The sequence below is a fragment of the Colius striatus genome, chromosome 11, assembly GCF_028858725.1.
Source record: "Colius striatus isolate bColStr4 chromosome 11, bColStr4.1.hap1, whole genome shotgun sequence".
Lineage (NCBI taxonomy): Eukaryota > Metazoa > Chordata > Aves > Coliiformes > Coliidae > Colius > Colius striatus.
The window spans coordinates 312,658-539,889 of NC_084769.1; the positions used below are offsets into that span (position 1 = coordinate 312,658).

The 227,232-nt window shown below is 39.7% G+C and overlaps 3 protein-coding genes across 31 annotated transcripts; 2 read left to right on the forward strand and 1 right to left on the reverse strand.

Moving 5' to 3' along the window:
* Positions 1-6,639: 6,639 nt before the first annotated feature.
* BAZ2B (bromodomain adjacent to zinc finger domain 2B) lies at positions 6,640-134,212 on the forward strand. 18 transcript variants are annotated; one of them, XM_062004476.1, is made up of 38 exons: positions 6,640-6,737; positions 42,216-42,258; positions 57,285-57,483; positions 69,352-69,507; positions 80,867-81,028; positions 82,629-82,822; positions 84,200-84,406; positions 85,074-85,472; positions 87,895-88,504; positions 89,771-90,067; positions 92,413-92,473; positions 92,964-93,072; positions 93,351-93,452; positions 98,694-98,904; positions 102,630-102,722; positions 102,847-102,908; positions 105,347-105,412; positions 106,471-106,536; positions 107,171-107,215; positions 107,450-107,476; positions 108,651-108,716; positions 109,663-109,803; positions 110,555-110,809; positions 111,556-111,770; positions 113,147-113,221; positions 118,277-118,520; positions 120,314-120,376; positions 121,697-121,841; positions 124,241-124,902; positions 125,425-125,701; positions 125,878-126,033; positions 126,469-126,629; positions 127,526-127,836; positions 128,227-128,362; positions 129,838-129,984; positions 130,382-130,644; positions 131,391-131,534; positions 132,739-134,212. In XM_062004476.1, the coding sequence occupies exons 4-38, from the start codon at positions 69,354-69,356 to the stop codon at positions 132,890-132,892; spliced, it is 6,480 nt and encodes a 2,159-aa protein (XP_061860460.1). In that variant the 5' UTR covers positions 6,640-6,737; positions 42,216-42,258; positions 57,285-57,483; positions 69,352-69,353; the 3' UTR covers positions 132,893-134,212. The 18 variants fall into 18 exon arrangements, with proteins under 18 accessions (XP_061860460.1, XP_061860457.1, XP_061860469.1 ...); XM_062004473.1 differs by lacking the exon at positions 57,285-57,483; XM_062004485.1 differs by lacking the exon at positions 57,285-57,483 and having other exon boundaries at positions 127,526-127,731.
* A 1,731-nt stretch (positions 134,213-135,943) lies between these two features.
* WDSUB1 (WD repeat, sterile alpha motif and U-box domain containing 1) lies at positions 135,944-170,655 on the forward strand. Of its 5 annotated transcripts, none has more exons than XR_009819466.1 (12): positions 135,944-136,271; positions 138,086-138,507; positions 139,281-139,465; positions 140,403-140,495; positions 141,297-141,390; positions 142,180-142,213; positions 143,759-143,799; positions 143,889-143,995; positions 145,612-145,791; positions 147,206-147,340; positions 149,312-149,861; positions 170,598-170,655. XR_009819466.1 is itself a non-coding variant. In XM_062005117.1 (11 exons), the coding sequence occupies exons 2-11, from the start codon at positions 138,110-138,112 to the stop codon at positions 149,488-149,490; spliced, it is 1,446 nt and encodes a 481-aa protein (XP_061861101.1). In that variant the 5' UTR covers positions 135,944-136,271; positions 138,086-138,109; the 3' UTR covers positions 149,491-150,358. The 5 variants fall into 5 exon arrangements, 3 of the variants coding, with proteins under 3 accessions (XP_061861101.1, XP_061861102.1, XP_061861103.1); XR_009819467.1 differs by lacking the exon at positions 170,598-170,655 and adding an exon at positions 170,255-170,311; XM_062005117.1 differs by lacking the exon at positions 170,598-170,655 and having other exon boundaries at positions 149,312-150,358.
* On the reverse strand, positions 148,718-216,516 carry TANC1 (tetratricopeptide repeat, ankyrin repeat and coiled-coil containing 1). Of its 8 annotated transcripts, none has more exons than XM_062005110.1 (26): positions 216,444-216,516; positions 199,355-199,429; positions 186,507-186,710; positions 177,631-177,729; positions 175,559-175,680; positions 174,439-174,628; positions 170,606-170,863; positions 170,312-170,437; positions 168,917-169,198; positions 167,952-168,100; positions 166,480-166,711; positions 165,669-165,835; positions 164,574-165,181; positions 163,122-163,230; positions 162,391-162,513; positions 161,356-161,592; positions 160,571-160,756; positions 158,985-159,063; positions 157,886-158,019; positions 157,250-157,373; positions 156,957-157,132; positions 155,281-155,413; positions 154,415-154,506; positions 153,879-154,025; positions 153,080-153,180; positions 148,718-152,226 (listed from the first exon to the last, which is right to left on the reverse strand). In XM_062005110.1, the coding sequence occupies exons 2-26, from the start codon at positions 199,413-199,415 to the stop codon at positions 150,933-150,935; spliced, it is 5,433 nt and encodes a 1,810-aa protein (XP_061861094.1). In that variant the 5' UTR covers positions 199,416-199,429; positions 216,444-216,516; the 3' UTR covers positions 148,718-150,932. The 8 variants fall into 8 exon arrangements, with proteins under 8 accessions (XP_061861094.1, XP_061861095.1, XP_061861096.1 ...); XM_062005111.1 differs by having other exon boundaries at positions 216,411-216,461; XM_062005112.1 differs by lacking the exon at positions 216,444-216,516 and adding an exon at positions 215,339-215,376 and having other exon boundaries at positions 186,507-186,707.
* Positions 216,517-227,232: the final 10,716 nt, after the last annotated feature.

Genomic DNA, 227,232 nt, shown 5'->3' on the forward strand with positions numbered 1-227,232 from the left:
GTAAAACAAACTCATGGAAAACAATCAGTTTCTCGAGTGTGTATTTCTTTACCAGTGTGTACAACAAAACTTAGTATAAAACTCTTCCTAAAAAGTTTTTACCTAGTGTTTGGAAGGTGGAACTTTGTAGGACTCAGAATCTCAAGCTTATGATTTGAGCTCTTAGGTCTGTCTATCTCAAGCCTTACCTACAAAAAGGACATAATCATTAGCAATTTTAAAGTTTAAGGGTTACTGTTTGTGAGGCAATGAAGACAGAACAAGTAAATATAACTCCTATGGGTCATTATGTAATTTACCTTTGAATCTAGCTCTCCTCTAGGATAGAATTTATGATATAGGAGAGAAATTAAATACACTAATTGTTTGATTCTGTTATGCTGAGGACATTCTTTGGACATTACAACCATGTCCTCTGTGTTTCTTTCACTTGGTGGCATTGTTGAAAAAGCCATTATCCAGGTGGCTGAAGAGATGAGTCAGAGTACTTTGACATACTTTGTGTACTTTGTCTTACTTCACTAGTTATCATATATGCCATATTTAAATCAAACCAATGAAGTTATCTGCAGTAATACAGCATCAGATTAATCTAGGAGGTAGTTAATAGAGGCTTTTGTAAGTGAAAGGTACCAGTCAAGGATTCATTTGATCAAACATTCACATGCATGATGGATGAATGGTATTTTGGATGGTTTTTAATTTATGAACATGGTTCTGTAGATTCATCCAAATTATGCTCCAGGTAAGCTTTCTTGCAGCTACCCTCACTCTGCTTTACATATTTTCTATTTTATGGATGCCTCGCTGAGTTCTTAAAAGATAAAATTGTGTTTATAACGTCATTAGCAACATTTTTTGTAATCACAATAAGAATGGACTAAGAGAAGATCTAGAAGAGCTCAGGCTCTGAACTGCATAAGCAAAGACAGTGCCCACATCAAAGCCAAAGGTTTTACGGGTACCAGAGATCTCAGATGAATCAAATGCATCTCTGAAAAAGCAGAAACTGCAAAACATCAGAACCCAACCAACCAAGCCAAAAACATCTCTGTTGTGCCACACTATTGGTGAGAGTGGAAAAGAAACTCTGCATTTTTCGGTTTTAATATGCTAAAAATCGACTAGAAAACATGCATAGAGTTGATGTAGCTTTAGAGGCAGCCTGAATATGTTGAAACTGGCAATGTCACAGCTTCTTTTGGTGCATCCTGTACTATACACGCAGCAGTAATTTGCTGTGCTTTCAAAGTTCGTGGACAACTAACAAACAATGTGATGAACTTCTTGCAAGAGCTCTTAATCCTTGTGACCTGGCCAGATTCCCAGTTGACTAATTACATAAGGTTATTTCCTGCTTAGCTATAGTTTAATAAGAGATGCCATCACTTCCTGTCCTCAACTATTGTGTTGTCTTGTCTGCTGTGTAACAGCTGTTGTATTCTGCCCCAAAAGAGCTGCTTTTCATTTGTGGGTAAAATTACTATGGAACCACACTGAATTTTGAGGTGGGTGTTTTTGAGTCCTTGTGGTTAAAGAAGCAACAGGAGGAAACAAACAAACAAAACAACCAACCACACTACCTGCTTTGATCAGAGAAAACTCAGCTTTAATTTTGTTCCAAAAAAAAATGAAAACTTCACAGACATAAAGAAAACTAACCAAGCTATTTTATAATTTTGTAGAGTTACATAGGGAAGAGGAAATATCAAATATGCCTAAATAGCAAAAAAATCTCGGCTATTTTTGCAAGAAGATAAAAATTAATTGGATTTACAAATTAGTATTTGCCTGTCATTTTTCAAAAAAGACTGGGGGAAAAAAAAGGTTTTTAAAAAAACCCTAGGTTTTTGTTTTTATGTATCCCTTTTTGTACATTTATTTTGCAAAGATTTTGACTGAACAATGTGTGATCTTACGGTAATAAAAGCTCTTCAGTACCTTAATTGCTAACGTTACTATGGGTAAGGCTGCAGGTTTTCCAGTCCAGTAGAAAAGAGTAACCTAAAACTTTTTGAGTGTAGAAGTATTTTATTATCTGACTGAAAAAGTTAAAATCAGTTTATTTTTCATTCAGTCCAAGGGTCAAAATTGCATGCTGGATATCTGGCCCAAACAGCTTGCAGTTGAAAGTGCTCTAGTACTTAGAATCAGACCTTAGTTCTGGGTATAAGATAGAGCCATATATTTTAACTTTAAAATGGAATTACAGTGACAGAGTGAGGAATATTTTTTTACCTGTCTACTTTGAAGGAGCTAATAGTTTAACTGCTTAGAATGAACTGACATTTCTCACTGTTAGTGATTAAATTGGTTAATAAAAAATAGTAATTTTGTTCACATTTGGGGCTCTCAGATGGGAGATGTGAAAGAGATGCTGGAGGAGCTATAGAAGGCAAGGCTGGAGTACGAGACACTCCTAAAATGGGGTTGGCAGAATAAATAATAGATTTCTCTGTCTTTTAAGAAGGGCAGAAGTACGCTTTAGTGATTGAGGACTGAAGAGAAATGAAACAACTCATAGCTAGTTCTGTCTCTTTCACAGCGAGACACACAGTAAGGGAAGTGCATTTCCTAGTAAGCGTATTTGTTAAGTTGTCCGGAGCACAGACTGAGGCAGAAGCTCCTTGGGAGACACTTTTAGTATACTTTGATAGTATATGTGAAGTTGCAGTCTAGATTCTTGCCCATCCTTTGGAAGTTTGTGCTTTGGCCCTACTTCAGATCATTTGACTTCAGATGTCTATTCTCTGTGAACGGTTACGGCTGTTCTTCTAGGGGCCCATTTGTCTCAGCACTTTTGCAAAGCTATAGGAGAAAAGCTGCCTACGTTACGATTTTCAGCATTTAAACAGCGTTTCTTAATGGAAGCAAGGTGAACACATCGATCTAGTTGCAAAGCTGTTACACTTGGTTTATATTGTAGATAAACTTATTTGTGCTTTTAAAGATTCCTTTGTAACCTCTTCCATCATAGAGAGGAGAAGCGGATCCTCATTTGGCCACTCTAAAATGTGTTTTGCAAAAGCTACTCCAGGACATCTGTAAACAGAAGTACATCATATGGTTTCTAGGCTCTAGTGAATGCTGCACAGCCTTCTAAAGCACTTTCAAAGACTTTTTGCTTGTTTAGGTGGATGAGAAGGTCTGCCTAGAACAGACAATGTTACAAGATCAGAATCTGGAGATGTTGTGTGTGTTTTAATTTTACTCACCGACCTTAGCGTGTAGGCCCACAAGCAGCTGAATTACTACAAAGCAAGGGTTGTAAACGTGTGCTGTGAACCCGAGAATAGGAGTGGAGAAGAGAGGAACCTCTTAAACTTGCTTTGCCTTTGGGGAGATCATTACCATGAACTCCACCTACATGGCCCCATAGGAATTTTGGGCTTGACCTTGGAGATATTTATGGTACGTAAATGGCCCTGGTGACATCAGTATAATTACTCAAATGTGTAAGGTTACATGCCTGTAACTGTGAAGCTTGCTTGACTTTATTTTTGTTTTCTCCCAGTTCAGCAATTGGGTTTTACAGATGCCTTGGTCGGTGCAACTAGCTAAAGAAATACTGACAGAGGGGTCAATAACTGTAGCAGAAAAGACAAAAGAAACGACAAAGCAATACTCTGATATGAAATATTGCTTGGTTTGGAGTTTTTTATGGCACTTACACTGGAAGCCTAAAAAGAACGCATAGGCAGGCTTACTGTGTTTGTAATTAATTCATCATACAAAGAAAGCAGGAGAAACAAGAACACTGGGTTTTTTTGTAGTGTATACGCTGCAGTTTGAATCTGCATTTTTTTAAATTGAGAATTAGAGCTTTGATGTTGCCTGGGGGAGAACAGGCAAATCTGAAAGTGAGGAACTCTTCTGATATCATGGTTATCACTTCAAATGCACCCACTCACATCCTCATGTTAAAACAAAGAAACTGTTAACGCATTTTAAAAGCCTGAGTAAGTTTTGCAGTAGTAAACCCAATTTGTTTGTGACCAACGGAAAAACAGTAACTTTTAAAACATATTTTGGTGTAGACTGTAAAATACTATATAGCTAAAACTATCTAGACTTGTGGAGTGAAGGCCAAAAGAGTATTCGGTGTGATAAGAAAGGATATTTTTCATATTTTGATGTCAAATACATGCCAGTGGTTTAAATTTGGATAGCTGACTGAACTTTGTGAAGAGAAGAGGCATGTGTTGGGGCCTGTGGTTTGGTATTCAAGTGGATTAAATTCTGTCCTGCTGAGCATGACAGAAAACAATGATTACATAACGTTGTCCAAATATATATGTCTTTATGTTTCACAAGATACTATGGTTTGGCTTATTAACAGCAAAACATTTATTGAGGATGGCTACATAGAGTAGTCATAATTATAGACACCAGAATACATTTAAAATGTTACAAGCAAAGATATTAAGTATGTACATAACAGCCAGTAAATTTGACAGTGAATTATCTAAATCCATTATTTGTTTCCCCTTATAAAATCCTGTTATCTCCTGAGTGACAATACTGTTGTCTGGGAAAAAGCATGAGTTCTTGATGCGTAACATACTAAGCACAACAGCTATTTACTGTACCCACACTCATTCTTACCCCACACTCTTTTTTTCCTAGACCATTATTAGTAAATTTTGAGGTTAGAGAGGTACTGACCCAATCAAACATGTACAGAGCTTGGCCTCTGAGTTAATTAAATATGGGTTAATAACATATTATAAGGAAATCATTGTCCTTATTACAGTTATTAGGTAGTTAGTCAAATTATAGCTTCAAAGGAATGCAGAGCATGGAGAACTCAGGACTAAATTATGCATTTGGACCTTAGGCCAGCTTTTACTGTTGAGACAGTTTGCTGCTATAAGAAATTGTGTGTCATTGAAATTAAATGCCTTTCTGGGGATGGAAGGTTCCAGTTTTTAATAAAATTACTGAGTGTGGTGTAGTGAAATGATTAAAATCTGTATTCCGGGAATGTGGCGGACAAAAAAAAAAATCAATAAATGCTAGCAGACCTCTGCTGCTGGATGTGAATCCTAGGAATGGAATAAACTAGTACAAAAATAACAATTAGAAACATATCAGTGCATTAATGTTTTTAGCATGAGTCTCACGAGACATCATCTTCACTAATTTTTAGCATACATTTTACCGTGTAATGAGCAGCTTTCTTCTCTCATATCCCTATTAGGCAGCGTTTTTGCCCTTCCCCCCGTGTTCCTGCATTGCAATCATTGTGCTTGCACTTATTATGTTACAAATGACCGAGGTAAGGCTGACATTCTCATTGCATGCAAAAAGAGCTGGTCGGCCAAGGGTGGATGTTGGGTTTTTTTTCCTAATGAAGCAGCTTTGTGAAATCTCCCCATGTGTTAATACTAATGAAGATCCTCCAGCACAATTAAAATCACAGCCAGTGGCTGAAGAGGAAACAGAAAACAATGGCATCTTTCTACACATGCATATTTCTTTATGCTGAGATCAGCTTTATTTAGAAATAACGTTTTTTAAAATGCTTGTAGGTATCATATAGCAAGGTTGACAAGCTATATGTATTCTTCGGTTCTGTATGACTTTTACTGGCTCTTAATGAAATCACTCATTTTTTTCATTGCCCTGTGATGTAACTTTAAATCTATGGTGTTGCAGTTTAGAGGGAGCAGTCCTTTGGCTCGCAAAGTGTACTTTAACCCTGCCCGAGTTTGAGACCATGCCAAAGAAAGAAGAAAGAGGAGGATACCATGGGTGCAGCTTGAAGGGTTGGTGCAGGGAAGCACAGCTTTTACTTTTTTAGAAATAACCTGTATAGGCTGTTCCAGGCACGGCGAGAACATCGGTATTTAACAGATGTACTGCTTTACAAAAAAAGATCCTTGTGTCCATAGCTGGATTATTTTAATACCTCTCCATAACTGTAACTTCATTACCTTACCCGTGCCGCCTGTTTTACCTGAATTTATCTGACTTCTGGAGCACGCAAGTTGAACGTTGCTTCTGCCGTGAATTCTAATTTGCCAGGTTTCTTTAAAATGTCTCTTTTGTAAATGGGTCGCCTTTTATTTTTTCCCCCTTGTCACCCTCAGTAGAAGGCTATTGTTTGTATGACGGATTCCTCGTTGCTACATACATTTATTTATTTACTTCTACCTGAAATTAATTTGCAGTGTAAGAATTAATTTCGGTACTTAAGGTGCGCGACCCTGTTTCTGCCCCGATCGATAAAACCAGAATTAAAAAATGACCGAAGGCAGACTTACATACTTCTGTCGCTGATCTGAAAAACATGGACTGTTGGTAACTTTCTCTGTACAGAAAATGCCTGTGCAGAGGGAGCGCGCCGGGAAAGCCGTTTGCCGCCCGCGCCCCGCTCGCCTTGGGAGCCGGTCGGTCATTCGTTACCGGCGCTGGAAGGAGATAAACAATCCCCTCTTTTCCCATCTTGTTAACAGCAACTCGCATTGTTGGGGAGAGTGGAGTCGGGCTGGTTGACGTCACTTTTGGTCGGTGAAGCTGAATAAGCCGTGAGGAGGGCTCGGCTGAAGCTGGCGCGGCGCGAGGGGCACGGAGCGGCCGGCACTGCGCCCGCCGCGCGCGCGCGCTCCCGCCCGCCCCCGCCCCCTCCCGGAGCCGCGTTCGACTCCGGCGAGCGCCGCGCAGGGCCGCGCGCCCGGCACACGCACCCCGGCCCGCGGCCGCCTGGGACGGTCAGCGCTCTGCCCCGCTCGGAGGTGAGTTAGAGACGCGCCTCCCGCCCCGCGCGTAGTTTCCCCTCCTGATCCGCACCTCGGGCGTTGCGGCGTTTTGCTGCGCTGAGCTCGTGCTTGGGATCGCTGTCGCGGGCTGCGGCTGCCTCCCTGGCCGTTCCCTGCCGGTGCGTATCGCCTCTTTGTTGTGGTGGGCCGGCCGCGGCTCTGGACGCCGGCGTTAGGTCCCGCCATGGGGCCCTACCCAGGCAGGGCTGCGGTCGGGAGGCGGAGGGTCTTCGGGGCGGCGAGTCCCGGGGAAGCGGCCGGGGTGTCTCGGGACGGGACGGCCCTGTGTCCCGAGTGATTTTAAACTTTACTCATGGCCGCAAAGCCCGTCCCTTGGCCGGACGGCGCCGGTCACGTCTCTGCCGGCGGTCGCCCGCAGCCTCCTGGGCGGCGCAGCGGCTGGCGGCGGCGGCCGCCGGGCGGCTCTTTTGTGTGGCTCGGCGCGCTGCGCCCCGCTCCGCGCCGGCCCTCCCGCTCGTCTCGTCCCTCGCCTGCACCCGGGATCTCGCCGGCCCTGAGCCGCCCCGCTGGCGGCTTGCCGTGCGGCGCCGGCCCGGGCTGTCGGGTGTGCCGGGCGGCAGCGCGCGGGGCGTGCGGCGGGGCCGCGCGGAGCGGCCATCGGGAAGGGGAGCGGGAGCCCGGCCGGTTCGCGGGCCGCCCGCCGGCCTCCGCCGGCCTCCGCGGCGTGCGGAGGTTGTACGTCCGTGCGCGGCGCTGTACGTCCCTGCGCGGCGTGCGGTGCGAGGCGTGGGGCGCGACGGAAGCGGGCGGCGGTGCGGGCGCCGGGCTCGGTGCGGGCCCCTCTGCCCTTATCTTTTGTGCGTCGTGCTTCCTTATAAAGCGAAAGAAGCAGCTGCAGCCCTGGGCCGAGTTGTTGAAATTTATCCCTTTGTGTATATTACAATATCCTCCATTTTTCTGCCCTCTAAACGACGAGCCTTTCGCCATCTTGGGCAAATTTTTATTCCCAAGTCTGTCCGTCTCTTTTGGGAGGGAATGCGTGGAAACCCTGAAAGTCCTTTCGGATAAGACTCAAAGTTTAGGAAATGTTACAGGGACACACAGTGACGTCATGTAAAGTTTAGGGGGAATTTTTCCAAGAGCGTGCGATTTCCCCCGGAATTCCTGATCTAACGTGCTGTATGCCGCACTTTAAAGAGAAACGCTTCTGGTTGAGACTGCACACTCAGGGAACATTAAGAATGAGCTGCTTTTGATCTGGTTTTGTAACAGGTAGAGAAACAGTTGTTCTTTTGGCTTATTTCCCCCTCCCCCCCACCCTGTTTGTGTTGTGGCTTTGTTTTTTTTCCTGGCCTTTGGTATTTAATTAGTAATGCTTGCTGAACTGTTTGGTTATTTAAACAAATAAAAACAAAAATATTTTGAAGTTCTTACATTAAATAATAATTTTGAGATTTGCATTATTTTTATTTACAGGAAGTAGCAATCTGGTGTGAAATTTACATGAAAAGCTTGGTACAGACTCTTCCCTGAGAAATATACAGTTTCTGCTTGGGATAAGCACTCTGGAAATACGCAGTTGTTCCATTTTTAAATTACAGATTTTGGGGGACATATTTGGAAGCAACAAACTTATGAAGATCTACTGTTAAAAGGTTCTGCTTGGAAAGTGACTATATATGCTACATATGGTTTGTGTCATGTTCCACGTGCTATATAATGTGGATGGCAAAAGGTAGTTGCTAGGTTAAACTTACTTAAAAAAACCCCAACTTTAAAAATAAACAGAAAATGATCTCTTTGGCTACTGACTGTTTCAGCTGTTCTGAAGAGACAAACAATGAGAGGTACTATTCTGTTAATTTACTTCTCAATTGTACTTTTTAAAAGTATCTCACAAAAGTTTTTTTGGTCACATGATATCACGTAGTGAAATACAGGGTACTTGGTAAAGAATAACTATTGTAGGTCAAGTTCTGTTGTTTCATTATTTTTCCTGTACTCATCTATTTTCCTGTATATTTATAGTCACACTAACAAGAACATGAAACTGCCTGCATTTAATTTGCATTCTCTTTGTCTTCAGGGTTGGGAAAAACATTAACAACAGTTAACATAGAAAGTAATTGAAATAGCTGCTGGGACATCAGGACTTCTGTTTCTATCCCAAGTCAGTATTGAATGATGCAGCTGAAGTGTCCTTAAGGTTATGTTGCAACAAATGTCAGATAAGTGCCTTGATGGATGTGTGTGTGGTTTGGCAGCTTTTTTGAGTTTTATTTTTTTAAATGCATCAGTGTGTTTGAATTTAGTTTTTGCCAGCTACATGAATATTAGGTAGATGAAAATGTTTAAATAGATGAAAGTATGTACAACAGATGTTTCTAAATTTTATATATTCAACAAAGGTCAGGCAGATTTGACATTATAAATGGTGAGCAATAGAGGATAAGTAGTTTCATAAAGTGATGGTATACTTGACGTCTCGTACCTATAATAAACTACATACACAGTTTTGTCACCATACTGCAAAATCAATAAAATACATAATATTAAGAAAATGGTAGCCAAGGTAATTTTTGTGAAGTGTGTATGGAGGAAGCATTAGGAGTCGTTAAGGGATCTCTTTGATGTTCAACAAATCTTATGTTCACTTCGAGCAGTGGACACGTGTTTAATCATGGATAGTACCGATTCCTTGCAAGCAGTCGAGTGTTACTATCAGATTGTGATGAAGTTCTTTATAAATGGAACTCTCTGGAGAGTAAAAAATATTTCTTCAGAGGATTGAGCAATGTTCCCTTTTTACTATGGACCCCAAGTCTGTTCTGAATGGCACCAAGTTAAGTTTTGTAACAAATGTATTTTGAAAATCAACTAGAATTGTAGTACTGGTGTTTGACATATTTTTGTTTTTTTAAACTAACTACCACTATGCTGGGTTCCTTACAAGTCAGCGTTTCCTCAGAAAGTAGCTGTTTTTAGGATTCATTCTTGTAGATTACTGTAGGTTGTCAATAACATGATAAAATTTTTTAAGTGGTGTTTAAATAGGGGAAAGATAACTAAATACATACTTTGAACATTTTGGTGAGAAGACAAAAATGCGAAGCGTCTTGCTACAAAAGATAAATTAGCGATATTTTTATATTATGGAGGGAATAATCGTTGGCTGACCACTGCAGTATATTTGTTTAATCTATATACTGACCTTAGGGTAAGAGCAAAGTGGTAGGAGACTTAATTTTTTTGTCTTTTTGGGAGGTGTAGAAAATGCAAATGAGAAAGTAATGGAAACCTATCTTTTTAGGTCCTGTTACCCTTTTTCTTCTTTTCTTTGTTTGCATGTTTATTACGGGACTGCAGTGCAAAGGAGCAGATGTTTTGCAAAACATCCTGATCTGTTGCTTTTTCTTATGGGAGTGGGTAACTGTTCCTTCTGATGCATCGACTTGACAGCTGGTTGATTTCGTGGCGCTGCTTCGAAGCCATTAGTGGTGTCATTGAATTGAAACAGAACAGTCACTCCCAGCTGGAACCACAATCGTTTATGTCTTTGTTGCTACTTTTCTGTTACTGCACAAGACGTGGAATATCATGGTTGCAAAGAAAAAAGAAGATTGTGCTCTCTGTCTCATCTGCCTGAGTTAGGGAAAGGGAGCATCAGTATTTGACTGGTTTTAGTTTTTCAGTATTCTTACAATAGCATATTTTGGATTAGCACAACCGAAAAAGCAATTTGCTACCCTTCACCTCTAAAGGCATTGCACAGTTCAAATAGCTTCACTGTGATTTCCCTCTCTCTTCTGACCCTAGTCCCTAATACAGGTGTCTAAATAAAAACAAACAATGGTTAGTTGTGTTTGGGTTCTTCTGATTGTTTTGTGGTGTTGAGGTTCCTTTGTTTATTTGTTTTTTTTTAAGTCGGCAAACTGTAATAGAAAATGACAGAAGAGTGGTAGTTTGTGGTTTCATCACTTGCGTAATCTGGCCCAATGAAGATGCCCAATGTCTACCTGTTTTCTCCCATGTGTGGTTCAACTTTTGAGTTAATTTTAATTTACTATAATAAATTGATCAAATTATGTCACATGTTACAAACTAGTTCATGATTGTAAACTGCCATCAGAAGAAGCACTGCTGCAGATGTCAAGGACAGTTGGTGATTGTTGGATAGTTTACAACGTCCTGGACATTGAGAAAATGCAGTTAGTTAGTTAGTCAACGGATTTTAAAGGAATTGGAAACTTAATGGTGAAGATAATGTTGTGCAGAATTCAGAGTTTAGGTACTGATGATATTCCCTACTGCATCACAGAGAGAAGTGAAATGTCCTCTTTGTGGCTGACGTTTATGCATTTAAAAAAAAAAAAAGGATTCTACTGCTACATTTTTACTTCAAAACTATTTTTACTGTATTAATTTTGCATAATGGTAAAATGAAAATACATCTTTATTTTAAGTGAGTGGTAGAGGTTTGAGCTTACTCTTTACTTGGGAACAAACCCAATGGTATCCTATTACTGAGATTAGAGGAAATAGGTAATTCCCCCATCCCACTCCTCGAAATTTTTGCCTGCTTTTTTAACCAAAAAAACCAAAAAAAAAAAAAGGTAAAAAAGCATCAAACAAATCAACAAGGAGTCACTAGAAGATTTGCATAAGAAAACCAGTAGGTTCACGTTAATTTTTTGATGTTTTTTAGTACTCTTAGGAAGGTGCCAACGTGTTAGTTTCACAGGTACAGGGAGAAGGACTGATATGGTAGAGGTAGAAAGAAGAGCTGTCTTCAGTGACTTTAATTTGTAATGTGCTAGGTAGATATTTCCTCGAAAACTGAAGTATGTAAAATGAGTTCACATGGTCCCAAGTTATTTTAAAGACTGTATTTATATTGTCCAGTTCCTGCAGAAAGACCAAGCAAGATACAGTATTTCTCTGTAACTTAATAATAGAATTCTAGGTTTCAAAAAAAGCAGAATATTTAATGCAATTAGCGCACAGATTCACACATTAGCCGTGTTAAATTCCTGCCCACTCCTTTATCTCTGTACAGCCCTAAATTTACAGTTCTGTAGTGCCATGTGTCTTCTCTTTTTATGTGAATGTTTTTCTTATCAGTGAAGAAAGACTATGAAAGAAGGTATACATTTTTAAACCTTACCTAGTGATCTCTCAGACATAATCTCTGAAAGTACAGACTTTGAAACAGAATCACTGGACTTGCCAGTGTCTGTTTAATTCTTTCAGAAGGATAATGCTTCTAGCCTTCCTAGTCACACCCATCAGGGCCTGAATGTCTTGTTTTCTGCGTGTAAAGGACACAAGACTCTCTTTTCACTTGATGTAGGTCAGGCATTGTGAAGAGCTGAATGAGTTAAGGCTTGGTAGTTTGCAAAAAGACATTGCAGAGATTTTTCTGGCCCCTGAGAGAGGAATTGGGGGAGGGACGGACGGACACCTTAAAATTGAAAAGACTGAAAACGTAAAGGTGTGGTTGAAAAAAGCGCTCTATGTAATGGACTGTTTATGTTAGTAATGATCCCATTTAAATCAATGGGACTGTTAGAGTATAGAGACTTTTCTCAGGTAGATTTAGAAATAATGCAGTGACTTCATCAGATAATATTATGGTTTTCGTGCCTCTTCCCTCCCCTAGCCTCACCGAGAACTTCTCTGGAATTGTTGGAAGGGACAGTGAGGAATTTTACTTTTTGGATAATGAAGAACCCTACCAGTCTTTCATTGTGACTGACAGGAATTGAACGCTAGGTTTTCTTTGAATATTTATGAAATACAGTAATTTAAAGGCACAAAATACTCTGTCTAACTGTTCTTGAGCTTGCATCTCAGTATGAGACTTCTGGACAAGAAGGTAGAATAGTTTTCCCTTCACTCTGAATACATTGCTAACTTTTTTTGGATCGTGACTCTTAATTGATTTGTATCAATGAGTTCATGTTTTTTCTAAGGCTGAAAGTTTCTTTAATAAACAATGCATTGCCTTTTATCAGATATCTATTGTAGATCAGTGGCGTGTGTTATCCAAGTATAATTGTAAAAATAAACCCCCAACCCCCCCTTCAACCCTCAGGCTCAGACAAATGAAAACCAGTTTGACAGAAATTATTGTAGTGGTCCATCGGGTGCGTAGGGACATAATTGTTTGGATTTCACCCCATTTGCTGTTCTTACACTTTTCCACAAGCATGTACTCATTAATCAAAGACAGCGTACTCCTGCTGAGGGCAGAGAGGTTCATTATATTGGCAGCCAGTTTGGTGTAAAGAACGGTGTACTGAGGCTCTTAACGTGCTAGGACATAAATAAATCTAAGGTCTTTGTATGCAAACCCTGGAGGTTAATACTGTATAATTCAATGTCCTGTCTTTGTTTTTATGATTGATGTTTTAAAGCGTTTGAAGCTTGATGCAAGCCTTCAAGCAGGTCAGGGCTGACCTCCCGATTGGCTGATGCAAAGAAAACCATTAGCTTGGCAGTGTGCCTTCAGTGTATACTTTGGAGACTTCTTTTTTTTAAGATTTTTTGGTTTTGGTTGAGAGATCATTGTTGTATTGCCTCAGCTGTTACAGGAGAGTTCTACAGATTGACAGCCCCTGCTGTGATAATGGACTTGGTGCACAAAACGCTGATAGTTTGGTCCTATTTGTTCTGAAGCTCACTGCTATTTGTATCCTTAACAGAACTAACTTGTAGAACAAGCGAAAACTACTGGGATTTCCTTATAGAAATAGTGCTGGGATTGGGCTTTAACATGAATTGGTTTCATATTCATAATTTGAGAACAACTGGTTACAGCAAGCACATAGTAATTTGCAAGCTATCATAAAACATTCCACTTGAGCTTTTTTTTTATTGATCTACCTGCATTTGAAATCTGGTCACTACAGCCACAGAGGCCTTTCATTTCACTTGTGCTTGCATCACAGAACAGCCTCAGTATTAAATATTTAATTTTAATTTTTTAAAATGTAATTTTAAATACTGAATAAAATGCTAAACTGTGAGCTTCTAAGAAACAAAAGTGTAAGGGTGAGCAGTAACATACATCTTAACTACCAAATCATGTTATGTAAAGCAGTTTAAAAAGAATAACATCATCCAATTCTTGTGGATCTTTGGCAGCTTTTATTGTTTTGAATAAGAATTTTTTTGTTACCTTTACCCAAGGTTACCTTGCTAAAGCTGTAGTTGCTGAAATTTGTCTTTTTCGTACATTGTATGCCCAATGCTTTTGGAGGCAAATCTAGAAGTATAAAATGTGATTATATATACACAAAGTGATGGTGTAGTAAAATAGTAGTAAGCAGAGTCTTACTGAATGTCACATGGAAAAAGTAGTGGATGTATTAGGAATGACTGTACCCCTACATGGGTAAAACTTATCTATTGTTATAACGTGAAAAATACCTGCTTTGAAATACTAGTTAGTGATATTTATAAACTGTCTTATTAAAATTGATATCCACCCCCACCTGTTTTACTTTTCAAAGTCAAACATAAAGTGAGGCATTTCCACTGGTTTATACTCTGAGTTTGATAGCTTTTCTCTATCTTTACTTGACCTAGTGACTGGAACTTCTAAAAGGAGAGGTATACTTTTGACTATAAATATCAGTTTTCCGAACATTCTTAGTTCCTGTTGGAATAAAAGGGAGCCCAAGAGTGTCCACTTTCATGCATCTTTTGATCCAGTATATTCTAAGTTATTACTGCATAACCTGGCATGTAGACAAAGTATTGCTGAGGAAAGTTGGAAGTAAATTCCTTCTTCATACTCCCAGGAAGGTGGGAAGCCGTTAAGGAAAGTTCCTTACTCTGTTAGTTAGTTAGTGAGTTAAAAATATCAGATGTACTTGCCTGAAAGAGAGTCTAGTATCAAGCTGTATCAGTTAATTTAATAAAAGGTATTATCGCTACCTAGAGCTGTGGTCTTTCCTAAATAGTGCAATTTTTAAAAGGCTAAACTGTAAGAAATGAAAACCAGTGTTTTTCCATTGCGACTGAGATAATTTTTCATCCTTGGAGTTGATGCCTTGAGCACCTCGCTGCTTTTCAATGTCGATGAAACAGCTAGATCAGAGATAATAGTTGAGACTACAGTTGTGTGGTTTAGGAGAAAAGTGAGGCCGAAGAGAAGAGTGCTCAAAGAATCACATCATTTGGGGACTCAACTTCTAGAGTAGCTGCAATGCTAGAAACAAATTCTTTGTAGCACACTTGTAAGAGCTTTCAGAGCAAGGAAAGTACCTCTGGTGGTTTTTGATTGTGGTTTGGTTTTTTCCTTTTTTTTTTTTTCCTTACCAAGTGTAGTATTAGAAACTATAGAGAGTACTGTTTCAGGGAAATTGCCTTAAGTGGGACTCTAAAAGTTCACTTTTGCAGTCATTGACAATCTGACAACAGCAGAGAGTGAGTGAATTGTTTTCACCATATTGTTATTGTAGACAATATTAAAAAGCTACTGTCCTAAAGAACATCTGAGAAATTGGAGAAAGGGTTTGAGATCCAAAGTCTTTATTAAAGACAAGGAAAGGGTGTAGATTATTGAGAAAGATCACAGTAATACATTTCAGCAATTCTTTATCTTTCGGGCAACCAAGTAGAGCGAGTACTCAGATTTAGCCATACTTTGAATGTATTGGAGAAACATTTTGAGGTTAGGGTTTAAGCAAAGTGTGTGGATCTTTGAACACAAAATAGGGATTTCCCAAACTACTGAGTCTTTGGATGGTATACTAGAGGCTTTCAGTTTCTCTGTGTGTGTGTGTGGTTTTGTTTGTTTGGGTTATTTTTTGTGGGTTGGTTTGTTTTGTTTTTTTCTGTTTTGTCAAGAGTTACCAAATAAAAAGAAATATTTAGAAGTCTGTGTAGTTTACTTGCTACTTATTATAATGCATATACTTAATGCATATAAGAGGATTTGGAAAAGTAAATTTTAGAAAAGAAAAAAAGTCTCAAGGAAATAATATATTCCTAACATGAGAACAAACTTACTGCAGGTTATTATTTGGCACGTAAAAGTGACATTAACATGGTGTTTTTATGCAGTTCTTGTATTTTTTTCTGTTCCAGAAGTGCTTTTCAAGCCTTATTTTCCATTCTCTAAAGCTTAAATATGTAGCAAGTATCTTCATTGAACCCAATGTGGTTTTGGGCAAATGTGAGAAGCGCTGATACTACAGTTCAGCCTTGTCTGGAGGGTTATTTTTGGATTTTTTCACAATGCGTGAAGAAGTGTATTCATCGTGCAAAGGAACAGTCAAAGGGCACGTGGGGAAGAAATAATCTCATTCTTGTGCATTTTGGGGCAAAACTAATGTGAAGTGCACTAGTAAGTGCAATCAGTTATAAAAGCTCTTTTTTCTGCTGACATGAGGAACTAAAAGGAACAGATTATTCTACATAACTTTGCTTTTATTTGTATGTGATAGAGGTACAGAGCAGCTTGGAATACTTTCCTGGGTGTTTTGAGAGACGTTTTCTGTGTGTCAAGCTGTTCCTGATAATCACTGAGGTAAACTTAAAATATTTTTGCCCTTGTCGATGTCATTAAATTTTCAATGTTAACAATTATGATGCTATGGATATACAGCATATTGCAAAACTTATTGTGTTGATCTAAGCGATTTATACAGAGTAGCATTTAAATGTAGCCTACAGTCTTTTTGCAGTCATAGAAATATGTATGTTGAGAGATCCATAGTGTAAAGACTTCATAATAAAGCAGGCACATAGGGTGACAATCACTTTTTACATTTCTTTGTCTCTAAATGCTTAATTTAATTTGTTGTTTTGGTGTCTTGTGAAGTGTGTAAAAATAAATACACAAGAATTAATCTTATATAATGATCTGTGTTACATGTTGCAGGAGACATTTGAAATGCAGATAAGTGGGATCTCTAACACACTTGGTAAAGCTGAGTTACTGCCTTGCATTCTATTAATTTTATAAAACTTTGACTAAGAGAAGGATTCATTCTTTGGTGTTTATTGTTCCTGTTGCTTTCAGCAGCATAGGCAATGATACAGATAATTGGAGTGCTAGGGTTGTTAGGTGATGTATATAAGTTTTCCTGTTCATTATCTTGTATTCTGTTTATACACAGAATCTTATTCTTCAATTTTTCAGTTCCTTACAAGTGTCTGTTTACATATATAATTGTAATGATTCCTAATTCCTCTATAAGTAGTTTGTAATTTTCTGCAAAATTTTGCTTAAATTGTAAAAGACCTATTTGAGTGTCAAATTTCAAGTCTAGGAAGAAGGGATGCCATCTGAAGGACCTTGACAAACTTGGGCCCATGCAAACCTCATGAAGTTTAACAAGGGCAAGGTGCTGCCTGTGGGTCAGGCAATGCCAAGCACAAGTCCAGACTGGACAATGAAGTCCAGTAGAAGATGTCTCTGGTTACGGCAGGGCATTGGAACAAGTTGAGATTTAAAATCCCTTCTAATCCATACTATTTGATGCTTCCATGATTCTTTATAATATATAATAACTTCAGGTTTTTTTTATTTGAAAAGAATCATATACTGACTTCTGGAGGTGACCTATGACAGAGAAGGTGATTCAGAAACAGTGAATCGGTGTTCTTGGCCAAAAATACCACTGCAATTCATCATATGTTGTTTAGCAAGAACTGCAGATGGTGGAAAGCAGTGACAAACAAACACACAGTATTTTGAGAGATGTTTCAGATGAATGAGGTATACAATATCTGATGTTTAGAAGCAAAAGTTTCATTTTACTACATTAAGATTTAGTCATCCTGGAGATGCACAGTGACGCCTTTTTAAGTATAGCATTACACAGTTTGGTAGATAGTTCTTTCCAGCCTAACATATAAAAAACAAGTTTAGAGAAGTTACCTGTGTTATTTACTTACGATCTCAAAATATCAAGGGTAGAAATGAAGATTCATGTATTGTTTTGGATGTATGGTCATCTAGTGCTGTGTTGAAAGGTTTGTCTGGTTAATAAGAGGGATAGTTGTTGGTATGACTGATTGTCACTTTTCTTTACATTCACTTTTTTTTTTATTTTAAAGCTTGTGATGGCTTACTTGGAGAAACAAGTCGGATGACAAGTAAAAAGACAGGTACTTGTGAGATGCTTTTTGTGTTAGGAGCCATGGAAGAACATTCACAGACTCAATTAATTGCTCATTTTTGAGGTAAAAACTAGTCAGACCTAAACTGGAACTTCTTGTGTTCCAGTGATGGAAAGAAGCTGGAACACAAAAAGTTCCATTTAAACATAAGGAGAAACTCTTTTACTTTGAGTGTGAGGGAGTCCTGGCCCAGGCTGCCCACGGAGGATGTGGAGACTCCTCTGGAGGTTTTCAAAACCCACTTGAACTTGTTCCTGAGTGACTTGATCCTAGGTGGACTTGCTTTAGCAGGGAGATTGGACTGGATAATCTCTGAAGGTCCCTTCCAACTCCTACCATTCTATGATTCTATGATACTTTGAATTCTTGAGACTAATATTGGTTTCTGCTACTGGGCAACTTGTCTTTACAGTGAGTAATGTCAGGTTTTTTTGATGACTTGGTGTCAATGCTAGAGATAGATAGATGGATATATATATATATATATATAAAACAGAGACACACACATGTGTATATGTATTCAATAGGATGTGATTTGGAAGAACCTTATAGGATACAGGGTGAGTTTATTAATTAAAAGAAAAAAAGTTTTACTATGGTAAAAACCCACCACACTTATGAAAAGATTAAACTGAACTAGAAGAGTCTCAGGAATTGAAGTGACTTCACTGATTGACTGATGAATTTGGAGTTACACACATGGAGCAGAGGGAAGTAAGGAGAATTACATCAAGTAAACATACATGATGATAGGTTCTGTATTAACTACCTGCCATCAGGTAGAGCTATTGGAGTCATAATGTGATGTTCTGTTAAAAACATCAATTCAGCAGCACTCAGAATGTTAGTTTAACACATTACTGGGAGGAAAAAAAGGACAAACCAGAAAACATCCAGGACATTGTATTCATTCAGGTCAATCTGTCAGGTACAATAAAAGCAAATCAAAGTGAAAGAAATCTTGGAACACTTTCCGTATGAGATGAGAGTATACAGAAGACTTCAGCTTGGGCTATGACCATGTTCTATAAAGCTATGCCTGGAATAGTAAAGGAAATAGAATGCAACTTTTTGACATTTCAGATAGGATTGAAATATAATAATGGAACTAAAGTAGTCCAGTGAAACAAAACCCAGTCGTTTGTTAACATTAAGTAGTGCTTTTCACTGTAGTGGAGTCTCGTTCTCTGGAGACATTCCAAACCCAGCTGGACGAGTTCTTGTGTGACCTACTCTAGGTGATCCTGCTCTGGCAGGGAGTTGCACTGGGTGAGCCTTCAAGGTCCCTTCCAACCCTTAAGATTCTGTGATTTTGCAAGCAGAGTGGAATCATCCTTGCATACTGTGGAGTGCAAAATTAGAACATACTTAAATACATCTTCCATTAATATATCTAACAATTTTATCAATTATCATGTTGAACAGGGTAATTGAAGTGCAGTTTTAAGTTTGTTAAATCTTCATACTTCTGATTTTTTTTAAGAGAGAGATGTTGTTGTTTAACCTGGCTATATGCCAGGTATGCCCACCAAGTTGTTCCATCACTTTCACTTCTGCAGTGGTCAGGGGAGCGAGAAATAAAACAGAGGGCTCGTGGGTCGAAGTAAGGACAGGGAGATCATTCAGCTACCATCATGAGCAAAACAGACTCAAATCGGGGAGAAATGGTTTGATTATTAACAATTATTTCTTAACATAATTATTATTAACGATTATTTTAAGACAGAGTAGGGCAATAAAAAACAAATCTTAAAACACCCCCCCCCCCCCAACTCTCCCCTCTTCCTGAGCTTCTGCCTCCTCCCCCGCAGTGGCACAGGGAGATGGGGAGTGAGGGTTCATCACAGATGGTTTCTGACGCTGCTTCCTCTTGGGGAGGACTCCTCACAGTTCCCACTGCTACAGTGTGGGGTCCCTCCCATGGGAGACAGTCTTCCATGAACGTGGGTCCTTCCCACAGGCTACAGTTCTTCACAACATGACTCGGAATTGGTCACCGGCACGCCCATCTCAGAGCTGACGCACACAGGCCTGTCAGATACAAGGGAAGCTTCTTGCAGCTTTTTAAACAAGCCACGCCTGTAGCCCTTGACTACCAAAACCTGGCCACACAAACCCACTACGGGTATATACCTTTATTCTTTCTCAAAATATTTACTACTTGTGTAGATAGACTTTTGTTGTGAATTAGTTGCTGTTAATTACGTTTTTGTTAGTATTTGATATTTTGTGTCTTGATGATTTGTGAAGATGGAATAATAAGGATGCCCCAAACCCCAAAATTCTGCTAACATTTAAATTAGTGCAGATTTGTTCATGTTTTCACGTGAAGGAATCACATAATCGTCTTTGGTTCGTGATTATTCACCACCATTTTTTCAGTCATGTCCTTCATTCTTGGTTTGTTACTATGTTCTTTTTGTGTTGAATTTTTTAATGTGCTTTATCCCATTAACATAATAATGTAGAATCACTTTAACTACTGTGATTTCAACCTTACAGTTTTTCCCTATATCCCTTTCCTTTCCCGTCTTTGTTGTGTGTATTTAGTCTTCAGATATATCAGGCGTGATATTTGTAAATTCAATTTTTACGTCACCTCTGCCATTTAAATATTTCTTTACCTTCTCTCCAGCTCTAGGAAATTAATTCTAGGGCAAAGGATATTTTTGTTCTGCTTCTTGAGTAAGTTCTCCTAACACCATAGCTGATGAGTCTTATACATTCCTAAAATAGTCTAAATCTCAAATATTGTCAAAATTGGAAGAGGAGGGTTGAGGATAGCACATTCCATACGTAGTCCTAATGTGTATATTTTCCATGTGTAAGAAACAGTCTTGAACTAACCGCATCTGGCAGTGTCTTGTATATTAAGTAGTTGTTGGTGTATGTTATCCTATCTCGAGGTAGCTGGAAAGAAGAGGGGAAGAAAATAATATGCTCTTAGGTTGTAGGCCATAACCTATTATGAGTTTCATCAGAGAGGAAAAATGAGCCATAAGTTCCAGGGTCAAAGGAGAAAAGCATTGAGAAGGAAAAACTGCCCAGGAGATGGCAGAGCTGAAGACAAATGCATAGACAGAAGGAATCCCGTGTATTTTACTGGCAGAGATGTGATTAAGGTTTTGTCCAGTCGGCAACCTTGTTCTGCTTTCTTTTTAAACAGAGGCCAACTCTGACTGGGTAGTACTTATTCGAATACTTTGGATTTAATCTCTGCTGCTTGTGGTGATTCAGGTCAGAACTGATCAGAAAGGAAAAAAACCCTAAACCCAACAAACCAAACTCCAAAACCAAAACAGAGAGAAAAGTGTAGCTATTTTTGTTTGAAAATAAACCTGGGGCAAGCTTACTTGTTATGATGCCAGGTATGCATGAGCCAAATAAAGGACAGTTATGTGTATGGCAGTATATATCTGTGTTCTTATATAGGATAGGGGAAGAAGGATTTTGCTGAGTATTGAATAGTTTTCATACTGTGCAGATTCTTTTATTAATTAAAAGATTGATGCTTCAAATCATACATTTGGGGTTATTTTTGCAGACTGGTTTTTGACTTACAGCACGAGGCATCTAATGTTGTGTTTTGTTTAGTAGCATTTTGGAGTACAAGGGTTGGTTGTATGGCTTGGTTTTTGGTTTGGGTTTTTTTTTTTTGGTGCGTGTGTGAAATAGTACTTCTACCCACAGCTGTTGTTTATCCTTTTATTTAATTTGTTTTTCCTGATGCCTCGTGAGTTGCCATGGGAACAAAACCACAACTGGAGAAGGAGCATCCAGTGACTGAACTATCTGACTTAGTTTCTCCTTGTCTTTCCATGGGAACGGATGTTTTAGAGAGGAGGATAAAGTAAATGCTTAAGTTACTCTGTCAACTTTTTTGTGACTCATCTGATTTGGGAAAAAAGCACTTATTAATGGGTTTTTTTTGTGGACTTGAGGAAAAGGCTACGAGTAGTCAGATTAATGTATGAGTAGAAATTAAAGCTGAAGAGATACTTAATTTTGGGATTTGACAAGTGATTTCAGGATTTGACAAATACAATGTGTCTTAAGTTGTGTGTATTTCCATTAAATCCTAAAAATGAACAATTTGGACAATAGTGCATGTCTCTATATGCCTGTCAGTCACTGAATTAGTAAACATTTGTTAGATGGAAAATTCTATTCAGAACAAACTCCACAGATGTATTACCAGCAAAATAACATAGAATCATAGAATGGTGGGGGTCAGAAGGGACCTTTAGAGATCATAATAAAGCATGCCAAAACCCAGTGCCATTAAAAAAATTTCTTTGTCTTGTATGAACAAATATTTTGTCCATGGACTGAATTCTTTAAGATGCCAACTCTTAAGCCTAGACTAATTTTACTAGTTCCTAGTTCTGTTCTAATTTCAACTTCTTTTTTTTTTTTAGTTTAGGAGAACTTTTGAAACTGTAGACGAACTCTTTTGATGCATTTGAATAGTTGTTGTATTTGAATATTTCTCTTTGACTGGAACCGATCGTTAGTTTTAGAACATTTATTTAAGCTTTGAATAGTATATAGGTGTCAGTATATTAGCATTTATAAACATTTAAATATTTTTGACCACAGAATTATGAAATGAAACATTTTCAATGTGCATAATGCATGTTTTTAGCAAAGATGTAGTACTTAGAATGTTATGGGTCAATATTAAAGCTCGTACTAGAAGAATAACAAGAAAATCCAGTTCTTCTCTACATTTGGCATTCTGAATTTGCCTTACAAGTGATGAAGTCTCAAGCCATGTGAAACATGTTAGAGATGCTGGCATGAAATTCTTTCAAGAAAGAGAATTTTGAGCAAGACCTTGCAGTGTTTTGTTAGAATTTCATTTAAAAATGGAGTTTTTTACTTTTTATGAACCACAAACTATTTATAAAACAAAGCTTTATGTCTTGCATCCATTTAAAAAAAATAGGAATGGGTATAATGTGAAACTACAATAAAAAACATGTAAGGGTCATACATAGGTTGGTTACGTGGCCAATACAAGTTCATTCTTTTCGTTAGGAAAAAACTGTGATAGTGATGTCAAAAACAATGTGTTACGTGACATGTACCAGTTGCTCGTGAATTACGATCTTAAAAAAACTCAAACGACAAACCACAGTAGGTGTCAACTCAAAGAATAAATTGTTGGCATTTTATTAAATTAAAGTGAAAAATGTCCTATCCTAAAGAGTTTGCACAACATTGTAAGTATGTTGCAGCCAAATTTGAGCTAATGTGTTTGCCTGGAGTAGTAAATTAAAATGCTGAAACTATTTGTTACCTGTGGAGCTTACAGTAGCTGAGGCATAGAATTTGTGTCTGGTTTAACCTGTACATAAAAAAGGCTAAAGGAGGCCACCTACTACCATTGGTTCTCTGCATGTTTTCCTTCTGTATCAGCTGTGAAAGGAGAATATTAAGAACACATCAGACACTAGTGTAAACATGTTACTCAGGTTCATTTTGTCCTTTTGAGTGCAGCAGGTAACCTATCAGTGCTGTTGATGTGAACAAAGTACTGACAATCAGAGCATTTTGGGGCTGATTGCTCTGAAATGCAGCTTTCAAAATAAGAATATCTCAGAATTATACTTGCTATGATATTGCTATTAATAGCAAACATTTTAAGCACAGAAGCCCGAGTGTATTGTCACACAGACTTAACTATTAGGTGGGCCATTCTGTACATGGATATTGTAGAGTCATAGAATGGTGGGGGTTGGAAGGGACCTTTAGAGCTCATCCAGTCCAACCCCCCTGCAGAAGCAGGTTCACCTAGATCAGGTTGCATAGGAACGTGTCCAGGCGGGTCTTGAGACTCCACAACCTGTTCCACTGCTCTATCACCTTAACAGGGAAATAGTTTTTTCTTATGTTTAAGTAGAACTTTTTGTGTTCCACCTTCATCCCATTACCCTTTGTCCTGTTGCTAGCTACTATAGAAAAAAGGGATGTCCCAACCTCCTGACACTCACCCTTTAGATATTTGTAAATGTTAATAAGATCTCCCCTCAGTCTCCTCTTTTCTAGACTAAATGGCCCCAGTTCCTGCAGCCTTTCCTCGTATGAAAGATGTTCCAATCCCCTGATCATCTTGGTGGCCCTGCACTGGACACTCTCCAGAAGTTCTCTGTCCCTCTTGAGCTGAGGAGCCCAGATATACTGTGTTGAATTTCATTAGAAAAGTACTAGGAATCTGAAAGATTGTATGTGATAGAGGAATAACTAATTCTAAAGAGTTAAAATACAATTTACTTTAGTGCAGCAAAGCTTTTTATTTGGTTGGGGGTTTTTTATTATTGAGAGGTTTGTGGCTTTAGTATCCCAATGATATTTTTAAAGATTTTTTTTGGATCTTATTTGTGTGCTTTGTTTAAGTGTCTTATTTTGGTTAGGCTAAATGAAACAACTTAAGTCTGTTCCTGAGCTGAAGTTTGACTCTTAATCCGTATATATTGTGAAAATTAAGGAGCAGATCATCCTGAGTGCCATCGCACAGCACATACAAGTGAATCAGGCCTAGTCAGGATGGGTTTATGAAAGGCAGGTCCTGCTTGAATAACCTGATCTCCTATGACAAGGTGACCTGCTTGGTGCATGAATGAAGGGTGGTGGATGTTGTTTACCTGGACTTTAGTAAAACCTTTGACACTATTTCCCACATCATTCTTCTTGAGAAATCGGCTGCACATGGCTTGGACACGCCTACTGTGTTTGCTGGGTGTAAAACTGGTTGGATGGCCAAGCCTTAAAAGTGATGGTGCAAGGAGTTAAATCCACTTGGTGGCTGATCACAAGTGGTGTTCCCTGGGCCTGTGTTGGAGCTTGTTCTGTTTAACGTATTATCAAGGGTGTAGATGGGGGGATTGAGAACATTTTTGATTAGTTTGCAGATGACACCAAGTTTGGCAGGAGTATTGATCTCCTTGAGGGCAGGAAGGCTTTAAAGAGGGTTCTGGCCAGGCTAAAGCAATGGGCTGAGGCCAGTTGTATGAGATTTAACAGAGCTAAGTCTGGTCTCCTGACTTGCGTCGCTCCTAGTTTGTCCAGCAGAACCAAGGAAGTGATCGTCTAGTAGTTGGTGCTGGTGAGGCCACGTCTTTGAGTACTGGCTTCAGTGTTGGCTCCTCACTCCAAGAGGGATGTAGAGACACTGGAGTGTGTCCATAGACCAGAGCTGAGGAAGGGTCTAGAGCACAAGCCTGATGGGGAGTGGCTGAGGGAATTTGCGTCTAGCCTAATGAAAAGGAGGCTGAGGGGGGACACTTGATTACTCTCTGCAACAAGGAGGTTGTGTTGAGATGGAGGTTGGTCTATTCTCCCGAGTAACAAATGACAGGACTAGAGGAAACAGACTCAAGTTGTGCCAGGATTTAGATTGGAGGTGAGGAAAAATTTATTCACTTAGAGGATTATCAAGGACTGGAACAGGCTACCCAGGGAAATGATCGAGTCGCCATCCCTGGAGATACTGCAAAGCTGTGTAGCTGAGGTGCTGAGGGACATGGTTTAGTTGTGGATGTGGCAGTGCTAGGTTAGTGGTTGAGCTCTATGATCTTAAGAATCTTTCCCAACCTAAATTATTTTGTAATTCTGTAAATGTGCTTGTTTAGTTGTCATTTGTATTCCTTGAATTGAGGCCTGCATCTGCTAGAAGATGACTTAAGCAGTATATATAGCTCTTAAATAACCTCACGACACAAGTTTACTGTTAGGTGCAGGGTACGTATCATAACTCAGATGCAGTCAGATTAAGTCAAAACATCTTAATCCTGCATTGATTTAAATGTGTGCCTATGTTGATAAACAGGCATTGACCTGCTGATGCTGTAAAGAGCTAAGCATGTAAAATTGTTTTGTAGAATCTTAGCCTTGTATTAATAACTAGGCTCTATTAATGATTCAGTGCTAACATTAATGTTAGTTTTATATCTTTGGAAATTTGAGGTTTTTTGATCTTCTTAATAATGTATTCTTTTTCTCATAAAAATTATTTACCGGATTTCAATAGTCTTCTCAATTCATTAACTGTTATTTTGAAAAACGTTTTACCTCATGCTGAATAGCAGTAATCAGAAGAATATGGACTGTAAAAAAAATTAGGCTGTTTTTTTTTTTTCTTGACAGATTCTAATGTCTGGAGTCTTCTTGCTTTTTTAAACATAACTACCTTTTCTAGACACAACTGTCAAGAGAAGGAAGACGAGTATTATATGTGGCCACTGATCCATTTAATATGATAACTGTTTTGAATATTGTAGTGTTTTGTACTTAAAAGTTGGGCTTTGGTGCATGTACACTATTCACATTGTGGCTCTTAATGATGTGAGGTACCATTCCATTTTAAAAGCTGCCTGTGATGCATAGAATGATATTAGTTATAACAACAAACACAGTTTTGAATATTGATTCTACATAATATAGGTTTTTGAGAATCCTTATTTGTTCTCATGGATCCAGAATCTTGTTAGTCTTGGAGGTGCAGATTAACTTGTATTTACACACTTTATTATAAACACAGCTTATTAAATGGAACAAGTAATTTCTGATAAAATAACTCCTTCTACAATGCTTCTTGTTACTTCTAATTACACACGAGGTTCCTTTGTAGCTCTTCCCCTTCTAAGTACCTGTTGAGAACACGTGTAAAACTGTATGACCACACCTGTTAACCTGTTTGTCTATGTGTCTGACCATTCAGTGCAGTAAGTCTGCTGTTCAGTTTCAGCCATAGGTGAAAGTAGGCTAGACATTTAAAGGTGAAGCTCTATGGTTTTGTGAAAAATCAATCACTCTATTGTAAAAGATACACAGATTAGACTGTCCAGCTGAGGAAATAGTAGCCAGTTTTAGAGTTAATTCACTTCAGTTCCAAGCAGTTCTCTGATACTTCAGTGTGTGCGCACAGTCCAGCAGGTGTATCTCCACTGTCATCGCCAACCTTGCCAAAGGGATTGTTGTAGTGGACTTGTTTTTTCTGTGGTGGATCTGGTTTGTGGCAGTTGGAAAATGCAGAAAACCATCACAGGAACATTGCTCACAAGAGTTTTTTCTGCCACCTCAAAAGTAGCATGTGTGTAATGAAACTCGGAATAAAAAGTTTTTGCACGATACCTTCCAAAATGTATTCTAAGTGTAGTAGAATGTGGATACTGGATACTGAAGTTTACTTTTTGAATCAAAATTATGTTTTCAGAAGATCTGGTATGATTTCAATTAGAAGATGTTAGTCACTTTTAAGTGATGTGAATAAAATGTTTACATATATAACTACAAGCAGTAAGCAATCCAATTATTTCTGTTGGTGAAAATACCTGAGAATTATTCGTACGTGCACATGTGGGTATTTCTTATTGAGAGTGCAGGTATGCTAATGCAAGTCATGCTAATTTATTGTTATCTTTTCCTTCCAGGATTACATGAGAGAACAAGCATTTGCATTGACGTGTAAAAGGAAAACTTGCCCTTATGAAATGCAGGCACATAATACCTAGTTTTCCAGAGCTTTCATTTTGGTTGGTCATTTTTCAGAACGATAGTCTATGTGCTCAGTGTTGTCCTGTGAGATGGACTGGGCACATGGTTAGTTTCTGGACAGCTGGTTACAGGCTCATCAATAAGAGCAGGACTTGCCGTTTTATTTGGTCAAATGTAGATTAATACCACAGACGTTTTTCAAGTATAGTCATAGCTATTTTTTTAATGGAAGTGAAGGGTTGTTGTCTGGTGTGGTGGATTTTTTTGTTGTTGTGAATACTGTGGACTGGATTTCCGTGTAGTCGATCATGCCTGATTTACTTGCGTACTGTAAACCAGGCAAGTAAAGAGTCAGATGTGCTCATCAGATATTAAAAAGCCTGTACAAATGGCTGCTTCATTGCAATATAAATCACAGTGGTTCATGCATGTGGTAATAATTAACTTCTGTTGACGTTAGGAAAGAAGTCATCACATCTTTGCTGAAAAACAGGTTTCAGTACGTTTTGACTCAGCTAACAGACTTTAGGTGCCATTAGACCAGTAAAAATTTAACTAATGTTGAACAGCAAAAGTGTAAGACTGCCATTTTTACAAGACTTGAAGAAAAACTGTTTTTTAAAGAAGAGATTTAAGACCCTTTTTTAATGAATTATTTTACATAGAGCAACTAATAGAATTATCAGAAATGGCATCTTTTAAAGACTGTAGTCTCAGAATGATTGGTTTTCTACTTCCGTATTTATTACTTTCCTGATTGCTTCTTGATGATCCATAAAAAATAGTCAGGGGTTGGATTACTAGGGGTCTGTAGGTCACAAAACTGAAAGTAAGCCTGTTAAGTTTTAGAGTAAATGTATATCTTGGCTGTCTTTCCTTCTAAATAATAAATAGTTTGTTATTAAAACTATTCCAGAGTGGATTATTAGTAATTTGGTCTTGTGTTTTGTTTGGTGTTTTTTTGTCTGAGGCATTCAGATATTGATTGATATTTATGACAATATTTTTAAAATTCTTAGAATTTCTGTTGATACTGTTGTTAGAAGTTCTTTGGACTCTACTAGTAGTAGGGTTAAATTAATGCTAAGCAGTGGTGGAAGATTCATTCTTTAGTTCAAGCTCCAGACTTTTAGAAATGAAGAGACAAGGTGTTTTAAAAAGAAACAGAATAATTTCATCTGGAATAGACCTTTAAGACCTTTAAGACCATTGAGTGCAGCCTTTGTTCCAACCCTATTAACCACTGGACCATTTCCCTAAGTGCAACATCCACCCAAACACCTCCAGGGACGGTTGCCTTGTTAGGCCCTACAGTGATCTCTTCCACTCAGCTTTTGCTGCCCCTCCTCTACAGTATTTTGTCTTTCAGTCACTGGGCACACAACTTTATTCTACAGGTTTTTGAGTTACCTTGTCATCCTCCATCTTAGCAGAAATTGGAGTCAAAACTGTATTTTTATCCTGAACCTGAAAACTCATCCACCAGAAAAAGTACTTGTAAGCTTAATTTTGCCCAGAAAGAGTAGTGAAGCAGAAGGAAAATAATCTGAAACACAGAGCTGTAGTTATTTTCAATAGATAGCTATGAATAAAGTAATAAAGAATTATGCCATTTGACTGAAGTGCAGTTAAATAGGTGCTGACGGACAGCTGCGAAATTGATCAGAAATAGAGTTGTGTGTCCGGCTCTGAGCTCTTCTATATGGGAGAGATAGAGGTACTGAAGAGAGTCCAATAAGTGGCCTTTTAAGATGTTGAAGGAACTGGAGCATCTACCCAGTGAGAAAAGTCTGAGAGAGCTGGAGCTATTCAGCTTGCAGAAGACAGTGCTCAAGAAGAGTCTTGCCAATGTATATAAATACCAGGGGGAGGGTGGGTGAGAGGACAGATCCAGGCTCTTTTCTGAGCTGCCCAGTGACAGGACCATGGCCTCTCATGGGCACAAACTGAGACACACACAGTTCCCCCTGAACATCCTGAAACTCTTTGTCGCCATGAGGGTGACACAGATTACCCAAAGAAGTTGTGAATTCTTCAACCTTGCAGATAGTCTAAAGTTGTCTGGATGCAGTCCTGGGTGACTGCCTGTTGGTGACTCTGCTTGAGCAAGGGGATTTGATGAGATGACCTCTTTTTCGATCTCAAACAGTCTATGATTCTGTATGTCACTTGGTTTATATTTTAGGATCTTCTGGTCAATTGTTGAAACTACTTTTGTGTCAGAATTATGAGTGCCTGCAGAGTCCTAGAAGAGTTGAAGTTGAAAAAATGGAACTGCAGACAAGAAAGTTATTTCTGCAGGGGAGTTGGACTAGATGATTTCTAAAGGTCCCTTCCAACCCCTACCATTCTATGATTCTATGATATTTTGTTTAGGCATGGACAAAGTTGAATGAAAAGAATTGTCTTTTGGGGGGAAAATGAAGGAGGTAATGTTAATAAAAGAATAATCAACCCTTCTCCCTCTGCCCTCAGATTTTGGTGAAGGAAGAACTTTACAATGTAAATATATGCAGTACTCTAGCAAAGACACAACTGGAGAACTTGCTACTAAGCTTATAATAAAACAATTATTGAGTCCAACTAAATGTGTGTCACTTTTACCTGCTTTTTTTGCTTAACCAGACGTTACACAACTATGGCATAAATGGCACTATTGGCATCAGTTAGCACAGTACTTGTCTTCCCTTTGAGAGAAGGAAAATATTTTCCTCTTAGTGGAGATACAGTTGTAGTGTATCTGCAGTACTCCTGTAGTCTGAAGACTCATTCATCAGACTCCTCTCTTATGTCTGGCGACTGGTCTTCTCGGTGTCTGTATGTTCCATGCTAGCAGGGAGCAACATAACTTCTCTATTGCAGAATTTGGTGTGGTAGTCTCATCTGGAGCATCTGCTATGCCTTTTAGCTTCAGGGAAATGAACTTTTTGTAGCAGGGTTCTGTATTTAGGAAGCTGTGAAACAGATGTCACCTACCAGTGTGAGTTTTTTCTTTTTTCAGGTAACTTTTCTTTCTCCTGTACTTAACATGATACAATAAATCAGCTAAATATGCCTGTCATATGGCTCACGTCATGTATCTTGACAGTTCACAGAATCTTAAGGGCTAGAAGGAACCTTGAAAGATTATCTATTTCAACAGAGGGATAAACAACTGAAGATGTCCATTAATACTATTGTATTTTTCTGTGATGCAGCTTTTGTATTGCCTTTGATAAGATTATTTCACATGGACCAATATGAAAACTTCTGTTATTCCCAAAGTGTGATATGTTACTTCAAAGTCACTGTTTTCATTTGCTAAATTATGTTCAATAGTTTCATTTTTTAAGTGGTTGTAATTCCATCTTTTAATAATCACTCTTAAATTCTGCCCATATGAAGACAGAAAGGATAACTACGTAAACATGCAACGATGTTGAAAATTGGAAAAAAAAAAACCCAACAGTGTTTCCTTTTGTTCTTTGCCATCCTAAAATTAGCTTACCAACTTCATTGCCTTTTTTCCCCTAAGGCAGTGAACCTCAGAAGCTAAACAAGTACTTTTTTTTAAAAAAAAAAGAAGTTGGCAATAACAAACTTTGTTTTTCCGTCTTTTGTTGGTGATTTCAAAAGTAATGCTGCCTTCACTGCACATGTAACTGGGAAACATACTGTATCATCTATTATCTTGTAATTTTCACTGGGAAAATTAGTGTTCAAGTTTAAATGTAGTCAAGTGATGTAAGCCAACAAAGTTTACTTCAAGATTTTTAATTTAATCAAATATTTTACTATACATCATTAAATGGGAATGAAGTTGCAATATTTGAATCACAAATGGAGTATTTCGTAATCACAGCTTCATCACAGCTTCATATACCTTTCTTAAGTATTACTATTTATCTTCTATTACTAGGTATTGATTAATTACATTTCCCAATACAAGGTTATGTAACTTGGATTTGAATACATACTTCTTCTGTGGTAGCGTAAAAGCATCAGACTGTGGTTTTCAAGGACAGAATTGAAGAGAATGCACTATGAAACTCAGAGAATGTGATATTGCTAAGGACTATGTAATTGGTACAGTAAGTGTTACTCTGATCTGTTTTTTTAATGACAGCTGTCAGTGCAGGAGCCTATAATTGTTATTGGAAGAAGAAGCAAGAGCTATAAGCTCTAGGTGTTTGACCTACTGAAGGATCTGTACGTGTATTTGAACATTATATTGTGCTGACTTGATTTGTGGATAAATGGAAACCGTTGGTCCCTGTGAGCAGTATGTTCCAGGGCCTGAAACTGTTACATGTTAGTGCTTAAAGAAGATCATGTTATCTTGGGCAGGAGTGAACTGAAATTACAACAGATTGTTGTTTTTCCTTAATACATATTTGTGGGTAATAACTGTCTCTGCTTCTATCATATTCATATTAAATCTATTCTTGTTATTTCTGATATGCTTATAAAGTATATTACTGATACACAACTTAGTATGATGATAAATAGTGGTTTTGTTCTTGGATTGCAGTAGTCCTCTGCCAAATAAGCTTTCAAATAAATTACACAGAATTCCTTCATCTCCAAATTTCCATTTGTGACCTCTGCTTTATGAAAACACATTATGTTCTACCTGCTTCAGATCATCTTAATTTCTTGTATATTTAACTTGAATAAGAATTCTTTCTTTTTTAATAGGTACCACACATCAAGAGAACAATTACAAGCAGCTGTAAAAAGTATCTGTTTTTTTTGCTTCAAAAATACTACTTCTGCATTAGGTCTAAATTAACTATTCTTCCCATCACTGGCTTTTTCATCTTTGTTTTCTCTCTTTCTCCAGCTATGTATGTGTCTGTTATTTCTGGCTTCTTAATACTGAGCACGTTTCCCTGAATCATGCAAAATGCAGTGAAGTTTCATTTGTGACTGGGGTTTCTGGCTAATGAGGCAATATAGAAAGCAATTACTGTGTCTTTTTGACAGACAGGAACGGCTATGTGAAGGCTCAAGTCGCGTCCACCTGCTACCTCCTTGTTTGCTACAGCTTGCGACATTGCAGAGCACATACACAGTCTCAAGGTGTAGCAGTCTTTAAACAGAGGATGAAGATAAAATCCCTGTTAATGCAGTAGTACTCAGACTTTCTCTTGTTCATCTCAAAATGAATGTTAAAGGATGAAATGGTGCTTCCTTTCCTAGAAGAAAAACTTAATTACTTTCACGTTTTTCTTTCATCTTCTGATGCTGATGGTGGGAAGAGGAACGGTATCACATTTTTACTGAGAACTTTCCTTTCTTCAGTTTGTACTGGGATGGCACAGTTGTCAATCAACACATCCCCACTTGTTACAGAATGACCTTGACATCCATTCTTACCAAATGTATGGAAATGACACACTGGGAAGGATATATAGGGCAGCCAACACTACTTAACTGTAAGTGTGCTTGCTGGCCCCTGTGAGTGCCGAGTCAGAAAAATTCTAACGTGTCTGTAGAGAGTAAGTGATGCAAAAACCTTTCAGCACTTTCAGAAGAGTTTGCCAAAATATTGTTGTTTCTCAGAAGTCTTGAATCTTGATGAAAATACCTAACCATGATGTTAGAGATTCTTGTCATTACTGACATCATTGTTTTCATCCATTGTAACAGGGAAAGGTCCTGATGTGGAAAGGTTAATGGCCTAAGAGTGTCTGATGTGCTGACAGAGCTTTGGTCCACACAGCTTTTGTTTCTTCCAAAGGGATTTTTTTTTCTTAGTAGCTCAGTCTAGGAATCTCACCTTGTCAAACTGTGTGAAATGGTCAGCTATGTGAATAAAAACCCCACACCTCAGCATCATTTTTTTTTTTGCTTTCTAGCTTGAGTTCTGTCTCAGTGAGAGGATGTGACATGTCTTGCAGACACGTTTTACCTGAAAAATGCAAAAAATATTTAGAAGTCAAATTCTTTTTAATAAAGCCCCAGATCTGTAGTTAAGCTTTTGTGGCCTGTTGCACTCACTGAAAGAGAAATAAGTGGGAAGGATCCTCTTTGTCCTTAACACAGTGTACTATAGAGTTTTTCAGCATTTGGAAATGAGATTGTGTGATTTTTCCAGTATGATATTAGTAATAATAATTTAAAAAATACTTGAAAACGGTCAGACAAGCAATTTGAACCAATGAAGATGTAGGGGGAAGGATAACAATTCAGAGAATAATAAGGTATTTACTTGTTCATGATTGACAATCTCGTGTCAGAAAAGGTTTAGATTGGAAATAGGGAAAAAATTATTCTCTGAAAAGATTATCAAGCGTTAGAACAGGCTGCCCAGGGAAGTGATGGAGTTACCATCCCTGGAGGTATCTAAAAGACATGTAGATGTGGTGCTTAAGGACATGGTCTAGCGGTGGGTTTGGCAGTGTTAGGTTTACACTTAGACTCGATCTTAAAGGTCTTTCCACCTAAATGATTCTGTGTAATTGGATCCTTAAACCCAGAGAACTGAACGTGAGAGAAGTCTTTGCGTGCGTAGATCAAAATTACTTGAGTAAAACTATTTGGAGGAATTGTGATCTAGAAGCCTCCATCTTGCCTTTTAGTGCCAATTAATTGTTCCTTTGTGCAGTGTTGTAGCACCTAACTCCTCCTGTGTTTCCTCGACAACAGACTATAGTCTGCCCACTAAAGAAAGCAGGTACGACAGTTCATGAAAGGGTTTCTGTGACTTTGGCTGTCGTAAAGCAGTGCTACCATACTTTCAATAAAGGTATGGCTTCGTGTGTTTAGGACAGTTGTCATAAAAATGGACAGCTCCGTTTTTCTGCTGTTCAAAAGGTGATTTTTTTTTTTTTTAGTATAATGAAACAGAACATTCTTACCATCATTCTGTTTTTACAAAGTTAAGATGTAGGTAAAGACCTTAATTCCAGAAGTGACAGGAAACTTTGTCTAATTTTAGGTGAAGACTGGCTATTTCTTTAAGCAATGATAAAGTAATTGCGTAATTGTTTGTTTTACTTGTATTAAATATTTCTTGGAATGAGGAATGTACAGTTGCAAATGAGTTAAAGAAACCAGCAGATCTGAAGGAAATATTTGATCTTAAGCTAAAATTTCAAGATGTGGTTGAACTTGTTAATACTGAAGTTTAGGTTTTTTTTCACTCCTCCCCCCTGCAATTTTATTGTTCCTGTTTAGAAGGTACAGCAAGAGCTCTAAAGAGCTTAATCAAGAAACAGTTCTGCATGACTGTATCTCTATTGACCAGAACTTGAATACCGATTCAGTGGGATGAATGTGGCATGTCTGGATGGGGGACTTTCTGTGCAGTGACTTTAGTGGTTGTCATACATTATTGTTGCATCGGGAATGTCCTGATAAAGATTCATCTGGAATACAGCGTTTTTCCATTTGTCGAGAAGGATTACTCATGTTCAAGCAACTTGAAACTGCAATAGGTGAGAAGAACATACACTACGATTCTGAAAGTAATTTGAAGACTTACAGAAGGATTTGAGAGAACTTGAGACCAGTTTAATGTAACAAAATAAAAAATGGAAAGCCTGCATACTCCTGCCCTATGGGCCACAAACTGCAAGAGAAACAGTGCAAAAACCATAAAAATTGTAGAATTTGAACAATTAGGGTTAAGCTGATAAAAACCAATTTTAGTCTGAAAACCTGAGACATGTAAACATAGGAGAAGGAAAACAAATTTTAAGATGGCATTTGGTCCATTATGAGAAGCATTGGGTGATGGGGGATAGGAGGGAAGTAAATGTGGTCCAGGATTTTTTTCCAGTTGTGTGCTGCTTTAATATTAGTACACTGATTGATAAAAGAGAATGATGTGGGAAAAGAATTGCAAGCAGGCAAACCCAAGTACATAAGTCTTTATAAAATTTTTCAAAATTTTAAAGCTTCAGTCTTGGTATATACATATCATACAGCAAACAGTACGATTATTCAACCCTCACAGTCACTTGTTTTAGTCATTTTTCCTAGTTTTGCCTATTAATGAAAGTTAGTTATTTTTTATTTATATTGGGGTTTGGTTTGTTTCCTTTTAGAATTAATTTTAAAAACCCTTGGCAAATATAATAATTTTGATTCTTCCTTAGCTTACTTCCAAAACAAGTTTTTAAATGTTAATTTCATAGCCATAGTGCAAACCTTTACACAGTCAGCTAAAACAAGTTAAATTTTGAGTAAAGGAAACATGGGGATGGGAGTCTAGATGAAGCAACAATCAGAATCACATTTATTGTGATAGATATGTCTTTTGGTTGTTAGTTGATACGTGTTGGTGATTGAGTTGGACCTGTCAGTATGTTGTGAAGTGAATGGTTGAAGTGTGTGTTTGGCAGCTGCATCCTGCCCCTGTTTTGCATTGGATTGTACACTTGCTCAGCTGAGTGAAGAGTGAGATATCTGTTGGAAGACACCTGTGTGTGTAAATAAGCTATAGATTGCTTTACTACAGTATCTCTCAAGCTGTTGCAACTAGCTATTCGAGAACACTGTCACTGTGTTCCTGAGCACATGACCAGTGCTGATTTTGATGATTCAAACTGATCTTGATAATGTGAGAACAGAAGGTTTGTTTAAAAGGAGTTGCAACCAGAAGCAGTGGAGTGAGAAGGAGAAAAGGAGTATTTTGAAGTTTTAGCTGGCAGTAATTCAGTTTTAAACTGAATTAGGACGATAATTTTGGAACATGTAGAAACTGGTTCCTGGAAACTGGTGCAAAATTTGGGAGAGCTCGGGTGTTTGTGGTGGAAGCAGCTCACACAGAATTTTGAACCACCTTTGGACTGGTAATCTTGCATGTTGTCAACTGGGTAGAGGCAGTAGGGTGCAGCTGCTCATGGGCTGAATGGAAAAGCAGTAAATACTTGTAAAGTAACTGCAGCGTGTTGTGTACTTTAAGAAAATGTTGCACTGCATAGCCTAGCTTAAACTTGTTGGAAAACTAGTTACACAGTCACAGTGGAGATTATAGTTGGAAAATTCCTATTTACAGGAGAGTCTTTTGCCTCTGAGAATCTAAGGAAGTGGTGTGGTAGATCTCTTTTGTTTTTACCTTTGATTTTATGAGCAATACATCTTGATGCAGTTATATTTTATACGTGACCTAGGTTTATGATAGTGCAGTCTGAGCTTGTCCTTTTCTTGTACTAAATAAGACAACGTTCTTTGTGATATTGAGGTCCTCTACCACTTCTGCATCCCCGCCTCATGTGTTTACTTATAATGTTAAAATGTCCAGCTAGGTCTTGGACTATTAACAACCAAAAAATCTTGCTACTGAGTAGTACTTCCTCTTGTTTAAGTAAGTAATGCACAACTGCATTTGCTTGGAGAGTAGAGAGTTATTTCTTTCAAGCAGAGCAGGTTTATTATTTGCAGTTTTCCAAGTTAAAGTGTGAAATAATTGAATTGCACTGCTTGTAATCATCTTTTTTTCTCTCTTGGGAGCACCAAATACAAGGTACCGGATAGAGGGGAAAATACGAATTCCGTGTTGTGTAATTTTCAAATCATTTTTAAAGTCCAACTAATTCAGTGTTTGCTATGTGTATATCTGTACACAGGTGAAACGTATATGTGACATCAAACGTAAAATTCCCCTGCCTTTAAAATAAAGTAATTATTAGATTTACAGAAGTATCTTTTCTGCAGCTGCTGTGAAGGAGAGGAGCAGCATTGTTTCTGTTAACATGTTACAGGAAGGTGAAATTCCATTTTGGAATGGACAGTGTGTAGCTGAGATTTGTTAAGGTGGTGACATGAGGTTAACTTCAGAAGCCCTGCAGAAACTGATCGGGAACTAAAAGCATAAATGACACTTGATGACACAGTGCCAACTTTAAGCCATTCATTATGCTTACACGATGGTGTATTTAAGGCAATACTGTAACCCCTGTTGAATTAAATGTGTCTTTAAAACTAAAAAGAAGAGTTTTGAAGTAGTGGAGTAATTAATGATTTTGATACAATATTTCTTTAATCTTGTCATGGAAATGCAAGGCACATACAGGCTAAACTACATTGTTAAATGCTGGGACTTGGGTTTCGTTTGTTTTGGTTTTTTGGTTTTTTGATTGGTGCCCCTGTCTTTTTTTGTTTGTTTGTTTTTCATGGGATGTTGTTACATTTCTTTCACAGAGTTTCATAGAGTTATTCTAAGAATAAAATGAATACTTGGGAGGGTTAGCAATGTGGATATAAAATGCCATTATGTTTAAGAAAAAATCAGGAGACAAATTCCAATTTGTTCCAACACATGAGCTTGTCTTTGACACCGGGGAAGGCAGGGTGTGGTAAGAGGGATGTGTTGAACATGTAACATGCTTCTCCCTTTCAAAGGGAAGATAATTGCTAAGCCTATTTTAAAGGTCTGAAACACCGCTTTACTGACTGTAGCAAGTGCTGCTAATGTATTGAGGTAGTTTTCTACAGAAAATAGAAATCTGAACAATGAAACCTTTGGAAAGAGAATAAGCAACCTCAGTAATACAAGACCATGCATTAAATATGCTTTTCCTTGTTTGAAGAGGAGTGGACAGTGGTCTTTCATTAACTTTTTTTTCTTGTAAATATGGGCAGCATATGGGAGAAGGAACCAAGAGAGTGTGTGCTACATTTTGTACATGTTGCATTGTATTTGCATTTGTTTGTTTACTTGAATAAGAAATTGAATTTATTTGCTCAGTTTGCAGCAATTGCATCAAGACACTTTTTTTTCCTGTGGAGATTTTCATGAACAGGACATTTGTCAGTCAGTTGTGTGATCCAAAATTATCCAAATGAAGCTAGTTTTGGCTTATCAAAAGATCAGAGGTAAATTTGTGTGTATACATCTAGCCAGATTTACTTTCCCAGTCTGTAGAATTCCTGGATTTGGAACTTCCTTAACATCTCATCTATGTACAGTAGACACTGGGAGAAAGAATGTTTGACCACTGCATTAGATTAATTCAACACTAGTACTAGTTTTATAACCCGTAATTTTGAATGTGCGGCTGAAACTGCCTTGCTGAAAACAGATCATATAGCCTACTGGAAGTATATACATATATGCTGTGTGTTTTGCTTAATGGTGTATCTTATCTTTATGGAGGGCTATGATCCTATATTTCTGTTAAATATTTCAAGAAAGGGATTAAGAAATGACTCACTTTTTTGTTGCCCAGCATCTTCTGGTGGTATTGCACAGTTGGGTGTTTTCTGGTGCCTTGCTCTTCCGATTTTTCACCCTCACATCTCCTAGATGTTTCCTGACAGTTCTGCTAATCCATCTCAAACTCTGATTTTGTGTTCTATCACTCCTTTCCAAGTTCAGATTTGACAGCCCTCCTACACCACCCCTTCCCTCATGTGCAATCATATTGATGCCTTGACTTCATATGAAGAGGTATTTGCCTTTTAGCTCACACAGGCACACAGGTATTCAAGGTAAGATTGGACATAGAACATGACCTCTAATAACACAAGTATCAGAGTATAGAAGGCTGAAGGCTTACGTAGGCAGCAGATCATGTTCTTCTGTGAGTTTTGGAGGTGGAATGAAGTGATCATTGCAGCATTTGAGATTAAAGACTGACTTAAGTAGGTCTTTAGTGAAAGAAAGCTAAGAAAATAGGCATGTACTTCATTGAAGTATATTTTACTTTACTATCTGAAATAATTTGTGCAGTAGAAAGCTGTGAGATAGCTCCAGGCTGTATGAAGTGATTTTGCTTATGTACATGGCTAATGTGGAAATTTTTTGCTTTGGGAATAGTTCTTAATGTATGCAGGCCTTGAGGTATTTGAAACGTAGTAAAGCTTTTTTTTAAGACTGTTATCTATTTCTGCTTGCGGTAGTGTAGTATTTTATATTCCAATTCCAATTTCTTAGGTACCTATTCCAATTTCTTGCCCAAACTTCTTTGTTTACATTTTTTACAGTTCTAGTTAAGTTTCATTTCCCAAGTAGTGACTCTTTTCCTGTACAAAGGATAGAGCAGAAACAAAAAAAGCCCCACTCTCACCCTTACTCCTTGGTTTTCCTGCTAGCATCCGATCAGAGCAGACCAGGTAAAGAGGAGGGGTCCGCAGATGGTAGAGACGACGTTGTCAAAAGGCATCAGGCTGAATCTACTACTCAGGGTTTCCACCCAGCCTTTTCTCTTCTAGCATTGGTGTTATCCTGGGGAAACAAGCAGGGTATTTTCTAATGTGGTTGGATTCTAAGGGATCTTGGTAACTTTTCTGAAGATAAACTTTTTCTTCTCATTGGACAGTATTCAGGGTTGAGGAAGCTGTGACTGTGCAGTATGTTCTGTGTGCTGGTAGTTGGTTATCATTTCTTGCAAATCGCAAGATGGAACTTTAAAAGCTGTTTTCACTGTCTTCAGCTCTGTTGAACCTCTAATGTTGTCCCAGGTCTTCAGGTTTTGGAGGGCTATCAGGACTGATACCAAAACTTAGCAATGCCACAGGTGTAGATGTAGTCTGAAGTAGAACGTATGTGTAAAATTAGAACAAACAGCAAATACTTGAGCTTCAGCTAATGCTGGAAATAACATGTTTCCAACTTCAATGTGACTTTGTTTTCTACTTTCTGAAAGGCAGTTGAGGGTTCTAATCAGCCAGCAGGATGACTGAGAGAATAAGAAAACACATACTTTCTTAACTTTTCCTCTCAAATGCTTCGCTCACACTTCTTAAATGGTGTAGTTGCTTTGTCATCTCCTTCATCACTTTGAGTGTGTTGGTTGATGAAGAACTGAATGTGACCCTGCAATGTATGCTCATAGCCCAGAAGGCCAACCATATCCCGGGCTGCATCACAAGAAAGGCAGCCAGCAGGTCGAGGGATGGAATTCTCCTGCTCTACTCTGGTGAGACCTTACATGCAGCACTACATCCAGCTTTGGGGTTCCAATGTCAGGACAGGGATCTGTTGGAGCGAGTCCAGAGGAGGCCACAAAGATTATCCAGGGGCTGGAGCCCCTCTGCTGCGGAGACAGGCTGAGAGAGTTGGGTGTTCAGCCTGGAGAAGGCTCCAGAGAGACCTGAGAACAGCCTCCAGTCCCTAAAAGGGCTGACAAGAAAGTCAGAGAGGAGATTTTTACCAGGACTTGTAGTGGTAGAACAAGGGATAATGTCTTCAAACTGAAAGAGAGGAGATTTAGATGATATATTAGAAAGAGGTTTTTCCCTGTGAGACTGGTGAGACCCTGGGACAGGCTGCCTGGAAAGGCTGTGGCTGCCTCATCCCTGGAGGGGTTCAAGGGCAGATTGGATGGGGCTTGGAGCAACCTGATGTAATGCAAAGTGTCGCTGCCCATGACAGGGCATTGAAACGAGGTGATTTTTAGGTCCCTTCTAGTCCAAGCCATTCTATGGTTCTGATTACTCCTCTCTTGTTTCTAGTGTTCTTGTGAAAGCATGACAGTAGTGTAAAGAAGGGAAACACTAATGTTTTGGTTTCTTCTTGGGAGAACAATATGATTCCTTTCCTGTGTAGGTTGATGATGTTGCCATGATTTGTTCCTGGCTGTCCTATAACAAGGGACAAAAATACCGATTGTTTTCCTGGTGGGCCTGGGAGTGTGCTTTGGCAGTAGTAGCCATAATAAACCAACCTCCAGTTGTTGGTGTTTACAGTTGTAATTGAAAATGAAATTTTTAAAAAGTGGATATTGTTGATGTAATTACCTATCAAGAGGAAAATTGTTGTTTAGCATACCGAACTTGGTGAAAGTTCTTGCTCATGTAGATGTCTGACATTTTGTTTCTGTAAATTTAGAAGTATGTTTCCTTGACTTTGCCATCTCCTTTTCAGGAAGTTTTCAAAACCCACCTGGACATGTTCCTGTGCCCCCTATCTAGGTGGACCTGCTTCTGCAGGGAGATGGGACAGGGTGATCTCTAAAGATCCCTTCCAACCTCAGTAATTTTTGATTATAATCCCATCAGTGTGATGCTATAGAAAAAAAATGTAGTAAACCCGTCAATTTTTATACACATTTTCTTTTTAAATGAAGTCTTCAGTGTAAAATTGAAGTCCCAAATAAATCAACAAAAAAACCCTCCTGAAACGCTATTTTACCATAGCGTTTTTGGATATGTAGATAATTACCCATGTTTGCTCAGTTAACATTGTCTGTCATTGTAGCTGAAGAGAATATCTACAAGTTTTGTATAGCAAATAGGTGTTTAATGTACAGAAGCTATTTTTAAAAGACCTAACTCCAATATTTCAATGACTCTTCAGAACTCTGCAGTGTAAAAAAGTGGAAAACTGCAGCAATATTAGATTTCTACTACTATAGCAAGTAACATTTTACTGCAATGATTATGTTCCAAATGTGGTGTCTGTTAGGCTGTTCTCTATTTCCTGTACAGTGTATATGAACTGTGTGTTTAAAAAAACTAGATCTACCCAGGCAAAAAAAGAATATGTGACAAAAACAACCCAAAGAAGTATTGAAAAATTGATTTTAAAGTTTTTAGTGAAATATGTGTGGATTTTATACTGACGGTTCTCATAGCACAAGGAGGACTCGCAATCAATGCCAGAGAATTAGTTATGTACCAGAATAATGAATTATTGTGCACATTAAAGGGTAACCCATTATGCGGAATCATTCACACTTTAGTTAGAGTATGTGTATTCCAGCAGCTGATTGCAAACAAGAAGAGAGTGATTAGATGACACTTTGCTTAAGCTATTCTTGTTTCGATGGCATTGTATCAGGCTGTGGGAAACTGTTTTCAGTACATTGGAAATACTTCACAGGCTTTTTTATGAGAAACGTTACTGTTCTGTTTGATGTATCTGTCCTTGTAAAAGTTACTTGATGAAAGGATGACTCTGTGGTCATTAATTGTTTTTGTTTGCAGGTTGCAGAACAGCGATGTCACAAAATTGACTACATTCATCACAGTAAGTAAGCCATAGACATATCCATTCTGATGATTTTTCTGAGAAGCATGAATCATATAGGCAAAACAAAAATGTTATATACTGTATAGCTGAGTGCTAAATTCAGCATCCAGGTCCTGATTTCAGCAAGACATGAAACATAGGCTTAACTAACACTTAGATTCTTAGCCCACATGTGCAAATACTTTTGTGACTTCAGAGATTAAACTCTTGAGCAGTCTCTGATTAAACTCCGTGGCAATCAGTATCCATAATAACATAACACTATTATCATTCTTTCTGGGTTTCTTTATATGTAGACATGAACAAAAAATATGATAGAATGTCATTTCAGTATTGCGCATCTACAGTATACCTGTAGTAGTTTTGAAATCTGATATTACACAGTTTAGGGAATGTTTAAAATGACTAGAGAGAGTGTGCTGAGAGTTTCTATTCCAAAATCAATTTAAGCATTTAAAAAAAAAATTTTGAATATCCAGAGAAGGTAAGGTGGGATATTTTGGCACATACCAAGTATTAATTACTTTGTTTTATTAATAATAGTTTACTAGACTAATAAGAATTAAAGAATTTTGCATTCATATCAATTTGCTTGGGGCTTTTTTTTCAGGATATTAAAGAAAAGAAAGTGTTTGTGTCTTTAGCACTTGCTTTAGACAAAATTAACACTGGAAACTAAAATTGGTAGAGATTTAAACAGCCTGACTCACTTTGCTTAGCTCATAGATGCAAATTTCAGACGTGATTTTTAACTTTTATTTTACTTACAGTCTGTTAGACACATACAGTAAGTGAGGAAAATCTGAAGTAGGTTTTAATTGATTTTCCAAGTTTATTGTTTTGATGCTCCTAATATTAAATCAATCAATTCTTCATACACTTGTAATTAATATACCCAGAAAAAAGCAAATAACATACTTAAATTTGTAAAGACATATTCTAAGTTTATGTCCAGTAATGAGATACGTTGGTTAACAAGATCCTTGTTTAGATCCCAGACGTGATACTGTGTGGTACGGTGGAGTCTTATGTTTCAGCAGCGACCTTCATGCCCTCATCCCAGAGCTAACTTTACAGTCAGTACAGATAAAAGTAGCACTGACAATAGGAAAGAAAAAAAGGGCCAAATCAATTATTTTTGCTATCTTGAGCAAAGAAGAGGAAGACGTTAAAGAATTTGTAAATCATGCTTTCTAAAGAAAGTAAAAGTAAGACTTTGACAGGTTTTGAAAACTTCTCAATTTCTTTTCACAGTAACGAAGTATGCATTGGCCAGCTTTATTGTTCACTTTCACACTCCTGAGCACCAACTCAGTGTCTGAAGTTGGTTTTTTGCTTTCAGACCCAGAAATATTTTGTATCTTTGAAGTACTGTTTCTCAAATATAGAAGCAAATTGACAAGCAAAGCATTTTCCTTTATGTGAAACTTAAGTGTGTGTAAGTAGCAGCCTGTTTGCAAAGGAAATAAAAACACATGAGACTTGCAGAAACATGCAAGTTAGGTAAACATCTTGCTTTCTTTAAAAAAAAATCCCTGCCATGTGCTGTATCACTTGACAGCTGCTATGCCTCAGAACAAAGAAATTGCATGAGAAGTGTGATTGTTGAACTGCAAGTGAAATTTGATGAGAGGTCTGGGAGCTGGCAACTTATGAGCAACTATTGATAAAAAATTGGAATAAACTGTATGGAATAGTAAGGGGGAAGGAAAGGGGGGAAGGAGGGAAAGATTTGGTGAGCTCAGGTTAACAAAAATAGTTCTGTGCTTTCATGGCATTTTTAATGTATTGTTAGCCCTCTCTCCCCAGGTTCTCCTTTTGCTCATCAGAAGTTACCTTAAACATCTAGATCCATGACTACTTTTGCCTTTTTGCATCATGCATCAAAAGTATGCAGGGATTTCATTTGAAGGTCTGTTTGGTCATGGAAAAGGAATCTTTGTTTTAATATGCCCTCTAAACAATGTTGTGGTCCTCGGTAGAAGCAAGATGTGGACCTGTTGAGGTGAGTCCAGAGGAGGGCCACAACAGTGATCAGACGGCTGCAGGCCTTCTCCTGTGAAGACAGAGAACTGGGTTTGTTCAGACCTGACTGCAGCCTTTCAAGTATGTAAAGGGGGATCATAAGATATAGAGACATTTTACCAAGGCATGTAGTGACAGGACAAGGGGAAATGGTTTTAAACTGATAGAGTAGGTTTAGATTTGATGTGGGGAAGAAATTTTTTTCTGTGAGGATGGTGAGCCCCTGGAAGAGGTTTGCCTAGAGAAGTTGTGGCTACCCCATCCCTGGAAGTGCCCAAGGGCAGGTTGGATGGGGTCTGGAGCAACCTGGGATAGTGAAAAGTGTCCCTGCTCATGGCAGGGGGTTGGAATGGATGAGCTTTGAAAACCCCTTCCAAAATGAACCATTCTGCGATTCTATGAAAACATGCTGTTCATTGCTTGCAGCAGTAGTATTTGAAAAGTAGCAGTTCAGCTTTTAGACAATGTAGGTGGATGTACACTTGGTGAGCTCAGAATAATTGTAAACACTTCCAAAGCAGTCCGTCCCCCGAAGAACACAAGAATTTACTTCCTTCATACATGTGTAATACCTCCTGGTTTAATTATATCTTCACTTCAGTATAATAACAACAATTAACATTGACTAAGAAACTAAAAATAATATTAAGTTTTATTTCCTTACGGTAATTATACAGTGTAAATAAAAAGCAGAAGGTAATTTTGCATTTTGCAACTTTTGCAAAGTTGCTTTTGTAAAATTATCTCATAGAATTTGAAATTATTCTATTGCTGTATGTTGATTTGTCAGCAAATATGGTCATTGTGTGTGTTATGTGTATTTGCTTGCTTGTATGTATATAAATTTATTGTTGAAGGAAAATGAACATGGTAGATAAAACAGTTACGGAAGTAAAATTACAAAATTGCTGAAAGTTTCAAGGAAAGAATTTAACAACTCTCTATTTCTCTTAGGAATATCTAGTTATACTACAGTTTTCCTTCGAAGTAGTAGATTTCATTTGATGTGTTTGTGGTTTATAATAGGAAGGCACTTTCAAACAAAAAATTAACCCACTGCTGACAGAACTTACATGAAAGTTACATCTACCTGTTCTAAGGCTGCTGCTGCTAAACAGATTTAATAATGATTGATTGCTGAAAGGGTTAAAAAGCAGGTTTCTTCTAGAAAGAAGTGTCCTTAGCATTTAAATAGAAGTCTTTGCTGATGGGAAATACATTTTTCTAATTAAATTTTTGCATATTAATATAGAACAACTTTGTAATTTAAATGTTTAGGTTAAGAAGACATTTCTAGTCAACTATTGAAAAGATAATTTTCCATATGTAAGTTGATGCAGTTTTATCTTTTGAATCTAATTCTTTAGAAACTTTTCTACTGTTAGCTAATCTGAGTATTGTGTTTCTAGTTCTAGTTGAAAGCTGCTTTTAGTAGGAGTTTACCAATTCACCACAGGAAAGCTCCAGAAGGTGTGGTCTGGATAAGAGTTACAAGTTCAAGGGGAGAGTGTATTGTGTGTGTTTGTTTTTTTTATTTTCTGTTACTAGAATTCATGATATTCCTGTCACTCATGCGATACTGTTTTCTTAAAGTTTAAAAAATATTTAGGTAAAACTAAGTTTGCTTTGTTTATTTTAACGATTTTAAGATAAATAGCAAATCCTGTGGTAATAAAGACAACTTGAAATAGTGGAATCATAGTAAATATACAATGAGAGTTCTTCTGTTTTTAACTTGACAACAGGAAGCTGAACATGAGTCAGCCAGACACTCTTGCAGCAAAACAGGCCAACTGCATCATGGTGTGTATTGGTAAAACCATAGACAGTGGGCTGAGGGAAGTGGTTCCAGATGCCCCGTTTGGCTCATGTGAGACCACATCTAGAGTGCTGTATTCCATTTTTGGGGTCTCCAGTACGTACTTCAGTGAGTCCAGTGGTTGGCTACCAGGATGAATAGAGACAAAAGGCTCCATGACTCACTACAGATGTGTTTAGCTTTAAGGAGGCTCAGAGAAGTTAATGGTTATTTTGATCTACTTAAAACGTGTTAGTAAAAAGTCAGGTTATTCTTGAAGGTGTACAATGAAAACAGAAGAGGCAAAAGATAGAAATTATATGAAGAGAAAAATTGATCAGATAAAAGGGAAGAATTCCTGAGAATGAAAGTTTTCAAACCTCACGAGCTGTCAATGTGTACTTGTGGTCATGTCCTAGCTGTCTTGGGGATTGTACTAAATGATCTTTGACCAACCTATGCCAGTCTATGGTTCTGTGAAACACTGAAATGGTTTACCAGAGCACTTGGTAAATCTGTATCTTATTTACTGGACAGTGCTCTAGGTAACTTGATGTAACTTCAGAGTTAACAGTGCTTTGAGCAGGAGCTGGTACCAGATGTCTCACGTAAGATCATTCCAATCTGAACAACTTCATGATTCCATCTTAACTACAGACTAAGTAACTATAGACTTAACTATTAAAAATTATTTTCCTTCCCCCCCCATCTCTTTCCTCTGTGGAATTTTAAAGGAGGAAGGTAGAATTAGGAAGAGGCAAGAAGCATTCAAGGAATTGTTGAGCCATGTCAGTGCAGGGAATATGTGCTCTTCCACATCCTCAGTGAGGTCTTTTGTAGAGTAGTGCTGTCTCCCAGATCTGACCATGCCAAAATACTTTATCTCGGCCACCTTCTTAGCTCTGCTGCATTGTAGTACGTCCTCTCCAATATGTGTTCCTTTGTTGTTTTTTTGGTTTTTTTTTTCTTAATTTGGCCTGGTTTTCCCCAGTTTGGGAACAATTGTCTTCGATTTCGATGCAGCATGGTGCCCTTCTTCAGGTTTACTCTCAGGTGTAAAAAATAGCAAACAGTGAAATGCTGGTGGACCTGCTTCTGCAGGGGAATTGGACTGGGTGATCTCTAAAGGTCCCTTTCAACACCTGCCATTCTATGATTGTATTTGGCTTCAGACGAGTATGTTTTGTGCAGGTACTCCTTGTATTCTGTAGTTCACTAACCCACTTGATCACCACTAAAAATCCTAAAATAATTACCTCATAGTAATGAGGAGAAGAGTAGGGGTAGTTGAATTGCGGGCAAAATAAGAAAAGACCGAAATGTATATTGGTAGCAGGTGGAAAATTTAACAAGTTTGTTGGGTTTTTTTTTGTTTGGTTTCCAATGTTTTTGGATGAGAGATGTGATATGAGAGTGTCAGGTGACTACCTGTAAGTCATAAAATAAACATGTTGGATATGTACCTGTGTCTATCTGATCCTACTCTTTCTAAGGCAAACACAAAGATAATGCCTGAACTAGTTCAATGTTTTACTGCAGTCTATGCAAGCCCTAGTGTGATTTATCTGGAGAAATTCTAGGGAACAATGTATTTTGGGGAATGAAGAGACATTTTTTTCCCATATGGATTTAGGGAAAAAAAAAATCTTAGCTTAAATTGTGTTTCTTTGAAATACTAAAAGCAGCCTGAATGAAGTAAATAGTGGGCAGAGAGCATGTAGAAATAGAACAGGTTCAATTTATCAAGTGCCTGACAGTATAACTTTTGTAGTAGGGAAGTAAAAATACAGTCAAAGAGAAAAAAGGATGGGGGATAAAGTTGAGATGGTAAATTATGTACTTCACAGGTGTTATGAAATAAACTTCCGTAAAGTTGCTAGCAAGTTTTGTGTAGTGTTCAAGTATTTTGCTCCTGTACGTTCAACATATTGAGGGGTTTGTATGGCAATAGTTGGACATATAGCTATATGATGAGATGCGTTTACTGACTTGTAATCATGGAATCACAGAACGGTGGGGGTTGGAAGGGACGTTTAGAGATCATCTAGTCCAACCCCCCTACTCAAGCAGATGTGTCCAGTTCCTCTGTAAAATCAAGCTGCAAGTTTACACGTTTAAAAATTACTCAAGAGCACCAACATTTACCAGAATTTTTAGACTCAAAGTTGCTATCATGAAATACATTGCTTAAAGTCATTTTGTCGTGAGCCTGATAATGATGGACCGTATGTTCTCACATGTGATGGAGAATGTGCCTGCACATACTTATATATAAAAAAGATGTGATTTTATTGCCCCATGTGTAATTACTTTATCTCAGAACTTAATTCATCAGGTATTTATTCAGTAAGACAAAGTTTTCTTTTCTTTTTTGCTCCAGCTCTAGCAAGGAATTTCTTTTAAAAATCAATACGTTTATACATCATGACACGTAGAGCTGAATGTAGTTTTGTTAGTTTCTAGTGAGGCTGTGATAGTTTATGCTGTGTAGTAGTCTTCTAATAAGGATCTTAGTAGGCATCTTTTGGGGTTTTTTGGACAAGAAAAAGTAAATTCAGACTGCATATGTGTATGATGCATAAGTAGAGATTTAAATGTAATTGTATGTTTTCTAACTTTTTGCATCCTTTTTCAGTACTTGAAAAGTTTTGCTTTTAAGGTTTCCAAACATAATTTATTTAAAATAAGCAAGCAATAAAAAAAGATGTAGAGTTTGCAGTTCTAAAATTCTTGTACTATTCAGAGGAAGTGCAGAGATGGTATGTTAGAGCACAGCCTAAATGCCTATCAGTTGAATAAGGCACAGACTTACAGCTTGTACAGGGGTTATGTGTATCATCTGTTTTAGATGTATTATAGAGGTGATGTCAAGGTGAAAGCAGACTTGCAGAATGGCTGGAAATCATTGATATTCTGACTCTGAGGCTGTAAATGGCTTTGTGGCAGATGGAGTCTTTGTCAAGGAAGAAAAATGGCAGCTCTGGAACATCATAGATTTTTTTTTTTTGCTTAGCAGCTCAGTACATAGGCTGTGACCTTCCAGTGTTCAGGACTTCCTCCTGTGCTTTAGTAAATCGTCCTCCACTTCTAGTCACTGAAAGCAGATAAATAGTAGTCATCATAATTTAATACAGTTTGGGGTATTTCATTATGAAAAAACATAAGCATGCTTCACTGCTAGATTTTTTTTTAAAGTAAGCTTTGAAGGATGCTTGGAATTTCTGCATGAAGTGCCAGGAACAGCTTTTAGCTAAGCATTATATGTTATTGAAAGTAAAGGCACGTGTTTGTGTACATAGATATGACTACTAGTACAGCACAATACTAAAACTGTATGTGTGAACTGTTAATTTTCTGAAATACGATTTTGAACCACAACAAAAACCACAGTAAATTGAAGAGTGTTGGTTTTGAGAGTATGTTTTGTACTGTGGACATCTGTATCTGTGTGATTTATTCCAGCAAAATACAGAGTATTATACTGTATATTGAAGAAGCTATTTCTGCTTAGTCCAGAGAGGATAAAAATGGTTTTGAATTAAGTCTCTTTTCCAAGTTAATGTTTTGGGGGTTTTGGAGTGGTTTGTTTTTGTGGTTTTTTTCTTTATTGATAAAAATCCAGGTGTCTCTTATCCCCTGGCAGCATCTAATTCTGTGTACCATTGATAAAGTTTCATCTCTGTTCTTATATGGTGATGAATCTATGTGAACAGAATGAGCATTCACTTTTATCTGTGGAGTAACTGATTTCTATATTCTTATTCACTCCTCTTAATGAAATTTATGCCACGTTGTGCAAGTTGTGGAGTTTCAATATACTGTACTTAAGATACATGCATGGTTGCCTAGTGTCACCAGTTAGGTGCCATTGATGTCAGTTATTACAGTATATGGCTTCAAGAGCCTGAAACATCTTGTAGAAGATGCTCGATTGGACAATTGACCTATATTACAGGGTAATAAGTCATTGCTAAAAGTGCGAGCATTTCACAACTATCACCTACCAGCCACACTCCTTAGCCTACTTGACAATTGTTAGAATTACAGAAAGCAATCACTGTTCATCACAGAAGAGAATGACCCAGCACTTTCAAGGGTCAAGGTTATCGCATTAGAGTCTCTTTCTTTGCAGCCCTGGAGGTTGTATAGTCTTTGCTTTTAAAGGTGAGCCCACTATAATTAACTGTGCCCCTCTCTATTCAGTTTCAGTCATTTTGAGATGTAACATGGATGGTTTTGTTTTTTTTTTTGTGGCAGGACATATGCTTTGTAATTGAAGCAGAAGCATTTTTCATGGCACGTGTTTGAAGATAGTTTTCATATATCTTTTCTTTAGGACATTGCAATGCACAAATGAGAGTAAGGACATATACCTGGGTGTATATATTGTGAAGCCACATATCTTTCAAACTGAGAAAAATGGAAGGAAAACCAAGGCTATGTTATATGCTTTCATAGCTCTCAGTGATGTAAGTCCTTGTTAATTTAAAAAGGAAGAATTGGAGCACAGATGAAGAGAGTTACAGAAATGTTTCTGGTTTGAGTTAGCTAATTATTATGTCCAGCACTTTAGTGGTATTTTTCCTGCCTTGTATAGTGATGATTTGATGTGGCCATCTCCAGGGATGATTAAGTCCATTTTCAGACATTTAATTATTTTTCTCCTCTACTTTTCAGTAATGTCTTGTGCTTTCTGTTTCTTTGGTGTCGTGATTGCTATTGTAACTATAGAATGACTGAATGACTTCCTTACGCCCTAAAGATAAAATGAAAAAATAAATCACAAATTACTTCCATTTATTGGGAAGGTCTGTATGCAATTTCGGTGTACTAAAAGTAATTAATTGGTGGTTTATCTTCATGGAATTAGGATTTTGGTGTGTTAGTTGAAAAAGAAAGGCAAAAATGAGTAAATGACCATCCTGTCACTGTGCTCTTCCCCCCACCCCCAACAACCCAAACCTCACAGCCCTACCAAACAGGCCAACAAACATTTATTTGCCATGGATTCATATTAGTTTTCATATGACTTTGGAGCTTATCAACAATGACACAAACTTGATAGTGGCATTATAGTAACAATATACCGTTCCTGTTATTAAAATTAATAAACCCTAAAATGAAAACAGTGGAAAACAATTGTGGACCGTATTATCAATTTTAATAGTTTTGATGTGAATTCAAAACGTAGTTTTGATACTCGGGGAGCTAAGGGTGTAAATAGCTTGCTTTTTAGCCACAAAGTATAAGGCAGTGTATTTCCCTCGCAACAAAATATTGGTATAGTGAGAGAGAAAAATATTTTAAGTACTTTTGTAATGCTTTTCATTGTTATGGTCAGCTTTGAGTAGTGGAAGAAAAAATTCCATTCAGTATTAACCTTTTCTCAGTAAAATATTTTGTGTAACTGATGTTACTGAACTTGATGTATTGTTTTACTTGGTTTCATGATGATTTTGTGTGTTCATGCAAAGTAATTACACTTCTATTCATGTAATGGTTCTAAATTCTATTCCTCTTTGATCATTGGGTAAATACAGAGGAGATTTTAGAAAAATATGATATTTGTGTATTAAATTCTTTTATTAATAGATGTGCAACTTTAGCTGTGAAGATACAGTTTGTTCCAAGTGTCACAATTTTTACTAGATATTCTTTCTGGTTTACAGAGAAGTAGAACTCCTTTGTCTTCTTAGTACCCATTGATTTTTCTTTCAAAGCTATGTTAACAATGTTGATAGAACCCATGCAATTACAATCCACATTTAGCAATAAACAGAAAAACAAATTCTGTAAAATAAAATGTGTTGTACATACGGTGTTAACAAGATGTCCTGCAGTATTGCTGTACTTGAAGCAGTTAAACCAGGAAGAGGACAAGATATTGAAAGGTCGGAAAAAAATGAAAGAAAGAACAAATGATGCAAAAAGAAAATGACACCGAGGTCTTGGTTTAATACATATGTATTCCAGGTTGATGGCTGATTTCATTAGCAAATCTCATTGTTATGCAATGTCTGTTCTTCTGCAGCAAAATGAATATTGTATTCTCAAAGGATCTCTGTGTGTATGTGTATATTAAGACGATAGAGTAAAAACAGGTATTTATAGTTGTTTCAACCTTTTAAAACTTCTGAAAAATGTATTTTCAAAATATTTTAAAAAATGTTTTCCAGTAAAGTTGTAAATGAATGATTATTTTAATGGAAAACAGAAGTTTAACCCTGCCTTTCTGTGCATTGAGTTGCCATGTTTGCTACTTATGTGATATTTTCTCCAGAACCTTCAGTTTGCCCTAAATAACAGCTAATATTGAATTTACCATGTCAAAACTACAAATTTAACTAGAAGAATATTTGTTTCAGTAGTGCTTTTGTAAATGGTTGATAGTAATGTATAAAAAAACCTTGAAACAAACACAATCTCAAATCTCATCAAGCGTGAGTTGCTCTTTATAGTTGAATAGAATATACTGAAAAATATACTGCAAATCTGTTTACTGTAAGATACATCAGCTTTGTTATGAAATAACACGGTTCAAAGGACAGTGGGTTCCTTACGATGCCTGTGTGCTTCACTTTCTTTTGTTTCCAAGTTGCTAGTTAAAACTACTGTTTGTGTAATACTAAGACATTTTGACAAACAGAATACTCAAAGTGAGGAGCAGCATACAGGAAGGCTTTGCACAAAAATGAAAATGCACTGAAATGATTTAGTTCAGGTATTCTTTTGTGCTATTCAGAATTTATTTCATGTATAAGCTTTGTGGGTTGAAATGTAGTAGCAAAAATAAATCAAGGATAATTTTGGATTGTGAGTAGTTTTGTCATTAGTTCTAGCCAACATGAAGAATGCTTTCGGTCACTCTAGTAATGTAAGGATCAAACTGGCTTTCTGGGTTCTCATTTGAGTGACTCTTACATACCTTTTATTCTTGCCAGGAGTTTGTTAGAGGCATGTTTAATAACAGTAGAATATGTGATAGTGATGGAGTGATAGTTTCGTGGCAGCTACTGTATTCCAATTCTAAGTTACTATTTTCAAGATCAAATTTATAAATGAAAGGTCCAGGTGTTTGGTAATTCAATGAGGACCAAAGTGCCTTTAAAATCATGAGCAACATAACCAATATATGCAACTAGAATATGGAGGAGCTACAACAAAGAAGATTTCTGCATCTTCTTATCTCCTTGGTAGAGGAAACACCTTTCCCTCTGCTTTGGTTGGGCTATAACCGGTATAAGGATGCAAATCACTTAGTGTCAGATGATAGCTTTTAAAGATTGGTTGGTTTAGTCAGTGGTGGTGACAAGGAACTGACCAAAATGAGATAATCCATCTCTTGCAGTGTCTTAATGTTTTCAAATGTGGAGACCAATTTCAACATCTAGTGTTACACTGTGTAACGGTGGAACCCAAGAATGATGTGTGTGGGGGAAAAAAATATATTGAAGCTTGTGAATGTTATCAGAGTCTAGCCAGTAGGGTCACAGATAGGACTTGCTTTGGTTTGCCATATTGTGAAGGGCTCTTAAGAAGAAAAGGTGGTTGGGACTTTTGGCATAGACTGAGTATGAGGAAGAAGACTGGTTGGTTGGTGTGTCTGTCTCCCTCACCTCCCCCATTTTGAAATTTAGTTGGAGGTCACTTTTATTAAGTTGTTAATTTTTCTTGAGTAATAATATTATTTAGAACTTTTGGTGTCCCATCCCAGAAAATTGTTTCTGTGGGTAGTGAATTGTCCCTTTTGTCCCCTCCTTGTTTATCCACGCAGCTAGAGTCAAAGGATTCCAGCTAAAATTGCTAGAAGCAGAAGATAGACTAGTACTGCATGTGAAACTCAGAAAAACTCAGAAATGTATTGATTTAATGCACTACAGAGGTGATTTTAGGGTGTTCTTACTCTCCAAAACCATTGCTGCAGGTTGTATTCATTGATATGCTGGATTTAGATACTATGTTTATGTTCATAGATGTTTACTAATTTAGGCAACTGTTTCTGCTGTTAAGCAATGTGTGTTTCTTTCGGCAATTTTGGTATTTGCATCAAGGTATGTTGCAAAATATAGATCTCTGGCTTTGTTGGCATTCACTAGAGGCTGCGTAGAGATTGCATACAGCATGTCCAGACATGGGCAGTGGAGCTGGGGAAGGGGCTGGAGCACAAGTGTGCTGGGAAGCAGCTGAGGGAATGAGGATTTTCAGCCTGAAGAAAAGGAGACTGAGGGGAGACAGGAGCACTCTCTGCAACTCCCTAACAGGAGGCTGCAGTGAGCTGGGGGTCGGTCTCTTCTTCCCAGAAATGAGTGACAGGACAAGAGGTAACAGCCTCACGTTACACCAGGGGAGGTTTTTATTTGAGCTGAGGAAGAACTTTTTCCCTGAGAGGGTTGTCAACCCCTGTCCCAGGCTGCCCAGGGAGATGATGGAATCCCCATCCCTGAAGATATTGTAAAACTGTGTCACTGTATTTTCTTTGTGACCATGGATTTAATTCCTCTGGGCAATGTTCGAAATCTCAATAAAGAACACTTTGCTGTATTACTCACTGTTACTGTATGTATTGGTGACCCATATTCAGGATTTGCTATACAGAATCTGATGCTCTTTTTAGAGAAATATCTCCCTGAAAGATCAGCACTTTATTTGGGTTCCACAGATTGCCTCTATGCCATTTTATGAGGGCGCATGGTAGTGTGTATTTAAGGTACAGCTGTTAATGTTTCTGTTTCCCTCTCCTTCATTGGTTTCTGTATGTGGACCACCATTTCCTCAGTAAGCATTTTTCACGTGAGCAATAACGTCTGAAATAATTTTTTTATGAATTCATATTTTAATGTGTAGAATTATTGAACATGATTTCTTTCTGAGTCCTATAAGACTCAAATTCGCTGTGGCTGTATTTTAGTATGCAGATATCTGAAATGCAGAATAATTCCCAGGTTGAGACTTCAGCTTGTGTTCTCCTAAATCTTCTCATGAGAGCTTATTTGCAGTGATACTAGTACCAAACTTACCCAGATTAAGTGCAGCATACATTGCTTTTTAAAGCTATTTTAAGAGTAATGTGAAGAGTTCTCCTGATACTCCTTGTCTTTGCAGAAAGCTTTTCTCAATTGATAGTTTAGATTTTTACCATTTTCTTCAGAAACATTATATGTTGTCTGCCAAGATGAGTAACAGTAGAAAACTAAATGAATGAAATGCCAAAGTTTTGATGTGCTTTTACTTAAGAGAATTAATCATATGTCCTTCCTATGTTCCTTTCTTGAGCTTAATGTGAAAAGTGACTGCAATGTATTTGTAGTATTTTGGTTGGAAAAGACCTTGAAGATCATGAAATCCCACCCCTCCCCTCACCCTGCCAAGCCCACCACTAACCCGTAGCCCTCAGCTCCGCTCCTTTGGGATCCCTCCAGGGCTGGGCACTCCCCCAGCTCCCTGGGCAGCCTGGCACAGGGGCTGACACCCCTCTCAGGGAAACAGTTCTGCCTCAGCTCCAACCTCAACCTCACCTGGGGCAACTGGAGGCCATTTCCTCCTGTCCTGTCACTTGTTACAGGGGAGAAGAAAACACTCCCAGCTCATCACAATCTCCTGTGAGGGAGTTAGAGAGTGCTCCTGTCACCCCTCAGCCTCCTCTTCTCCAGGCTGAACACCCCCATTCCCTCAACCCTTCCAACAGCTTTCCAGCTCTTCTGCCTCAGCCTGGATCATTTCCTGGGGTTGAAGTGGCCCAAGTGCAGGTCCCAGCCCTTGACTTTGGGCAACCTCATCCCATTGCCTTTGGCCCATGGCTCCAGCGTGGCCAGGACCCTCTGAAGAACCATCCTGCTGTTATGCAGATCTACACTCTCACCTAGTTTCGTATTGACTGCAAATTTGTGGTTATTTCTTTTTTGTTCTGTTCCTTGGTTTGTTTCCAAAGACATATTTCTGTGATGTATTCTCTAGGTCATTTTGTTTCATGCTGCTGAGTTCCCAAGAGAGGGAGAATTAATTGATTGATCCATTCCCTGTGCCCCTCTCGCCCTTTGCATATTGCCACTAGTATGTAAAGAATCTTATTATATACTAAAGTTTATGCTCATGTGCTGTTGTTTTAGGGCACTATAGCAGTTTCACTTGCATTGACTTGTTGCATTGACTGTATTTATCTCTTAATGAAATTATGTCTTCTATCAGTGGACCGAGTACTTCACTGTAGTTGCTTGGAAGTAGTGAGTGTTTTGGGTTTTTTTTCCGTTAGGGATTATTTTATGGGAGGAGTGTGTGTATTTGTTTGGGACTGTGTTTTTTCTTTTTTTCCTTTTTGTCTTCATAATAGCATAGGGCCCTTTGAGTTCCACTTTGAAAATCTGATTTTTAAATTGGAACTTGGTGAAATTAATTTTTCAAAAGATTTTAGGTAGGAAACTGACTTTCTTAACTTGGATCACTGCCACGTGCCTAGTCTGTATGTGACTAATCTTTTTGAGGAGGAAAAGTGTTAGTTTAAGAAAAAAAAAGCATTTTGGGTTTTTGTGTTTTAAAATTGTGTTTAGTAAGTTAATTCTGGTAACTTCTGAATATTGTTGTTGGATGTATTTGTGCTTTTTTGAAATTGATGCTTAAATTTTGAACACAGTGATTACCATTTGTTTTTCTCAGTTTCAGGTTTTTCCAAGGTTGATTCAGGTTATCATTCCATAACACTTTTTCATAACCAAAAGAACTTTGTGAGCAGTTTTGTTCTGTTGTGTACGTAAGCACCATTTAAAAAACCCCAACTTTTCTTGGGCTTGGCTTAAAGAAAACAAAAAAATAGGTCCTTGATGACTAGTTAACTGTGGAAAAAATTTCCTTCATGGTTCAGTTATTTTTGTTTTCTGCTACCTTGTTGCCTCACGTAATTGAAATACAGATACACATTTTGTTAAAACTGCATGCTTCACCTGGGTTGTTTTTGGTCATGTGAGTATGGGTGTTTACAAGTGATCTCAGTGCTCCACCTGCCTTCCAGTTTGTTTACCAGGAAATCAAGATGTGTAAACTGCAGGAAGTACTATTTGACCCTCTCCGACAGTATCTCATTACAATAATTGCTAATCTCTGAATAAGACAGCCATGTTTTGTGTGTAACACAGAGGGAGGTTGTGGTAGATTTTAGATGCTTCCTCTAATACAGCTTTGTAAATGCTTGCTTGAATTTCGTTTTCAGGGTAGCTTTTGACAAGGGACATCTGTCGACCTTTGGGCTCAGCAAAGCTTGGGCACGATAGCATGCGCTCTTTATTCCTTGACTGAAAAGAAACCCCAACAACAAACACCACCAAAACCACATCTTGTTGTTTTGGAGTGCTGTCATTGCTCTGTAGCGACAGGATAATGGCTACTTCCTGATTAAACCACTCTCCACAGTAAGCTGTTAATGTTCTGTATCTATTATTCTCTAATGCCATGTGTTCAGTGCTTTCCTTCTGTGCTTCCCTCCCTCCCTCTTCCCCCCTTCTGCCCCAGGTTAATAGTTTGAAATGTTTATAGATTGAAGAAAGAATATATAGAGTTGCAACTTTCAACCTTTTGATATTTTGAGACAACTGCTGTTTTTGTGTAATGCTTATCTAATAGTAGTGATGAGCAAATACATCTGCTTTGCATGAGATTTAAATAAACCTCTTAAAGTCTGTTTAGATGTTAGACAACTAGTATTAACTTTATGAAGAATTCTGATGAATACTCACTGGAGAAATACAATGATGTCAAATGCATTTCCTGCACATTCTGAAATATTAGTATTTCATAGATTATTTTAATCACTTGCAGAATTGTTTCATGACAAATTCAGTTTTTAAATAAAACAGCTTTTTTGGCAGCTTTTCTTATATGTATAGGAAATGTTGTACTGTTTCTGTCTGTCTTATACTTGATGCATTATTTTTACTTCAAGAAATTTCTCATCTCTTTCTGATGAGGACTAGGTGGGTGTGACTGTTATCATTCACTGTACCGGTCCAGTTTTATTTTGCTCCTTGCAGTGCATTTTTTGGTCTTTGTTGGTTGTGTTAATTTGCATCTACGATGATTTTTTTTTAAAAAAAGTTGATCTTTAAGGACACTAGTATAAATGACATAGAATTTGCACGAGAGTTATATGTGCTGTGATAAACATTACTAATGTACTGTGTGGATAATAATAATAATACATGAATTCATGTTCTTGGTTATTTTCTGAAAGTCTAGAGAGGTGCTAAGGTGAATTTTACAGTTCCAGTATCAATCCATATCAACGTATGATTGTGCTTTTGATACCAAAGACTTCTTGTTATTTCTCTTTCCTATTTTTTTTCTTTTCTCCTTTTTTCCCTTTTTGTTAAGCTAGTTAGAGGATGAAAAAATCCATGTAGTGAATTCCTAACGAAAATCATCATCGCTCTTCAAAATATCCACTTTTTCTCTTATAATATCTTACAATGTAAATAAAATTATAGATGGTTTCATTTAGTAATGGGAGATATCCCCTGTGTTGACAGGTACTGGAACGAAAGTGAAATCTGGAGGAAAATCATGGTTTAATTAAAAGAAACAGATTATTTTCATAGTAGATAGAAAATAGATGTTTTCAAATTAAACAGCTATTATTAGAGAACTTGTAAAGTAGATAGTTTATACCACAAATCTATATTTCTTCACATTACAAGAAAAATAAGTAGGTGAGAGAGACAGTATTCCTCCAGCTTGAGGTATAAAAAGATTTTTGGAGATGCTTGACCTGTTAGTTCACGTGGGTTGTTTTACAGAGAGACAAGGATGTAGACAATTGAATGGCTGGAACATGTAGGTGCAGGTCTGTTTTGAGGGAAATAAGGCAGCAAAAATGCTCTGGGAAAGAAAAGAAGAGATGTTCAACCTACGTTAATTTGTTAAAGTGCTCCTCTTCTCAGGTGATGGTGAAGACCCCGTATTTGGAAACTGTTGATTTGCACTATTTTTTCCCCCAAAATACTCTACCTGTATATTCTGAGAAATACTGAGGAAGTGAGTACCAGTCAACATTCTTAACACTTCATTTTAGGAGCATTCACTGTAAAATAAAGGTTTCATGAGATAGCCCCTTAACACTGACTATTTAATTGGAAAGACCAGTGACCTGGAGTACTGTTCTACACTAAACCCTCTTAGGAAACAAAATCCCATTATTTCTTTTGACAAAATACAGAATTGTTCCTGTTACTAGATAAAATTTTACATAATTTCATGCTCTAAATGAGTTACAATAATGGTTAATATTGACAATGTCAACTAATTTGAGTGCCAGCAAAATGTCCGTGTTGTCTCCCAGCAGGCTCGCACACCCTCACTGGCTAGCTGGCTTCTTGTACTGGACTCGGGAGTCAGGACTCCAGTAAAACAGGACAAACAGCCCTGCTGGGTGCTGCTGGAGCTACCAGTTTGTGGGCCTCCTTTCAGTTCATGTCAATCCTGTGTTCCACAAAGGAGAGGGAAGTAGGGGGACTGCTGCAATTGAGTTGAGCTCTTGCTGTGCGGACAAGGGCAGATCCTAATCCAGGGTGCAGCCATAGGCCATCACTGTGCAGTACTTGTTGCCATACTCTGAAGGTGAATGCTGCGTGGCAGGAATTGGGTCTGCTTAGGCTTCCTTCTTCCTCACTCTGCAAAAGAGCTATAGGTTTATGTGTTACCCATAACGTGACTGCGATGTAGCAGCTTGCCTTTGAAGAGCGCCTTTATATTTTGAAAGAATGGTTTATGGGAATACTGTGTCTTGTGGTTAATCTTTAAATTATTACCATGCTTTTCCAAGAAAAACGACACCTGATACAGCTAAAACGTACTCCAGTATTTTAACTAGTCGTCTTTATAGTGTAGGAAAATACGTTTAGTGTGTGACTTTTTTAGAAGTCTGAAATTTAATAATAACATCTACTTTTGATTTTGTAGGTGGAAATGTAGATAGTTTACTATCTTTCTCTCCACTACGTGCAAATAAGAAGTGCAATCTGTCAGATTTTTAATGTCTAACCACTGCCTTCAAGTCTGTAAAATAACACTGAGATGTCAGATTTGCATCTGCTCGGTTTGTAGGAACAATACCATGAACAGCAAGGAATAGCCTTCTGACTTGATAGTAGCCGTTGTGACTTCTGTTGAGTCTTGGTTTTATTTCTTTGTATCATAACAACCCCATTATTACTCCTTCTGGTTACTGTGTTTAGGTAAACTTCAGTTTCAGTGCACTCATCTGTGTATGTTTTTATTATTTGTTATGGGTTTGTTTGTTTTGTTTTGCTTAAATGTATCAAATTTTAAAAAGCATATAATCATTCCTTGAAAACTGAAAGAAACAAATAACCTAAGATAAATGTTTTGGAAAAGAGGGTGGATAACAGTGGTGAAACTGACCTAAATCACTTGCTGGCATAGCACAGAATAGTTCCTTCTAGAACTGGTTCTGGTTTTGCAGACAACTACATGAGTGGAACAACGTGAAAACATGGAAACCATTTATCAGTATCTCAGCCTTGCTGGCTCAAACTATAAGTGGGAATGATTGCATTCCTGCTAGATGACACCACAAGGTGTTTTAAGAGTTCAAAACTAAGGAATTAGCATTCCTCAATGATAAGTGTTTTAGTCAAGATGCCAAAATGACACGAAAGGCTGATAGACTTGTTCACTATTATGTGGACTAAAACTAGGCTTCACTGGCATGAGGGAACTGAATGTACAATTTAGATGTTTGGCTTTTTCTCTTTTTGTTTAAATGTAAAACATTATTAATATTAGAATCATGAGAATAAGGCTGATGCTGTTTGAAAACAAAATCAGGACCCAATGCAAAGTGTGTGACTGGTGCAGAGTTTGCTTTTCTTTCAGTTTTAGCAATCTGTGAAGGAGTAAGTAGTATCTGAAATTGTTAGGATGACGAATCTTGAGAAGCAGCAGCTAATATAGATTCTAGATGATTTATGATATAGTTTAACATCTAGTCCCTTCTTAGTTGTTGGAGTAGATGAAGTATTATGATAGTCTCTAAGTTTAGAACTTCAGGGTGTACAGGAATTATTTTCACTGCATCTTTAATCTTGGAAAGATTTGCAGGGGAGTGCCTATGAACTGCTTCTGAGTGGAGTTCACATACACAAATTGATGTCTAGGTTTGTAGTTATTCCTTCCCAAAATTTCTCTATCCCTTAGCTTACACTTTTCAGGTTTAACTGTTTGGATTGAAATTTTCTCTACCCACTTTTTTTTTTAATGTGCTATTTTACCCCAACATGAAGCAAAATAATACCAGGTAGGCAGAATATGTTGTTTGTAGTGAGTTTTTCCAAGAGTTTTTATACATGTATACTAGGGCCAGATTCATTAGGTTTTACAATGTTAGCCTGTGTTTTAGTACCTTTTGTTGTTCTTTGGTAAAGTTAGGCAAGGTTCAGTTATGGAATTATCAACCAGCATCCTTGGCACAAGTGTAGATTTTAACATGGGAACAGACAAGCTGGTGGCAGCTTTTGTCCTCAAAAGTTCAGCAAGGCATTTCCTGTCTTAAGTTTTTTTTCAAGCCATGCTGGCACCTGTGATTGGAGCTAAGCCGAGATTTTCAGCTTGAGGAAATGAAGTCTGGCTTTTGAACCATGGGAAGAGCTGCACAATACAATGGGTAAACCGTAACTAAGTTTGAATGACGAAAAGTCAGCAGAAAAGCAGAAACTATTTCTGACAGATTGGAAGTCAGGCTTTGGAAAAGCACAGAAAAAGACATTCAGCTGTCTCGATTTGGAACTTCTTGGCCACGGTGTGTATTTCTCTTCTGTATTGTATTTCCAATCTGTATCTGCTCCAGAATGGTTGTAAAAGAGTTCAAATGCTTGGAGTTACTATCTTGTGCAAATATACCGCTCAGTGTTTATTGGTAGGAGATAAACATATTTTGAGATGGAAAAGAAAACATTTATTGAGCTATTTTTTAGTGGAATTTATTTAAAATAAACACATATTTTGACATTTGAAAGATGGTAGTGCTTTGTGGGGATTTTCCTTAATACAGGTTGAGTTTTAACAGATATTTTGAAGACTGAATTTTCAATTAATATAATGTTTTATTTGTGACATGCTGTTTCATAAAATACAATGCTCATTAGGGATACGGAAATGGAATAGAAAATTAAAGATGAATCATACAATGGTCAAGAACACCCATCTGCTAGCAACACTTGCTTTATGCTGTTTGACTCTTTAATAGTAAATGCTGTTACATAGTACTAAAGAAAATTCATGTCAAGACTTACTCTAAAATCAACTGTTTATGTATTACTGTTAACTTGAATTAGAAGAGTTTTCATAGATTGCTTTTTGTCTTATATTGATTTGGTGCTGTTATGCAGTTGTTTAGGTAAATGTAGCAGAAGTGGAGGTTAACTTACAATTCTAAGATTTCCTAAAAGAAAAAATATTAGAAGATACTATTTTTTGGTTTATATTTCAGAATGTACTGGTTGTCGTGCCTCCACCCCATCCCTGCCTCACCCCTGTCTTTTGGAGTGTTAGTCTGAAAGGTGAAGTTTTTTTTTCTTGGTGACATTTCTTTCGGTCATAGAGCTGGCAATGGAAAATGTTTTGTACAGTACTAATCACAGTTATGAGGGCAGGAATTTGTATGAAGTATAAATATGAAATATTAAGGTAATCGGTTGACAGTGGGCTTTCAGAACTCAGAAGTAGATATCTAAACTTACTTTCTTGAAGGTGCATTACTTGAACTCCATTCAGTAGAGCAGCACAGCATTGCATAATTTGGATATTTTCACTGGACATAAATGTGTTTGTTCAGATAATAGATTGTTAGGTAATAGACTGTTAAATACTATACACACAACTTTATAAACACATCAAAACAGAAACAATTTTAAAAAAGAGATTACTTACAGTAGCTAGCTACCCTAAACACTTGTTTCCACTTGCATTTAAAAATAGAACACTTTTCAGTCAAATTTCAATAACATTTAGAATTATGTTTTAAGACTTAAGTGAGTCACTTCTGTGTTTATTTAAAAATAGCTTACTTTCCTAAGATAATTAGGTTTAATTAAAAGTCCTTTGCTGAAAGAAGAGCAGTTGCTTTAACATCCCAGACCTTGGACAGCTGCTCATTTTCAGCGTGAACATTGTCAGATTAAATAGAACAGAACAAAGTATGGAAATCTTTTTATTTTTACTTTTTTTCTCCCAGGTGTTTTGTATTGAAAAGTCAGATACCAAATAGCTACTAGTAATCTTTACCAACTGTTTGTATGACAGTGCAAGAAACTATCATTGCTTATTTGAGCTTGCTTCATCTTGATAAATAGAACATATTGGTCCAGAGTTGAGCAAATCCAGGAGAGATTTTCTCAGGTTGAGCTGTCTGATGTGCATGAGACAGTTGCTGAGAGCCTCCGGTGCGTGATCACTGTCCTTGCACAGTTGTCAGCCCCATGGAGCTGTGCTGCAGCCTGCTTGTGTCTGAGCTGTAGCTGTGTCTCCAGCGCTGGCTGAGCTCGCTCAGCTGTAGGACACAGGTACAAGACACAGAAAGCACTAGTCATGCTGACAGGTACAGCTGACAGAAACAAACTGTTCCTGGTGCCAGTGTTGCTGTCCACAGCAGGCCACCAGAAGTTCCTAAAATGTGACTCCTGAAGAAATTTTGCCCCAGAATTCCCTGAAGAAGCAACTTGGTTAACTGCTGCAACATTTGCTCGACTTCTGTCAGCCACCTCATTTGCTGCACTGTCCTAGGCAAGGTCAGAAAGCTACAATGTGATTTATGGAGCCTCACCATGAATGTGATTCTTTCACCTGTTTACAATTTCATTTTAAGAGAGTTTATTTTGTAGTTAGTGTTCCTTTCGTTGTTATCTATGATATATAACTATGGGTAAGAAATTGTGCTCAACTGAAATACGTTGTTCATTTTTTCAAACTTTTATTTTCTCCTTTTCTTCCTTTCACTTTGAGAGAGAACAAAATCAGGAGGTAGATATGTCACCAAGCAGCATATAGCTAGGTATTCATATTAAAAAGATTAGAAAGTGATGTCCTAAAACCCTGGTATGTCAGCTACTGTTAGGCAGTGACAGAAGTTAGTTACCCTCTTTCCCTTGTCCCCATGTGGAGGATCCCCCACTGCAAGGGGACACCCTGGGCAGGCTATTTGTGGCTTTGGGGAACATCAGCCCTCTCAAATCCCGGACACGCTCTTAATATTCTCAGTGGTGGTATTTACCAAGCTAACAAATACTGACTGCAACACACTTCCGTGTCATCAGGCTTGAAGAAACTTGTCAGAATTATCCTGTGAATGACTGTGTCACTTAAGTATGATATGGATTCTCATTTAACTTAATGAATAGTGACTTAGGTAGAAAAAGCATTTCTCACCAGGTTCTCACAAAATAAAGTGTATTCAGGCTTTCTTCACTGAAGGGGAAATATTCATCTTGGAGGGAAAATTAGGATGTAGAATGTAGAGGGAAGATAAACTCTTTTGTTAGGCACCTGTTGAAGTATGGAATTATTGGAGTTGAAGGTAGCTTCAGCACGTGGTAGTGTTACAGCCACTTCAGTGAAACTTCAGGCTACAATGAAGATAAAGAAATAAACTTGAGGTTATACTTCCTTTTCTGTGAGGTTTTAGTCAAGATACTTGTTTTTGTCTATTTTTTTGACACATCACTGCTTTTGCGTTTCTTGGTTTCGCGGCCTTTGTAACACCACTGTGTGAAGCCCATGCTGCTTGCTTTGTAACATGTGCCCTTCAGGCACTGCCCCACTTGCAAGGAGAAGAAATAGATATCAAATTCTACTTTCTAAAATGAATGGCGTATTTCAGATTTGTGATTAAATAACTCTTTTGAGCTGGACTGTCTTCTGAGAGACTGATGTGCTTCCATTCAGCAGCTGTAACATCTTCAGCATTGGAGCACTCATTAACTCAAGAAATAGTCACAGACTGGGAGTTGCAGGACTCTTTTTTCCAGTAGGCTGTCAAATAGTTGCTACAATTTTCATTTGGCCATTGAAGAAGACTGAAGTATATATTTACCCCTGCACTTCAGAGTTCTTTTTCATTGTTAAAGGTAGTCATTGAAATAATAAAGCTATACACGGGAGTGTAGAGGTTAAACTGGAAGTTGGAGGGAAGGCTACTGTTTAGATTTTTTCAAACCCACTTTATGGTATTCACACCTCCCAACTAACATTGACAAGATACTACTGTAATATCCTGTGGAGTTATTTGTTAATACCTGTTTAAGTGTGTTTTTTTCAGTGTTAGTATTTCAGCAAAGGTTTTGAGCATGACATCGGTAGGCAATTTAGTTTAAAGAAACTTCACCTTCTTAAATCTGAAAATTATTTGATTGTCATTTCCTTTAGTGAACTTTTACCTATTTTTAGTGTTCTTGCTTAGAGTAAACGTTAGTAATTTTTTCCCTTGGCTTTTTTGCAGAAAAGGCAGCATCTTTCTTGTGTAAAGTGGCATATAACGTCCCTTCTTTGTTCCTCCTCCTGTTTCTGTTCTCCTTGGGTTCGATGGCATTCATGATTATTATTTACTGTGGAAAATTCTGGGAAAATAACTGGAGTTTTGGTCATAGCATTGAGAGGCACTGATATAAATTGCTACACCTGGAAAATAAAGACAGGGGTTTTTTTTGCCACTAGTTATTGTCTTCAAAATTCCTTTTGACAAATACGAGATTTTAAAAAGCAGTTGTTAAAGTTCTTCGTAGGTATTGACTGGTAAGAGACACTAAAATAGAACACATGTTGAATTTATACTTGAGGTTAGAAAGAATATGGATCTATTGTAAGTGGTATGGGCTTTTTTTAGTAACAGAACGTATTAGGTCTACAGTGTAATTATTGCTGATCCTGACTAATGACTGTTTTGGGGATTATCTCTTTTGGAGTCGGCCATCTGCTATGGTTAGAGTAATTAACTAAATATAATTAAGGATTGACTTAGTTTAAAAGAAAAAGAATGTATATATCTAGGAAAATAATATAATTTCTTAGTGGAAAATCATTCGGAAATACCAATATTCCAGATTTCTGTTAATGCCTTTGAACAACCAGCTGATTTAAAGGTTAAAAAAGCAACCCTCCCCCAAACACTCCCCATCACCTCCATGCAAATTGAGAAAGGGCAGGAGGAGGAATGAGGGGAGCCTTAAAAGGGCAGTTCTTTCTTGATGCTGTATTACCAGTTCAAACAGATGGCTTCTGTTGCACGTATAGCTAAATGTACATTTCTATATTAAAAACGGTATTGATTTACCAAGGATATCCTCCCATTTATGACACAAATGCAGATTGCTTATAGATGATTCTTAACTGTGCTTATTTATAGAATACATTAGATGGTAAAGATGGACTTTAGTTACACACAGAATGATAGCGATTCACCCTGACCCCCTGAATAACAATTGGAGAAATCAAGATGTTTATGTCAGGAGACATAAACAAAATATGAAGCTCTATTAAGAGTTTTGGATGCACTACAATGCCCTAAAGCTTAGAAATACCTTCCCTTTTCCAAGTGATTAATAATGTCATTATGATGTGTTTACAATTTCCCTTATGCCATCCATATATATCATAAATTCACTGTGGCCATTCTTAGAACAGTGAATACCAGAATAAAACAAAACCATAAGTTTTTGTACAAAGACTTTCTGTTGCCCTCACCTGAGTTCAGTCATTCATGTCTAAAACATTTACTTCATTATATTTGTTTATGTCTATTTGTTGATCTCTTTGTACTGAAGATGGTACATTTTTTGGAGCAAGAAGTAATACATGTATGTGGAAATGCTACAGACTTAACTCTGTAGATACAAACTTAAATCATAATCCCTTATGAAAAATATTTCTTTAATTATCATCCTTAGGAATAATGATAAAGTTTAATGGACATAAAACAATTAAAGTCTACAGTATAGAGAGTATTTTTTCGTAGCCTGCTTCCACGGAGTAGCAGTTTACAGAATCACAGAATAGCAGGGATTGGAAGGGACTTCACAGCTCACTCAGCTCCAGCCCCTGCTAAAGCAGGTTCCCCTCGCTCAGGGGGCACAGGAATGTGTGCAGGTGGGCTTGGAAACCTCCCAAGAAAGAGCCTCCACACCCTCCCTGGGCAGCCTGGGCCAGGGCTCCCTCACCCCAGTGGATCAGTTTCTGCTCCTGTTCCAGTGGCTCTTCCTGTGTTCCAGCTTGTGCCTGTTACTGCTCGTTCTGTAACTGGATTGCAGAGAAAAGAGACTGACCCCATCCTCCTGACACCTGCCCTTTAGGTGTTTATAAGGGTTGATAAGCCCCCCTTCAGTCTTCTCCTTTCTAGGCTGAGCAGCCTCAGGTCCTGCAGCCTTTCCTCATCAGACAGGTTTTGCAGTCCCCTCAGCATTTTGGTAGCCCTTGTTTTCAGTTCTTTTGTTGATTTTTGTGTAATTGCAGGAAAAAAAAAAAAGCTTTTCCTCTGCTTGCGTGAGAATGTTGTGTGATACATTGGGCTGTGAAGAATAAAAGCAATGAAGTCTCTTCGTGCTGTTCTGTGCAGAGTGGTTGTTTTACAGTTTGTGCAAAGGGTAGTCAGCCACATGTGATATACTGCAGTTCCCCAGTTAGCAGAATTTTAATCTCAGGAAAGTAGTATCTTTTGTTCTGATAGCTATCTGAGACTTCATCCAGCACACAAAAATTGCCACATATAGAAATTGTTAGTGACAAGGAAGTAATGATTTAGTTAAAATGGGTACATACAGTGTATCTTCCACATACTTTGTGTTTCTCTGTGACTTTATTTTTTTAATTTTCTTTGGCTTTTTAAGATTCATTTTTATTGAATGTAGATGTAGATAACAGTTTCGATGTGATGTTTAACATAACTGTGGATTATAAATGCTGTTTAACATCAGTTTTCTAAAATTGATTAAAATAGAATTTCGAAAAGTGCGTGTTTCTTATGTACCTGGCCTTCTGTTTTACAAAGACTGGGAGGAGATTTTATAGCAATTGTGTGATTCACACTTAGTACTTGGCTTCACATTTCTTGTGATGGGTCTGAGGAAGGGTGTTGCCTCTGTAGATGGAGGAGACTTCAGAACAAGAACCGGTTTCTCAGGAGTTTCCTTGTTATGAGTTAACTGTGCCTAGTCTCTTTTCTTTTGTAATAATAAAGAGACTCTGAAATGATTTCTTCACCACCTCTTTGTACTCTGATCCTGACTCACCTGTCAACTGCAGTTATGGCAGATTGAGTCAGCTAGTCTTTTGACTCTGCTGCTGCTCTGCATAGACATCATTTTTTTGGCTGAAGTTTCAAGTATTTGACAAACTACTTCCACACAAGTAGTATTTTTAATAATCTCACTGTATGCTTTTCTTAACATACACTTGCTTGTTCAGTGAAATAGGTCTAGTAACTTTTGAAATAGGCAGTTCATAGCATAAATACAAATGCCCTATTTTCTATGAAAAGCTCACCGGAGAAAAAAACAATGGCCAGCAACCTACAGGAGTTTTATATTTCTACTGTCTCACCGTATTTGCTGGATCTTTCCCTAAATTAAGAGACTAGATAGTGACTTTTTGGCATGCATTAGAGGTTCTTTAAAGCTGGGGTCTGTCAGGAAGCAGCAAGAGCAGGGGTGCTATGCAAGGAGGGCCAAGCTCGCAGTCGAGGATGACACAGGCAATGCTTTTCCTGACCCTGGCACACAGTCCTGATCACAGGGCCCAGACAAAATAAAAGCATATGCCAGGCTCAGGGTCCATGCTGTAGTCTGATGAGGAGTAGCAGAAGATAAGAGCTGATGCAGGCCTGGAGGGAAGCTGTAAAATGAGGCATAGGATCTAGCCCAGAGACATGGGGACAGACCAAGCTGCAGAGCTGTGATCTGATTAGGGCATAGGCTGAAGGTGCCAGCCTGAGCTGAAATGATGTACCTGAGCAGAGTGTGGACATTGGCCCTGGTTGAGGCTGTGGGCATTCAAAGTGAAATGTAATTCTCAACAGTATTACTTCCCTTACTACTGTAGTTGTGCTGGGTTCATCTGGTGACTGAGTGGTGTTCATGTGATGTACCTCTAACACAAAGGTCTTGTAGGAACTACCCAAGAGTCAAGTGCAGATCTGGAGATATGGTTGGTGTGGACAATCTTGTACTTGCCTTATGATTCCATTTCCTGCCATAGAAGACAGTCATTTCTCTTTTCTCTTATAGATATGGAGTCTGGAGAGCGGTTGACGTCATCGTCAGTCTCCTCTACTGCAGCTGCTTCGACTCCAGCGTCTTCTACATCGTCTGTAGCTTCATCAATATCAAAAGGTGTCCTGTCCACAGGAGCTGCATCACTGAGTTCCACAGTTGGCACATGTGGTAAAAATGACACAATTACGTATTGCAACATGGTTATCGTGTTTGTCAGCACTTGTAGTTATTATTGCACGTCAAATATAATAAGGTTGCACAGATGCCTTGAAAAACAATGTTTGGGGTTTTTTTGTTAAGCAACATTCATATTTTGAATACATTTTACATAGAACTTGTTTATCAAAGGAATGAAATTGGTTGAAAATTGCCTAGTTCAAATGTGAAAGAAATGCTCAGTTTGCAAAGATGCCTTGTAAGTGAGGATTGATCTAGCAAACTCTGTGCTACTTTCAGATTAAAATCTAATTATATGCATCATGTTCTCAGCATTCAAACCCAACTCCTACTGTATTTTTATATCTGGAGGAACAGTTTCTTCAAACAAAACTTGACATTGAAGAGGTGAATTGTGTCCAGCCCTGGGCTCCTCAGCTCAGGAGGGACAGGGAAATGCTGGAGAGAGTCCAGCGCGGGGCCACCAAGATGATCAGGAGTATGGAACATCTTTCATACGAAGAAAGGCTGCGGGACCTGGGGCTGTTTAGTCTGGAGGAGATTGAGGGGTGATCTTATTAACATTTATAAATATCTAAAGGGTGGATGTCAAGAGGTTGGGACATCCCTTTTTTCTATAGTAGATAGTAACAGGACAAGGGGTAATGGGATGAAGCTGGAACGCAAAAAGTTCCACTTAAACATAAGAAAAAACTATTTCAGTGTTGCAGTGAGGGAGCCCTGGCCCAGGCTGCCCAGGGGGGTTGTGGAGTCTCCTTCCTTGGAGGTCTTCAAGACCCGCCTGGGCGTGTTCCTATGCGACCTGATCTAGGTGACCCTGCTTCTGCAGGGGGGTTGGACTAGATGGTCTCTAAAAGTCCCTTCCAACCCCCACCATTCTATGATTCTATGATTCTACTTGCAAGAATCTAATTTTTTTGAATGAAAGTTGTATTTCAATTGAATGATGGATATGTCATCAACAGAGGGAGAAATGGTAAATAACTGTTTCATTTTTCACTTCAGAGAACAGATCATAGCATTCTTTTTGTTGGATCGAGTACTACTGAATCATCTAAGGTACACAGAAAGATAAATAGAAAGTCTTTCCACTTAAAATTCACAGTAGTCCAGTACTTTTGGAATAGACTTGGTTCCTGCAGTAGAGTGAGCAAGCATGTCTCCTCCAAAGTGGAGAAAACCCTACTGCCCTGATGCCATAGAACCAGGAGACACCCTACTACAGCTTGCATTTCTTCATGTGCAACTTCATTGGGTAGAAAAATAGAAACCAGAATGGCTGCATAACTAGAGTTACATCTCAGCTATGTATTTTAATTGCTCTAAAATCAGACAGAAGAGTTCTGAACTAAAATTAATACAGAACAAATAGCAATCTGGTTTATTTTTCAGCACCCCACTACAAATTCAACTCCAAAAGACTTTTTGTCTGTATTCATTAGCCCATGCAATTTGAAATGGTTCTCTGTGGTGGTTCCCAGAGTGTAGTAGGAGTTCATCTACATAGGGCTATAAATTTGCCATTCCAAAGTGAGAATTCATGTGATTCATTTACCTCTCTTTGCAGCCTTTTGCATTGTAGATATTACAGCATGTCATCTTGTGTCTCCTTTCCTAAAGTAATTTTAAAGGATTTATTCTCATTGTTACTGGGGGTTTGTTTAACTCTAAGTATTGATAGTATTTCCAATATTCATGTCTTTTAAGCAGTTTTTTTTTTTTTAATAGTCAGATGCTTTGCCTGCCTGCATCTGATCTTAAAAAAGTACATATTTTCTCAAGGACACTTTAGTCTTCCTAAAACCAAGCTGGAATGTAGTTCCGCTATCAGTACTGTCCCATTACTTTTATTTGTATCACTTTGGTTACCATTGCATCCACTCTGAAAAGGTATCCACTGTGCTAGAGAATCTTCACAGAAGTGTTTATGCTGTCAGCCAGACGAAGATGGTTTTCCCATGAACAACCTATGGCTGAAACAGCAGTTTCATTGAGTCAAAACTCTCTTGAATTTGCAGGGTATTCTGTAGTCAAGATAAATTAGTATCCTAGCCTGTTCCTAAACTGAGATATTACTCACTTTTGTGATGTTCAAAAAAATCCCCAATGTCTGTCAGTCTCAGTTGGATAAGTAAATTATCTTAAAACATAAAAATGCATTTCTCTAGCATCTAATAAAATAATTGTTTAAGAATTAACAATTATTCTTACTAAGAGAAGGTGAAGGCATCTTAATCTATGGATTGTTAGAGAGGTTCTTCTTATTCCAATTCATCTATTTATTTTCTTTGCAGCAATCAATAGTCTATTAAGTAGTCTCTGCAATAAACTTGATTGCATACCTTGTTAGTTCCTCACAACACATGGTGAGTTGTAACTGGAAGTCTTTCTGCTTTGCCAGGGAGATTACACTACAAATCAATTATTTTGGCAGATTCCCAGGTCAAATAGACAAAGGACCTGTGTGAAACCATTATGGAATATATTCCATACTGTTAGTTTAATTTATTAATACAGCACTAGTTCCTGAATAATTGAAGCATTCCAATCAAGTAAACAGATACTTGCTTTCTTCTTATTAATCTGTTGCTGAAAATAGGAAGGTACATTAGAAAAGAAAATTCACTCTGGAATGAGGTTTCAGTTCATCCTCATGAGAATGTTAGCAACTTTGGAAGAATATAAATCAACAGCCATTTCTCACATGAGTACACCCCAGAAGGCTGTTCTGCCATTGAAAGAGACCTGGACAGGCTGAAGAGTTGAGTGGAGAGAAATCTAACTAAATTCAACAAGGGCAAGTGTAGAGTCTTACATGTGGGAAAGAACAACCCAATGTACCAGTACAGACTGGGGAATGAACTATTAGAGAGTAGTGTAGGGGAAAGGGAGCTGGGGGTGCTGGTGGGCAGAAGGAAGAGCATGAGCCAGCAGTGGGCCCTCGTGGCCAAGAAGGCCAATGACATCCTGGGGTGGATTAGAAGGGCTGTGGGAGAGAGGTTCTGCTCCTCCTCTACTGTGCCCTCATGAGACCACATCTTGAATATTGTGTCCAGTTCTGGACCCTCAGTTCCAGAAGGACAGGGAGCTGTTGGAGAGAGTTTAGTGCAGGGCCACCAAGATGATGGAGTAGAGCATCTCCCTTGTGATGAAAGGCTGAGGGAGCTGGGGCTCTGCAGCTTGGAGGAGAGGAGACTGTGAGGGGTGATCTCATGAATGTTTACAAACACTTAAAGGGTGGGTGCCAGGAGGATTGGAGCCAGGCTGTTCTCAGTGATGGCCTGTGATAGGACAAGGGGCAACAGGTACAAGCTGCAACAGAAGAGGTTCCAAAGCAACACAAGGAAAAATTTGTTCCCTGTTGAGGTGAGGGAGCACTGGCAGGGGCTGCCCAGATGGGCTGTGGAGTCTCCTTCTCTGGGGACATTCTAACCCAGCTGGATGAGTCCCTGTGTGCCCTACTCTAGGTGGTGCTGCTCTGGCAGGGGGGTTGCACTGGATGAGCATTTAAGGTCCCTTCTAGCCCTTAAGATTCTGTGCTTCTGTGATACCATAAGCCGGTGTTTTATCCTTGTGAGAGGCAATAATAGCAGCATGTGAAACTGTTCAAAGCTGACAGTTGAGTCTTATTGCTTTGATATTATCAGACCTGAGAGTTTCTTTATTTTTTAATTCTCAAAAAAAGGAGAGTTCATTCACTTAAAAAAAAAATTCTAAAAATAAATATTTTTTTCCACATCGAAGCTGCTCCATTGAAAGCAAAAATCATCAATCTTCTTGGAGCCCAATCTTTTTCCTTAATGAGACCCAGAAGAATGTTTGAATTGTGGACAGAAGTACACAGAACTGTTTTAATTGGGAAGGTCTGCGGTTTTGCAGTTGATTTTCCAATTTATGGTGACAAAGATTTTCCTCCCCTTGCTATTTTTTGTGTCTCAGTCTTTATGTTAAAATGACACTGTGGCTCCTGGAAGAAAGGTTGAGAAAGAGGAGATTTGGTGCCTGGAGTATAAAACTGTATGAACAAATTTCTGTTGTAGTAAGTGTTTATTTTATAGCTCTTGATTTTGTAAAAAAATTCATTTTAGACTTGTAGGTATTTGTTGACTTTGGAGATTTTAAGGATCTCAAATGCTAAGTGACAATACCAAAATCAAAACGAATTTGTAAAAAGTGGTGGTTTACAGTTTCTGGAACGTACAACAGTTTCAAATGCTGAGGGGAAAATGCGATGGTAATTGTTTACATGATGCAAATTTTTAGATTGAGTACACAGATGTGTAGTAGAGTACAATTGCCAGTTCTGATACTACTAGAGTACCCATAGTGTTATGCAGTCTGCATCGCAAGTTCTCGATTTTTGGAAATCAAGATGGTTGGTCCATCCCAATTTCAGTGTCTCATATATGTATTGTTAAGAAGCAGTCTATAATTTCATTATTATCAATACTTCTATAAACTTCTGCAGCTTTGTTTAGACTTCCTGCTTCACATGATTACCTGTACAGACTAGGAGCTGATTTCACTCTCAGTGTTTGGATTGCACAGCACAGGGGAATCCACTGCCTAAACTCTCTTTTAGGGACAGGACTGGGAGCGTAATATGTAGATGTAAGAAAAAAAAAAACCAACCCAAACCCTATTTATCAAGGTTATTGAAGAAAATAAAAGCAAAAATAAGGAGGAAAGGAAAGGCGGGGGGGAGAGTAATAATTGTAACTCAAGTACTTCCATGTTTTAAAATTCTAATATTTGCTATAAGGAGTACACAAATGTCAAAACAATTCTTTGACCTTGGAATTCTACCTTTATTTGTGAGGAACTGATTTGGCAAAAACAGCATTGTAAGGAAAACAGTTGCAATGTATTGCCTTTTGGATGTTAGAGGGTCAGGAAGCCATTGGATTGAAGCACCTGCTGGTTGTATTAAAGCAGGCCTCTTTGAGAGGTGCCATGTGATTGGTACTTTTAAAAATATGGCTTATTAGGTTGGTGCTCTGTGTATGTTCCTTATGTTCTTACTCCACAAAGTTAACTATGCAGTGTTTTTGCCTAAATTACCTACCAGCTTCCTCAGTACAATGCAGTTTGGTCAGTCTCTTTTGAAAATTTTATTTTCTTAGAAAATTAGTCCAAAACTAGCTTCTTTTAAAACACAATTTGTGAAAGAAAGCTGAAGGCCAAGTTCTTGCAGGTACATTCGTGTTTATTACCTGTGTACTTGTTCCTATGAGAGCATTTTAAGAAGTTGTTAAAATTATAATTTTAGGGTTTGGGTTTTTTTAAGTGCTTTAAAATGAGATACTCTGTATTTGCTCTTTATTTAAATTAACAACTACTTTTGATGCCTCAGTTGAACCTTCAATTGAAAGTTTTTCTATTTTTAATCAATGATCAATATGTGACTATCACTTATGTACAGATAAACCATTTCCTGCCTTTTCCATACTTTCCAGCTTTTTGCACTGAGGAACATTCACCATTACTAGGAAATCACACACACACGTTAGTTTGGAATCATGCATACAAGGAGTTTGGAAGAATTACTGGTTTTAGGACGCACGTGGAAGGCAAATTTTGTTAGCACTGTAATGATTAATTAACAATGCAGAAAGGGGGAAAATACACAGCAATTCTGTCACCCTGAGCACTTCTCTAGATGTGCAAGTTGGAATGCCCTTGGCATTGTCAGAAATACGATGTTATTTTTGCATTGCTGCTGGTTGGTGCATTGATGGTTTGTGTTTTAAGGCATTATTTAAGTATTTATTCTTTTTTAGCTCTTTTGAACACCTTCTATTGTGCCGTGAAGTTCATTAATATTAACAAAGGCATTCACAGTTATCATTCCTTGTTACTAAGAGACCAGCATTGTTGAAATCCTTGTTGCCGCTGGGAGTAATGCATTCAGTCATTTATCTTCATAGTGGTTAGCACAGCCTTTCAAATTCTACTCAAAAATATTTAACCTATTTGAAGTAAGTCGAGAATATTAAGGAGTGAAGTTCCATATGAAACTTTGCTATGCAGAGTGTATCTGCAGTAAGTAACTTGAAGAACAAACACTAAAACAGCAAAAACTAAGGAAACAGAATTAGTTGCTAGACAGACCGTTAATGTTTTCATCAAATAAGAGAGAGGAAAAAGCCATTACAGTTCAGTTTGTTGTTACAAGACATTGCATCCATTTTTCCTTGATGTTTTATGTCTTCCATGTTTCGAAATGCATATTTAAGAGTTGATGACTTCTCTTTTCTGGACACATGAGATAATGGGTTAGGTAGTACACTATATTTATTTTAAAGGCTGTAAGAATGTTTAATGTAGTATTAAGTCACCTGTTCTGTTTTTGTGTGATGAAGACAGTTGATAACAAGCTGAAAGGATGTTTTAACTTCACCTGTCCTCAGACTATTATGAAACATTGCAATGCTTTGCTGCTCATCAGCATCATTAAGAATCATCGCTGTGGTCTGTGAGACAGAAGCAAGTGCTGTTACTGTTTAAGGGAAAAACCCACAAAAATAGTAATGTGATGTTTTGTAATTGAAATGTGTAGGAGACGGTAACGAACATTTAGTATTACTACTAGAGTATGGACAACAGTTGTGGAAGAAGGGTTCTCTTTAATGTGGTAATTTACTGACTGAAGTTTAAGACATTTGAGCTAAATTCAGCATACAACTAAAATACAGTGTTTTTAAACTCAGGATGAAGTTTTTGGGGGAACTGCTCTTTATATTAAAACATGGCACAAATGAACATTCTGTTTTCTGATATTGGACTTTTCCTGCTTTTTCTCTCCATTTTCAGCTATTCTGATCATCTAATTACGTATGCTTTTATAGTCATGGAGTCCCCTGATTTTTCTTGCATCCTCACATTCATGCTGTCTCTGAAAACTCCTACGACATTTCTTTCATCAGCATTACAAAATTTCTGTTCATCCCTTTGTTTTTTGTCTCATCTATGTTGTTATAAATTCTTGCCTTACTCTAACATGCAAACATGCGCTGACTTGCTGTGTTGTGGTTGCTCTCTTCTCTGTTGTTCTTCCCTACCCTTTGAGGTGTAATAGCAGCCCAGATTTTCTTTTTACTTCTTTGTGGTCACTTCCTTTTTCATGTCTTTTTCGTTCTGCATTAGATTCACTCTCCTTAGTGTTTGAGGTGTGCACAACTCCATCTGTGCTAACATTTTACCTATAATTTTTACAGTCCAATTCTTTTAGATGCATTGTTTTTTCCCCCTCTAACCCATTATGTCTTGTTTTCATATTACCAGCCAACCTCACAGTCTTACAGATGACATTAGTCATATCAAAGTTAAAAGCAGGGGCACCAGTTGAAACAGGTACTTTTGCCTGCTGTTTAAAGAAATGAAGCACACTATGTCCTGAAAACTGCAGTCAGAAATAATGTGATAGTTTGTAGACAAATGGTGCAGCTCACTGTCTGCTCTGCAACTGGAAGTTCCAAATTGTTTGGAGGACTTTAAAAGAAGCCATTGCCACTCCTTGTAAATTAACTGCCTGATGTAAGTTATTGTTAATGTGGCTGAGTTCTCACAGATGTAAGAAGTGGAAACAATTATTTTTTTCTTTTAAAGAGAGAAAATTCAGAGGTTCTTACAGCTTGTGAGAATCTAATAGGTGTGTCAAGTTTTCAAGATTCTCTAATTCCACTTTCCTGCTTTTAGATTGCCAGACATTGCTTCTGTCTCAGAAGGTCTGCTTTCTGCTTTAACACGATTGCTACTCGTAGCCTGTCCTTCCTTCCTTTATGTTTTTCAAAGTTAGAAATGGAGTTGAGCATACAGTCTTGGAAATAGTGTGTTATCACTCTTACCTCATTTGGCTTATTTTTCTCATTTAGAACTACTCTTAGTCACTTGCTAGACATAAAGTAAGATTACTCATAGAGTAAGAACGACCTGACGTGAAGTATGGTTGTATGTGCCAGCATAATGATATCATGGGGTACTTTGTACAGGAAATTATGCCTTTTAAGTAATCCATGCAAAGAGTCAGCGAAAAGTGGTCTCATTATGCTGTGATGATACCAGACTTCTGTTGCCAAACCTTCCTTTTCTTAGTTATTTCTGAGTGATAGCTGATACGGCCTCACCATAGTTGAAGCAGATACAAAGGTAACAGCTGTGGAGTGCTTGAATGGGGCTTTTCTGTCAAAGAAAAGATGATGTCAGAAAAAAAGGGAAGAGACTACTTCTGAAGCATTTGTTTTATATAGAACTTTCATTTTCCTTAGAGCAAGTTTACTGTGAAAGTGAAAGAAAGGAATTGAAATAATACTGCAGTGTACATAAAATTAAACAAGTTATGAAATACATGAATAGTATATTCATAAATGCAAACGTGCTATCGTATTTCAGCTTTGTGCAGCTAATACCCTGGCGACTTACAAATTACTATTTTTTTAAACAGTGAACGTTCCTTCAACAAGAAATACGAAACTCTCACAGTAGAGCTTAACTATGGCTTGATGAGGCTTACCTCTGGGATTTCCAGTGGTTGTTTAGCTAGTTTGAATCACCTTTTGTTCATTTCTACAGATAGAATTGCTCAATGTATGTTGCTTATTCTGATGGTTTTGTCAAGGAGAGGTGAAGAATGTCTTGCATCTTTGGTTAGTTCATTCCAATTTTGCAGAGGGATGAAGCCATGAAATTTTCAATATATTAGTTTTTAAGGTGAAAGCCTGACAGTGTGATAATGGCTAATAGGAAAAAATTAAGCAACTTTTCATCACCTCACCGTCTTATTGTTAGGGTAATGATGGGATGTACACATTTCGGAAAGTAACCAATAAGTAAGTTTAATCACAGTGGTATGACTGAAAACAGTGCTTAGAGCGGAACAGGTTTTCTGTAACACATAAGGGGAGTTTTAGTGAAGTGTGAGTTGATCTTGTCTCTCTAGTAATGATTGAAAGGACACGAGGAAGTGGGCTCAAGTTGTGCCAGGGGAGGTTTACATTCAAGATGAAGAAGAACTTTTTTACCAAGAGGATTGTTCAGCACTAGATGGGGCTGCCCAGGCAGGTGGTGGACTCACCATCCCTGGTGATATTTAAAACACACATAGGTGAGTTGCTGAGGAATATGGTTTAGTTATTGATGGGCTTGGCAGTGTTAGATTAGTGATTGAACTCAATGATCTTAAGAGTCTTTTCCAACCTTAATGGTTCTATGACTTGTTTCTTCATGAGAATGTGCAATAAGAAAGGGTTAACAGAGGATATTCAATTAGATCAGTACCTGCTCTGGAAAGTTTTAAATGAGCACTGTTTCTGGTCCTGTTGGCATCTTCATTGCTGGAAGTAAAGATTTCAGTGCTTCTGGTAGAAGATCTGAAGAACGGTGTAAAATTTACTGAAATTATTTGTTTAACAAACATGTTATAGCCACCCTGTGAAAGTCAAATCTTGGATCGTATTAACTTTAGTCATAGAATCATAGAATTGTTATGGTTGAACAAGACCTTTTAGGTGATTGAGTCCAAACACTAAGCTAACACATAAGCCCACCACAAAAACATGTCCCTCAGCACCTCATTTACATATCTTTTAAACATATCTTGCTATAAGTAGTGTCCCACCGAAATCCCCTTTGCCCTAGCACAGAAATGACACCATTTGAATTTTTTTTTAATGTATTTCTTGAAGAGGGGCAGACAGTGACTCCCCTCAACTCTCTGGAGGGTTGGTGCCAGCGGCTGAACAGGAGCTAGCAGCGTGCCCAGGTGGGCAAGGCGGCCAAGGGCTTCCTGGCTGGGATCAGCAATGGGGTGGGAGCAGGAGCAGGGCAGGGATTATGCGCTTGTGCTGGGCCCTGGGGAGGCCATGTCTCTTCCATGTCAAATTATTTTGTGAGCTATTTCTCGTTAGATTTAGGTTTTATGTAGTCTAAACCTACATTTTGAACCATTTTCAAGATAGCACTTCGCCTGTTTCTGATTCTTCTGCTTCGTCTAATGTGATACAATTTCCATTGTGGATTGGTGGTGAATGGGAGAGTTAGTTCTAAGAGAATTTTGGAAGAGATTTTTCTTTCCTGGAAAAATATTACTGCATTTTTTTTTTGAAACACACACACTTTTCTCTCGCATAGATAATTTTTAATATAGGAACTTCTTTCAAAAATTTCTTTCCCTTCAGAGGAAGGGAAATTACAATTTGTGGGGGTTTTTTCAGTTACTGATTAGGAAATATGTTGCAAAATGTTGTTGTAGCTACTGCCACAGCTATTAGGAGATCCTGACACTTCTAAGGAGTTCCTCTATGCAAATCTACACACAGTTTCTGGGGTCCTGTTAAAGCACAGAAACCCATGAAAAGAACAGTGTAGTGGATATTTGCCTCTTACATGACTGTTTATGGTTTAGCAGCGCCTTATTTAAAAAAGAAATGCATAGTCTGATCTTGTAGAGTTTCAAGAACCTGCAGAAAAAGATTATATGAGTTGCATAAATATTCTAAATAGTTACTGTTATAGTAAAGAGCTTTAAAAATGGAAAGTGGTAGGGGTTGTGCCAACTCATTTAAAGTTAATTTTTCTGGAAAACATAAATAAATATCCATTTAATGTGAAAGTTTAAAACAACAACAAAATCTAAAAGAGTATTAGCTTGTTTAAAAATAAATGTTTATTCTTTCCTCAACCACTTGAATTTATGTAACACACAGCATGAAGTAGCTCGTATTTCTGGTGGGAAATAACCTTTTTGATAGACATGTTACAGAAAGAAATGAAGAGACTGTTTTTTTTTCTCATCCAATATCCAAGTCCAGGTTAGAAGCCTGTTAGAGTCAGTATGGAGTTACTACAGAGTAGCTAGAGATTCCTGTATTGAGGTGGTCATTTCATGGGGCACCACTTCACATGCATTTCTGTAGTGGAGGCCTTGAAGAATTTGAAGACTGTGATTGCGGAGAGCACTTAAAGCTATTAAGCTTTTTCATCATTCTGATGTACGAAAGCCGCTGAGGTAACAGTGAATGGTCAAGAGTCACCTGTGACTGTTACTCCAGTTTATAAGACTAGAAGTTTCATTTTGGAATGATCGCTGTCACGTAGCTTTGTACTATTTTTTTTCAGAAAGAGTTTAAATAAAACTCCACTGAAGTTTTTAGTGCAACGGTTTCAGTGATTTAAGACCGGAATTACTGCAAGAAATTCATGTCATTTAAGAAGTTTCGAAGTGTGCTGTGCTTTCTTCTTTCTCCTAAATTTAGCAAATCTGCTCTAAATTATGTACAACAACATGCTTATAAAAATATTTACATGTATTATTAAAAAACTGAAGTTTGTTTTTTATTCCTTTGTGGTCCAGAATGGTGGCGAACAGCAGATGCACACTCTCGTCCTGGGGCAGCTTTTTTCCCACCACTCTTGGGAATTCCACCACTGTTTGCATCTTCGACACAGAATCATGATTCGACTTCATTCCACTCAAGAGCTACAGGAAAAAATAGTCGGAGCAGTACAGAGAAAGGTAATGACTAAAGCTCTAGAGAAAATGGGATCAAACTTCTGCACACACACAAAGATGTGGAATTTGAGTGTTACCTCTCATTGTTCTTCCCATTCCTAAACAGTTCTTTAAAAATTGATTCTGTGAGCTAAGCATAGGAAATGCAAGTGAGGGCTTTCAGTAACAGATTAGTCTTTCTGATATTTCCCCTCTCCTGTGCCGTGTCTTTTCCTGTAGATAATTTATCTGGAACTGAATACTAGGGAAAATACTTCTTTAAAAGGTAGCACTTCTAAAGTTTGTGGTGTGATTTAGGAGGCCTTGTACTTCTACAGTGAGTATCATTCCTCTGCATAGAAGCAGCAGGTACCAGGTAGTTGAGGAGGGGCATAAAGGGAGGCATGACTGCATCTGCAGGATCTCAGTGAAAATAGCCCAGTTTTGTTAGAACATTTACTTGGATTTCAAACCAATATTTTATGTAGTGGTGTTGCACACCATTTGAAGGTGTAAAATACATTTGTTTGATACTAGATTTGTACAGCTTAGAGAAGAGACTGGGGGTTAAACTCCTTGTTTTCTATGGCTTCTTCATGAGGGGAGTAGAGAGAGGGATGCTGGTCTCTCCTCTCTGATGTTCCAAGACAGGATGCGAAGGCATAGCTTAAAGCTGCATCTGGGGAAGTTTACATTGGATATCAGGAAAATGTTCACTGAGAGGGTAGTGAGCAGAAGTCATCATCACCCCGTAGCTGTCTCTTTTGTGTTCAGGAAGCATTTGGATAATGTTCTTAGATCTATGGTTTAACTTTTAAGTGTCAGGAGTTAGACTTAATGATCCTTGTGGATCCCTTCCAACTCAGGGTATTCTGTTTTGTGATTCTGTGATGTACAAAGGTGTTTTTAATGTTTGGGGTAGTTTTTAGGACCTGATGTGTGTTTGAGAATCAGTCTGATAATAGTCCTGGGATTACAGAGTAGCAAATCAGTGTGATGAGGTGTTTTCTTAGAAAACCGCAATCATCTTTGACAGGTAAGTAGGCTTGAATGTGGATGTGATTTCAAATATTTCTGCAACTTCCCTCCATCTCGTTTTACATGTTGCAAAACTCAAAATGTCTTGGGCTTTGTATATTTTTATTTGGAGATGATTGATACTTCAAACAAACTATTCTGTGAGATACTTGCTGAAATGTGTATTTTTATGTCTTCTTTCTTCAGAATCTTATTTTTCTTCCCCTGACTAATCTCAAGAAGACTTTGGGCTTAAAAGTGGACAATATCAGATTTCTCCCTTTCCCTCTCCTCTCCCTCTCTTTCTTTTCCTTCCTTCCTTTCATCCCTCCTTCCCTGCCTCCCTCCCTCCTTATGGCACTAAATGTGTTTGTCCTTTAAATGGTGTCTGCTCTGCATTTATCTTTAATTAAAATAACTCTGTGAACCAAATCAAGGTGGCTCTCAAATGGTAAATTTTCAATACATGTTGGAAGTAACCTATGAGTAGTCCAATACTTTGTTGCATGTTTATTGAAGCTAGGTTAGTGTAACTGGAACATCTCAAAGAAATTATCTGCTATTTAGGTTTTTTTTCAGTGTTGCTTTGTAAATCTGTTATATTAAGGTATAAATGGATCACTGAATGGGAACAGTACCACTGCAGTATCTGGTATCAGCACATCTGTAATGTCCACTAGCATTGCAACATCTGCAGGACAAGTGAAAGCTATAACCTCAGGAGCAGGAGGCCGCAAATACAACCAGGAGCAAAGCAAAGTTCAGCTTTTAGACACAAGACCTGACAAAATCAAAGATAAGGTAAATATACATAAAACTCTTCTCACTGGCAGGGGTAGGGGAGAAGCAGAAAAGGCCTTGGTGCTGTGCAAGCACTGCTGGGCAGCGACTAACACACCCCTGTGCTGTCACCACTCTTTTGGTCACTATCCAAAGCAAGTACTATAATACCTACTATGAAAAAATTAATTCTCTTCCAGCCAAAACCAGTACAGTCATGTATAAAATTATGTTATCCTGCCAATTTAATTCACTTTCTTCTTCGAAGGCAAGTATGTTTCACTTAAAATTGCTGTTTCTTTTTAGCTTCTTTTTTAATAATATATCTATCATTAAAATTGAGGTTTGAGAAGTAAACTTTTGGGAAAAGTTTCTTAAGAGAGCATGCCTTTTTTAAAGCACTGTTTTTCTTTTGCTTCTGTCTGTATTGGTATCTAGAATTGCAGCAGCTTTTTTGCCCTCAAGTGGCCTGCTTCTGCTGCCCACCTGTCCTCCTTTTGACTAATCTTAGCATTACAGCTCCCTCAGTGACTCCATGTGTTCTGTTTGAATGCTACATAACACTTTGCTGCTGCTGCTGCCTGATATCTGTAATCTTATTTCACATTTCTCGACCTTCCAACATCATTCTTCAAACTCTCTTTAATGATTAAATACATTTTAGTGTAATCATACATACTTGAATGTCTTTCTTCCATAGCCACCACCGTAACACCCTATTCTACATGTACCTCTCAGGTGTATTTGTAAAATACATGCATTTATTTGTTAGCTTCTTAAAAAGATGACTTTCCTCATTTATTGCACTTAAAAATCTGGTCTTGTAGTGTCAGCAGTTTCTTTGCTCACTTACACCTTTCTTCTTTTTTTGTACATTCTGTGTATGGCTTCTTTTACTTTGCTGTTCAGGTCTGCAAGTTTGTTCTTTCCAAGAATTTAAATACAGTGAAGTTGTCAGAGTATTTCAGCAAATGTTCTGTCCATTTTTCAGGAGCAAATCCCAGGAGCAATTTGAGCATATTCTTTCTTAAAACCTTACTTGCATGTACTGTGAAATTACAAGTGGTGTAGTTAAAAGAATGGGTCACTGAAACTTGTTGATGAATCTAATATGTATTGTTCTCTCTGTGTTAGATTACATAGTGATGCCATCTGTTCTACCAAAAATAGTTAAGCGGAACCTTGTGACCAATGTTTCATTTTTATCACCATCTTGTGAATCACTTCTTTCTCTTTAGTCTTCTACAAAGACAGTCAGTTGTGTTCAAGGATTACAGATCACTTTACTTCAAAGTCTTACTGGTTTTTTTTTTTGGTTTTAAAGATTATGCATAATAATAATTTGATGTAACAGATTAAAGCTGAACCATTAATATAGAGCATTGATCTTCCCGGTAGAAGCCAAGAAAAAAAGCAGTGGAAAGCTCTAGTAACAGTGACAGTGATTCAGGCTCCTCTTCAGATACCTCAAGTGAAGGCATAAGTAGTAGTGACTCTGATGATCTAGAGGAGGATGAAGAAGAGGAGGAGGACCAGAGTGCTGAAGAGAGTGAAGATGATGAATCTGATTCTGAAGACGAAGCGCATCACAAAAACAAGAACAAGGTATGGCAGGTCACTTCGCTGCTCACAGTCTTGTCACTGAAACCTGTTTGTGAAAAATTTAGCTATTCATTTCTGTACCAATGAGTAATTATTTAACTATACATTAATGAATGCTAAGAAAACTGATTTTTTTTCTGTTTGTTTTGCTTCAGGGTTTTTTGGTTTGGTTTTTTTCCTTCCTCTGTGTGTGTTCATCTGCATGCTTTGTCGTTCTTTATGGTCTAGAAGCTTGAAGCAGTTGGCAGACTGTTAACTTTTGTTATCAAGTGCTATGTGCTGATAATGCATTGGAAAGATATCTTTCTATGGGTATTGCTTTGGCAGTTGCTTTTATCCTAGTAGAGTGATTACTTTTTCTGGTAGCCAATAGAAAGTCAAGATCGGAAGTCTTGGGTATCTTGTTAGGTTTACAATCAAATATACTGTTAGAAACAACCATGGTTCAGTACTCTTTCTCTAATAAGCATTGTCTTCACGTGCTGAAACTATCTGGAGGGAAAAGGACAACTCTAAACAATGAATATATGACAAGATTTATTTAAAAATTACTGTTGTTTATCATCTACCAAGAATACTATAATTGTTTCATGGAGACTGATGATGGTACTTTTTTAAACAGGTTCTTTTACTGCTGTAATATGAACAGTCAAAAATACATATTTTGCAGGTGCTAATGCACAGTGGTGTAACAGATATGAAAACTGATGGACAAAAACCACAGGAAAAGTCCCAAGAAAAAAGAACACACCAGCAGATACCTCTTGTGTCTGATTCCCAGACTCACTCATCATTCCAGTCCCAGCAGAAGCAGCCTCAGGTTTTGTCACAGCAGCTTCCGTTTATTTTCCAAAGCTCTCAGGCAAAGGAGGAATCTGTGAACAAACACACAAGTGTAATACAGTCTACGGGATTGGTTCCCAATGTGAAGCCTTTGTCTTTGGTACATCAAGCCAAAAAGGAAACCTTTTTAAAACTCATAGTTCCTTCCCCTGATCTACTCAAAGCAGGGAATAAAAATACCTCTGAAGAATCTGTCTCTTTGACCAGTGATGTAAGATCAAAACGGGTAAGTAAAAAAATCACTGTTTTTTTGATTACTTGTAACTTGCCTTAACCTGCTTAACAAAGTGCAACTTGTGCCATCAAGCTCTTGTAAACGTTTTAAAATTATATGTGTTCTTATTTTCATGTCATGGTTTTTTACTGATTTCTGGAGTTGATACGGGTTTCTGAATGCTGTAAATTAAGTTGTGTGGGTAGTATATGTACTCAACGGTGTTGCTTGGGTGGGTTTTGGTTATTTGATTTAGGTTTTTTTAAAGATCAGCAAATAGTATGCTTTAATTTTAGAGATGATTCACTCTACAAGTGCCCTGAACTATTTGGTAACTTTTTGTCGGAGTAATCTACTTGAACACCATACTGTATACCTGATGTAATCATATACACAACTTCCTGTCGTGTCATGCCAGATTGGAGTTTTGTGCTCGTGACATAGCGAAACTTGACAGCTCTGCTGAAAGCAATCAGTGTGCTGGTGAGATTAATAGGTACAAACAAAGCAAAGGATTTTGACATGTGCCTCTTAAGCAAAATAAGCAGCTAAAATCAGTGTCAGAATAAAAAGAATAAATGGATAAATGGTGTGCCCTTGATATTTTTCCTGTACTTCTAGTTTTAGTCAGAAAGCTTGTTTAATACTTTTCATATCTCGTATGTAAGCATGGCATCACTTTGTTTCAAAGTTGGATAATTTAAAGTCACAGTAATTGAAATTACCTATTCAATCATAAACAAAGTAGCTGAAAGCTACTCTCTTTTATCTGGGGTTTTTTTTGCTCTTTAAAGTCAGAAGGATGTTCATGCACAGATCGCTGTTAAAACTCTGTGTGGCCATTAAAGTAAATTCGATCTTTCTTTTTACTGGCCAGGTCTCTACAATATTTGTGCCTGTCTTAACAGTTCTGTAGCTTTAAAAAATTCTTTGCAGATGCTCTGCACGTTTTGTTAAAAGTGATTATGGAGACTAGTGATGAATTTTCGGAGTTTCTATTCAGTTAGATTTGACTGAGATTTAGAGGAGAAAAAAACTTAGCATTTTAGCAGTGTTGAGGCTTTATATATATGTGTGTGTATAAAATAAATATATTTAAAAATACATTTACCAAGGCAAATTTATTAGAAATAAACATAGTGTAAAACAATGTAGTATTAGTGAAGCGTAAACTGAAATCTTGTTTCACAGCTAACTCTGTCCTCAGTGACGACAGAAAAATGTTTTTAATCACAGAGTTTGTGTTCCTAGACCAGAAGAGAAGCACTACTTTTCCTTTCAACTTGTAGTTACTTTGTAAAATTCAGATAAGCTAGTTGTTTACCTGGGATGATTAAATGAAAACATTTGTGTTTTTCATTGCAAGGGGCTTCTGCTGTCAAATTTAGGTTATGAGTCTTTAGCTGACGATACATCAAGCATTTAAGGGGTTGGTTTCTTTGAAATAGTTGCTGAAACCACGCACTATGTGCATATTTATTTTGTAGGTTTTCGTAATTTTGTATTCAAGTTTTAAATATTAGTAACTTCCAGAATGAATTATATATATTTAAAAAATGAATTTAAATGTCCCATCTTTATCCATTCTGTTGTTTTCTTCCGTCAAAGATAATGCATTTTCTTTTTCCTTGGAAGAGTCTTGAGACTAAAGACAATGTAATGTAAGCTTTAGATGCATTTCTGAGACACTACTGATTAGGTTTTACCTGAAGAACTTTCAGGTACTTCTAAAAAATTGGCATATCACAGTACTTCTGAGTACTAACTTTTTGTCCGGTTTTTTGATAAGACTTTTCTATACCAAAAGCCTCCTTTTGTTTTTCTTCTACTATTGCGGCCATTAGTGTGTTTATATGTGGAGGCTCCTTCCTTGGAGGTCTTCTGGACATGTTCCTGTGTGACCTGATCTAGGTGACCCTGCTTCTGCAGGGGGGTTGGACTAGATGATCTCTAAAGGTCCCTTCCAACCCCTACCATTCTGTGATTCTGTATCTTGTGCTTTAAAACGAACTAATTTTTAAAGCTAGTTTTACATTCAGTGGTGAGAGCTTATATGCTGAAATGAGTAAAAAGCAATGTTTTTCCCTTCCCAGTACAAAAGAGAACTCTGTCTTTAAAATTTTTTTCAAGATGCTAAATGTCTTTAATAAAAACAATCTGGAGCGATGTAGCAAGTAAAGAGCTTCACTATGTGATTTAGATCAGCTTCATCTTCAGTTCAATTTGCCTTTTCCTACTTGAATTTAGTGAAAATCGTGAGGCTTATATAACTTGCAATTACTCTCATCTCTTCTGTTGTACCTAGAACATAGTTGTGACCTACTAAAAATAGCTTAGCAGATGTCTAAGATTTCATGGAGTTCAGCTGCCAGAATACAAAAACTAATAATAAATAATAAACCCTCCATTTTATTCCTCTGTCTTATTTCTTTAGGAACAATATAAACAGACATTCCCGGCAGCACAGCTAAAGAAACAGGAATCATCTAAGAACCTGAAGAGGGTTATTGCAGCTTTGTCAAGCCCCAAACCAACATCTAGTTCACCAGCTCATCAAAAACTCACATCCTTGGAAAACAACCATTCTAATCCATTCCTGACAAATGCACTTTTAGGTAATCACCAACCCAATGGAGTTATTCAGAGCGTCATCCAGGAGGCTCCTCTTGCACTTACTACGAAACTGAAACCCCAGACCAAGATCAATGAAAGTGTAGCCATTTCTAGTAGTACCCCCTTTTCTTTGCCAGTAAACTTGAGTGCGTGCGGGAAAAAACCAACTGGTAACCGGACACCTGTTATGCCCTCTACCTCTCCTGTGTTACCTGGTTCAGGAAAGGATAAAAAAGTCAGCAATAATGCAGTAAATGCAGTAAAAACACAACACCGCCTTCATTCTGCAAAACTGGTGGTGGAGCAGTTCAGAGGGGTAGACTCAGATGCCCCCAGCAGTAAGGACTCTGACGACTCAAATGATGATGACGACGACGATGAAGACGAAGATGAGGATGATGAAGATGATGATTCTGATGATAGCCAATCAGGTGGTTTAACCTTTTTAATAGGAAAAGCAGAAACTTTAATTTTTGAGTGTTGAAAGCATGCGTTTCCTACCATACTGTAAGATAGGGGTGGGACATTTTGGGGCAGCAGGGCACACACAGTGTCCCACAGATATCCTGGGAAGTAGCATGTGTGTCCCAGTCCCACCTTGTGTCATATCCAAATCATGGTTTGGATGTTTTGATACTTGGTTACATGACAAATATAGTTTCAGCTGTCCTGATAAGATGGATCCATAGTGTTCTGGAAAGACTGTCAGAGACTGTCTTCCAGATCAATCACCCAGCCTCCTGCTTATGTCCTATTTACGTGGCAAGGTGCCCAGAAGAGAGATGGAGAATAGGCTGGTGGATGGTTAATTATCCTGGCAGACAGAGTCTATCTGCAAAGTAGGGTTCCTTAACTAGACAGGGATGAACAAAACCCTTTAAATTGTCATGAATGGCAAGAAAAGTATGTTTCTAGGCTTCAGGAGCACAATAGTTGATGAGCAAGATTAAAGGGAGGTACTAGGACAGCTGTAAAGGCTGCAGTGTTCATAGATAGCATTTTGAATATGATTTTAAGGGCTATTAAGCAATTCAGAAAGGCAGGGCATGTGTTAAGTCATTGGTTGTATTCCCAGTCACTCTTTTCTCCCATATATTCCTTGGATCCAGCTCCACCTTCATTATTCTGTTTCTGCCTCTCCTCCACATGCCTTATATTAACACTTTTTCCTCATAGCAATAGCCTACCTTCAATTTCTTGTCCTGTCTACTCTTTACCTCAAACTCTTCCTTTGCCCACATTGCCATGCTTCTAATCCTGACACTGTTGAGCCTGCACCCAGTTCCATCTCTTGCTTCGTCTTCATGCTGGATTTCATGAGCTGTCCAGGTGCCCTTCCTGTGGCAGCCAACCACTGCCTGGCTCACAGGGAATGCCTTTGCTGTAGCTCATTCTAGGATGAACAATTCCTAGAATTGCTGCAGCTTCTGTCTCTTGTCTCCTCATGGAAAAACAAAGAATTCCATCTGAAACAGCAGTGCATTATCATGCAGATTTATTTCATGCTGTCATATTTTTAGTAATTTTAAACTTTACGTAGTTAATTACAACCTTCTATTTATATTTAAAAGGTGTTATAAAAAAGTGAAGTCATAAAAGCTTCTTATTAAATAAGGCAAAAGACTTTGCAGGTGTTAGATACATTTGCCATTACTTTTCAAATCATAATGTGCCTTTGCCACACTTCTTTTAAACAGAGTCTGACAGTAATTCTGAGTCAGATACAGAAGGGTCTGAGGATGAAGACGATGAAGATGATAAAGATCAAGATGAATCAGATACAGACACTGAGGGAGAAAAAACTCCACTGAAACTGAATAAAACGTCATCCTCTGTGAAGAGCTCTTCTGTTGGTTTTGCAGCTCACTCCACGCCACTTAATCTCCAAGTAGCAAAGACCCCAAGCTCTGCACCAGCTGCCTTATGTCCTGAGGCTCAGCCTGCGGTTTTCCTCGGGACAGCACCATCCACTCTTACACCAAGTACACACTGTGGTATCTGAATGTCTTTTATTATAGTACAGTGATACATGCTGTGAAAGTTATAAAAGTAGTTTAGACACTGTGATCAAGTGAATGTGAGACAAAAGTTTTTTACAGTAAGAGTGATCATTCACTGAACAAGTTCCCCAGGGATGTGGCAGAGTCCCCATCACTGGAGACTTTCAAGATGCGATGGGATGGGGTGCTAGATAGTATCTTCTAGGTTCCCGTGCCCATGAAAGTTTGCACCAGAGACCTCTTTTAAAGTCTCCTCCAACCTGAGCTATTCTTTGATTTTTTTTTTCATGAGTGTTTGCAACAGACATTAAAATCAGTCAGCAGAATTACAGCTTCTCAAGACCTGAACATTACCCTTAGTCCAGAACATTTTAGCTCATACAGTTATTTCAGAGAAGGTAGGGTGAAATAGCCAGAGTTGATATTTATCGTGTTAAAAGTCTTTATTATTTAGTCTTTGTTATTTACCATTTTATTCTAAAGTCATTACTTTATTTTTTATTTCTATGCATTATAGTTTGCATTCTGAATCTTCTGTTTCTTCCCCTTCCATAGCAATGGAAGTTCTAACTAGTTTAGTTTAAACTAACTACATTTAGTTAAAATACAACTTTGTTATTCTTTCAAAATCCACAGTAAAATTTATGGATTAGGTGCAAGGGGTTGTTTTTAAAACGTTCATGTAAAGTACATTTATCTGATGTTACACACTGGTCATAATCCTTCATTGTGTGAATAATTTGAAAGATTTAGTAATTACTACTGCTACTAAAAAGAATACGTTTTCGAAAGTCACACTTCTCAATTTGCATAGTAACAATTAAATGAAATTGCATATTTACTACTTTTAGTAGATTAGGAACTTGGTATGTAATTAACATACAAGTAAGTAAAATTTAAATGGGGAAATCCACTCATAAATTGTTTTTTATATTTGGATTCAGTGGAACAGGAATTTAATTCCATTTCAAGGGCATTAACTTTGAAAGCAGTGTGATGTGATCTACTTCATATTTTTCCCAGTAACAGGCCTATTAATCCCACAGTTTGTAAAAGATTTCCCATGCATTAGATGAAACCAAATGCTTAAAATGCCAAGTTAATTATTCTTGTCCTCAGGATTCTCTGTTGATTTTTGATGCTTTGAGAAGGATGCTAGTGGAATTGTTTTCTATTTATGGAGATGGGAGTTAGAATAAATTCACTTTGTGTCCCTGTTTCAGGTGTAGAACTTATTCCTAATAAGAATTACCGTAATATGATTTGAATGTATTTGTGTCCATTTCCCTAAAGCTGGTCAGTAGCTGAAGAGGTTTTCTGTCTCTTTTCTGTATCTGTTTTTCTCTGGACAGTTCATTTTTTTCAATTCACTTCTATTTGGACAAGCAGTTTCCCTCCCTCCCTTTTAAGCAGTGTAATAAATAGTCATGTTAGCTTAAGACTGTAGACATGTGTCCAGAAAGTTTGGCAACTGAGCATGGGCAATTCCCAGGTGGTTTCTGTGGAGAACTCTTAGCAGTCTTTGAAATCGTGCAGGTGTCTCCCTTGGAAATCTGTGCCATTGCACCTTTGACACTCCTGCTGGCTCTAAGAGGTTGGAGCAAGTTTCAAGGGTTCAGTCTAGTCGTGATACTCTCTTATGTCTATTTCCACAGGGAAGAGATAAGTCATTTTCTTTACAGAAGGTCCAAACTACCATTTGAGAAATACATCTTCCAACAGTTTGCCTGTGTACCTAGGTCAGGAGCTACAGTTCTCTCAAGGAGTCTTGAGAAAAGGATCAGCCTTTAGCATTCCGTGTTTGGCAATTGTTTCTGTCATATTATGGATTTGATCTTCTGACTATACCAAATGCAACTTCTGTTTGAGTTTTGAAAAGCTGGAACAAACTGAAAACTTTTGACAGTTGACTGAAACCTGTACACAATGCTCTTTGAAAGCTGAGCCTGTTATAATGGATGGATTTTTAAAGCAAAGAGCTTTCTGATTTTCATCTTGTGTACTGAAGAAATTGAAATGTAGTGTAGTATGGAAAAACAGGTATGCAAGGCGTTATTTTAGCAGTGTCTGAGAGGGTCAAACAAGACAAGTGGTTCAGTATGCCATAATTAGATTTTCTTCTGTTTACAATTTTAGGAGAAGAGATTAAAGAAAACTTAGAGGAAAATGTATTTCAAAAGGAAAATAGCTCCATTCATTTTCTCGGTACTTCATGTATGCAGTGGCTTGAACGTAAAAGTTATGTTTTTGTTTGGGGCCATAAGGATAAAAAGTACATTCTAGGAACTTGTTTTCATGTCATAAATTGTCTCGGGTGTTAATCGGAAATTCTGTTTTAGGTATTTCAAAACGACGAAGAGTAATAGATGAACGAGAGCTGCGAGTTCCTCTGGAGTACGGGTATGTTATGATATACTTGTTATTCCTTAGAAGGACATAATACCTTCAAAAGTCAATTGACGAAGAAATGACAACGTAACAGTTGTCAAATAACAAGGAAAGGGCTTTAACAGTTCAGATTCCAGCTACCTGTGACTGTGGATCTCTTTGAAAAGTGTCAGCATATTTCACGTGTCAATGTTTTTGCATTAAATTTGGTCGTCTGCAACCATAATCTTTCTCTGGAAAAAGATCCTGAGGGTTAGATCAGAGTTAGGATAGACTCCAAATAAATCCCTGAATTAGAGTTCTAAGCTATTTAAAATCTAGTATTAAGGAAGTGGTTTGATATGTTTTTGGAGTTTGGAGAATCTACATAGTAACAATTTGTGGCTTTGCCTATTTTTGATACTCTCATCACATTTTAGATAAGTAGAAATTTTGATTTGTAATTAACTACTTGTTATTTAAAGAGTATATTATTGTGTGCAACTATTTCGTACTACTCTAGCTGGCAAAGAGAAACCCGAATAAGAAACGTGGGCGGTCGTCTTCAAGGAGAAGTAGCGTATTTTGCACCTTGTGGAAAGAAACTGAGACAGTATCCCGAAGTAGTGAAGGTACATTCCTGTTTTTTACCTTTTTTATTCTAATGCTACTAAGCATGCTTGCAATTAAAAAATGCCATTTTTTTTTTCCTTCCAAAAAAGATCCTTGTTTCGAAATATGCCGTGATGTGAGGTGTAATGTGTCTCAGTCTCTCGGTGATTTGATCTCCTGTAAATGCATATCCCTTTGATAGAATATGCAAAACATTGCACTCACAAAGTTAGCTGTACATCAAAGCTGGGTTGTAATTGTTTACAAGCTGAAGTGGAAAAATATGTGATTTTTTCAGTATCTCAGCAGAAATGGAATAATGGATATCTCAAGGGACAATTTCAGCTTCAGTGCAAAAATAGGAGTGGGTGACTTCTATGAAGCCAGAGATGGACCGCAGGTATCCACTTTTTAAAAAGTAAAGTCTTTGATCCAAGGAACATTAATTTAAATTTAGGTGAAGTAATTTTTGCTACAATCTGAAGCATTTCCTGTATTTAGCTAATTATTTCTAAAAACTGTGCATATTTCTTAATAGTAGTTATATTGGGATGCTGAGAGCTTGATCTTGGGCAGTGTTGAAAACTGCTCCTCTCAGTGGTTTTATGAGGAGACTACAGGAGTTCTGCACACCTTACAATCAACTCTGAGCCTGGATTTGTCTAGCATGAAAGAGCTCTGAGCTACGTATTTTATGTTTTGTCAGTATTCAGGTATTTCTGACTGAAACTTGTGTTTAGTGTGTAAACCTACTATCTATAGTAATTTCTGTGTATGCATTAAATCACACTCTTTCCATGTATTCATGTGCTTATGTATAAAATATGTGTTTAAATAGAAGTGTTTCCTGTATTAAGGATTTCATCTGAGCTTCTTGAAGTGTGATGTTTTTACAGTGGTAGAACTCTTAGACTTTGTGTAGCTAAACCACACAAGATTAAGTAAAGTTAGAGTTTTAAGAGAATTAGTACTCTGTGCCGTACTGTGTTACTGTACTTTGGTCATGTTGCCATTTCTTCAGAATGTGCACAAAAGTTTTCGGACTTTTGCTAATGAATACATTTGCTTCTTTGAACGGTAAGTATCCTGAATATGTTAGTGCAGGAATATGCACAGACATACTGTCAGCAGTCTTGGATTCAGGCTCTTTGTAACTCTTTTTGTCTTTGTGATACCCTGCAGAAACACATAACATAGTTTATACAGTGTAAATTTGAAAGCAATAAAGGTTGAGTTCATTGTAAGCAGTTGCTTCTAGGTGGTGCTTCCTGATTCCTGGCTTACAGGGTAAAGCATTGCTAAACCTTCTTAATCTTTAGCCTTCATAAAACAAGAAGTACAAGTTTCATATATTTGTGAATTTCATTATGTACCCATGTGGCTTGATGGAAATACCTTATCCTGTGAACATAACGCAGTGCCAGGGTATCTGCTCACGTTACCTTTTTGTGTTTATTGCTCATATTACTTCAATAGTTTTGCCCCCTTCTCTAATTATCTCTTTCTTCTTCCTTTAATACATTAGATGATGTGCAAATTTTGCTCTTCTTTGATTCTGTAATACTTCAGAAAGAAGGCATCAGGAAGGGCAGGTTTTTCTGTAGGCAAGGCTGACTGTATCAACGTAAAGTTGCTCTGCGTTTCACTGCGGTTTCTGTATGGTTTGTAGTAGGTTCTACTGAGACTCGGTTAGACAAAGAAAATTTTCTTGTTAAAGAAAATTCCAAAAGGACAGAGGGCAGATGTTTCCGATGTTCAGCTTCAAAACAATGTGTGATAATCGTATCTTCATGGATGTCTGGAGGTTCCAGGAGGTTTATTCTGCTTTTGCTGTAGTTTCGATTATTCTGTACAGCCTTTCACGGTTACTCTTCCCTTTCTTCATTATATATTTTCTGTCATCTTTTGAGACAAGCAGGATGTATCCAAAGTGATTGGGTAAGTTTCACAAAGCTCAAAGATGGCACAAGATGCAAAGAAAAATTTCTAAAAACGGTTATATTGAAGAATAACTTATAGCAAGCTAAAAAGACACAGATTACCTGTTTATGCTAGTGTCTGTGTTTCTCTCTCTTGATACACAGGCAACCAGATATTATGGGTTATTCAACACAGTGATTAACTACTTTAACAGAGAGGCCTATCTGTCAGAAATGGGGAAATAGTAGGATTGGAGGAATATTTGAAGTCTGGCAAATCTGGACATTCAGTGACAGGACCTGTAGATTTTAAACTGCTGTGGTTTAGAAAAATTAGGAAGGAGAGGGCATGGATCCTTGAGTTGGAGTAATATGGATGTTGTGCAGTGATACTGAGATGGAGCCCTAAGATTGCATCTTGCTGGCTTTGTTTAATGTATAACAGTAAGAATATCCATCACAGAGTGGCTGAGGTGGGAAAGGACGTTTGGAGGTCACCTTGTCCAAACCCCCCTACTCAAGCAAGCTCACCTAGAGCCAGTTAACCCAAGACCATGCCCAGACAGCTGTGTAAAGTCTAAGGTGAGAGACTCCACAACTTTTTGGCAACCTGTGTCAGTGCTTGGTCACCCTCATGGTGACAAAGAGTTTCCTGATGTTCAGGGAGATCTGCCTGTGTCTCGATTTGTGCCCATGGCCTCTGGTCCTGTCACTGGGCACTTCTGAAAAAGAGCCTGGCTCTGTCATCTTTGCACCCTCCCTCTTGGTATTTATACACATTGGTGAGATTCCCTCTGAGCCTTCTCTTCTGCAAGCTGAACAGCACCAGCTGTCTGAGCACTTCCCTTCACAGGGGCATTATGTAGCTGGAGAAAACCTGACTCTTCATGCAGCTCCAATCAGATCTGTTTTAGTTGAAGATGATCTATCATTATGGTCAGAATACTGAGTTCTTCACCTGGATGTAGCTTTCTGGGAGTAATTGTTGTGTCCTGGTAAACATGGCAGTAACTTTTTCCCCAGTAAAATTTTGCGTGAAACACTGAAAATCATGGGAGGGTTGATTGGTTGCTTTTTTTTCCCAGCAAGTCTGAATGCTTGCCTAGGAAGATAGCTGTGATAGGGGATCAGGAAATAAGCAAAGTGCTTGAAGTTCTTTTCTCCATCTCTTTAATGTGAAGTCACTCCTATGTACATTAGTCTTTCTGAGAGTGTCTAATTATGATCCTGCCTCATGACAAATACAGCGTGTTTTTGTAAGGCATGAATTCTTCCTCTTTAAGGCAATTTAAAAGCTTACTGAAGTTCACTTAAAAGAACTGTTCCGTGAGTATTTAGAAGTCTAAAGTTTTTATTACAGATGCAATAGAAATGCCATACAGAGCAGTTAGCTCTAAAATCAGTTGTCATTGGGTTTGTAATGTAGTAGTTAATTATTTGTTTTCTTTTCTAGAAACTGGAATTTAAAATTTGTCCTATCTGAATTCTGCAATTGAACTTAGAAACCTTTGTAGTTAATTTTTTCTCACGAATCTAAATGGCAAGTAACGAGGGTGTCTGCTTCTTGCAAAGTGCCTATGGTTTTGCTAATTACTTTGGTTAACAGTCTCTGAGCTTGATTCTGCTTCCACGCATAGTTACCTGCTGCCTCTGTGGCATGTGTCCTGATTACAGTACAGTATTGCAATAGATGGGAGATACCTGGAGGTGAGAAAATTGAATTAAGTTCTTATTTTGATTAATTTCATCAATAAAACACAACATCTGACAAAGTTACTCCCTTTTCTTCTCTAATGTTTGTGTAGTTAAGGGTAGATTTTACAGAACGCCCTCATTCTTCTTTAGAGTATTGAAAATCCACAGAATATCAGGTTGTATGTTCTTTTAATAGAAATGTATTTTGCATCAGATTTATTTAAAAGATATCTGAGCATAAACTATGGATAGTTAGTCATCTCCTGCTTAACCCTTAATGGATCTGTTCTGGGCTATTTTTGTCCTGTCCTCTTTTAAACTTGTGGAAACCTGCAAACTTCTTTTTTCCCCTCTGGCACTTGCAGTTTATGGGATAAAATTTCCAAGGTTGGAGGTTGGCAGAGGTGATAAGTACAGTGTTAAGTCTAGCTTACATTGCTCAGACTGAACCTGTGATAAACTGGACAGTGAAATGGAAGTGTATGCCTAAGTACTACTCGTAAAGATAGAAAATGAATTAACTTTTGTTTAAGTGGTAGAGGTAACAAACTGATTTGAATTAAGAAGTCAGTTTTTGGTGATGCATTGTACACATAGTGATATGATCATGATTCTGAGCAGCTTGTTTTTAGGAACATTGCTAATATAGGTACCTTTGCAGATGCTGATAGTTCCCTTGGACTTCAAATGTTTCATTGGCAAAATACCATTTATTTTGTTGAGTCTTGTATTAATCATTTGTAATTCTGAAGAATGAGCAGAAAGAGTGAAAAGATAAACTGTCAGAAGAATCAAAACTATGCATTTTATAGTACAGCAGATTTGATTTCAGCATGTATGTACATATCAATGTGAAAACTTTGGTAATGCAAATTTTTCTGAACAGAAATTTAATTACTGTGTTTTATAACTTACCAACTTTCTTTTTTGCTTTAGCGGGCATTTTCAAAATCACTTACAAACTATTCTAAGGCAAATTACGGAGCAGTCCAGGGGACACTTAGCTTGCTTTTTTTTTTCTGCATTTTTCAAAAACTTAAGAAAATTTTAAGAGATTATACAATTTGAAATGCTGGTGTTCAGTCAAACAAGATCAGTAGACTGTGCTCCTGTTCTGCTCAATAGACACAGTAAACTGCTTTTTGTCAGCCGAAGTAAAGCTATTTCTGTGTGACTGATTTGAGTATTTGTATTAAGTATTTGTTTGATATTGCACAAAAAAAAACAGTAGTGGTATTAGTGAAAGAAAGGGTTGAATGTATTGCATACTTCGTTTCGTTAGAGAATATAGTTAACATAACTTCTAGTTCAAATAGATGGATTCTTAAAAGTGTTAAACTTTTGGTAACTTCAGTCAAGGTTGGCGCAGAAATTAATTTCCTTGCAGTGAGTTAGGGGAGAACTAAATTATCCTAAATAAAACTTCCAAGAGTAAAATGAGTCTATGTTTTTTAACTCAGTTGTTTAGATCTACAGCACTACATAACGCAGTATCTGAAAACACACTACTGCATTTGCTTGTTACGTATGTCAGAATTTTTGTAAACACCTAAGAAAGGGAACATGGTGACTTTTAGCTTGACATTTCAATCGTGTTGAACAGTGGATTATGTGAAAGCAGAGTAGTTACTTTTGAGTTTATGTAATAAGGAAGACTCTTTTTTCATCTTTTAAAATGAATTGAGCAATAAGAGATTTGGTTGTAAACTTAAAAAAAATCCCACGGTAGTGGCACACCTGCTGGGTGGTAGCTGTGTGTGTCACCGGATTGTCCTCAGTAATCAAAGTGCATAGGAGTACGAGTTACAAAAGCTCGTAGTGATAGCTCTCAATACATAGTTTCTGTGCATCATCAAAACCTATTGTATGCATATTTTATCTAGGCATTTTGTGCATATTTTATATATGTAACTTACTGAGAGGGAGAATCTCTTCCTGTTCATCTTCTCAGATGTCTTAGATTTATTTTTTCTCTTGTTTTTAATCTGTGTTGATAATACCTGTCTGTGAAATGTGTCAATTAAAAGGGTGTGCAGTGGTGTCTTCTGAAGGAAGAGGAGGTCATTCCCCGTATCAGAGCTATGGAAGGGCGTAGAGGACGACCACCAAACCCAGACAGAGATCACTCTAGAGAGGAGTCAAGAATGAGACGGCGCAAAGGTCGACCTCCGAATATTGGTAGCGCTGAATTTCTAGACAACACAGACGCAAAGCTCTTAAGAAAACTCCAGGCTCAAGGTAGGAAGCCTGTTGCTCTTTTCACAAACAGAGGGTATCAGTATGTAGTATCAAATGCTTTCTCTGAAGAGGACTGATGTGGTTCACTAGGATATTGGTGTACAACATTTTATGTTTTAGGCTTGTGACATGTTTTTATTGAAGCCTTTTTCCAAGGTTGGTAGATGCGTGTGTGATCCAGAGGGAGAAGCGTGTGTAAGAAATTGCTCTGTCCTTCCTAGGTTGAAAAAAATGAAAAAAAGCAGATGTACCAGGGGTGTATTTTTTAATTGGCAAAAATAAACAGACCTTTGTTTTCCTCTGTTTGAACTCAAACAACAGTGGACCTACAAACTGAAATTGAGAACCAATGAAGTTAGCATTTCTTAGTTGTTGCAAGGAAAATTATTTTCTTGTGAAATTCCTGATGGTGACAAGATTTAAATGCCCGTAAGGTTAAATAGGATTCTGTAATAAGTAGCACCAATGTTGACAGTAGAGCTTTAAAGATATCAGGTACTTCAGTATATGAAAAGCATGAGAGCCTCGTTTTAAATAAACATCAGGTACATGACTTTTGAATTTAAATTCTTTACTCCATAACAGTGTCATATTTTCTAATCCAATTTCTGAGATATTCTTATAGGAGTCAGGGTGTTTGTTTGGAAGTTAAGACTTAACTGTTCTTTCGTGCTGTGGACATGTTTGGGTAGCTAGCTGCCTTGTATTTTGTATAATGTCCTTGCTGACAGTGTATGTGCCTGTAATATCTACCTCGGTGTCATTCTTTGCACGTTTTACCCTGCCTGCAAAGAGCACTGTTCTATATAGATACGTTTAAGGCATGCAATTGTAATTCTTTAGACACGTGGACAGAGGGAAGACAGGTTTAGATACACTTTAAGTCATGGTATGTCTTAGTGATGCACAGCTATTTTACCTGTGTGTTAAGGTCTCTGCCACCTTCTGTGACAGTCTGAGAACTGGGAAACTGTCAACTGCTGAAGCATCATAACTTTTGCTGAAAGGCTGTGTATTTATTTTTGAGATATAGGAGCTGATTGCAGAAGTCTTTTCTTCTCAGTGGGAAAAGACAAGCCCTAGTCACTAACCCATTATGCTTCACATTGTATCTTTCCTTTCCCTCTGTTACTCACTGTAAAAGATGAAGAGGAAGCATTCAGGAGCACGCTTCCATGGCTATTTTCCCACCACACACTGCAGCACTTGATAAAATGAGCAAACCCGTATGGTTATATATACGAGGAGGTTCAGATCTTTTGTCACTTTCAGTGGGAGTTCCTTAGTCCCGTAATTGTGTGGTTTTGAGAATTTTCAATTTGTTGTGCACCGCCTTGCTATTGCTTACCCTGTTCCTCTGTCTTTAGCCTTAAACTGAAGAGCTCAAATATTTTTAGTCTTTCTTCAGAAGGTAGTTGTTTCATCCATTTGATCCTCTTCTATATCTTCTAATTTCAGTATTTCTTTCCTAGGTGATATTACCTTAACATATATCTATGGTAAAACTCCTCTGCTATCTTTTTCCACTGTTCCAGAGTTCCTTGCTGTCAGCACAGCCTTAGATTTTCCAGAATGCTTAATACCATCCCCGCATTTTGGGATTTAACTTTGCAGTCCCATTTATGGGTTTTATTGATGAAAAAAAGATATTAAATAAAGCTGATTCTAACAGTTGTTTTGTGGCAAAGTTCTGAAACAACTCTTCTTCTTTAAAAGAGGTGATTGTTCATCTCTGCCCATCGCTTGCCATCCCTCGAAGAGCTTTCAATCTGTGAGGCTTTCCTTCAATGACATAACAGTGTGTTTTTATTTGCAATGTTTGACTTAGAACCTAGAAAAATATTTTCTGAAATTCCCAACCCCTTATGTCCATTAGATTATCTCCCTTTTACTGAAGTTCTCATTGAAACCTCAGACAGGATTTCTCATTGTAGAAGCTATGTTGACTGGCTGAACTGATGGTGTTTTGTAATGTACTCAGTGAACATATGTAAGACATAAGATGTACAATAAGACTTTACCACCTCAACAGGAAAGTCAGACTAGCAGATCTGCAGTTTCCAGGACTTCCACCAGAGACCTTTTTTTGTTGATAAGAGTTGCCAATTTGATGACACAGTGATTGTTGTTTATAATATGGTAAATACTCAGAAACTATGGCTTTGTGTTAAGTGATCTTTCAGGTTTCTTGGCTTATTCTGTCCAATAGTGGTAATGTTATAGTCTGACTTACTTTCTTGATCTAATAATTCTTTTATATTTACCTCGGATTCATTTAACAATTCTGACCTGTCTGCTGTAAGCAATGCCCTGAGTAAAGGAATCAACCCATCACCTTCAGTAGCAGAGACTGACACAGGGAATTTAGTACCCTGTTTTTTTCCTAGGTTCCTTTTTCTGTCCTGTTCATTGTTTGGTCCCACTGACCACATTTCCGGCTTCCTAACGTGACAGATGTAAAGATCTTTTACCGGGTTCCCAGGCATCCTTTGCAAAGTGTTCTTCAACTTCCTTTTTAGCCTTTCTAACTCCCTCTCTAAGCTTTTCATTTATTACATGCTCACGATTTTCCTAGGACAGCCTCCTTTTCTGAAGACCCACCTATGTACTACCTGTTTCCTTTATGCAGTGTGGTTTGGTGTTTCCCTGGACAAGTATACTTTTTGTTTTTAACTCCTCACTTGAAGTATGCATGCTTGAGGACTGCTTTTATGCAGCTGCTTTTAGAGTTTCACTAAATGGACTGCGTAGATGTCTTGTAATTCATTTTTATGCTATGAGACTTGATACTGCACCCTAGAAAACCAATGTTCTGCATATACATCTCATGCTCATATTCCCATAATGTTGGTACCTGGCAACACCTAACATAGTTAGTTGTCCTTCTGGCATGTCTGTTAGATGTCTGTTACACTGGATTGTCATATGATACTAAGAATTAGTTTCCCTAATTTCTTTTTAGGTTTCTTGGCTTCCTTCGGAAGCCTCTGAATTTTACTCAATGGAGCACATACTAGTTGAATGGAAATAGAAATGATCTGACTTAGCGCTATTTTGGCAGTATAAGAGTTTGTTCTTCATCTTATCCTTTCCAAACACATGCTGAACATTATCTACATCCTCTTCACGGGTTGTGTCAATTCAGACTAAGTGGTCCTCTGCATCTTTTGACCTTTCCAGAGGTGATATTTTAGGTTCTCCTCTATAATGTTAATTCTCATTTCTAGCTACTGGTTCTGTTTCCATTAAGGTGTAACTTTTTCTTCTGTATGATTTACCCTGAAGGTTTCCCTGTTCCTTTCCCTATTTACACTCTCTTGCTATCCATGGCATTGTCATACTTGTGCATGGACTTTGCATGTGTGTGCCTGTGCGAGAAGCTGACAGCTTCTTCAGGTCATTGTGCAAGAAGCTGACAGCTTTTTGGAGAACGCTATCAAAGGGGTCCTAGACCTCAGTCCTTTGAATAGCAAGCTGAATTCAACTTCCAGTAAATCCTTCCTACAGCTCTCTTACATAAGCGTGTCCATGCACAGTTCATCCAAATTTCAGCATATTCCCACTGTATTTCCACTAAAAGTGAAGTGTTGTTCAGATGTAAGCGTGTGCAAAACAAATCCACTGTTTCCTCTATCTTTAACTTATGCAAACGTCTGGAATGTGAGCTATATCTTGATGATTGGACAACACTGTTTTTACGAACTTTGTTTTTCTTTTTTTAACAGAAATAGCTAGGCAAGCAGCACAAATAAAGCTACTGCGAAAACTCCAGAAGCAGGAACAGGCTCGAGCTGCCAAAGAAGCGAAAAAACAGCAAGGTAAGTATTACTTGTGGAAGTTTGTGGGTGCTGTTGGACTGTGTTGAAAAGTATTATTGAAGAATTAACTGTCTCTTGCCACGTTCTGCTAATATTAATGGTTTTGTTTGCATTTGTTTGTTAGCTATTATGGCAGCTGAAGAAAAGCGAAAACAAAAGGAGCAGATAAAAATAATGAAGCAGCAGGTAAACTTTGTGTGATTGCTAAAGAAGCTCTTTAAATTGTGTTTTCAATTATTGAATTAGGGGTATTTTAATTATTTGGTACCCTATTAGTGAATGTTTTCAGTGTAGTTTAAAAGAGCACACCATGTACGTTATTTAAAATTCCAAACTCTATAGTTGTTCTTGTGTCCAGGACATCTCAGTTTTGTCTGTGTTGACTTAAGCCACTCAACAGATGTAATAGCTTGCCAATGCCAGTTAGAAATTAAAAACCTGCTACTGAAGTACAGTGATGCAGTCTTCATTTATTTGGTTGTGTGAAAATAGTGTTGACTCTGTTTATGGCAGTACTGGAATTAGCTGCTTCAGTGGAAAAGAAGCTGTCTTCTATTTCTGTCTTCTAGTGATTTTAGATTTTGTGCAAAGGGTTGTATCTCAGTGTGCCAGTGAATTAATACATGTTTTTAAACATGGAAGTATTGCTAGGTACTGTTACAGAAGCTACTTCAATAGAAGTGAGCACATACAAACTTCAGTAGGTAAAGCTGCTCACAGACGCAGGCTTTTCCATTTTTTAACAGCTGATTTTAACAGATTAGTGAAGAGTTGTGTATGTTAGGAATCTGAAAGTTTTGGAAAGGAAATAATTTACGGCCAAAAATATATTTGCATGGTTGGTTTTTTGTGTCCATTCTTTTCAGTATGACATTTACTGCAGCAGACAGAAATTAAATACTTCATCTGGCAGCAGTTAAAGGACAAGTATTCAACATTCACTGAAAAGTGAGGGGAAAAAAATATTTAGCTTACAGTGGCAAGGAGTAAGAGTAGAACCTTCTAAAAGTAGGAGAAGTAGACTTTGGTAGGCCAGTTTAGCCTGTACTGCTGTTGAATTAGTGTATGAACAGTACAGGTGGTGGGGGGGTTAATTTATTGTATTTTTTTAAAAAAGAACATCTAAATATTGTTTGAATTAACCATTTTCAGTGTCTGTACTCATTATAGTAGTATTTGTAGAGGCTTAAATAAAAGTATGGAATGGATGAACATTTACTGTTAAAAACAGTAAATTCTATTTGTGACAAAAATTTAAGTGACATTTCCATTAAATTTGATTTAAGTTTTTGATAGAGGTATGTATATCACTATGTGTTCTCTAGATCTCTAGAAAGTAAAATTTTAGAGTAATCCATATTCTAGAGTCTCAGATGGGCACAGAAAAAACAAAAAAACAGCGTCTTCCATACGCACGAGCTTTACCCTCTGTGTCAGGAAAACATCTGCTGTTCCAGAGAAGTGCATTGAGCTCCATTTCAGGCTTCTGGTTTAGGCTTCCCAGACTGCAGGGCTTTCCGTGGTCTGCGTGTTGCTGTTAAAACTCTGCAGCAAGTCCAGCTGAATTTATTGCAACGCTGCTTTTCCTGATGGTCCCTTTCTAGCCACTGTGGCTCAAGCAGTTTGAGATAAAACCTCAAATAGTGTGCTAAGAAATTTTTCATATGAGCTTGGATTACTACTATTTAACAGACAAAGTCCATGCAGCACAGGAAATGTGAACTAATCCCAAAGTTTGCAGTGATTGCATTTCTGAATCAATGTAAGAAGACTTTATTCAGATTTTAGGAGCTGATTCCTGAAAAAGAGTAAATCAGAATATGGTTACAGAGCATGTGTCTATGGAGTGCTTAGCCTGATGACTTGCTCCTGACTGTCATGAAACATTCTGAAATGTGTTGTGTTGCCTGTGGCTGCTGTTTCAGTTACTTTTTTGGTAACTTCACTCTTCAGCGTGTATAAAACTCAGTCCCCTAAACTGCATATGAAGGCATCCAAATTTACCATCATCATCTGAATGCTTTAAAGATCTGGAGAAACTGAAGTGTCCTTTGCTGTGAATATATTACCCAGGTTGCACGTGGATGACTGACAGATTATGTGCTTTGGGTTTCATAGTGCTCAAATTCTCCATGTGGCCTCTGAACTGAAAAACTGCTTGGAACCAAGGCAGAAAATGGGTCGACACAACACTGTATTTCTTACTCAGGGAGATCACATCAAAACATCTTTTTTTTTTTTTCCCATGTCATAGCTCCCATTTCCATTCATTCCTAAATAGCTCCACCATTGGCAGCTAGAATTTGAGTGCTGCTTGCTTACTTATATTGTCGTTAATCTGGTCCCCTTAAAGCTGTGTAATAAAAAATAACTTACTATGACAGCTTAAACCTGAGCACCTACACATAACTAAGTGTTGGTTCACTCCGGGAAATACCAGACATCTCCTAATGCTGGTAAGAGTTCTAAACATACATTGTTATATGGGACAGTTGATTATGATTTGTATGAGACTCAAAACCAAAAGCTATGTGTACTTAAACTTGGTCATTTTAAAAATGTAAAATAAATCTGCTTTCTCAACATTGTTCCTGTTGAAAAGAAATACCTTTCTTCCCTTGTAGGAAAAAATTAAGCGGATCCAGCAAATCAGAATGGAGAAAGAACTTCGAGCTCAGCAAATTTTAGAGGTAAAAAATACTTTTTGCTGTAAGGAATGTAACTAATTATGATAGCTCCAAGAACCTGGATTTCCAAAAGCAGCTTTCAAAATGTGTCCTAAAATATTTTTCTTAGAAAATCTATGTTAACTGCAACACAAATCTTGGAAATGTTCATTTAAGGTCATAGGGCTACAATTTGAGGTCATAGGGCTACAAAGATGATCCAGGGACTGGAACATCTTTCTTATAAGGAACGGCCGTGGGACCTGGGGCTGTTCAGCCTGGAGAAGAGGAGGCTGAGAGGGTATCCCATTAATGCTTATAAGTACCTAAAGAGTGGGTATCAAGAAGATGGGTTAACACTTTATTCTGTGGTGGCCAGTGACAGGACAAGGGGTAACAGGCCCAGTCTGCCCAGGGAGGGTGTGGACGCTCCTTCTCGGGAGATTCTCAACCCCACCTAGACACGTTCCTGTACCCTCTGATCGAGGGGAACCTGCTTTAGCAGGGAGTTGGGCTGGAGGAGCTCTGCAGGGCCTTTCTCACCCCCACCATTCTGTGAGTTCTCAGCTTTTCTACACAAATAATCTTGTATTTGCTAAAGGTAGCAGCATAACTATTCCTTTGTTATAAAACAAGTTTTCAGTATTAGGATGTTAAAGCAGTATCATGCTCTGCTCTGTATCAAGTGCAGTGGATTTAATATGCTAAATTTATGTATATGCCAGAATACACTGTTCTGCTGTACTAGTTAGCTAGTATACTAGCAAGGTTAGAGTACTAGTTTTCAAGTCTCCATTAATGGAAAAAGTAACAGTAATCTCTTTGCCATTCATATTTTAATGTTTCTTAGTTAAAATAGGCAGGCAAAGCAATTTTGAGTGGCATGTGAAATCCTCTCTGAATTTTAAAAACTAAATAAATTGTGCACTGATTGATCAAAAGCTGCACAGAGGAAGAATTCTGTTGCAATGTACGTGATGTACGATGGTGCTGTGAACTTTTAAAAGCATGTAACTTTATTTCTAGTCAGACTCTTTTCAAGTTGTGACGGTGCTGTTGTGTGACCTGTTTTGCATGCACAGGCAAAAAAGAAAAAGAAGGAAGAAGCAGCAAATGCCAAATTATTGGAGGCCGAAAAACGAATAAAGGTTAGTTTAGAGGAGCTCCTAAACCAAGAACTGTTATTGTGCATAATATGTATTGATGTATAAAAGCAGTAAATTCCAAGTAACGTTAAATGATGATGAAACGGTAGAGACAACATATGAATAACGTGTACTTTTACCTACATATATGAAGCATACACAGAGAAATGTGTGACATATACACACACACACATTCATACAGACACACATGAGTAAATAGAGACAGTAATTTTTTTGCGTGCTGTTACTGTGACTCGTGCTTATGTGATGCTTGGTTTGCATAACTTAAACTGCTTGTGCAGTAATTTTATTCACCATAATTCTTTTAAGCACACTGTATCAAAAAACACTGCTGCTTCTCAACAAGTGCAGTCTTTTCTAGACTATGTCTGTATAAGGCTACAGAACTCTTTCACAGACATGGGAAAACATAGTTTGCTGCTTTGGCATTCTCAGTCTATTTCATCATGGAAGTCCCAACTCCAGAGAGTTGCTGCCATGTACACATCTCTGCCATCAGTTTATGAGAGCTGGGGAACTAAGAATTTAATTCAGATATGCTGGTTTAATGTGTCAGAAATGTGCAATTTGGTGGGTAGATTTTGACAGGTATTTAAATACACTTCTTTTGTTTAAGGAAAAAGAGATGCGGAGGCAGCAAGCTGTTCTTCTGAAACACCAGGTTGGTGGAATACTTTCAGTCGACCAAACAGACAGAATGCCAGTTGTGAAATACTACTTAAGCTATATGGGGGTGGGGGAATCTTCCAAATGCGTCTTTAAAATAATTTCTGGGTTTTCTTTCACCTTATGATTTGTTGCTTTGCTTTGGTTTTGGGGTCTTTTGGGGGATTATAAGTGGTTTTATGACTTTGTGATTTCTGTTTCATAATGTTGTGCCAACTCTTTCTACCAGGAGTTGGAGAGGCATAGACTAGATATGGTATGGGTATGTTTATTTTTGTACATCTAACACCGCATTGTGATTTGGTTGTGATATGGTTGTCATAGCAATGCATAAAATGTAGCACTGGCTGCTGTCATATTACATACTGCTGCATGGCTTTACAGCACAGTGCATTGCATACATCTGCTTGTCTTGTCTGTGACGGAAATAAAAAAAGACATGTCTTGAACATGTGTATAAATTGAACATGGCAATAAATAAATGAGGTTGTTTAACTAAAAGTAGGTGTCGTAGATGTCCCAGAAGAAATTGGACTACTGTATAAAATCTGGGATTGATGAATGCAAAATAAACAGGTGGTCACTTGGATAATTTTTGCAAGCCTTGTCCCGTTCACTGGGAATGAGTCCAGACATTTAAATACAATTTGAATTAACTTGATTTAGAAATCAGGATGAAATCTTTCCTAAGTTTGTACTGAGGAGATTAGCTTTCAGTTGGTGGTAAATACATAATAAGTATGCAGTGAAATATTAGAATGTAATCCTAGCCTCACTGAATTAGGTGATAAAATTCCCATAGCCTTTACTGGGGCCAAGATTACAGCTTTTAAAGCAAAAACCCCATACTTGGTGCTCTAGAACACAGATCTTTAATGCATTATAAGTTACTGACATTGAGGGACAGGCATCAGTAAATGCAAGTGTCGTTGTGTCGTGTATGTGCCACCACTAGCTTGATTAAAACTATCAGACCTGAGAAAATCAGTCATATTAATTTATTGCTTGGTTACAAAAATGTAACATTTTTGTACTGTTTAAAAATGAACAGTTTGAAAGTTCTCCCAAATTGGCTATTGAAGAACTAAATTTCAGATTCTGTAATAGCAGATGTAAGGTAACTGACCTGTTCCAGCCAACCATTATGCTTTTTGTTCTGCCAGCTTATGAAGGAGCATCACAACTGACCATAAGTAAATCTGTATGCTTCTTTTTTACACTGTCTCCATGTTCATTGCTTTACCTTTTTGCTTTTGATTGTTCTTGTATTTGCTTTCTAAACCTGAACTAAAACATGCACAGACTTGGCCATTCTTGTCCTATATTTAGTATTTACTGTGACTTGTCTATTAATGCTAAATTTGTTACTCAGCTTTTTACTGATTTGAAGATGTGAATTAGTTTTGTTCTAATCTTGCCTGCTTCAATAGGAACGAGAAAGGAGAAGACAACATATGATGCTTATGAAAGCCATGGAAGCTCGTAAAAAAGCAGAAGTGAGTATTAACCTCTGAAAGTTTGACCTTTTTGTGGTTTCTTTCTGCAGTTATATGTAGAAGAGCAGTGTCTCTGAAGTGTCTGTATGTATAATTGCATTTGTACACATGGCAGTGACAGGACAAGAAGTGACAAGGACAAACTGAAATACAGGGAATTCTGTAAAAACTTCAGAAAAAGTTTTTTCTTTGAAGGTGATGGTTGAACACTGGCACAGATTGCCCTGGTAGGTTGTGAAGCTGCAACCTGCTGTAGCTGATGCTGCTGTGGGGTGACAGTGGCAGTGAAAGGACAGGACACACGTGGGCCATGGGGACTGTGTGATCTCAAGAGGTCCCTTCCATCCTTAGTGATTCTGAGCCAGCAGCCGATAATTGCGTAGTCACTTCACAGTCCTTAGTATTTCCTGGAACGGGAATGCAGTTTTCAGGTTGCGTTCTAAGTGCCGGTTAATTCAATGCCAGAAGCAGTAGTGTTGTGTGTTGAAAAGTGCTAATTATGTCCAGTGTATGTATTATGGGAATTCTTAAATGATGTGTTGTCCAGAGAGGTCTTCCCAATTGCTGCTTTCTTGAGTGGTCTCTCCTTCAGCAGATGCATATTGATGGTACTAGTGTGTAAGTGGGGCCTTCAAAATCAGATGCCTTGCATATATGCAGTTCTTTCCATATTTTCACTCAGTCATCCTTCTGCAATTGTACTCCAAACAATCTGTCGGTGTAAATATACTCAGTACTCATTTCCACGTAAGCAGGAGAGAAAAAAAGTCACAAGTTTGATTGTTTTATTTCTGTGGTTTCCCCCTTCTCTTTACTTGAATGCAGGTTCCTTAATTGCTGTGGTAATTGTTAAGGTTACGTAAGTAGTGCTTTTCCAATTCTCAGACTGTTTCATTGTAAGTGTAATATGTGGGTTTTATTTTCTGCCCTTGCAATTCTATTTAAGGAAAAAGAACGATTAAAACAAGAGAAACGTGATGAGAAAAGACTCAATAAAGAACGTAAACTGGAACAGCGGAGACTGGAGTTAGAAATGGCAAAGGAGCTAAAGAAGCCTAATGAAGACATGTGCTTAGCAGACCAGAAGGTAATCATAAGAATGTAAACTCCTGTTATTGTCTCTTGTTTCTGTGTTTTGCCATTGTGACAATAACTTTTCTTCTTGCAGACACTCCCAAAGCATTCCCCTTTCAGTCTAGATAATTAGATAACTATCTGAAATATAGACAAATACAAGTTTATACAAACTAAAATGTCATATGTGTAATTAAAAGCTTTTTGTTTAAGTGACCTACTTCCCAAAAAGCATTTGCATGATTGCATCGATAAACAATCAATACTCTCTCGAGTTATTTTTATAGCAGGAATGTGCATCATGTCTCACTACACAGACAGCAGTTAGAGCTTTATGGGCAATTATTCTAAGTTGCTGCTCAAAAAAATGACACTCCCAGTCTTCTGTGTTCTTAGCTTTTGTTTTCAGGACTTGATATACCTTAGGTTCAAGCTCTCTCTGTTGCAGAGAATTCTCTATCTCCCCCAAATATTTTTATATCGCCTTTAATAGTACTTTGGCTCAGAATAGAGACTGAGAGTGTCTTCTGGCCGAAAAGTATTTTGCCTCCCATATATGTGGAAAGGTAAATATGCTTCAGCTTTAAATTAAATCTTCTGGATGTGATGAGGGGACTGGGGGGAGGCAGCTTCTCTCTAGCCTTTTACCTTCTGTCATTGTGAGGCTACGTTACATGGAAGTATCAGCCAACTTCCCTAGCTAGTATGGAAGTTTCCTTTTGAAATATACTACTGAATCTTTAATTATTTTCTTGGCTCTTCAGCCTCTGCCAGAATTGCCTCGCATTCCAGGCCTTGTTCTTGATGGAAGCACGTTTTCAGATTGTCTCATGGTAGTGCAGTTCCTGCGTAACTTCGGTAAAGTTCTTGGCTTTGATGTGAATGTGGATGTCCCTTCCCTGAGTATTCTTCAAGAGGGTTTGCTAAACCTAGGGGACAGCATGGGAGAAGTACAAGACTTGCTTGTAAAGCTTGTCTCTGCGGCTGTTTGTGATCCAGGACTTGTTACAGGATACAAGGTAAAAAAAAGGGGGGGGAAATCCAAATCCCCATAGTAAGCAGTGTTATGTTATGAATGTAACTTCATAGTGCATGTGTTGACACTTCCCCAGTTTGGATTGCCATTCTCATTCCTACTTCATGGGTGTCACTATTTTAATGGCACTCAAAGACTCTGTGCCCTGTCAGCCTTCCCATTTTACAGAAGTTGTGTATTTCTGAGCATTTTCTCTACCCTCTCCCATTTTTATTTGGACTTCTTGTAGCGCACCATCTCATGTATGGCCATGTCTTGTAACTCCTTTTTCCCTCTCCCTTTTAATACGACCCTCATGTTTTACTCTCTGTGAACCTTACCATGTCTTTCTCCAAAGTCTACTCTCTATGTCACTTTATCGAAACTAATTTATTCATGATCCTCTTTCCTATCATCCTTCTTTTCCAAGCCAACATAGCTCTTTTCTATGCTAGAACACTACATAGCATGGTTGTACAAAACTGTATTCACCACGTTCCAGTTGGACCATGCCTTTTTTCATTTAATCTGTTTAATTAATATTACTACTGTCTGCTCTTAAAAACTTAGAGGTGAGGACATACTAATTTGTTAATCTATTCAAGATTTATATTTGAATAGTTTCAAAGAAAAATCCTATTTAAAGTCCATATTTAAAAATTCAAATAAACACACCCCACTGTTATTTATGAATAAGGGGAGGAAAGTATTTACAAATGTGTTTGTTTGAAACATCTTTATTTTTCTTAGGCTAAAACTATACTTGGGGAACACTTACTGAATGTTGGCATCAATCGAGATAACGTGTCCGAGATTCTGCAGATATTCATGGAGGCTCACTGTGGGCAAACTGAGCTGACTGAGAGCTTGAAGACAAAAGCTTTTCAGGCACATACTCCAGCTCAGAAAGCATCAGTACTTGCTTTCCTTGTCAATGAGTTAGCATGCAGCAAAAGTGTAGTAAGGTAAGATTTTTCTCAAACAGGTCTGTAAAAAGGAGATTATAAAAATGTTATAGCTACAAAGTACTTGTGTGTACTGTGTTCTGGTACTGGAGTATCCTTGATATTTCTACAAGGAAAGCTGAAATTTGCAGTGTTACTTCTTACCTTATGTACTTTTTACATATGGAAAAACAGAGTTTTTCTGTGTTTGGTCAATTTTGTTTTTGAAGCTTGCACCAAATATTCTGCAGCTATTTATGGAGTAAAAGTTGAGACTGATTACACAGAAATTTACTTGGGTACTCCAGGGATTGGTTTAGAATGATTGTGTAAAGCTTCTGTAGTACTCTGTTCTCCCCTTCTTTTTTAATTTTGTTTTGACCCCTTTTGTCCAGATGCCTTAACTAGGGTCCTACGTTGAGGTGGCAAGCCTTGATTTGTCAAGGTAGTAATTCAAGAAAGTGTATACTTCATTTGTGCTCAGTACCATACAGCATTTCACAATGAAAGAATACCCCTACGTTCAATAGCATTTGAAAGCTGAACAATGTGCAATAAAGGCTTGGGAAGTGCCAGTCTTTGGGATACTTAAATCTCAGCATGCATGCTTTGGTCAAGCCTTTTATCACTTGGTTGGGTGCTGGTTTGTTTCCTGGTGAATTTCATATACTATTCTGCAAAAGTTAATTGGCATTTGTGAGGCAAGAATGAAAGGGACACTTCATGTTTTCCAAAGTTGAAAAATAGCAGAGGTGGGCTGTGCAAGTGCTGTGCATGCGAGTTCATGTCTATTAATCAAATTCACCGTAGTCAGAAACTTTATCTTATTGCAGATGACCAACAGGTGCAGAAATGATCATTCAGAACTTGAGTTTCTGCATTTTCATCATGGAAACAGCTATAACCTGCTGAATTGTTGAGGCTGAGGTGTCTCAGAAAGGACTTGCAGATGGTCACTGTACTGAAGTACTGCATTTGGTTCTTCAGTTCCTGCAGTGAGAAGTGAATGTTAGCTGGTAGATCGCATGGATCCTGACTAGAACGCCACAGACATACAGTGAGATTTGTTCCCAGTGCAGGGCGAGATGCATTGTGGCAAATACATCTGGAGGCTTGACTTTGAATTAGAACCATGTTAAGCAACATCAGATTCTTTGAATGACGTGCTTCTTAAGGAAAGAAAGCTGATGTGGTAGTGTAAATGAAGACTGCTTGGTGTGTGCACAGGAGTATGCTGTGCTGGCATTCCTGGTGTTGGAATTTCGTAGCTTCAGAACTGTTTGAGTTGTAGACATTTCTCCAAGATAGCTGTTTGGGACAAAGTGTCTGTACATAAATGTCTTGCTAGAAAAAAGATTTACAAGTACACAGTTAATTAATTATTTTGTCTTTGACAGTGAAATTGATAAAAACATTGATTACATGTCAAACTTAAGGAGAGATAAGTGGATGGTTGAAGGCAAACTTCGGAAGTAAGTCTTATTTTCTTAAATATTGCAGCATATTGCATTATTGCATTTGCTCGGATATGCTTCTGTCTAGGCAATTGGTTCTAAGGACAAAATTAGCTGATGCAATTACAGGTTTACCAAGAAGTTAGTAACTGAACTGCTTAATTAAAATGAATGTGGATTTAGAATGGTGCAGCACCATTCTTTCACAATCTGTTAAATGTGCATGAGATTCAGAGGATTGGAGTCCCTCAAAATTGGAGCAAAGTCTAGTCCCTTTTGTATTCTTTGGGAGAAAATAAAGGTTTTTTTATTGGAATATTATGGGACCTTCCAGTCGTTACTGACATTACCAAAGTGTATTTGGACCTACCATAATTACCAGTGTTTGTTCTGAAAGGCATTTTAAGAAGACATGATCCTCATACCACAATTACCAATTACATTTTGAGAATTCATGTTATGTTATCTTAGTGTTTCCCATCTGTCAGTGTTGCATTGTTCCCTGTAGCTAGGGATCACATGTAGAATGCAAACTTGCAGATTTTTTTTTAAATTTATTTTTATTTAAGGTAAATTTGGAACTTTTTAAGGGTTGTCAGTTTCATGTCCACTGTTCTCCCATCCTACAAGACAAAATTCCATACAGCAAACATAATGGTTCCAGCCACCAGGAAGCTAGAAGGTATCGAGTTCATGAATCACAGGGGGTAAAAATACATGGCCAGACTCTTATGGTTTTTTTCTTCATCATCTTTACCTTGTGCTATGAACAGTGAATCCTTTCTTATTCCTCACTTTAGGTACTTGTGTTTCTAATCTTATGTCTGCCTTTTTTCCCTCTAATGTATCTCAGAAGGAAGAAGGAGAGAAGTAAAGAAGAAGGACAAGAGGGAGGTAGAGGAAAAAAGTAGAACAGTAAAAAGAAATTCTCTACTAATACTGCAGATCCCAGTCTGCATAGGGTTAATATAATTTATCTTCTATGACAATCCAAATACCTTTTCCTGTCTTCATCTCTATCCCTTCTATGAGACGTAATTTAAATAGTGTTTCTGAAGTTCTGATGTAGCCAACTGTCCATTAGTGGAATGCAACCCTTACCTGTCCTTATCTCCTTGGAGACTGCTTAGTCTTTCTCTCCCTCCATCAAACTGTAAGTACTTGTAAATGTAGGATTCTCCCTTTTCCTCATGATCTCTTTTCTTCCCCTTCAAGTGATGGCATAGTAACCTGAAGTCTCAAGCCGCTCTTCCTTTCTACAGTCATTTTTCTACTTCTTGTGTTTACCCCTTGTGGATTTCAGATTTCAATAGTCCTGTCCTATTTTCAAGTGTAAGTATCATGGGAGTGCTCAGAAATGTTCTGCTTCTTTCAGTTCACTGGACTTGATTCATCTCTCTCAGCTTTGGTTCAGAATTCTTGGATTTTCCGCTATGTTTCTGATGAACTCTAAAAAGCTTTTTAGAAGTGCCTTATTTGATCAATTTTAAACCATGTTTCCTTCTTTATTACATGATTTGGTGTTTTTCATGAACTCTTAGAACTGTTCTGGAGCTTCTCTGAAAAGAAATCTGTCCATTTCAGTCTTCTGTTTGAGCTTTTGTTTCTGCCTTCAGATTTCATTCTTATGCATGTTATCTTCCCTATTCATTTCAAATCTCAGTCTAGTTTTTTAGCATCCCAATCCCAAACAGTTTTGCATAGGAGTATCTGGTTTCTTGATTGTTCATTGTGTGATCAATGGATGTGTACTCTTTCCATATGCGTACAGACCTTTACATGTGGCTCAACACAAGCCCATCATGCATGGGAAGTATATAGTTGTAGAGTAACAGTTGCTGAGGAATGGATTTGTTTCATCTCAGACTGGTTTGTGGTGTTTATTGTGGTAAATCTTCATACCACTATGTCCAGACTATCTTGAAGTATGTCCAGGTAGGATGAGAAAAGATTCTACCTGTACCAGATGTTTCCGTGGAGTGATTATTTTTGTGCTTGTGTTCTCACTGTAGCTCTTCAACTGGATATCAGGGGTGGAGGGAAGAGGGCAAAAAAAAGAGAAAACCTATACTTGTAAGATATTAAAAAGCAACATGAAAATTCCAGGTTGGAAAAAAGAATCGTTGTGTAAAAGCCTGTAAGGATATGGATTTTGGATTTTTTTTCCTTTTTTGCTGTTACGGTGGAGTTTTTTGGTTTGATTTTCTTTTTCCCCTCTTAAATATGTTGAACACAAGTCCTTGACGTATGGAGCATAATACATGTGGTTGGAAACTGAATTCTGAGACACCTGGACTGTTTCTGATGGGCTCATAGTCAGTGAGAGATTGCATCTAATTCCTTCTCTATATTTAGATGTGAGTCTTGATACTAGTCACCATTTTTCTAAAGGCACTTGTCTCATACAGTCACTTCATCTTTCTTTGTGCTTTCTGTGTCACAACTGTAGTCAGAAGACTGTCTCACTTGAAGTGATTCAGCTGTTTTTTTAACAAGACAATAATAATCTAGGCATCTCCTTTTCCATTACATATCTCCTCCTTGGCACCCCTTTTGTAGCTTGATCAATACAAAGGAGAAAAATGAAATACAGCTACTTGAAGGATTAGGTAGTATCTGTTTCTTTGCAAGACATGAAAAAACTGTAGAACAAGATTTTTCGCTGCAACAATATTATTTTTAATATTGTGGCATACTCCTCGTAAGTTCATTTCTTTCCATTGAGGCCATCTCAACAGTAAATGATGATGGCCTGTCAAAAGCAGTGTTATGTGAGGTGAGAAATTACATCCTGAGTTTGGATCAGAGATGGCAATGCTAGCTTGGAAAACTTTCATTTTTTGAGACCCAAGCTGAAGTATGTTGGAAGTCCATAAAAAGTGTGATATTCAGCATTTCCTTGCCTTGCTTCTACTTGATATTTATTTACAGAAATCATGAGGAAGTCATGAAAATTAGGTCAAAAAGTGAATCTAGTATTCTATGATCTGATGGGCCACCCACTCTTCTTATAAGCCAATAGACTTTATAACTGTCTCAGCAGTTGCAAAAGTTTTGGTATATACCTGAGAGTGAGAAAGATGAAACAGCTTTCTGAGTGAAGATTTCCTTCTCTAAGTGAACCATATGCTGCTTCTTGAAATACCTGAATTTACTCTCTGGTTTCTGCCTCTGTGCTACTTCACATACAGACTTGTGTCTTCTTGTGCTTATGGTGCTATTAAAAGAGAACATCTGATTCATCTCCATCTTTATAATCTGTAGTGTCATGCAGGCTTCCTTTAGTGCTTGAAAGCATTGTACCTCTATTTTTCCTTTCAGCAAAAGTAATGGTTTTTTGCTGCTTCTCATTTCTTGTAGGTATATGAAAGAGGTGTTTGCTAGTTGCTGAATATTCATCTGCCAGCTTTATTATTGAATTATCTTTGAGATTATCTTAGTCTAATTGTCCAGTCACATGGCAGTCAATCATTTGCCAGCGGTTTGGTTTAATAGTTAAATTCCTGTTGATAAGGCAGGAATTTCCAGTCCAGATGAAGAGGATTTGGTAGTTTGAATTTATCCTTGTAAAAAGGAAAAAATCCAAACCCTAAACAGTGGAAGCCTGAGTACTACTGATACTCAGTGAGACCAAGACTTTTGCACCAGACCTAAAAATGTTACTTGCTTCCAAAGTCACCTTGAGAATTTTTGGTTTAATTTAAAGGAAAAAAAAAAAAAGATTAAAAGAGTTAAAAGTCCATTTGTATTTGAAAAATAAAAATGCAAAATGTCCTGAGTTCTCCAGTGGATTAACCACTGCATTAGAAACGAGCAAACAAAAACCCCCAATCAGAAAACCACATGCAAAAAACCCAAAAGCCCAACTGTTTTCAAGCAAACAGAAGTCGCCTTGATGATTTCTTGTTAACAGTCTCTTTTAAAAATGCTGCTACCAGTTGATCAGTGACAGCTTCATTGAAATCTGTGCTGTTGAGTACTGCCTCTGCTGATCAGCATTTGCAGAAGGCTGATGCATTTGTCGGTGTGCCCAAAGCCAGTACTTGTACAGCACTCGTCATGCATGTAGCCACTTGCTGTATGGAATATTGTTTTGTAGGATGGGAAGAGAGAGAAGTACGACAAGGGAAAATTACGTGCTAGTAATTGTGTTTGTCGTTACCGTTCTACTTTTCCCATCCTACCCTCTTTCAGTCATCACTTGCCAATATCTTCTGTCTTTTCTACACATATATGAATCTCTTCTAAGTCAGTTGCGTTTTTGATCTGCGTTATAAGTGACTGGTTAGGCCTGGCTATTTATACCTCCTGTGATTCAGCATGTTTGCCTTCTAGCTCCCTGATAGGTGGAACTGTAATTTTTTGCTGTGTGGAATCTTGTCTTATAGGGGTTTTATAGAAGAAGAAGGTCTACTACAACCATAATTACTGGTATGTAAGTTTCCTTTTTCTTTCTTAAAAGGAAAGATAAAGACTTTGAGTAATCTCCTTCCTGGTACCTTAGGTAGCAGAGATCTCTCAGAAAAGAAAGTATGCCCTAAAATAAAAATAACAGCCAAAGGACTGAAATCATATAATATATAGTAAACAAAAAATGAATAACGTGTCAAATGTTTGGGTTTTTTTTTTTACCAACCATTGTTGTGGCCATAAAAATTTAAGTAATTTCATGCACCCAACAGAGGATTTTTGCCTTTTTTTTTCCCCCTCAGACAGAGGTATTTTAAGATTACATTTTCAAATGCATAAAGAGAAGTTGAAATGGTTTTCTCTCTTCTGTCTTTCCGGACTTTTCAAAGCCCCTCTTCTGTTTCATTTCCTCTGAAAAGTGACACAATAAAATTCATCTGGGAGAAACAGAAATTGTATTCTGAACCAAATAACAGGCAGAAGGGGTTTCATATCCTGATTTGTTGACTCATGGCAAGAAATATTGAGAAAATACAGTGTCATATTAGAACAGAAGAGCTAGTGGGAATATAAAATGTATCATTTACGTTCAAGCACAAAGTAAGAAAAGCACGTTTATGCTACAGACACACTTGGTAATTTCACCGCTTGTGATCTGTTAAGGCTTAGAATAATTCATGCCAAGAAAACGGGCAAAAGAGATGCTACAGGAGTTGGTGACATAGGAGAGGAACAGCAGTCCTTGGAAACACCAACACCAGGCCGCAAACGCAGACGGAAGGCAGGGGACAGTGATTATGATGATGATGATGATGATGACAGCGATGATCAGGCAGATGAGGACGATGAGGATGAAGAGGACAAAGAAGATAAAAAAGGAAAGAAGGCAGAAGTTTGTGAGGATGAGGTGGGGGATTTTAAGTATAGTGAAATTGAGTTAACCTTGTTTTCCTTCTGTTTCGCTGCTTCCCCGAGGTCTCACACTAAGGAGGATGAAAACCTCCAGGGTTTTAAAATTTTTGGAATAACTTCTTTTTCTGAAATGTATTTTTTTTCCTTTGTCATAACTATTGGAGTGTGGGTTGGTGGGGGGTTTTGTTTGGTGTAGTTGGTTTGGTTTGAGCCTGGTGTGGATTTTTTTCCCTGCTTACTTGTTTTGACTTAGTGTTAATTTCTCTGAAATTCTGAACAATTGTACCAGATCCAGAATACTGCAATTTTGTTCTTACTAACAAAATACTAAAGAAATGTGAAGTTGTATTGAACATTATCTCTTGAACAGGTTGCCTGTGACCTTCTTGTGTGTCTTTTTCATAACTTTTGTAGGGCAGTCAGTGCCCAACTGCATTTGATCACAAGATGATAAAATTTACTGTTCAGTATTAGAGAAGATACAGAAAGGATCACAAAAGCTGATTTAGATCTTGTTTGAGCTGAATTGTATCTACAGTGGCTAGAAGATTTTTTTTTTTTAATACAAGTGCCACAGGCCTGTAAGATTGACTGTAGAACTCTAGAATTCACTGCTGGAAGAAACCTGAGGAGAGACCAGCAGTACCAAATCACACATTTTTAGCACTCTAGGTGTTGCACTATTTGCTAGAAAGTGATCGATGTGGGTAAGATTACCAAAGTTCAAAGTTAAGGTTCTACGGCTGCTGTGCGTTTGACTTCTTGAACCATACACATATACAAAATGATGTATGGATTCCAGTCTTTGAAAACACTCTTCATTAAAAACTCGGCGAATTTCTAGGGTACAGACATTTGTGCTGTTAGTCTAGATTTATTTCAAGTACTACAGTATGTATGAATTTCAGAAAATACCTTACAGGCCTAGCACAAAGTTCTTAGAAATTAGTATTTCAGAATTTAAAAGCAGTAATATTTAGGTATCTAATCTCACATCCGTCCCTTAATCTTTTTCCCTTTAGTACAATCTCCTGTTTTGGTGCAGCGGGCATTTCATAGACAAAAGTCCTGTAACTCTTGTAGAGAGATGAATGTTCAGAAGTTCCATTGCATTCATGCTGTATGTGGTACTTCAGAAGACTTCGCTGTGGTACACTTTTATGATGCCAAGAAAGACCAGTGTTATACAGGGCAGGTGATTGGGAGCTCCTAGGATTTTGGTTGTATTCTTTTGGAAGCTTATTGTTCTCCCCAAATACTTTCCAAAGAGGGAAACCATAGTCATGGTTGCATTCCTCTTTAAAAATTAGCAAGATTAATACTGAAATTTATAGCAGACTTGTAATTAAAATAGCTCTACAATTTCTGGTACTCATTGAAATAAAATGCAAGTGTACACTGATGGAGAAGATTTTGACTGGTGGTGTTATTTCATGCATGAAAAACATTTAAAAACCCATCTGAATGTACAAAAACTTCATAGAAACTAAGATTTAATTCTGAAATCTTAAGTGCTCATGCACAACCTGGATTATTTCTTCCAGTAAAAGAACGCTTTCAGTGAATATTTAGCCATGAGCATCTTTGAATGCATCGGGGATGGTTTGGAATGATTCACAATACGTTGTTCCCAGTCAAATATATTGAACAGCCACAAAATTTCACTTCTTTATCATTAGAATTTGACTCATTTTCCGTGGCATCTTTCTACTGTAGTATTAGTAAGACAGAATTGTATGATTTTCTCCTGAAATAAATTCAACAAGAACGTGTATTTGGTGATTACAGGATGACGGGGATCAGACAGCGAGCGTGGAAGAACTAGAGAAGCAGATTGAAAAACTGACAAAGGTGAGACATCATTTCTCTTTGTTATACTACAAATCGATCACTGGATATTGTAAGTTACAATGTTAATCGTCCTTTGGAATGCTCCAACTCAATGTAAATTGAAAGGTGCTGTGATTTCATGAAAGATGCTGCTGTTCTGGACACCTAAACTGTGAGTTTAGTCTGATGGCACCAAATGGATGTGATTCAAAAGGCAGTTAGAAAGCTGTTGATAATATATTCATGTATCTCAGAATAAAAAGTATTATAGTTTTTATCCAGACCTAATTGATATAATTCTGCCTCTTGATCCTAGAAAGTGATGATAAATGTTGTGTTTGAGAAGCAGTAATTTTTCCATTGTACGAATGGTTGCAGTTCTCATTCCCTCCTACAGCTGACTAATTTTGGCCTACTGTGTTCCAAGCCAATACAGAGAGCTGCCTTTGGTTCAGATTTTGAAAGAATAGACGAGGAAGACAAATAGAATGCTGTAGATAATGGCATTCATGGCCCATGTTTTTGTTATTCTTATTAGAAAGAATAAGAATTAGAATTTCTCTCTTCATGGAATCACAGAATGGTGGGGGTTGGAAGGGACTTTTAGAGGTCATCCAGTCCAACCCCCCTGCAGAAGCAGCTCCCACCTAAATCAGGTCACACAGGAATGCATCCTGTGGGTTTTGAAGACCTCCAGAGAAGGAGACTCTACAACTTGCCTGGGCAGCCTGGGCCAGTGCTCTTGGTTTCTCTAATGTATCAAATTGCAGCCCAGAATTACACTTGCTTTCCATCACTGTCAAATTATCAGAACGAGATTTCAATAAGCAAACCAAAATTCTTGTTGACCCCTCTCGGAGAGCTGTTTGTATTTGAATGCAGTATTTCTGTTCAGACCTTATTCACATTCTTTTATTAACTAGATGAAGTATCTCACTGGTTTCCCATCAGGAGCTGCAGTACTGGCTGTCTGCAGTGCTTCCTGTGCCATTTGCTGTTACTGTACAAGTGATGGGATTTTGGCTGCTCTTGTGCAATGAAGTCTTTGATCCTGTTGTTCTCTGAGAGTCAGTGTTAAAATGACGGGCCCTACCATTGCTACAAAGGAAGACTGATAAGCTTAAGCTGAACTAGGAAGTGACTGAATTGATTTGTTTTTAAGGGAGCTCTATGAATAGAATCATCAAGGCAGCAGTTGTGAGTAGAATGTAACATAGCACACACAGGAGCCTCCTCATGTGACCCTTGGATTTTGTTCTTCCTGGCAGCCAGGAGATGTTTTCTGCTATAACAAGTTTCTTCCCCCTGTTGAGTTACGCTGCTTTCTCTTTTTAAAAACAGCAACAGAGCCAGTACAGAAAGAAGTTATTTGAAGCTTCCCACTGCTTGCGTTCAATGATGTTTGGTCAGGATCGTTACAGGCGCCGGTACTGGATTCTGCCCCAGTGTGGGGGCATTTTTGTGGAAGGCATGGAAAGTGGTGAAGGTGAGAAATGTAAAGAAATTATACCACACCAAGGCATGCTATGCCAAGACTCCACGCCCATCTCTGTAGGCTATGATGCTGTGCAGGTCTTTAGGCTTTACCTTCATACAGAGGCTAAACAAGCACTGTTATACCCTGCTCTCTGGTACCTTCTTTCTGATTATGACCTATCTTTCAAAATGAGGATTAATTCTTTGGAATTTTCAGTTGCTATAGTTCTGCATGTCACACTTTTTCATTTTTATCTACCTGGGATATTTTGTGTCTCTTTCTGAACATTTTTCCCTGTGGCAGTGAGCTCTGCATATGAAAACTAGGATGAGCATAAAATGCTAAAAAAGTCTTTTAATCTTGACTTGTCATGTTTTGTACAAATAAACAGACTGCACTGTGCTTGAAGATTTGATATGTCTGCGAAAACATGAAAATCCTTTTCATACAGCGAAGTGCTGTGTTTTCCAGTCATTCATATGATTTAGCCTCTGTATTTTGTCAACTAATCTTTGTTCCAATCCAGCAAATGCTGAACTTGTTTTTGCTGAAATTAAAATGTAATTTTGTGCTTGTGACAATTGTATTCTAATGGTGATTGTATCTTTCATGTACTTTAAATTGGATAGAGGCAGAAAACACACATTAGTCTGACCTTATTGTTCAGATCAAAATTTTTAAACTTAAGCCCTCATTTTGGTCACAGAACAGTCCTTTGTAATTCTGATGCAGATGAAGCAAAACCCTCTCATAGTCATCCCTCCCAAGTAACACCAAAAAAATCTCTGAAACACCTCAGAATTGTGTGATCTCATGGGAACTGAATCATTCTAGAGAGTGGTTTAATTAAAATAACGGGAACAGTACAGCATGGTATGAAATCTGAGCCCTGTTTTCGCTCACAAAATAAGCTGTGGAACTTTTCCTATATCTAATCTTGATCTTCAAGTTATATTTCTAAAATGGGTAGCTTAAAAGATAACTTATCTGTGTCTCCTGCATTATTTTATGCTGTGTGTTAGAAACTCCTTTGCAGAGAAATAGCTGGAGACAAAAGGTAAACTGTGGTGTGCTGTACTGCTTGCGTTCCTATTGGTCACTATATTTTTCTTACTGTGTTTTAACCAGATGGATCCCCAAATGCTTTAGAAATTGCACACAAAGAAAAATCATTGGAATGCACCTACTTGTCTTAAGACAGGGAAAACAAAACCTGCCCTCAAACCCACATGAATTTGTAGCCAAGAACTGTATAGCAAACCCATATTTTATAACCTGTTGTCTTAAGGAAAGTTTTATCTCCATGAATAGCAAAACGGACATGTTCTCAAGTTGCCAATTACTTTTTCATCCCCTCAGCTCTTATTTTGCCCTGTTTCAGTAAATTCTACCTAATTCCTTTATCTAAACGCTGGAAAAGTGAGATGTAAACTGTTGAATGATCTGTCTATTGAAAAAATATTTCTCTCCTGTTTATGTAGTCATTTGGGTTCATATGCTGATACTCACTTGACATGTACGATAACTGTGGACCCATTTTGAAGTCTTAATGAGAGGGAATATTCTTTTCTTTAACAAATTGTTATTGTAGAAGTTATGATTTTCCAGAGCAAGCAAGTAAGCTTTTGTGGATGTTCTGACTGTAAACCATAAGCAGCATCTTTGTTTACTTGTGATTGCAATATTGGATGAAAACAAGAAGTTGGAATGTTGGATTTTCTACCTCCTTCCTCCTTTTCCTGACTTATTTCTATCCTTTTGTAGACTTTTTAAGACTTTTAGTCTAAGTTGACACATCATTATCAGGGTAGAAGAGAAATGGTCAAACTGTTAAAGATTTTTACTGAACACAGTTACATATTTAATGTTGTGTTTGAATATTTGGGGAATTTCACAGCAGGAATTTTGGTCCTCCTTTTTGTAGCTGACTAAGTATAATGACATGGTCTGTTGCAAAAACAAGCTTTAAGGCTTGGACCGTCTAGATAGAAACAGACATAAACAGAGGAGTTTTCTTATAAAGCGTGGAGAGTCTTGCAAAAAGAAAGCTGCAAAAAAAATGTCCTTTTCAAAGACTCGACACTGGCAATTTGCTTCAGATGTATGTGCATCTTTATCATGGAGAGTACTATAGCTACATTAGCTATGCTGAGGTTAATTTTCCTCCAGGTGTTTAGCAGGGTTTAAGTCTGTGCGTGCCTTGATGCTTGTTTCCTTCTGCATAGAGTTTGGTGAAGTGAGAAGTGATTTCATTTAAGAAGAAGAAAAAAAAAGATAAGAAAAAGACATTGCAGTCTAGCTTGTGTTGAGCCAAAAATGAAGTCATTTTAAGTTTAACTACAATTACAAAAATGCTCTAAATTAGTTAGTCTTACTGTATTTCATCTGTGTTTCCTGTACTTTTTTAGGCCTAGAGGAAATTGCAAAAGAAAAAGAGAAGTTAAAAAAGGTAGAAAGCATGCATATCAAAGAAGAATTTGAGACAGAAGAAAAATTACACTGTTTAAATACAACTCACTGTGAGCAAAAGGAAGATCTGAAAGAAAAGGACAACACTAACTTGTTTTTACAAAAGCCTGGGTCGTTTTCAAAACTAAGCAAACTTTTAGAGGTAGCAAAAATGCCACCTGAATCTGACATTATGTCCCCAAAACCTAATGGCAGTGCAGCAAATGGCTGCACGTTATCTTATCCAAGTAACTCAAAAAACTCTCTCTGCAGCCTTCAGCCCAGCGTATCACAAAGCACCATTGAGAAAGCTGATTCTAACAATCTTTTCAGTCCTAATGCAAGTGGAACAGGACAGTTTTACAGTTCTCCACTAATTCCAAATGATCAGCTGTTGAAGACTCTCACTGAAAAGAGCAGACAGTGGTTCAGCCTTTTACCGAGAACACCCTGTGATGACAGTTCCGTTACCCACATAGACACACCAGCTACTACAACCTCACTTACTCCTCAGTCACATCCACCATCAAAGTCACCTTCACCTGTTCCGTCACCTCTTCTGGGCTCAACGTCTGCACAGAGTCCCATGGGATTAAGTCCTTTTGCATTGTCACCACTGCAGGTAAATAAGTGTGGTTTTGAATAGTCTGAACTTGTCTGTTTGGGCAGAGTTTCTGTTTAGTCAAACTGATTCACAGAAATCCTCTCATATCCTCTTCTTCTTTTCTCTTTCCAAATACTAATAACTAGTTTCATGTTACAGATGTTTTATAACACTTGAGGTTTTTTGATTAAAAAAAAAATTGGGAAGCCAGTCTATAGTGTTTTGTACCTGTATTTCAGTAATTTAATGTGGCTTTTAGGAGATTAAGGACTGGTATGAAATGAGAAGCAAATAAATAAAAACTAGTTTTCAGAAACATGACACACCATGCTCTCCCTGCAAAAGATGTTATTTTATAAGCATTAATGGGGCTCTAATCAGGAGTGTTACATGTTAGTGCTACATTGTTTTTTCTTAAAGTACTGAGGCCTTCTTTGTGTTTTGATTATTATTTGACAAATAGCATCCTAATCATAATTCAGATTTCTTTGTAATAATTAAATAGGAGCTATGATTGTGTTAACAATATATTCTGTGTAGCAGATGAAGACTGGACTACCTATAATGGGACTTCAGTTTTGTGGATGGTCTACAGGAGTTCTCACTTCAAATGTTCCATTTTCATCTCCTTTACCTGCTCTTGGATCAGGCTTGGGGTTATCAGAAGTGAATGGTAACTCATTCTTGACATCTAGCGTTCCTGCAAATAAAAGTGAATCACCAGCCCTGCAGACTGAAAAAACAGCTTCTGCCCCTTCTACAGCAATTGAAGTAGCCAAGCCAGTAGATTATCCTAACCCAAAACCTATACCAGAAGGTAAGTATAATACAACAATAAGGTGAAACTTTGTGAAGGGTGATTTCTTTTTACAGTGACACCACAATGTGACAACTTTTTTTGTTATTAATCATTTGCCCATTGGATTTGGATGGATGATTTCTCTAACCTGACAAAAAATGCCTGCAAAGTGTCATATGCTTGTCTTGATTTAGAAATGCAGTATGGATGGTGGAGGATTACTGATCCAGAGGACCTAAAGTCTTTGCTTAAAGTGCTGCATCTCAGGGGAATAAGAGAAAAGGCCTTACAAAAGCAAATACAGAAACACATGGATTATATCACTCTGGCCTGCATCAAAAATAAGGATGGTATGTAATTGGTGTTGGGGCATAAGATGACTGGCATAGAGCTCTTTCAGATGGGTTTAGATAAAGAGTTAGGAGTAGCAGCTGGAGAGAAAAGGCAAAGATGTCATTGTCTGTAGTTACGTTTTCACCAGCCTTGTTCTGGAAAGGTACAGGTTCGGAGGAATCCCATTTAGTATAAATTGCTCTAGTGGCATAAGTGATGGTAACCTTCTTAAGCTCTTTCCATCTTTGCAACAGCTTTTTGCTCAGCCTCTCCTTCCCCTTTCTGCCTTTAAATTGCAAGTTTGAAAACCCACAGAATTTGTTGTCCATATTGGGTATCTTAGGAGTAGTACACTTCAACATTTGGCTGGAGTGACAGGTAAATCAGTTTGAATTTACTCAGAGAAGTTTTAATACTAATTAAAATAATTAAAATGTGATTCTCAAATACAGTTGCAATTATTGATATCAATGAAAATGAAGATAACCAGGTAACTCGAGATGTTGTGGAAAACTGGTCAGTAGAAGAACAAGCAATGGAGATGGATCTTGCTATTCTTCAGCAGGTGGAAGATCTAGAGAGGAGAGTTGCATCAGCTAGTTTGCAAGTTAAGGTAAACCCAACTTTTAGTAATGTGTCTCTTTAAAATAAGTGGTAAGAATTTGAATTAGATAGTAGCAGTCCTTTTGCTGCTGGTAAGTGCCTTCTTATTCCATCTCTAGTTGTCTGCAAATAAACAAAGTCTGCTGCATCAGTATCATGGTTATTTGTGCTTGAAACGTTCTATTGCAGTTACATCTTCAGCTGGAGGTGCTTGGAATGGCAGTTCCTGGAGAGTGTTCTTGTACAGTGTGCAGTACCCTACACATTTTGTAAACCTTCTATGAATGCAAATATTTTATTGCATATAGACTGCCTACTTACAGTGGGATTTGCCTGGTTCTGCCTGGTTTGGGTGGTTGTTGCTGTTAATGCTTTCAGAAAAGCCTACAACTTCACGTGAGAATTGTAGAGTTGTGGAGCACATGTGATAGCTGTTATGAGTGCGAAAGAGTGAAGAATTCACTGTCTGTCGTTACAACCTGGGATTTCCCCAGGGTGGGCGTAAGGATGCAAAGTTGTGTGTGTTTGGTTGCAGTAGTATTTGGGATCTGGTTTGTTGTAGGGTTGGGTGTTAGTTCTGTGTGACTAATTGATACTCTCCTGCACCTGTTGGACAGATAGACCTGTTCTGATGTTTTGACCAATAGAACAGGGTAGTTCAAAAGGAGCCCAGAAGGCAGACTGTTGCAGAAGGGTGCCTTCAGAAAGTCTGGTAATGCTTGTATTCTTTGATTAATTGTTTTAGTTCTCTGGATGTTTGGGAAACTGTCTCTACAGATGGATTGCAAGTAACCAAGATCTACTGGAAACAGCGCTTCAGTTACTTTGATTCCCTAAAACAGTTCCTCTGTTTACACACTAAGTTAACAGCAACCAGTAAATGCACAAACCTTTCTATTAACATAGGGTTGGCTGTGTCCAGAACCTGCATCAGAGAGAGACGACTTGGTCTATCGTGAACATAAGTCAATTACTAGATTGCACAAGAAGCACGATGGCGATTGTGCTGGAGGCGGAGAAGGCAATACCAGCTCTCTAGAGCGGAGGAGTGACAACCCTCTAGATATAGCTGTAACCAGGCTCGCTGACTTGGAGCGGAACATAGAGCGAAGGTATCTGAAGAGCCCCTTAAGTACCACCATTCAGATCAAACTGGATAATGTGGGCACAGTTACTGTCCCTGCTCCTGCACCATCCATTAGTGGTGATGGTGACGGGTAGGTTATTGAGATTAACTTGAAAAATTATTGTGCTTCTTTGCTAATTGGAGCCTATTTTCTTATTGCCTGTTATCTATGTACTTTCTTGTATGTCTGTGATCCACATGGATCATGTTATTCTGCATGGTGCTTCGTAAAGATATTTTTTTTGTGACGTTTGTGGATAATCTTGCAAAGTTAACTTACATTTAACCGGTTGTGACTAAGCTTTGAGGCACGTAGCCACAGTCTGTGCACTACATGAAATTTAGTTGCTTAAACCTTATCCTTATTGGCTGTGTACGTTTTGTCATTGCTTGGCTTTCGATGTGATGATGATTGTTCCACGTTTAAACATAAACAAACATGGATGCCACCTACTGAATTTCTCTTTTTTTTTCAATGCAGAACTGAAGAGGATATTGCACCAGGGCTAAGGGTATGGAGAAGGGCATTGTCAGAAGCACGCAGTGCTGCACAGGTAGCTCTGTGTGTGCAGCAGTTACAGAAATCAATAGCATGGGAAAAATCTATCATGAAAGTTGTAAGTGGTTTTCTTTTTATTTAAAAACAAAACCAAAAACTATAACAGTTTTGTTTTATCCTGTTTTTCCACTTCAGGCATTTTAAGATGCCATAGTTGTTAATTCACTTCCTAATGCTGCGTGTAAAACTTAATACAGTTAAACTGTACATTGTGCACAGATAAACCTTAGTGGAAAAGGTTGTTCTTTGTGTGACAAACAGCATCCTGAACTTTCTGAGACGAAAAGCCCTTATAACTCATTGCGTTATTTAAGATGGCGGTTACTCTTTGTTCTTAACATTTAGGTTAAAATGATTAATTTCTCTCTCTGACTGATGGATGATGTGATGGACTATTTCTGATCTCATCTGTGTCAAGCTTTATGGAGGTTTAACATCAGACATCCCAATCAAGGGCTTCTTTTTTCAGAAAGCTGAGATGCTCCAAATGTGCAGCTTCTTTGCATGCACACTTCTCACGGCCGAACACGCAAATTGGGCAAATAGGATGAAATACCTGTTTCCTTTACACTTAACGACAGATCTCTGTTAACTGTGTGTACAAAATGCGTATGTCAAAATGTGCATGGACCTTTGAACCTCAAGTTTCTGAAAACTAAACCAATGATGGGATTAAGAGGTGGTTAAGTGGCCAGTGCTTATGTAGTGGGTGGCAATCAGGATGTTTACATTAGGGGTCTTTTCCTTAATTCTTTACTTTCTGCCAGTCCTATGCAGATTCTAATTGCATCTGGACAATTAAAGAATAATTTAGACAAAAACTATAGTGTAAGACTGTACCTTTGAGTTTAAATAGGTCTAAGTTTAGAGTTGTATCCTCAGAGAACAAAAGTTTATGAATTTAGTAGGAGCACCGGAACAGGTATTTGAATTCAAGGTGCAGGAATTTATTGCCCAGAAAAAGATTAATAGTATCATTCTCGGTTCAGCAGAAATATTCCGTGCTTTAATGACACAGGAAATGTAAGTATTAGGTGAGAATGTTTTCCCTCACTGATTTTGTTTATGGTGGCCTTTGGATAAGATCTGTACTGATTATTATTTGAAAATACTGTTGAAAAATATAAGTTACTTCTATGAAATAGCAACTTATACATGCAGGATGGGCATAAATTAAGAGAAGGTTCCTGAGAGAGTACGTGTGGGCTGAGTGATTTCGATATGCATAAGACACCTTTACTTCTCGTGGACGTTAATGACATGTAAAACGTATTCATAGTTTTGTGTGCTGTAGGACACCTGCCTTATGGATTGTCTTTCAGATGTGTTCCCAAATGTAGCCATTAGGTTAGTTCTTCACGTCCTGCATATATTTTTCCACAGATGGATCATTAGTAGACTGTGATTGTGGTAAAATGAAAGGGAAACAATTTCAAGAGTGAACTTGTGTTTGGAGGGGAAGGGAAATTTCGGGACCATTCCTGTGTTTGAAATTCTAACAGTGAAATTGAGGATGGCTTCCATGTATTACAGTACTGCCAGATTTGTCGAAAGGGAGACAATGAGGAACTGCTGCTCCTTTGTGATGGCTGTGATAAAGGCTGTCACACCTACTGCCACAGGCCCAAGATCACCACCATACCTGATGGGGACTGGTTTTGCCCTGCCTGCATAGCAAAGGTAATACCAGCCATGAAGATAAAGTGACCTTTCCTTTCCACAGCATAATTTTTTCAGCGATAGTAATGGTCTGTATGCTTTATGTTGGGCTGCCACTAAATGATGAGATTAACAGTTGCATTTAACTTGGATGTTAGTGGTAGTAAAGGCTACAGTTTTATTTGGTTTAAACTGTATTTTTGTAGTGTAAGTGGGTGCAGAATGTTCTTGCTGATTAACTGGCAGAGTTTTTTATTTCTCATTTGGAATCTTTTCAATGTCTTTTGAGCTTCATTGTTCAGCGTTTAACAGCCCAACGTCTTAAATTTTGTTGGAAAAGCCAAATCTGATAGAATCCTTTAAAATGTTTACTGCCATTTTTATACAACATACTTTAGTTTTACTTTTTTGATCGTAGGCAAGTGGTCAAACCCTAAAAATAAAAAAACTTCAAATCAAAGGGAAAAAAAGTAATGAACAGAAGAGAAGTAAGAAATTAGCAGGAGATACAGAGGATGAAGACTCTGCTGCAACTACAAGTGCCTCTTTAAAAAGAGGAAAAACAGACCCTAAAAAAAGAAAAATGGATGAAAATGTTTCTGTTAGCCAACTAAAGCAAGAAAATGTCCCTGCTATTAAGAAACCTAAAAGAGATGACTCCAAGGACCTGGCTATATGCAGGTAAAGTGAAAAATTCTAAACTTACGTTAAGTGTCATTGAAACAAGTGGTGCCTGATTCTGTTTATCTGTGTTCTGGGCAACATTCTTTGCCATGTATCTTACACAGGTTGTGATAATTTGAGTATATATAAAGGATATAACATGTGCACGTGGGTAGTAACTGCTGTAATAGGTACTGACGCCCATGAGGAAAGTAGTCAATGTTAAAATGGTCTGTGAGGTCTACTCCTCCATACCCTTCCAAGAGTGGGAAGAACCCTGATAGCAGTGGTACTGACAGCTTCCTCACAAAGCAAAGGTGATTATCCACTCTGTCTAAAAGGCATTGGGTTACAGAGGAAGAGACAGTAACACAGTAAGAGGAATGCGTCACTTGTAGCCTTGGTCAGTCCAAGAGAAGCCAGTGTTAGCACCTGCTTTACTGTTTGCAGGTGGCTTCCACTGAGGTTCAAGGCATCAAAGCTGCAGGGCTGCTTTTCTTTTGGAACGTCGATCTCTAGAATTTTGTTTTACATAGGTTGCCTACAGACAACTTGATGCTGTTTTATTTGCTCAGTGAAGATGTCTTTGTGTATTGACATTGTTCTCAGCCTTGCACATGGCACAGAATGAACCTTTTTCCTGTTACAAACCGAATAGGTTGGCAGCACATGGAGAATTTGTGGAACATTGAATTCCTCTGTGAACATGTGACCAGCTTAAAAATACTGATTTAAATACTGATTTAAAACCTTATTTTGTTCAGCATGATTCTCTCTGAACTGGAAACTCATGAAGATGCCTGGCCTTTCTTACTTCCTGTAAACTTGAAACTTGTTCCTGGTTATAAGAAAGTTATTAAAAAGCCTATGGACTTTTCCACCATTAGAGACAAGCTAAGCAGTGGACAGTAAGTAAACCTGTTGTAAACTTTATATATTAAAAATATCTAAACATTGAAATAGAATACCTTTCTTAAAGTCTGTTAAACTATTTTGATCTGCCTGCTCTGGTGTCCCTCATCACTTTTACAGTCAAAACAGACTGTAAAAATATACTTAGCTGTATGGTTTTGTCTTTGACATACCCAAGGGAAATAGCACGTGAGGTGGGAGCACCTGCAGAACCAGCTGAGAAACAATACACTGCCAAGTGAAATGCATGTGGTTCCCCTCATCTTTTCTTAATGATGTGTCTTAAATGCTGTTACGTGTAAGCAAGAACCAACTATGTGGGCTTTTAAGCTAATGGAGTCCCTGTATGGAGCATTGTAGCTGAGGAGGCAGTTGGTGCCCCTGTCGTGGGTAACATTCCAGCAATGGGGGATCATCACTGCTCAGTCCTAGCAATAGACTGGATGACTTCTTTAAAAAGAAGACAATATATGCCTCTATTCCCCTTCCCTCCTCCTAACATCCCTGTGCTCCAAGGACTCCTCAGCACCAGAGAAAACTTTGTCATCCATAAAGATGAGGTCAGCTTCACACAAAGCAAGTTTCTTAGAGTGACGTAAGAGGCTTTTCAACATCTTCAGCCTTTTTCTCCTTTGAGTCTGAGATTTAAATGCTCCACACATGCTCATAGATATTGGTACACTTGTAACTTTAACTGCCTTTTTAACAGCTCCCATGAATACTGGAAGACTGTTTGCACCATGTATGTTGAAGCTAAGAAAAAGAACAAGAATGATGATGTTACAGGATTGATCTGGGCAGCCTTTTTTGTACCCGATATTTCCTCTTTTAGGGAAATGCAGTGTTACTCAGCACTTACTTTGAAAGGACTTGAGCCAAAGAGTAGATGAATAAATGGAAAACAGCCATAGCATTTTAACTAGAAAGCTATTGAAGGGACTGGGAAAGCTAATTTAAAGACAGCTCAGTTTTCCAATACAGGCTTGACATTCTACCTTACAGAGTTCTTGAGGAAAACAACAGATACAATGAGGAGAGAGTATTTCCTTCCACTGATGTTTACTGTCTTGTAAATTACACTTAAATATTTACATTTAAAGCATTCATTGAATATTCAGGGCTGGTTGTAAATCCACTGAGGTGTTTTTTCCCCTTTGATTCTTCATGTTCCAAAAGTCATTCACCTTTTTCTTCTTCCAGGTACCCTAATCTTGAAGCGTTTTCGCTAGATGTCAGGCTTGTTTTTGACAACTGTGAAACCTTTAATGAAGACGATTCTGACATAGGCAGGGCTGGCCACAACATGAGGAAGTATTTTGAAAAGAAATGGACAGAGATTTTCAAAGTGAGCTGAAGTTGCCAGAACTGTTTTGGGTTTTTTTTTTCTTCTTCTTTTCTTTCATTAAGTGAGGACTGATAAGACCAGCAATGTGAACTGTATTTACATGGAAGTGCAAGGCACATGCATAACTAATGACTGGGTTTTTCCTTTAAAATATCACGGAATTGTGATACTAGTTCTAAAGGCTTCACTCCTACAGCAACCATGGCCCCTTGGTTATTGGTTTGTGTGTTTTAACAAACTAATTTAGGTAGAACAGGGAAGCACACCCAAAGAATTTCAAAGAAAGGGGTGTTATAGTGCAATAGCAATTTAAAATATATCAAAACGCACTGAATATTCAACCACCAGAGCTCTACTCGGGGAAATGGTTCTCTTTTCCCTTTCAATAAATATCTATTTTTCATTTTTTTACTTTGTAGTTTATTTTTTAGTGAATGTATTTAATTTTATGAATTATTTATGATTATACAGCATTCAGAATCTTCGTTTTCTGTGAAAAGGAAGAGTTAGAAAATTGCTTTAAATCTTGAAAATACAACAAGGAATGTTTTAAAATATAAAACAAAGCCAAGTAAAACTGTTTACACTGATGTGCTGTAAAAGCACTAAAAATTAAACTTTACTGTAGAGTTACAAGTACATTTATATATATGTTGCTGCATCACTTGTGTAGTTAAATTGTATTTCAAGACAGTGAAGAAAAATTGAGACATGTATATACTGTTCATTATTGTTTATATTAAGTCTTGTTTTAAATATGTATGATGTGTACATATTGTTTGCAGACATTATTGTTTATGCCTTAGGAGGACGGTAGCATTTTATTTTAGTCTTAAGGTAATTATAGCTATATGGCTTGTACAGTAATTATCCTCTACCAACACTGTGGAGTCTCCTTAATCTTGGTAGTGCCTGCCTTTTAAAACAGGGTGTAGGGGATATTAGTTTTCCATTTTTCTATTTTGTTATATAATTTCAAGCCACCATGGCCTCAAATTCAAGTATAATCATTTGTATCCATGTGGAATAAAATCGTGACAATTTCCTACGCACACAGTATTTTTTCATAGAAACATTTCCCTCCATTTGCCTTGACACGGAAATAACAAGAGAAGGCATTTGTAACCACTGTGTTTTATCTACTGTGTGTTGTGGTGGCCTGTTGGGGCAGATAGATCAGAATTTTTTTTGTACTAATGTAAGAGTACTTGAAGTTTTATTTAAAAGAAATGTTGTGGAAAGGTAGCATTCTTTTTCTTTTCCTTTTTTAGGAGTGTTACTTTTCACTAGTCTGTGTGGCACGGATACAATAAAAGACTGTTTTGCAAACCAGATTCTCTCAGCGATTTCCATACTTCAGATCCTGGGTACAGGATTTCTTTTTGAAATAACATCCTGGGAGTCTTGCATTTAACGTTTAGTTCCTACTGTGATGCAGCCAATTCTCCTGGCCTTTTAGTGGCATTTCAGAAAGAAGCTGTTGCTGAGCAGTCAGTGTCCCAGCATCAGCTGAGGTCACCACTGTAACCATTGGTCCACCTTGTGTTTGACCTATTTCTGGCAGCCCCGTTGGCCACTGTCACAGTGCAAATGCATGTGATGACAGAAATACATGCCATGTGTTTCTTATGGCCACTGTCCATGCCAAGGTGGTTTTGGTCAGTAGAAGGCCGTGAGTCATAGTCCTCACTGTGACTAAAGAAAATCAGATGAATTACAAATGAATGCTGTGGAACCCCAATACCCATTGCTCCCTCACCAAGAAACATTTGGATTGGGTTTTTTTTGGGGGGGTGGGGTGCTTCTAAACTGGGCCTGACTTGTTTGAGTCTTAGAACCTTGTTATATAGACACTTCTTGTCAGTGCTGGGAAAGAGCAGTCAGTGCATAGCTTGTCATAAAATTTGTGTTAATACTGCCTTCCCCAGAACATCGTCTTCAGGGGTTGTTTTTTTCTTTTCTCTTTTCCCGAAGTCCATAATTTGTGTTGCCTGGAAGAAAAAAAATTACATTTGGGTGTCAGGCAGCCTTTTGTTCTAACGTTGGCTCCACCTGTCTGCTTCATGCCTTTATCACCTTTCTGAAGACTTTGATAAAAGGTTTAGTGACGTGTTCCACGGCTGTGAAGATTAGTCAGTGTTGGACACAGGGGGGTGGGTTTGTAAGAGTGTCACAAGTATGCTTTGATTACTGGGAAAATTATTTCTTTGGTGCAGAACAAGTTGGGTTTTTTCCTCAGATTCTCTGCTGGTTACTGCTAGGTCTAATACTGGGTTTAACAGTAGCTCTCTGAGCAGTCAGAACAACAGTGCCAGCTACACTACCTACAGAGCTGCATTTTTTCAGCTTGTAGCCTAATTCAGCTGTGAACAGCTGGGGAATTTGAGGTGCTAACAGCTTCTGTACCTGTGACAGTGCAGCAAGCCTTGCCAGCACCGCTGTGTTGCTTTGCTCAGTAGCAGCTGCTGCCTTCTTTACTATTTCTGTACAATTACAAGAACTATTACATTTCAAGGGCAAGCTTGAATCAGACCTGCCCTCGTGTACCTAGGGGGTCAGTCCTGCAGCTTCAGCAGCAGCCCCCGGCCCGAGGCGATCCTCAGCAGCGTTCACGCACCCCTGCTCTCCCCTCCTCACGGGCATCCCCCGCCCGTCTCGGCCGTGTCACAGCGGCACCCTCCAGCGCCCCTCCCCAGCTAAAACGGCTGCGGGGGTGCCACGGACCCGGACCCCGCCGGAGCTGTGACAGGAGCGCGGCGCCGGTCCCGGTGCGAGCCGCCTCCCGCAGCGCCGCGGTTCCCGCCGGTGGGCTGGGCGCGGCGGCGGGGACGCACCACCCGAGCCGGGGCGGGGGAGGCAGGGCTGCGCGTGCGCGGCGGGGCGGGCTGCGGGGCGGCGCGGGGAGTCCCCGTGTCGGGCAGCGGCGGCGGGTGCGGGGGCTCACTGTGCCCGCCGATACCGGGGCCCGGCGGCGCCGGGGGGCCCGTGCTCAGGCGGGCGTGGGGTGCGGCCGCCCCTCCCCGGGCCCTCGGCGCGACCCGCCGCTGCTGGTGCGGAAGCGCTGCGGCGCCATTGCGGCCCTTTCGCGGCGCTCGCTGGCAGCTGCCGCCGTCGCGCTGGGGTCCCGCCGGCCTCCCGAGCCCCGGTGCGGCGGCGAGACGTGCTGGCAGACTGTAGGTGATGGCAGGCCATGAAGGAGGTGCCCAGGCGTGCCCAGAGCTGCTGCGGCGTTTCCTGTGAGCAGCCGCTGGTGGGCTGTGGGTCGGGAAGTGCCGTTGCTGGGTGAGGTAACGCTTAGTGCTGAACATCTCTGGTGGCCGCTGTTCCGGATTCGCGTCGCTTCCTCAGCCAGTTTAAACTATCGGTACCCGAAACGTCTCATTTTCAGGTTGGTGGTTCTGCAGTGAGTTCCTGAAAACCTTAACAACAACAACGTTATGGTGCCTTTTTCAGCCTCTGCCGAGGTACCAAGCTTTGTCGGGCTCGTCAGTTTCTCGTAGCTGAAGGAAGTACATCGAATTTCATTCTGCAGAGAAGACACGGGGCTGACGCTAGATCTGTTCAAAGGTTTTAGAGAATCGCAACAAAGCTGGGAGAATCCTGAGGCTAAAATACTATTCAAAGAGGTGGTCTTCAACTAAACCAATGAAGCCGGGGGAGGGGCTGAGGGAATGGGGGTGTTCAGCCTGGAGAAGAGGAGCCTGAGCACTCTCTGCAACTCCCTGACAGGAGGCTGCAGTGAGCTGGGGGTCGGTCTCTTCTCCAAGGTAGTGACAGGACAAGAGGAAACGAACTCAAGTTGTGCTGGAGAAGCTGAGGCAGAACTGTTTCCCTGGGAGGGGTGTCAGCCCCTGTGCCAGGCTGCCCAGGGAGCTGGGGCAGTGCCCAGCCCTGGAGGGATCCCAAAGCCGTGGGGCTGAGGTGCTGAGGCTGTGGGGTAGCGATGGGCTGGACAGGGTGAGGGGAGGGCTGGGACTGCAGCAGCTTCAAGGGCTTTTCCAACCGAAAGATTCTGTGATTGTAAATGGATGTGCACTACGTTGCCTGAGGGAAACAGTTATTTTGCACTTACATATGAACATTTGTGTGTCTATAGGTATAGCTATATATATGTTTCCATGTACTTATGCTTATTTATATGTCTGCATATATATGAATGTGTGTGTATTTATATGTAAAAACGTGTGAGTGGATATATAAAAACACCTCTCTGCACTTGCCTCAGCTCTGAAGTTATTGTTCACAGTGAAGCAAATAACAGCCTGCTGTTAATACTGCTATAAATATTGATAATAAAAGTGTTGCTGCTTTTGTTTAGCATGAACAACTTAGAAGAGTTGTAGGTGTTTCCTTTTGGCTCTCTGCTTCCTTATTCTCAGGAAGCTTGGCAGTAATCTGCAGCATGGAGAGAGGCTGATTGGAGTGTACCGTGGCAGGGGGTTTGCACTAAGTGATCTCTAAAAGTCCCTTCAACTCAAACCATCCTTTATTCTTGGTGCAACCCCAAGTAATGCTTTGACACTCTTCTACTTGAAAGGGACCTCGAAAGATCCAGTGCAACCCCCCCTGCCAGAGAGGACCACCTGGAGTAGGTCACACGGGAACTCGTCCAGCTGGGTTGGAATGTCTCCAGAGAAGGAGACTCCACAGCCCATCTGGGCAGCCCCTGCCAGTGCTCCCTCACCTGAATACTGAATAAGTTTTTCCTTGTGTTTCTTTGGAACCTCTGACGTCCCAGCTTGTACCTGTTGCCCCTTGTCCTATCACTGGCTATCACTGAGAATAGCCTGGCTCCATCCTCCTGATGGAATGTATTTGTAGACGCTATTTACTGCATTGCATCTAGTGTAGATGCAAATGATAATGAATCTGAACAGTGAACTTCTTAGCATAAATTAAATAACTAGAACCACTTGTTCTACCACTGCTCTAAGACCAGGGAGCTGCTGTGTGATCTCGCTTGTACTGCAAGATTGCAAGCTGACAACAAATGTTTAGTTACATTAATTCTAATGATCATAAACCCCTCATTTCTCTGGTTAATCTCTGATTTAAACTGAGGATAAATCAGGGCTAAGATGAAAAATCCGTCTGCACAGTCCTTTATGAGTTTTGTGCCCCGGTGAATGGGCCTGGTCAGGGTAGTGCATTTCATTTATGAAACAGGAGAAGTAAGTCTTAACTGTTAAACTTTCTTTTCAGATCTTTTTGTTGGAAGTTGATAAAATGGTGACATTAATTCACACTTTATCAGATCACAGTGACGATGTCAGCTGCTGTGCCTTCTCCTCGCAGCGCTTGGCCACTTGTTCCTTGGACAAAACAGTTCGTGTTTATTCTTTAAACGACTTCACCGAGCTTCCCTACTCACCTTTAAAAGGCCACACGTACGCTGTGCACTGCTGCTGCTTCTCCCCGTCAGGACACGTGCTGGCATCGTGCTCGACCGACGGCACGGCGGTGGTGTGGGGCAGCGGGGACGGGCGGGCGCTGGCCGTGCTGCCGCAGCCCAGTCGCAGCCCTGTCAGGGTCTGCCGCTTCTCGCCTGACTCCTCGCGCCTGCTGGCCGGGGCGGCGGATGGGAGCCTGGTGCTCTGGAACCTGCAGTCATTCACACTCCACAGGTGAGGGACAGAGAGTTTTGGACAGCTTTGTTTAACCACGACAAGAAGGTAATTGAAGCGACATGCCACACCGTGTACGGGGCTTAGAGACTGGGCAGCGCTGAGTGGTGTCACGAGGAGACGGGAACGGGCTTTGGAAGACCGAAAGGTTATCAAGAGAGGGAGAAGTGCTGAGTTCATTCAGGTTTTCTTAAACAGTGCAAATGCAGTAAGCTTTAATGTCTTTATCTTTCGTCTAAATCCCAATGTTTTTCAAGTTCAGGAAGGTGTTTTCATTGATTTAACATGAAAACAGGATGCACTGCATATTGCCTGCATCTGGTTTCTAAACAGCAGGTCAGCAGCCTATGATGCGTAACGTGCAGTTAGTGGAGTCTGGCTATGCTGTGTGCCTTCTCTTGCATTATACGTATCAGTTTTAATTTATGTATTTAATTGCAAGACTGTTTGGACTCCAGAAAGGTTGTATAAGCTTGATAGTAATCCAGCAATCAGAGAGCTTAGAAACTATTGACATATCCTGAGGCCATACAGTTTAAGACATAATGGTGACAGAGCAGGGAGCTGGGTGAGTTAAGGATATCAGTCCTGGTTCTTGCAGCTGTGCTTATTTTACCTCTGTTTCCAGAGTTGGTGTGAGTTTCTCTCCCTTCTGTTGCCAAGTTCCAAAGTGCAAAAGTTAGACCAGTTTGGCTCGTATCAGATTGCATTTTGGAGATCACTTCTTCAGAACATTACTCTGAATTCAAATTCTATGTGCCCTTGCTTTTCAGATCTGGGAATGTTAAAGATGGTTCTTTGGTGGCCTGTGCATTTTCTCCTAATGGAAACTTCTTTGTCACTGGATCATCGTGTGGTGACTTAACCATTTGGGATGATAAAATGAGGTGCCTGTATAATGAAAAAGCACATGATCTTGGTGTTACCTGCTGTGATATTTCTTCACAGCCAATTTATGGTTAGTTACTTGACTTGTTAGGGGAGGAACGTGGCTAAAAAAAACCAAAGTGTTACTTTATGTCTAGGAATTTCTAGGATTCCTGGGAATTAATGCTGCAACTTCTCTTAATAACCTTGTAGGTACCCTTTTATGCTTTCCAGATCTACTTTGGAGACAAAGTTTTTTCTGTAAAGAAGTGCAGTTATCTGTTTTCAGAGTACACATGAACTGCTCTCTCAAAGGTATAAAAAATTATAACTGAGCACCACTTGGAAGGACTACTGTGGTGACTCTGTCAGGCTGGATTGCCAGCTCAGTGGGATGGAAGAGCACAAATAGTTTGGCAGAGGACTTAGGAATTTTCTTTTTAATTGATAATGGGCTGAAATAACACATTTAGAAGGAAACATGGTAATTCAGAGATGTTCATATCCACTGAATAGAGAGGGGAGTGGCAGAGTTTCTGGAGTGCTTGGCTGGACTGTTGTCAGGAAACTTCGTTTAGTTCATAAAAATGAAAAGTTGAGCATTTAAAATTGTGGAAATGGCCTGTCAGATACTGTTAAACTTTGTACATGTGCATGTGGTTAACTTTGAGAACTACTGAACTGTAGAAGAAATAAATATAACCATGGAATTTAGACTTTAAAAGACTAAAAGACTAAATTGGTGCTCTCAGTAGAGAGAGGAATCACACATTTACCATCAAGAAAACTTGAAAGATGAGCCCAATTCTCATCTTTATCTGCTTGTCCAGGAAACAGACTGACAGCAATACCTATTGCTTACTTCTACATGGTTGTATTTATGAAATTATTCTTATTAACACTTTAAAAAGTAGTGCTGAAATGAAGGGAATGAACCAAATTGCAGTGTCAGGCTGTTGATGCAGTTCACTGTTGTGCTGTTGTTTTCAGTACTTCTGATTCTCACTGATATATTTGAATCTCATCAGGTGGTGAACGTGGATTTAGATACTTCCAGATGGCTTCTTGTGGTCAAGATAATCAGATCAAACTCTGGCTTATTTGGTTTGAAAATTTCTTAGGTGTGTATAGTGATGCTTTTCATATTCCAGTGTCTGAAGTCTTTAGTGGTAATTTGCATCTTGTTTCAAATGGATGGTGCTGTCCTGGATTCACAGCCAAACCAACCACGAGCTGAAAGCTCCAGCTGCTGAGCAGGAGAGCGGCTGGGGCATGCAGCACCTTGTGACACTCTGGCATTTCATTTAGTGCTCCATTTGTCAATAATTGTAAAAGACAAAATTTGTAAAAAATTTTTCCCCAGTTCCCTCCAACTTAATGTTATGATAAACATTTGTGTTTAATTAGCATTGCTGCCTCATGGTAACCAGTAACTTTTCCACTGTGGCCTTTGAGCAGGTCAATAGGTTGAAGCCTCTTTATCTGCCAGGCCAGAGAGAGGTTTCCTTTCGTCCTTCAGTACATCTTGGCCCTTGAGCAAGAGCTGGGGTAATGAAAAGAGTGTTGACTCCTGCTAAAACTGCAATGTGGATGTGTGAATGCTACACAGAGAGTAGGCAGATGGCCAAAACCATCTTCAGAGGGTATTTTTCTGTAATCTCTTTGGTACAGAAGCCCGTAAGAATGAATATTGTGTGTGCATATACACATTTAATTATCTAAAACACACTTCTTCATGTTAGGACTGCAAAGTGAGGAGGTCAGAGATGTTAAAATGGTCTCTGTGATCTTTTGTCCCTTTTTTTGCAGACAGTATGTCACAGAGTCAGCCCCTTGGTGCAGCTTTATGCTTCTAAAAGCAGCTTATCTTACACCTTGTCAAGTATGTCCATATGTAATAATTATACTTTTTGCATTTTTAGGTGTTGAATTGAGATGTAAGTGCACATTGAGTGGACATTCTGCTCCAGTTCTGGCGTGTGCATTTTCTTATGATGGGCAGATGTTAGTGTCAGGGTAAGCAGTCTCTGTTACTCGTTCAGGTGTCACACAGATGGGTGTCCAGGGTCACACAGGAGACAGGAGCTTGCTGTGACATTTCACTTACTCTTTTTAAGGAAGTTGTTTTCAGTATGTGAAGGTCATTATGAATATTTGTGACCTCGAGTTATTCTGTTTACCATCAGATGTATGGATTATTGGTTTTGCTAATATGATCATAAGTGAAATATCTATCCAACAAGCCTTTCAGGAAACATTGCTGTTATGGTAAATAAGAATGCAAATAGTACTTAATGAAATATTTCATGTACTGATTGCATTGCACCACTGTATTCTCTGTGTTGCACTGCACTGCTTCCTCTAGCTTGCTCTGCAAATGAAAAGAGTTCAAAGATAAATCTAGGTGCTGAGAGCAGATTGTAGACAGCCATATTCTGTGCATCTGCTTTGCAGATACTGCGTGCAAAGTGGGTATGGTTCAGGCAGTGGGGAGCAATGGGAGTGGAGGCCAGGTTTCATAAGCACTGTGCAAATCCCCTACATCAGAAATCGTGATGGAGAGGCAGAGTCTTCATATTAAACTACTGTTTTTTACATCATGCTTGGGGGTGCAGGTAATCAGTGGTGGTGTTTTGAAGTGGGTGTAAGTGGAGAGACTTTAGATATCTAGGCTTCCCATAAAGTGATGCTGAGAAATCTGCTTGCTCTTGTTTGTGGAAAAGGCATTTCTTCCTTCCTATTCTTAATTTAAAATAGTTTTCCCTCTCTGCATCATTTTAACATTGATGTGTTGTTTTTTTAAAGGTCTGTAGACAAGTGTGTCATAATACATGAAACTGTAAGTACAGCATAGTGCAAGGTCATTCATTGGACTGTTGTCTTTAAACATCAGCACTGCTCCTGCAGTGTCTTATCTGTGTAAAGAAACACTGGAGAAAAACTACATAAACCCTAAATATTTACTGTGCATCTGTGGGGGAACTGATCAGTCTTTCCCACTTTTTCTTTACGTTTATTTGAAGGGTTTGTTATTTGATACAGTAGAGTATTATTCAGTGAATGCCATACTTTCATGTTATTTTCATATTGAAGTAGAATGAATTTTTGTTACCCCAATTCTACCTTAGCCTGCAAAGCAAGAAGTGGTGTAACTTTTAACATAAAATCAGGACTGATGCTCATAGAAATTTTTTAGTTTATTAAATATAAAGTGCACATCAAATAGAGGCATAATAAAGAATTCAAGAAAATGTTTATGTTAAAGACAGTGTCTTTTCTCTAAAACATGTTGTTTAGGCATTTTCTGTAACACTGCTACTTCATCCTTGGTGATTCACCTGTAAGTGGAGTTTACCTTTAGTACTCCACGGTATTAATAATTTTGCTGACATTGAAAGATGAACAAACGTGAAGCTTCTTCAGCTTGCTCAGCTTGTACAATTGTACTGATCCAATCTTTCAATTAGGGTTAAAGTTTATCAGCACAATCACTGATTTGATACCTTCCCATTTTTTGGCCAGATTGTTTTAGCAATTTGAAGCTTAGACAGATGTTTAAGAAGTTCCCTTAGATTTTTGGAACCCCAGGAGATTGAAGGATGCAGGAAACCACAGCATAGGTAGTTCTTGATGCTATTTCTGAGCTTTTGTAGCCTTAGGTTGTTACCAAGTGGGACAATTAAGTTTTATGGCTGTTGAGAAGTGGGACAGTAGACTTTCGTGATTCCAAACTAAAATAGGGCACTTTTCTCATGATGGACAGCTCCAAGAACCAGAGTGCTTAGTGATGCAGAATAACTTTGCTCTCTGTCTTTCCAGTCTGTCTGCACTTGTCAAAAAAATAGTGTCCATCATAAGAAGGAAAATATTTAGAATTTTAAGGTAAAGGGTGAAGAAATCCAGAGGTTTGGTTTTTAGTGGCATCTAGTGGCCAAATAGGAGAGCCACAGGTGTGACTAATTACTGGCCCAGCCGAAGGATTGTCCTGTGCCATCCGTTTGAATTTCAGTTACCTCTTCACTTCTGGTCATTTCTAGTTGTAGATTTGTAGAAGACGTGTTTCTGTCCATGGGAGCAACCAGCCAATATGCATGTGACTAATTCAGTTGGTATTTCTGGCTTTGTGATGCTGAAAGTTCCATGCTGGCTGGTTGTTGGACAGCAGTGTCCCAGCAAACTGAACAGGGAGCTCCAAGCAGGAAATGCAAGCTGCGTTTCTGACCGGGCTGCTGCTCGGCTTTGGTGAGGTTATGGAACTTCTCTGAGAGTAATTTCTGTCACCTTCCAAGTATCAACGTTGTCATTTATTTTGAAAGAAAATCCACAAATGACCAAGCATTCTTTCTGTTCTTTAAGATTTAAAATCACAACTGTTCCTTTACAGAGTACTGGTAGTAACCTTCATACTTTGTCCCAGCATACCAGGTAAGAATTCAGTATCGTTATTCAGTTTTAGTGTTAATCTATAAAAGAAATTCTTTTCTTGCCAATTTTCATGTTTATTTTATTTGTAGGTATGTTACAACTTGTGCTTTTGCACCACATAGTGCCTTACTTGCCACAGGCGCAATGGATAAAACTGTGAACATATGGCAGTTTGATCTGGAGCAGCCCTGTGCAGGTTAGTGTGTGAAGTATTTGGCATCTGTTCTTTAAACCACCACAGTATCGTTGAACACATGCTGAAGATGCAAAACCCTTCTATTTTTCTTACACAGAATGGTAGGGCTTGGAAGGGCCCTGCAGAGCTGCTCCAGCCCCAGCCCCTGCTCAAGCAGGTTCCCCTCCCTCAGGGGGCACAGGAACGTGTCCAGGTGGGGTTGGAAACCTCCCGAGAAGGAGCCTCCACACCCTCCCTGGGCAGCCTGGGCCAGGGCTCCCTCAGCTCAGCACCAAAGGAGTCTCTCCTCCTCTGCCAGGGGCACTTCTAGTCTCTGCCCATTACCCCTTGTCCTGTTGCTGGACACTGCAGAAAATAGACTGACCCCGTGCCCTGTGGGGATTTGTAAGTGTTGATGAGGTCTTCCCTCAGCCTCTTCTTCAGGCTGAACAGCCCCACATCCCACCTCATAAGGATGCTCCAGTCCCCTGATCATCTTGGTGGCCCTGCGCTGGCCTCTCTCCCTGTCTCTCTTGAGCTGGGGAGCCCAAAACTGGGCACAGGACTCCAGAGGCCTCACCAGGGCAGAGCAGAGAGGGAGGAGAACCTTCACACTCTCCTTCATGCCCCCCAGGCTGCCAATGACCTTCTTGCCCATGAGGCCACACTGCTGCTGTTGTTTATTTGCTGCCCACCAGCACTCCCAGGTCCCTTCCTTGGAGCTGCTCCCCAGCAGGTCAATCCCAGCCTGTGCTAGTGCAGGGGGTTGTTCTTCCCCAGGTGCAGGACTCTGCACTTGCTCTTATTGAACCTCCTAAGTTTTCTCTCTGCTCAACTCTCCAGCCTCTCTAGATCTGGCTGAATGGCAACACAGGCTCTGCTGCATCGGCCACTCCTCCCACTTCTGTGAGTTGGCCACATCAGGATTGTGTGCATGTTATTTATCTTTTGGGAATGTCTCTTTTGGTATTTTAAAGAAAAGACATGCTAGAAGCATTTTAATTGTATTGGTCTACTCTATCATCTGTTCAGATATTCACCATTTCTTACTGTCTGGACAGCATTTAAGAGATGAATGTGATGAAAGACTTTCTGGACAAGCATCACTGGCAACGAGTTAAACAGAAAATATCCTAATTGCAAGCACAGTAGTCCACAAGAAATAGAGCTTGGGAGCTGTTTTAGGTGAAAAAACAGGATAAGCGACGTTACAAAATAGATCAGCACCAAAAGGATGTGGAACAAAGGTACATAGATCTTTGTTCTCAGCACAAGACTAAGACTGGACTTTGGCCTGCTTTTCTAAGGAGGTGTGAGACTTGTTTCCAGTGTCTGCTGATGCTTTTCTGTCTTTTAGTTCAGTTCAAATTTGTCAGAAGTATAGGCATGTGAGAGATTAAATTCCTCTAAACTTTGACAGCTGTTAGGTAAAAGACAAACCCAAGTTCTTGCCTTGCACTGAAGTAATGTCTAATAAGCATTTCTTTTGATAGATGCTGAGGAATGTTTAGTAGTGAGAACACTTGAGGAGCATCATTACTGTGACTGTTCTTAGAACTGTGGCTTTTTTCATTGTTTTTGGGGGTGGTGTGTCTGTGTTTAGTTTTTAAAGTGCCTTTTATCTTTCCTTTGCAAAGGAAATGCAGTTGAAAATGAATCCAAGGTGACTGTTGAGGACTGGTCAGAGGATGATGTTTCAGCCTGGCTTTGTGCACAAGACCTGGCAGACTTTGTTGAGCTTTTCAAGATGAATAACATTGATGGAAAGGAGCTACTGAATCTTACTAAAGACAGTCTGACTAATGAATTAAAAATTGGTAAGAATATACAAACCCAACTAGTTTTTAGCCTTCAGAGTGCATGTGAAATGTAGGAATGGAAGTGAGTTAGGTTTTCTGTAAGTGGATGTGGTTTTCCCTGAAATGCATTCTTATTTCACTGCTCAGGGCTGATAAAAGCCTCTGATGTCACATCACCCACAGTACTCTTTGTTGCTGTGTTTGCCTATACCTAGATAGATAAAATGCACCTCCACCAACAATGCAGTGTTCAGTGGCCTTACCTGCTTTTGTTTCTATTTTCCACTTTAGATTTTGTCTCATTAAGCTGTGGAAAAGGGACTTCAGCTTTTGTGTAACTGATCAGGTGTCCTAGTTAATACATTGTCACTTCCTGGCAAGATATCACACAGAAGGGCCGTGTTAGCAGTGATTCCACAGTTGTCATTCTGAAGGAAGAAATTTAAATTAAGAAATTTAAGCTTCAGTGAGCTACACTGAAGCTTCCTGAATGAGTTCTCTCCCTGTTCATTTTGATGGCTAGATTTAGGTGTAGATTAGGTGCTGGTATGTTTGCCAAAGGAATTCCAGAAAACAGCAGAGATGCTGGGAATATATAGCATAGTGTATACTATACAGTATAGACAAAACAGCAAATGGCAGGTGCTTTGCTGATTGTGGTGCTAACAACAGCAAAGCAAATGTGCTGGTATCATCACTGCCAGTGAAATGAATCACTGTGAACTGGCAGCAAGAGACAGAGGTCCCTGTGTATCATGAAGGCTTCAGTGGGCCTTACCCAGGCTTTTTTTAAGGTTCATCCTAATCTTGCCACCTCTAGGCAGAACTTTTAAAACCCATAGGTTCAGGTGTTCTTCAGTCATGCCTTTGTGAGATACAGGCCAGCAGCACTGTACAGCACGCGTACTGCGCTGTAGGACAGAGGTGTAAACGACCTTGGATGACAAAAGCTACCCTGAAGGTTCGGGGACAGCCAGTGAATTACACTTCTACTGAAACTGTGAGTCTGTATGTTTTGCATGACTGGAAGGAGACAGCAGTCGGTCCCTGTGATGTCAGTGGTATTCAGATTTTACTCTGTAGCTGTTTTAAGCTCTGTGAGAGTCAGTCACTGGGCCAGCAGTGTGTTTTCTAACACATCAGGCACTTAGAGAAAGGACTGTGTGGCTTGAAATTAGTTCTTTACACTGAGCCAGCTCCTTCTGTTTTGGATCTTGCCATTCTGTGGCAAGTATTACACTTAAATCAATGTTTCTATCAATTCAAATGTTTTAAGCTACCAAAGCTGTGTCAATATTTAAAATGCATTTTTTTCCAAGCCTGATATTGAAGAGATTTGGTGATGAGTTTTTTCAGGGTTCCCCTGGCATGGTGACCGACCTCTCTGCCTTACAGCCCTGGCTGTCCATTTCATGTGTCAATGACTTTCCAGAGTCTCTGGGCCAGCGCAATAAACTCCTCCAGAAGATTGAAGAGCTGAGGAAGAAAATGATCCCTGTCCCCGTCCCTGATGAGTTCTTGTGCCCTATAACAAGGGAGCTGATGAAGGATCCCATCATTGCAGCAGGTATGTCTTTAAATGACACTGACTAAAAGTGATTACTTAAAGGTGTGGGAAAGCAGGAGTGGGCATGTCTTCTTATCAGTTGTAGAAAGATAAACTAAAAAGCTGCTGCCATAAAACAGATCTGCACTCAGTTTTTAATCTGCCACGTTAGATTTCTGATACAGAGCAGAACACTGTGTCAGGCTGTTTGCTTAGTGACAGCTCTGCTGAGGAGGCTGCAAATAATTTCTTTGAATGCTATTTCCATTGTGTCCTTTTGCAGATGTAATTGCAAGCCTCATTACATAAGCTGTCGTGGTGAGTGCAAAATGGAGCTGTGCATACAGGGATGGGTTGGGAGGACCCAACCCCTGGTTCATTGTGACACCATATATATGGCACTTACTTAAAAGCTTGTACAGATTGAGATTCATTGAGATTCAACAAGACCTTGGAGCTGAAGTGTGCAGGGAGCAGAACGCTACACAGTTGCATCATCTTATGAAGTAGTGCTGATAGTTCTGGTCTTGTTCTGTGAGCAACTGACTTCATTCAGCTTTGAGGTATTGGGCCAGGCTTTGGAGAATGAAAATGTTCGAAATATGAAAGCATGTGCCAAGTACTGGAGTGGAAAGCACTGCACGTAACAGGGCTTGAGCTTCTGAACAGTATCAGTAGGAGGAGTAGCCTTGTGTAGCCTTTTGAAACGAGATTACGTGGGTTCAGAGCAGGATAGTATCGAAAAGCTGAGAATTATTGATAGTTACTATCACGTGTGTATGAGAAAATCAAACAGGCATTTAGAGAGAAACTGCTGACCTTTTAAAATCGAGGGTTCCCTGTCTGTGTGGTGCATGGTGGTAGCTGCGGTGTGATGCTGGTGCCTGTGTGCCCGTCAGGCTGGGCAGAGCTTTACTGCCACGGAAGCTGATGAATTCTTGGTAGCTTGAAATGTTAGTGATTGCAACAGGAGGAGGGCTCATTTGTGGCATGACAGGTTAAGGAGAGTTTTGTGTTTGGAAACTTGTCTGCTCATGAGCTGCCTGTGTCAGTGCCCGGGACGAGAGACCCAAAGGAAGGTCCTGTGGTGAGGAACCTGCTGACTGCAAGATGTGTGCACTTGTGCAGAGCCAAATGTGGGGAATTCAGGCGTTTCTGAGATTAGGAATTGAGCTGGATGTCTTGTTCAGTTCAGTGAGCTAAGGGAGAGTGAAGTAAAACTTCAGCATGGTCTCTGTGCCATGTGGAATTTAAGGAAAAAAGGAGACAGAATGCCAAACTGCCTGTGTTACTCATGACTTTTCCTATGTTAGCAAGCAGCTCATACTCAGTAAAGGAGATGGAAATAGTGTGTAGTTCTGCACTGCTCAGAGAGGACACAGGTTTGTGTTTATTTCCTGGGTGCAGGTGCTTGTTGCAGGTTAGTGCTGCACTCTGTTACTGTTCTTTAAGTATCTGTGTGTGTTGGTGTTGCCCTTGAAGCCCTGAAATGAGAGGGATGTGGAGGGCCAGCCCAGGGGCAGCTGAGACCAATTCCTTCTCCCTGGGCAAGGCCCAGTCCACAGTCATTTGGTTCACCATTAGGTGTTAAAGAGCTTTTGTAGGATGTCTCATTCAACCTAAAAATAAAAGTCTTAGGATAGATTTTTGGTGCTTTGCATTCAGAGAGTGAAACATGACAAGAGCCTGAACTGGTTACGTTCATGGGCAGCTCTCATGGTCCTTTTTTTTTTAAATGCCATTAATACCAAATTTTAATGCTGCTGTATAAAGTTTTATTGTAACACATTTAAGTATGTAATTTGAAACAAGGGTGTGGGAGTTGACCTTAAAGCTTTTGTTAAAGGCTGTGGAATTCTTCTAGGTTTCCCTTTTCCTGTTGAGAAATACCGAGTCACTCACTTCCCTTTTCAGTTTAAATAGCTAAAATCTGCGCATTGTAACAGGCTCCAGGCAGTTGTAACACAAGATCTGCTGATCCTTTCATTGTAGATGGTTATTCCTATGAGAGAGAAGCGATGGAAAACTGGCTCAGCAGTAACAGACGGTCTAGTCCCATGACAAACCTTCCTCTGCCCTCGCTGCTGCTCACCCCCAACAGGACACTGAAGATGGCCATCAATGGGTGGCAGGAGAGGCAGCAGCACCACCCTGAAACCACCTCCTTCTGAAGGTGTCCCTTAAAATGAATAGAAATGAACCTGTAAGTAGCTGAATGAATCCTTGCAAACAACAGGAAAGAAAAGACTGTGTCTGTTCTGAGCTGTGGCTGCCAGGGAAATGGCTGCTGGAAAGAAAATGTTTACTGGTGGAAGCACCCGGAAAACTGTGAGAATGGTGCTGTTGATTGTGTTTTTTGGTGCTTCTGTTGGAGAAATAACAGTTCTCTCACCATTTTTACCACATTTATGAGTGGCAAGTCTTGATTTTGCCAAGTCAGTTTTCCAGTCTCTTCCTCTGTTCCCTGTGACTGGACACTCAGCTGGAGAAGCTGGGAGAGCATCTCTCCTGCACCCACCAGTGACTGCGCCTCGTCCTACAGGTATATTAATAATCTTTATTTTGTATGGAAAAAATACAGTAGCTGTGCAAAAATAGAACTACAGGGCAAGGCTAATAGAGGACTTGTACAAAATACCAAAGAAACAGTAAACAATAAATAAGCTAAAGCATAATGATGCAAACTGAGAAGGAACTTGTAAGAACAGGTATGTGTGTGGAAGGTGCAGGAGCCGCGGGGCAGAACAGCACCGCACCTCCCTGTTCCCAACGGCCCTGCCTATAAAAAGCTTCACAACTTCATCCTGCCAGGCAACTGCACAGACACTTCTCTCCTGCTTCCCTCCTCCCTCCATCCATTCCCATACCCCCACTCAGCCTCCCCTTGCTTAACCCATAACTCACTCTGCTTTAAGGTAGCACCCAGAGGTGATCAGATAAACTCTATAAAGTGCGATTACTGTTAATATGCCATAAGAGTGTGTTCTTCAGTGCAATAACCAATATGGTCAAAGCCTTTCAATACACATGCAAATGTTACTGCTCACTGTACTTGATTTCGTCTAGTTACTAAAAATAGTTCTATTTACATGCCAAAACATGGCTCCTTATAATCCACTCACTCGTACAACACTGATGCTGCCTAAATGTACATCATGCAACCCAAATTAGATCCCACTAGAAAAGTCATAAAATACTCTGATTTAAAAACCCTTGTACATACATATACAGCTCTGAGTTACACAGCTCACCTCACTCTGAACACTGGTTTGAGAAGTAAGCACTTGAGCGCTTGTCGAGGCACGGTTATTCCCTCTGTGTGTGGAGAGATCACATAACCAATGGCCCATGGGAAAGGAAAGCCTCATTTAATGGTAAAGGGAAGGATTTGTCTGCTTCAGGCCCTCATCTGTGGGACCAAGGCTCCTCCTTGACTCTACTTAGTTTGCTCTTCCAGTTACTGCAGCGGTCCTGGGACAGGAGGAAGAGTGTGAAGTGGTTGATTCCCATTCAGTACTGGCCAGCATGGCCTGCTTACCCCAGCTCCCCCAGGACCCACCGAGCTGCGTTCTGTATAGCAGCGTGTCCCGCCCGTGCAGGTCAGAGCCGCTGCTCACACGTTGGACTCGATGAAGGATCGCTTTGGCTTTGTTGCTGGGCCGGGGCCCAGGTCCCTGCTGGGCTGAGGCAGCGGCCTCGAGGCAGCCTTGGGCGCTCGGCTGTCGTGGCAGGGGGGAGGCCTGTGGCACCTGAGGTCCTCCAGCTCTTTAGCTTGCACCCCGTTCTGGCTGCCATCGCCCAGGGCAGCTCCTGTACAGGACATTTTAGTTTGGTAGTGCTTGACTGAGACTTGCTCCAAATTTGAGGACTGAATGCCCGCAGAGGCGGCCGTTGCTGATAATCCCTCCACTGCCTGAGAGTGCCAAGGGCGGCTGGACTGAGTGTTTTGCTGCTGAAACCGGGCCGTCTTGTCCATGATGCCCATGAAGGGCGTGTTGCGAGGCCGGTGCTCAGCAGCAGGTCCCTGAACCTGCCCAACGCTGTTTTCTTTGAGTCGAACGTCTGGTCCGAGACCCTTCATACTGTCTGAAAAGCTACTGGCTAAGGTTAGGCTGCTGGTTGAGCTGGAAAGAACCGTGGTGCCGGAGGGAGGAGCAGGCTGCCTCCCTTCGCCGGAGCTCGCCGGGGCAGGGGCCGTCCTGTCAGCGGCTCGGGACTTGCTCGTGAAGGGATGAGAAGAGACGCTCTCATTGTGCAGTGACAGGGGACAGGGGCTGGGCGTGAGCTTCTCCCTGTACAGTTCACAACTAGGACCTGTGGAAACGCTTCCTGGTGCCACCACGCTTGTCCCATCCAAATGCTGGCTCCTGGAGTGCCGCCCCGGCAGGGGACTTTGTGGGAGGTGCTGGAAGGACGATGGTGTCTTTGTGTTGCATTGACTGCTGCCCGTTTTGGATCCAGGCTGGACAGAGCCCAAGTGCTGATTAGTTTTTACAATCTGTGCCTGCTTTGTTGGCTGCAAGACCAAGCCTGGCTCTCTCAGGTATTTACTGCTTGTTCTACTTTGAGGGGACACAGGTCGAGCTTGCTGCTGAACACCTTCTTGAAGGGTCCTGCTGTATGGTAAAGCAGCTACAGAATGCTGCAGCCTTTGTGGAGGGGAAACAGATTCATCCTCCCCCTCTTCAAGATCGAAATTGTCATTCACACCTTGCACAACGCCCTCCTCCTCATTATCAGAGTTGTTAACTGGCTGTAGTAGCTGCGGAGACTGATGCTTCTGTTGCTGTGTTCTCTGGAACTGTTTGCACTCCTCTTCTACTCGAGCCAGGAGCCGTTTGATCTCTTGATTGGTAGGACACAGCTGTGTGGCTTCACGTAAGTCAGCAAGAGCAGCGAGTAGCTTTCTGTTTAGGGGGGGAAAAAGTGAACTTCATAAAAACCTGGGGCAAATCTGAGCCTCAGCATTGCCTACTGCACATCCATCTCTGCCACTTTCAAAGAAATACCCTTGATTTGTCACCTCCTGCTGCAGGTGCTGACAGAATAAGAATTGTATGTTCTTCAACCCAGGAAACTCTTTCCTGCAGTGAAAGTACAGACCCACAGCCCCGAAACCCTTGCCCTTGTACTGAACAGCTTGCTCAGGAGGGCAACAGGAGTCTGCTGGTGACACCAGGAACTGAGGCTCTGTCGTGTAAGCCCTTTGCTGTTACCTTCAGAGCAGGGAACTTGCTGAACTCTGCTTCACGACACTTATTGCTCTGCTTAGGAAAGACACAGGGCCTCTCCCTGTACTTCAGCTATTGGGTGGTATTTTTCCAGATTAAAGAGACAGTTTCTCCTCTCTCCCCTTGTTTTTATCTTGAACAGCTAATGATTCAACACATCCCGTCCCACGAAAGAACCCAGTTAACCCTTGGTAATAAACAGGAGTGCTAGAGGTTGGTGGCTCACGGCTGATGGCTGCCGAGGCACAGGGAGTAGAAGTGCTGTCCTCTTACACTTAAATAATCCCTCTTCATACATTTTTGTTACTTTCCAGAATGCCTAATAATAACCTAAATGAATATTCAGTAGTGTTTTTTGGAAGTGGTTGGCTTTAACTGATACAGAGACCTAATACAGAGACAAGCGCACAAGGAAAGTAAGTTTTTCTTTGCAGATTCAAGTACAACTAATGGAAGAGAAAAATTACTGAAAGTGTTGGGAAGTTAAAAGAAAAAATGTGTGCAGTGAGGTGCACAGAACCAACAGTACCTGCTGCTCCTCTTGGCTCTGGCTCTGGCATAGTAGGCTTCGTAAGACTTGGGTTTCAGATCCAATGCTTTGGTAGCAAACTCTTCAGCCATACCAAAGTCCTAATAAACAAACAGACTCATTACAGCTTGACAATAAAAGAAGCTGCATGTTCTTTATTCATGGCACTGCCTCAGGAGTGCAGATAGCCTGTGCAGTACAGAAAAACATCAGGTAGCAAAAGCAGGTGTTTTCTAAAGGGACAGAGCTGACGTTGCTACCCTTGTCTCTCCTGTCTAAGGGAAACGGACTCCAAGGTAGCTAGAAAGCAACCTTAGTATAGATAGGACGGGGTTCTTTTCAGCCCAAAGATGTTAGAATGCTACAAGAGCCTACATGTTTACCAGGATCAATGACTGCCTCAGATAGCAAGGCTGTGCTGGGAAAAAGGCCAGTTACAGACCCAGGAATTTAGAGAAAAACAAGAAAAATCAGGAAATTAGTTGGACAAGCCCAGAACTTCTTCTGATGAGGTACAAGACATTTTTAGATCACAGCAGAGCTAATGTACTTGGTCTCCATTTAATAAGACGAGCTTAGTACATTGCTGATAGAACCAAAGGCTGAGAAGAGCTGTGAGAGCTGCCCACAGCCATGTGGCCCCACGTGTGGGCACAGCAAAGCCCAAAGTCAGGATGCACCAAAAAGGAGTCTGAAACAGCAAAAACCAACATCCAAGCACAAACTCAATAAATCCAGCAGAAGAGAAGCCTGGGAGCCTCAGTGCCTGAGAGGCAACAGATGAACGGCGAGAGCTTACGTTTGTTTTCCGGCGGCACCGTGAGAGGTTTAGGTACAAGGAAACCCTCAGCTCATTGAATGCCTTCATTTCCTCTCCAAAGCCTTCCCTTGGAAACTTCCTCAGGGCATACTGGTAGCGCTGGGCTGCCTCCTTCATCTTACCTTTCTAAAAATTAGAGAACATGAGGCTTTTCACTTGCAGAAAAGCACAGTTGTGTTTGACAGATGCTCATTGAGGAGAAAACACTGAGACGGGGCTTAAATGGCAGGTTAGCTAGAGTTTGTGTTTGCTTTGAAACTCCTTCCTTTAATGGTAATTCACCAGGACAGTATTTGCATTATCACATACTGCTTGTACCAGAAAAATTAATGCATGTGCGACTCACATACGATACAAGTCATTATTTCTTTGTGTTTAAATAGAGCAGTCAAATGTCTGATGATGCAGTAGATTGCAATTCTTAAGGCCTAAATGCTTCTGGTAGAGCATATCCTTAATGAGGAACGACTCCAATGATAATGTTCTGCTATCAGAAAAAAAAATCATCTACCTACTTTGTACAGCACATTTCCTTCTTCCATCAGTTTCTGCAGCAGAATAAGGAGAATATCAGGTTTTGAGGTGGCCATTGCCCATGCTGCATTTCCTGCAAGTTAAATTTTAAGGATCTCTGACAAAAGGGAAGAAAGTGTGTTTCTGGTATCTACTGACACTAGAAAGCCCAATGCTACTTCTGTAGCCTATTGCACCTGCCCTGAGCTGAGTGCACACACATTCGCAACACACATCTACCCACACCAGCTTCTGCTGCCCCCCCACTGCTGGCAGCCAGATAGTACATGGCCCAACTCATGTCACCCCTAGGCCAAGGCCAGAACAGGACAGCATGAACGTCATAGTCATTTGATCATACCTAGTGCCCAAATAACAATAAATGCTCGTTTAAAGGTACGATGGATTCAATTATTATCATGTACACATCTGCAGCACCTACTTGCCTGCATGATTTGGATATATGTTTTTTACCCACCCCCTGCAAAATGTAAGTTCTATAATTTACCAAAAGAATGTTGCTTAAGTCTAAAACTTCAACATCTAGAACACTGACAGTGTCAGGACTGAGCACCACTGTAACATAATCATTATTTTCTCGTGTAAGTGTATCATGATAGAGTAACCATGTGAAGACTGACTCCTCCTCACCAACATACATCACAGAATTACTTGCCTTTCCTCACTTCTGAGGTGAGCCTCGAGTGTCTGCCTTTAAAAAGAGAGCTTGGTTTCTCTTGAGTGGGCATTTGCAAATCATAAAACCTGCAAAAATCTAGTGTGTGTGTCAAGACTCACGCGCTTCACAGTCATTCTAGCAGAGCAGACACTCAGTTGTTGCTCCTGTGGAGAGGACAGTGTCACTGACCTAGTTTAGCTCCTTTCCTCAGCAGCATCACCACCACGGCCGTGTTGCGGCAGCCGATGGCCCTGTCCAGCGGCCGCATGCCGCTGTGGTCCACGTGCTCGATCGTTGCTCCCTTCTCTACCAAGTACTGCACCTGAGGCAAGACACAACACAAGCGCTGTGGCATTTCGGCAGGACAGGCAGAACAGTGAAATATTTAAGCTACCACCTAATTTTCCCTGAAGTACGCTGAGTACGCACTCTGGAGCGTGCTACAGCTGTTTCGGGCCATGGACCTGAATCCACAGAAGACACTGCAGCAGGGGGATGCCATGGAACTGAGGGGCTGCAGCTAAGGAAGCAAACCAACACCATCATTCCTGGAAGCACCTGTGTCAGAAAAGCACCAGGACATGCACATTTGTTCACGTTCTGCATGTCAACATGCGGCCAGGGCAGGAAGCTCGGGTGAAGCAGCGATGTGCCCAGTGCCATCTTTGCAAGACAAAATATGTCAGGATCTCAAGCAGTTCTCTCCCTGCCATGCAAAACGTGACTTGTATTGAATACAAGTAATGCTGCATTATGCTGGAGAAGCAAAATCGTTTTTGCATTTCATCTATTGTGGCAATGCTGCTCTTCCTACATTTCCCACTTGGTGTTTGTGTTACACTTGGGCACTCAACAGACTGCGACCCTGTCAGGTTACCTTCATGGGCTGGCAGAAGCTGGAAAGAGACTTTCATGTCCCACAGGTTTTTCAGTTTGTTGTTTTGGTTTTTCCTGATCTCAGATAATCCAACACAGAAATTGTAAATGCTATTTTTTAATTGAGATCTAAACCACTCACAGTCAACCACAACAGCACACCGAGAAGTGAGGCAGCAACATGCCCTCATGGCCAAGACGGCCAATGACAACCTGGGGGCATCAAGACGAGTGTGGGCAGCAGGTCGAGGGAGGTTCTGCTCCCCCTCTGCTCTGCCGTGGTGAGGCCTCATCTGGAGTCCTGTGTCCAGTTCTGGGCTCCTCAGCTCAAGAGGGACAGGGAACTGCTGGAGAGAGGCCAGTGCAGGGCCAACCAAGATGCTGAGGGGATGGAACATCTTCCTTATCAGGAAGGCTGTGGGAACTGGGGCTGTTCAGCCTGGAGAAGGCTGAGGGGGGCCCTCATTAATACTTACAAGTATTTGAAAGGTGTTTGTCAAGGGGATGGGGTGACACTGTGTTCCATGGTGCCTAGTGACAGGACAAGGGGTAATGGACAAAAGCTGGAACAAAGAGTACCACTTAAACTTAAGGGAAAACTCCTTTGCTGTGCAGGTGAGGGAGCCCTGGCCCAGGCTGCCCAGGGAGGATGGAGGCTCCTTCTTGGGAGGTTTCCAAACCTTCCTGGACATGTTCCTGTGCCCCCTGATCAGGGGTTGGGTTGGATGGTCCCTAGAGGTCCCTGCCAACCCCTACCATTCTGTGATAATGCCAGACTTCTGACACAACCACTTGGCACTACAACCTAACCTACAAAATGCTGTTCTGAGTACACTCTTGGACTGCAGCCCAGATGCCAGCAGTGCAAGCCTCTTGGCTCCTTCCTCAAAATATCCCTTCTATTTTGGTTGGCAGTACTTTTTCTAAGCTTGGTTTGCATTGTGAAAATCGAACACATGGTTAGTGTTTCTGCTGTTAGTTCTACTTACGATCTCAGCATCTCCATAAAATGCTGCCAGGTCTAGTGGTGTTCGTCCATTTTTGTCTGTCTGATCAGTCGTTGCACCTTTCTCAACTAAATACTGAACCACTTCCCTGTGGCCTTTTAGACAAGCCCAGCTCAAAGCTGTCAGCCCTTCTTTGTCCAGAGATGAAATGGTTGCACCTGTAAAAAGAAAATCAGCTTTGCTATGAAGATGTCCTGTTTAAGCCGCCAAACTACCTCACACAGATGCAGCCTCTGGTGCAGCTGTGCAGCCTTGAACCACTGTTTGTTTTCTACCTTCAGAAAGCAGAAACTCCACAGTACTCAGATGTCCTTCACAAGATGCCACCATAAGTGGAGTTCGGCCTTGCTTGTCGCTTAAGTTCACATCAGATCCATGCTCCACGAGAAGTTTAGCAATCTGAAATAGAAAACAGCCATTTAGAAATGAATTGGCAGACTTGAATTGTGGCCATAACAGCATGAACTTTTAAATAAGTGGACTAAGGCATTACTTAAAGTGACCACTGAGAAATACTGCACAGCCCAAGTCTTAACTGCAGCGCAAGGGCTGCTCCCGACTGGAGTGGCCAGTATGAGGAAGGTTCCTGACTCTGAGGTTCTCTCTCCATGAATACAGAGCAGTAGGGAGGACGTGAAATTGCCTCTGTTCTCGGCCTAGGAAATAAAGCATTTTAACTGTCATGCATTATTTCGCAGGTGTGTTGTAAGTAAGGTTGTCAAGCAGCCGATGTGCTTCCAAATCCTCTGTGTCGCTTTCAGTAACCTTCCAAACGAGCTTCTGAATATGTCCCTTTGAACCTGATGCAAACGTGTGTTAGGAAATTCACAATAATTTACGACAGGAGTAGCGACAGAAGGACCAAGGGCCGCTCCCCAAAGGAACGCATGGAAGTGGAAGCTGTGCCAGACCTGCCAGTGGCCCTGCCGTACTGCGCAGAGAAGCGGGGCAATCCCCCTCCTGTTGGCTCTCGTCACGAGTGCTCCTCGCTCAAGAAGTAACTCACACACTTCCAGCTTTCCTCTTCCTGCAGCAGCTGTTAGGGCTAAAGAAAGCATTTGCATCAGCATCATGCCCTAGCTGTTTCACCACACCTTTGACACATGCACACTATGGCCATGCTCCTCAATCCCCCATTTTTTCGACTCGGCCGCTCTGCAAGATTCTCATCGCAATTTCCAGACTCAAATGAACTAGTCAGAACCAGGTTAAGTCAGTAAGCCACTCTCTGGTAAATAAAAAGATTATTGTCAAAGGTAACCAGTGTATCATGCACACAGCTTTGCAGGTTCAAAGGAATCCTTGTGAACATTTTGGATAAACCCAACAGCCTGAGGCAGCTCTAGTTGCTTTCTCATGAAAAAAGATGATTAATGAAAAGTAAGCTCCATCTCTCTCTATCAAACCCTTCCCAAAGGTAGATATGGTAACAGTTCTGAGATTCAACAAAGTGACTGCAACTCATGTTTCAGGATGTACCATTTAATCCCTAGCAGTGATATATGACCAAACACCAGAATCATGGGCCATTCAGTTTCCTTGTTTTCCTTGATTTTCAGGGTTGGTGAGAAACAGAGTAGGCTGTCAATCAATAGTTTCAATCCCTGTGTGTTAACCTTTGCTCTGGACTTAAGAGATTCATGTGCATCTTCCAGTATACAAAGGTCATCAACATTCTGCTTCACCTCACAATGGTGTTTTTTGACCCTAACAGTGTATGTTGGCAGATAATCCTATGGAACTCTACACTGAAGCCTAAAGCACTGTATTTCCACAGCCAGCTTTGAATTAGCAAGTCAGCCATTCACAAGGACTTTCATATAACTCTTCAATACATGATACAAGTAGATTTAATGGGTTAAAAACTTCGTACTCACAAACTGCACATTATTATTAAGACTGGTATTCTCCTGTGGCTTTTATTACAGAAAATTAAACTAAAAAACCCAAAATTCAACATTCTTACTTTTTAAATTAACAACTGTAGGGAAAACATGAAGAAGGAAGTACCTGTTTCTCCCCACAAGGCATCAGTGTCATTGATGTCTATTTCACGGTCCTTTTCAATTGTCAAGATGTGACAGACCACCTGTCAAAACCAGTTAGCAGTGAGGAGCGAGTCACAAAAACCATCACCTGCAGCTGGTGAGGCTTTAAGCAAATGAGAGTGCTTCCTTCAGTGCGTAGGAACCAAGGAAAAGTGATTCTGAACGCATCACAGCAAGCTCAGTGTGACTCTCGGCGTGACTGGAAGATGACTGAAGGTTATTGAAACAGTTTTTTAAAAAGCCCCCAGTGCCCTTCTGTTAATTGGTTCGGGGTGTTTTACATGGTTATGATTTAATGAGCTCCCATGTGACCCACATAGAGCAGAATAATCCAGATAAACAATGCCAAAGCAAACAAAGCATCCCAGCTCAGTGAGGAAATCCCATATTGTCTAAAACAAAGGGGGAAAAAGAATATTTGCAAACATCTTGTAAAATGTCAGTTCTTCTATTTTTACACTGTTTCCATCTTAGCTGCTTGTCAGAACTTCTTCACAGAGAGATTTAAGCACACACTGTTAAATGCTAAGCTTTAACTCCAGATGAGTTATAAATTTGGTTTTGCTATGGCTTGATTTTATTGAGGAAATCTATATTTTGTACCCACCTGCTAGTAAAACGTTATCAAAGTTATCAAATTACCACATTTTCTAACGGGGTCCCTGAGGCTGCAAGAAGCAGGTAAGGGAACAGAATCACACTAGCAAAAGCTTTGGCTGCTATGGGAAAACACAGAGGTAGGAGAGGATCAAGCACATGGGTATTCTGAGGTTGTATGGGAGGTGTTGTAAACAATGTCTGGAAAATCCTAAAATTAGAAATTCTAGAATGCAATTTATTTAAAACTCACAAGACACACAGGTCTTGTCCAGCTAAGAAGAGTTAAGCATCTAGTTGTCCTAAAAAGAGAGAACCATGGACATTTTTGCATGAATGTTTATGATTAACGTGATCTATTTTGATGATATTCAGAGGCTGATTGCATGCATTTAATTGGTGGGGAACAAGTAAGAACTACTATGAGAGTGAAGGAATTGTCCAAGTTAATCGTAGTACAAAATCCTCAGATTTCTATTGCAAGGCAGTGATGGCTCATGTATCATAATAGATTAATTCCACGTAGACCTTTCTACGTTTGAATCCTGTGAACAGCTTTAAAGGAGGGATTCTTGCTCTTATACCAATTAAAAACAGATTTTAAAAGTAAATATAGAAACGGTTTTATTGAAGAGACTTTAAGTTTCCACTTTTGGCTCATCACTTCTAATGCACACACAGGAAATTCCACCAGCCCAGTGTCATCTGTATCCAAGTACCTTCACTTGGAGGTCACTTTTACATCAAGGTTAAGATTTATTTTCCCAATGAAAAGAAGGCATATTTTTATTACCTAACTATCTAAAGCATTCTCAGTAATTCTTAAGTGTTTAGTGTTTGTTTTACCAAACAATCCTGTAATGCTGCCAATGGCTTCTTTTGTCATACACATGCAGACAATCCCAAAATGCTGTCTTAAGTGACATGGAAAGATCTGAACTAGCGACCCACCTGGCAGTGTCCCATACTGGAGGCTGCTGTCAGAGCTTGTTGCAGTGCCTGGCTTTTTTTTAGTGAATTTTGTTCTTGGAAAGGAGTTATCCAAACAACAGTGAGCAAGTATTCAAGGATATCACAATGTCCTTTCAAAGCACTATGGACCAAAGCACACTGGCCTTTCTTGTCTACATAATCAACCTGCATTGGGACAGAAAAACGGTGTTTAAAATTCAAAAGTCTCATGAAGGGTCAAGGAGAGAAGAAGCTCCTGAGCACTCCTAAACAGCAAGAGACTCCTGTCTTCAAGAAGGCTGAGCATGAATATCGGGGGAACAAGAGGCCAAACAGCCTCACCTTAGTTGCCGGGAAATCCTGGAAATCATTTCCAAACACGTGAAGGTCAAGGTGACTGGAGCAGCCAGCATGGGCCTACCAAGGGGAAAACTGGCTTAACCGGCCTGACAGCCTTCTACAGCAAGGTGACTGGCAGGGAGATGAGGGGAGAGATGTGGATGTTGTCTGCCTCAGCTTCAGTACAGCTTCTGACACTATCTCCCATAACACTGTCACAGACAAGCTGATGAGGTACAGGTTAAGTAAGTGCACAGGTTAAGCGGCTGAACAGATGGGCCTGAAAACGCTTCATGGAAGTCTGTGCAGCTGTTCTGGACTCCCTTGCCACCTCACCTCGAGTCTGTATGTGTTGGTTATAGACTCAGGGAATCAACAACACTCCTCTTTGGCCTTTGCATTGTTTTTTTGGCTGCAAACGTTGCAATCTTTGTGTATCAGCTTACCTTTGCACCTTTTTTGCACAGCAGTGAAACGATGTTCATGTGACCTGCAGCGGCTGCGTAACTAAGTGCTGTCATCCCGTTTTCTGAAGGTCCATCAATAGCAGCTCCAAATTCTAGTAAAAGAGTGACCACTTCTTCATGGCCAAGGTGCGACTGAACACACAGCACTGGAGCATTATTTAGTACTTCAGTCCTATAATTGACATTTGCTCCTGCCAAGATCAGCAGCCGACTCACCTAAAATTTCAATTAAACAAAACAATTTTTTCCTCAGATTTCTCTGAATTCATTAAGAGACCTTAATGTCTTGGTTCAGGTACTCAGATGTTACTTCCTAATTTTGGTGCAGATTTTATTGGCAGACATCGACCTTTATCACAGATACAGTGATATGAAAGTTTAAAGTCATCTGTTAGCAAATAGGTCACTGCATTACTGAGCTATGCACTCCTCACCTCTCCTCTAAAACTCACTACTTGCAATTTCATCTGTGTGACTTGCTACTGCTCTGCAGATTTATGTAACTGATTCCATGAATACAGAACTAGACTACATAAAAAGCAATCTCAAAAGAAGTTACCAGAGCATGTGTGTGTGTGCACGTGCACACAAACTTCCAGTCACGTGGCTTAGCTGTTGGGTAGAATTGCAACTTGGCAGCATGGATATCCCTATGCCTTTTACAATTCCCCCTTGATACTTCCCCATACAAGAAAACAGGGCTGAAGTCTGCCCTACAAATCAGGTAGTCCAACTGCCCCCCTGCAAATACACCCAATACACTCACTCACGCTACTGAGTGTGGCTACATCAATCAGGCTGAAACCCTTCTTGCCACCAAAACTATAAAGAAAACTGAACTTTAACAAAACCTTAAAAATATCCATGAAGGCTTATTTTGAAGGAGTTCAGTTACAGATGCATAGCCTTGGCTCTTTTTCCTCTAAAGGGTTACATCAATTTCAACGCTCATCTAGTGTTACAGCAACAGTGGCAGATGAAGCGCTGATTGTACATGAATGCTCACCATCTTACCTTCACATTGGGTGTATAGATGTTTCTCAGAGAAGCAAGGGCTGCAGAGAGTCCATCAGTACTGTAACCAATCCACAAGGCTTGAAGATGACTAGAAGAAATTCCAGTCCTTTTACTGAGACCCTAAAGGAAATGATAAAACAGGAAATCTCTCCATAGGATTAGAAATACTATTTATATCTACATCACTTCAGCATGAAGAGATGTAACAATTTCATTTGTCAGCAATACCAAGTATTTTGCACAAGATTTAAGTGACTCAGAGAATCTCCAAGATGCATTTATAGGAATTGATCATCAAACCATCATACGAGGAAAGGCTGTGGGAACTGGGGCCATTTAGTCTAGAAAAGAGGAGACTGAGGGGACATCTTATTAACATTTACAAATATCTAAAGGGTGAGGAGGAGGTTGGGACATCCCTTTTTTCTATAGTAATTAGCAACAGGACAAGGGGTAATGGGATGAAGCTGGAACACAAACAGTTCCACTTAAACATAAGAAAAAACTATTTCCCTGTTCAGGTGAGGGAGCCCTGGCACAGGCTGCCCAGAGGGGTTGTGGAGGCTCCTTCCTTGGAGGTCTTCAAGACCCACCTGGACACATTCCTATGCGACCTGATCTAGGTGAACCTGCTTCTGCAGGGAGGTTGGACTGGATGATCTCTAAAGGTCCCTTCCACCCCCTACCATTCTATGATTCTGTGAAACCTATTAAGCTATAAGCTTTACCTTGAAGATGTGAGCTTTAAGTATATGATGACCAAGTTCCATAGTTTGCTGGCGGTTTAACTTTCCCTCTTGTCGAGAAAACATGAAAGCCAGTAGAGCATGACCGTTCCTGGTAAAAAAGGATTAAGAGATAACTACTTCTGTAACTGTACTTTCAGTAAATATCCGAACACATCTGTGTGCCCCTCAGAATAGCTCAGCTTCTTTGTCAGACTACTGGAACACATCATTACATCTAACAACATTCCCTCAAAAATGAAAAAAAAAGATAAATTTCAAAGCTGAAACACCCCAGTAACAAACAGATCTGTGCTGCCACCTCCCCAGAGCCCAGGCCAGAAGCAATGCAGCCTTGGACTCTGCTGTGCGCGCTGCTCCCCTTCTGCCTTGTTTCACCACACCGTCAGACACTGCAGGCACCTCGGATAAAACCCAACCCTTTGAGAAGCAGATCTGAGTCCTTTTGAAATTTGAGATAAATGTGTGCTTAGCAATTTCACAGTAGTCAGTGATCAGTGTTCTAGGGAACAGCAGAAATGGCACAGCCTGAGAAAACAAGGTCATCATACACCACACATTGATCAGACTTGATATCAGAACCGGGCAATTAACCACGTGCTAATCAGTCTAGTCATCTGGAGGAGAAAGTTGCAGGGTCTTCTTGCCCCATCTTCAGAAGTTTCTGAACAGAACTTTTCAAAACCAGAAGCTTTAGGTAAGACCAGGCACCGGTCCACCGTCCCTCAGGGCACACAGAGCGCAGCGGGTGTGCAGCAGGCGCGGGGTGCAGCTGGCACAGGGAGAAACAGGAGGGCTCACGGGCTGCAACTACTAAACTGCTTTTGTTAAATATACTTGTAAGCACAGAGGTGATAATTTGGAATGTCAGCATTATTTATTCTTTTGTGAAACCAAAAATGCAATCCCCCGAAGACTATGGAAAAAAAGGGACTATGCAGATGGCAAGAATGTGCACGTACAGTAACAGCTTTTAGTCGCCACTTTCACTAATCCACCATGTCCAAGGCAAAGACAGTGAATTGGAACAAACCAAAACAATGTCATGAGGATGTAATTATAGAACAAAATGTCTTAATACTTTAATGGTTTTTTTAGAAGAGTCCAAATGATCTGCTCTTCCTGTTCCTGCACTCTGAGCAGACAAAGTGCTACTGCACAGGATTCTCAACACCTGTGTCGTATTAACAACAACACAGTACTCTCATTTCTCCATGAAGGTATCAGAGTCAAATTCTATGAAGTCAACAATGCTTAACTGTAACCTCATCTACTTCTGGTCAAGTCTACCTCTAAGCATAGAAAAATCTTCATTTTGGAAAAAAAGTTCAGCATGCTTGTATTTTAACATTACTCTTTCACCAACTGTTGCAACCAAAGACGGAAAAATTAAGTGCAGTTATTTGGCCATGATTTAGTGAAGGTTTCATTTACCTTGGCTCACATAAGAAGTCCGTGGTCTCACCCTCTGCTCTCCAAACAAGCCATTCCCTGAAGGAAGGATGGCAGAACATTCGGGTTTTGTCACGTCTTTTTATCAGGAAACACGACAGAGCTTCCATCCTTTGGCTGAAGTCGTCCCACTGTTGCTCGCCGTTTATTTGGCCTGCATTAATAGCCTGGAAGATCTGGTCATCTGTCATGGGGTGCAGGGATGCCAGTGCCACGTTGAGTATCGGCAGGGCTCGCTCAAAAGCTGAATTTGTCATGAACTTCATATTGCACTGAAGTAAGTACAGCTCCGAGAGAGACACGGGAACGACCTTGTAGCTTGCACTTTTGATCACTAAGTGACCTTTCTGGAAAAGATCCAGAGTGAGCTTCAAATAGAGATAAGATCCCAGGCTCCTCATGATCAGGTGGTTGCTCACTTTCCCAATAATAGCTGCATCAGCTTTTCCATTTAAAGATATGTTGTTTTTAATTTCCTGGCTGTTATTAATCCTGTACTGAACATAAGCATTCAAGTCATCGTGAATTTCTTTGTTGTCTGGAAAGTTGTCCAGGGATATTGTGATAAAGGGCAGTGAACTTACTACTTCCTATGAGGGAGAGAGGGGAAAAAAGAAAGGCATGTCAGTATTCCAGCACTGAAAACTCAACAATGCACCTTTGCTGTGTTTCTTTTCTGTCGTGAGCAGGAGACAGATTAAAAAGAAATTCACTATCTCTGTAATAGCTTTGCAAGTACTGTCCCCTGATAACAGGTAGAACAATATTTCTACACAAAAGTCTCAGATAGAAATGACCACTTCAAAACCAGGGGAACAGAAAACTGACACCAGAATTGGACCCCAAAACAGGTCAGGGCAAGGGAGGAGACAGAAGGAATGACCTATTAATAAGGAATGGTTTATTAGGAAATGTCACAAAAGAACCTCCTCTTTGTTACACCTTTCAGTAACCATGTACCAGAAAGGTGCTCATCCTCTAAACCCTGTATATATAAACCCATTATAATGCAGCTGCACCAATATAAAAGGTCACTTGGTCTTTGGCAGCAAGAAAAGAGTCAAAAAGCATTTTTACCTGGAAGTTAGTTCTTACAGTCACAATGAGCTTCAGCCAGGGAGGAAACTTGCAGATTACACTTGTGAGAAATGAAGAAAGTGTGTCACCATAATCAGGTTTATGAAATTCAGCGTCATTTAAACCATCTATCAAGATGATGTAGTCCTCCTCAGGAATCTTCCGCTCTGAAATATGAAAAAGAGTGAACACAGATTCTCCCACGAGGTGATGTACTTTTACCCTCCACATTTTGAACATCAAGAAATAAGAACGTACCTTAATGTACAGCAATCTCTCTGACAGCATTTAAGCATTATTTAGGAGATTAAAAGCAACATTAGGAAATACAACATTGCTGTAAAATGATAAAAAGCGTAAGCAGTCACCTACAATGGTGGTTTTTACTGTGCTATGACTATGGATCTCTTTCATAACCGATTTTAAAAGACTTAAAGTGTTAAACAAGGCTGTTCACATAAGAAACGCGTGGATATAGGAAGACATGTAGGTTGTTTAAGCTATCAGTTAATGCTACTTTTCATTGTTATCTATTTACTCAGCACTTACCCTTTACTGGAATCACCGAATCAAAAACATTTACAATTTGCAAAAATCCTACAGGCACTGGTTTACACTTTCAGCTCTGAGGAGGAAAGGTTATTTTGCAACAGGCTGAGAAACTAGTGATATTTATTTTGAGAACTTGCTAAGGCTGAAGATTCCAGGGGTCAACTTCTCTCACAGCATTAAAACTGAGATTATTACAATTTTTTTTCCACTTTTTATGCAGTTTAGTTTCATTTTCCAAGTCACCTCCTGATTAACCTACCTTTCCTGAGGTTTGAGAGAGGTTCCAGCACCCCTCGTTTAAAAGCTGCTGCTGGATCTTGGACACAAGACCTCAGGCTAAGCATGCTCTGTAAGTGAGGCTCTTTGATTAGGAGATCTCTATACGCTGTTAATTGATTTGAGCGGCAGAGTAAAGCTGCAATGCTGTGCACGAATTCTGGCACGAGACACGTGTACGTGTTGTCAGCTTGACAGTAGTGATAAGCAACGACCTGGAGGATTTAAAAACGCAAGTGTTACCTCTCCAATGTTTAAGTTGGTTCCTGCTTACTCCAAGTACGATCAACCGTTACTAAATTTCACCTACAAAACATTTTCCATTGTCAGAATAATTATCCAGCACCACAAGTGGTGTCAGATGGCTTGTGTCAGACATAGAAAGGAAGACAACAAAATAGATTTTGACCTTTTAGGGCCTGCAAAGAGGAACAGAAATCAACATGTCGGATTCTGGCATAAAAACAGCCATTTGAGCTCACAACATTGGGATACAGCGGGTAAACGGAAACGTAACTAAGCAGTACAGGGAAAAATAACCTCAGGCTCCAACTAAACAACCTATTAGCTGTAATTTAACAACACTGTCACACACTGTAATAACCCAATGACTAATTTGATCATCATCAGGCAAAAGTAAACTACAGCTATTAAAGACATCCTCATATAGCAGACAGAGAAAGAGGACACTGGCTTTGTTCTGATTATTGAAAAGGTGTGTATTGCTTAGAAATATAACATAACACAGACCGTGCTTCTTAGCAAAATACCAGACCTCAAGGAAACCATGGTGTTCACAGCAATTAAGGGGTCTGCACTTCAGTGCTGTTCAAAACACTATTTCCAAACAAAACTCATCACCTTAAAGACTGTATCAACAACTCACGTTTCCCTCGTAACTATCTGCATGAAGTATGGAATTCAGACATTGATTATTTTTATTACTTAGGCAAAAAAAATCCACTTAAAATGATCTAATGCAAAAGCAGCTTTTAATTGCTTATGTCAGACTACCACAGAACGTGAAATAAAAAGCCTTCATTCAGACTCCACCTGTATCACAGAATACAGATGGATTATACACAGAACAAACTTCTTTTTTTCTCCCTTCAGACTTTTGCTTTTGGAGGTAACACTGAGCACCTACCTATAAGGAACACAACTGCTGCTTTGGCAAGTAAAGGATCCCAAACTCCCACACACAGTCAAAACATGTGAAATTTTACCATAACTGTTTCTATGGCCAAGCAGAATTCAAGCAATAACATGAAAGGGGTAAGAGGCAGGCAGGCAGCTGGTTCAACCCGTCACCAAACGTACCTGGCCTCTACAAGTGCTGAAGTCTGTTCTCCCACCACTGACTGCTGGCATACCCAGGGGATTGGCAAAGCAGCCTCTCCACAGCTCAGAGGTTTGCCTAACGTACTGAAAATCTATTTAGGAGTGAGAACTCACCTTTGAAGCAAGGCGTCTCACAGAATCCCCTGTTTGATTCCTGTATTCTGGAGCATCAGGACAGTTCAGAGTCTTCATTGTGTTGGCACCACTCGGAGGAGCAGATGGCTGTAACTGACTTAAGGGAATCTCCTGACAAGAGACACCACCTGTTTCATAGGGAAACATCACAGAATGTCTTTACTGCTAGAGTAAGAATTGAAACAGAACAATATGATGGAAAGAAGCCTGAAACTCTCCTGACAAACACAGGCACATAATTGCAACTTTACAACTTTTAAAACAATTCAGTTGACTTTTAGATCGCAACTACAGAATTGCTGAAGGAAAAACCATGCCAACATGAAGAATTTCCTTATGAAAACGATGTGTCTGATCACTCATTTAAACTAATATTAACTAATGACTTAACTATTGGGAAACAGAAACAATTCATCATCGTGAATAGTAATACTAATAATTGAAGTGTCAGTAGGGGCAGTCACAACAGCCACACCATCCTTCCAGTTAATGTAGGCACTGGATTGGTCAGCTGACAGAAGGGGTTTCTCCACAGCTTTACTATTGCCTCTACTGATATTCTACAGAGAGCATACGGTACTGAAAAGCATGTGGCACGCAGTGGGGAAGGAACGTTTAACTCCTCTCTTCCCAACCCAACAGAGGAACAGGCTGCTACAGTCACAATAACAACAGAGCTTAGGTTATATACTGCCTGACAATAGGAAGAGATTCTGCATACTGCCTTCATTTTACTGTCTCTTTTGACGAGTTAAGCCCATACTATAATAGGTGGGAAGTATTTGTCAAAGTATACAGCTGTAATAGTTTCTTTTCCTTACTGGAGGAAACAAGCATTTGCTGTGGAGTTGACAAAACCTGACTACCTTAAGCCAAAAATGCAAACAACATTTTACTCTTGTTATCAGTCCAATACCCCACTCAATTACTTGAAATGAACATACTTTTTGGGGATGAATTAGGGCTATTTGAAGCTATTTGCCTCATGCGACTTCCATGGCAGCTAAGTGCCACCAGCCGTGAAATCACTGCAGTCTTCCCAAATCCCACATTTCCAGTAATGACTGCTCCTCTGGTCTCTGTCGCATCAATATTCTTCAGTTTTTCTTCAATCACTTCAAACAGCCATTCTCTTCCAACAAACACCGAGTCTGTTGTTATGCTTGGAACTTCAAACAACAGTGGCTTCAGCAAAATGTCTTGAGGCTTATAGGGGATGAAACGAGCTGAGAAGAGGTGGCAGGGAGAACAGTTTATTAGAAGAAACTTGGCAATTTCAGCAGATCATTTCATTCAGTGACCTCGTCAACAGCATTCATTATCAGACTTCTCAGAGCTTTCATCGTGAACACAATACAAACTGATTTGCTCAGTTTCAGGTCACTTCGGTAATTCCTACGTGAGTAAAATTCTAGAGGAGAGAAGCTACCTGTGTAAGCTGAAAGGTTTTCTTTTACAACTGAACTTGAGTTAGGATATCGTAGAATCCAAAAGTTTTCTTAAAAATGCATCAATGACCCTGAAGTGGGGAAGTGTCAAAGCTTTTTCAGCTTAGAGTACCTATGAATCATTGTTACATTCTCTGTGCAGTAGGTGACAGAGTGAACCTTGCCATCAACTTTGTTAAGCTGCACTTTTACACCACCGGAGTTCAACAAAACCACTTTTGCTGATACCTTAGGGCAGTGGTTCTTTAAGAGTTCTAAGTCACCTATTTGTGACACTGGTAAATTAACAAAGACTGCAGATGACTAAGTTAGGGGGAGAGGAGAAAAAGATGCATACATCACTTGCATTTAACATGAACCTGCTATTTGCAGACTCAAAGACTAGAGATATCAAAGGATGCATTAGTCACAAATAAGTAATGGTAGTAGGTAAGTTTTCTTCCTAAAATAAAATTCCAGTGGCAGGCTCTTGGAAGATTTTAAATTCAGTAGTGTATTACTCAGGTTGCAGTACAGTCTTATCTGAACATCACATGACAAAATCTGTCAGTCGAGAAAATATTTAGTACAGTTCCTGAACACTGCTCTTACACAACTTCACTCTGGAGCTTCACATGGTCTGCACTGCTCTGCCCATGTATACTTGCATAAACAATATACTGATTTCTTATCAAAAGCCTTACTTTCAAGTTCTGAACCACAGCATTAGGCAGAAGAAGTGTAAAAGCAACTATCTTATTTTCAGACGTGTTGAGTGATTTCTCAGGAGGGCTCTGAAACAACACTTTGTGGGATGGGAGTGTTCACAAAGATCACAGAACGTTCATGTTACAGAACTACTGAAGACCTGTATGGCTGTGCCAAGGCAGAAGCAGGTGTAAATGTGTGTACCTTTGCTCTCCTGCTGCACTCTTCCACCAGCAGTGTTGTGCCAAGGTAAGCGGATTGAAGTGCGTAAAGGGGCATTTCTTTGTCCATCCAAGTAACTCAGATCTTCCAGTTTAGTTGAACTTGTGGCTACAGTATTAAAGGATTGAAGCTTATAGTTACAAAGGACATGAAGTTGTTAATGTTAAAACACAAAATGCTTTTCAATCAAGTTCAATAAAGATTTTGTTGGATTTTTTTTCCCTTTCAGGTGGCCCTATCACAAATAACATCCTTTTTTATATCTCAGGACTTTACCTGCAACAGAGTTTGGACGAGGCATGACTAAAGAGCCAGAACTTTGAGCATAAGGAACAGGACCCTCTCCTGCTGGTACTTCCTTTGGCAGATTCTCAGCTGCTCCGACGACTTCCTCTTCTGCAACTGGTGAACAATTATCTGTTCTTCGATCATGACTGATCCCATGATGTTTTCCAGCTCTGACACTCCCATCCTTGCTCCACTCCAAACTGGATCCACCATGATCATCATTTTCTGATGAACTTGTTATAGTTGCTGAAACAGAGAGAAAAAAATTCCCCCACTAAAGTACAGAGGAAAATGGTGCAACCTTGTTAATGTGTGTTAGAATTGTCACACTCAAAAAGCATTTTTGGTCAGCAGCTATCAAAGTATTTCTTCACTGGATATTGTGTTAAATTTAAGGAATATCCTTTATCTAAAAGAATCAAACAACACAGCTTCTCAGATTGGCACAAATACTTCAGGAGGGAGGCAAGAAAGTGTTCTGAAGAATCCAGGTTTATCTTTAGGTCTTTGTGCTGGGGACAGGGGAGAACCAACCACCAAAACATTAATGACTTTGCATGAAGAAAACTCTACCTGACGAAAACACATCTCGATTTCTTTTACAAAATAAAATTCTGTCCCATACATTGCAATTTCCAAACCATTCTGTAAACGTGGAGACAACAAACGCTCCGTAAAAAGTAAAGGCAGCATCTCGAGTAAGAATAAAATAATGATGCATCTTTTTGATAATTCTAATTATTAAAGACTAATGTTTTTAAAAAATCATTTAAAATTCAATTATTTGACAATCCTTGCACAGTTCTTCTAAAGTTGTGAGGCATTCCACAAGCCTGCTACCTGTGCTCAAACACCCTGTATATTGTGAAGCATACATGATAAAAATTCAGTGTAGTTCAGAGATCTCTCTCACCTGAAATAGACAGCTTAGCTACATTCACATAATCAGCAAACTAACCTTGAGAGCAACTGAGCCATAAACTGCTCCTTTCTTAAGTACTCACGCAACTTTGCATTCTTCCAGTTGAGACTGCCATTCACAAGGAATTTAAGATCTGATGCCTAAGTTCAAAAGCTCATATTGTAAGAAAAGCCAATGATAGAAGACACATTTCAGAGGCACCAGAAGAAGCTTCCCAGGGTTTCCTTTAGCTCTGCACTCAGCTGACTCTGTGCTTCCGTGTGGCAGATTTATTTCATTTTTGTGGTTGTGTCAAAAAAAAAAAAAGAAAATCTGGCTTCTCCTGAAGTATGAAGTAACTAAAACTCCTGGAGTGAAATATGGCATCAGGAAACTCTGCTGCCCAAGATTCTGAAACTGACACAGTGGCAAGGATCCAGAAAAGCTTACGTTCTGGCCAGGAGCCCAGTCCTTTCTCTTACTTAGCTCACTGCTGAAAATTAAAACCTGCCCCTACTACTATTATGTCAAACTCAACAGAAGCAAATAATTCAACTACAGCAGTAAAACACTAGGAAAAAACTCCTGAACCATAGGTTAAAAAAGAGGGAAAAGGAGAAAAGACGGACTTTCCATCAGTCTGCTGTCCCAGAAAACATAGCAGGAGTAGAAATACAATGGAAGCTCACATGAGTATTGTGAGCTCACATGAGCTCACAAGCTATTTTCATGGTTGGATGAACTCTGTCAAAGACATTAGAAAACATATACGTGCTAAACAGAATTTAAAATGCACACTTAGTACTAATAACAGCTTTGAATGCACAGACATTTCTGCATTGAAGAACAAAAACATGAGTCATCTATCAGAGAGGTGCCTCGTTTCCTTTCTTGGTTTCATGCTTTTACGTATTGAAAGAGTTCTGCCATGAGACAAGGGGTGTTCAGATTCTCTCTGAACTTAGGAACCACAGCTCTGCAGAACCGTAGCAGATGATTTTCACACAGTCCCATGATCAGGAACCACACACGCTTGACTGAAGGAGCTATACACAAGTTACCCCCAATCTAATCTTCTCTGCTCTCACATTCATTTGCTTCACAACTCCACCATCCTCTCTTATTCCTGTATAAGGGCATATTTTCACGTTTCACCTATTTTTTAAACTCTTTGCTGTTCATTAGTTTATAAGCAACTTTTATCAATAAGTTCAAAAACATTTTCTCTAAAATATTAGTATTTACAAGGTTCTGCAATGGATGATGTAGCTGTCGTGCCAATATACTATTTTAAACAAATGTGAAGACAGCTCTGGTCTCCTTTAGAACATCAGCATGCTCAGAACATGTCAAGTTTGCAAAGCACGGGTTGTAGGTTCATATCACTATCTATTTGTCCACTGGAAAGCCGGTAACCTCTCACTGTTTAAGAACAGAGCTTCAGGTATTATCCTATCCACTCCAGTCCAAAACCAGCAGCTGTTTCTATAGTCCTGCATAGACTATGCACTATCAACACTGTAAGTGTATTTATTCTGTGATTTCATACATTATCTGCATAAGAAACAGGTACTCTGTGACATTAAACTGCACATATAAAACATGCATGCATCCTTCCCCTGGGCTGCAGAACCTCACCTAAGAGTCCAGTAAGGCTGAAAGGATGCAATTAACTGAGAAACAGCATCTTTTTTTCCCCTTCTACATCACATATCAAAGCAGCAATTTAGTATATAACCAATGCCAATGTTTATATTCTCACTGATGCCACTCTCAGCAATACAAACCAAAGCTGCATGAAAACCAGTGTGCAGTCCTTCAACGTTTTTGCACAGTCAATCAAGTTGTTCAGTGCAGTACCATTTTAAACAAACACACACACTGGTTTAGATCTCCAAATGACTAAGTACTCCAACCCAACATGACTCCTCTTTTCATAAAAGGCAAAGACTCATCACTTAGAGAAGCCTTAAGAAAGGTGTCTTGTTGATGAGCTTAATAGCTGTCACAAAATCAATTTCAAAGGGCTTAATTAGTTAGGGAGTCAGGCATTTAAAAATAAATTTAAACAATACTAAAGCAATAGAGAAGAAGTTTATAGGAACATGAAAAATAAGCTTTTTACATCTTAGTCTGATCTTTCAGGAAACAGTATTAAAGCAGTAACCTGGATGTCCAAAGGAACAGGTAAACTGTGGTACAGACCCATTAGGGCAGGGAGCAGAAACAGGGAAGGTGACACAAACAAAGGAGCAAAGAATTTAGGTCTTTAGTACTGAAAAGACTTACTGAAAGGTTCAGCTAGTTGGCGAAGGGAGCTGTGTAACAATTGGTCTGTGATGGTAGCTGCCTCTCTAAAAGTAACTCACTGCCCATAGGAGATGCATATATAGCCTCAGTTCGGTCATCTACTCAGTGAAGGATCACACAATTTCACCTCTTGTATGATGCCCCATTTCAGCTTGATTTTCATGCTTGATTTTCTTAAGTTTGCACTGTTTCTAAACAGTTTGATTTAGGTTTTTCTCATGAGAAGTAGTGTCAATTAATTTTTCCACACTGGAAATTGAACTAGCTTCAAGCTATGCTGTGATTCACCATTATGAAATGCACTGTAGACATACATAATGGAAATGGAAAAAGATAGAAGACAGTAACAAAGTGAAACAGAAAATTCAGAGTTTTTAAAAGAAAACACGGAGAAATTAGAACTGTCCCTGGCAAACAAGAGAGAAATGCACACCTAATAGCAACTGGTATAGCCAAGTAATATCTTTTCCCATCTTTCAAGTACAAAGGATTTGAAATGGGATCCAAGGCAGCATGAACTGTAACACAATGACATGAAGCAGCAATTCAGACTTGTACAATCAAGAGAAGATGAATTTCTATTAATTGCGTTACTAATGAAGATGCTTACCTATAATTCCACTGTCCTTGCTCTCCAGGGTGGAGCTAGGGCTGCTAATGGTTCCACAGGGACTACCTTTGTTAGCTGCTGTTTTGCCAACACAGCTGTTGAGAGTTGAGCAGGGACTGTCTGTGCTAGGTGATGTCGTACTGCTTGTGAGGGTGGAACACGGACTCACTCCTTGACTGGCTACTGTGCACTGCAATGTGAAGGAAAATGAATAGTTACAGGAGGCTGTATGCTGTGGTGCATCAAGGTGAAGCAGAATGAGAACAAAGCAAAGAGCCAATTTTTCAAGCAAAAACTTCAAGAAATGGAAGCTTTATCTTGACTGGGAACCCTAATGACGTGCTGTCCTATTGCTCTTAAAAAGCAGCTTCTGAATAGAAAAAAGGGAATTTCACAGTTCAGTGGAAGAGTTGCAGTGAGGCAGATTCTTCTCTACTAAACATTTTACTGGTTACTCCATCCCCTCTGTCCCCGTATTTATCCTTTGGGTTAAAAACACAATAACTGCAGTCTTATTCATATTTCACTACCAACGAAACCCAAACTGATGCAGCACTATATCAGGCATGAGACTAAAAGTGGAAGGAGGAAGAGGAAGAAGGAGATATTGGTAGTTACTGTGTAGTTTTGGACAGCAGATGAGTTTCAAATGGATAGTAGCTGCTTGCTTCTCCTCATTTCCCTCAAATGACAGACTGTCAAATGGAAGTGAACTTCTCAGAGGAAAAAACTAACCACACATACCCCCAAAACATGCTCCTATTTTAACAAACCACTCACATTTCCATTCTCATAAATCACTGAGAACAGAAAGAAAAAAAGTTTCTCCTCAACACTAACATAAGGCAGAGAGAACCCTTGATGTTACTCTCATTCATAATAGATTAGATTTAACTTCCAGAAACGAGGAGTCTATTTTGGGGGGTTTTAAGAACACAAGATCCAACTCAATTTCAAACAAATGTACGCTTGTTACAATTAATTTGCAATTCTGTTACCATATGTCTATTAAAGTTGATTGTATTTTGCTAAGCATCAAGTAACAGCAACTAGAGGAAATAATATTAGCCTTCTCTAGAAATAAGGTGAGCATTAAACATCGTATTTCCCGTCATCCTACCATGACTTCACTTTTCTCTTCCATATGAGCAGAAGTTGGGATCCCTTCTCCCAGTAAAAAACCCAGTCTTGTCATCAATTCTTGTGCTGCAGGAGAACAGCTAGAGTCTTTTTCAGGCTTTGCTTTGGAGTGGAGAGAAAAAAGTATTTGAAGATTAGAGTCTTGTATCTGCAAACTGTCACAAGAGGTAGAAAAAGCACAATCAAATGTGCACACTAGCTCTGCTGTCAGCAACGTAGCAGCTTCCAGGGAAGCTAATCCCATTTAAACGTTTTGTCCTATAGACTTTAAGTTATTGGTGGGTCTTGGATCCTCTGCAAATCTGCAGAAATCTGAGGAAAAAAGCCACCCTGCCAGTGAAAACAGAAATGGTGAAGTACAACCAGTTCATTGCTGACCGATGATCAACACGATTATTCTCCTAGCAACAGCACTACACTCGATGCTGTCAAAGCTTGTGGCAGTGAAACTCTGCCCAGTAATTTTTAATAAAGTTTTCTGTAACATTACAAATGTGAAACGAAGAGGTTAATAATATGGATGTTCTGTAATCTCACAGCTACCACTACATCTATAGCACACATTTTTGTTGTGCTTGCTATGCAAAGCATGGGACATCAGTTCCAAATGTCCCAGCTCCTCTGGCTGCAAAAGTATTTCGTTTTATCAGTACAGTACTTTAAAATGTCTTCCCATGTCCAACAGATATAGTGAGACAACCTACAAAATGAGGCAGCCTCTAACAAAACCAGCCAACCACAACTTGCTAAGGGAAAACCCCTAGCTTTGTACCTTTGAATATTTTGCAAATTGACAGATTTTAGAATATTTGACTGGAAAAAAATATTTTTGTCCATAAAATTGTCATTTTGAGGATTAAAATTAATCCTTACAATTACAATCCTAGAAATTACAGAGTTCATGAAGTAACATCTTCATTCTTCTATCAAAGTTGTTGTTATTATATTTAAATTCTTGAGAAATCTGCACAAACGTTAGTCATAGAACCAAATCCAGTTCAGCAACGGAGACAAAAGCCAGGACCCTGAGGTGTTCAATCCAGTGTTTAAACAATAGGGTTTAATGTTGACCTTTGCAGGCTCACTGTCTCTGAGTACAACTCTGTGCAGAGGAGAATCATCATGAGATGGCCATCATTAGATGAGGACTACATGCTCTCCCAGTTGTACCTAAAACTTTAATGCCAGCACTAAGATGGCTGTGAGGATGGAGGCAAAGAGAGACTAGGGTAACTAGAAGGTATCAAATACGGCATACAGAAGAGATGAGGGTGAAAACAATTACAGTAAATGCTATTTTCACTAGTAGGTATCTCAAATAAGGGGCTTTTAAGCATTGGCTTTAAAACTGCAGTTTCCTTTAAATTTGAAGCAAAAGGAAAACAAAAAATTGTTCTACAGGAACCTCACCAGGGGCACATGCAATGACTTCAATGAGGCCAGTTAAACTGAAAAATTACTCTAAATACACAAAGCATGTGAAATCCATGTTACAGTGCATATAGTCATATACCAACGTATGGGTCATCTTCCTTTGACCGCATCATTCACTGTCAAATCCATGCTCTGTTATGCACTAGGCAAAACGCAATGAAACTTTCCAAGAATAACAAGTAATTCTAGGGAGGTAGCTTTTCCCAGCTTTGCCAACACAGGAGTCTACTGTTATTGCCTTCTTATTGGGCATGCTTTTACACAAGCTCTAAAATGAAGCAGTGTACCCAGTGCAGAGCTACACACCTGGAATCAATTTACATTAAAAACAAGTTAGGAAAATTCTAGCAGGCCTCTGGCATATGTGGCAATCAATAACACGATTCAAACCTAACACATCATTTTGCCTGCAGCATATGCACAGCGCCAACAACTGAGACTGTTATAAAGATCACCTAAGTAAAATGGCAAGCATCTCCTCCTTACCACAAGCATGTGAAATCTGCAACAGTCCTACAAATAAAGAACCAGATTTCTCTATTATGCAGGCTGCTTTGTATCACTCTGCCCGAAATGAACAGCTGTTCTACCAAATAAAGTACTGCTGAAAAGACTTACCATTTTGACTGGCTTCTTGTTCCGACCCTTTTCTCAGTGGTACAGCTGCCTCACCTGGCACTCGAGGACTTTCCACATACTTGGGCTTCCTGATGGGACCTGCAATGGGAATGAGCTGAGTGTAGCTAATGCTTTGCAGATGGAAGTTACATAACATCTATCCTCCATAACACAAAATGCAGGGGAATTCTTACATACACAGCTGCTATCATGAAGAGTACTGAGTTGCTGCACTTCCATTCTTGTGAGAAACAAACACTCCTTGGGCTTTTTGGAATGCAAAGCCTGCTGGAAAACAAAGCTCATCTGCTTGCTGTGACAAACCTGAAAAAGTTTCCTGTGTATAGAAAGTGAGTGACTTTTTCATGTTCAAATTCAGACAACTTTCCATGAGCCTCCTCAGCTCAGAGCTTCTGTTTTCCATTATTAACAGGAAGATAATTTTGTTACCAGCATCTCTGAAGCTGACACCTGAGGCAGATAGCTTGCAACATCAATGCATTCATAATTCAAACCAAAGAATCTTTATATTATGTTGTACTTTCTCCAAATACTGACACATGCCCTGATCTTAAGGAATGGTAAAGATGAGCTCAAAACACAGAAGAAAACATTAGTGGCTACTAATGATTACTGGTTTCATTAAACAGCAGCACTCCTGGTGCACATACACATAAAGTTCAACCATAACATCTTCAGTACTGAAAAGCATTGTGTATGAACATACATACATACTTTTCAAAAAGTAAATTGATTCACTCTTTAGTCTTATTTTTAGCTTCATGATTTGGTTTCCGGCTGTTTATGATCCTATTCTTTGCTAAATATAGTTTTATAGCAACTACAGGAAATGTTAACTGCACGATTTATCTAACAGAAGAGGAACCATGCTGCCCTCTGAAGGTTTACCAGAAAAAAAGATACTGGTACTACTGAATCAACAAACATCTGCTCGCACAGATGCACCTACAAACACAGGGTGAAATTCTGATCTTGATTCGGCAGCTGGTAGTACAGGCACATTGACTGCTCCGCTGATGGACATACAGAACAACACAGAGTATCACAGGACTGAAACTCCACCGGATGTTTATCGACATCCTGAAAAATATCTCAACAGAACTTCATATCAATAAAGGCATGTACAACTTTCTGAAAAAGCATGAACACGGAAACCTGCAAAGTTACACACTGGAAAAGTGAGACATATCCATAGCATGTGTGATGGAAAGCTCAGCATCAGTGGCACTGAAAACTCAAGGTGTGGTATGTGATTCAAATGTTTCATCCAGAAAAATCTAAGTATTAACTGGAAGTCCCTAGAAACACAGTCAGTTGCTGGGCTTGAAATACTAAGCCAGAGGTATTTCTGTGGGCTTCCTCAGCTTTGGCAACTGACAGATTTTCCCTTCTATTTAAATACAATCTCTTGTTACTTTACAGAGCTAAAATCTCAGGATCATGTAACATCATTTTAAGAGTAAGAAAGGAATTTTCCTCATTTGAAAATGTCTGACATGCTGCAGCCAAACAACTTTCAAATAGGTCCATTAGGCCACAGTGACAAAGCACAGGAAAAAATCATTCTGCTGTCAGCATTCCATATTTCTTTTTCCCAAAACTACTTTCAAGAGTCTTTTTAAAAAGTATTTTAGAGTCTAAAGCTACAGAGACTTTATCTTCAAGTCATGCCAACATTTGTCTTTCAGAAACATTCCTTTTAGATCCTTTATTTAATCAAATATATGATAGACTTGAAATAAAACCAAAACCCCAATCTCAGGCGGGTCTTCCCTGGTTAGACTGGTTAAATTTTCACTGACATATTTCAAGCAGCTGAAGCTGTAGAATCGAACTGCCATTTCCAATATCAGTATTAAGTCCATTCTGAGAGCAGGTGATGAATTCAAGCACTAATGTATTTCTTGTATCTCTCAGTAATAAACTACTGACAAGGCTACTTGATTTTTTTTTCTTTATTTGCAAAACTGTGTGTGCTTTTTTTAACTGCCCTGACTTAATCATTATAATCACAGTGGTATACTGATATCTGGTTAGAGAATCACTGACCCAGCACACACTAAATGTTAATGAATCCTTTGTCCTAACAGTACATAAGCCCACACGGTGATTTCACAGGCCTATGATATGCCCCACTTCATTTTAACGAATGTATCTTCACAAGTGTTGCCTGCTACAATCTTAAAGGAAGAGCAATGTTTTTGATGGAAACCCTCAATATTCGTAATGTATCGTACACAGAATTCACATAAAACCCAACAGTGATATCAAAAGGGTTTTTAAGTTGCAGATTATAGTATTTCAATCCATTGAGCTTACAGAATAACACATTAGATACTGTTTGACTGATAAATCACACACTTCTAAAAAGAAAGGAGTGAAAAAATATTTCAGATAAGTATTCTTTTATGTAGGAACTACAGTATCATGAATGAAGCACCAGATTGAAAAGCCGATTTTACAAACATAATCTCATCGGTTAAAAGATTTATACAACAAGCTCAGTTCTCTCATTTCCTAAGGAAATCAAAGTTGGTAAAACAAACAGAGAAAGGGGCTTGTTATCAAGCTATTAAGCAAGATCTTTCTTTCCCACAAAGTTCAGAAACATGACACAAAAAGTCTCATGACACAAAAAAATTCCATAGATAAAAATAAAAGGCTACTGGTAAATTCCCAAGTAATTTCACTATTTGTGAAGCCAACATTTGTCAATTACAACCATGCCTCGGTGTCTAGAGCTACTTACTCTTTAAGTATGTATGGACAGCTATAGCTGTACCCACAAACCCACAGATGCTACTTCAGCGTTTGAAAAGTGATGACTTGCAATTAGTTTTACAGGGAGACCTCAAGAAAGCAATGAAGGACACAAAATATACAAAATATAACCAAAGGTAGAGTTTTCAAAACAAAGGAAGTGAATGTCCCTCCAAACTAACAACAAAAATACACTTTCAATAACAACAAAAGCCAGCTTTAATATAAAATAGCCTATTGTATACAGGAATCAGGGGAAAAAATGACCAAAAAAAGGGCCAAAAACACCCCCAAACAACAAAAAGGCACAAACTGAGTTTCAGTCCCAGTGGATAAACACATCACTGTGCCACTGCAGACCTTCAGGTCTCACTTTCCTCCTCTCACAGCAGTAACAAAAGGAGGACTACTTACCTACCTCACTTCAAAGTGCTTGCAGTATTTGGGATAAAACAGAAGTGACTTACCAGTTATTCTTAATACATTGTTCTTAAGCTGCACACTGCAAACAACTCCAGCACTCCAGCTTCCCTCCTCTCTTCCTCCATATTGCTCATATATAACTTAGGACTGCACTTCAGGCTCTCTCTCCTTTTACTGGTCTGCAATCTTCCTCATTAACAAAGTAAAACACTTTTAGAAAGCACTGGAGAGACTGCAGGACTGATACTAACTATACCACCTGGCCCTTGGTAAGGGGGTTGTGTTGTGCTCAGTTTGGGTCTTTACATAGCATTCTTCTACTTGGCTCAAAAATCAAGGACACACCGAAGTTCTGAGACATCCCACATGCTTATTAAAAAGCCACGGTATTTAGGCTATGACACTTGTAGTCATATGAAGTGTCCCATCCTTCCTTCTGCATCAGTCTCAGATGCTGCCTTAAGTCTCTGAGAAGTACACCCATTTCTTACATATTTTCGTGAGTACTTTAAGGCTGACAACTGCTTCTAAAGACAAGTTGCAACTCTCTCTCCATTTGGCCTTAGGATCGCTAGGGTAATGCCTTTTCTGTTAAACTAATACATAGCTTAGTTACCAGCTATCACCAGAGACTGTTCTTCAACGCTATTCAGTAACAAAAATAAGGGGCATTGGTCCTGGTGAGAGTAGCTAAAAATACATTCCTTTGAAACCAAATCACATTCTTTAAGGACACAATAGTCCAAATCTACCATTTGTAAGCAGAAGTATAACCATATGAATCAAAGTTGAACCATTCTAAACCATTCTAAAAGTATCACAACAACATGTATCAGTCATGTAAAATATATCAGAAAGGAAATATCTTCAGGATGTATGTTTAACACTCACACTTTACAAGCTGTGGGAAAGACTCTATTGAATTGTCTTCCTCACAAACTAATGTGGCAGTGACTTACAGCACTTGCAAATCGATACACAACATTGCAATAATTAGGAAAATTCATGATCAATTGATTTTCATGCACTTATCTAGAACAGTACACAGAAATTAATCCATGGATGAAAAAGGACACATTGAAATGTGAACTGTACTGACACCATGGATGTTCTTTTTCAAGAGAGTAAGGTGACTAAATGAGGTCTAATAAAAGGTTCATCTGGGACAGTATTTTATCAGCAGCAAACAGCAGAGACGAGTCTAAGTTAGGAAAAACATCTCCCTGGTACACTTTTCCTGACTTACATTGGGTGTCATTGTTTTCTGAGTCAAAAGCAGTCATTTTCTATTCAAGAATTCTAGATGGATTTTCCTTCCAAGAATTTATCCCAGCCTCTCAGTCTGCTCCATCCCCATGTTAACCCAACATTGCATGAAATAGTAATCATACTGTCACCCTTTCCCAGCACTTGTCTGTCTTCCAGGCAGAAAAATACTAGCCAAATCTAGAGAATTTCTCCTTCAGAGGCATTCTATACCTTTGGATGTTCCATCTCTAGCTCTTTGCTAGCTCTACTGGACAACTAGAAGTTCTATTGCACATTTATGGAAGACTCTTCCAGTATGTCTTTAAAAGGAAAGCTGCTTCCTTTCTCTGTTCAAGCATAATAGCCTCGGTAATTTCAGTCACTAAACAGTTACTTCGAGGACAGCAGCAGTATCTTTAATTCCCATCTTAAACTACCACAACCATTTCTTTAGAACCTTCTCTATAAATTACATTTTCTTTCTTTCAGTTGAGACCCTCCCACATCAGAGTACAATCAACTAAGATTTAGTTACTAACCCCTTTAAGAACTGGTTTAGTTGCACACCTGTAAGATTACCAATCCAAGCAATACTCATAGTAAAAGAAATCCAACTTACTGTGCCAGTTTTCCATTCAGTGCTCCCCTTCACAGAGTTGTCCTGATGACAACTTTTTCAATGTTCTGTTTGTTTCTGCTCTTTATCCACCTCCTCCTCAATGAACTATTTCATTAAGTAAGCTTTTGACTCCAAAGGAACTGGTCACATTAGTTCTGCCAATAATTTTAGGCTCCTTAGTAATTTAAAATATAGCTTCTCTCTTCCCTCCTTTTATAGTTAGAGTTGAGGACTGAAATGGGGCCAGAAACACTGATAGTCTTCCTAGCTCTTCTCACAAAGAAAAAGCTCCCCCACTTCCTATGCAAATAATTAAAACACAATGTCACTCACAGTAGATTGTGCAAACAGGATTGTGCAGCTTTCTGTGTTCCAGTGAAGAAGTTCAGCTTGCTCTCCTGTGCTTTTGCATGCCTATGAGGTGCCAGTGGCTGACCTGCTTGCAGATGGATGGGCAAAAAAGCAGCTATGATGACACATGTGCTGCAGCCAAGGTATCTCTCTCTCAGCTGAGTACCTTTGTCACCACGTCTGCCCACTGTGATATGAACAAGAAAACAGCTAACAGTGCCAGCACACTGATCTTCTAACATACAAGGACTGATTAGCTCAGCCTCGAGCCTGAACTCCCACCCAGAGAGGTTGCAGATGAGAGAAAGGAAATGAGAATGAGGATGCCAGAGATCAGGACAGCAGTTTCAAAGAGACACCAAGAAGTCCTGTGTTGGCCCAGGAGATTCCCAGACTATCAGTTTCCAAATCTGCTCTGAAGAGACACTTCTAACTTACTAAACATTGGTGTATGTATGTGCTTTTCTCAGCGAAATGAGTCCAGAATTGAGAACTGGTAAGTGCGTTATTCATACAACAACTATGCCTCCAATGGAACAAAATCCTGTTAGTCTAAAGGGACAGCAGGAAAACCCCACACTCCCTGCAGCACCTCCACACAGGCAAAAGCGTTCTGTTCTCTGAGTCATCTGGATAGAAAAATACAAAGAGGTACACAACATCCACAGGGAAAATAAGCTCAAGCATAACAGCCTTTTCCCAGCTGTTAATCTAAAAGGTAAAATAATCAAAACAGCAAATGCTGACTCGAGTGAGAACACAACTGACAGGAAGGAGAAAATTACCTTATATTTTGTTTGTTGTTGATTTTCATATGGTCCTACTGATAAATGACATCGTAAATTGACAAAATTTACTAACAAGATACAGTCACAGTTACTTGCTTTCTTTCAAGCACCGTCAGTCTGTAAGTATGCAACTTTCTAAAGAGGTAGCAAACGAAGTACAAAGTCTCCTTCCATCATTAACTAAATCACTTTTGGTGGAACTGAAATGCTGCTTTTTCAAATTTTATCTGATGGATGACCAGATTGTGAGTGGATAAAGCAATTACAGAAGGAAAACGTTTGCTCAAGCCCTACTCAAAATGCTGACACATTTTAAAGAAACAACAATGGATAGAACTACTTGCTGCTCTGACAGTTGTGAAGCCAAGCAGAGGTGAAACTAGAAAAACCAAAACCAAAACCACTCATCTAAAGTCCCTGATTACCACTCACATGCAAATATGCAGAACAGGCAATGAAAGGAAAAGCAGTAAGGGCAACTTATCACTTTATTAATTTACATTGAAGATTTCTCTGCTCTAAACAGCACCAACTAGCCAAATTCAGTTACACAAAAATATAAAACATAACGCATCTTGCGGTGCTTTTCTTACTGCAGATTGGGCTTCCTTGCATCACTTTAAAATTATTTAGCCAGAGAAAAGCTATTTTTATTCACTGCTCATGTAAGGATAATCAATAAGTACTTTTAAATCCACAAATGTAGATGCAGGACTAGACGAATGTAAGCTAGAGTACAGACAAATTTGCTAGAGAAGAGGGAATGTACTGAGTATAAAGCCCTTAAATACAAAGTTTAATGAACATTAGTGCAAACAACTACTGGTGAACTGCAACTTTTATGTTTGAATTCATAACTCTGAAACATACTGTCAGGAAAATCTGGCTGTTTTTAATTCACCAACCAAAATGTTTAACTAAAGCTACCCAAGACTCAAGTTACGAAAAAGCATTTAGTGAATATACTCTTTGATCATTAGCACTGAGTATACCTACAATATATATGCTTCAGTCTAGTAGATATCAAACAGTTTTATTTCAAGGAAATAATTTATGCAAGAGTATCACCTCATATATTTGACCATCACCATGCCTGGGTTATGTGAAGAAATCTATAGGACAGAACGAAGGTAAAGAAATGAGCTCAAGTCAACAACCTACACTCTTTTTATTACTCCTGCCCCAGATGCTAGACAGATAATTTATATTAAATCACCTTCCATCAGCTATAGTTTGTTGAAAGTCAAATGAAAAACACAATGTTTACATTTACAGTAGCCTCTTATCACCTGGCTGGGTACCTGTCCAAAATAATGGGACAAAAATGCCAGTGCACCCACAGGACTTCATAATTTTAAGACAGCTTTTTCTTTGGCTATGTATCACAGTGGAATGACTCTGAAGTCACCATGAATACGTCTTTTCCCTCAAAATTTATCAACTGTGACATATTTTCTGCAAGAGAAATAGCATCCTATACTCTGCTTGGAAAAATGCATGTCACTAAACTAAAGCACGAAGCGGTGAGGTCAGAAAGGTATTATCTCACATGTGCCTAGAATGCAGTTCAGTTTTCCCAACAGTTCAGTTTTTCCCAACAAAACTTAACAGTTAGGTGCTGACCTTCTCTAAGCCTTTGGCAAAAATCCTGTTTCTCTCTCCATTAGAACATCAGTCTTTTCAAGCTGTTTAGCACAGAAATCCATTGTAGTTAGAGACAAAACAACTAAATACCATTCAGTGCATCAAAGTTTTTATGAGAACTGTCAAAAACAACCCAAATTATGTAAACATGACATTAAATTATTCTTACATTTTGAAAGGAAAAAATAAATACTGATAGGCATCTTAATCCAAGAATACTTTTGACAAATTGTATAGCCTATGGCAACTCTTTAAGCAATGTTTTTTATCAGTTTTATGTGAAGTGGGTCTTAGCCAAGACATTTCTCAGTTCTGACAAAACCCAACTTTGACACTCTGTGTTCCTAGACCAGATGAACTTTACATCAAAGATCCTCAAAACCATTAAGTGCCTCCACAAGTAACGGGAATATGGACAATTTCACCTGACACTCAAGCTCCGACCTGAGCGAACCCAAGTGATGCCAGCACGTTGGAATGATTTATATGTAGAGAATGCTGATAAAAAGGGAACCAGATAGAGCACCTTATTTAGCAAGGCTCACACATAAGTATGCGGTCATTACTAAGGACACAGCTGCTGAAAATTGACAAACTGCTGTTACAGCTTCAACTGCAATGTATTTGTTAATACATTCATGTCTGTAGACACAAGTCAAATAAACAAACTTCAAAAACCACAAACAATATTCACTCTTTACACAATCACTAACACATAAACAAACAAGGGTTGTTGCAGCTCTCTTCCACCAAATTGATACACTAATTGTAAATAACCACTTTTAAACACATTCAAACACTTCAGTGCAGGTATTTGCAATACCCATTAGAACAGATCTCTGCCACGTGCAATAATATATTCTATTTAATCACCAATCATCTCTTTCCCTGCAAACATGCAGAAAGCTTTCACTGCTCTTGTTCTTATCCCAAAAGATCAATGTGATTTTAATGTGTCAACTCTACACCAGAGTTTGGTTAAACTAAACCAAGGTTTTAGTTGCTCATCGTTTTCATTTTACCTGGAGACTTTTTGTTTGATCTTGACTGCACCAAATAGGACTGGCGTGGCAGCAGAGGTGAAGAAGGCAACGACATTGAGACTCCTTTAGCCAAGTTCATTCTGTAAGTGTCCTCAGAGACTGGCTGATTGCCAATGGGAAAATCCACGCTCTGGCCAGATGTTGCCATAACCTGCAACGCATTCTCTGGGCAGGAGTCACCTGCTAAAAATAAGACTTTTGTCACCCGTTATGTGATATACAGAAATAAAAAGCATAGACTTGCACTGAAATACAAGTATTTAACAGAGGAAAACATATTTGCCAGCAGCAATTCAGCATGGCTTGTCTTACTGTGCACCCAACACTGCAGAACCCAGAAAACTACCAGAAAAACTTAAATACACAAGTAAGCAAGACTTTATTTTACTGTAATGAAGACAGCAAGGGGGGAGAAAAACCTCACTTTCAAAGTGCTTTTTGGATTCCATCCTCAGAGATAAACCCAGTTTGCTATGAAGATAGAAGTATTTTTACAGCTGAAAAGGTGTAATTTTAGGATCACTGTGATATCCAAAGTCAAGACCATCTGCAAATACTGTTTACTGAACTAGTTCAAGAAGGAATGTGGTTGGATGACCCCTTACACTCAGTTAAAGGGTGGATCACTAAAAGGTACACTCATGGCCAGTCTCTGCTTTATTCTTCTGTTTTAAAACTATGAGGTCCAGTTATCTGCGATTTGACAGCAACAGTGATTTTCTTATCTAAGGAAAACCTAAACTTTCAGTCAACAGCATACTAAGTGGCACATAAAAACAGGGAAATACACTTAAAACAGAAGAGTCTTGCTGATGCAGGAAATGTTGCTTCTGCTAAGTCGAGACTGTATTTTCAAAACAACAGAAAAATATCTTTCTCACAGCAATGATTCAAAGACAGCAGAAATGCATGCTGGAAGTGGGTTTGCCTAGTCAGATGACAGAAAGAGAGCTGAAACACAAAGGTTAACAACTAGCTACAGCTTCTTTTTTAATATACAAATTAGAGTATTGCTCAATAATTTTCTTGCACTGCTGTTGAAATTGGTACAACCAAAGATAAAAAATAGTAAAACAAAAGTAATGCAAAGACAAATGAGAATGCCAGAACACTTTTGCTTGCTGCACGTGCAATAAGCAGCATGGCTGAAGTACTGGAACACAAAGTGCACCTAGAAGACCAGAGAAACAATGGAGAACATCTTTCCATATGTGAGTCCCTCACACCATTTTTATGTTCTTACAGTAAGGAACACGTCAGGTAAAACGTGGCTCAACAAGATTCACATTTCTCATTCATTGTGCTATCATTCAATTATTGCCTCCAAGTTTTAACAGCTGTTCTCCTAGCACATTCTGCTACAGGCATTAACTGAATAGAGTGAACTCCCATACTGTTTCAGAAGGAGAAAAACCAAACCTAACCCTTTGAGAAAAGTAAAAATATTTTTGTCAATGACACTACTGCTATCTTTTTTTACAAGTATGGAAGATACGAAAACCAAGCATGTCTGAATGTTAAAGTCTAATTCCCCGTTTCCAAAGGTGAAGGTATTTAGGATTATTTGGAGTTTTTTTCTTGCCATACTTTTTTTCTTCACTAGAACTACATGAGGGCTATGTAGGATAAATGACCTTGAAGAATGCTACGATGGATTAAAACTTTTCTTCACATTTCCTAACTGTAACACTTACTCTCTCTTTCTTTTGAAACCAACTGAACTACCATCTTCTAAAATTTCCCCTCTTTGTTCAAACAAAACCCATAGCAACAGATAATCATTTTAGGGCAACAACTCTAGTTCCAACTAGTCAAGATGGAAATTAAAAACTAAGTAACTGTAACTTTATATTCTTTTTTGAATGCCATGGCAACTATTATAGGAGTATAACTATTGGTTTAAAATCCTGGGAATGAGAAAAGTGGCTTCAGTGTTTCAGCAAGCTTCCCATTCACTTTTAATGTAAACCAAGGGGCTAAGGATTTTCTTTCTTTGTTCTTTCAGAAATTCACCTTTTCCTGTTTTTAAACACAGATTTAACATTAGGTATATTATTTTTTACTGTTCAATACAGTACATGTGAGTTTTGCCTCAGAAATCGTTGAAGGTGGCTCAGAGAAGCCTGTTGTGACATTCCATTTTTATCTTTGAACTCAAGGAAGAGCAAGGAAGTAGCACAGTAAAGCAGCTGACAAGAAGAAAATACTGGCATTTTCACTACATTGCCAAGGTTGTAATTTGGAGTTTGTGTATGTGTTCCAGCTGGAATGCCAGGAAGGGGATGCAAGAGATATGAGAACAACAATAAAAGATTACCTCCTCCTCCTTCAGAGTTATTAAGTCCATCTACCATTCCCTAATTTCTAGTTGCCCTTTTACTGTGACACAATCAGTGTCTAATTCAATATCTTCTCAGTAGGCTTCTCGATTTTGAATTATTTTTAATTTATCTTTCTCTCGTGCATGTGAAACATTACAGCACGGAAGAGAGCTGGATGGAGCCAAACACACTGCTGGTCCAACTCCAATCAGTAAGTTTGGATTCTTTGATCCTGACAGTAACCTGAAAGATAGATAAACTGTAAAATATCTACACCACTATAACTCAGATATTTTATTTATATTTTTGTTACAGCAGGACTCTTGATTTTTCTCACATTTTCCTGAGAGCACCTCAAATACTATGGGAGAGGTAGAAAGGCTGGGCTCTCAGGACTTGGAATCTTTGAGCAGTATGACTGAAAAAAAGGAGAACTCAGAAATGCACCTTTTCAATCACTTATTTTCCTATTTTTACAACAGGTTTTTGCTTATTGTCATGCACAGATCCATGCTGTTAAGATACAATAGCTCCTTAGAGCAAAAGAAAAAAAATCACATCCTGAAAACACCCAATCATATTGGCTTCAACCTAGAGGACATCATATCCTCAGTAAGATTGGAACATGTTTAAACAGTCATGTTTCCTACTGAAGCAGAAAAAAAACATGTTATAGATGAAAAAATGGTTAGGATACTATGGAATAGCAGACAGCTATTAGACACAAGTTGTTCTAAGGAAGCAGAAACTGCATACTAGCTTCTCCAGGACCTTTGTAATTATTAACTAAATGTGGCAGTAGCTAACAGAGCACTCCCCCATTTATGACCTCAAAAAACATAAAGAACGGGGAAAGAAGAGAACCAACAGCACCTCATACACCACAGCCCTCCAAATACTGTCCCAGTAATTACATTTCTTGGTCTCTATCCCAATGTCAAATAGAGAAATATCAGTTCTGGATTGGGAGGAAGACAAGTTTTTAAACTAAAACATAAGGAAAGGTCCTGTGACATCCCACTTATTTTAAAAACTCCTTAGCTGTACATTTTCCACTGCCAAGTAAAGTAGCTTCTGGACAAAAACGTTTCATAAGCATCAATCAACACCAGAGTTCTTATTCAGTGGTCAAAGTAACCATGGAAACAACTTAATAGCTTTAAAAACCACACATAAAAAGCTTTGAGAATGGAAATCAAATCCCAGTTTAGTTGCACCTAGGGATGCAACTGAAAGGCATAGCCTGATAAACAAACTAGGTTTTATTCCTAAAGATACAAAAAGATGCAAGGATGGCTGACTAAAGTAATTATTTGGTACAGCCTAACATCCTAAAAGAGAACTTGAGCTTTAGGATTAAGCTTATCACTCTATTGAATAGAGAAGGTGACGAAAATGAAAACCTTTACAGTGTGTACGTCAGTACTTAACATAATAAAACACATCTAATTCCTCATTCCATGTAAGTTGCTTAAAAAACAGAAAAATGCTAACACCTGTGGTAAAGCATGTGTAAACTGGTATTTGGTGTAGATGCTGGAATTCACATTATTTTAACATGAAGGAATGAGACTGCCACCTACAAAACAGTGAAAGCTAAAACAATAACCATGCAGGCTGCTTAAGTCTGAATATTGACAGTGACTGGAGAACAATGTTACACAGACCTCTCTCAGTAGGTATTTCTGAGGTGGGTTAAGGAAGAAAAGGACAAAATTGTCTGTCTACTAAAATGAAGTAAAAGATTCAACCCACTTAAAAAATGTATCCAACATAAAATTGTTCTATATCATAAAAAAATCTTAAATGCCACAGTTCTGCTGAAGATGCTTAGAAAAAGAGTTAACACTACAAGATCCTACTGCTGAAGAAGAAAGAAATCAGTACTCTCCATAGAAGAGAGCACAGCCAGCATTAAACCTGGGGGCGATCTCAGTCCCACCTTGCACACAATTCTTCTGTGTGCAAACAGCCCTGACATTCCTATTAGACTAGAGGAATCCCTAAATCCTTCAGCCACTGTTGCCAAAAGCTGTGAGGGTGGTAGAGCAGTGAAAAAGATTGCTCAGGGAGGCTGAAGAATCTCCACAGTCAATTCTGCAGATACAGCCATCACCAAAACTCTTGTCAACTCTTTAGAGAATCTTTACCAGTAAAAACTTAGAAGCTCAGCTTAAGAGATACAATGTCTTTGTTACTTCAGCACAAGCATGATGGTCTGAGTTTACATGGAGTTAAATCACATCCACACCAGGAGCATGTAGAAGATTGTAACAACTACTGCCCGGTTGTTTTGTTAGCTGCTTTACATGAGGCTTCTGTTCTCTTCACATCAAGTGCCCTCTTAATAACCCTGTGGTGAGTGCTGAGTTTTCAAGCACAAGATGTAACCTGCAGCAGTCCACATGATATGCAGCACTATGAAAAGACAGACCATCTCTGCAAACGGGAATACCCAACATTGAGATGTTCTTGCATATTGCTACTGACACTCTCACTAAACTTCATTCTGCTTTGACAGGGTGTGGTTCATCCTAACAAATGTTAAGAAACTATTAGACCCTATGAACAAGTTCAGAAGGAAATTAAGAGTGGAAAAAACAAAGAACCAGGAAGAATGTGGCCAGCAGGTCAAGGGAAGTTATTCACCCCTCTGCCCTGGTGAGACCACATCTGGAGTGCTGTGCCCAGATCCAGGCTCCCCAGCTCAGGAGAGACAGGGAACTGCTGGAGAGAGGCCAGTGCAGGGCTCCCAAGATGCTGAGGGGATGGAACATGTGTGTGAGGAGGAAAGGCTGCGGGACCTGGGGCTGTTTAGCCTGGAGAAGGCTGAGGGGCGACCTCTATGTTATTGATAAATACCTCAAGGGCAGGTGTCGAGAGGTTGGGGCAAGGCTTTTTTTTGTAGCAGTTTTCTTTTACGTTCTATTTCCACCCTATTTTTCAACAGAACTGACAAGCAACTGTAAGCAGAAGTCTAGCAAGGTTCAGTGACTCTGTATGAAGTGCTATATCTTAACTGCAAAACACTGATGATTGCCCTTTAAAGGATCTATGTCTTCTAAAATTGAAATGCTTACATGTGTGTACTTGTACATACACAGACAATCAAATTTACTGAGAAGATAATCAAGAAAGCAGGAGACAAGTGACCTGGTCATTCCAATTTGGACAAGGTAACCACTCACTACCAACACTTCCCAGGAGATGAACTCATGGTAAGTGAAGGAGTTCAACTAGCCTTCCGGGTAAGAAAACAGTCTTCTGTCATATAAAATACAGGCATTAGGGGAGATCAACGTTTAATTCCTTTGCTCTGGAGACTCTGGAGAGATCAGAAAAGATGAGAAATTAGGCTGGAATGCGAATAAAACTCATTACATCCTGAGTAGCAGAAGCAGTGAAGTGCATTGAGCAAGAAACAAACCAAGTAAAGACGAGAATAAAAGCTCCGAATGGACAATCTTTGCCAGCTATGCTCATACTTACATTATTTGCTCACTTTCTGGCATTTGTTTCTGAACTCAGGATTACTTTTTCAGTACACAAAATAATAATGTTCTCATGTAGTGCTTACTTAAAAAAACAACCAGTTTTTAAAACCAGTGATAACCAGAGGTTATGAGGACCATGGAAGTAACTTCTATTTATGTGTTTCAAGGACACGATTTTTTGCTTTGTTTTGTTTATATATACATGGGATATATCAGTGGAATTTGCTTCTGGGAAGAGTCATCCACCACATTAACTATTCACTGCTCAGCAAAAAAAGGAGTTTAGTCTAAAATAACTGTCAGCAGCCACAAAAAGTGAGCAAAGCAACACAGAATAATAAGCAACAGATCCATATTTTAAGCATGTAACAATGCTGTTTCTGTTGCAAGACATTTTAGACTAAGAACAAAAAGTAAAACTGAAGCTTGAAAGCATTCCAAGTTCAATGTCCCAGCTAGTGGCTGTGTGCTCGATGCACCACAAAGTCCCTTTGCACTTAAAATTTGAAGTCTGACATGACAGAGAGTTTGGACAGAAAAAGCCAATCTGCACATTTCAGTTTAAAATGGAAACTATTTTATTTTATGATTTCAAATCTTACAATTTGCCAGAAGGGCACTTGAAGCTTTTGATGCTGCCAGCTTAGTTACAAGTATATTAGAGTATAATTATTGCATAGAAGTATATTATTGCATAATAACAAGTATATTATTGCACAGAAGTGTTTAATGAGACATAATGCAAAGAAGAGGTTCAAGACACATTCAACTAAACAAGTTCAGCTGAGAGATGAACCTTTGCTGCTACAAGGAAATAATGCCAAAGCACTTCATTTAAAAATAATGATTCAGTAGCAGGTCTTAATAAAGGATTAGGCCTTCCTGCACAGCAACTTCACTTCTATTTTAAAGTATTTACCCAATTTACTTGTTATTAGTAAAAAAAGAAAAGGTGTCAGTGAATTTAAGCACATTTATATGTATCAAAGTGCTGTGCTAGTGCACATCAGTCTTGAACAGTGGAAAGAGAGAGAGAAAACCATTTTATTTTTCAAAGAGAACACTGACTATAATCTCTATTTCTTAATTGTATCGATCATATGTAAAGAAGTTAAAGAAATTAAAATTCACAGATTTCATCCAACTTCTTCAGTATGAAACGTTGATAAAGAGCAAGGCATACAACCAAATTAATTAAGAGAATGCCAGTCTATAATAGAGCATAATACAGGAATAAAAGCATCTGTTCTATCCTAACATTAAAAAACTTTGTACATTCATATCTAGGTCAAAGATACTGGAAGACAATAAGAAGAAAAAAACAAAGGAAACTAAATTTTTACAATACTCTTTTGAGACTTCATTCTAATCTAGAGGGGAACCAAACAAGATCCAAGCAAGATTTATTAATGTGGAACTTTTTTGTAGCCCAAATTTAAGAAATCTCAATATGAAGACAATCACTGACAGCATGATGCACAGAAACACGTAGCCCTTTGATTTATGGATGATGAAATAGAAGGTATCAAAAACACTGATCTCATTTCTACAGATTCTCTACCTTTAAAGCACATTCTAAACATTCTCTTTTGTTGACATCAAATGTCCCGTGTTATTTAAGCATTACATGAATATCTATGAAGCCTTTAAGCTGGAAAACCTAAAAGTCCCAGCTACTTACCACAATAATTTCTACTGAAACCAACGAAGTTTCCATGCATACAGTGGGATACATTTGGCATTAAACTTCTGGTGGGGTTTAGTGCAGGATGAACACTGCAACCTAAGCACAATACTTCCATTATTCATGTTCTCTCAGGCCTGATATCGGGTCAACAGACTGACAATGCTCATGCTACTAAAAAACTATCTGAAATAACTGAGCATGCTCTGTGGAAATTTAATATATGGGATTTTCTTTTCACAGAACCACACATTCTCTTCTTTTTAAGTTGAAATATGTTCTAAATATTTTTATATTGAATGGTCTTTTGCTTGGTAAGTAAAACAAAAATGCAGATTCCCAGAATGCAGGCAAATCACTGGCTTTAGGGTAAATAAAGGAACTTAACTATACACTGCAAAGCAGCTGGCAACATACAAAACCAACAGGAAATACTAATACAAATTTCTCTCTCAAGCATTTTTAAGCATTTAGGAAAGAGTAGCTGAGTACACTTTTTTCTAAATTTAAAGTAATAATTAATAATTTAAATAATTAAATAATTAATAATTTAGTTTTGTTCGTATTCTGAAGCTTATTATGTATATTCCTTATACTATCACCTAATCATGGACACAGACAACCCTATAGAACTGAGCAGAACAACAGTCTTCTGGCTCTGATTTTTTTAATTGTGACACTAAGCTAGGATGTTTCTGAGCTATACTTAAAAAAGGTCAGCTCCTCCCAAGAGAGGCCAGAAGGCAGAGAACCTCACAATGGCTACTGAAACATCCAGGAAAGAAACAGAAGAGAGCAGAAAGAAAGTTCCAAGGTAGTTTACAATAAAATAGGGTAGAAATAAAGGCAAAGAGATGAGATTATCTTACATCTTGAAAATAAAGGCCATCAACAAAATAAAGGGAAAAAGACAAACAATAAGGAAAGAAAACGTGTCCTAAGTGTAAGTTGTAAGGACTATCGAGAGTTACAGCAACAGACTCTCAATCTAAAAGTCTGCCACTTCTTACTAGAAAGTTATCTTCTAAGCAGTCTCTAAAGGACTTGGAAACTCTGACAGAGTTTAAAAATATCATATTTGTTTGATGATAATAACCTGATAAAGAAGACAAAATACCAATTTTTTACTTTGTATCTGAGAGAGGATGATAAACCTTACAAAACAAAGGGAAGCTGGAAGAGTAACTTTTCAGAACACAACAATTAAATATTTCTGTTTGCCCTCTTCCTGCTTTGTTCCAAACAAAACATTCACAGAATAGTTTTCTGTTACTTTAATGTGACAGGTTCAAACTGTGGCTCTTTTCCCCTGGAGTTCTGTCCTTTACAAGTATGTTTATGACTTTAATGGAAGAAGGGGGGCAACAAAACAAAAATCAACTTAAGAGTCATTACAGCTGGGAAAGACCTTTTAAGATCATCAAGTCCAACCACTCACTTCACACCGCCAAGCCTATCACTAAACCATATCCTTCAGTGCCTCATCTATCCATCTTTTTACTATCTCCTGGGATGGTAACTACCCCACCTCCCAGTTCTTAAACAACCCTCTTGGTGAAAAAGCTCATCCCCATCTCCAGTCTCAGCCTCTCCTGGCACAACTTGAGTCCATTTCCTCTTGGCCTGTCACTCTTACTGGGGAGAAGAGACTGACCCCCAGCCCACTGCAGCCTCCTGCCAGGGAGTTGCAGAGAGTGTTCCTGTCTACCCTCAGCCTCCTCTTCTCCAGGCTGAATGGATGCAGAAAAAGTTGTATGCCTGGGTCAAAAAAATGGTTTGTCTGGAATTCTGTTCCTTTGGCACATCAGTTTACCTGAATATGATAGCAACTGCCTTGTCTTCAAAGCCACAGTTAGAAGTAAGCTTAATTTTGAGAGGTTGTTCTATGCATAAACCTGCTGACAACACTGCTCCCTTTGCATCTATGCTCACGTACATTTGCACCTGTAATTACCTATGTGCATGGTTTAAACACACAAATTCTGCTTCACCTAATCCTCCAACAGCCACCTACCTATCAATGACTCTCAGCCACATCTAAATAAACCCATTTTAATAAAACAATTCTAAAAGGAAGATGTATCACTGAAGCAACTGCAGGATCTGAGTCCAACTGTGTCATTAGCATACTGCTACTGCAGCACTGGAGTCTTCCACCTGATGAGGGCAGAAGTTGTTTATATAAAAGACCCTCTACCAGTCTTTAGCATAGCACTTTAGTCTCTCCCAAAAGCATCAACACTAATTCTTGCAAGAATGTTTTCCAAGATAACCCTGAGTTTAAAAAGCTATTAACAATTGTAATTAACATACTTTGAAGCCAGGTTACAAAAATGTTATGTGTGTCCTCAGCTCTTCAATCCTTGTGTAGGGGCAAATGAGGAAACCCTGACACTAAAATCCATACAAGCTATTTTAAATCCCCCCCAAACATTCTTCATTTCTGTTCTTAATTTTTATTCTTCAACTGTTTTACAGTTGTGACTTCAATCTAGGAAAAAACTTCAACTGTTCCTGTTTGCACTGGTTCCTCTAGGCTCACACATGTAAAATCAATAAGATACAGTTAATGCACAAACAGGAAGTTCTATTCAGTAAAACAGGAATCATCCCACTCAGATTTGAATTACACAGACTTCCAGGCATTCCTTTTATGCACAAGTAAACCCATGGGACAACAGGGGCTACTTCACTTTAAGAATCAGCTATTGCAGTTTAGCTGAAATCTCTTCCAATTTTACTTCAGTTACAGTGAAACAAGAACAGGTGATCGAGACAGAGCTCCTCAGCCACAATTCAACACCTCAGCATCTCTCATACTTCACATCCCAATAGACAGATTCACCCACACACCTTAGCAGAAGGCTGGACACACATTCATACAGTCAATTCTGAAACGGCTACGGCTGCTGAAGATTTTACCTTCTAGCTGTTCAGCATTATTCCTAAACTGGGTATGTATGGAAAAGAGATGTCAAAAGTCTTTCTAATCTGGTTCAGTTTGGTACTTCTGAGCTGCACTCTCTTATCTGGGAAGGAAGACGTCCTTCCTTGGAGGTCTTCAAGACCCATCTGGACATGTTCCTATGCGACCTGATCTAAGTTGACCTGCTTCTGCAGGGGGGCTGGGCTGGATGATCTCCTAAAGGTCCCTTCCAACTCTTGCCATTCTGTGAATCTATGATCTACTTTCTGCTGCATTCTGAAGTGATGAAAAGCCTCAAATCTTTTTCAAAACTTCATCAGCAAAAAAATATCAAATCTATGTGCCCATGAAGCTGTGAGAAGCATGTCAATTTACTACCACATTGCTCTCCTAAATGGTGGCTAGAAGGATGGATGTTTCCACATGAACTGTCTTTCAAGCCCGCTTCCATCATTAGCATGCATTTTCACTCTCTCCATAATTCTTTAGAGCAGTACATTGTAAGAGCTGTTGTTGTTATCAAGGACCTGAAGGACCGTGAAATAGGACAACTCTACAATCAAAAAAATTTCCATTTCTCATTGTTTGGAGTTTAAGGGCCAGTGAGAGGACTGAATATAAGCTCTTCAAAGACCAGTGTTCTTTGCCTTGCTCCTTATCTTCTCTAAAAGCTGAGAAGCACCTTACAGCTGAAAGAATTGGAAGGTCCTTTGGAACAAAAGAGAATACTATCAAACTGAACACAAGTTTCCAGGAAGCTCTGGTTATAACACAGAATGCAGGGCACGCTTTTCAAACCTTAACAACATCTTCAAACACAAGAAGGGCCAAAATCTCATGAATCCACTGTATAAATGAATCACTTCTATTTTTAAAAGAGGCTCCTGCACTACTCCTTACTCTAGGTTACAGTAGCCAGGCATCATTCACCATTTCTTCCCAATGCTTGGCCTTTGTAACATTCAACTTGTACATGAAACTCTAGAGCTTTGCTTAAAAAAATGAAACAAAAAACCCAAACAAAAAAAAAACGGTTCCACACTAACACACGCCTTGGTGTTCAGAAATACAGCAGCGTTGTATTTGTAAAAACAAAGGCAGAAAGTCCCAAAATTCTTTTGCACACATTAATCCAGGCAGATGAGATCCTAAAATAAAAAAATATGTGTTTTCTGACCTAAAGGAAAAGCTCCAAGCTTCAGATTTTAATCAAAGCCTACTCGAAGCTCTGTTCCAAACAGCCTTATTTTTCTTTTGAGCTTAAACCAATTTCCATCTAGTATTCGAGAGAGAAATGTAGCAATTAAAGCCTCACCACAGGAATCTTTAGCCCACTATGTTTAAACAACTCCAGCTGGTAACTTCAGGCCAGCAGTATACACAAAATTAACAGGATGCCTTTTGTCTTGCTCTGTGATCACTTCTGTGCATCTTTGATCTAGCATCAATGTTGTTTTTTCTTTTCAGGACAGCTCTCATCATTCAGTCCCTCAGAAAGAAGCCACAGTAAAGAACAAACTTCAGAAGACCACAAGAATTTTCTGGGGAACACATTACCTGCCAGATGAACACACAACTGCTTTTCGCAAAAGAACACCTAAAACATCCTCTCCCTTGTAGGGCCCGATGTAATTTCAAAAGCTGCAATGCAAGACATGTACCTAACTTGCTTGTCAGAGAAAAACAGGACTGTAAAGGTTCTCACAAATGTGGATGTGGTAGCCTCTCTTACACACTTCATCTGTACTTAGTATGGTAAAGAATAGTTGTTTTTACATTGTTTTAAATTCTGTGAGCAATAAATCTGTGTTGCTACAGAACATAAATTCACTTATAAGTAAAATTTGTTGATGGCCAATTTTACCTTCAAATAAATCTCTGCAGTTAAAGCAAAAACTAGAACATAATAAAAGTTTGACAACCGACTTTAAAACTATTTACTAAGTTTACTTTCAGTAAATTTCGTTCTAAATACATGAACAATAAAAATTCTATTGCCCATAATTCATAAAGGGTTTTTTCTGTAATATAATTGAATAAGTAGTTTGAATTATATTTCTATAGTTCAGGGTGCTGAACCTCTGGCCTTGGGCCGTGTTTAAGCTGGCAGGACAATACACACAGACAGCTCTCCTTGGCAAGAACCACGAGCAAGCTGCTCGCAGCTGCTCCTGCCGGCAGCAGCTCAGGAAGGAGCGCAGGGGATGCACCTTCCGGGAGCTGCTGCCCTGCTGCTCCCACTCTGCATCTCAGCACTCGGGCCAAGGTGGAGGGGAGGGAGGGCTCCCTGCAGCCAGCCTCGGCAACAGCACTCACCCACTGCCCCGACAGAATACATTTGATTGCTGGATTTACCATGCACAACTCATCCCCATGATAAAATATTTCGTTAATATTCATACCTGAGTCTTTCTTGTTCCCTTTTCCACTCTCTCGGCTCTTTTTTAAAACTGCCTTTAACATTTTAAATGTCGCACCTAAAGGGTAACAGAAAGAAACAGAAATAAATGCAACATCAGTAACATCCTTTCACGCAAAATCGAACAGAATAAAGACAGGCTCCGTACAAACAAAGCAGTGAGGTTAATCAGAAGAAACATTTTGGTAGCTGCATTTATTTTGTATGACGAGGCTCGATTAAGCCAAGTCCTGACACACAAGGAATGCTTTAATGCTTGAACTAAGCACTTGGAGTTCACTTCCTTCTTATATAGAAAAATAATTCAGTGTTCTCCACATTCCACACAGAATTAAGGCTATAGGGCTAAATCCATGTAAGTTATTGTAAGGCACTCTGGAGAAAATGAAGCAGCATAAAGGTTTAAGTGCTGAGCAGAGCTGATCAGCATCACTGGGGGAGTAGCAACACGCCAAACCTGGACAGAGAGGTGGGAGAGGGACGTGGCATCACCACACAACAACTCTGTACCTGTGTGCAACCAACATAGAAAAAGCTGAAAAAACTCCCTGAACGGCTGCACTGCTCTGCACGGGCCTGTGTGGCCACAGACCCGGGCCTGTGAGCATGCACATCTCTGTCTTCAGCATCTCAGATCCAACAATCAACTTCAAGTGAGCAGCAGCTGCACGTTTCAGAGGACTAATAATTATTTTTTTAAAATACATATCTGGACTGTAAACCTGGCAGGCTGTTAACTACCTTCAGTTACCAAACATGGAAAATGGAATGAAAGGAATTATGAAGAGCACTTCTTTTAAGAAACGCTTTCTGGACCATCTAAAATGCAAATTTCATTTGCCTTCTCTACTGAAATACACCAGAAGAGATCTCATTTTAGAAAATTTGCAGTACAGTATATGCAATAAGGAGGGGAAACAAGTAATCTGACTATGCTGTCTTATGCAATGGACTGCCACAAAAAATGACAGGACAAGCAAAAATCTTCAATCCAAAAAATATGGCTTCTTCAGAAAGTTCACTTCTTTTCATGAAATAAAGCAGAAAAAGTAAAATCAGTTCAACTTAAGCTTCTGTGAATAACCTGAAGCACAGGCAACTAATGTCAGTTAGAAAACTGGAAGGTTTAGAGCTTGAATTCTATTCAATGCAGGAAACCCTGGGTCTGTCCCATGGGGGTACAGCTGTGCACACCAACAGGGAACAGCTCAAGCAAGTCGTACAGATGAGTTACACCTCCTCTCAGCATCACACACATCATAGGACAAGCAGGCAGGAAACATACTGTCTGTGCTCTGCATGGCGGGTGAAGGATCTGCTAAGGGTTACACACAGAAAAGAGAGATGTTTTGCTAGTTCCAGCTCTCTGCAAACTGCCCGAGTGAGACAAGCTCTGCAATATTTTCAAGCGTTTCCCAAAGAATGTAAGGTAAGCAGCTCTCCACTTCCAGCATTTAAAAAACTGAAAGAGCTCACAAAACCACCCCAAAATTAGATCATCTGACTGAAAAATCCGTGCCATGATAGAAGGTCTACAGTATGCCATGGTAAGATCTGGAGCCGTTAATGGATTTCAGAATCTGAGAATTACATCCTATGCACACAACTAGAACAAGGTGGCATTTAAAACACCCCAACAAGAACACCCAAAAACCTGTGTGTTATCTTTAACTTTCTTTTTATTTTGAAAACATGACAGGTCAGGTATACATTTTTGATTGACGAGAACAGAGAGGATTGATATAGAAGTGACTTTTTACAGCATTATGTCCTTCCTATCTTAGGATACAGGTAGGGGGTAATAAGAGATCAAATGAAAGGCATCAAGGACAATTCCATCCTGGAGTTTCTATTTTTGGAATTGAGGCCAACCTCCCTATTGTGCACACAGTTCTCCACGGATCTATTCCAATACAGAACAAAAAAGGCACACAAGGTGTTTGCTTATACAGACACATTCAGTGTAGGTACAAAAGTTGCCTGTTCCCTGGAAGCTGAATCCACTTCCTTGCTTCTCCCCTATAAAATGACACGAACGATAGTAACTTCCAAATAAATCCACCTTTAGACATGTGGATTACGTGCAAGGAGAGATCCAACCAATAAACACTGTGACCAGCAAAGCCAACACAGTGACATTTACTGTTCATTCACAAGCTGAAAGGTACAAAAAAAATAAACTGTCTTCTTAAGTAATCCTAAAGCCAATGCCTCGGTTAATTTACAACAGTGTTCAAATTCCACAAAGGTGTGTAGCTGAATGATTTAGGAAATGAACCAAACATTACAGCTTAGAAATACCGATTAAAAAAAGAATGTGTGTTGTTTAAAAAAACCCAAACAACTGACCTTATTTGTATGTACTGTGAAGCTCTTTGACCTGTATCCAAAAGCAGTTCAGGTAAAAAAAAAGTCTTCATACCCTTCTTGAAGCCTGAAAGATCTGGCCAAACTGAATGGCAATACTGTACATCTCCTTATGCCTTGATACAGACATGGGATATTAGATCTTCTTTTGTTTTAAAGGTGTCTGTATTAATAGGATATTTTCCAGTACTGTTGGCATCTTGAATTTACTAAGCATGTTGCATTTCCTTTTTCTCTACAACTATGTTTAAATAAAGTGACAGACTGAGATTTCAGAAACACTTTCAGCTATTGCCATTGTTTTGCTCAGGTAAACAATTCATTTCTAGATTTCCTTGGTTCCAGTTTTTTAATTCTGCTTTGAAACCACCTGTTTATCGTGTGCTTGCTGAGGTGGGTTTTCTGGTTTTGAGGTTAAAATTTGAAGGTCTTTTAGAAACAAGAACTATCCTTTCCATTTTTAAAACAGATACCAGACGTGGACCTGTTATCCAAAGGTTGATACTAATGTCACATAAGAAGGAAAATATCTGACCACTCTTTTACTTATGCAATCGAAGATCACTTTACCTGCTGATAAAACTGGATCCTCCACCCCAGCTCCTGTCAAATACATTTTTAAACGGTGCTGCCCTCCCACCAGCTCAGCTGCTTGCCCTCAGATACAGAAGATATTTCATACCATTGCCTCATATTCAGAGCATGAAGGGAAGGAGTGGAAAGTCCCTTGATTTAAGAATTTGTATGATCAGCATTTTCGTAAATGAGACTCCAGAACAAGACTGGGTTTATAAAATACAAATACTAGGTTATGGAAAGAGTTGTGAGAGCAGTTACAGTTTACTTCATGCCTAATCTTTTACAAACTCAATTCTTTCCCTAGAAAATCCCCTCTGAAAAGCAAAAAGACCCATTTTTCCTCTCTGTGTGAATCTCTCTTGAAACTCAGCAACTTCCTTGCATGACATTTTCCAAATACAGATACTACTGGCAGATTTTAACATCAGTAACAAGACAATTCATGGCTTTTGTTCACATTTGTAACTTTTGTTACCCTTCCTTAAAGGTCTGCAGCATGCACCTTTGAGATCCCTACCAGGGTAGGTTATTTTCAAAGACCTATCCACAAGAGCTCATCATTTCTGGAGAGGTCAAATAAATGCTACATGGTGTGTAACCACCAGAGTGAATGCCTGTAACTCCACATTTGACTGCTGTCCAAAGTTATGTGTTGGCTGTTCTCTCCATATTCAAATCCCGGAAAACAGTTTGCATATATTTGCAAAGAAATAAAGGGTGGAATATCTTGGCCATTCCACCATTTGCACAGAAATACTTAGGGACTTGCAGTCTTCCAGTGCAGGATTTATTAAACATATACTTCAAAAAACCTTCTGTTTTAAAAAGTGCATTTGGTATTTTATAAATGTCCCAAGAGTCAGTCCTGAGCTTTGCTGAAAAGTTGCCTTTAAATCCATTAAGAATTTCACCATTTACAGATAGGTGAAATATTGAAATTTCCCTTTCTGGCAAATTCTAAAAGGAAAACAACAACAAAATACTTGAAGCAGCAAGGTGTTACTGATGTAACAGAAATCAAGATAGGGCAGTAAGTAAAAAAATCTTTTAAAATTACTACATTTTTAAGTCATCAATATCTAATATTTTTATAATAAACAGAAGGCACATTCCCAGATCTGAGGGACTCCAAAGTCATGAATGAACAAAATCACTTGAAAACAAGAGAATAGTGGTTTTTATGGCACAACTTCTGATTGTTGTATTTCTATTATTATTACTACTCAAATGCATGAATGAAAAAGATAAAATTGGTAGGCTGAAGAGGTCTGTCTCTGACTTAATCTAATAAATGGCATGATTATAAAATGACTTCATATAGTAAGTGGCATTTTTGATGTTTCCAGTGGGCTATATTTAGCCAAATTAAACAAAATCACTTAAGTTAAACAATGATAACTGAAATATTTTTCTACAAAACCCTAAACAATTACAGCCTTTATCCTTTGTCTATATTTCTTACACAGGAATATAAATACAGATACAAAATTGACAAGCTATACTGCATTTGTTTCCTTTTACTCAGTAACCTAATTGTTATTAATCTTACCCATGAGATACTTCACATTCTGCCCACTCCTACCTGACACCCCTGAAAGCTATGCATCAATTTAACAGTAGACTACAAAGGAACACTGATGTTTCCAATTTGATGCTCACTTCTAAATAGTGGAACTATGCCCCGAAGCACTATTAAAATACAGTGAAGGAAGCGAAAGATGAGGAAGCGTGAGAAAAGACTCATTATCATGTTAGCTATTAGAATGTGCTTTTGCAGTAGCTTTTTTCCCACCAGTCTGGTTCTAGATTTAACTGCCCAGGTGTCACAGATGTACTTACTGTATCCTGCAATCACTCAGTTTTCTGCTATCCTGCTCTTTACCCTACTGCTGATTATTTTGGCCAGTGTCTCTAAGAACTAGTGTAGTGGGTTTGTGTGACCAGGCTTTGGTAGTAGGAGGCTTACAGGGGTGGCTTCTTTAAAGAAAAAGAGGTGCCAGAAGCTTCCCCTGTATCTGACAGGGCCAGTGCCGTTGGCTCTGGGATGGACCCGCCGCTGACCAAAGCTGAGCCCATCAGCCTCTGTGATTAACATATTGGAGAAGGGGAAGAAGCTGCTGGACAGGGGCTAATCTGCAGCAGAAGGGAGTGAGAATGTGAGAAGGTCTCTGTGAACACCAAAGTGGGTGAAGAAGGTGCCCAGGCACTGCAGCAGAGATTGCTCCGCGACCCGTGGTGCAGCCCAGGGTGAGGCAGCTGTGCCCCTGCAGCCACGGAGGACCCGGGGAGCAGAGACCCACTCACAGCCTGGGGAGGATCCCACACAGGAGCTGGGGGATGCCTGAGAGAGGCTGTGACCCTGTGGGAAAGCCGTGCTGGAGCAAGTTCCTGGCAGGACCTGGGAACCTGTGGAGACAGAAGCCCACGCTGAGCGGGTTTGCTGGCACAACTTGTGACCCCGTGGGGGACCCACACTGGAGAAGTTTGTTCCTGAAGGTCTGTTTCCCCCGTGGATGAGACCCACTGGAGCAGTTCATAAAGAACTGTAGCCTGTGGGAAGGACCCACATGCAGAAGTTCACGGATGGCTGTGTCCCATGGGGGACTATCACCCCACTGTAGCAGTGGGAAGTGTGGGGAGGCCTCCCCCCGAGAGGAAGCAGCAGCAAGGTCCATCTGTGATGAACTGACCGTAACCCCCATTCCCCATCTCCCTGTGCCACTGCGAGGCAAGAGGCAGAGACTGGAAGAAGGGAGGGGTGGGGGGAGGTGTTTTAGGATTCAAGGAGAGTTTTGTTTCTCATTTTCCCTGCTCTGTTCTGATAGTTCCAAGTGAGTTCTCCCCAGGATGAGTCTGTTTTGCAGATGATGGTAGTTTCTGAGTGATCTCCCCGTCCTCAACTTGACTCATGAGCCCTTTGTTATATTTCTCTCTCTCCTGACCAGTTTAGGGGAGGGACAGAAAAACTTGGTGGGCACCTGGCACCCAGCCAGGGTTAAACCACCACAACTGCCAACACAATAGAAAAGATGGTCTCTTCACTTGACTGCTGTCCAAAGGTTCTGGGTCAGGTGTGAGACACTGCAGAAATGACTTACCAGTTTCAATGATCAGCATTTCCCAACTACTCGTTACCATTCTGAAGCGCTGAGAAACTGATTGGCTCTAAAGCAGATGAAGAGCACTCATAAATCAGAAATGTTCACTTCAAAGATCATAAGCACCTGTCTGAACTACCCTGAATGATTCTGCAACGACAGGGATGAAGAATCATCAGTTGAGTCATTTGCCTGTCTGCATTGGGGGAAAAAAGTAGCAGCTGTCAACAGAGGAGACATAAAATCTTAAAGATTTGCAGCTGTTCCTCAAATGAAAAAGATCTGACCACAGATGAGCTGTAGACACATTCTGCTGAGTCCCTCCACAGAAAATACCAGGACCAGAGCGTCTTAACTGTTTCCTACAAAATTTCCCATTTCTTCAGTTATGGCTTACAAACAACCCCAACCCAAACCAAAATCACCTCCTGCCCCCCAAACTCCAACAACAAAAAACCCTGCTTCTCAATGCTACTTAATCTATCAAACTTATCCTTGCTATTTAAGCTCCTTTCTGCATCTCACCTTCTAGCTCTTGTCATTTATGAGTCACTGCCAAATTCTTTAAAGGATCCAAGGTCCACTGTGCTCTCCTTGCCCCATCTCATTTAGCCTAACTCCAATCTCACAAGGGCAGTTTTCTCCCTACAATTTCATCTTTAGGTATCACAGAAGTAAATTAGCCCCTATCATTCCACTGCCTTTTATTTCTAAATTCAATGAATTCTCTTTCCTCTCCTGCAGCTTTGCAAGGCAGGGATCAGTGTATATAGGTTATGCCACAAAATGCAAGAAGTTGTGTGGTGAGAGCAATGAGGGGTAGATGAGAGGAAGTCTGCTTGCTACTCGACTTCAGCAATAATCCTCATCTCAATAAAAAGGTTTCAGAGAAAGAGTTGGCCCTCCTCCAAGGGGCAAGTCACTACCTAGAGAGGCATCCTAGCACTGAATAAGGTCACAAGGCTTAAAACAGAAGTCCTGGGGAAACACCTTATGAGCATCTCAGCCCGCAGTCCCTAGGAACCAGTGGACATCACACAGTTCACAGAGAGGCAGGAATGAGCAAAAGGAAACTAAACACTGCCACAGATGCTCTTTTTTTCCTGCCTTTTTCATCATGGCCACTATCCCATTCCTCTCCATCCTCCCACGTTAAACACAGGAAAAGTGACAAACCCCCTACTTGAAAATCGATTATGAAAGGGTCAAAACACTAGGCAGGAAAACTCCTCACTTTCCAGATGGCAGAAGTGACACCCTGCACACACTATGCCATAAAAAAAAAATCAAGACTTGAAACTAGATAAAAACTAGGTCAGAAACCACCGCCTCACCTTTACCAGCGCACAGAAAACAAAAGGAAGGCAAAAATCATGCTAACCAAAGCCTTGACCCAACTCACAGTAACTGAGTCAGACTTTACCAAATAGTTGTATGCCTATACCATAGTTACAACTGATTTATATATTAGTTATGACAGCACCATCCTCTCCAAAAAGCATGGAAAATAATGAATATAGAAATAAAAATGTGTCTCTAGCTTCTCAACTCTCCCAAACAAAGCCCTGATTTTGAGATGAACATCAACAAGCTGCTTATAAAATCAACACAAGCATTCACTCCAAACATCCAAAAGTAAATGCAATGCCAAATGCATCCATCTAACATTATGCAGGCTGCAGGGCAAACAACTTCGCAGGCAAAACCTTTTCCCTTCAGCCCACCACTGTACATCAATTCAAAGCTGCATCCTCCACTCTGCTGCAGTTCTGGGCACTGTTTCATGACCCACAAAACCAATGGCAGGATTGATCTAGCGAAGTAAAAACGGGGACAGACAGCACACCAGCAGCTATAGGAATGACCCCAATGTTTTAACACACTGCATCTCAGGACTCTTCAGGCACCATGCAGTTTCTTCTTCATGTGCTAAGGAGATCTCTCAGAAGAGGGAAAATATTGAGAAGGCTGACGGTCACTCTGCTAAGGAATTTGGACTTTGAAAACAAAACTGAAATGAATCTGCAAGTGGAGGAGGCTGCAGTACAGCTCCCTTCTGTTTCTTCTTACTGGTACATCGTCATCTCCTTTATGTGCCAGCTGTTTAACTTTCACTCCTATACCTAAACCAATCTTGGTCTGTTCCTGGCCCCTTTTATTGATACATTAAGGAAACTGCATCAGTGAAGCCATCGATAGCATTCATGAAGCATCATCGCAGCCATTGGAGCAGCTTTGCTGGTGTAACTGCAAACTGCAGGCTCTCAGATGCATGACTCTGCCAGCCACAGCATCTTCCCTTCTCTGGCTCAGAGCTGCTTTGAATGCAGTTTTGCTGCTCAGGGAGGTGAGGAAGCGTCACCCTGTAGCTCAGCTGCCCCTGACCAACTGCAACAACAAAAGGTGCTTTTGATAAATCTAGCAACGAATCTGAAGTCCGTATTATGCCCAGAACACAGAAAAGGTGGCTTTCAACCTCTCCAAGTTTCCAATTAATCTGGTATAAAGCAGTAATCTAAATGGATAAAATAGATTAGCAAACTTGGGAATGTAACATTAATGTTCTGAGGCTGCCTGGAGACTAGACATTTAAGTTACATAATCCAGGATCACAACATATCTCAGGTATCTATATATACTGTCTCTTCTTCCTCAGAGCATCTCAAAACATATTACAGCTCATAACAGCCTGCAGGGAGGGTAAGTGTCTTATTTCCATTTTATTGAAGAGGAGCAAAACCTAGTTTGCTCAAGGTCGTAACTGGCGAGTCTTTACAGACAGCCCAAGGGCTCAGCTGTACAGTCCTGCTGCATCACACCAGCACTGACAGAGCCTTCCATGTGTCTGCTGAGTCAGATGAACAACAGTGATGACACAGGAAAAAGAGCAGTATTCTCATGGCAGGTACAGGAGGAAGGAAAACCGCTCCTTTGAATCACAATCGACTGTTAGATTGTCTCAACTACCACCTGGAATGTCACCCACAGCAACGTGGCAAGGCAGAAATTTACCCTCCCGACTTCCCAGCTCAAATTCTGGGATACTACCTTTTTCTGTCTCTTGTGAAATGTGAACCCAGCTTTAATTACTTGATTATGCTGTTTTACAGACACAGGCATTCCATAATGTAAATTACAAGGAAACACTCACATCCAGATTCTTCCAATTCCTTTTCCCTCACAGCGTTTTTCATTTTGATGTACAATGCAGCACCACCAAGAGACCTTTTTACAGCATTAAAACAAGCTCTGTTGGAACATTTATCACAGGCTTACAAGCAAGTCCTCCAGTGCTGCCACAAACCAGCATGTGTGTACTTCCTTCACATGAGCTGATGACTGCAATCAATGAGATTATTCACACCAACTAGATGCACACTGTAGGTATTATTCCTTGTCAGCTCTAAGTCCACTGCAGAGCTCAAATTAGGGACAAGAACACACACGGAACATCCTAGAGCTTGCTCCTGAAGGAAAATTAAAGGCTTGTCTATACAAGGAGAAGAGTGCTTCACATTCACACCCTGCCTCATTCTGCAGTAACTCCCTGGTGTAGGCAAGATCTTACACGCTCTTACCAAAAATATGAAATACCTGGCAAGCCCATATTTATTAAAATTTTACAGTTGTCCTATTACTTTCAGTAATTAAACAGCCAAGCACCACTAAAGCTTCTACTCCAGGTGCCAGAAAGCATTCTCTCGCAGGCAAGGGTCAAAACAAGAAGTTAACTCCTCACAACCAGCACTGAACAGGTAACAGGGTACAAAGTTGTATCCCTAAACAAAATAATTATTAATTAAAACCTTAGGTCTGTGTAAGTTTTCACAAGTTTGCCCAGCCAGTATATCCTGCCTCACCTTAACCTGTTCATGGATGCTTGCAAGTTCCACATAAATCAAACAAGTTGAGTTCACTGATTTCTCAAGTGAATAGACATAACATCACCAAGAACTCACTTAGCTCAAAGTCCTGCAAATAGAGGAAAAACTGCAAAGAAAGAAAATTCAGTTTCTCTCCTGAGAAAAGGGACTTAAGAAGGAGGGCTGAAGCAAGACTTACTAAGGAAGAGATGAATCTTGTTTCTACCAGACTGCGAGACAGCGTTAGGTTTCTCAGATGCCAGTTAGCCAGATTCTTGGAACGCTTTAATGATAAAATGAAGCAGCAGCCCATTTCCCCAGCGTGACCCAAGAGCACAGTGCTGGTGAGTACACACTGCTGCAGAGGATACAAGAGCCTTGGAAGCATCCTCTGCACAGCAGCAGGGCAAGGGGCAAGAAAAATGTCCTCTCTAACAAACCCTTACTCTGGTGCAGGCTGTTACAAAGCTTTGAACTCCTGCAGAACAAAGTAACGTCATCTTTGTCCTCCCTTCTGTATTATCTTTTAATGACCAAGGGCAGCATTTTTGGTCAGGAAAACAGCCCCAAAAATCCAAACAACATTAATTAGATCCTTTTATTCCTAAAGCTTTAAAAATATGCCTAGGAGCTCCAAACGGGTGTAGAACTTGTTATAGAATGCTTCTGCTACTCATTGTTTGACTAACTGAGAACGAACAGAAAACACATCTGGTAATGTACCACAGTGGCACAAAAAATGGCTTAGACAGAGAACAGACAAAAGCTCTATACACATCACCTCTGGACTCCCAGTTTTAACCGTGCATTGGTTTGGTACATCATGCTAGGAGTGCTCCTACACTCCCTTCTACCTTTGCCATGTATAATTTATTTGAGGCTAAAGCAAAGTTTTCCTCCAGTGTCCTTTCATTGTCTCCTGAGTTTTTCAAAGTAGCTCCTGCATGTACACAAAGACCCTGCATCAGCAGTCAGGAAGTGCTGAAAAGTTCTACTTTGTCATAGCAAAACTATGTCTACACTTTGTGGCAGCAATATTCCTCTCTCTTTTCTTCAAACTTTGTTTCTGGCAAATATTGTAGAAAAATGCAGGAACTCGGTCCCTGCTAGCACAAAAAAAATTCCCTTTGTTACCTCAGTGGGAGTTTAGCCTGGCGTAAAACAAACCTTGAAGGACATCAATTAAATAATCAACTCAAAGGCATTTCTGGTGTAAAACACAAAACCAGCCTCCCTCCAAAATCCAAGTTAAGAATATTTTGTGTTCTATCACTCTTGTTCAAAAACAACAACAAACCTTACAACATTAAAAAACGCCTCAAACATGAAAAAGAAGCAAAAAAACAAGCCTGAACCAAACCCAGCCCACACATTAAACTCTCCAGCAACTTCCATCTCATTTAAGTTTCAAAAAGCAAAGGTCATATTTTGCTTCTGTTTATTCTTACTTGTACGTTGTTCAAATCCTAACTTGTTAAAATACAGTCAGAAACGGAGATCCTAACGAAAGGACATCTGTTAAGCAAGAAATTTATCAGTTTCAATATAAACGACTGAAAGAAGAAAAACACGGTCTTTAGACTACTCATACATTAATATTTTCCCAGATAAAACAAAACTGAAGCAGTGTAATCTGGACTCTTGTCTGTTCAGCAGCTAAGCACCTCAGCTGTTTTAAGTGCAATACCTTTGAATTTGACCTTAAACTACCAGCTTTTGACAAGTCATAGATATGCTTAATTACATTATGTACGTGGCATTGAAGTTCCACCAAAACCTAATCCATGAGTTAAAGATGGCAGACTGTTCTAAACTAAACAGAGCTCCCCACAGTCTAACTCCAGCACACAAACACACATCAAAAGCTTTCTTCCAGGGCGTTTCCTGTGCTGCTAACAAGTTCCAGCTTCGCTCCTGATGGATCTAAATTTAACCAAGAGTAAGTTCGAGTCTTACAGAAACAATTCAAAAAAAAAGTCAAAACAAAAAACAGCAACAAACACAAACCCAACATCCCACCAACAACACAAAAACAAACCCAGCACACCATACACAGGACTTCATCGCAACGCAGCAAAGGCTTTACAGGCACCTTTGTTTTTAAAGCTGTTATTTATCAGATATATGAAATATGCAACAAACAAGCAGCAGCCCCTCACGCTTTCACCCTTGACGTTTCTGAAGTTGCTCTTTGTGTTCTACCAGGTACAAGTAACACAAGCACTTAAAACAGTTGCTAATTCAATAACTGTGTGTAAAAGCATGTGACCTCTACAGAGGAAACCAGCAGTTAACCAGGAGGCTAAGCTCCCCGGCATGGCCAAACCTGCTCTGATCTCTGAATTAGAGGACTATCCACAGTAGTAGCTTGGATTAAGCCAAAAGGACTCCTTACAAAGTCTCCAGACTTCGTTACAAGCATGCTGTCTGAGCTAGACAGGGGGAATGTGCAGGTAGAAAGGTAAGAACAACCTGAAGGAGGTTCAAGATTCAAGCTACTGACTCTGATCACTCAACACTGTCCCCAGAAGCATCTGCCAGCGTGGCTCCTTCCTGCAACCCCTGCAGGCCATTCCCACACCACGGCTTCGGCCCCACTTCCCCGCAGCACAGCACAGTGCCTGCCATCCGTTCCCCTTGCACCCTGTTCTCTGAGAGCTCAGTTCTTACAGGGACAGAATGCAATGCATCTTTGCTTAAAAAAAAGGTATTGAATTTGATAACACTTGTTTCACTAATCAGAGGGGAAATTCTACTGTGTCAACTGTTCCCTCTGTCAAGGACTCTGCCATAAGCTATGCAGGTTTTATTCTCTTGAAACACTACTCTATATTTTAGACAGCTAAAACATGTAAATCTGCATTTATTGGTAATTCACAAACTCCAACTTTAAAGCAACATAATGAATTTAAGGGAGCTGATAAAAAATACACAGAGAAATTCAAAACACATACCTGAAGCTCTGTACCTGCCAGTTACCTTATTTAAGATGACTCGAGCTCTAAGTTGCATCTTGTTTTCCGTTTCATACGCATGCAGACGCAGCTGAATTCACCGAGACACATGAGAAAGAGCTAGATGACCACAAGATCAGCCCTGTTCCCCAAATCATTTTACTGGGAAGTATTTCACAAAATAAGTCACCAAGCACACATTATAAGAACCATAACCCCTGTACCTGTTGACACAGAGGATTTACAGAAAAAGGTCAGATGTGCAATAATTTATTGAGCATTGACACCAACTCCAGCATTAGCAAGATCTTAAAAGCAGCTCTTGATTTGACCTCAAAGGCATTTAAATGTATGTTAGCGACTATGCAGAGAACTCATTTACCGATATCACTGCACCGATACCTGTCCAAGACCCAGGAGATCCTCAAGCTGCAAGTGTTACAGAGTCTGTGAAACCTCACAAATGATTCCCCGACAATGCTTCACAACTGACACCCCCTGTGACGAGACACTGACAGGGAAACACTTCCAACCTGGCAAGTTGGCTAATCTACATGGACATTCACCCAACAGGCTACAATTTCTGCTTTCAAATTGGCACCCTTGTTAGAAATTATTACTCTGGAGCAAGAGGAGGAAAGAAAATATGTGAAATACTAAATTGGAGATTGCACTGCCTCGGGAAGGAAAGCACATATTCCAGAAGCTCTTGCCAGTCACACGTTTGTAACCTGTCCTTCTGCTCTCCAGTGGTACTTCAGCACATGCATGATATGCAGGTCTCCATGCATCATACGTGGAGGCTACACACCAGGTGCTGCAAACTTTCATATTCCACTACCAAAGCACCTTTACAGATTAAGCCTAAGAGGCTTCCTCTCACGGAGTGAAGGAAACAAAACCTGAAACACAGAAACAGGACTTTCTGAAGTTGTAATATTACCATGGACTGCAATGCATTTATTTCAATATGCAGAAGTGATATGGATGGATGAAAACCAAGTCTGTACAGTGATGTACCACCTACACAGCACAGAAACCTGAAACAACTACAAAACAAACTGGGGAGGATTAGCCCTTTCATGAAGCTGAAGGATGGGGGCTGGGGAAGGCAACGGGACACTTTAGCTATGATAAGGAAGAAAAGGCACACTATGCAGCTGAAGCACAACACTGGACAGCAGAAAACCTGTGTTCCAGCTCAGACTGTCCCCACGTGAAATGGTCTCCATCTACGTAAGCAGGAACGGTACCCTGCACCAGAGTCCGACAAGGTACATGGAGGCTACACACAGAACAGAGCATCCCTGTGGCATGTTCATCACCAGATAAATCATCTAAGCAGGTAAGGCTGAAATAGCCTTTCAGAATTCCCTAAATACTATGAACAAGGAAGGATTTAATCAGTCACGCTGAACAACGAATTTTAAAAGGAGAACAGCATGGGAAGCAGACACATTAATATTAGGCCACACAACAGATATTCTGCATTAATGAGTAACTGATCCCTTTATTTACTTTCCTGCAGGACAACACCAGAGGGTTTAAGGCTCCAACAAAACAAAGTTGTGTATATTTTCTCTTTCCTTTTTAAATCTAAAAAAAAAAAGGGAACAACTAAACCACAAAACAAACAAACAAAAACCCCGAGGCAAACCGGAGTTAAACAGAAACCCAAACGCTGTGAGGATAATGGTCTGTTTCAGTTCTCGCTTTGGGTTTCTTTCGGTTTGGTGTTACACTACACTGAATAACATTATTCAGAAGTTTGCTCTCTAACAGCAGTGTCTCCTATACACAAACATATTTCTTAGAAATAAGACCTTATGCTTTTGTTGGGCCATATGCTGCTTTTTGTGCCCTGTTGCTGCAGCTTTGTGACAGTCTCCAGCCTGCACATTAAGTCTTGGGAGCTGAAAGCAACCTAAAGACATGAACTAACCCATTTTCCTCAAAGCTTACCCACATATAGAACACAAAGCTGAGCTTTCTCTGCTTTTTTTCTAGGAAAACTGAAGATCTAACCCCTGACAGAGCTTGAAACAACTTTTAGTCAGAACAGCATCTCTACAGAAAAATCTTAATTGAAAAACCATTAATATCAGTCTCGACTTAGAGATGTTTATAGGTGTTGTTACAAATAACCAACAATCAAGTTGATGTTCTTGCACAAGAGTTTGACAGCTTGCTGATTAATCTTTCATCTTCAAAGGTTTCATCTCGATGACAGCAAGAAGCTCAGCTAAAGAAAAGCAGAATACCTCTCCTAAGACTGCTCAGCTGTCTTCAAAAGTACATACCCAGATCATGAAGTTGCCATGGCATCAACTTCAGGACTGTGGTTAGACACACAAGATGTCTTTTTCCTACAGGCTGTTATGGGAAGCTGAGCCACTTTGGCCATGAACCAAGTATGTTTTGGCTCTCAAGCTGACATAATTCATCACCATTTGGACATTCCAATGGTTAGCTACACCGAGAAAGCAAGGCAACCAGCAACAGAGAGCATCCATGTCAACCAAGCTCTGAACACGCTGTCCTGGCAATAGCAAGAGGAAGCTGTACTGGTGCTCTCCTCCTTTATATCTACTAACATAACACAATTTTTCCAGCACTTCACTATCGTATCAGAACAAATGGCAAAGGTTTGTTTTCAGCAGCTTCACGTCAAACTACAGTGGGAGGAAATTCTGTAGGATCGAAGGTATCACAGTTATTTCCCTTATTCTCTGCTATTTTTAATGTTATGATCATCAGGCTATTTTTATGCAAGAACAATGAAAATATGAGCTAACATAGGACTTCTGCACATACCGACTAAGCCTGTTAAATTCTAAGCCTGGATGAGCAAAACAACTCATACACTCTACATCAGTGTACCCCTGCAAACTGCCTCACAACCAGGCATGACAAATCTCCATCCCACATCCCCAGTTGTTTGCTTTCCAAATGGTAAAGCAACGTTTGCTTCATCATTCAGGAAACACAACCTCTGAAGCAGACCAGCCCAGTGCCAACATTGCCACAGAGGAGGAGAACAGAGAACAGGGTGGAGGGGACACACTCAGTAGCACACACACTCCTTTTTGTCCCCATCCAGACTCACCCTCACAGAAAGATGTCTCCAGTTACGTTCTATTTTCAAAAACAACCATCTGGGATCCAGTTTACTCTCTGTCCAATAAATGTGTTTATGAGGCTACGGCAAACAGCTGAAATTGACACTGCTGAGAAATCAGACAGCTTTAGAAGGGATGTCGTAAATTGCAGTTACTGTTCGTTATTAGTGACTCACATGTGAAAAGTCAAATCAAATCATCATTTTACCGTTTTACTCTCGAGATCAGAGAAGGTAACACTGATAACTACGAGGGCAGGATCTTCTATTTTAGTAGCAAAATAAGGTCATTACCCGTGGACACACGCGTGCCCCCACACAATCCATTCCAGTCTAAAAAGGTAAATAGCTGAATGTCTCCCTTCTTGCCACCTCTGACCACAGCATCTCATGCAGGTCGGCCACCCGACTTAACGATGCCCAGCTCTCCTTGCCACGTTCCGCAGCTTCAGCCGCCACACGCTAACGGGGCAATCCTGGCATGTGTCCTGCGCTTAGTAGGGTCTTTTTCACACGTTGCTATCAGAAACGAGCAACCACAGCAAAACCAAGTTTTCCTGAAAGCAAGGGTTTATTTGTTTTCCCCACCCAGAACCTCGACTGATAAAGGACGGAACGCGCTGTCGGTCATTGCTGGGCAGGCGGAAACCCCGCCGCGCATACGGCTGCGGGCCCCGCCGCCGCGGGAGCGCCCGCCCCGGCCCCGACAGCCCCGGCCCGGCCGCCCCCGGCCCGACAGCGCCCGCCCCGGCCCCGACAGCCCCGCGCCGGCCCCCCCCGGCCCTTCCGACCTCCTCGGCCGCCCCAGACCGCGCCGTTCCGCGTTCCTCCCGGCCCTGCCCCCACCTGTGCCGGCCGCGGCCCGCGCCCAGGCCCCGCCGCGCCGGCACGGACGGGACCGGGCTCAGCGCCCCGGCTGCCGCCCCGCGCCGCTCCGGCCGCGTGTCCGCCAGGCTGCCGCCGCCTCAGCCGACATGCCCGCACACGCTCCGCGGCCGCGAAGTTTCCCTCCCCGCAAGCCCCGCGCGGAGCCCGGGCGAGGGGCGCGCCCCGCACGCACCGGCGGACAGGAGGAGGAGGAGGGCCGGCTTACCTCCGCCCGGGGGCCCGGCCCCCCTCGCCCGGGGGCTCCTGCGGCGCGGCCCAGCTCCTGCACGGCAGCCGGGCGCGGCGGCGAGATGAGCTCACGGGGGCGGGCGGCGGCAGGCCCCGCCTCGCCCCGCGCACCCCGCGGCCGCCCCTGCGCGGCACCGGCCCGGCCCGGCCCGGCTCGGCTCGGCTCGGCGGGCAGCGTGGGCGCGGGGCGGGCAGCGGCGGGGGGACGCTCCGGCACATGCCGGGCGCGTCGCCCCCAGGAAAACTTGTGCGAGACGCGCGGAAACGAGCCCGAGAGCCGCGGCTGTGCGGCGCGGGGCCGCCGCTGCGTCATGCGGCGTGTCCCTCGCACAACGCCGGGACCGCCGCCCCGGCTGGAGTCTCTTCATCACCTTTATGACAGTTTGCTTGGAGGGCAGCGAGCACAGCCAGGTCGTGACCACTCGTGAGAGTCCGGGCGTGAGCTGCTTAGAGCCCACGGGCCAGGGGAGCACGCGTGGGAGACCCCGGGCAGCCCGGCTCATCGCACAGCCGCTGAGTTACCCTGTCAGCAGCAGCCACCTGAAAACAATTCCATTGTCGCTGGTAGAATCCACAAAGGACAAAACAGAGGGTGAAATATAAATAGCAGTGACAGATGATCTCTCAGGGTGATCCAAATTACTTGCTAAACTGGGACGCGCAAGGCATTTAAACCAGCCAGATTGGAAATTGCACATTTAGGATTTAGGAATGTGGCCCTGCCCCCAGTGCAGAAAGGGACATGCTGCATCCTGGAAAGCAGCACCTTTGAAAACATTTGGGGCTGTAATCATAAAGCCATGCAACAGGAAAGTGGCTGCACCTAAAAAAGCTAGTGCATTCTGTGCCTGTATAAAGATGAGACTAGAGAGGATGTGCACAGAGGTGGTGTTACCTCTGAACATAGCTTTGGTAAAGCCAGCGGTGGAACACCATCTCCAGTCTCTCTGTCCATACCTTCCAAGATACTGAAAAGTCAGAGAGGGTGCAGCAGAGAACTGCAGAAATGGTCTGAAGGCTGAATATGATTCCTAGCAGCCAGAGTGTTCAAATACTTAGTTCCTAAAAAAAAATGGCTCAAAACGGGGCTTACAAGAAAGAAACTGAGGTACTGATGTTTTTACTTTTGTGGTCTAACAGAGGTCACCGCTACTTGTAGTAACCCGAGGAGCTGTGTGAGCACCCGTGGCAGAGCATGCTCTCAGCTTGCTGGGGTTGCTTTACATTGAGATGACCATCTCATGTTAATGGGTTCAGTGTGGGGATCTTTTAAGTATTAAGACATAGGTTTATCAGCAATGCTTTGGATGCCATTGCTATAAACCCAACAGGAGATCATTTTAGCAGGAACACTGACCTGACGTGCGTTCCTGTCCAAGCCTGCAACCGCCAGCTTTTCCCACCTGAAGCACCCCGTGCTCCAGCTGTCGCCCGAGTACTGAGCTTCCCTCCATGCCACTTCTACAATACGGCTTCACTGAAGTAATGAAAAAGCAAATCCTCCTCACATCAAACCAGGAAATGCCAGGACAACACAAAATGCATTCAGAGATAATAGCGAGGGTGTGCTGGGCAAACTATGGTTTATTTTCACGTGTAATTCATCATGAAAACCCAGATCTGAATTTAAATGCAAAACGATTATGAGAGTGTCAGAGTATTCTACAGCATTTCCTATGCTCTGCGTGTATCTCACAGAGCCTCCCTCAACGTGTCTTTAAGGGGCACAGAAGAGAATCCCTGGATGTGTTCAGAAACAAGATACAGGCTTACTTACAAGAAGAGCATCCTCTCAAGAACATTTGACGTGATTGCCTTGTATGGTATTAGAGAAGCAGAGTAGCACAGAGACAAATGCTCTCAGGGTTCTAACAGCAGAGGAGTTAGCAATCTCACACATCTTTCACTGTGATTTAAGCAGCCTAATAGCTGAAGACTTGTCCAAAAACAAGGGTAGGACTCAGCCAGCAGCTTTTCTTTCTTCCTGTGGAGAAGCCCCTTACGCATACTCTCTCCTCTCCATTTTGCCTGTGTGATGAGGCATATGTCTGGAAAGGAAGGACTTTTCTCTCTCAGAGCAAATGTTTTAGTTCTGGCAGCCTCTTATGATTTTGTCTTTGTCTCTGAAATCAGAGACAAAAAACTGAGCGAGGACTCTACCATTCTGGGATCAATTTTTCATCAGTGCTCGGTCTGTCTTCCTCTGTGTACGAATCCAGAACTTTTGAAATAGTATTTACAGCCAGTTGGGTTTAGGTCCTGCTGTTCCACAGCAAAGCTCAGAATCAAAATATTTTTAACTATGGCTTGATTTCAAAGTGTGCTTCCCTAGTTGTCTGAGTACAGCAATGCTTCTGATACCAGCAACATAAGGATTGTTTGCTCTCACCAGTAGCTTCCTTTTGAGAGGAATTTAGCCCACAGCTAAAACAGCCCACAGCTGTTTTTCCACTTTAACTGTTCTGCCCTCTCCTCCTTCCACTCATTTGTTCACGTGATTTGTCCATTCCTAGCCACTGAAATTCTTCAGCTTTTCCTTTTTTTTCTTCTCACAAAGGGTATGGCTGTCCTCAGAGGCTCATTCTTGCTGTGCAGGCTTCTAGTAGTTTTAACTAAGTTTTTGTAATGGCAGCAGTGTTGACTGGAATGCTGGGGATGAGGGAAATAAATCAGACCTCACTCTTTCACCTCAGCTTTGATGCTGCTTATGTTAGCTTGGGCTTCTCATCTTCCTCTATTTCAGTTTTTGGTTTTGGAGGGCTTCTTTGAGGACGATAACCTGTTAAATGTTAGGAGCCTCCTTCCAATGAAGCAGATTTTATCCTGTTGAATTCATCCTTGTGCAAAAAACAGTGATTTGGTAGAAAACAACCTATTCTGTAACTAGTAGAATCAACATCACCTTATATTCAGTAGCTTTGTGACTGTTGGATTTGCAGATGTCTAAAGAAGGTGTAAGTTCTGATTTAGGGGTTTGTTTGTCTGTAACAGTAACATTCATAAGGTCTGTCCACTATGCAGTTACCTGATGTCTCGGCTTCTTTTGTTTGTGACACCTCTTCTGCATAGTGGGAGGACAGTAGGAGGCTTGGCTACCTGTTTTCAATACCAATTCATTCAAGTATTACTCTCCGTTGATTTTACTCCAAACACAGTTTCTAAAGCTGGTAGGGAAAGAGAAGAAGGGGAACAAGTAGGTGTGCACACAGGAATTACATATAGGCCTGTTTTCCCTGTGAAACCAGGCTAAAGGTTGGTCCCATGGCTCTACAAGGCAAAACAAGAGTGAAGCTTAGTAACAAGTTACAAACCACACCTACATCAAACTACTTTGTCATCGATGTCATCAATGCAGCAGCTTAAGTCTTACAGTGGTGATCCACAGCAGATCCTGCACAGAGCCTCAGCAATTTCACCGATCACACATCAGAATTTACCATATATTGGGATGTTTACTCTCCTGGGTTACAGCTCCTATGGGTGTAGATGCTACTTTGTAAAAGTGTTAATAGGATTAAAAATAATAACCAGTGATGTCAACTAAAATGTTCCCAACGTCAGTACATTTACTGCAATTGCTTCCATTAATAATTTGTTCCCTGTGCTCGTCTCTGTCTGCTGTTTTCCAGATCAATTCCAATCACTGTCCTTCCCTAGGCTTTGCTTCCATTCTGTCCACCTGTTCTCAGCTCCCTCAGTTCCCAGTTCCTGGGAGCTAACCTCTGTGCAAGGTCTGGTCCTGCAGACAGCAGCGTGGAGAACTAGGCATTGGTGTGGGCTGCTGGGTTGGCTGGCTGTCAGGAGTCTGAAAGGCATACCAGAGAAGACAACAAATAAGCCTTATCATCAATCATAGGAACTGCTGTTCTCAAGCCAAAGTGAAGGGCACAGGGACTTTCTCTGTGAATATACACTTATACCTGAATGATTTTCTGTTTAAATAGTACTCTTGAGCCAGAATTCACATAGCTTCATTACACAAAAGAGATGCTGCTTAGAAAAGAAACAGATACATAGAAAGTACACCTCCTGCCTTGCTACAGAAGCTAGACTGACAGCACAAAGGCCAAAGGAATTTTAAGTCAGAGGTAAAGTATTGCAGGAGTTAAGTGGCTCAATTTTTCTGTTTCGCCTGCAGATAAAAACTAACTCCTTGTCCAACTTCTGCACGAGTTTTTGGAGGCTGTGTGGGAGAATTTGTCTTTTCTGTTGCTCCAGTGAATCAGAAAACCAGCAAGAGATAGGTAGTAAACTTTGTCTGGAAGAAGAAGCGTCGCTATTCAGTCTGAGCAGCTGTAATGACCCGTGAACATGTGCACTGCTCAAAAGGCAGCCAACTGCATACGGAAAACACCAGGATACATCTGTTCAAATGTATGTTTATGCCGGTAGTCTGCAGTCGTATGAGCTCAGACAGAGGCAGTTAGAGCAGAAATGGAATAGCTGAACAGTGTATTGCAAGCCCCAATAATGTCTTAAAGCATTAAGACTCTACATGATGCCAAGAGCAGGTCTTGTACTTTGAAAACAAGCAGAGTGTGGATTCTAGTCTTGCTTCTACTGGTAATCTGCAGCATGGCCACACTTCTGAACTGAGGAGCCACTGATATTAGAAATATTAAGGGCTACTGATCAGAAAAATCATATTCACAGCACATTCTGTCTTACTTCCACACCAGAACTAACATTAAGGAGTCTTTTAAGGCAACGTAACAGGTTGAGTGTTTTATAAATTACTCTTGGTTACAGGAAACAGTAAGAGCAAAGAGCAATACATTTTAGTGAAAAACACGGGGTGGAAGTTCTAGTGCATCTTATGCAGCCTCCCACCTGAAACCCCAGAAACCACAGGACAAATCCCCATGCCGGGGAGAGCTCTTGCTCCTATGGAATTTCTCCTGTGGCCCTCCACTTCAGCAGCTCTGAGGGCAGTTATTGAAAATGAGTGAGCAGTTACTCATTGCCTGTGCAGAAAAATATTTAACTGCTGAGAAGTTGGAATTAATGATCTGAAACATTTTCAGGTGTGAACTAGGGAATCTTTTACGGGATACACATGGATTTTTAATTGCTATTCAAGCAGTAAGTCATGATTTGGCTACCTAGAGTGCCTACGGATTGTGTATGCCAAAATTAGCTTTATATGTACACATCAATAAATACATAAAGTACTAAAGTGAAAAGTGTATACACTTACCTGAAAGAAGAATTGGGGCCAAAGACTAAGACCTTTTATCTCTTTAGGTTTTACTGTCTCTGCCCCTTCGGTGACAATTCAGCTATCATGTACTGGTACTCAAGAACTTCAACTTCTTTATAGAGTCCTTCAAAGAAAAAAAAAGATGATGGAATATAACAGTGGAAATAGAATACAGAATGCATGGACTAGAACATGATGGTGGAAACAAAACCGCTGCAGAAGGCAGCAGCAGGAAGAAGACATCAGTAATAGGTCCTAGAGACCAATCTGAGACAAGCTACAATTTCTTCTTTGGCCTTGAGGCTTCCCTCCCTTCCCTGTTCCAAAATAACTAATGTAACCTGGTGCGAAGGGCAGGCTCTGGCTTTCTATGGGTTTTTTTACTGTTTAAATGTTAGTGAATTTATTTAGTGTAGAGCATCAGTTCAGAAAATGTACTCTAGAAACTGGAAAAAAACTTTCTTGTTGTAAAGTTTGTGATAAGCTTCCTGTGTATGAATTCTGTGCCTATGGGAGAGCCAAGCAGCGAGGGACACACATACTTTAAGAAGTACTCACAGTATTTGCCTGGAAATTAGTCCCTATGTGGAAAATGCTGAAGGCAGCAGTTCAGGATTCTAACTGGTAGGAAATGCTGCCTCCTGACACCTCGTGTTTTGGCAGTTCCCAGGAAGTAATGAAAAATAATTAACAACATAACCAATTAATGGCTTGAAAAGCTGGAAGCACTGGGGAGATCTATCCAATGAAGGGAGTCATGACAGCAAGATTGCTGTGCTTAGGGCTAATAATTTGTGCTGTTTCAGTAGTGCATTTTTCTTTATACTTGTGTGACAATATCTCTGAACATGAGAGTATTCATCTGTGTTTCTGAAGCTGCTGTTGGGAAAGAAGAGCCCTAATGGAACTCCAGTTACCACAGTCGGCTCTGAGTGCTGACACGATGAGCGCTCCCAAGGTCCTTCCTGGGCAGGGGGAATGTTTTGCCCCACCAGGCTGGAACCAAAGCATAGTGAAAATAGTGTTCTTCCACATTTCTGTTACAAATACTAGGGACTGTTCTTTAAAAATGAGACTTTGTTTTTCATCAGTAAGCTGTTAAAGTAAACTGCTTTGTGCCTCCCTGGCAGTGCTTAAAGGCACAATGCAGACACCAGGCTGCTGAGAGATGGCGTGAGCTGGGGAAATACCAGAAGGGAGCAGCAAGGAAAAGCAGAGCTGAAGGGAAAAAAACAACAATTTAAAAAAATCTGAGCTCACTACAACTCTACTGGCTTCAAACTCCAGGTTCTTCAATTCATGAAGCATGAGCTCATTAGTTTGGAACAGGACATGCATTTAAAACAGTACATAGATGCAGGACACCTAGTTTTGCCAGCCAAATTCCGAAATCCCATACAGCCAGGGCCTGCAGAGCTTTGGGACGTTCTGCCACCCCCTCCCATCCTGGCTTGGGTTTTTTTTTTCCCTTTTTATTCATTACAATTCAAGGTAGCAAGGCCAGTTTTGGGCTGCTACTGAAGGACTAGCAGCCAGAGTTATCAACGTAAGTGGAGGGCTGTTTGTAATGTCTTCTCAAGCATTGTTGTTAGAAACCTTGGAAGACTTTTGTATAGAAGAGTTCAAATGCAGTGGGTAAGCAATGATACGCCTGCCTGTCTTTGACTGGGGCCTGTGAACAGCTCCAACAAAAGCATCTCATTCTAAATTTGGCTTTTTGACTTATTTTACTTTTCAAGGCTGAGAACCATGGAATAAACCAAATTAAAAGTTTTCGATTTCAGCTGTTTTTTTAAATAGATAATCTTGTTTTTCCTTGGTTTTTGACGTTTCTTGATAGCAACATGTGAGGAACAAATATTTCAGGCCTGTGTAGCTGAAAGATAGCTGAGTTTGCTCCAACTCTAACTTGGAGAAAACATACCAAATATGGAAAACCAAAACTAGAAGGAATTTAAGAAAGTTATGGACAATGAGTAGAAGGATGGAGCTTTTAAAGTTAATCTTCATTTTAGCAGCTGTTCTATTTCAGTGTACAGTAAATGCATATTGTGCAACTAGAATGATGGCTACTATACCAAACAGCTTAGGAAAAGTCTTCATCATCCTGTTTGCAGAAATAACTCCTGAATTGATCACCAGAAGTAAACCCAGACAAAATGTGCACAGATAAAGTCAGTTTCAGACCTTCCATCCCTTAGTAGGTAACCTTTGAACGTGGAGTGCCGGATCCAGCTGCCCGATGCTGCCTGGTTCCTGAAGCAATGCATTTCTTCTGAAGTGACTACATTTAGAAGCGTAACATGAAAGCATCTACAAAACAAGGAGTCTTAATTAACAATATAAATTTACCAGGAAAGCATGCACTTTCCTCTATTTTTTAACATGATTACAGCTGTGAACACAGAGAACATAGGCAGGATAAGGAGCCAGATACCATGTCTTGTTACCATTACGTTATGTCCTTTGTATCTTTGCAGCCTCTACAGAGTTATTTCTTCTGTGAAACACCAAATGATGCTTTCATAAACTAATCTCTTTTTTTCCCCCCTCTCTAAAACATTTTCAGCAGATTTCCTACCCCTCCTTGTAAGGAAATGGCTGTGTTTTCTGAGGCTAGCTCAGCTGCAGAGCCTGAATAGGCTGTAGGCATGCAGCAACCTCTTGTGGCAAAACCACCACACATAATAATTAAGAACTATTGAAATTTAAGTTACTCTTGATATGAGTCATAAACCTCTAAAATCCTTAAGTGTTAGCAAACAACTGGAGAGTTGGAGAGCCTGCTAGTTGGCGAATGTCTCTTGGAGAGTCAGCAATACTCAGACTTCAGAACTGCAATAGTCAACTGAAGGGTGAACTAAACATTGGCAGCCTGTTACAGATGAAAGTGCCAGGCTGAAATTTCTGTTAACAAACCCAGTCTTTCATTAAAAGTCAGTAAGAGTAGAGTAATGGCCTGGAATGGAATCTGTGGCCAGGTTTGACAAGAATATAATAACATGCCATGATGCTGAATCATTGTTCTCTGCATGGTTTTGTTGTATAAAGAAAAAACTGTGACTAACTTCATTGGGGAAGTCAAAGTGCCTTTAGAACTTAGAGTAGGTGACCAAGGCTGAAAACAATGAGCGTACATGCCTGGTTCAGTCAGGTTCTGCAGAACACTGGCACAACAGTAGCCACTGAGCAGACAGCAGGGCAGACAATGTATAGCCCTGCAAAGCCAAACGAACAGAGCCTCGGCACCTGCAGAGTCCCCTGACACCCACCCTCTTCAAAAAGGCTGAACTCAGCACTGGTCCAAAAGCAAGGAGTGCACATTCCTCCAGCTAAACTGATCCGTGGCAAATACCTGTCCCGCTCACACCAAGTAGGAGAAGCAGCTTTACAAGCTGCAGGAAGGGAACAGGAGGAGTGGCAACGTGGTCCTTGAGGACAGTGAGGTTTTCAAAACCAAGAGCTGCTTTACATGGAACCTGCTGTGGGAGTTACGCACAACAGGAGTAACCCCAGTATGAGTGCTGTGGATGGCACCACCTAGACACCAAGGAATGTTTTCACGTTCTGGAAAGAGTCTCTCCTAGCACTGAAACTGAAGGAAATGAGCTCAGGAAATGCTTGGGCTTACCTGTGTAGGAGTAACCAGAACTTCAGGGGTTTATATGCCAGGGAGAGGTTACTGTGCTTGAAGTGATTTGCAAATCTCTGCATACTAAATGAGAGGAACAGGTTGAACAAGATGTACAACTGCTCTTGGGGTGCAGGATGGAAATAAAGATCCCAGGTATCTCTGTTCCCACAGCATCTGAGTAACTGCACAGCAGGGTGCAGCTTGCCACGGCTGCCCACTTCTGCAGCACACCAGGAGATGTCCCGTCCCTGCCAGGCACCAGGAAAGGCGGTTCCAACAGCTTCTCTGGTTAGGTGTATGTTAAGCACAAATTGGCCAAACAATCAGGTGTCTAGTTAATCCAGCACCTGGGGGAAAAGGCAATCCTTTTCCTACAAGGTCTCACGTTGCATTAAGCCCTTGCCCAGAATATAAGTACATTTTTAGAAGCAGACTACTTCACAGAAAGTCTTCAAAAGAGCGCTGTGGGAACATAACAGAAGATGGGCAAGAGGATTGTAAACACGCTCAAGTGACCTGCAGCTGAGGTGTCAAAAGCCACAGATATCAATGCTAATTGTTGTTTAGTCTTGTGTGCTCAGCTCAGCAAGTGGAACATCCCTGTTTAGATAACACAGGCCTGGGATGGACTCACAAGCACCTATCAGACATTCTCCAGATTCCTGCCTCACTGTGGGAAAGATCAAAGCACAGTGGAAAGTTACTCCTGGAAAATAATCCCTGACCCACAGGGGACAGCAATGACAGCAGCAGGCTCCAGGGCTCTGCCTCTGGGCTCCGCTGCCGCAGGACCCAGCGAGTGCCATGGTGCCTCTGCGGATAAACCTGCTCTTGGCATTTGACCCATGGTTCTGTGCTTGTTCCCATGTCCTGCCTGTGCTGGCTCACATAGGACCTCAAAATCACGTCCTACAACCTCCCACTAGCCATTGGCTTTCTTTGGGAACATAAAGGATAAAGATCAGAATTGTAAAACTTGTACTAATCCTCTTCCAGTAGAGAGCATGTGCAGGTCACTGACATGTTAGAGTGCACAGTGCTATTTTCTGCCCTTGATAGCATGAACAATCATTTCATGAGGGGCAGGACAGCTTTAACTCAAATCATGTCTCGTCACTTACATCCATACTGATCCTCACTTCCATACAGGCCAGCCTGGGCACTGGGAAATGTGCTATATAGGGTCTAAAAGCAGAACCAGCTGTCTAGCCAAAACCAAGAGCTGCTAAAAGTTTCAGTATCAATCATGCATACTGCTGCTGTCGTCCAGGACAACAGTAACAATATTTACAAGTAGCTGCCAGTCAGGTAAGGAATGTGGGAGAAAACCCAGTCTTCTTCATAGCAACAGCACTATTATTTTGTCCTACTTATTCAAGGTGTAATCAAGCTGTTTACTGCACATACTACTAATCACCACCTCCCGTGATCAAAAGGTAACCAAGTTACAGTTATTCACATTTTATGGATGGAGGAAGAAGTGAAGCAGACATTCATGTTAAGATGTAACACTAATTCTGGGTAACCCACCTGGGATTCTCTCCTTTCAGGGGGACTGTGTTCCACATGTTTGTAACAGACTTCCAGCGCAGTCACGTGGAAAGCACACTATAAAAGAAAGCCTCTTTGACAATAGAAACACTTTTGAGCATCACCTTTGATGTTAAGTCTGTTTCGACTCCTTGACTACAACTACAATTTAGTGGCATATTCACATCAATCGCTACCTTAAACAACAGTCCCAGCAAAATCAAGCTGAGGTCAGGAAGGCGGGTGCAGGCCCCAGGCAAGGCACAGCGGCAGCAGAACATCAACTCTGCAGTGGGCAGGACCAACTGCTTCTTTTGCTGGCAGTCTAAGCTAGCAAGGCTCACTTGTATTTACAATTGCTCCCCCCCACTATTAAGCTGACCCCTCACGGCGCCACTGCCA

Excerpts from the sequence above, each read along its gene's own strand:
- BAZ2B (XM_062004476.1), top strand. The coding sequence starts at position 69,354 with ATGGAGTCTGGAGAGCGGTTGACGTCATCGTCAGTCTCCTCTACTGCA. Across the intron at positions 105,413-106,470 it reads GAGCTCAGCAAATTTTAGAG|GCAAAAAAGAAAAAGAAGGA; the intron begins GTAAAAAATACT and ends TTGCATGCACAG. Across the intron at positions 113,222-118,276 it reads GTTGAAGGCAAACTTCGGAA|GCTTAGAATAATTCATGCCA; the intron begins GTAAGTCTTATT and ends TGATCTGTTAAG.
- WDSUB1 (XM_062005117.1), top strand. The coding sequence starts at position 138,110 with ATGGTGACATTAATTCACACTTTATCAGATCACAGTGACGATGTCAGC. Across the intron at positions 139,466-140,402 it reads TTCTTCACAGCCAATTTATG|GTGGTGAACGTGGATTTAGA; the intron begins GTTAGTTACTTG and ends GAATCTCATCAG. Across the intron at positions 147,341-149,311 it reads GGATCCCATCATTGCAGCAG|ATGGTTATTCCTATGAGAGA; the intron begins GTATGTCTTTAA and ends CTTTCATTGTAG.
- TANC1 (XM_062005110.1), bottom strand. The coding sequence starts at position 199,415 with ATGTTAAAGGCAGTTTTAAAAAAGAGCCGAGAGAGTGGAAAAGGGAAC. Across the intron at positions 165,836-166,479 it reads TCTCTCAAACCTCAGGAAAG|AGCGGAAGATTCCTGAGGAG; the intron begins GTAGGTTAATCA and ends TTCATATTTCAG. Across the intron at positions 165,182-165,668 it reads CTGTAAGAACTAACTTCCAG|GAAGTAGTAAGTTCACTGCC; the intron begins GTAAAAATGCTT and ends TCTCCCTCATAG.